Source organism: Exophiala aquamarina (genome assembly GCF_000709125.1).
Source record: "Exophiala aquamarina CBS 119918 chromosome Unknown aczIA-supercont1.23, whole genome shotgun sequence".
Lineage (NCBI taxonomy): Eukaryota > Fungi > Ascomycota > Eurotiomycetes > Chaetothyriales > Herpotrichiellaceae > Exophiala > Exophiala aquamarina.
Window position 1 is genome coordinate 10,908 of NW_013550565.1, and position 267,676 is coordinate 278,583.

The following is a 267,676-nucleotide window of genomic DNA, read 5'->3' on the forward strand; positions in this document are numbered from 1 at the left end:
CGTAGGCGTTTCGTATTAGCTCGAGAAGAATATCGATACTCTCGATACTCTCGTCTTCCTAAGCTCCTTCCTTAATTATCTTCTATATATAGTTCGTATAGTCGATTATTAAGTTTAATAGCCTTATCTACTATATCTCTATAGGTTTCCGGGCGCTCTATTATTTCCTTTTTAACTTCCTTCTTTAATCTATTATAGAATATATTCTTAAAGATATTATTATTCGTATATTTTAGTTCCTTCGCTAATTTCTTAAATTTCGAATAATAATTAGCTATAGATTCTATTTATTTAAGGGTATAGATAGTACGAGAGGCTACTATAGCTTTATTAATCGTACTATAGATTTATTTAATTATTATTTCGAACTATATAAAGTTCCTAAAGTATACCTTAATTTTATTATCGAGACTAGAGGATTCGAGGTAGTCGTTCTATATCGGTTTAAACTAATAGAACGCTACTCCCTTAAGGTATATCGCTACGAATATAACCTTATTCTCTATTCTAGTATACTTAGTTAAATTAAGCTTAAAGGTAGTCTTAAGTTATATAAGGAAGTATTCTAGCTTCTCCCTATTCCTATAGAATAGTTCTACCTTAATACTATTCCGAGATATATTAGTAAGTCCTAGTACGTTAACTATATTTACGTCTAAGTCTTCGTCGGAACTACTATCTTAAACGATATTAGTCTTTAAAGAATTATTTAAGGCTATAAGTAGATGTACGCTAGGTAGTAGAGATCTAATTCGAGATAATCCTACGTTAAATATCTAATACTAATTAAGTAGTAGTTAAAGTATTATAATCCGAGCTATAAGTAGTTCTAACTAAGGTAGGGTTCCTTAATAGAGTAGATACTAGAGTATTAACTAAGATAATAAAGGAAATATATAATCGTCGGACTATATCCTAAAACGTAGGTATAGAATTACTAACGAAGTTAACTATACTAGGCTATCTAGGTAAAGGAGCGTATATATATAATACTAATAGCTCTCCTAGATCTTATAGCTCCCTTCGGATTTCTTAAGATCCTAAGAGATCTAAGGGGTCTAAGAGATCTAGTCTTATCTAGTTACGTAACGTAGCCTCGTTCTCCATCGGCTAACTTCCCCCCCTAGGTAGGTGCCTTGATTCCCTTAGCAACCTTTTAAGTGACCTAGTTCGTAATAGTAAGCTATAGAGGCTTTATAGGTAACGACGCGGTTAATATCTCGCTTGCCTACTAGGAATACTACGTAGGATGGATAGTTAGACACTACACTCGCCCCTTACATACGTCAATATAGTATTAATGACGTTGTAGAGTAGATAATACGATTATATAGACTGGTGGCAAAGTACATTACGTGGGTCATTAATGGGGTGGGTCATTAATGGGGTGGGTCATTAATGGGGTGGGTCATTTAATGGGTGCCTGACTTATTCGAGTGTTTTCCAAAAGGGGCGTAGTCAACTACGCTAATAGGAACTCAAAAGGATTGAAATTTACTTGTAGCACGTGAGAGCCTAGCTGGTAAAGCGGCATCACGTATACGACCATTTTGGGAGAGCAACGAAAGCTTGGCATTCCCCGGTTCGAGCTCCGCAACTTCGACCGCAGTTAAACATGCGCAAGGATATCACCTTGAATGTACTTTCTGAATAGACTCACCGGTCCTGTGCCACCACCGCAGCCATGTCGAACAGAGAAGCAAGGTACATGACGCTCTAGCCGAAACGGCTGAAGCTCAAAATAGCTAATGACCACCCCAGATTCACTCAGGGCGTCCTAATCGACACGACGCCCATGCCCGAGCACATTCCTGCAGTAAAAGAAGTCGGAGCCAGCTCAGCCCCGCTGCTCAGTGCAGCTTATTTTATCGGCGGACGGTGCCGAGCCTATAACGATGACTACATGCAATGCAAGACCGAAGCGTACGGGCGTGGAGAGTTGGATTGTTTGAGGGAGGGCAGAAAGGTGACGAGATGTGCCTCGAGCGTGTGAGTCCGACGTACTCTGTCTTGGAGCTTGGGAGTTTGTGTAAAATGGGTGGATCAAAAGGACATCTGGATGGCCATGCTGAGATGGGATCTACTGACACAACTTACATCACAGGATCGACGATATCAACAAGAATTGCCTTGAAGAGTTCCGGGCTCACTGGCTATGCCTGGAAAATAATAACCACCAATTATGGCAGTGCCGGCGGCCAGAGAGACTACTAAACAAATGCGTTTTCAATAAAATTGTATGCAACCCTGGTCGAGACTTCACGAGACCGACCACTTTACCACTGGGTACTGACGCATGTTTTCTGCAGGGCCTCGAGAAGGTTATCCCAGAGACGCCCAAGGGCCAGACCCCCATACATTTACGCGACTGGCAGACTTTCGCAGACAACAGACTGATTCTTAAACCTAATGAAAAGGATGTTGGTGTTGGAAAGGATGGCCAGGATCTTCTGAAGAAGTCGGCATGAACCTCGATCCTGAGGTTGGAACACGACTGGTTTCTATATTCTTGCAAGACTCCCGCGTAGACACCCGATTAAGGTCGAAGCAAACAGCTCAATTGCAGCAGACAGGCGACGGGGAAAAAGAGCAAGAACCACTGTACATATTTTACCACCGGCATCAACAAAATGAGAGAATGGAGGGCGTTATGACTGATCGAATGCTGTCTCTAATTTTGACTCGAGGGGCTGTCGTCGTGTTCTCGTGATTCTAATGTCGTCAGAACAGTTTCTCGGTGGGATTGATGATGGAGAAGTTGGCAAGGTCAGCCTTCGTGAATGGATCTCGATTCCCCGCATGCAGAGGCTGGCTTGTGCTGCTCTTGGTATTGGACTGCTAATCTTATCTCAAATTCGGCGGCAAGTTCGATTGCTAGCCCTTAACACCTGAGGGAAGAAACTCTTGCGGCCAACGGCCAACGGCCAACTATTTGGCACTGTCGAAGCATGCAACACAGCACTCTCATCAGCAGGACGCCTTCCCGTTTTCCGGCGGGATAGGGCATCTTGAGGTACCGTCATTGCCACTCTCGTCATCATCGTACATAATTTCATCCGCCGTTATCTTACCGTCGCCCACAGATTTGAGCTGTTCTGTTAGCTGCTGTAAGTTCTCCAGTCCCATGCAACTGATCCGATCCATGCCCTCTGCTCTAGGAATGCCCTTGAGGCATTGGAACTCCTTACCCCTAGTTTGCTCAATGGTTTCGCAGCTCCTGTTTCACGAGTTAAGTCACAACTGCGTGCTCTTTTTGCGGGTTTTGCTGGTTGATAGCTTTGGCATCTGCCTTGTGTGGCATCAGCTGAAATATACCGACATTATTGTGATCCGTGATGTGAGCAGTGATACAATGGGCCACGTGACAGTTGGTCAATTTCTTGCCATGCTGACAATGATCTGGAATTTTGATGGCTCCTCCATATGCCTGGCAGGCCATGGCGTTCGCTGGTTTAGATGGTTTTGATGAGTGTGAGGTTTTCCTCTTTTTAAGAGACATGCTGTCTCGAAGTTGCCAAATTAGTGTCTTGGTGAGATAACAATATCAATTTGGTAGGTGAGACAGTTTTGAGCACGTTTTTTGAAAAGTGAGTCGAGTCTTTGTGAATTTGAACAGCATCTTGTCCTTGCTCCCCGTGATTTCAAAGGGCTGAGCTCGCTGGTGCTAGGGAACCTTTATTTTCCTTGAGAACGGTAAGGCTCTCCACAAAAGAAAGGGGCGACCTCAAATCAGCCACAGCAATCAGGCAAGGCAGGAGATCAAATCGCCTTTGAAGAGGGTAAATTGTTCTATGTGTCCATCATCATCTGGGCTGGCTTTACAAAGTCTGCGTAATACATGTCGCCACACAGAAGTTGCAAAAGCCAAGATGTATGCAAGGCTGAAGTTGTTTACACAAGTCCCGCTCCTTCCATTTACATCCTGCCGAGAATAGTATGGCGTCTTGGCCGGAGCGGCCCTTGCCTGAAAAGAAATACCAGCCGAGTCAGCCCAAAGGAATGCCAAGAACGTCACCTAAAGTCATCAGGTGCACTAAGAGTGCCCGCAGCGGCGACTCCCTTAGGCCTAGCAGTGCCTGGAACATTGGGTGAGGCCCCCCCAGCAACCCCTGGACTGGGAAGCAGAAGCCTGGGTAATCAGTTGAGGCCACTGGATGCTACCAAATCTAGACTCAAGACTCAAGCCCCTCGGCCAACTCTTTGGTGCACCGCCATCACTGGCCAGATTTCACCCTTTCCCGCAGCCATCTTGATTTTCGACCACCAGTAACCACTGACCACTGACCACACAACACCACCAACAGTTCGTTGCACTATCGCTTACAGTGTGTTCAGGTGACTCTATTCTTCTTGATGCCACATCTCTACCTCCAAGAATATTTTGCAGGGGTATAACATCCGGCTCGGCATCATGGCCAACTCGACTCTCTCCCCGCCACAGTCGCAAGACTCGTCGATTTCCTCATCCTACAGACCTGTACCTGCGAACCGCGCTTATACGGCGCCAGACAAGATGTCGGCCAATGGCCACTTTGCATCCGTTGGCCAAAATGGTGCCGAAAACTTTGACAACGGCGTCCAGGTTGTGGACGAGGATAAGGATTTCAAGTATGTTTCGTGCTCCTGAACAATGCCAGTACTGACGCTCGGCCTTCAGTCCCGACCTGGCAAAGTACCTGCAACACACCGGTGTGTCGCACGCAGGATTTAACTACCATCTGATCTCCGTCTTTGGCTCGCAATCGACCGGAAAGTCCACGCTACTTAATGCGCTCTTCAACACCGACTTCAGCGTTATGTCAGAGGCCGAACGACGGCAAACCACGAAAGGAATTTGGCTGTCAAAGAATAAATCATCTTCAGATTCCATGGCCGATAACATCCTGGTCATGGACGTGGAAGGAACAGACGGCCGCGAAAGGGGCGAAGATCAGGATTTCGAACGCAAGAGCTCTCTCTTCGCTTTGGCCACCAGCGAAGTGTTGATGATCAATATCTGGGAACATCAAGTCGGTCTTTACCAGGGCGCAAACATGGGTCTGCTCAAAACCGTCTTTGAAGTCAATTTGCAGCTATTCCTCAAGGATAGGAAATCCATGTCTCGGAGTTTGCTCTATTTCGTCATCCGCGATTTCCTAGGAACTACGCCACTCCAAAATTTGAGAAATACTTTAATGCAGGACCTCAGCAGGATCTGGACCAGCCTTTCCAAACCACCAGGACTTGAGAAGAGCAGCATCGACGACTACTTTGACTTTGCATTCACTGCTCTCCCCCATAAGCTCTACCAGCCTGATCAATTCAAGGCAGAAGTCGTCAAGATGGGCACAAGATTCAAGGATGGCCACCGGGATCGCCGACGAGATGCTTTATTGGGCGAATTTGAGGGAGGAATCTTCTTACCAGAATATCACAGGAGAATACCGGCCGATGGATTTTCGCATTACGCTGAAGGGATTTGGGATCAGATCGTGAATAACAAAGATCTTGACTTGCCGACCCAGCAAGAACTTCTTGCGCAATTTCGATGCGACGAGATTATGCGGGAGGTCGTGCTCACCTTTGACGCTACCATCTTGCCTTTCGAAACTCAGCAAGCAGATGCTACCCGACGTGGTCAACCGAAGGTAATTAACGCTCTGGGAGCCACGATGAAAGCTGCGAGATTAGACACTATCAAGAATTTCGAAACGGAGGCGAGCAGGTATCACAAGGGCGTCTATCAGAGAAAAAGAACCGAGCTCGAGGCCAAGATCGACTCAAGATTAAAGGCCCTTTACAGCGGCCAGCTATCTGCCGCACACAAAGACGGAGTTCAGCAGTTCTCTGATGCCGTTAGCGGCGCGGTCAAAGCTGGACAGAAGAAAGGTGCCTCGTATGATTTCGCCGAGATCGTGAAGGAACAAAAAAAGGTGGCTCTGCAAAAATTCGACACTGCCGCCAAAGAGGCCACTCTCGAAGGTTTGCCATGGTCAAATTATAAACAAGAGCTTATCCTCTACCAAAAAGACCTAGACAAGATCTCTGGCCAGCTTCGTCGTGATGAAATGCGCCGATTGGCAACCAGAGTGGAGAGATGGGTGAGGAGCAAATTAAACGACAGCATAGGCTTGGAGTTTAATGCACTTGGATCAGGGCGTGGTGGCTCTGGTGCTCCAGAAACTGGAGATAGGCCTGTGGAACGAGGCATCTGGGATCGAATCTGGGTCCTCTTCACCGAAACTGTACAGGAAGCTGAGCGGAGGTTCGCTGACCGAGCAGCATCCTTTGATGCAAGCCCGGAAGAAGTCGAAGTCGGTGTCTGGCGGCTGAGGAGAAAATCCTGGGGTGTTTTACGATCGAAAATTGACGAGGAAATGATGGAAGGGAACCTCCTTCTCAAGTTACGAGAAAATTTCGAAGACAAGTTCCGGTACGACGAGGCTGGCGTTCCTAGGATATGGCGACCCACGGACGATATTGAAGGAATCTACACCCGCGCTCGAGAGAGCACGTTGACTTTAATCCCTCTTCTTGCTCGTTTCAGGAACTCCCAGTCGGCCAATCCTCCACCACTTGACCGCTGGATCGGACCGGTCCCCGAAGCGGCTACTCCCGCTGACGAGGAAGATCTCATACCAATTGGTGGTGTGGACGAAGAAGAAGGCAAAAGCCTGGAAGAGGAAACCACAATGCTTAATGAAGCAAAGCGTCAAGATCTTACAGTTCGATTCAAGAAGGCCGCAGATGGGGTCTATGTCGAAGCCAAGCGAAGCGCGATTGGGGGGATCACACAGGTGCCTCTTTATTTCTATGGTCTGCTTTTGGCCTTGGGTTGGAATGAAATCGTGGCTGGTAAGTACTCCCTGCAACTACTACCCCGGCGTGTTCTTACTGACATGATTGACAGTCCTCCGAAATCCTGTTTACTTCATCTTTCTGATCATGCTCGCTGCGGGGGCATATGTCACTTACACCCTCAACTTGTGGGGACCTATGCTCAAAATGGCAAATGCAGCCTCCGTTCAGGCGCTCGACGAAGGGAAAAAGCGGCTCCGCGAGTTTCTTGACGAGTCTCCAGCTGCACGGCAGGCACTAGCCGCTGCAGGTGGAGAAGAGTATGAATTGACGAGACAGCAGCCATCTTCGAGGTCGCAAAAGCTTAAGACCGATGGTGCTGATGATGATGAGATCGAGGATATCTAGCGAGCAATTGAGCGAACCAAACGTGCTTCATGCATGTCAATGATTGTTTGATGATCGTATATCAATGGCGGACTGTTACAAATCTTCGACGCAACGGCGATAATGACTATTCTCTGATTTGGGAAATTGCATATACGAAAACACGGTGGATCAGGACCTCTGTCTCCCACTAGAAATCAGGTCCAGAGGAGACGTCTTATACATACGTTACCCTGCTTGTTCCATCTTTCACTAAGTATGTAGTGGTTTTCGAGTTCATCATATCCTTGAAATCCTACCTCAAGGCGGTACTCCTCCAGCATCAGACTCCTCGCGGTCATTCACCTGTTGGAAGCCCGACAAGGTACCCGACAGCCGACCAGGCAAGCTCCCTCCTTCAACCAGACAATATCCTTTGGATAAGGCATTGAAGCATCGTCAAGCAATCATAGTGCCTCTCCGCCAAAAGACACATTTGTGTACCAACCGCGCTAATCCCATGGGGTCGTCAAGGCATCCCGAAAGTCTAGACCTTCCGCAATAAACCTTCCATCAAGGTTCCGCCATGCTACAAGGCAAAATCATTACGCCCATCTCACGCTGCAGTCAAAATCCAGCCATTGTACAAATCAATCCCATACTCGCTTCTCCTATTCTACCATGTGACTCCCAAGGATGGCCATGGTCATCCCGATCGCATCTCAGATTCCCGAGCGGTATTGCGCACCCGCCCGCTGTTTCTGCCGTGTCCCCCGCCTGCGGCCGCGCAACTCGAATGGGCGAGCTATGTGAATCTACGTTGTATCGTAGCAAGGATGCTCGCTGATGCAAAAGCTTGTGTTTGCTTGTGGGAAGGTATGGACGGTGCGGATGCTCGACGTTGGAGACTGGGCAGTCGGAACCGTAGGTCCTTGGACGCAAAGATTGCAAGGGTGGTCTACTTCAGGCGACTTTTGGAGGATGGTGAGCAGGTCGTAAGGCGAGGAAATGGACTCGGTCTCAAACGGAAACAGAGCTCGGATACGGCTAGTATGGGTAGTGATGATGATGACGACGATATTGACAGGAGGTGTGGGAAGAAGCAAAGACGATGTGCTTAGGTTCAGAAGTCTGTCCATTGCTGTTACCAAAGGTGTTATTCTATGATGTGGCCGCTAACAGCCCTCACTGGACCGTGGAATTGATCAAAAGCGCATATCACCCAGGAAATAATGCCATAAAACATTTGATTCTTGTCTTTTCTGGCGAAAACGTTGGCCGATGCTAGGTTTAGAGCGTATATCGGAATTGTGGGTTCTAGGGAACGTCAATTTGATGATATGCGAAGGTGAAGCGAAATGAAGCGTCGTATGACGACTTACCTTTCTATCTGTCAAGTCATCTTCATAGGCATGCTCAAATCCTTCCGGTACGCCAGCTTTGTCACGTCTGTGATTCTCCCAGACACATATGAAGCGGTAGACGATTGATAGTCCGGCCGTGATGGCGGAAGTGATCACCACAGCTATAAAGCCTGGCGCATAGGCTGGGGCATCCTCAGGCTTGAAGAGAAGAGGACCGACAAAATTGCCTGTTCCCAAAATAAAGGGATAATCAGCCAATCGATTCTTGAAAAGACCAAAGAAAATATTAGATGCAAGTGACATACCCAAGCAGTACCCAATGAAAAGGACAGATGATGCGACTGATCTCTTGGTATAGCCCGCTGTATTCGCAATTTGCATGCCCATCAAGACTGCATAGGCACCGCCGAAGCTTGCCAGGATGTAAACACCGAACAGAAGACCTCCCTTGGAGCTGCGGGGTAAGAGCCACAACAGCAGCGCTGCGACGACTGTGCCCATTTCACAGATCGCAACGAGATATGCGCGCATCTTGGGATATTTGTATGCGATGTAAGGCGCCAGGAGCTCGATGGTTCCAATGAGGAGTCCTGCAGGCATGATCAGAAGGAGAGAGGTAAGTGTGTTGTATCCGAAGCCCGCGATGATGATTGGGGCGAAGGTCGAAACCGGCCCATTCGCGATCATCATCAAAAATGCCATTGCGAAGACAATCCAAAATTTGATGTCGATCATTAGCTCGAACACTTGCGCCTTCTTGAAATGGGTATTCCTGACGCCAGAGTTGTTCACTCGAAGCCTTGCGACCGCGATGTATCTTTCTCGTTCGTTGAAGCCTTTTGCCCGGATTGGGTCCGGAGGCATGAAGAAATAGATGACCACAGACCAGATGACCGTCAACGAGCCTGCAACGATATACATATAGCGCCACGGAGAGAGGGCGCCGGTGATATGGCCGAGACCGTAGTTAATCAGAGGAGACACAATAGACACGTAGCCGGTGCAGCAGTACCAGGCTCCCATGCGCAAGGCCTGTTCATTCTTTTTGTAGAATTGGCCGACGACGAGCATGAACATCGGGCTGATCCCCGATTCCAGGAAGCCGAGGAAGAACCGTTGGGCATATAGACCTTGCCAGTTGTGACATGCGCTTGTGCAGATAAGGCAGATGCCCCATATGCAGACGATGATTGATGCCACCCTTTCGATGGGGTATCGTTGTGCCATCCAAATGGCAGGGTATGCGCCCACTATGAAACCCAAATAGAAAATTGCCGACGACATAGAGTATCGGTTGCCTGTTAGCTCCAAGTCTGTTCGTAGTCCGAATAAAGCCTGTATTTTGTTAAGTGATTGTTCAGGGCTGTATATCGATATCAAGACGCTATACGTACCGCCTGAGAAATCATAGCTTTGTCATAGTATTGCTATTTCATATCAAGAAGTGTCAGCCACCGCGCCATTGGAGTTGAAAGAACAATAGAGTAGAACAGCCTCAAGCTTACCAGGCCATATGTAGCGCAGAGGATTGGCAGCAGTCTCTTATCTATCTTCCTCCTAACCAGCTTTTCCTCGTTTTCGTCCCAGGTCTCTTCCCCTGAGTATGTTGCCAGCACTTTCAAGGCCTCGTCTTGGTGAAGGGTGTCAATGGTGAGGGTCTTCTTCAAATCGGCCACATCGGAGCCAGTGGTAGCAGCCGTTACATTCTCCCTCAGCTCCTGGGGTTTCTCACTGTCTGCCATGGTACAAGGGAAGAAACGAAATTCAGGAGCCCAATTTGTGAGGCTTGACAAGCTTTCCTTGAGAGTACGCACCTAGCTACTGTAGAACAGTTTCTCCTTTCAAAAACCTCTCTGGAAGGGCATTGTCGGCCTTTTTGAACCCTCGTCTGTCGGTTACTGCTCGGCTCCCAGTAGGTTCTGCCAAGGGCGAGCTCAGAGCAAGACCGAGGGGAATACCCTTTTGAACCATGAAAGGCAATGGCATTTTGCGGGGAAGACATAGGCCAAGGCTGAAGGCGTCGTGAAAGTGGAGATGATACCTTCAGACCTCCAGGCGGCGACCTTGGCATGAGGAGCGAAGTGGGCAAGCAGCAGAGGAGTCTTGGAGGCTTCTCCGGTAGTGCAAAAAGGGTGCAGCCGTACACCAGAGAAGCTAGAGGTAATCTTCATCTGGTATGAATTTCGCGAGCTTGGGGCCGCACATCATACAGGCCGTCAAAAGTACGTTCAGTCAAGCTTCAAGCCCGGAATCCTGGTTCCCACAGAAGTGATCCTCATCGATGTCTATCTTTCCTCATTCGCATCAGAACAAGCGCGGAGAGAGATTGAGGAATGGCACCTGGAGAATGCGACCTTCTTTGAGACAGCACGTTTCTAACCAGGCGGTCGCTGTGGGTTCGGGATGTCCGTGTACTAGGACGCTAGCTCGGTAAAATGTGGGTATGTCACTGAAGAGCAATCCGTAGTGAGGGGAAAGATAAAGCTGGCGTAAATTATATAGATGCCAAGCTAGCTCTCTCCAGAGCCCAACAAGGGATCTGCACGATTGCGCATGGGGAACTTGCTAGATGTGGAGGTTTACGCTGGGGATTGACAAAGTCAAGATCTCGCAGGAATTTCCCAGGCCCTATTCAGCCTTTTTTCGGGCTTGATAAGCATAGCATTGCCTCAGTATGCTTCATGAACACACCGAGGATCGCAGGACTCCCAAGGGTTCGCGACCTTCTGCTTAACAGCATGGGGACCCTTCGAGTCTGGGGCTTCGATACTTAACGTGTCTTGGGTCCGTCGTGTAGTCCTTCTCTACAAAATCTGTCTGTCACTTGTTTTGGTTGGCCAGGTGAACACGCATACCACCAAGGTAGATGTCTTCTAATGCTGCGCCATATCAATTGCATACCACAGGCTCTTTCCTTTGAGTCTCAAGTGGAAGTCGGAAGGAGAGAACTTCCAGGATATTCTCGGGTCGGTCGATTCTCAATTCCTGGCTTGCCGCAGTGAATGCTTCGATCTTGTCCCGGTGTGTCATTCTCCTGCCCTGGCCGATCACTCAGCGTGCGGGAGGAGTTCCCGGAGCTGAGACAATGCTACATTCACTTCGGTCTTGGCATCGTGTTGAAAGTGCCTTTCGGTGTGTTGTCCGGAAAAGCATCGTCTGATTCGTCTAACCTGAGGTCTTTGACATAGATCACTAAGTCAGCGCCACGATTTCCGTTCGCCCAGAATGCAGGCCAGAGCTGACGGGGAACAGCCGTGACGAACAAGAGCAGGACAAAGAGTACAAGATCATCCGGCACGGGCATGAATAAAACATTACCCATCGCCACAGAACCTAATGCGAAGACAGTAATGCGACCGATTCCGACTATGCTGCTGCCAATAACGAAGATCCAGTGTCTGGATCGGGCGCGTACAATAATGCGATAATTTGAACGTTGCCATTGGTGTCGCAGAATCCGTAGCCAGATCGAAATCGAGGTAGCCTCAACCTTGGTATAGAGCGGGACCGGCTGGAATTCAGACTCACTCATCAACGGAGACCGATCTATGTTTATAGCTCCGCTCGTACGGGGCTCGTACAGGTCAATTCGATTTTGAGGCAGCTCGTTGAGAATCCCCAAAATCGCTGGAGCGGATGAGATATAGTACCATGCCGCTGGAGCAAGCCATTGTCCATTTGGAAACGAGATGGACACAGCATTGTTTAGTGCAATTCCAAAGACGATGATGAACGTGATCCAGAGGCCGCAACAAACAAACAGCGTGGCCCACTCCAGAAACACGTAACCCGTACCCCTGTTCTTACCACCCATAGTGTTTGTTTTCGAATATCTATGAGGCGCTGTACACATCGCGCGAGCCTCCTGATGGGAACTGGCTTCAAGATGATGCGATGGGAGAGAGGATGTATCTTGACCAGGAAGTCCACCACACGTAAACGCAAAGAGGCAGCTCCACCAGACGTTGTCATAGATGAGCAGCGACGCATCTGGAGCGGTGGCGACAATCGCACCAACAAACGCTGGCCAGAGCGTCAATATGTACTGCCTCGACGCAAATATAGTCTTTTCATATTCGGTAAATTTATCGAAGATGCATGCAGAGATATTTGACCTCAGCTGATGTATAGAGTATGGCTGGATCTCGTCGATGCAGTCGGCTCGTGTCTGTTGCAGATATTCCCCGACCTCAAGGTGACTGGTGTACCCAATATACTGCTTGCTCATTGTGAGTTGATTTTGAGAATGGGCCCTCAAAAACAAAAGAGATTCATGAACACATCTACCGCTTTGTGTGCTCTTTCCACCTTATCAATCCAAAGACGAAAGGTAAGGGAAAGAGCCGGAAAGGAGAAATCCGAAGAGCGAAAGTTGGGTATCTCAGTCATATAAGACAGTGCGAAATATCGAATGCTCTACCGGCCCCCACGCATTAGTCAAGCACGGTATTCCGCTGGTGTTCGCCAAGAATTGGAACGACTTCTATTTCAAGGTACCTGAGACAAAACAAGACTGGCAGTGGGTACCGAGTGACGAGCAGAGAAGAATGACAAGAGAGGAGTGCCAGGGCTCTCCGGCTTTCATCAGGTCCAGCAGTTTCGCGGGTTGCAATTGAGCGCGATATCTCCACTTCCAAGAAGTGCTCGTGAGTCATGTAGCCGAGTGAATATGCGACACTTGTACTTTTCCCTAGTAGAATCTGTGTATCTCTCTCATTATCAATGATCTTGCCTGGTGCAGAACTGCACTGTCATGGATGGCACCCCGATGGTGAGGACCTTACTGGTGCAATGCTTTTGCTCGGGCTTACCGGGCCGTCCCCTTCCCCCACAGCCGCTTCTCCTACCCCTAAGGTACAAGCAGGGCTCTGTTGGGCGGTTAGACCTGAGGGTCGGTGTCAAAACAGGCTTGCCTCCCCGTAAAGGAAAACGGCATTCTGCAAGGCCTTTATGAAATCGATCTCCAAGGTTGACAATGACAAATCCAGTGGAGGTGGAAGATATGTCTTGGTGAGCCAAAAGTAAGACAGTCAATCAGCCAATGCTCATAGTGTCGACTTTATGAGCTCTTGAGGGTGTTTGAGAGGAGTGCGAGATACGCGCAGCCGTGCGGGAGAAACCAGGCGCCCAGAGCGAGAGAATGTCAGGCCCGGCAGCCAAGTGTTAGGCATCCGACACCTCCGTGCCAGTTAGTTACCTCAGTTGTGCTCAGTACGGAGTACCTACTCCCCCAGTAGTTAGGGGTTAGCTACAGTATACAGGACCATAAGGCTCCTCTATGTACGAGTAGGTAACCTGTAGCCTTTCGAATTCTCCCGCAGAAAAGGCTTCTCTGAAGGCGGTGGGGTAGTAGAAATTGCAAACCAGGGCTGCTCGGGGCCTGATCACCCAATTTATCGGTGCGATGGCTGTGTGTGGTGAGCCTGGCCTAAAAGCTGCTCACATTCTGGAGAGTCCTACCCGAACCTGTTGTTAGAGGACGAGATACTCCGTACGACGGGCTGTAAGTAAAAACCATGTAAGAAACTACTTGGTAATTCCACAGTTCCTATGAGGGCAGCCACCCAACGGGGGTTCTCGCTCCACCTCTTGGGAGTTGAGACGTTCTTCAGCAGTACGAGCATCTGCAAATGTCCCTTGGCCTTCCTTTGCAGTCACCCGCTCATGCTGCGCAGTCTGCCGTTCAACCCAAAAGCTTTGTTGTACATGGTGAGTGATTCTCTCGAATCAGTCCATCTCCAATTATGAATCATAGTAATCACAGTTTCAGAGGAGTACGATAAGAGGGTAGCTTGGGCCGAGAAGGCCCATTTGCCGGTAAAAGCTATCAGGCATGCTGAGATTTGGGCGCAGGAAGCGGCTCCTTGGCGGCCCACAGTGGGTATCTAGATGGCTTAGCCAATGCAGTGTTCTTCATGTTGGATAAGCATCAGTCTCGACCTTCAAAGAATGCAGTGGTACTTCGTACACTGTGTAGCCTGAACAGAGCCGAAAACCAGTCTTTCCGGCTACTACGATACATCAGTTAACTCCATGGTTCGCCCCTTCGAAGATCATTGGGGCTGGATTGGTTATCTCGTCGCGCTACGTCAGCAGAGCCAGTGTCTCCTCGCATTTCGAGGAGATATAACAATGCCCAGTCTTACCAAGACCCAACCTAATGCCAGGCAAGCCCTGGGGCTGTCGAGCTAAGCACAGCTCAAGCAACACTGAGCACGGCTTGTCGGGCATTGGAGTGGACCGAACAACAAGCGGTCCTATTCTCTTACTTGGCGGCTGTGAATGGATCGATCTGCTTAAATTTCTCGTTGAGGTTTGTCTTCAACCACAGCTTGAATTCAGCTTGCGCGCAGACAAATAATCAGGCTCTCATGTGTATTTCTGGATGATGTACACTTGCTTGTCGAGGGAACGCGGAGTTTTCTGTTCACCTACAGAAGGGGCTTCTCGCTCGTTCTCTGGTTATCAACACGGAACTCGGACGGTATTTGACTGTTCGGCGTCGGCAAGCTGCTGAACGCCATCATGGAGAAAGCCCGCTGCAGGACCATTTGGAGCGGAAACGCCTGCCTCTGATCGAGTCCCCTGTCAACGACCAGCTATACGATGTTCTGGATTCAGATGGCACGCCGAACCTCGAAAAGATGAGATCGCGCGCCAGTGCCTTGCCGGCGATCTCATCTACCGACGGGCCGGTCCTTTACAAACCTCACCACGAAGCGAGCACAATTGAGCTGTTTTACGATCTGTTCTTCGTAGCAAACCTTGCAACATTCACTGCTGCACACAAGCATAGCGATGCAGAATGTAAGGCAGCGCTTGAAGTGATAGAATACTTTTTGGCTGATAGCACCATGCAGCTGTCGCAGCTTCTCTCGGCTACTTCACGCTCCTGTGGTTCACACGGCTCAATACGACACTGTACTATGTTCGCTTCGCCACCGATTCCATCACCGACCGTGCTTTCAAATTCGTACATTTCGGTGTTATGACGGCTTTCGTATTCTGTGGTCCGATTTTCGATGTCTATGACGAAAAAGCAGATGCACGCACTTACAAAAAGTTCGCTGTGACCATGGCGATCTCGCACGCCATTCCTACAATTCAGTACCTAATAGTACTCGTTCAGAGCCGTCGATATCGCAATGCTGTCCTCCCAGTTGCACCCACCGCCTCTGTGAACGCTCTCGCAGCAATCGGTTTCGGGGTGACAGCCACTGTTTTCTCAATTGGCAGCATCGCATGGCACAGTTTGGCCACATGGTAAGGCTTCCACATGTTGTCCTGTCCTTGTGGCTCTAAGACTTTGCTAGGTACTCCCTGAAGATATTTTCGGGAGTTCCCACAGTTCTGGTCTCCGTCTTCTACCGCGTCATATCTTTCAAACATGCCCATCTCACTGAACGTGTGTCACTGCTAACCCTGATCGTCACGGGCGAGCGCATTATTGGGCTCTCAAAATCAGTCTCCTGCATCATCAAAGCCAATAAGTCCACAAGCGCCAATGACATCGGCGCTGTGATTGCTGCCGTTCTCCTTCTATACCTCATTTGGATGCTGTACTTCGACCAGCTTGACGAGGAAGGCAAAATGGGCACTATTCGCCAACAAATATGGGCCCTCCTGCACTTCCCACTCCATTGCGCCATAGCCCTTACGGTAGAAGGAAGCACCAGTCTTATTCCCTGGAATTCAGCCATGCGAGGGCTTAAACTCGTCTGGTCACTTCGACCAGGTCCTGACGATGCTCCCAGCACTCCGTTCGCGAACAATGCTGCCTTTGTATCGTATCTCAATACTCCTTATGGGAGATCTCAGATCACTTCAAGGCATACAAACTCGCCGATGAATACGACTGGGTTGTCAACCTCACCTTGGTCAACGACATAGCACAGAATGTGACATTCAACAGTAATGAGTATTTCTCTTCAATGGCATCCATCATCGACGAAATGGTCGATTACGCAGCAAACTTCGTCTTCAAAACCCACGATGCTACCATGTACAAAATGCTCGAAGTCACTTCTAGCAAATCATCCCCGGACGGCCACGACGCCCTTGAATCAATCTATGAAATTTACGACGTCGTCACGCTATACTTCTACATCTCAGCAGGTGCGACATTGCTCCTCCTGAGCGCCATGTACTGGTTTGGCAAGCCTCACCACACACGCTCTGAAGCAGGCGGGCCGCTCGTCCGTCATCATCGGGTCTCTCCTGATCGGCTCAGGCTGTCTGGCCGTATTCGTCGATAAAAGTAGCTCCGGGTACAAATTCCAGCAAAGCACCATGTTGATCCCTGTAGTTGCAGTCGCGTACCTTGTTGTTATCACCTTCGACACGGTCTTCACTTTTTTCTCCGAACATCCGGAGACCGGAGCCATCATCTTCCATCGGGGTGCTCGACAAAGTGGAGGGACTCCTCACCGTCACAGGTCAACTACGTCTCGCGAGTCAGCAGTGGACAAGAGTGCCAATGTCACGAGCCTATATTCCAACCAAGCACGAATGATCCCACTCGAAAAAATGGACACCAGCGCCGCCGCGTCTGCTTCCGGACATACCCAATACGACACTGCAGTTGACTACAGTTACCACAGCAACAACACATCTAAAACTTCCGAGAAGAGCACATCATCAGGCGCGAAGATTCCAAGCGGCGCGCAACAATCGCGAACGTCACGGCTTAAATCCCTGCAAGAGGACGATGATGAAGACTATGGCTCTGAGAACGGTACGATGATGACCATACTGGGGCCCTGGATCGCTGGATCGCTTGAAATGAAGGGCCAGTGTAATTTATGGCGAAATGAGGGCTGCTCTAGCGTGGGGCATTTCTTGAGTCAACCAGAAAAGGGGATCAATCAATATTTTTACGAAGTAACGAATTTCTTTTGACGAAAGAAGATATTCGTCTTCAAAACATAGAAATCAGCAAATCGTGCTTCCAAATCGCATTTTATAAAACACGAACCTGACAGCTTTGTGCCAGCTAATTTTCAGGCTGAACCGCAGATTATTTCCAATGCCATGAAATAAGCTTTCGTTAGTATCAGCGAAGCCTATCGTCATCGCTGCAAAAGAAATTAGAACCTGAGGCACCCAAGCCTAAACGACAATGGCGACCGAGCTCCTTCTCCTCCTCTTCTGATCGCGAAGCAAAGGCGTAACCTCATCGAATATATCCTCGACCTCTTCGACGTCGGCAGGATCGTCGTCCTTGACGTCCTGGCCGAATGCGAGGGACATCTCCCTACCGAGCGCGACACCCCTGGTCTCGGGAACGAAGGCCCAGCAGAAAATCAGGCCGAGCATGGTGCACGCACCGTAGACGGTGAACGTCTGCGTACCGATCGAAGCCAGCAGGAGCGGCGTGATGGCCGCGATGACGATCTGGCACGCCCACTGCGTAGAAGTGGTGATGGCGCAGCATTTGGCGTTGAGGTGCGACGGGAAGATCTCGCTGCACACGTTCCAGGCTATGGGTCCGCTGGACAGGCCAAACGAGTATGCGAAAAGATACATGCTTGCGACGGCAAGGACATCTTTGATTGAGGCATGATCAGGACCTGTGGACGCCGGATCCTCGGGCCGCGCACAGTACGCGAGCACGAACATGCAGAGCGCACAGATGGCGGTCCCGCCCAACAGCCAGAACCGGTTTCCACGGACACGCACGCAGTAGAACATGTAGGAGAACGCCGAAAGCAGTTTCACGGCGCCGAAGATCCCAGTCAGGAAGAGCGCCCCGGAGACGGACTTCGTGATGCTCAGAAAGACTACAGGTGCGAAATAGTTCAGCGCGTTCATGCCCGTGGCGTTCTGTGTGATGAAGAGCCCGATCCCGACTAGGAGTCTTCTCCTGATCGGGTTGGTAAGTGCCGCGTGCGTGAAGCTCGCGGGCTGGAGGGCTTGTCTGCGTTTCGCGGACAAGCCAGCATCGTAGATATTTCTTGCTTCGCGGGCGATGAGCGGATCATCGAACGATCGGCCCCTGAACCAGGCTAGGCTCTGCTCGACTGCGAAGACCGTGTCTGTTCCGGCGACGTAATGCGGGCTTTCTGGGATAAAGAAGGCGCCAAAAAGGAGGACGCTCCCGGGAATCAACTGAATTGCGACCGGGATCTGCCACTGTAGGTCGAGTGAGCCTGCAATCGCCGCGTTCGCAGCATAAGCAGCCCAAAACCCAACAAGAGCAGTACCTTGGATAACAACCTGATATCCCGACATCAGGATCCCTCTGTCTGCAGGAGAGGATATCTCTGATATGCTATTGAGAAAGCGTTCAGAGCAAATTCACCAGGGACATCCCATGTTAGAGGAACTCACTAGATAGGGGACACCAGCGTTCCGGCCCCGACCCCGAATCCACTCATCAGCCGACCCAGCTCAAAGATGCCAATGGAAGACCAGCCGGCATTGATCACTTGCAAGATCGTCCCCAGTAGGTACAGCGCCGCACAAAACATCAGACACGGCTTGCGGCCATAGCGGGAGCAGATCGGGATACCTGCAGGGACACCGAAGAAGGCACCTACGATCCACGACGAGACAACGGCAGACTGTGCACGGGCCAGTTCATGCGCTGGGGCGGTGGCGAGATGGAAATGTCGCAGGAAGGACGGTAGCACGAGCACTCCGCCCACGAATCCGACTGAGTAGCCGAATGTTGCCCCCGTCTGGAGCGCGACGGCGGCTGCGAACCAGAGGTTTCGTTTTGACATATTGCGAGGTGGAAGATGGATGTTAGTTCGCTACCTTACTTGTGTAGCAATATCATAGCAAAGCGGACGGCAAAAAACAGAAAACACCTACACGGAGAGAAAAGGCCCTGGCAGGGGCAAAAGGAGTACTCATGGTATATAACCTGGGCGCCGCGTTCGTGCCATGGAAGCAACCATCAGATCACCCGATGCCCGCCCGGACAATGAGGCGGCAATGATAGACGAGCGCTGAGTGATCGCGACTTGCCCTGGGGTTGGGTGAAACCCTGGAGGAGCATAAAGTCTAATTACGTCAAGGTGGTTAGAGAACCCGACGAAGACCGGCCTGGAGGAGGTGAAGTCGCTGTCGGATAAAATCTTTTCCGCCGGCAGAGTCCGCTCTTCGATGCATCGAGCTCTGGGGGAGGCCTGTCGATCGTCCTAGGTCTTTCGCTAGCGAAAATTTCACCTGCGGGGTTTTGCTGTCGGTGATCGTCGCCGATTCAACTCTTCACCAAGGCTGTCGAGGAAATCTTGTGTTGCTGCACTCCGGAAGAACGCGCAGATCACAGCGATCTCGTTGCTTTTCATTTTTGCAGCCGCACCAGAATCCCGATGCCGTCAGACGAAGTCGGCAAAGGGATTAGCAAGACCAACCGAAAAAACAAGCGAGCATGCGCCGAACAACGAGACAGAACAATTGAGACATTATTGAAGCTCTCCACGCGGTAGCCAGTTAGAGAGTGCCTGACGTCTGGAATCTATCTCCCCAGTTGAGGGAGTACCTAAGATTCCCCAGTTCTCCGCATTGGTGGGGATCATAATTTATGTCGATGAGGCTTCAGACTTGGCAAGGCTCCCACCCCTTTGTCCCTCCAACGTCATCAACTCTCGTGGTGAAAAGCTGATACCCGGAGCCCCAGTGCTGATTTCAACTGTCTCCACATCAGAGCTGCGCTTAGCACCAGTGGAGATCAAATCAATGGTCGATCTAGACAAGCATCGAAGCTGTTCCAGTCATTCTCGGTGTTCAATTTACCAGCCAACCAACCGTCTACCCAAGCCTCCATCTTATTCAAAACATCTTCCGTAGAACGCGACTTGTTAATGATTTCCTGCTTTTGCCTCAATGATAGATCCTCTGCAGCTTTTCCAGTGTCGAACAATCGCTCACCCAGAGCGACACGGTCGATTGGCCTAAACGGAGACCTAGCTCTTCTGGGTTCGCTTGCAGCATCGTCGTTCCTCTCATGTCTGACATGCCGGGTGGGTCCCATCATAGATCTTTCCTCTCGGGAGACGGTATTGGGGTATTCAATGCGATCATCATCGAAAGCAAGCGCCATTTTCTCCCTCTCTTGCCTGGCAAGGTAGTCGATGTACCCCGACGCCGTCCTTATCAAGTCAATTCTATCCAGTAATTCTTTGTTACGCGAGTCCTGCTCTTTATCAACATTCTGATATACTCGTCCTGCGCGTCTTCTAATCTTCTCTGCAAGCTCACGGTATGAGAACCGTTCCGCGTTCCACGAGGTAACGTAGCCGCTTTGCAGCATCTCAATGTTCTTCAGGGCGTGGGACAAGATCATATTGCTGTAGTTCGCACCGTAGGGCCATATGAACTGGATACGGCGGTACTGGACCTTCGATTTGAGGGTCTTCTCGAAGTATCGCTTGCGCTCGTCGAGCCGATCTGTTGGAATAGACATATTGAGGATAGCTCGCTCGGCTTGGGTTGAGGGTTTGATCACGAAGAAATATTTTTGGAACAATTGCTTGCTAGGGAGATTTATGTGCGAGTCTTAAGTGTTCCCCGATTTGTCTCGTGAACTCTACAATGAAGAGGCAGTGATGACTTGTGGACATGACACTAACGCTTCAAGACAGTGACAGCTTTGTTTGAATCACGTGCCTATCTGGTGAGCATTGTATCTCTGTGTCTCGGGAACGCATAGCACTTCGACTTTGATAAAGACAATGGCGGGTAATTGAAATTCCACGGGCTGGGGCGCAGGCAGCACCGCCATATCTCCGATTGCATCTGCTTTTGTATGACCCTTTCACCGGGCTTGTGCTGGTAGATGGACGTACGGAGATGTAAGGCGGAGAAAGAAGCATAAACTTAACAATAACGAACGTAATATTTCTCCATTCCGGTAGTAAAGCTATGTGGTGGTGGTCGCATCGATCGTAAACGCAATATCAAGAATCCTCCCTCCCTTTTCCCTTTGCCGCTGGTAGCGAATGTCTAAAACTTATGCATCGGCTTGCTAGTTGGCAAATATGGCAATCAATCCTGGTTGAGGAAGCAGCTGTAGTCTGCGAAGTACCACCCAAGCAAGCGATTCCCAATATCGCTCGAATAACATTCAATTGCACCTTTCTGGGCAAGATCAGCACCGTCAGTAAAGCTGAAGAATCCCGAGTTGTACATTCTGGCAGCACGATAGAATGCCTGAGCCTCCTCCGCCTGCCCTAGACCTGGTATGGAGCCTGCTTCATTGAGAGCTTTGACCAGGTTATTGTCGCCCAGTCGCACGCCGTCCAGGATCATCTGGTGAATTTCAGAGCGAGGGCATGGAGAGATTGCCGCGCCATCATTACATGACCCTATACCGTTCGATGTCTGCATGACACCCGGGTTGTGGATTCCATCGGAAGAGGTTGTGGCCCTAACCCTGACACAGCCATTTGACTCTTGCAAGACGACGGCGAGGACGAATCGTGGGTCGATCAAGGCGTCAGCTGAAACGTTCAGTATGGAGTCCCGTATATCTTGCTTCTCCTGTGCGGTGGTACTTTGCACACCACCTACGCAGAACTCTCCTAGTCCAGACTGCACATGATCCCACATCCTGTTGAACGACAACCACTGTGACTTTGCCGGCCAGCCTGATTGTAGTGAGCCATCCCCTTGATAGGTTCTGTAAAAATCAACTAGCAGCTGAGAACCTTCATCTGGATTGAAGTTATGAACTGCCAAAGAATCGGTAACTTGTGAGAAACCAGAGGCTGGGTTCGTAGAAGGTGTGCTTGGATGACCGCCATCACCAGAATCAGGCGAAGGAAGGTTCAAGACTTGTCCAATCTCAATCTCATCCCAATTTGGCACATGTGGGTTTGCAGCCTGTAGTTCCTCAAGAGTGATACCATGAGAAACGGCAATACTCCACGCGGTATCTCCTGCGTTAACAGTGTACTTTTCCCACGTGGGCGCGGCCCTACGGAGTCGAGTTGGAGCTTTGACTTTTGGAGCCGTGCTTGGTTGACTGAGACGGGGATAGACGACGGAGACGGCGCGGCTTGATTCACTGAATCGAGGCTCATGGTCGAAGAGCGCACCATTAGACGGCAGGGGTTTTGCCCAAGTGTGTGATTGAAGAACAGTGGAGCTTAAAAATAGCAGAGCTATTGGTAGGTTCTATAGTATGTCAATTCATAGGCTTTTCTTCATCTTTTCCGGGCTATATTGCATACTCGGTACATATTTTCGTTGTCAATACGGCTCTCTTCGGGGTTGACAATTTTGTTTTTTGTATGTGTGTCCTGCACTTGTATAGGAATCAAGAGACTGCGAAAGGAGAGACTGGTAAATGAGTGACTGGTAAATGAGTGACTGGGTAACAAGAGAGTGCGAATATAGCGAAACTGGTATTAGCAGCAACGGTCGTGATACCCTCCCTGTGATGAGTTGAAGAATATAAATACTTCTACCACTGTGCGAAGCATCTTCTATCATGCGGTCGAACACGACTGCCAGGCTAGGGCGATGTGCTTACAACGAAAGGAAGTGTGCTATAGATCCTGAAACCCTCCAGGCTCCTGATTTAATGAATTGGGGGCTTTCAAGAGATTGTGTCAGCTTCCAAGATGTATGTATAACACCCACTGCTTCGGAGAGAATGGTGAGAACTGGGTAATTGTGTGTCGACTTCTGGCCCACAAGATACTCGGGTCTATGTCTGAACCATTTTACCTTGTTGCGATTGCAGAAGCGGTATGCCTTCAAGACAGAATGTGCATGAATGCATGAAGGATTCTCAATCACAGTGGACACTCAGTCATGAAGCTTCAATTCGCCCTCGGGTGTCACGTTGAGCAAGGACACAGGATTTGTGTTTTATTTGGAAGGGGCGGTCGAGAAATTGAGCCATGGATGATGATGATGGCCCTTCGTGCTATGTTTCTTTCGCTGTTTCTTTCACAACCTGAAGAGATGGGACACATTCCTTCGTGGACTTGGCATAATTGTAGCGGAAGCCAGACTTTTGATGCCGTGCTTATCAAGTCAATTTCCACAAGGGTTCTGGGATCTTTGTAGGAGAAATAAGCCTTGAAAGCGGAGTCAAGGTAGGATCGAACTCGAAACACGGGAAGCGGGTAATGGAGAGGAAAGGAGGGAGGATGCGTGACTAGACTTACATAATCGGCGTATTGCTACATCTACTCTAATCTAGCTTATGGGTCATCTATTCAAACTCCTTGTCCACCTCTTCGTAGTGGTCGAAGAACCCTTGATACAGTTTGACCCCGAGGCCTGGGTCGAGTGATCCAGTAGTGGCGCGAATCGAATGCATACTTAGTTGTGGAATGCCACAATCGATGGCGCGACAGCCCAACTGTGAGGAAGTCATGGGACCTATGGTACCTCCACTGCGGGAGTCGTTGCGTATTTGGAAAACTTGAAGTGTGCTACCACTCTTCTCTGCAATACGTGACAACAAAGCTGTCGAAGCCGAGTCGGTGGTCATATGTCCATTTGGGTCTGCTGACACTGCGATCCCGACGTTCAATCGCGGTGCATGGTTTTCGAGATAAGCGTTTAGAAAGTTGGGATTGACAGCATGGATCACATCTGACGAGACGAGGAAGGAATTGGCCATGGTTTGGCTGACTAGGTTGGGACCATTGCGATCAGACACAGACTCAACAATTCTTTCGATGACACTGGACATGAAATTGCTCCTAGCACCTTGCCGAAGGTAACTGCCAATTTCTTCGTTATCAAAGCACCCGACCATCTTCACAATGCCTGGAGAGGCATCATCAGAAGAAGCCAAGAGAGCTTCGATTGCCGCAAAACAGCATAATTTGTCGTCAATTCTGCCGGCGAAGATGAGCTCCCTGTCCAGTCCACCAAGCTGGGCTGGCTGAATATCGAACAGCTCGAGTTCCCAGTTGATGATTGAGGTGTATTCTTGGACGCCGAGCTCCCCAGCTATTGCCTTGACCAGCCTCTCGGGCTGTTTGGCGACAAAAGTTCCAGCAGGAAGATTCAAGGATGGCTCCTTTTTGCCTGTTAGGTCAGAGTTGTCCAAGCCAATGATTGGCACCATATTAGTTTCCAAATTAAAAGGGCCTTGGGCGGCAGCACCAAAATGAGGAGCGAGTGTCGGTATCCTCGCAATTGGCCAGTCAAGTTTGACCAGTTTCTCAACTATCTTCCCGTCCTTTCCCTTGACCAGAACCTTGCCACCAATACCCAAGTCTCGATCCCACCAGGTGAAATTCATCCCGCCGGCGTAAGGAGCCACTCCTAGCTGTACATAACCAGCCTTGGTGGAGAGGGTGGGGACAGGCTTGATTCTGGCAGTCAGGGCGTCGATATGGCCGGCGACGATGCCGAGGCCATTTCCAGGCTTGTAGTCCTTGCCCACAGCAAAGGCGATGAAAGCGCTGCTATTCCGCTTTGTATAGTATTTCCCACCAGGCTTTATCTTCCACAAGGTTCTCTCTGAGAGGTATTCATAGCCAGCTGCGGCGAGTTGTGAGGTGAAAGCGTCAACTGCGTGATACACAGTAGGGTTGTTTGTCATGAAGTCGAGATATGGTTTTATGTATGTCTCCGGAGAGAACGAAGCCCGGACGGCGGCTGGAGGAGAGGACTGCCGTGATTCGAGTGGATATACGGTATGCTGCACCATCCGGTCATACCCTCTAGATACATGGAGAGGAATGTCTTCGTGTATTGAAGTGAAGAAGCCAGAGGATGTCTTGCGGACCATGACGAGAGAATAAACAGGATGAGAATAAATTGGTTGGATCTTTGATTGAGATTGGCGATGAGATGGCGATAGAGGTGACTGAGGACAGGGCTTGGGATGATGAAGCATTGGAGGAGGTACGAGTACTTCTCACTCGTACAATTCGTGGCTGCATTTCCAGATCAGGTTAGCCAGGCACGTACTGGTGGGCTTGTGGCTGCACAGCAACCGGAACAGGCCCGGATAAACTCTGGTAAAAGCAGCGCAATTTTTGCCGCCTTCCGTTCCTTTTTCCTGGTAACCAGTAACCGCATCCACCGTTCCGAATATCCATCATCACCCACGTCTTACACCACGATCTCACTCCAACGACCCCCAAGCAGCCAGAATGAGTGGAAGCGTCGCATCTAAGCGTTTGTTCTCAGAATACAAGGCTTTACTCACAAATCCCCCCGATGGAATCACCGCAGGTCCGGTCAGCGAGGATGACCTGTTTGTCTGGGAGGCTCTGATCCAGGGCCCCGAAGAGACCCCATTTGAAGGTGGCATCTTCCCTGCCGAGCTCAAGTTTCCCAAAGATTATCCACTCAATCCCCCTAAGATGAAGTTTCTCGGAGAAATCTGGCATCCTAACGGTAAGGTTCTACCTAATCTAGCCTCTGAGCCTTACTAATACCGATAATGTGATAGTCTACGCCAATGGAGAAGTGTGCATCTCCATCCTCCACCCACCCGGCGATGATCCTAACCACTACGAGAGCGCCTCGGAGAGATGGTCTCCCATTCAAAGCGTGGAGAAGATATTGATATCCGTCATGTCCATGCTTGCCGAACCCAACGATGAAAGTCCTGCCAATGTTGAAGCAGCCAAGATGTGGCGGGATCGACGGCCTGACTTCGAGAAGAAGGTCAGAGACGGTGTAAGACGGTCATTGGGACTGTGATGCAAAAGATAACAGAAGACCATGTCATGTTTGGACCTCGGCTAAGGCGACAGACAGTGTCCTTGCCAACCAAGCATACAGTCCGCCTTCCAATTTGTCTAATATCTGTATCTCGGCCTTGCGATTTAGCCAGAGCATCCTCTGAAGTTCGGCATGACAGTCACGGAGACCTGGAAGAAGTTGGCCTTCTTCATCTTTCCATTCTCCGCTATTGAGCATCGAAGTCGCGGCATTTCTATCCCGCATAGACAGAGTCAACCAAGAATTCCCAGCACCGGTTATTGCCATTAGGTCTTCCGACTTAAGCCCAATCCATGTCATCTCAGGAGCGATGCAACTTTGTTCCCGAGCCGACCTTTTGGAGCCGTACAGATAACATTTTAGAATTCCGATGCCGTCTGGATCATTATCGAATAAACCGAAGACTGGCACATTGGACTGGCACTGATCGACTAGGGCTCTCAAGAAGCGGCGCGTTGCAAGGTCAGGATACCCTTTGGCCTTGATCTCATGTCAACTGTAACGCAGGCGGAACATACTATCTTGTGGACATGACCTACAGTTGCAAGCACTCCAGGACCAATGATTGGGTGTCGATGGAATCTCCTTTCCAACAGAGCACTGAAGATTGCCTTTGGAATGGATTAGCATGGGAGATGGAGTGCTCCAATTTTGCCCGTACCTCTTTTTCAACGACGAGGATCCAATTGATATTGGCCAAGTGATCGAAAGTGGTCAGGTCATAACAATCATGGATAATGACAATTTGATCTGTGAGGTTACCCGTTTTGAGTCCCGCCACGAGGCCTTTTGGGCTAGCAGCCTGACATGAGATTGAGCTGAGGGAAAGATAACTTTCCGCATGGCGGAATACCTACAATGTTCAAATCACGTCTTGTGACCCCACAGGTATGAGCAATGTCATCGACATGCCGATCGACAGTGGTCTGCTGCTTGAAGAGCCCTGGATCGTGGTAGAAGATGTCCCTAAGGGATTGAGCATGGAGAGAATAGCGCAACTGGGTTGGATGTAGCAGACCTCTTGGTGACGATGATGCCCTGTTTGACGGCGCTGTGAATCTCACTCAGAATCCGAGCCAGGCATGCTGCAGCAGGTCAGTGCATCGACAGACCCGAGTACTCAACCTACCGAATCTCCAAGCATCATCCCTGTTCTTGCCCGGAAATGCATATACAACTTCACTATCTTCGATATGCCATTTCAATCGCATGTAGTCTTCGTGATCATGGTATGGGCGGACACTCGTGATTCGTCTCAACACAATGACTGCCTTCTTACATGGGTCGCCTTGAATATCTTGTATTATCTTGTTGAATGTGGATTCGATGTAATCAAGTACTTTCTGGTTGGCAGTGGAGATTGTGGTGACGACTGGTACAGACATTCCGTCGCTGTCAGTGTGGAATCGTAGCAACACCAAACCACAACAGAGGAGAGTGTCTAGGCCTGTGACTTGGTGCCTCGGGCACCGATGGTGGGTGTCAGATGAGAGCCAGAGGGGCCGAGGGCCAATACCGATAGGCTTTGGAGGAGAAAACCAATGGAAATGGTGGTGTTCCTGAAGCTACTGTAAGCGTGGCTCAGGGATTTCTCGGATGTCCGACAGGCTATCCTTTCGCTTAGGATCAGGAGGGGGAAGGGAGCGTTGGACTTTCCCGGAACAACTTAGTTCATCGCACCTGCAGCACCTGGACCGCATCCCATCTCCGAGTGGCCTCATAATTTTTGGATGGGGCAAGGGTCGTGCCTTCCTAAGAAGGCGTCAAGGCCCCTTCCTTGACCGTCTTTCCGTTTTGGTCCCGAGTTCTTCACTCCACCCCATTAATTATCATTTGGTATACGGAGGACAGTATTAGTAGTTGTGCCATGTCAACTGCGCTGCTGATCTAATTTATTGTTCCTTGTCTCATAGCCATGACCCCGTCTAAGGCAAATGGCCGCTCAAATGGATATGCCAATGGTCACGCCAATGGTCACGCCAATGGTCACGCCAACAGCCAGGTTACGGGCGCCCCGGGCAGCACACATGTCCTCGATCCTCTCCACGACGACAAGACTGACCGATCAAGATGGAGGCTAGAGGTCGGGGAAGGAAATCGCCATGTATGGCACTATCTCAAAAGTGACGACGATATCCAGAAGTGGCCTCAATCCACCGCAGACAAATACTTCCTCGGCCTACCAACTGTATGTTACTTTTATCTGCGATCCCCACACTAGAACGCTTCTAAGTAATGTAGGAACAACCACATCTCCCTCCAGCCACTAGACCCTCAGAATCCATAGACAACGTCCTCACGTTCTACTCCAAGCTTCAACTTCCTCCTGGAAACTGGGCATGCGAGTACGGCGGCCCTCTCTTCCTCCTGCCTGGTATTGTCGTCTGCTGGTACGTCACCCAGACTCCAATTCCACCAGAATGGCAGATCGAGATTCGGAATTATCTGTTTGCAAGACAGAATAAAGACGGAGGCTGGGGCCTGCATGTTGAAGGTCATAGTTCCGTCTTTGGCACAGCAATGAATTATACTATTCAGAGAATTCTCGGCGCCAGCGAGGAAGACCCAAGGCTGATCAAGGCGAGAGGCAAACTGCATCAAATGGGTGGCGCTGTCAATGGTCCTCACTGGGCTAAGTTCTGGCTCAGTATGCTGGGTGTCACCGAATGGGAAATCGTCAACCCCGTTCCTCCCGAGCTATGGTTACTTCCAGATTGGGTTCCCATTGCTCCTTGGAGATGGTGGATTCACATGAGACAAGTTTTCCTGCCTATGTCCTATATCTGGTCCAAAAGATTTGTTATGCCGGAAACCCCTCTGATCCGAGAACTGCGACAAGAACTCTTCATTCGACCACACGACACCATTGACTTCCTGTCCCACCGAAACTCCATAGCCGCTGAGGACAACTATCGCCCCAAGTCCTGGCTTCTCAATTTGATCAACTGGATACTGGTCTGGATCTGGATTCCTTACCTTCGTTCAGAGTCAATTGTACGGAAGGCGGAAGCGTGGACATGGAGGCTCATCCAATACGAAGACCACAACACAGACTATGCCTGTCTTGCTCCGGTAAATGCCCCCATGAATACTATCGCCTGTTATATCAAGGAAGGCCGTGATAGCCATTCTTTTCAGCAACATCTGTATCGTCTGCACGAGTATCTCTGGGTAAACGCTGAGGGCATGCTCGCCAATGGAACCAATGGAGTCCAGGTGTGGGACACTTCTTTCACCCTGCAGGCATGTGTCGAAGCAGGTCTTGCAACGTCCCCAAAATGGAAGCCCATCTTGGCCCGAGCATTATCTTTTCTTGAACGCGAGCAGATTCGTGAAGAGGTCCCCGATCGCGACCTTTGCTACCGCCAATCGCGCAAAGGAGCCTGGCCCTTCAGCACCAAACTCCAAGGCTATGCGGTCAGCGATTGTACGAGCGAAGCTCTGCGTGTAACCCTCCAGCTCCAGAATGAGCATGGCTATGACTGCCTCATCGACGAGCGACGGATTAAAGACGCTGTAGATGTTCTGCTTACCATGCAAAATAAACATACAGGTGGCTTCTCCTCATACGAGACCCAGCGTGGTTCTGAGCATCTGGAGATGTTGAACGCTGCTGAGGTCTTTGATCGTATCATGGTCGAGTATGATTACCCAGAGTGCACCACTTCTGTTGTTACGGTGCTGTCTTTATTCCAGAAGCACTATCCCGACTATCGGGCAGCCGAGATCAAACATATCAAAAGCACCGCGTGCGCGTATATTCGCAACGCTCAGAGACCCGATGGGTCATGGTATGGTAGTTGGGGTGTCTGTTTCACTTATGCTGCAATGTTCGCGTTGGAATCCCTCAGCACCGTAGGCGAAACGTACAGCACGTCTGCTCACGTACGCAAAGCTTGCCAATTCCTTCTGGCGCATCAAATGGCCGATGGAGGCTGGGGAGAATCCTATCTGGCCAGCGAACTCAAAATCTGGATCGATTCCGAGACATCACAGGTTGTCGCTACCAGCTGGGCCGTCATAGCCTTGATGTACGCCGGATACGACGACAAAGAGCCTATCCGTCGAGCCCTGCAAATGGTGATGAGTCGGCAGAGGAGTAACGGGGAGTGGGCACAGGAGTTGATTGAAGGTGTTTTTAACTGCAGCTGCATGATCACGTACCCGAACTACAAGTTCTTTTTCCCAATAAAGGCGCTGGGTATGTATAAAGCACGATGGGGAGATGAGAAACTATTATGATTGCAAGTGGAGCATCACCAGCATGCGCCTCATAGGTTAGGCACCAACGGGCGTTCTCTCTACCCGTTTGTACGGTGATGGTCGTGGACCTGATTGATTAATTTAGCATTCACAAGCACGTCGCAGGGATGGAGACATAATACTAGATGAACAGGTTGGACGCAGCTAGCCGTCGAGTGGGTGGCTATTAATGATGCCGAAGCAGGCTGTATATATCACGCTCAACGATAATGGCATAGCACGATGGTAAATGTCTAACTGACCAATCTCGAGTCGGCGGGGTGGTGGATATTCCACGGCATTCGAGTAATACCTCTGCGGCAAAAGGCAGGGGGATTCGATTGTGATGAAGAGCAGTGTATCGAAGACCCTGATCGTGATGATTCACCTGAAATCGCGATGGTCTTTCACACACGAGTCGCACATATAATGTGGGAGTCCATAAGCTAGCTCGTCACAGCGAATCGAGCCAACCCGCACTCGCACCAGAGCCGTTGATGACGCAGAGAGATCACAGTACTCAATCCATTGTCATCATTAGAATTAGAATTAAACAATCTTTTGGCGGCAAAAGCTCGCATGAGCTTAGCTAACAGAAACCTAGACTAACCATGCTAGGGGAACTTGAATGATTCTGGCATCAGAACGAGGTTCTTGGTACCGAGGGTGGCGGTTGGTAAATAACTTGCTAAGAATTTCCCTTTGCAGCTATCGTTCTCGGTTGACAGCAACGCCGTTTTACATCAAAATGACACGGTTTGGACCGTCAACGCGAAATGGATCAGCGGCATTAGACTCTCCCTAAAATGGTATGGATTAACACAAATCTGGCCGCTTTGTGAGCCGATCACGTGGCAATGAAACACAATCACAATTACGTCGGCCTGCTTCAGCAGAGTGGACTTTGGTGTATCTTTGGTGTATCATTCACTTGACACGAATTCCAACACCGTCAAGAGTGCAGTCGAGCACTTCCCGTGACTGGTTGTCCATTCGTCTAACATGCAGGACACAAGATACACTCCAAATCCACTTCGTCCATACTACAAACCCGCTTCCATCGGATTTGCTGATGTCTCTTCGAATGCCACTGCAGCAACCTCAAAGTCGACCTCGGGATCACCCTTCTCCTTCCCAGACCTCGACTATTCCGACTATATCTCTGATGCCGCTCCGTCAATAACCGTTTCATTGAAGTCGATCATCGATCAGACAGTATGGAAATATACAAGTGTCGTCTTTGCACAGCCGTTCGAGGTTGCAAAGCTCATTTTACAGACACGCGTCGCCCAAGGAGATGATGGTGAACGACATAAAAGACAAAGTCTACACGTAGAGCAGCAAGAAGAGGAAGTCTCTACATATGATTACGACCACTCTTCTGATGATGAGCCGAATTATTTTAGTTCTGCGCCGTACGAGAAACCTTTTTCAAATCGCTCACCAGACCGCGGAAGAAGAGGAAGACCACCAAGGGATGATTCAACACCACGACGTCGAGATCACCAGCAATCCTCGGATGGCTACCTTGTTTTGAAAAATCCTCTCTCCCTCATGGACGCACTGTCATCGCTCTCTTCGAATAGTGGTGCGTTGGCCATGTGGCGAGCCACAAACTCGACTTTCGTGTATAATCTCTTGGTTCGAACTCTCGAAACATTCTTCAGAAGCTTTCTGGCAGCTGTATTTGGAATTGCAGAAAGTGAAGTGCTACTTCCATTGTCTTCCGGATCAATTCCGGATTCTTCTATACTCTCGTCACCCTCACCAGCCTCGACAGTCCTAATCGCAACAGCAGCTGCGGCCTTATCAGCGCTTGTGCTGGCACCTATTGATGCAGCCAGAACTCGGCTGATCCTCACATCGTCGAGTCAAGAACCGAGGACATTATTAGGGACATTGCGGACACTTCCTACGTCCTATTTGATCCCCACACATCTTATTCCTATAACGTTCCTCACCTCGACTTTGCCGGCACTGATTTCTACGAGCACTCCAGTCTTTCTGAAGTCATACTTGGGTCTTGATCCGGCGATGAACACAGCTAGTTGGAGTGTTGCTACATTTGCCAGTTCGGCGCTTGATTTATCCATCAAGTTTCCCTTAGAGACAGTCCTCCGGCGCGCACAAATAGCCACCTGGACCTCTCCAAACCAGTCACTTCCTGTCTCATCGTCCAAGAGGAAAGCAGTGACGACCATAGTGCCAGTCCCGCAGTCATACCGTGGGGTACTGCCTACTATCTGGAGCATTGTCAACGAGGAGGGATATTCGGAATCGGAAAAAGAAAAAGCAGCAGCATTGTTGGGCAAAGCCCCCAGGAGGAAGCGCAAGGGACAAGGAATTCAAGGATTATACAGAGGCTGGAGAGTAGGCTTCTGGGGTCTAGTTGGAGTTTGGGGCACCTCTTTCATTGGAGGTTTACAAAACGGCAGTGAAGCCGCCAGCAGCCCGGGAATTCATGGTGGCAAATTTTGATCCGGGTGAAAAGAGATGTACCTGTGAAGCAGGGAGCATGGCGTTTTAGGTGCCTTTATTTTCCGAGATACCCATACTCTTCTCCGTCATGAAAATGAGAATTTCAAGTCTTGTCGACTCTGTTACTGCCAGCACCTGGCTCTAGCTGTGTTATGTGGATGTTCAACAATATAGAACCTATCGGCCATGGCGAGTGAAACTCCCTGGTTCTTGTTTGATCATTCACATACCATACTGTAGTTGCTAGTGTACGTAGACGAGTAACTAGTGGTGTGATTTTCGGGTATAGTTTTTCCGACGACTCCGACCCCTCTTGCCAAGGCCGATCTCGCATCATCTAATCTGATATGATATGATCAAAATTTGATCTTGATCTCCCACTCGCACCTCCCACTCTTTGAGTCTTGACTTCGCTCTTTCCCGGGTGCCTCCAACTTCCACCACTCACCTGATTCTCACCAACTACGTCTTTGCTATCACTAAATTTCTGCTCTATAGAGCACTGAGCTCTTATAAAGTGGCCTTCAGGCCAATCTGGCGCTTGTGCATGCTCACAGCTGAGACCCGGCTCCAGCGGTCGTTTCCCTCAGGCTTAAGCCGCTGAGTCAAAACATTCTCCCTCGGCCAATCTCGGCCTGGTGCACGCGCCTTTCATCTTTGACCGATCATGGCCGCCTCACCACCAGCCACCACTCCCGCAGCCACTGCTGATATCAAACCTGTACTCTCACGGCAGCCTTCACTCTGTATGAAGCCAGCTCAATCTCCGTCAGCTGCATCACCCCCCTCGACTTCCCAGGCTCCTCTGTCATTGACGAGCAAAGAATGGGTTATTCCTCCCCGCCCCAAACCAGGTCGGAAGCCTGCCACCGATACTCCGCCAACCAAGCGCAAAGCTCAGAACCGAGCCGCCCAACGAGCCTTCAGGGAAAGACGAGCAGCTCGAGTCGGAGAACTCGAAATCCAGATGAAGCAGCTGGAGGATGAACATGAACAGGAAAATGAGATGTTGAGAGAAACTGTCGCCAATCTTGAGAAGGAAGTTGAGCAGTATCGTACTGACCTGGTCACTTGGGTTGATCGGTGTCGAAGACTCGAAAGCGAATTGAGCGCAATTAAGGCCGGCCAAAAAAGCAAACCTCCCTCTAACATCAACTCTCCTGATAAAGTACACGACACGGCCCAGAACGACCAGACTGTGGGATGTGGAAACTGTACCTTGGAAACTAGATGCCAATGCATCGACGATGCTTTTACCGCCATGGGAGGGGAAGTCGCTACGTCGTCGCATCAACATCAAAAACGACCCCACTCGCCAGTTCATATCTACAGTGAGAAGAGGATAAAGCCCGAGCCGAAAGAGAACCTTGAGATTGATTTTACCGAGGTGTACGCATCCAAAGGCCTCCCGAGCCTTACCAGACAGGATGAAAGATCCCCTACAACTGCTGTTGCTGATCCTTGTGGTTTCTGTTCTGACGGGACTCCATGCATCTGTGCGGAGATGGCTGCTGAACAGGAGCAAGCCGCGGCCGCGCCGCCGAGCCTCCAACGACCCGTCCCAATCATCAACCCTCCCAGACAGCTTGACCAATTCACTCCTCCACCCTCGGAAGGCGATGTATCAATTTCGATTCCTGCTACAGCCCCGCCATCTGTGTGTGCGTCAGGCCCAGGCACATGTTCTCAATGTCGTGCCGATCCCAACAGCACTCTTTTCTGCAAATCTCTGGCCGCTTCTCGAGCCCAATCAGCCGCAGGTACACCGTCAGGCTGTCGTGGTGGACAAACCCCTGGAGGCTCATGCTGCCAGAGCCAGACCCCATCTAGCACGGATTCGGTTCCCCTACCATCCAGAACAACAAGATCTCGCACGGCAGCACATACCCGTCTGCCGCCGAAAGCTGGCCTTACTCTCACTTGCGCTGATGCCTATACAACTCTCAGTCGACACCCCGCCTACGAGCGTGCATCTGGGGACATTGCCAAGTGGTTGCCAAAATTGCATGCTACCGAGGCAAGTCCCAGCATGAATGGCCGCCCCGCCCTTGAGATCGATGCCGCAAATGTTATGGCAGTTCTGAAGGACTTCGATCGCCGTTTTGGACAAAACCGTTGAACGTGCTAGTTACCAGTTGGCGCTCATACTTCTATTGATACTTTATTATCCGAAGCACCCTCTACGCAGCGTATGCATATCCTCAACGACTCCTTCTAACTTGAGCAGTCCACACCATCCCGGCTACGCAGATTTATTGGTACCTGGAGGCAAACTGCGCCACCACTACGGCCGATGCGCAGAGCGTTCTTACGCCACACCGCAATCCTGCCTCCTTGAGCGAGTCGGTTCGCCCGAGTTATCGCCAAGAAAGCTTTCAGGGCTTCAGGCTAGCTATGGATGCAAACTTTGAACATGCCGGACGTTCCAACAGAATAAAGGTTCCTGGGTACCATAATCCTTACATGAAAGGAGCTCACAAGTGCAATAACCGTGCCAAACATTTTAATTCACATTGGGCCTGAATATTAAGATGCGGGCAACTTTCGATGTGTGTTAGCTTACGCACCCTCAGCAAGAGAACAGTCTTATGATTGTAACGGTCAAATATATCAAACGTATGTTTGAAATACTGCAGGGCATCTCGTATATTCTCCCTGCATACACGCATTGAAGAAATGTGACAAAGGCTAGTTAAATGAAGGCTTAGCGTCTGCGGCGGTTCATTTCTTTTATCTGGTCTAAGGATGGTTGGGGAAGCGCATGATTCTCAACGAGGGGCACCCTTGAGGATGTAAGATGCACAACCAGGATACCGGCCCACACGCTTCCTCTGAAGCAAGCAGGCATTTTACAATAGTCAGAAGGAGATGAAAGTGCTCCCGACTCTGTCAGGGAAGAAAATATTTATGGATGGATGGGATGGGGAAAATGCGTTTCAGATGTATATATCAACCGCCACAAATAAATGATTATAGTGTGCCTATCTTCGTCACCAGTCAAGAGTGTATAGCCACGGTGAGGAGAGGTGCAAAACAGCTCAACAGAACATTATTTCGCGCAATAAGCTGTGGCTCAGATAAAGCAGGCAATTTCTGTATTCATTTCCCTATCCCATGATCTGAGAAAGAAAGCTACAATACGTAAGTCGTTATCCTATCCGATACCGTACCTCGCTTAGACGCCTACAAGAGTAGAAGAGAGCGCGTCAGATGTGGAATTTTTCACCTTCAGCCTGAGACTGCGCGAAGTTCTGGAATTAGTCCTTCATCTCATCTCATCGGTAGCTCACATTACTTTGTTCCGGAAGCCCACCCCACCAGAGAAGCACAACGACTCAAGACCACAACCACCACCTCGCGCCTCTCCTGCCCGCGATGTCGCCGTCGGCGGCCGGGCTGGTGAGGGTATACTCCCAACTCAGGGCGCCATCGACGTACAGGGAGTACCTGAGCATGCTCTTCTGCTTGTGGACCTCACCAGCCAGCGGGGAGATGTCGATGACGCCGACCTTGCTGTTCCCGTCAGGGAGGTACCGGATCGCGACGTCTTCCTCGTCGATCTGCTTGAACGTGCGGAATGGGAGGTAGAACATGCTCAGCGGCCCGACGGAGAACTCGTGCGGACCGGACGAGGCTGTGCGGTCGTAGACAGTTGTTTTGCTCTTTTCGGAGAGGGCGTGTTGGTCGACTATAATCTTGTTTTGGCCTTTGGATGCGCGTGAGGCAGAAGGCGCAAAGTCCGCAATGGGTGGTGGGAAGCGGATGGCGGCGAATTCGTGTCGATCTCCTGAGAGGATGATGACACGGACGCCGAGGTCGCGCTCAGCTTTGTGCATTGCCTCGAGGATCTTGGAGCGTTCATATAAGAAACCGCCCCACGTGTCAGAAGTGCCAAAGCGCCAGTTCTTTGTGAATGGAACAGATGAGGCAACGATCTTCCAGTGCACGCGTGGTGGCTCTGGAGTCGAGAGGTAGCGGAGAAGCGACTCTAGCTGTGCAGTACCGAGCATCGAGTGATTGGTGGCCGGCACTGGAGGATTTGGGGGTTCAACAGAGAAGCGGTAGAAAGGCTTCGACTTGGCGGGAGCAGGCTCAGGATCTGTCCGATATCGTCTTGTGTCGAGCATAAAGAACGAGGCAGGACCATTTGAGAATTGGAAGTATGTTGTGTTGGTCCCAGGGCCATCAGGAGAGCCTTTCGGCACCGGGGGGTTCACCGAAACGTGATAGTGGATGAAAGGGTCTGATGCCGCTGGGAAGGGATCTGTGTCATTTCCACCAGACCAGTCATTTGCGATTTCATGATCATCAAGGGTATGTAGCCAAGGCACTGTATCTAACCCAGGCAACGACCACGATGGTGATGCATAGACCCGCCGATACTCGGATCGATAGTGTCGCAGCGAGGAAGATAGACGTAGAGGGACATCCACGTAGATGAAGTCTCCTAGAAAGAGCATGAACGATGCCGGAGATGGCAGAGATTGAATGACCTTTGACAAATGTTGGAAGCCGTGAATGGCAAGGGCATGAGCCTTTGCTTTGTATGGGAAATTTGCTTTGATGCAAGACGAAGTAAGGAACGTCAGGCTTTTGGCCGCTTCGGAGTAAGGTGCCGGAGAGGTCGTAAAGGTCCCTTCTAGATTGTTAGACAAGGAGTAAATATACTTCTTCGATGGTTGAAGTCCATCGAAAGTGATGGGATATGTGTAGTCGGTTTCATCTCCGAGATAGTAGATCGTGTCCATTGTTGTCCAGGTAGCCTTGTCGGCAGGTGAGATATAGACATAGATAGGTAGCTGAGCTGGGTCAGGCTCCCTGATCAAGATGTTTGCGGACGAATGATCGACGTATCCGACTCGGCTAAAGGTCAAGTCTTTGGCAGGGTACAACAATGGACCTCGAAATACAAGGTCAAGGGTAAAGATTGCCAGTAACAGATTCACCGTGATTGTCATATAGCTCCACTGTGGTTCCCTCCACTTGGGAATTCCTAAGACGAAGATCTGGAAGAAAGACTTCTCGTCATCGTAGAACGCAGGCTCTACATGGTCCTCGGGGTTGTCGTCCTCTGCTGCTGCTGTTTCTTCGGGTTCGGGTTGTGGGAAGAGCTTTGGAAAGGCTTCGTGAAGAGTTGGCCTATGAGAACCAAAGGCTCTTGAGTTACCAAAAACGAAGATGAGGTATACCAAAACAGACGATATAATTATCGGAGGGAAGTGGTGACCGGGAATCTCGATTTCCAGTTAGCATAGCCCTGCAAAGCATACTCTATGATACTCACCCATCTCAAGAACGCATATGCGGACAACCTCGCAATGGAGGAGCTGATCCCCACGATATGGTGGGTCGACGGGAGCATGGTGGACTTGGATATAGAGAACACTCACTGCAACAGCAGTGAGTTATATATCCTGATCACATCCTACCTGAAGTTGGCAACAGAAAGCAGGCAATCAGCGAGCCCAAAATGGCTGGGGAAGTTGGACGGTGCTTGGGCAGTGAACAAATAGCGCAAACAGCACAAACAGCACAAACTCAAAAATGACGTAGTGTATATGTATATGGCTTAGTCCCGATCTGACTCACTGTCACGTGAGCTGCAGCCTTGCCCCCTTTCTTGGGCCACTGAGGCTGGAAAGGCGATTCTGCCACGGTGGAGTGTGCGACCAGGAAACGTCTGCCTTGGCATCGTCTAGACCTTTCCTTTCTTTGGCCTGTCCATTGCCATGCCACACCTCAATCGCTTGCTATCCAAGGACCAAAATATTGATATCGACAAGCTGACCCACCGCTGTCGCGTGCCGTGTAAGCCCTGTTGTGCATTCTGGCTCTGATGGTAGCATGCCACCAGTTCCTCCAACGCCAGTGCCATCATGGAATCCGCGCATCGTCTGCTATTTCCAGACATACCACCACAATGACGAATATGTGTCCCTCCTTCCTTTGATCACGCATGCTTCAGGAGCGACACACGTCATATTGGCCGCCATTCACGTGAACTGGGATCCAAACAATCTGACCTTGAACGATGATCCCCCAGAACACGAAAAGTACACGCAGCTATGGGACGAAGTCCTTGTGCTTCAGGACTCCGGGATCAAAGTCCTTGGTATGCTGGGCGGCGCGGCCAAAGGCTCATTCGCCAGACTAGACTACAGTGAATCGCGGACCGATGTGCCTCTTGCTCGCTTTGAAGCTTATTACAGTCCCTTGCGAGACATGATCCGGAGGTACAGCCTCGATGGCCTGGACCTGGACGTAGAGGAGGAGACGTCTCTTGTGGGCATCGTCCACCTCATTGATCGCCTCAAAGCAGACTTTGGGAATGATTTCATCATCACGCTCGCCCCTGTGGCCACTGCCTTGATGGCTGGCCGGCCGCATCTGTCGGGCTTCGACTACCGTCTTCTAGAAACCGCGAGGGGCAGTAGCATCGCCTGGTACAATGCACAATTCTACAATGGTTGGGGCGGACTACACAACACGGACGCCTACGACGAGATCATCCGCAATGGTTGGCCTGCTCATAAAGTCGTAGCAGGCATGCTTACACATCCAAAGCACGGTGGCAGTGGGTACATCCCACTGGAACTCACAGCGGCGGTTTTGAGTCTCCTGGTCGAAAAGTATCCACAGCTTGGCGGTGTGATGGGCTGGGAGTACTGGGATGCTTTGCCGCAGGAGGAGCACTGCTGGATGTGGCCCTTCTGCATGACTCTTTGCCTGGGCATGAAGAAGCTTAGAGATGCGGCACTGATTGTGCGGTTGGGAAGAAGCTTGGCAAATGTCAACGTACGGTAGGTAGGTGGCGGTGTAGCGCGTTATGCAATGAACTATTTAAGACATAGAACTACTCACGCAAGATTTTGCCTTGTGCTAATTATGATCTTGATCCCCCGAATGCGAGCACGGCCTCGATATTGGCCTGAGATATTTCTAGAGACAAGCAAACGCCAATGTGAGAGACACGTCGCCCTTGATCTGCCCCCTGAACTTCTGTCATATATACATTTGTCTACAAGTACAATTTAGGAAAGGGAAGTAAGAACGACTTTTTATGACCCATCCATCATCAATTGTATCATCGAACATCCAAAGGTAGAAGCGGGATCCGGAACCTATTCGTGCCCGCCGTGGCAGTAGGAGCAAATGAGTCCTGACCACCTGGATATGCAGTCTCCAGGTTCCTTCCGTTGAGAGCATGAGCAGGTGCCAATCTCAGAGCTCGAAGCCCACCGCCATCGGCACCCTCACCGGACTGTGGTGACGCAGGTGAGAGAGGTTTTGCCTGAGCCCTTAACAGCATGTCGTTCTGCTGATGCATTTTGGTCAGCAGCTGCTCGTTCAATAGCGAGGATTGTGCGTGTGGAGATCCGTCGCCCTCGCGCACAGGAGAGCCTTGCGACAGTGGACTGTAAGAAGTGGGTGGCTGGTTTGCCGTTCTGTTTTTGGGGGAGGACCCCGATGTCTTTCGTCGTGCCAACCCTGGCTTTATGGCTGGGCCAGGCGCACCAATCCCGGAATCAGAGCTGCTCGTCCCTCCAATTTGTCGATGAGGATTCCTAGCATCGAAGTCTGACCGTGTTCGAGACTGAGATCGGGATCGGCTGGCGAGCTCCAACGGCAAGAGCATCGCGGAGTTTGACGAGACCGAGGGAGAGCGTGATAATAGACCTGGTCGTCCAACGAATGACATGTGGCTCTGCGCGCTAGGAGCCGGGTTCATCGGTAGGCCACTAGCACTTGAGATTGAGCTGTTGGTACCACGTCGCACAAGTCTTTGGCCACTGGCTCCCGGTGATGGGCCTCTGTTCCTGGAAGGATCCCTAGTGGATGGAGAAGAGTTTGCAGGCAGGCGCCGTGAAACAAGAGAATCATCTCGACGATGTAGCGCAGTCTTGGAGATGCTCTCATCAATGTCTGGAATAGGTGGAATGGGGGGTTGATCACGAGCAGGGTTGGTTCCGTAAGCGGCCATTATATGAGAGAAGCTGAGATTCGACGGCAATTGACTGAGTCGTTTGATTGACTGTACATTCGAATCCATGAATTTGGACATGGATTGAAGCGCGCTGTGTGATTCATGCATCTCGTATGACGACGGGGCTTTTGAGCTCGGGACCGCTCTTGCTGTATGTGAGTGAGCTAGCGTACGTCTGCCTGAATTTGAGTCGGCTTCAGACCTTGCAGAAGCTGCTCGAGTTGTTTGAGCATGACCAACAAGCGCGTTCTTTGCTTGCGATACAACTTGGGCGAAGATGATATCCTGCTCAGCATGCTTGATGGCACGGAACGGTTTGGAGGCGGCTTTAGATCCAGTAAAAGCCGTTCCTTGAGTCAAGATAAAGAAGGATCCATCCTTGATCTTGCGACGCAAGACATTCCATCTCGTCCTGGCCGGATTCTTTTCAATCTCTGGTCGGTAGATAGACTCCCTCGCAAGTCTTGAGTAGAACGTCTCAAGACGTTGTGCGACACGTTCCAGCACGGAAAGTAGATAGCTACTGATACTGACCAGCCGTTGTTTATCGGCACCCGATCCAGAATCCATGGACTCGACCACGTTGAATGCGTCCATTCCAAGGCAAATATCCTCACGGATCTCTTCAAGAAATCGGACGTCCAGTTCAGTCACGGCTTGGGAATATCTCAGAATGCCGTTTTCCTGGAATTGAGCATTCTGGCTATTACAGACAAATTGGCCAATTTGTGCGATTTCATTTGCTGCTGTGGCAGAATCGGGCGAGGCTTGAGCCCGAGTAATGATGCCGATGACATCGGAAACTCGAGTCTCCGGAGTTCCAGAGCTCACAAGTGCGAAAGTTAGCTTGAGGTATAGCTCCTGGAGTTTAGCTCCGAACAGTGTAGAGAAGCCATTCTGCATCAGTCTTGATTGGAATTGGTAGAACTTGCGAACACCACCCATGTTAAAGAGGTCACCCTGGAACCACGTTCGAGCGTCTTGTTGAATGTAGTTGACCTCGAAATACAAGGTGGTAAGACTTTCGACACAATTGCGGAGGTATTGATACCATAGATCATAGAGACCGCTGATGTCACTGGACCGGAATTCAGGCTTGGCTGCCAAATGACCGATGAAGTACTTTGATAACAAGCTCGTGACCTCGGGATTTGACGTGTGGGCCACATCGTCAAAAGTTTTCGAGGCGTCGAGACCACCACTCGCCTGTGCGATCAGAGTACCACCCGGATGCATGGGCAAAAAGTCGGTGATATCGTACACACCGCCGTGTACTCCAATCCACATTCTGGACCCTTTGCGATGCCCGGTGTTCATTGACAGCTTCGAGATCGGTATCCGTGGCGTAGAATAGCTGACGGGCTTTGGTGTCATGAAAATATCAAGCATGAACCGTCTCTCTGCGAAAGCTTTTGCAACTAAGCTATCTGCGGTTTCCTTGGTCGAAGCCCAATTCTGATATATCGCTTGGCGAATGCCAGACATGATCGTCTCATACATCGCCAGGGATCCGCAGATGTAAAGATGGCCTCCAAGCCCTCCCTGGCTTTTCGAGACGACAATGTCACAGACGGTTCGTCCCTGTTCGATAATTGCCGCGTCTAGGTATCGTGGACCCATTTGCTTTTCGACCAAATCTCGGGACATCGGATCGTAGACTAGGCCATTGCTGTCTCTGGAGAAGGCTGTATGTAGTTCTATCTGGCCACTGTGGACAAAGTCGCGGAGTTCATGCTCGTATGAGAAGCGGTCGCGTGATTGCACGCCGAGGAATAAGATGTTCCTCCCAACACTTGTCTGAGCCCTGGATTGCCAAAATGAGCGGAATGGCGCAATTCCAGATCCGCCAGCAAACATTGCAATAGGTCCTGTCATTGTCGAAGGGAGCTCAAAATTGAGGGGACGACAAACACCAATGAGATATTCTTCGTCGTCAAACATCTCTTCTGAATATGCTGGGTCAGGGTTGAGACACCCGCTGCTAACACCGTACCTTTGATTCAGGGAGAGGCCCATGTCCAGGACCTTGGCTACTTTGTATTCGCTTCGGGCGACAGTGAGGTCGACCGTGCTTGGAAGCAACTCATTTGAATAGTTCGAAATACTGTATGTCCGTGGTGTCTCAACAGGAATCAACTTTGGGAGCCATGACAAGTCATTGAGGTCAAATGCCTTGTCCCATACAGCCGGAGAGACGTCAGATACTGCAAGTTGGAGCACGTCTCCGATAGTGCCTTGCACAGGCCACATGTCTGAGCCCAGCACTTTCACTAAAGTTGATGAAGAAGCACGTAGGGCGATATGGAAAGCCATGATGAGATCTTTGGTGAGAGGCGCAAGGTGTCCTCGTCTCAGGATATCTTGAACGGTAACTGAAGCTGGTCCGTCTGACTTGTTGACCGCTTTCAGATGTTTGGCGAAGCGATTCCAATCGGGTATATTTGCAACCGGCACGGGCTTGTTCAGGAACTCGTCCAGTCCAAGAGCTGCAGTAACTTTGTTCACCTCCGTCCAGCTGTTGACAGGCATAATGGCAAGACGATCTCCAGGTTGGAAGGTGATTCCGGTGTCCTCGAGGCCAAAGGTTACCATGCCCGTTGATCGAGATGGGTCATTGTCGATGGAAGAACGAGAGAGGATGCGCGCTTTGAATCTGCATTCCTCAAAAGACCCCCGAAGTTGTTGAGGCTGTAAATCTACCTTACCGCGGAACGGTTCAAGTCGTTCTCTCATTGAGTCGGAAAGACTTTTGTGGACCTCTTCCCAAGGGCGTCCAGCATTATCTCCAGCGCCAGCATTACCATTCGTCTCACTCCGGCCAGTCTTTGCCACAACTTCAAGGAAGCCATAGACCTTGTATCTGCAGAAGCAATTAGTATGAATAAAGCAAAGGGTCTGTGACTTTGATATTTACCGATGTGTGCCCATCCAACCTTTCTCTGAGATATAAGCTTCCAAGATACCTTCCATGACACCCATCAATCTGGGATCGCCAGACTCCTTGACAAATGCGGGGACCTGATAATGATACTCGATTGATGCAATGAAGGCACGGATGTTGAGAGGCAGCCAAGCACGAAGATGCAACGCTTCTTTACCTAAGAATGTATCATATTTCGTTCGACCGATGAAAGCATCCATAAGCAAGAACACAGGCAAGGCCAAACCAGAGAGAGCAGGAACTCTTTTCGATAGGGGCGCCGAAAATTTGGCATATCTTTGACCCCACTAGATGATTTCGTTAGCCCAAAAAAATTGGCGTGAAACGTCAAGCCTTAATTGAAATCTTACCTCGACTGGATTTGCAAAATTTTCTCCGGAGTGAGGGTTGACGCTGATTTTGTGGAAGACATGTGCAAATCTGTCAACAATTGTTTTGAGTTGGATAAGCTCTCGGAGCAACCCTTCCTTGTCCCTGAGCATCACTCTTTCCTGGCATCTCGTCATGGTCTCAACACCATTCACAAAACAGCCATGGGTTTCAGCCATGCACAATAGAAACATTGCTTCACCACGATCGTTAAAGACCTATTGTTTATGATTAGGCATCAACTAGGTGGATGAGGGCCGGAGGATATCTTACCGGCCATCTTAAATCCATATTTTCACAGCGTGCGACATAAGGATTGATACTCGTTGGGTCGCGAAGCTTAAAGTTGTAGACAGACACATCGTATTGCGTCAGGTGAGGCAAGATACGACCCATCCTCGTGCATATCTGCCGCAGGGGGATTGCAATATTTCTTGGGATTCCCTTTGTCTCCTCCTCTTCATCCGCTTCTCCCGCAATATTTCGAAAAGTCCCTGGTGGAGCAGACACACTGATGCCTTCATGGCCATCGTTTCGTTCCTCATATCTGTAGACGCTGGCAAGTATACCGAGGCAGACTGTTGCAGCCCACAAGGCAGCGTCCGGGATCACGTCCGCCGTCCCATAGACGAGTGGAATTTGGAGAATTGATTCACGCATCTTTCCCCTCGCTACCACTGCGGGCATACGTTCACAAAGATCAGACCATACCCTTCCTGGGGACATTGCGAGTGCAGCTGGTGCGGCCGATGGATCTGGAGGACAAAAGCCGTGAGTACTGGAAAGATATCCATCCCGCCAGCCAGTGCGTGGGCCAAGCTCCATAGCTCGGTTGAGGACTTGTCGAGCAGGTGCCCCCAGGGCAGAGGCAAGAACATCGAGGTCTGTAGGATTGAGATGGTCGGCGTTGGCAAGTCCATTAGTAACAGATCGTGGGGGTGGTTCGGGTATAAGCAGCTCTGTGATGGTCTTTCGTTCTTGTGCCACCAAGTCATCAACCGTCTTGCCATCCAGTGGTGTCTATACTGATTAGCGGTATACCAAAGAAGAAGATTGCCATGATGCAACATACTCCTTCTGGTGAATAATGTGATTGAGAGGTCATCTGGTAGGCGGCAAAGGCACAACCACGTGGTCCAGTTCTTTGGCCTCCAGCCGCACACACTGAATGAGGGCCGCCCTTATGCCCACTGACTGGGCAGGATCTTTCAGACATGTTGATAGTTACTTTTCCTTGTACAATGCAACGCTAATGACAGAAGAACAATACAGAAGGGGTATCGAGAAATGGGCAACTCAGGGAAACGCTATCAAGGAAGGCTTCAAGTGACCAGCACTCTAGCAAAAGAGTCCAGCTCGGATGGAGAAAGGATGATCTGTGAATGTGGTAGGCTTTGAAGAGGAGATCATTTCCATCGGTGCCAACCTACTAAAGTATATATTGGGTCCCCTTAAACCGCAGCAGTAGGGTACTCCGTACCCATCGAGAATACGATATTGGAGAAGTCGAGCGTTGAACATCTGGCAACCCTAGCCACTCGTTACGTGATAGTTTGCTCTAAGTGGGTGCTGGCCGCAATCATAACCTGATGATGAGGTTGTAGTGGACAGATTTGGACAGAAAAGCGTTGGCCAAGCATGTGCCCAGGCTCTTGACCGTACAATCTCTAACACAAGGCTGCGGCCAAGACCATGTGCGTTGCGTGGAAAAGGAATTTAATCGCCTGGAAGGGGCTACCGAATGGTCCACATGGACGTTCGGTTGCTTTGTCAGTGCAAGGGGAAGCAACCTCAGCTGAGAAGCGAACGAGGATGGGGAAGTCTAGCCGGACGTAATTCCCGCATAATCGCTAAACCGAAAAGTGACAACGGTACCACCGAACGGTCGAGATCGTCCCTAACACCGGTCGATCAAATGTACGGAGTATCGCTGGTTACCAGGAAGATATCAGTCGTGGGCAATAGGGGTTGAAAACGCCAAGGGAGGGGAAAGACCAGTCATATCAAAGGCCCTATCCATACACGGCTAAGGAGGCGTGTATCAGGCCAGCCAAGGCGTAAGAGAATGTTTGGAGGAGCCCATAAACCGACTGTCCCCTGTCCCCCGCGTTGAAGGCGCGTTTCATATCTGGGTACGCATACCGATGTGCTGAAAACAATGGAGAGTGTTTGCTATGATTGGAGTATTTCTAGGGTTGGCATCTGTAGAGCTATCCGCTCCTTATGCATGTTCTTTTTGTTGATGTTGGTGAAAACATCAATTGAGAGGTATAATTTGTTTTCGGTAAGCGCAATGGAGGCACCAACAGCCCAGTGCCAATACCCGAAGTCCAGGAGTGATAGCAAGGCGGATAGACGGTGGTTCCATCGTTCTAATAGTGAGCTCACTATCGTTACCACAGGGTGGATTTCCTCCTGGGCCAAAGCACAGACTCATTTTCAACTCTAGAGAGCGAGACCTGAGCAGCTCACACTGAGTATCCCGAACGAGTACACGCCTAAAAGTGGACTACAATGCTATGGCATCTCGCCTGCTTGTAATTGTCGCGGATGTTGCCACTTAATCTTGCCTTCTCTAACCACCTATTCAGCCCAGGTTTAGCGCCCTTGGTACTGCCCACCCGCTGAAGATTGGCGCCTGGGACCCTTAACAAAGGCAAAAAATTCAGGCCGGAAAAGGCTAATTACCACTATTGAGGCTGTGGGGCCTCTGGTGATTCTAGTCCAGCCCCCGAAGTACTCCGTACGGTGCAGCGCGTAAAGAATCCTGCCTGCCCTGCTTTGGCCCGACCCTCGAGAATGTGAAAATCAACTCACTCGAAGGGTATGGTCGCGAAAACCAAGCGAGCGCGATCAATATTGTGCATAGCTCTGCGGAATCTCGTCTTTTCACCTGGTAAGTGGGCGAAAATCCCTTCTAAGGATTTTGGCGGCCAAACAACTTCTTTATCTCTCTCTCTCTTGCTCGGGCCCGTCGCTCATTATCTCGCTCACAGTCATCTACTGGTCATGCATATGTTCCGGCGATTGTATAAGGCAATGTACATAATCTGTAAGACTATTCAGCCATGCACAGTACCGACATTCTGGTAGTGGCGAGTTGCGATCCATGAAAATATATCATGAAACGTCATAAGAAAGCAATGTGGCTGACCCCTCGTACCGGATACCCGTGTTTCGAAAACAAGGCGAAAGCGAGCAATGAATACGAAATCGGAGCAGTGTTCTGGTCGAATTCATACTCGTATTAACTCTTCCAGTGGAATTAGGCCGATGATTGGTCCGCTGTCTTCTAATAAGCCGATCTTCGATGGTCCGTCCATGGAACGTTGGGATCGTTGTTGCCAGGTCTCGAATCATATTTGAGGGATGCGAGAGGTGCTTAGCCAGGCTGCTGCAAGTATCAGTGCATTGTCCAGGGACAGACAACCACCATGGCCCTTGTCATGGTGCCAGAGGGCTGGACCTGCTGAGGCATTTGCGACGAATACAGTCATAGGGACCAGCTTCGTAAGTACGAGCACTTAGGTACTTCATTGTGGACTGCCGACATGATGTAGAAGTGCACCATGCCATCAGTATGTACCCTGATTCTCCGCGGCTCAAGATATCTGCCCCATTGCCGGGTTTTGTGCTTGCTGCATGCTTTCTGTTTGGCAAGGCCGCGTTGATACTAACGGCAATCGCTATTACTGCTTTTGGCGGAAGCGATTCAGTAGCCGATAGCGCCGACCTTCCCGGGACTGCCAAAAGCTGCCACAGCCTTGCAGCAGCGATTGGGTCGCTTTGGGAAAGAAAGTCTGGATCTCTGGGGGGCAATAGACCACTACAAGAACCGTAACAGCTTTTACTCTGGCGTTTATCGACTTCAAAAGTCCTTTCCCACCTGAAGGCGTAGGTTATTTTCATTATCTGCAATTCTAGAAACACTTCTGAACTCTAATAAAAACGATTCAACGATGGGGTCTCTTGCGCCCGACTCTCGGCCGTCTACTCGGGCATTCCCACCTGGAATTCACGTCCCATCTCTCACCTGGTTCAAAGGCGACGATTCACAGACGGTTGATTGGAGCCTGCAGGACAGCCACCTAAAATTCCTGATTGAGTCTGGTCTGCACGGAAGTAGGTGGTACAAAGAACACTCTTACCATTGTTTTCTAATAGTCTCTTCCAGTTGTAATTGCTGGCACGAACGGCGAGGGTGAGACAGCCTCAAATCAAGAAATCCCATGAACTTCAGGGCTGACGATATACAGCTGCAGCTCTTTCAGCAGATGAAAAATTCGAGCTTGTTCGTCGAACGCGTCAGACCGCCCGTTCTTCAGGGAAACCTGATCTGCCTGTAACGGTTGGTTGCAACGGTGGCTGCACTCGTGCCGTGATTGAGGATACCGTGGCAGCCGCAGCAGCAGGAGCAGATTATGCATTGGTCCTGGTCCCAAGCTACTTCCACTTTGCATTGGACGACTCGGCGATAAGCGAATTTTTCCTGGAGGTTGCCGACAAATCTCCCATTCCTATCGTTATCTACAACTTTCCTGGCGTTGTCAGCGGGTTGGATGTCAACAGCGAAATGCTGGATGTGCTTGGGCAGCATCCGAATATCGTGGCCGTGAAGTTGACTTGCGGAGGTATTGCCAAGGTCGCGAGAGTTGCTGCCAAATTTGGTGCATTCCAAGATGGACAGGAGAACGGAGAATTCCGCACATTAGCTGGACAGAGTGACTGGCTGGTACCAGCTCTTGGTGTCGGAGGCGCAGGTTGCATCACAGGATTGGCAAATCTGTATCCTAAGGTGAACCATTCTCCAACGACGTCGATAGTCTTGCTAACTTTCTCTTCAGGCATGTATAGAAATGTATGATCTATGGATGGCAGGGAAGGTGAAGGAGGCAAACACGCTTCAGATCGAGATTTCAAAATGCGAAATTGGATTTGGAACAGCAGGGATAAACGGCACCAAATGGGTTGTGGCCAGCATGAGAGGCTACTCAGAGGATTCCTCGCACTGCCGAAGGCCGTACCCGAAGTTCAAAGATGAGAAGAAGAAAGCATGGCTGGTGGAGAAGATGCACCTATGCGGCCATATTGAGAGTGATCTGATGAAGAAGACTTGCTCATGAGCCGGAGCAGCACTAGATTGTAGATTGGTTTTTACACAATGGCAAAGCACGAATCGAACGTAGCGTGCATTACTGTCCGGATATCGGCCCTCTGTCCGATTTCATCCTGCTTTTTCCAGACATTCTGAAGGACATCGGCGGTAAGACCTGCGTTGCTGATCGATTTGGAAATCCCACGTATGGCAGACAAGACCCACACCCGTTCCTCGGGGTTTTCCTCTTCGGACCCCCACATCAACAAAGGCCATAGCATATTGACTGGAAGCGAGTCATTAGGTCCTTGTGCGTCCAGCATGTCGCGAGTAAGTTTTCGTATCATGCTCATGGCGTTAGTCACCTCCACAGTCCGTGGCAAATGACGATATGCCACTCGGTGGAGGTGGATGAAGGTGGCATGATGGTTAGCCAAAGCCAATCGTGAAATCATCGTAATTCGCTCTGCCAAACTGCTTGCCAGTAAAGGTCCCTCAAGCTTTCCGTTGACTGCAAGATCCATGAAGGGGTGCCTGTGCCGGTATAACTTTTGGTTATCAATTTGTATTTTGGCCGCAATTGCCATTACTTCTGTCTCATCTGACACCGTACCGCGACTGCGATGCCACAGATCAATCTTGCTGATCCGGCCCATAAATGACTGGGTTTTCTGGAAAAACCTAAGTGGTGGCTGAGAAAGGATATCGAAGAGAACGTTCTCTGCGTCCCTCTCCACGGGCGACATGCTGCGGCTCGTTTCATGGTTTTCATCTTCTTCTCTGAGGAAAAGGCCCTCCCCACCAGCTGACACTGCACGCGCATCAACTAGTCGGATCCAGACCACTATTCTCTTTTCTAAGTATCAGTGAGCTTTTTGTTGTTTAAAAAAAGGGTGGTCGTGAGATTACCTGCAAAGTCCCAAGTCTCCTGTTCCGAATTGGAGACAATCATAAAGGCTTTCCGAAGATTGACATGTGCAAAGTTTGTTCTGTTCGCCACAAGCTAAAACACAATTAATAAACAGTATTGAAAACCATAGCAGCAAGTTGTACTCACGTCTATATAGCTGAGAAGGAATAGTGCCGCAAGAACGTGTTGCACCCTCGCACCAACAATCTCGACCTCGCCATCATGTTCAATCAGGCATTTGGTGATCTCCTCCTGGCATCGAGTGTAGTAAGAGCTGAAGTCAGACTCAAGCCGATCGGTTTGACGTTGTATTTGCAGAGATGAGAATGCTAGGATGGCTTGATGGACCATTTGAGATGTATTGGCCATAGATACAAGATGATTTCGCATGAAACTCCATCTAGCTGGAGTCTCAATGGGTGCAAGTATAGGCGGTGGATCAGATTGTTTGAAGTGATCAATTAATTGGCCGGCATCTGGTAATTGTAATGGTTTTCCAAAGGCACTGGAAACGAATGCTCTGGAGTCGATCTCGAGGCTATTTGACACTCCGGGTAAATTTCGAGGGCCAACCGAGAAGTCTGGCAAGGAAAGCGGATTTGGATCGTCCCATAAGAAGCTTGCATAATCAAAAAGGTCGGCAGGTCCCATGTTGCCGTTACTGCTAGCAAGTACTGGGGAAGCTGGAATACTAATTAAACTAGGCATATCTTCCAGTCGCTCCACACCTAAGGTCGTCGATGGTGTCGAACTGGACATCTGTTTGTTATGCACGGGGCTCGCTGGGTTGTCGCTGTTTGAGCGAGGGCTAGCACTGGAGGCGGTGCTCCAAGTGCAATCCAGCCGTAGACGGTGGCAGTGGGCACATTGTGGCCGTTGCTGATTACACCGTACACGCCGACGCCTATGGTAAACCCATCTCAGCTTGATTATGCGATCAGAGGCCTCGGTACTTACCTGCAAGTTAAACATCCATTCTTGCTTCTCTCAGTCCTACGCGACTTGCTGGGATCATTCTGATGCCAAGCAGAATACATTTTTTAATGCTTCTTCTTAGGCAATGTATCGCCACAGCATCTGACCAGTAAGACATGTGCATTCGTATGCCTACAAATTGGTAAGTTTCATAGCCAAGAGCGCAACATTTGTGCTCTGAGTTCCAGATAGTGGCACAGTTTAGTGAAGGCTCCACTGAGCATTGATGTACTTATCTCAAAAGAAGGAATGGCGACCCAATTATCTACCGATGGGTAGCGGTTATAGAGTATTCTTAAACCCCTCACGAGGAAAAAAATTGTCGAAAAGTACTCTCAAGCTAGGATTAATATCGGCCGACCGCTGGAATGCCCGGTCCACGTCCCATTCCCATCGGTAACCAGTCGCAGCGATCGGCCTTCCACCGGGTGCGAAGGCGTACCCCGCAACTAATTAATTTCGACGGGAGTTATGTGTGGTTACTTCGAGTTCTAGTCCCATCCTTTGGAACCATACAGAGCCTCCGCTTAAGTGCCAGCCTCGAATCGAGGAGAAGCTACGCAGATGACATCGCTATTGCCTAGTTAGGTGGAAGCGACAGGGAAATCCCCAGGCATTACATCCATTACAAACTTAATATCTATAAAGTCGTTCCTGTTCCCCAGAATGTGATGGAACCAGCAGTACCCCAGAAACCTCCATTTTTTTCTTCCAATTGACCAAGATATTACCCCTCGATATCTATGATGGGTGGGTTTCGCGCCGTTGAAGATCGCCCGACCCCGAAGGAGGTATACAACAGTCGCCTATACTTCGAAGCTAGTGTGATCGCATTCGGTGCACTGCTGTGAGTACAGTGTGCAAGATTAACTGCAGCAATGATTGACATGAAACTAGCTTCGGATATGACTCTGCCTTCATCGGAACAACGATCGCCCGTAAGAGCTTCGTGGCGGATTTCCACATTCAGAAGTCGGAGGCAAAGAGCATATCGAGCAATATCACGTCTGCTTTCCAAGCAGGGGCCTTTTTTGGCGCTCTTTTCTGTCTTCCAGTGACAGAAGCAGTGGGTCGGAAATGGGCTCTTCAACTGAATGTCTTGGTCTTCATCATCGGAGCTGTTATCATGACCGCTGCCAACGACCAACTGTCTTATATCTGTATGTTCTCCGCTATTATGACAATCAAATTTCTGACCAAATCTATAGATGCTGGACGTGTTCTTACGGGACTTGGTTGTGGAGCAATCACTGCGACTGTACCATCATACATCGCTGAGGTCTCCATCTCCTCAATTAGAGGCATTCTCACCGGATTGTTCGAGGTTACGTATCAGATGGGATCATTGGTCGGCTTCTGGATAAATTTCGGGGTGAACGCTCATATGTCGCTCACCAGCTCAGCAAGTTGGCGGGTTCCGATGGCGGTTCAGTTGATTCCTGCAATTCCACTATTTGTTTGCGGATTTCTCCTACATGAGAGCCCCCTTTGGTTGATGCGAAAGGGGAAGGTTGAGCAGGCCCATAAAGCTTTGGAGGAGCTGAGGAAGGTGCCATCTGACCACCCATGTGAGCTTCAGATCCAGCTTTGGGCAGCGATGCATACTAATTTCCCAATTACAGACATCAAAGAAGAGCTAGCTACGATGAAAGAGCGTCTCGATGGCGAGGCTGTCATTGCAGCAAAATTTGGAGGTGGCCTTTATGGGTATTTCCGTGGTGCGATGCACGAGTTTTCGAAGAAGGGCATGCGCAATCGAGTCGGCCTCGTCTTCTGTGCCTTTGCTCTCCAAAATCTATCAGGAGCTGCTGGTACGTGCACCTCTATTGTCGCCCACTAGTCACGAGACTGATGGATCATCTAGCAATTAACTACTATTCGCCAACTCTGTTTGGGTCATTGGGAGTGACAGATGTCGCGCTTTATACCGGAATATACGGGCTAGTGAAAGGTGAGCATTTCAGGGAAACTCTCCGGATTGAGCGGCTAAAAAGAAGTTCCAGCTGTTGCATCCATCATCTACTATGTCGCATTGATTGATATGGTCGGCCGTCGACGACCGGTCATTATTTCCTCAATAGCATGCTCCCTGTGTCTATGGTTTGTTGGAGCATATGTGAAGGTCGGGCACCCGGCTACCATCCTGGCTGCTGGAAGTGAACTTTCCGCATCTACTGCTGCAGGTGGAAAGGCTGCCATTTCAATGATCATGATCTATTCAGTCTTGTGAGTTGTCTGCATAGAATCGTCACAGGGAAGAAATACTGACTTGCCACGACAGCTGGTCTTTCGGCCTGAATGGCATCCCATGGATTGTGTCAGCAGAGATCTTCCCGGGTGCGCTCCGGAATATCACAGGCACATATGCTGCTCTTGTGCAATGGTCAGTACTTGACCAAAAACCATCTATGACGACGAAGGTTTAACTTTTGTTTCAGGGCGGTCCAGTTTATCATCACGAAAGCGTTACCATATATCTTTGCATCTTTTGGTTTCGGGACTTGGTTCTTCTTTGCGACATGGATGTTGATCGCCAGTACATGGGCCTTCTTCTTCCTCCCAGAAACAAAGGGAGTCACTATCGAACAGATGGATCTGATCTTGTATGTCCTTATGAACAACTCAGGAGCGCGAATCGTGAATGGCTAACACTTCGACAGTGGCTACAACCACGATGCCAAATACCGCATTCCACGCACACGAGTGACAAGAAAAATGCTACCTACCGTGCAGAAAGAAAGCATCGACAAAGTTTCCGATATTGAGCATAGTGAGGAGGTCACGAAGGATGTTGAAGCAAACCGGTAGATTCAGCAGACACCTTTCGACTTGCCGCTTTTGCAGCTAATATGGCCAATGTGGCTGTTTGAACGGCACCGACTCCAGATCCACGAAACTTCACAACATTGTGCCCAGATTCTGCGTGTCAGATCTCACATGTTGGTCGTTGGACACTAGCCCTATCTATTCGAAGGCAACAATCTGGACAGCCACCGCTTCGTGTCGGAAAAGCCGAACATTGAACGTCAACACTAGTTCAAACTGGTGGTCCGTCCAGGCAATTATCCTGTTCACAGATAATCAAGCATTTTTCCGTCCGTAAATTATCGAACTATCTTATATAGCATCTTCAGACTATCTAGTGTTCTATCAGTTGAGATATTGCCATAATTCTGCGTGCTCGTGTAGCTTCTTATGACTGCGACCAAAATGATGCAAAATGCTGGTTGTCACAAAACGAGAATACTCTGTCCTTAGCGCATGGCTCTAGTTGCAACTTTCTGCCTAGAATCGCTGAGTCGATTCTCATTCTAAAAGGAAGCAAAACAACCCCCATCACGATGGCATTGGCTAGCAACACGGGCAGAACATCCCCCCAGCAATGCGGGCCGCCCCGGTGTCCATCCCCATCAAATGACAAGTGCTCCAGCTGAGGCCTCAGCGAGCTCGCCATCACTCAGACTTTCTTCTTTTGAGAAACCTTGGCCATCTCTGCACGAATAGGGATGATACTTTGTACCATCATGTCCTGCGAGCTCAATTAGCCTGCCGTTTTAGAAAAGATATTGGAATAACCTTACACGAAGAGACTGCGGTAATATCCACCATGTGAACGAAACCAGGGAAGAATTACCACCAGCCCAGACTGTTCCAGACGCACCCTTGTCAACCTGATGTACCACCTGGGTCGCGAACCTTTTTGTCGTTACACCACTAGCTTGGAGCCGACCGTCCGAGAGGCCGTGGATGAAATCCCGGATGTCATAGTAATTTGAAGTCTCAGGGATTTCATGCTGCGGTGCGTTAGCGAAAGAATTGGTCTTGACACCGAGAGTCACGAGGGTCATCACTCGAACTCCAAGCGGTTGCAGCTCGAGACGCCAGGTCTCGCTGGCCATGGCGAGGGCACCCTTGGAGGCGTTGTACATACCTAATCCCAGTGTGAGTCAGTATGTCCAGAATGGGAACTGGGATCTCACTCATGAATGGCATGGGTACTTGAGAATTGGCGGACGTATTGTTCACGATGCAACCCTTAGCCTTGACCAGAAGAGGAGCAAAAGCTTGGACCATGGCTACCGGCGCCCAGAAGTTGAGGTCGAACAACGCCTTGCCCTCTTTGATCGAAGTGTCCAGCGCTGGTGCAAGGATGCCTGCACCACTGTTGTTGACAAGAATATCGAGTTTGCCCGCGGTTTCTTTGCTCACGGACTCAACCGCAGATGCAATGGACTCCGAGGACAAGACATCAAGCGTTAGGATTTTGACGTTTTTTGATTGCGATAAGATTTGAGACGCCTTTGATGGGGTTCGTAGGCCCGCAAAGACGAAATACCCTTTCTCGAGGAATGCTTCCGCCAGCCCTCCGCCAATGCCACCTGCTGAACAACCCGTTATCAAGACTGTTTTCCGTGGTGCAGCCATGTTTCTCGGAAGTGCTTTGCTCTAGATATGTGGATGAGATCTGAAGGAGACATCTTGCACACCACAAGCGACATCTTATAGAAATCAATACTCGCAGGACCTATTTCAAGGAGAGACACTGCGAACCTGTAAGAGGCTGAACCCTTGTCCCCACTATTCCCGAAGTGGTAAACAAAGGGTGTCTTGGCAGTCGGAATCAATTAGCCCGATCAATCTTTCGATGAAGGCTACGTACCTGCTCGTAGACACAAGACGTCAACTCGTCTGGTGGGCCTTATGGGCCACCAAACTGGACTTTTCGGCCTTAAGTTCTTTGACCCGATACCTCAACCGAGTCTAGAAAACAATCTTCAGTAGCCAAGCTTGAGGATGACAGTAGCGGATCAGTCTAGTGAGCCTTTTCGCTCGTCAACCAGGATGCTTTTTATCGTGTCCTCGAATGGCGAAAAGGTCGACCAAACAACAAGGAAGCTAATCAGAAGCCATGTGATGCAAGGGAAGAAACAGAAAAAGATTCGGGCCAAAATGGGCCAGCGGACAAGCGGCTCCGCCATCAGCAGGAAGCACCACCAGGAGACGCCCATCAAGCTGGTGGATGTTATCACAGCGGGTGTGCCACTACTACCCGGCCGAATTGGCTTGGACTTGCCCTATGCCGAGTTTCGAGACTCGGTAGAACCGAGAGTGCTTATGAATATGATGAAATGTGGGTAGTTCATGTATTCGATGTTGGATTTAGCTGACTTGATCGGGCCCTAGTCTCTGAAATCGCAATGAGTGTCATCTTTCCCTTATTGGTAGGGATTGGTTTCCACGCTGATACCTCAGAGTCACTCTACCCAATGGTTTTGGACTCCGCTGCACTCCATATAACAGCCTTTGCTGTGGAAGGATTCATCGACAAGATCCTGCGAGGAAAAGTAAATGAGCCCAACCCGCCAGCGATGCTTCATTTACAGAAGGGGCTGAAGCTCCTCCGTGAGAGACTCTTGAGCGAGGACGATACCACCAAGATCTCGGACTCTACTATCAGTATCGTCCTGAAATTGGCCAGTATCGCACTTTTCGATAGGGACCAGCAGGCATCCAAAACCCATATGGATGGCCTTCACAAAATAGTGAGTATAAGGGGAGGGATGGATGCCATTGAAGATCCCAGGCTTTTGAGAGAGATGGCAAGGTAAATAAAGACAGGGATCCATGAGCTGTCGCTATTTATTTACAGTTCACAGAATTGACCTGAGCATCGCACTGCTTAATGCGGCGGACCCATTGTTTTTCCGTCAGCCATCGGAACCCATGCCCAAATATCCAGAAAAGCTGCTCCCAGATTCCGGCGACAACCTGGGTTTCCAAGACAATATTAGGCTGATTGGGTCCATGGATAACGAGCTATCAACGGCTTGGAGAGTCATGAGGAGATTCTGCTTACTGGTAAACCTTGGGACGCAAACTCAGGGCCTAATTGACCCAGAAATCATCCGTGAAACGATGGCTGCGGTGATATATCGCCTCCTACAAATGGAATTCACTACCGGTTCACTCGACGAAGTTGTTAGGCTTGGTCTATTGACCTTTTCTCATCATGTGTTTCTGCAGTGGCACGACATCAAGACGCCATACTATGACCTTGCTGCCGCTTATCGGAACCACCTTCTGGATTCTAATGTAATTGATAGAGTGTCCCCGCAGTTGATGGTTTGGCTCTTGATGACTGCAGCAAATTCGCTGTTTGATATCTCAGATGAAATGTGGCTGGAAGAGTCCTTGCGAGAACAAGTCGGCGTGTGTGAAGTGAAGACGTGGAAAGGACTACAGGATGTATTGAAGTCCTTCATGTGGATGCCATTGCTCGATGAACACCGGGGCAAGCAGGCTTATGATTTTATTTTTTTGGATGAGAGGGAGTCTTGAGGATTTGCAGTGGGCTATTCATCAATGAGAAGCTTGAGGGTGTCGCTCTGTTTGAGACACTGACTTGGTAGGACGAGGCTTAGGAGCAGGATTCGAGTTTGTCCGTCACTTTAATAAAATGACAGTCAAATGACAGTCAAATGGCAATAACTGCAGGGCAGAGGATATCTGACAGACGTCATGCTACTAGCTGCTTTTACTAGAAGCTTACCATGGCGCTAGATACTAGAGGCATAGCGCTACATAGGTTATTTTATACTAGTATTTACCAGTAAAGTACTTTAATATGGATATCTTCGTGCATCACATGACTACACTTAAACAAGACTACAAGTGACAAATCGCTGCCATTTTAGAACAAATAACGGACTATTTGACGCTAAAATAAACATCAGACATGTCACGTCCTGTCTGTCACAAATCCTACTGACGAGGCCTAGAATCACGTGACTACGCGGTGCCAAGATCTGGCTGTGGTTCGTGTCAACAAAGCCCGTGAGCCCTGACGATTCATCCATCTTGACTTCAATCCGCCACCCCCCCTGCGATGGATTAAAGCAGCCGCCGCAAATCTCGACTTGCTCTTACGAAGCCTAGGCTGAGCTTCCAAAGGTACGTATTTTCCGTCACACTCCTCCAGGTAAGATCTTCCTTCTGACAGTGTCCTCACTGTGGCTAATGGAGAAGCCTAGTTCTTTTGCTTTGCGCAGCCTGGCGAGATGTCGTCCACTGTAACGTCGCTTTCCACCAACACTGATCGCCAGATCTTGCCGCAGACGCCCAGCGCGAGGGACTCCAAGAAAGCAACTGACCTTGTTGGTCCTACAGCGCCCAACCCTTCCCCAGGCAGGTTTAGGCATCCTAAGACATCGGAGATCATCGCAAGACAAGCCGCTACGAAGCTCACACCCAAGCGCAGTTGGAATGCACTGCTCAATCTAACGGCTCTACTTTTATCCTTCTGGCTCAGTTACATTGTCCGCGTAAGGTATTTATTGAATGATCCGCTCGAGGTATACCTTGACTCACAATCAATGCTAGCGATGTCGTGCTCCTCTACTTGTTCGACAGCTCGATTGCCTCCTGGTATCACCCTTATATGGGAATTGTACTCGTCCTGCTGCGTCTCAACTTTTGCGCCAGAATCATTCGTTCCCTCCGCCCAGCGATTCCGTATATCTCAAAACAAGACGACATCTCGGACATTCCATTGACACCTTCACAACGGGCGTTGCTGGGCCTCAATCCCTCTATTCAATCAACACCAGCATCAGTGGCTTCTGATGTCCATTATATCACCCCTCCCAAGTACCGACGTTCATCAGGCTCGTTTTCTGGTACATCTAATGGCGGTCTAACCACCGATCGCCGGAGTGTGTCCGCAACCTATTCAGACTCACCTTTCTCTGCATCTCGACACACGCTCGGTTTCTCGCAAACTCCACATTCAACTCGGCGCGCGTCTGGGTCGCCATTTTCACCATCTCCGACTGCAAGTCCATTGTTTCATAAAGCTGTCAATCAGTCATCTCAGAAAGCTCCAGATATTGACTTCAGCGCCAGCACACAGTCCTTTGGGCTCAGTACAGGAACCGGTCTCGGCAGATCCCAAAGCCTACGTGAGAGTTCGAGGAGAGATAGTCTAGACCCGGGCTCACCGACACCAGGAACTAGGAGTCCTCAGCTGGTACCTGGTGTAAATTATAAGTGGCTATATGAGAAAGGTAGAAAGCTACCGAAAAGCGAGTCTTTTGGATCATTCGGTTTATGAAGCCTTCTTAACGTTGCATCCCATGCCTTTGGAGCATGTTTGGCGTTCAAAGGTTGAATGATTGAGTTTTCGCAGAGCGAGGAGTTGGAGTGTGGGTTGTGGACTCGATTTTTGCATCAGGCCAGCGTTTCAACCACAACGTGTGGAGCATTGAGCCTGAGTGCTCCGCACAAGTCGTCTACTAGCTACAATGTATGATATCAGCATCAACATGGCATAAGCCTGTAAGAAAACACTCATTGACCAGAGCATTCGCCCGTTGTCAACCGCGGACCACTGGCATCACTAAATGTGTTGCTTATCTCACCCAGGGCTGTACCACAATGTGCAATGTGACATGTGAAATGCATTTGGAGCCAGTTGCTCAAAGGGATATGAGTACCTTTGCCAGCCAGCAGCCAGACTTGCTGCCAGCTGCTTTGGCCACCAGCCCATCTGCACCATGCATCAAACAGTATGCTAAGTACAGCGCCGTCTGGGCTATGGACCCTTTCTCCTCCCAGCTTGGAGAGTGTCCGATGATGCGAGAGTCAACACCCGAATAATGGGACCGCTGCCCTATGGAATATGCAGATGTATATTAATGGGTGTCATGGATGCTGTTGTTCGCCACGAATAATTCCCACATTTCCGGTGGCAGAGAACGGCAAGGCTGGCGAAGGGTGTGCCAAGCTTTTAGAGCCATGGCAGAGGTTCTAGACCTGTTGCTCAACCATTTCTTTACGACCGTTGGAGGGAATCCTCCTGCAATCGGTAGTTGGAATCAGCGCGTGGCCTGCAAGGCAACTGGGGTGGAGGTTCGTTTTCTAGCCTTATGATACGAGTACTGGTTGCTCGAAGGATCATTCGAAGCATTCTCCTTTTTGGAGCTAGCCAATAGTAATCGCAAAGACTGATGCAAAGCCGCTTCGCGCCGAAGGGCTTGCAGGTGGTGTGAGGGAAGCTTCTTCTTGTCGGGACGGGAACTTTCGTGCGTATCGATGCCCTCTTTGCTAGACGGCCTTCAGACAGGCTGGAGCCAATCTGTAACAGACAGGTACAAGTGTTATGGGAAATAGTGACCGGCATAATTCTCGACAACCATGGAATGGCGTCCTGGGCCTTGCACCTGCGTCGTTATGAAGGCATATAGATATAGGTGCTCGGCGAGAGAATTGCATAGGGCTAGTAGCTTTTTCCATAATGCCACCGCAGATGGCTCTGTGCTTCCTTCAGCAGTAGTTGATCCGTCTCAGACGCTTTCTGCTGTGTCCTCAAACGGTCGCCATTGCTTTCTCCTTCACCAATCGAAGTCCCAAGTGCGAGGATGAGCTTCGTACATGGTTATGTAAAGAGATGGTCTTGGTGGAACACAATCGATGGCGAGAAGACAGGTGACTTTGTTTAGCCGCCTTCGGACTGTAGCATCTGCATTTCACTGCGTCAAGCAGTAAGAAGACATCCATTTTCTTACGGTTACTAAAGGCAGAGGCAAGATTTTTTTGGCACTCAAGGCTTTGGAAGCGCGCTATAGACTCCTCTGCCCGCAGAGTCAGAGTCTCGCCACTTGCATGAGATAGTTACCATATCTATTATATGATTCCGACACCTGGTATTGAGGGGGCTTATCCCAGCTGGGATGAGCAGTTGTCCTCCGTCCGACGAAACCTGGTATACATTACGCGAAGCTTAGTCAGCCCATGTGATAGTAGTCAGGGATTTCCCATAAGAGATTTTGCGATGCAAAGATATAGATTGCGATAGCCGGCAAAAGTCTCCGTGCTGTCCATGGAATTGTTCTCGTGGAGCAGGAGACCTTTGATTCAAGCCCCGCCCCTGGCCTTACCCCAGCCTGCCCCGGAATGCTCAGCAGAAGTCCGGATGTCTCAGGGGATCAGATCTTATTCAAAGCCCGATTAACCTCCGCCAAAAGGCTACGTATTCCGTACAGTTCCTATTAGTTAAGTCGGCGCCCGGCCCTCTGGCCCCAGTCTAGAGTTTAACTTGGCAGTCAAGCCAACCCGCGGGGTAGTTAAAGAGGGACTTGATCGGGATGCCGCTCGGGAACCACATCAGATCACCTAGCTGCTTTGGATAATCTAGCTCTTTGCACTCCATTCTCACGAGGTTCTCATGACGGCATTCATGGTTTTCTTCAGAGGGCGAATTTGGAGCGAAGAGGCCGCGCTGACCAATGTCTCCGCAATCAGTCACGTATGTCTTTGGCACCAGGGGTCATCGAGCGTGCTTTAATTGCAGGTGCGTGAGGTCCAAAGGCTCTGATGAGCAATCGGTCTCATCTACGAATATTAACCGCTTCCAGGCGCAAGAAAGTCAGATGCTATGGAGAAAAGCCGGTTTGCCGGTTCTGCGCTCGTCTAGGCCAGCAGTGTCGATATCCAGATTCAGACTCTTCAGCTTCTGTGTCAGTGGCGCTCGATCGCGCCGAAGTAGGGAGAGAACAAGAATATGTACGCCATACGGCTCCTATAACTCTTTCTTTTGTACTGACAGTTTGTCGCATAGGAATTCTTACTTGCTAGGCTAGCGGTCCTTGAGGAGCGTCTTTCACTAGCGACAATGCAAACCGAATCGTGAGGGTTCTCCCATACTTACTCAAAATCAGGTCCCTACTCACCGAAGTCCAGTTCGCCGCCCGTTGGGGCGATCGAATCTGACTATCTCGGCCGGACGTCATCTGTAGAAAACAATCCGCAGGCCTATGATCCAGCAGAATCCCAGCTTGCTCCATCAGCGTTGTAGGTGCTCAGGATAATTGTTGTTTGGGGCGGTGCGCTTACCAATGTCAAGCATTCCTTCTCTATCAGCCCTTCCAGATCCAGAAACCATGATCAACAATTACTTTCAATTTTTCCATGATCAACCTTACTCATTCTTCAACGAAGACCACCTTCGGCAGCAGTTCCGTGCTGGGCTACTTCCCACCGCAGTTCAATATGCATTATTCGCCATCGCGTTTCGATTCTCGATACAATCCAACATTCATGCCAATCCTGGGCAAGCACAACACTATGCTGACATGGCATGGAGCGCTGCTATGGCACAATGCTTTGGCAACGAGGAAGGTCCAGACTATCGCATGGTCCAGGCTCTTACTCTCCTAGCCATATATGATTTCACAGGTAAACGGCTAACCTTAACCTCACTCCCAAGTTCTAACAAATTTCAGAGTGCAAACATCGGGGCGCTTGGATCAAAATTGGACTTTCTGCAACCATCGCCCAAGCGCTGCATATGATGGCTGATCCAGATCCTACGTTGCCACTGGTTGTCCAAGAAGAACGCCGAAGAACTTTCTGGTCGATTTACCTATTGGATAAAATGGGGACCTGTGGACGAGTGAGGCCTCCTATATTCCAGGATCACACATGCCTGCTTCGGTTGCCTGGTGAGGAATCTCCCTCCAGTCCCGGAAATCTTAGGCACGCTCCAACCCTGCAAGCTTTCTTCAGTACTCCGGATTGCGATCTGGGCGAACTTGAGCCATTCGCCAAAACAACGATTCTTGTTTCCACTGTCAGCCAAATAGCCACTTATGCCTTCCAGCTAGGGAGTGGTCTTGATGCAAAACCGCCTTGGGACCACGCCTCTGAGTATGCTATCCTCGCGTCCAAGTTACACGGCTTCGGTGCATACTTTGAAACCTGGAAACCTATTTCAAACACAATACTCACCACTCTTGGAAGAGATCTCGATCTTAACCGCTCTGCTTCAGAGCCTTTTTTGTTTTCATATGTAGTCTTTCATCTCTGCCAATGTCTTCTTCAGCATCCGTTTCTCCTAAGGCGTCACATACGAGGTTCGAGTCCGAGGTTTTCGAGCTTCTTCAACACCGCCACAAAATCGGGCTATGAACATGCTCAAGAATTGACCCATACCTTGGCCTTTGCTAGGCAGTCTGGGTACAAAGCTGCTGCATCCTTCTATGGCTACTCTTCTCTCGTTGCAGCATCAATCAATGCCCTCTACCAATATTCCGATGATGAAACAACTCGTCAGCAGGCTCGCTCGGCCTTGAGCGCGAACGTTGTGTTCCTGGAGCAGCATTCCCTGTACTGGCCAAATGCAGCAAAAATGGTGAGAACATATGATATATCCAGCTTCGGTTGGAAAAGCTGACTTCTTCACTAGGTTGTAACTTTGGATAAGTTTATGCTCAAGGTCACAGACTATAAGTCCCTGATCGATATAACTTGCGAAGTTGTGCATCTGAGCGAATCGGACATCGATTATTTGTACTCTGTCGTTGATTATGGCTCACTGTCGACTAACGCAGCTACCGATCGGCTCTACCAGAATAGGGACAACGCACCTGCAATCACGCCATTCAATCAAGTGGGATCTATCCACCACGGTACAAACATGGTCAGAGCCGACATTTTCAATAATTTCAATGGCGCGCCAACGCCCACCCCAGGCATGCCAGCCTATGTTCCAGACCTCGGTGGCAACTTAGAGTTCAATTTCTCAAGTAATCATCCCCAACAGGAGCCAGACTTTTACGCCCAGTTCTTTAACGACCTGACCCTGCCGACTCAAGGTGCGACCATCGATCCGTAACTACCCTTATATTCTAGCTGCGAAGCAAGGCAGGGGGTTTTCTCACAGCAATTCAACTTTTCGCTCGCCACTCAAGCGCAGGATCAGCACGCCCATCTTCGGTCTGAAACGTGGTACACGATGGCAAAGGATTGGCAGCCGAGGGCCGCGCGAATCTTGAGACACGTTTGCGTAACAATTTCGCCTCTTAAGCAGTTGTGCCTCCCCTTCCTATTGCGATGCAGTAGCAAACTGTGATGACCATAGATTGGTTGACAAAAGGCCGACATAGGAGAGTGCGGCTTGATAAGCCCAGAGCAAACGACGGCGCCAACAAACTCAGGCGCAGGTCAAGGAATTTTGATGTCGCGGCACACCGAATGAGACTCCTAAGCCGTGACCAGGGGTGCGGATTCCGTGAATTTAGCATTGATCTAGTATCCCTGGCGAGAGCACGCAGCACTGAGAACGACGAGGAAGAGCCCGATCGCATACATCGATTTTCATCTGCCTGGCGGATCTGGGCATTCGATACCTCGTATCCATTGGGGAGCCGGCCCCTTCAGGCAAGAATTTGTGCAGCTCATTGGCCTACGGATCGCGGAGTGTTGCTCCTAGCAATTGCAATGTCAGCTTTCCAGGTATAGGACAACTTACCTTCTGCTCCAGCGCAGCCCCAATGAAGACCCTGCACACAGCACCCATAATGGTGGGAATAAGCCAGCTTCGCGTCGATTGTATACGGTGCGCGAATACCATGATGAAAGCTAGGGCAGTCTGTCGTGGCCTTTGCTGGATCCATTCTCATGGTATTTGAGGATGGGTGGGAATTATAGAGCATTACGTCTGCTTTCTTATTTCTTCAAATGTGCTCCGTATTCTGGATCCGAGAGCTCGCCCGCTCGACAAAGCATTCAATCTCCACGGAAAGATCCATCTAATGAGCCGTGACTAGCGTCCGGTCCGCCTCGACGCACGATGACCCTTTGTATCTGTCCAATGGCGGTTTGATCCGCGGTGACCCTCGCGGTGGAGCTCCGTGTTTCCATTGTTGCAGCTACCAGGTGGCTGGGAGGAAACCAAAAAGGGGGTGGATTCGAGGAGGGTGGAGAGGACTGGATATTCATGCGACGAGAGGAGATCAAGCTAGTGCCTGCAATTCTATTCTCAGGGAGAACGCGCATGGTATAATGGCTAGAAGACGCATTGAACTTTCTTCCGCATGCTCACTAGATAGTGAACAGTCAGTCGTGCTTTGCGATCTCATGTCAACTTCCCCCTGCACCCACAAGGCTGCGTTCCCTGACAGGTTTGAAGCTGGGGAAGGCTCCGTGAACTTCGTCCTTCTCTGCTCGCCCTGCGCATACGATGACCGAATACCTGCGCATTGCTTACCAACCTCTAAATTCTGGCCTCAGGACTGCTGGTATCAACAAGTCAAAGTTCAGGTCGGTGCCCAAATTGGCGTACGGAGTAGTGCAAGAAAGAATCGTTGACACGGCTTCGTCCGCTGTCCTGGGGTCAGTGGGGGCGGGGTGGGGACGGCGAGGGACGTTGACGAATAGTCCGCGTTGAAGTTACCACAAGCGATTTTCCGACGATGCCAACTGCGAGGTACATCACTACGTATAGCCATTAGGATGTAATGATCGCTGATGAAATGTAAATGACTATTCAGCCCCACGGATCTCGCGCTAGACTCAAAGAGATGAGGGATTGATCTAAAGAGTTCAAACTTCTCGCGTACTCGCTCGAGACAGCGGCCCACCAGTAGCTGTATCAGGGTGTCCTTGGATCCGAGGGCTCCGAGGACCGCTTGCTCCTGCCACGCCTGCACCGACCCGACCAACTAGCCCGCCAAGGTTCAAACCCTGAACACCTTGAACGAGCCTGCTGCCAACTGCATCGACAGCGCCCCTGGGCTGAGATAGACTAGGTCCTTCGCGTTTGCCCTCTGTTGCAACCTGGAAAAGCTTAACGTTCGTCCCGTTCCAAACACCGACAGGTCCTGCTATGCCACCAGTTCCGGTCAGTGTAGCTGTAGTGCCAGCAGCAGGGGCTATGGTCATCTCCGCTGTAAAGATCAAAGACCACAAAACCGACATATACCAGCCGAGGGACAGGGACGACCATTCGAAGAAATGCACGCGGATGGGGCTGGGGGAGGCGAGAATAGGTGATATTGAGGGATGAGTGGAAGTCGTAGGGATATAAGCACGGAAGTCGGTGATGGATGCTTCATCATTTGCGATAGACGAGCGCCGAGAGGACGCCAATGATGGGGGATTATTGCCGTTGTTGCTATGGCCGTGCATATTTGACCTTTCCGGTGCACTAGGATGGGCAGACAGCACTTTGATGATGGTCAGAAGTGTGTGGAGAGACAAATCCGGTAGCCATGTCTCTAACCACTCGGCTGTGGGTGTGAAAGCACCTCGACCTACGAAAGCCGACACTTGAGACAAACTTGTCGTGCTATTTTGGCGCGCGAAACTAGGAGCACCAGCGGGCATTTTGCCTCGTGCCTTTTCAGACATGCCTGAAAGTTGGAAGGGTACGTGTTCATCGGCAACTGATGATGATGCCATGGAAGGAGTGCGTGAGGTTTGGAGGGAGCGCGTAGATTGCGATGGGGTCGGCAGATGCTCGTTATCAGATTCATCGGAATCACCTATTGCGAACGTTTCATCGACACCAGTGTCTGATCTTGGGGAAAATAGTCCTCCACGTATTGGTGATGCAAGGTTTTCAGATGTACTCGATCTTGAAAGACCGTTGGTCACGTCCGACAGTGCACCTTCCTTTCTCAGCTGCTCGGCTCTTTCAATTTCTTCTCGGCCGCCTTCTAACGTGAATCGCCTCAAAGCTTCGATTCTTCTTCGCGCTCTCCAAATAGCGAATATAAGATTAGTGTTTGATTTATATTGGTGCTCAAGAATAGTGCTGATAGACTCTAGGAGGGCTTGTAGCAGATTGTGATTGCTTTCATTGGCTAGCAAGAAGCTGGGCGTAGACATTGATGTAAGCAATTGAACAAGTCGAGTACTCGTTGATAGTGATAAGCCCTGCGCGTAAGCGGCCATGTTATTGATGATAGCAAGGAGGGCAGGGTAGATGGCATCAAGTTTCCCCTTGCTGCCAGTGATTAAGGTGTGTATTGACGAGACGAGAAAGTCGCCATAGGAGCCCCTGAAATTCGATAATCGGATTGACTGGGGTAAGGTTTCTTGAGCCTCGAACTTCTTGTTGAGATTCTGACCAAAGGTGGGCTCGACGCTCATTGTTTGTAGAACGAAAACGCACATTCGAACGATGCCTTGCCGCGAAGAGTCTGTCTTGTACTCAATTGCATAGAACAGCATCAGAATGATGAAATCATGAGCACGGTTGGATTCGATGATGAACGCTCGGAACCGCTTGTTGCACTGCAACACCTCCCAGAAGAGCATGATCATTTCGGGAGTCCACTTGACAGATTTCTGGCTTCCGGGAAGGTATGATGTAGTAGCTTGCATTGGTTGACTCAGTACCCTGGTCATTCCGTCGGCCAGAAACTGGAAGTCTTCTGGCCGGTGTAAGCGGCCGAGGAAATGTCGATAGAAATTCTTTGGAGCGGGGCCGCTGCCTTCTTCGGGGATGGTGTAGAGTAGCAGAACGAGTAATAGTTGTAGACTATACACAACAAGAGTCTGTTTCGAGTCCTTTCGCACCACATGATCATAAGGTAGACGCCATGAGGTCACATTGGACTTGATTGTGGTGTTGACGAGTGAACATAGTACAGAGAGGACAATCTGCTTGTCGGAACAGGTCGTGATGTAGGTGATGGCTCTTACACCTTGGACAGGGAGTGTATTGGACGGCATATACATTGCCTTTCCCGCCATAGTCAAGAGCAGCCTAAGGACCTCACATCGATTGCTTTCAAGTTCCTTGTTCGTAGGGATAGATGCTTTGCAGCCAACGCCGCTCTGCCAGATCGCATAATTGACTTTGCTTTTGGCGGATGGAAGAAGAGGTATGGTGAATTCGGCAAAGAATAAAAGATCGACAAGTGTGTCAATGAGCTCCTCAGCGAGAGGCTTGGCCTCTTCGTATTCCTGCTCCTTTCCCTCCGCATCTAGGTTTTGGTCGCTTGCATTGACGTTGTCGTCAAAGAGTACTTCTCCTGCAATCTGGGCTCTTCTTGTCTTTCGACGCCGCGAGCTCCAGAAGAACCCCTCCTCCCATTCCGATATGTGGTCTGCCTCGTAGACGTAAGGCAAGAGTCGAGTGAGAACTCGGATACAATTGAGAGCATCTCTCTCGGGGGCCAGTTCGGGGTCGGGAAAAGAGGGATGGTTCTTTAGGACAATTAGACGTGATGCTACGGCGAGGATCAGCGATTCGAGATTCTCGAGCGATGCATCTCTCGTTCTGCGGATGTCCGCAGAAGAGAACAAGCTGAAGACATCTTCGACGGACTCAGGTAGCTCCCAGAACTGGATTGATCAGCCATTGCGGCCACACAAATATGCACTGTGAACAGCATTGAACTTACACCCGTCCAGTAAGGATCATTAGCAGGAATGTTCCGTTCTTCTGAAAGCCTAAAGATGCCTTGTTTAAACACCAATTTCGACTCTGAGGCACCCATCTTGTAACAAGTGCATTGCAGGCAGCGTGCCGATGAGGATCGAGAATCCGTAGGAGTATATCAAATTCCGACCGGCAAATAGTGTTGGGCGTGATTGGAGGTTGTATCACATAATGAGGGATGGTGGTACCGGCACGGATGACTGGTAAAGGGAATGCCTGGCAGTTGGGGTTCCGCAGTTGGGGAGAGACCCTGATTCCGGCTGCCCTGAGCGGGAGGAGCACGTAATCAGATGCCAAGACATCAATTCAGCCTTGCGAGCGTGTGCACGTGGCAGGGGAAACGTGTGGGAGCCCTGTGGTCCGTTCAAGCCATGTAATGCAGAGGCAATAATGTTCAAATGTTCAAAGACTACCCAAGAGAAATAATGGGTGTACAAGCTATCTGTTAAAATCTCGCTCAATCCGCGCCCGTGCAGAATTAAAACCGAATCTATTTCTCAAATATCTGACCATCGAAGACGCGGGCGCTGGTCATATCACAGACTTTCCCACTGAGTCGCTGCTTGTATCATCACGGTTTTCAGTGTCACTAGTTTTGCTCTCCTTCTTCCCTTTTCGTCGGCAGAGGAATGGGAAAAATATTCCAGGATGGACAAACGTCTGTAGAACAGTGGCGATGGCGACCATCCTGACGCAGAAGTCAGAGAGTGTAGAAGCTAGAACTCGGTTCAGAAGACTTACCAGCTATCCACCCCAATAAACAGAGGCTGATCTTGCATGATCGGGTTGCGCCATCCACCAGCCATCTCCGCAATACGATAGACACAACGGATGAGTATTGTCACATAAACAATCATAACCGCGGCGGCGAAGATCTTAAACCTTGTGTCCTTCAACACTGCAGCTGCTTTTTCCGAGAGCGGTTGAGGAGATCTGAATCGACGCGCAAAGTAGTCTGCTGCTACAATGGCGAAGAGAAGGAGCGTCAAGACCTGCCATGATATGCCAGTAATCATAAGGCGGTCGCCAACGTCTCGGAAACTAGCGTTGTCTCCTGCCGAGCCAGCTATTCCTCCGCCTGCGGCTTGAAGACTCAATGCGAGGAAGTCGACGAAGATGAAGAGCCAAGTGTAGTACTTTGGGCGTATTCTGGAGCATTCGCGGCCAAAGAGGAGGACAAGATGCTTCAAGATGAGGTACAGGGCGGCTGCGTTGAATGCAGGGGACATGGTGAGCGCACAAATCTGTATCTGGAACCCCAGCTGGTCAAAAGGGTTGTCGTGCATGAGGACGCGACCAATGTAGCCGATGCACGAAGCCACACAAGCAAAACACATGGCTAGCGCATAAGTCCATGTCCGATATCGTAGACCCAGCCAGAAATTGAAAAAGAAGCATAGCCCGAAGACCACAGAGAAGAAAGCGTTCCAGCCCAGAATAGGATAATAGCCATAGATGGACGCTTTGACAGGACAATCGGCCGAGACTTCTTCACAATCAAGCGGATTGACATGCGAAGGATCTACTGCCATGTTGGTGGGAAGGCAGTGGTCGGATGAATAAAGATGTATCTCAAATCAATGGTCTCTTAAGAGCAATGGTTTATGGCATTTGAGATAATAGGAAATCTCATAACAATTAAATGGACGGCGAAGGCAGATAGTTATAGAACAAGACAATAACTTACTGAGATTAAGGCTATTGCATATGGTGCTAGTAAGGCGAAGCAGAGCTCAGGGGCGGAGGCATCATTGGGTTATCGCATTAGGGACATGGCGCAGGCATCGATCGGATGATATTCTATACGCACAATGCGCCATCTGATAGGCTCAATAACATCGAAATGCTGCTGCCTGAGGGAGCACATATTTGACCTGCAAGCACGCAGAAATATGGTGATGCTATGATTCTTTTTACAACCTTGAAAAGCCATACGAGGAGGCTGGCGCCAAGATGCTAGGCCATATCGAGAGCCTTCTACGAACCTTGCCGCTTGCCGTTTGTCTTACGGCCGAAGGCCTCGCGATATACCTCTGAAATCTGCTACCGTGCCAATGCTCCGTATACATCTTGTCTGGACCGGTCCACTTTAAGGAATTTCACCTTGCGCAGGCCGTTTGTTGATCCACAGAGACACAGAACGTCACGACTTCGCTCACGCAGAATCTATGGTCTTCGCGAGAAATCTTCAATGCAAGCACTGTGGTGCCGGCCTCAAGCTATTCTTTGTTGCACGCACTTTACGGAGTATATAGTTCAGGGGCACGATTGCTTTGCTTGATGAAATGCCAGTGCGGAACATACTAGCTTTGCAATCGGTCGATGAAGAAGCAGGCTCCTCCTACTGTATTTCTTCATGGCTCTACTCGTAAGTCCCTACGGAGTACTACAGCTCACGGAACATGCATATGGGTCATCGGAAAAATGATAATGCGCTCCGATTATCCTGTGCCTCCGGAATATCGATGATGCGTTTCCGAATCGGTGCCTCGGGACTTGGTGTTCAAGGTTCAACGAGGCGCTGGGCTCACTGCTTCAAGCGCCTGCAGGACACAGTCGTCCCCCAGATGAAGGGGGGAGGGCAACAAGGGAATGCAATACTAATAATCACAGATACATAGACATACTCCTGATTAATGAGACCTCGGTATCCTCAACAAACACCCGCTTACTTTTCGAAATCGCAGGCGCGGCTGGCAAGGACGCTCGGTGCCGTCCCTAGCTCTGTCAGCAAGGACTACTTGTGGCTTGATTTCCACCGTGAGCCTCGGCTGAATCGATCCAACTCCTCTCATGCCTCGCACGTAAGAGGGCGAACCCTCGGATGTCGCCAGATCGAACTGTCGAGTCGTAGTATTATTATTTGGGGATCTTGTCCTCCTAGATGTCAGAGACACTACCTCTTGCTCTCAAAAATAGTATCAAGAGCACTCTCTCACGGAGTCGCGACCGCTATACCTCAGTCCTCTTTCATCAACTCATCCCCTTTCCAATCATCCCAAATCTCCAGACAATCCGTCCATCATGGGTTTCAACACGGAACTCACGCGCCAACTGGGCATTGAAGGTATGATCCCAACTCAAAGCCCATCAATACCCATTCAAAATCTAATTGTTTGCAGTACCTGTTGTTCAAGGTGGCATGCAATGGGTTGGCTATGCCGAGCTAGCGTCCGCAGTATCAAATGCTGGCGGTTTGGGAATCGTATGCGACGCGAAACTTCCCTTATAGAATGACACTGACTGTGTTCAGCTTACTGCCCTCACTCAGCCCACCCCTGAAGACCTGCGCAAGGAAATCCGAAAGACAAGAACTCTTACTAAGAAGCCATTTGGTGTCAACATCACCCTCCTTCCTACCATGAATGCTCCTCCCTATAACGAATATGCTCAAGTTTGTATCGATGAGGGTATTAAGGTTGTTGAGACGGCCGGCAACTCTCCTGGGCCTGTCATCAAACTGTTAAAATCTGTCGGGATTATCATTCTCCACAAGTGCACCACAATCCGACATGCGGCATCCGCAGTGAAGTTGGGCGTTGACTTTCTTTCGATCGATGGCTTCGAATGTGCGGGCCACGTTGGAGAGTCAGATATTACCAATTTCATTCTATTGACCAGGGCAAGACAGTCGCTGGGGGTGCCTTTCATCGCCTCTGGTGGCTTTGCCGACGGCCAGGGACTTGCAGCGGCATTGGCTTTGGGGGCCGAGGGTATCAATATGGGCACGAGATTTATGTGCACTGTCGAGGCGCCAATCCACATCAACATCAAGCAGGCAATCGTGGATGCTTCGGAACATGATACTGAGCTTGTCATGAGGCGGTGGACAAATACTTCGAGACTTTTCAAAAACAAGGTCAGTGCTGAGGCTGCCAGGATCGAAAAGACCAGCACTACCGGTAAATTTGAGGAAATTGCCCCTTATGTCTCTGGCAAGCGCGGGCGAGAGGTCTTCATCAATGGAGACAAGGACTTTGGTGTCTGGACCGCTGGCCAAGTTATTGGTCTGATCCACGACATTCCTACATGTCAAGACCTGCTCGCGAGAATCGAAAAGGAGGCCGTTGAAGCAGTGGACAGATCCCGGAAGGCTTTCCAGCCTCAGAGCAAGCTATGATCTCGGTGCCCACTCGCGCCAAACGTTAGACAATGTGAGTTAGATCAGCATTGAAGAGGCAGTGTTTTTGCATGCGTCCGGAGTTTGAAGAAAGTTAAAACAGGGAGAAAGGGCTCTAGATAAGGCTTCTACAGATACCCTTAGTCGGAATGTATACTTAACCAGATCTATTCCGCAAATACACCCTGTATACCTCGGTGGTCACGTTGGATATCATGACCTAAACTCGCCTGGAAATGTGTATCACGTGCCAGTGCGACTCTTATAAGTTGGGCATCGGACCTCGAGTAAATCCGGACCCGATATTTCATCCGACTTCGATGTGTTTCCTCCATCGTCGTAGAAGATCTTCCTTATTGAATACTTGTCGTCTGCTCATCAGACGATCAAAAATAACCATGACGGAAACCGGTCTCGCGGAGAGAATAGACACTGCAATCGCAGACTTCTTTGCATCATGGAATCTTTTGACTACTCTTCTTGTTGTGCTGTTGGCTGTTCTCCTCGCCTATCCTCTGTTGACAAGTAAAGACCCCGACACACATCCTTTTCTTCTTGCAAGACAATCACAAATAGCACCTATCCGTCAGCCTGGTGAGTCGGCTGTCTACCGTGCAATTGATATCCCGCATGGCTACCCACTTCGTGCGGGACTCGGGGTCAAGGATGCCGGAACTCCGAGATGGAGTGCTGGCAGACCTGGAGACCTTCGTGACATCTGGAGACAGGCTGTCCGAGGTGTCGTGAAAGAGGATGGTACTCCCACGGGGGAGAGAGGCCAGATGCAGACTATCTTGGGAAGGGAGAAGATCGTCGACCACAGCCTCGATGATCTCACCCTCGAGATCAACGTTATCGGACAGTATGTCAAACGCAACAATGGACAGTCTGTTGCCGTCTCGCTGTCGAACTCTCCTGAACTATTGTCCTCTGTCTTCGGTAAGTGTCCTGTTGTTATGAACATTACTCTACCCAAAATCTTACTCCCTCTTTAGCCGGTTCGTTCTATGGATTTTCCACAATTCTTCTACCATATGGGCTCACACCAGACAAATATGGCCCCCTCTTGTCTCACACTTCTGTCGACCATTTGATTGCTGAAGCTGGTTCACTCGACCTTGACGCTGTCTTGGCTGCGAACAAGGGCATAAAGAACATCATTTGGGTAACCAAAGCTGGTAGTCAGCACCTCGATTGGTCCAGCGATGCCCCTCAAGAATTTACTGTCACGTCCTGGCAGGAGCTCATTGGCAGCAACCGAAGATCGACCAACTCTGAAGTTTTACCTCTTGACAAAGACTCACAAGTGCCTCCGGTCTCTATTTTCACCCCTACACCTGGTGGAAGTTACGATCTCATTAAATACACTTCCGAGAACTTGATATCCGCCACGGCGGCCATTCTAGCCACTCTGCCACGCTCCTACAAGCTCTCGACATCCGACACGGTTCTTCCAACAACCAGTCTGACTGACAGCTACACTTTGTCCTGGGCCTTCGCCGCATTGTATTCCCACTCGACACTTGCCCTCAACTCCGTTGCGGGCGACCAAATCAGACTTGATGTTGCCATTTCAAGAGCCAAACCAACCGTGCTTATTGCCTCGCCCAAGGCAGTAGCGTCCTATCTGTCCGACCCACGCACCATCAAACCTTCTGGACTCTCGAAATTTAACGACACACGCAATCTCCAAGCGGGCAACCTCCCAACCAAGAAAGGCAGCGTCCCAAGCTTGCCAGCTCTCTCCGCCTTGCGCATTCTCCTGGTTCCCCAAGCGTTCACTACCAGCACACGCCCAAGCCCGACACTCCACTCAGCAGATCTTCACGCGCTCCGTCTCCTCCTAGGTGCACGCATAGGCTACGCGTTCACGACCCCACTCGTCGCTGGTGCTGTCGCACAGACCAACATCCTCGACTACCGAGACAAGGGGCGCGACGTGATCTGCTACGGCGCACCACTAAGCTCCGTCGAGATCAATCTCGAGGGCGATGAGGATGTTGTCGGCAGCTCTACTCCAAAAGGCAAGCTCAGTGTCAAGGGTCCCGCCGTTGTCGGGGGTGGGAAGATCACTTTGGACATCACCGTCCAGATTGATAGGGACCATACGCTGATCTTGCCGTGAGAGACCTTTTGCGCGGTCTTTAGTAGCTGATTGATCGATTCTAACGTCTGCAGCTAGGTGCTGGGAAGATAGATGACTACATTTTGCATGGAAGAAGGCTATGACGGCATGCTTGCTGCCAGGACTCAAAACTTTTCCTCATTTACGACGTAAACGCTCGCAGCCGCCTAGGTAGAGAATACCACATTGATGAGTCTTAATTGATGTGTGTGTGTGTGTGTGTGTGTGTGTGTGTGTGTGATTGATGACAGCCATGCCTAATAAGTCGCGTTTTCACAATCAGAGCATCTAGTGAGTAAGGGAGGTACAATGTTGGCAGAAATGAAGAGACCTGCATGTTCCTACAATACGGTATACATCTGAAGTTCGGCATGGCTGCTCCCCCTCGAATCCAAACCCACTCGTAACAGAGGCTTCCAGCATCTTCGGGCGGCACGAGAGCGAACAAACGAGAAGGAGCTGCTCTCCTGGTTCTCAAACCAGTCTTACAGTATATTTTATTTCTTCCCCTTTTTCGCGGGTCTTAGGCCTGCCCGCTGCTGGCCCGATGCCCGCCCAGCTCCAGTCAACTGGGCACGCTGCCTCAGGTACTGATCAACAACCTTCTGCACACTTCCAAGATCATGCTCCGGTTTGCGCATGTAGTAGATTCTCGCCCTCCTCTTCCTCTTGGGCGCCCGCTGCGCAATCTCCATGCTCTGCACGAGCGGACTGTAGATCTTGATGCTCATCTCCACCGCGATCTTGGTCAGGTGGTTGCGCAGGAGCACTGACGCTCCAGGGCCGGAGCCCTTGATCGACAGGATCACGCCGGCGAACGGCTCGCCCGATTTAAAGGTTGTGTAGAGAATGTCGCCGACTTTCGCGCGGTCGAGGTTCGTCTTGTCGAACAGGCGTGCCCGTGCACCGGTTGGGTCGAGCAAGGCGAGTTGCTGTTGCTCGATCAGGGCAACAGGGTTTTTGCATGTCTTCGCTTCTGATACAGGTGGTTTGCGCACTAGGATTTCTCGTTTATCTGCGGCAGTATTGAGTATTAGAGAGCTGATCACTAGCTGGTCAGACACGAGGAGATTGAGGGTGTTCTACGTACGATGATCTGGTCGTAACCTTGCCGGTAATTGTGACCAGTAGGCTTTGGGGAGATCGGGAGGAAGATCAACTTTTGTGACGGGACCTGTTTGCAGTTGCAGGTGGTAGGGTCTGCGAATTTGCTTTTGTGGTCGGAGCTCGTGGAACAGCGTTCTCCAGCAGCATGGGGACACTCGGGTCGTCAGTGACTGTGACATCTTAGGGCCTAGGTCACCGGGGCTCTCAGGTACGGCGAAGGAGCGAGCAATGTTGTAGAAATCAGATGGAACGCATCGTCCTGGAATTAATCTGTGAAGTTCGAGTCGGGGATTGAAGGCCGCTTTTACACGAACTCTATCAGGGGACGGTTCCACGCCGCTTTATCTTTATTGACTGCAAATGCTTCTTATCCAAAGTACGTGACGTTCGATCTCTTAAATTTCAATAGTCAGTGGAATGCCAATATATTAAGCAGAGGAAACATTGCGATCAAACGCGCGATCCAGACGCCCGTCGTTTACACTCACCATTCGATTTGTGATCGCATTTCCCCTTCTGCTGTGAGCTTGACTCCTAACGTAATGAGACAATTATGATGACCGTCCGAAAGAACCATCAAAATACTTATACTTCTTGCGTTATCCAAGGCTCGTGTACTCCTCACCAGATATACTTTCTACAGGCGGGATGTAGCTGTGATATCGACGACAGAGATCTAGAACCTTCGTATTCACCATAATTCCCATGCCTATCTCCGTTCTGTCGGCAATATCTTGAAACGGAGAGGAGAGGAGCGCCTATCATAGCTTTATCCTTTCCTTCTGACAAGAAATTCCCGGACCTTCATGCTCTCTTTCAGAGAAAGAGACGGCTCCACATCATCAAACACTCCAGGGCAGACTCGGAGGGAAGGAGACTCATTTCAGTATTTGGCGTACAGAGAGTCACTGGCTCACAGGACCAGCTTCCGGATGGAACAGGCATGAGTATCCCAACTTCCCGAGTCGGCAAACCGCCCACCAGTCTATTGATGGCTCAAATCATTATTCCATCCTATGGTTACGGGAATTTAGCGCAATGGGACTTGCATATCGTAACGTTGATCAGGAATTAATTCCGGGCTCAACTCCACCCAGCGGCCTTGGGTATGAGATTCCTGCCAAGGCTAATCAACTAGCCGGCTATTTTGAAAAGAGAGCATATCCTCTTCACCAAGCACGCTATCGGATATGATTTACCATTTTATCTCCAGTACATACATCACCGAGCAACGTCGATCATGAGAGTACTGTGTCGGCCTAGGGACCTAGAAATATTTTCCATGGAAGTTCCTCAGGTAGGGATTCTGGTAAAGAGATTTAGCTTAGTGCGTGCCACTCCCGCACCGTTAATCATGCGGAGCCCGTATGTTCCGCACCACATGACAGTTCCAGTGAAGAGTCTACTACATTGAAAATCCGATAAAAGAACATCGCAGCAAAATAAGAGATCTGACGTATTACCGACAAGGATTGCCGGCATATTCTTTATTCATTTTCGAAGATAAGCGTTCAGGTTACCTTATCTTCACACTTCCTATTCGCGACGCAGACATAGATCAGAATTAGCGGTAAAGCTAGTTGATCTTCAGCCTTCGTTCTCGATGGTCAATGTCCTGATAATGGGTATATTTCCCCTCTGATTCCACGGGTCGGTGACAGCTTGTAAGTACTTCTTCCCTCTTGTTTCTTCGCCAGTAATAGACATGTTTCACCTAGTTTCTTGGGAAGCGTGTCTCGGCCTCAGCTTGTCTCTATGGCAAGCGGCCGAAGCGGTCAGCAGCTCGAACAATGCCATGATCATTACAGTTAATAATGCGCCTTTCTATGTCGGTTCAGAGACGCAAGGATCCATACCGTCTTGCCTCATTCCAGCATCTGTGAGCGCTGGCAGTCAGATCGTACCAATCACGATAGTTGACACACGCGAGTCCGTGTTCTCCGACGCAAGTCTGGCCGATCTCGCTTCATTCAATCTGGCAAGCGACGACGTCTTCAACGAAGGGTTTTTGCAGGGTATGTCATTGCTCGGTACAACCGTTGGTCTTGAGAGATGCTCACAGGGGTTGGCGGACAGTTGTTTACGTACGCGCATCCTCGGCCGCAGATTTGACCATCTCAACCAAGACAAACAGCACAACTTCCGTTGTGCAGCTGGCGAATCATACTTCCTCTGTTCTGGCAGGACCGTACTTTCTATCGACTTCCACAGGGGCATTGCATATTCCTTATCTACTTTACTCGGATGAACAGCAAGCATTCTCGCAAGGCGTTATCCCTACATCAGATGGCTCTTTCACGGCACTCCCAGTTGCACTGCCAGGCTCCTCCACAATCACAATTGCGGTTCCTTCCCGCCTTTACTACTCTCCATCTGCAAAGTCTCCTCTGGCTGGTGTCCGTATCGGTATCAAGGACCTCTATGATATCAAGGGTCTCAAGACCGGTGCCGGAAGCCGGGCTTACTATGACCTCTACCCAGAGGCAAATGTTACTGCTCCGGCGGTGCAACGACTCATTGATGCCGGCGCCGTAGTCGTTGGCAAGATGAAGACGACACAATTCGCGGCCCCGGAGAATGCGAGGGATGCTATCGACTACAAGACTCCATTTAACCCACGTGGTGACGGCTACCAGGAAGCTGGGTCTTCTTCCTCCGGTCCCGGTGCTGGAGTTGCTTCCTACAGGTGGCTAGACATAGCTCTTGGATCGGACACTGGTGGCTCCATACGTGTACCGGCAGAAGACAATGGGCTCTTCGGCAATCGTCCGTCACACGGGCACGTGGCGCTAACAAATGTTGTGCCATTGTCCCCAGCAATGGATACCGCCGGGTTCCTGGTTCGGGATCCGCAGCTGTGGTCCACCGCCGCGAAAGTACTGTACACCAACCTGACGACGAGCTACACCGGTTATCCAAAGAGCATTATCACCTACGGCTTGCCTTCAGCAAATGCGTCCGATTTGACTGCCGGCGATAAAGTGGTTGTCGAGTTCGTGCAGAAGTTGGCGAGCTTCCTCTCTGCTAATGTTTCAGCCAACAACTACACCACCCAGTGGGTAGAAACGCACCCAGAAAACACGCCTGCTGATGTGCAAGAATTTGTCGGCACAACCTGGGCAGTGCTTTGCGCCTTGGAACAGACCAAAATCATCCGAGACCCCTTTTTCCAGAAATATTCTGCCAAGTACGATGGGCGAATCCCCTTCGTTAACCCTTCAACCAACGGCACATGGGCATATGCAGACACGCTTTCACCAGGGATGCTCGATGTGGCTATCTCAAACCAAACCGTCTTTACAAACTGGTTCAACAGCGAGGTACTGCCAACGAATGCGGAGTCGTGTTCACAGAGCCTGTTCCTGTACGTGTTCACCCCAGCTGCGCCACTTTACCGCAACTTAGCGGGACCTCATTTCGACGGTGCGCTGATGGGACTAAACACCGGATTTATATCCCCGTTGGTCGGCAATCCAGACTTCGCGCTACCGTTGGGTCAAGTGTCGTACAACAGTACCATCACGCTGCACGAGGAATTCTTTCCAGTGTCAATCAGGATGATGGCAGCCCCGCGATGTGACTTGATGTTGATGGATTTGATTAATGACTTGACGGACACGGGAATTCTGCCTAATGTGATGGTCGGAAATAGTCTCGAAACGGGCGGTAAAATCTATCTCTAAATAACTCACTGTGCTCATTCCGTTGATCATCACCTCCGATTATCTTTGGTGTCAGTGGCTAAGACCAAAAGGTAACTGATATGTGACAAAGAAATGTCCCACTTATTAGTGTGTCGCATGCATTGATAGCTAATGCACTTCCAACAAATCCCTTAAGACGGTCGAGCATTGGTAATTTTGATAGTCGATGTACCAGAAGCCACGTATTATTGTTCGAACCGTGAATCTTGCCTGGCAATTCAGGTAGCTCCTCGAGAGAGGGGCCACAGGAGGGGAGACGTGATACATGAAGTACGCAGCGAAGATACCTGCAGTACGTGTGAGAAGGCGCGGACTCGAACTCGACTTGAAACTTCTGTCCAGGAAGATATACACATCGTGGGTTTTGTTGCTTCGGCTGTTTATAATCACTTTTGACAAGAGCTGTGGCCATGTCACCTGTTAAAATTCTGCTCTAAATGCAGGCTCGTGGTGACACTGATGCTTCTAAGTTCTAACCACTCAGGCAACTACTGATACACGCTTCAACATTCCTTGAACCGTAGCAACCCATTGATGGCTATGGCCAACGGCCAACCGGCGAATATCATAGATTAGCATGAGGTATCATCAATTACTTCTCAGGCAACAGGATGTCTCGTGTCAACCTACTTAATATCAGCCGGCAGACGCTGTCTCTCCCCACACATATGGGCGCGTTACTCCGCCAGATCTATGGTTTTCAAGGATCCGCTTGGTCTTAAAAGGTTTCTGTGGATGGTGTACCATAAACCGAATGAGAATACACAGAATATGCAAGTCTTTTCCAAATGTAGGTTTAGAGACACTCTAGGATGGTTAAGATTGTAGAGAATCTACCAAATTGTAACGATCAATTAGCGTCATTAACATGGTGCGACCAGCCAGAAGGCACATAGAAAGATGAATTGTCAGAGTCTATCTCGACAGTTGCTTTTCATAGGCTATTGTCTCACGAATAACTATCTTGTCTTCGAGCTTGCTGAAAAGCCTGTCTGGTGACCTGGCCAGAAAATCCCAACAGAGTTTCGCGCGGCCCTTCTGCAAGGCTGCATGCAATTCTCTTCTGCGAGTCCAGATATTCCAGAAAGTGGCATCCGTCAACCCAGAAAGTGAACATAGGCTCAAGTAGTGGTTGGATCCAATATTACGCCATTATGCGTTTGGGGCTTATCAGCTAGCTTTCTCGATGTTGCTGGCAACAGAACCCTATTCCCCTGGGGCGTGAACAGCTCGTACATGTCTCTTGACGCTTTCTCCTCCTAAGCAAAACACACCAGCTTTGCATCATATTCACGTGCCAATGATGCGAAGGATTTTGAGTGCGACGTCGCGCATCCGGCAAACCCCAATATTTATTCCTGTCCTGCTTAGTATATGGGGTACATGATTCGCTTCCCGCAAAAAGACTTAGTAAGTCCAGATGGCGAACAGAGAAGTAGGAGTAATTGGAGCCCGCCGATCTCCCTGTTGCCCGCACACACGTTCAGCCCTTGTCTGGACAGTGGCTACGACGTACATAGCTCACCCGGATGGAGCACTTCGGTTCGGAAACTGGTCACTTTCGGTTTGTTTTGTCCCTCATCACCCTTACGGGGAGACAAAGTCCCCAGGATCAACATGAAAGGTTTGTGGGGAATTGATGAGGCTTAGGTAAAGATGCTCCGTGCAGTTTCTCGGATGAGGGTCTTGCAGGCAGGACGGGATGGAGGTATTGCGTAATAGCATTCGTGTTGAGCTTATTGGAGTGTGGTTGATGGACATATATATACACATATATATCGTCCGTCGCCTATTCAGAGCTTCTAGCCTCCTAAGTGGCATTTCCCAAGACTGAGAATTAACAAAATTGGATACTCTTATATGGCTTAAAAGATCCCAAAGAATGAAGATGGCACCAGCACAAGACTCTGGGAGCTCTCTTGTCCTCTCACAGATTCAGCATGCTATCTCAGGATACCCGTTCCAGCTGATCTTTGTACTTATTCTTTTCCGACTTGTGTGGAATAAATTCCAACGACATCTGGTGGGCATCCCTGGACCTGCTGTGGCGGCTTACACCAAATTTTGGCGACTGTACGATGTATGGAAAGGAGAGGCCCACCTGACTGCCATCTCGATCCATCGAAAATATGGGCCTGTTGTTCGAATTGCTCCCAACCATGTCTCGATCGCTGATCCCAGCTTCATCCCAGTGATTTACAATATCAAGGAGAACTATACCAAGTCGGCTTTCTACCCCATTCAATGCATCTCGTGGAAGAAGCGTCCGGAAATGAACCTGTTCTCTACTAGAGATCCAAATTACCATAGGACGGAGAAGAGGAAGGTTGGCGCTGCATATAGTCTGCCCAATCTTCTGGAGTCTGAGGCAGCCATTGATTCGTGTATTGATCTCTTCATGAGTCAACTTGACGGATACGAGAGGGATCAAAAGCCGGTCGATCTGGGTGCTTGGCTCCAATACTTTGCTTTCGACGTAGTTGGAGAGGTCACGTTCTCTAGCAAACTTGGATTTCTGGAGCAGGGCAAAGACGTTGACGGGATGATGAAAGCCATAGAGGGAATGCTGACCTACGCAGCCTTGTGTGGCCAAGTTCCCGAATACCACAAATTTCTCCTTGGGAACCCCCTCTTCTCAATGCTGATGCCGGCGATGGAGACGTGGAATCAAGTCCTCATGTTCACGTTGAAAGCAATCAATGGTCGAGCCTCCATCAAGCGGGACGGAGAATTGATCAATGCAGATTCCGAAGGGCGTGATATGCTTTCACGATGGGCTTATGTCAAGTCTTCAGACCCGCTCAAGATGAGTACTCGAGACATTATTGTCCATCTCTCGACAAATGTCTTTGCTGGTGAGACGAACTTGAAGTAGAGATAGGAACTTAAGCTGACAGACCCGAAAGGAAGTGACACAACAGCCATAGCCCTCCGTGCCGTCATATACTACCTTTGCCGCAACACTCAGTGCATGAAAACTGTGGTGGATGAGATCGATCAGGCTGCCGAACAAGGAAAACTCAGCTCGCCTATCACCTACAAAGAGTCAACAACGTTCCTACCATACTTCAACGCTGTCTTGAAGGAAGCAATGCGAATTCATCCATCGGTAGGCCTGCTCATGGAGCGGCATGTGCCAGCTGAAGGTGTCGAAATCGCTGGTCATTTTATTCCGGGCGGCACCATTGTGGGCATCAATCCATGGGTGACGAATCGAGACGAAACCATTTTCCATGATCCAGACGAGTTCAAACCAGAGAGATGGCTGAACGCTTCGGAATCTCAATTGAAACAGATGGACAACATCTTGGAACTGAACTTTGGAGGTGGAAGCAGAAAGTGTATTGGTAGGAACATCAGCATGATTGAGATGCAGAAAGTCATTCCGCAGCTTCTACGATTGTACAGCGTGGAGTTGACGTATCCCGAGCGAGAATGGCAGATCTGTAATCACTGGTTTGTCCAGCAAGATGGATTGATTTGTACATTGAGGAAACGAAGTCACATGTGAGGCAATCGGGGATAAAATGATAGCCTTGGTTTGCCTGTTCAGACTCCAAACTTGACATCCGCGGCCTCGTAGAATTCTCTGCGTGGGAATTTACAACGATAAGCTATGTGAATGGAAACGAGCAAGCACTTTCCAAATCCCTCCGCTAAGGCCAGAAAGCGGCGAGATTTTGATCCCTCTTTAGTGACTATAGAGCCTGCTGAGCAGTTGTCGGATTTTTGATTCGCCGGTTTCCGGCGGCCTCCTCGCTGCCAATCGCAGGAGTTTTTGCTACCGAAGTCATTTCCTCGAAGTCATTTCCTCGATTACCAGCGTGTTAATACTTCGTTCACTGACTGTTGGCCACGGCCCACACCCTGCTTGAGAGAAGATCATGGCCCAGCTAGGGCAGTCACTTCGCTACGTGTGTAGAGGCTGCCGCACACAACGGCATGAATCTGCAAAGAGTGCCTCTTCACGCTTCTTCAGCAGCACTCCTCAACGATTAAAGAGTATGCACATCGCCATAGATCTCTTCTGGCCAGGACAAGACGCTGACGTGTCTATAGCGATTCCGAATTTCGTGCCCACAGCAAGCCCTGAGTTTGATGAATTACTGGCCGACCTCCGACAACGAGTCTTTCTTCCAGCCGCGCTCTCACCACAACATCAGAAACTCATCTTTCGACGCCGCCACGATGAACTGCTCAATAAGGATCCCGGCATCACCGTTGCCATGGATGATGGTGAGGAGATTAGGCTTCGACCTACAAAATCCTACGATAAGCCAGCTCTCAGGGATTATACGAAGCAACTTTTGTCACTCCTAGAAGCCTCGAGTTCGACATGGTCGAATCTGTCCCCGTTCCTCCAGGGGCTGGTCTTGACGAAACAAAATACTCCTGAGTATTTCTGGGAAAGATTGACACGAAAAGCTGGTGAGATGGGTAAAGAAGGCGTCTTGTTGGACTGCGCCAGATCAGCAGAGAAGACAAATTTCAGACTTTGCAGGCCACGAGTGGCACGGGAGTTTTTCATAGCCTTCCATAAACAGGCGGCGGCGGGCGAGTTCAAGGGTGCGAAACTGGAAACAGCATGGAAACGCGCACAGACTGCTGCTCTCATGCTCGAATCTGAGGAGCATTTACACCTCAAGTCTCTACACGATGTCGGGGCCCAACCAGGTGATAGGAAGCCTCGGCCGCAACCTCAGGTCGATGCCCGATCTGATCCACTTGTTCTTGCAACTCTACTTGAGCTGTGTGCACATACAGCGGTCAAGGACGGAACCGACGACCTCCGCAGACAAGTTACCAGCTTCGCCGGAAAGCTAGCCTATGTTATCCAGGACACGCCAGTGGAAGGGCCCAAGGAGCCCAAAGTGGAGAGTGAGTTACAAAGACTAGCATCGATGTCAAATGAGCTCGAGACGGAATTGATTATGCAGGGCGCGATTGAGACAGCCCTAACTGTCGGCTCGATTGCGGATACTGATGAAGACGTTCTGAAAGGCCATCTCGAAGTCCTTACCAAGAAGATTGAGGAGAAGGAGAAGACTTTGCGGGCAGCAGCGGTTGCTAGTGGACGCTCCAGGCGCTCATTAGAAATGTACGACCAGTTACATCCGTCGCAATAGATGGTGGGCTGAACTGAGGGAGGCGAAAGAGCCCTCACTGGGTCATGAACAGCCCAATCCCCGGGGATTCTCATCTGAATCTGTATCACTATCAAAATAAAACTGTTATGTATATACCACTACATGTGTATCTATTGCTAGATTGTGACTGGTTTTAGTAATTTCGGGACATATGATGGGATGCTGTGATGCAACCCGTTCTCGGCGGTGGGAGCCACTCTGGTCAATCAGCACGACTAGGTTACAATTTACCGCCATTGAACTCCAACCTCACTATCCTTTGTCCGTATACAAGTGAAACTCCCGGTCCTCTCCAGTTACTATGACCACCTCCTGATACCCTACCTCATGCGCCCTCGCGCTCCCTTGTCTTAGCCCTCAGCATAAGATGGCGAATCAACAACCCGGGGACCCCTTCCTTGAAGTGCAATCGTACGTTCCATCCCCTCTTCCCTTCCCTTCCCATCCCATCCATTCGTTTCTCAAGCGCCTCAAGCACTGTGACTGACACACAACCTTGTAATCCTACAGCGATGTCCTCTCGACTCTCACCTCTACCCGCCACCTCTTCTCCAGCTACCTACGGATCCGAACACTCTCGACATCGAGCACAAGTCCCGAACTCCAACAATCACGCGCGGATCTGAAATCCAACCTCGAAGCCGTAACGACCGACCTCGGCGACCTCCTAGACTCCGTCTCCGCCGTTGAATCCGACCCTTACCGATTTGGACTTGACGTGGCAGAAGTGCAACGGCGCAGGCAGTTCGTCAAGGATGTGGGCGACGAGGTCGAAGGCATGAGGCGAGAGCTAGAGGGCGTCACGCACGATGCAAACGTTGCGGCCTCTACAACTAACGCCTCCGCTGGTAGCGGCGGCAAACTACGACGTCCGTCTTCTTTCGAGGACGATCGCCGCTACGACGACGATCCGTACGGCGAGTTCGAGACCCAGCAGCAACAGACCATGATGGCGGAGCAGGATGAGCAGCTCGACGGCGTCTTCCAATCGGTCGGTGTGCTACGCGGGCAGGCCGTGGACATGGGCCGCGAGCTGGAAGAGCAAGGCCAGATGCTTGCCGAGGTGGACACGCTCGCCGACCGCGTTGGGGGAAAGTTGAACGTGGGTGTGAAGAAGGTTGGAGATGTCATAAGGAGGAACGAGGATAGTGTCAGCAGTTGCTGCATCGCTGTGCTGATTGTGGTATTGATCATTCTATTGATTTTGGTCATTGTTATATGAGGAACCCGAGGCTCCATCATCCCGACCGCCTGCCCTAAAGCGCTAATCCGTACCCCTACGCCCTTTATCGAGAGGAATATAACCCGGGTTTACAAGAGCGAGAGATAAAAAGGAAATCATCCAAACAATTGGCGCACCGAGTCATGTCTTACGCTGTTTTTTCCGCGGACGCTCTTCTTCCGCAGGAACCAGCTCTGGGGCTTCGTCGGCGTCATCCGACACCCCATCATCTTCGTCAATATCGAAAGCACTCGCCTCGAATGAAGCCTCATCTTGCGCGGACACTGTTCTCGGAGTCAGTCACAACGAAAATCTCAGCTCAAGGACACGATCCAGGGCTTACTGAAATAATCCATAGCATCCGTCCACAAGTCTTCAGCAAGGGTGATGGCAACCTCTTCGCCCGCTGGGAAGATCTCCACCTCCAGCATCTGATCGATCTCGTCTTCGTCGTCTTCGTCTTCTTCGTCGGGGCTGCTTGTCCCATTCGCAGTGGATAGCTTGGCTTCTCGCTCAGCATTGGTGTTGACTGCGCCTCGGAAACCAAACCAGTTGAAAAAGCTCGGTTCTTGTTCGGACTCCTCATCGAGTTTGATCATCTTCTCCCGCAGCTTCTCGTGTTGCCAAAGAGCCTCTCGGTCAACGATATCAATCTTCGAGTCACCGTTTTTCAACTTCAGAGCCTCCTCGGCCGAGTAGAGCTCGACCGCGGCGTCTAGCAGACCATGGGTAACGTCCTTCTTCTTGCTCTTGAACTTTATGGGCACGGGCTTGGATATCAGATTGCCGGGTCCGTCTGCACGAGGCTTATATTCAAACTCTTTGACCAACTTAGTATCCTCGATGATGTCGTTCGGTGCGAACTCGAAAGTGAAGCGCAGACTGCGGGGCTCGCCTTTCAACTCCTGTTCGATCTGGTATCGGTCGACGGAGAAGGAAGTGATGGACGAGATCAGGGCGAGGTCTGGAGGCGAGAAGAACTGCTGGACCTCTTCGGGGGCATTTCCGAAGACAGTAGACCAGAAATTGGGCACTCTGTCAAGCAGGGCTTTGCGCTTCGAGTACAAAGACTTCAATGCAAACTCCTTGCGTCGAACTATTCAATAAAATCCGGTCAGCGCAGTCTCGCAATGCAATACACCGACCATAACCGATATGCCGTGAAACTTACGAGCATCGAGCTCGACGTTTGCGAAGTCCCTCTCTAGGTCCCCAAGGTCCTCGAAAATTGTCGCAACATCTTCACCTGTATCCACCATTTTTATCTAGACTAATTCGCCTATGCGCAGTGATATGTGATGAGGAAAATTAGAGAAAGTTTTAAAAATGCGAATGCGCAGGGTCAAGTTCTTTTTCAATGTTGCAACGTCAAAAAATTGGAAAAAAGCTTGGAGCACCCTTCCTCTAACAAAAGTTTAAGATTTTAAGCATCAATTGCCGCCCTTGCGGCTGTGCGGGGAAGCCGCCTGGACGGGGACCCGGGAGCCTGTGGAGCCCATATTTTTCCGTTCCGAGAGGCTGTTCTAAGGGCAGGAGCGACCACTATTTTATAGTTACCTCGTGTCCCACATAGAGTATTCGACCAGATATTTGAGGGCTATGTTGATGGGGGTTTGAATTTCTGGTCGATTTAATAGCATTCTAGTACGAGTAAACACGGCTCTGACTGAGAGAAGGATAAAGTAGCTGACTGGTATTAATTGTGATCAGTAACCCTCTCAAGGCTCATGGCTGGGCTTTACACCACGGCGCACCACTGTCAACATTCTTCTACATGGCAGTCTTCCTCGCCTTCAGAGGCACTCTGTTATTAGATAAATTCAACTAAGAGGCGAGACTCTCTACTAGTGACGAAGAGTTGCCCATAATCCAGCAAGCACTCTACGAAGGAGATCGAAGCAAGTAGGAAGCAAGAGAACAAAACTCATCGAGGGTTTACAATTTGTCACCACTACTGTGTTGTTGTTTTGACAGCTGCAGGTGCTTCACCCCGGGGCGATCACGCCACAGGCGCTCGCTATCTCTTGTTGCCCGCTTGGAAAAATGCTCGAAGTAGGCCTGCTGCTGCTACTGAGCACTCCTGTTCGCTGCCCCTGACGAGTTCATGCGGGTAGTGACAGATCTTGCAAGAAGAAAAAGCAAAGAAGCATGCAAACTTGCATGTCGCATATGTGCGAGGTACTTGGGTACATATTACGGCCCTGGACGAAATTTACGGCCTAGACACGCTTTGAGTTCGGATGTATGCGTTCTGTTCTTCCACCCGCTTCGGTCGCCTTTTGATCCAGGACTGCCTTCCTTGTATGAATGGGGACAAATTCAGTGCGGAGTGGCATTCAACCAGCGAGGCCCTCGAATTGTATGCTGTGCAATACTCGGTACTCCGTCTGGCTTTTTCGTGTGATGAGAATCTCTTGGAGTGTCTGTTATGACGATAGTTTCGGCTCAGTTTGGGCTACCTCGTTTACTCGACAGATACCTGGGAGGAACGCCGAAACGAAAGATGAGTACGAGGAGTCTAGGAGGTAGTGACACCAAGGGCCCTTATTGGACTTCACTTTTCATGCGACAGTGTAGGTGCCAGACTAAGCAATTGATCCCTGGTTGAAAGCCGCCAGGCAGGCCATGAGCCATCCAACAGTCGAACCGATGTTGTCAGGGAATCCCTCTCCTATTTGTTTTCGAGACTGGGCTTCTTAACAAGCCGAGTTCTTGCGCAACCGATGGCACACCAGCTTTAGACTTGCCATCATCCTGTTTTCTATGTCGCCCAAGTAAGAAAGCGAGAAGCCCTTTGTCTACAGCCTCGCCAGGGCTTAGGAAAGCATCGACTAAGAAAAAAGGACGGAGGCAATCATGCAACAAGCTCAAGCTACCACCGCGGAGGGCCTTCCCGGCCAAGGCTTGAACCAACCTACAGGGAGCTTGACTATTTGAGAGGATGCTTGCCCCCGTTTAGCGTGCCGGCGCCGATGCAGGTGGCGTCGTTGCAGACGCAGGCTGCTGATCTTGTCAAGCCAATTGCTGGATGTCATTGGCAGTTGTGTATCATGACACTTGTATGGCCACCACCTTCGGCATTGATGGTACATAAACAGGCCCCCGCAGACAAGAAAGGGGCCTAAACTGGGATGGTTCAAGTCCTCTACCATCGATGCTGCTGCGCACACCATCACCTTGCTTGTCTGGACCTGAATTGAGACCTGGCAATATGCCAACGAATGCCTGTCACAATTGGTTAAGCGTAATCGTGACAGGGTGAATTGTCTTCTGGCCTGCCTTTCTGAGGTAAGTGAGTAATGCCCTTTGTCTCGCTTCAATCCATGTGTATCAACCACCCTTTGCATCATCCGCCCATAAGAACCTCGCAAGCCCACTGAGTCGCTTGTCAACTTCCTTCCGATGCAGGTCTTCTCCTCCTTGTCTAGTTTGTGTTATAGCTCTTCTTTGCAATTCTTCGCCGTCTTTCCAGTATGACTCTCTACAACTCAGATGCAGCTGCTTTGGAAGCTGCAGGGAAGAAGGAGGTATTGAAGGTAAGTCTGTTGAATGTCCTTTGCCCGGAAATCTGGCTGACCAATAATTCTTAGAGAGAATGGAACTTTTGGGCCCTGCTTGGGATGTCGGCATGCACGCTCTGCACCTGGGAAGCAACGAGTGCCTTGTTCGCAGGTGCTTTCCTCAATGGAGGTCCAGCTTCAGTGGTTTATGGTTTCATCGTCTCGGTGCTGGGGACTCTTTGCATCGCCGGCTCATTGGCGGAGATGGCTTCAATGTAAGACTGCAAGCAAAAGACTCTCTGATCCATTGGCTGACCAGATTTTTAGCTCGCCTATTGCCGGCGCACAATATCACTGGAGCGCTGAGCATTCTCCCATAAGATGGCGAGCGTTGATCTCCTATATACAGGGCTGGGTGACCGTTACCGGATGGGTCGCAGCTGTGGCATCGGTATGCTTCCTGATCGCCACCATGATCCAAGGTGTGGCAGTTCTCAACTATTCTTCCTACACACCAGAGAGGTGGCATGCCAGCCTTATGATGATCGCTGCGGCATTTCTTGGAGCTCTCGGAAACACTGTCGGCAAGAAGTTTCTTCCTCTGTGGGAGACCTTGGGCGGCAGTCTCCACGTTTTGTTCTTCTTCATTGTCACGATCGGGATCTTGGCTACTGGGGACAAGACAAACAATCACGACGTCTGGGGCACTTTCATCAATGCTGGTGGGTGGTCGAGCGACGGAGTCAGCTTCTGCCTCGGCTTTCTCACTCCTGCTTTCGCTTTGGCTGGAGTAGACGCCGTTGTGCACATGTCCGAAGAAGCACATAATGCTCCGCTCAACGTCCCTCGTGCAATGATCTGGTCGGTCATCATCAATGGCTTGGCCGGATTTGCCTATATTCTTACCATCCTTTACAGCGTAAGTGCAACTTCAAGTCTGAGAAGCCGTCGATATACCAGAGAAGAACCTACACTTGCCACCCGACTTTTCCCCCAATACATGTTTCGTTTTTGGGTTTGTTTGCTGACAATATGCATCAACAGATCACCGATGTCGACGCAGTATTCGAAACTCCAACGGGATTTCCAATTATTGCTGTTTTCCTTCAAGCCACAGGCAACCAGAGAGCGGCAACTGCAATGATGACTGCAGTTATCCTTGTTTTCTCGATGAATCTCTTCGGATGCATGGCCTCAGTCTCAAGGTTAATCTGGGCCTTCTCTCGCGATCACGGCTTGCCTTTCTCAGGGTTTTTCTCCAAGATATCTTCCCAGAGCAGATGCCCGACGAACGCCGTTGTGTCATTGACAGTCGCAGTTTCGCTCCTCTCACTTATCAATATCGGCTCAACTACAGCCTTTAATGCCCTCATCTCACTTACAACGCTGGGGTTCTATTTCTCCTACGCAATTCCCACCATCTTATTTGCCATGCGCCGCTTCGACCACCGAAATCCTATTCATTTTGGCCCTTGGACATTGGGCAAGATCGGCCTTCCAGTCAACATCGTGGCCGTGGCTTTCTGTATCTTCCTCATCATATTCTTGCCCTTCCCACCCATGCTTCCAGTCACCGGATTGAACATGAATTATGCCTCACCTGTTTTTGTTGCCGTCATGGCGTTTGCTGTCATCAATTACTACGTTCGTGCCCGTAAGCGATTTACAGGACCGATCAAGGAGGTGGCCAGCGAAACCAGCAGTGAGCAAGACTTGGAGCACGAATCCATCACCCCCGAGAAACACTTACCGTCATTATGAAGGAAACGAGTGGGAATGGTGGTGGTTTTGCAAGTCATAAACCTCATGTTCGGTCTTTTCGGGCTGCAAAGATATGTTCGGATTTTCCTCCTTCGTTTGTGCTTCAGAAGGACAAAAGTTGGCGACCGCAGATTACCGCTATATATATTTTCTCGCAACTAGACCAAAAATGCTGAGGAGAAGCATGGTCTCTATTATGATTGTTGCTTCACCTACCTACCGATGTACTCATCCTCATCTTGCTAGTGCTTTGAAATGACAAGTGAGTTCTAGTTCATGGTGTCGCCAAGATTTAAGTCTCCCCAGTGCTCCTGCCTCATGCAACAAAGTGGTCGCGAAGTTGAAGTGCTCAAATGGATTATGGCCGGACTGGAATAGTTTCGATGTCGACGTTTCGCAAACTACGGGTATGTTGGAAAACCACGTATACCTCATGCCATTCTCAATCTAGGGTAAAGTTTACGCCTGAGTTCCCTACGTTTCCCCGAACGCCGCGACGTTGCAATATGCTCGGTGGTGCACATGCATGCACTCGACTTATTCCTGGAAAATGGGTAAGTAGGCATGTAGGAATGGTTCGAGCAAGGATTTATAGAATTGTCGATCAATTGCTCATCAAAGCCCGTAATCAAAACACAACGGTCTGAAGGTTTTCCAAGATCGGATCTCTCGGCACACATGGCGAGCTAGCATGTTTCCTTTTGGGTTGACCGGGATATCAAGATGGGAGTTCCGATTGTTGATCTTTGGCGATCAATGGGGCCTTGAACACCGTGACCCATCAACGTCCCGTAAGGTTTTGCAGGTTCAAAGAGTGGTGTGGGGTTGTGTGTATCAACCCACTATTGAGAAAACTCTGTATAGATCATGTTTCGTAGGAGCGTAAAAGGTCATTGATGCTGAGATTGATGTTTCACGGGATTCCCACAAAAGAGCAATGATGGAATTTGTATCTGATCTGATGAATGCTTCTTTCCCTCGGTGGTAAGAGTTCAGAATACGTTGCGCGTGAACGATATTAATCATTTCTCAACATAGAAAGGTCAATTTAATCCATAAGCCTAGCACTTGGAATGTTGTAGATCCTTATCCCACTCATCGTAATGCGACGACGTCATCGCATCTTCCCAATGAAGTATATGTTGGGCTCGGCAAAACAATAAGCACGACAGAATCCAATCCAAATAATAAGTCAACTAGGGCATTCCAAGCTTCTGGGTATGACAGCTGGGCGTAGGATGCAGCCTTGAGCTTTAGACGTGCCAATATTGATCCTGTCAAACAACGGCCACGCGCCGCCGTTTGGCGTCGGTTTACCCGCTGATGTGGTCCACATGGGAAATGAACAACTTCTATGTACTCCGTATTTGTTCTTACTATGTCTTTTGAGCTTTTGAACTAGAGACAAAGCCGGAAGGTAAGTGTGATTCCACTCCCTAGCATCCGTGGTGGTGGAATGATCTTCCTCGTTCGAAGAGCGGCAGTCAAAATTTGTGCTTGGTACTTACTCCGTACTCGATGCTTGCCTGCATGCAGGTACCCGGAATACTCGATGTTATTATGTGATTGTGTGGGTTGGTAATAGCCGAAACAGAGGCGGAGGACATCTCCATGCGTGGCTGTTGCTGGCGTTCTCCGTTTCTCGAATGAGCACGGAGTAGATCCGCCCCTTCTGGTAATTTCCAGCCCCAGCGCCCCCAAGACTGATCCGTACAGGCAAGATTTCGTTTCAAGGTGTGCGCGAAAAATAAGCGATAAAAGGAAAATGCTTTTCCCTGTCGAAATTCCAACGAGGAATGATTTCCTAATCTTAAAGGATTTTCTTACAAGGGGGTGTACAATCGCCTTCTCTCTAAGGAATGCAATTGGTAGCCACACGTGGCCTAAGAGGAGCTGGAGAGCGATAGGTCATCCATTCACGACGATTAGCTGTTCTGATTTGAATCTTAAACGACAATGAATGTGCGGAGTATGGAGTATTTACTCGGTAATGGTGAGTTAGGCTTCACATAATGGCTTTGTGGTGTTCTATGGCTGGCATCCGTCCACCAGCCATTGATGATCAGGGGTCCTACCATTCTGGTCTTACTCGTAGGCCCGAGTCCCCAGCTTGAGTAAATGAGAGATCCACGGCGGCAGGGATAGAGTTCGCCAGGCCCTGTTGATGGTTGTTTACCCCTGACATCGTGACGCCTTCCCGAAGATGGCCTAGTAGAAAGCTTGTGTCAACCGCGACCCAGATTTCTCTCGTCTTCCATCCAGTCTTATCCTTCTCCTGAGCACGCCACCAACAAGCGCACAGCCTGGTCCGGAGATTTGACCTTGGGAGCCTTCCCTTTCCACGCCAAAACACCAACTTCACAAGGATGTGTCACCATTGACTGATCCACCTTGCCAACTAGGAGCTGGTTTACCGAAGAACAACCCCTCCAGATTCTGAAGCTACGGCCATTGCAGACAAGTTGCTCCCTTTCATTCGTACTGATTTCCACATGCGGTATAACTCGAGGGGGAGTGCTATTCTTGAGACTGCTTCAACCTAGAGCAGCTGCAACCCGGGAGTATCAGGTTGTCCCTCTGGTCCAATGAGATAACTCACCTACGCATTCCCGGCCGTTAGACTAATCCATCATCTCCCTCATGCGTCACCCTACCGACGACAAACCGGTGAGTACGAGGTAGTCCCCATATCCTCGGTGGAGGAGCACATTGTGACCCGGCGCATGGCGAATAGTGGAGCAAGATCTAGCTTCTCAGAGCAAATGTGGTGCTACTCCATATGGCCAGGTCTGCGTATGACCTCCTTGTATCTTGTGCTTCATGTACCCTCTCTTTTCCTCCTCCTTTCTGCCTCTACACTTTCATTAACCACGGTCCTTACTTTTGCGCCTGCGAGCTTTTGCTTGCGTCCAGTCATTTTTTACTCGGACTCTTTGAGTCCAGACACTCATTTCCTATTTGCTGTGATATACCAATCGCTTTTTTCCTTTCAACAACCATATCCATTCCTTTTGAAAACACGTGACATTTTGACAATATGCATACAACATTCACTGCCAGCGTGCTGGCTACCGCTGCTTTGATTTCTACAACTTTCGCATCGCCGATCCTAGAAACAAGGACACTCGCAAAACGAGGATTTACACAACCAAAACTCGTTACATACTGGGTGAGACGAAATAAGGATTCCACACATAGTGCGTTCAAGGCGCTAACAGCTTGTGTAGGGCAATGGATTTGATCAAATGAGACTGGGCGATTTCTGTGCGAACACAACCTTGGATGTGATCCCTATCGGCTTTGTCAACTCCTTCCCTGATGAGGCAGGCAACAACGGATACCCAGGTACCAACTACGCAAACGCCTGCGGCGGCGAATGGACTGCTCCCGATGGAACCCAGACAAAGATGTTTACTTCATGCTGGCAGATCGAAGAGGACATTCCCAAATGTCAAGCGCTGGGAAAGAAGATCTTGGCGTCGCTTGGTGGCCACTCACCCAACAATAAAATTACATCTAAGGATTCGGCCATTAACTTTGCTCAATTCCTCTGGGCCTCGTATGGTCCTCTAGTCGACCCAACTTTGGTCGAGTACCCCCGGCCATTTGGCAAGAGTGTTGTTGTTGATGGCTTCGATTTGGATATTGAGAATGGTGGCGGTTTTGGCTACGCCGACCTTGTCAACGAATTGAGAAGACTTGCTGGTCCTCAGCCACTCATTATTTCTGCAGCTCCCCAGTGTTTTATCAACGACCCTCAATTGAGCGACGCGATCCAAAACTCTGTGATTGACTATGTGTAAGTGACGATTGATCGCGCAGCGTTCGGAACAATTTAGCTAACATGGATTTCAGCTGGGTTCAGTACTACAACAGCGACCCGTGCTCTGCTGCGTCGCTTTTCAGCACAGGAACCTTGAACAAGAATACCGATGTCTCCTTCGGATGGGTTGATTGGCTTAAGACAAACTCCAAAAACAAGAATATCCAGCTTTTCTTGGGTCTGCCTGCCTCTCCTGCTGCCGCCAACCCGGGATTCTATATTGACCTAGAAAAGACAACAGCATTGCTTGAGGAGTTCTCTTGCAATCCTATGTACCAGGGAGTCTTCGGTGGTGTCATGCTTTGGGAGGCCACCGAATCTGCCAGAAATACTCAGGCCAATGGTCTTCCGTTCGCTGATAACGTCAAGGCAGCATTCAACAAACTGTCCTGTATCCCAGTTGTCACTACTACTACCACCACCACCACCACCACCACCACCACCACCACCACCACCACTTCCTCTACTACTACTACTACTACAACCACAACGACAACCACTGCTCCTGCTGCAACCACAACGACAACTACAACTTATGATCACCCTCACCCAACCACCACCACCACCACCACCACCACCAGCGAGGCTGCACCGACCACTACGACCTCTACCACAAGCGAGGCTGGCCCAACAACCACGACCACTACTTGGACCACTGAGGGTCCTCATGGTCCTCACCCAACCACAACCAGTGAGGCTGTACCGACAACAGGCACCACCACTACTTGGACCACCTCTGAGGGTCCTCATGGGCCCCGCCCAACCACGACTTCTGAGGCACCAGTGACTACCACCACAACCTCCGAGTTCTCCCATGGCCCTCATCCAACCACCACAAGCGAGACTGTCCCAACGACCACCACAACCTCTGAGTTTTCTCACGGACCTCACCCAACTACCAGCTCCTCTGCACCTACCACGACTACCACCACAACAACCAGCCGCCCCCACGGACCTGTTGGCGAAACCTCAAGCACCACGACCACTCATGGCATTGGACCAGCCACAACTTCTTCTGGTACTGGAAACCCCTGGGAAGACTGGACTTCCTCGTCCTCTGCTCCCGTTGCCCCTACTTCCACGACAGCAAGACACTGGACCGCCACAAGCAAGCCTGTTGATCCCGCTCAGACAAGCAGCACCAGCTCGATCGATGAGCCATGGTTAGACTGGACCAGCAGCACTACAGTGGCACCAGTCACGACCACCAACAAGCCTCATCGTCCCACGGTGACCACCACGATCTGGACCACCCACTACACCGACTGGGACCACACCACCTTCGTGACTCGCACATGGACCGCCACGACGACCCTCACGGTCTACCCCGGCACCACCGCTGCACCATGGGTCTGGCCCACTGACGCAAACGGATGCCCACACGGCTTCACCACCACAATTGTGACTGTCGAGAACCCACCCGTCACCTCCACTATCACTCTGACCATCCCCATCCCAACTCAACCCGCCGCTCCTTACACTGCCGGCCCCAGTACTGGTGTGGCCCCAACTGCACCGGGCGCTCCTCACGTTTTCGCACCTAGCTCAACAGCCGTGGCCCCTGTCGTGACGAACCCACCAAGCCCGGCCTCAACTTCCGCTACTGGAGTGAAACCCGCAAACGTCGCCACCTTCACCGGTGCTGCCGCCCAAGCCCAGCTTCCCGGCACCTTGATGAGCGTCGCTGCGTGTTTTGCTGTTGCTATTGCTGGACTGCTTTTCTAGACTCTTGAGCTAGATTAGTCCATCGCAGTGCAATGCGTATAAGGAAGGGGAAAGGTGAGGTGATAGATAACCCGGTAGTTGTGGATTGGTGACAGGAGAAGACGAGCATAGCAAGGAGATGGCAAGCGCGATAAAGAGGAGGAGGCTCCAAATGCACAAGAAGGAATAGAGAAGGAATCTTTCTGGGTTCAAGCACTCAGCGCATGGCCCTGTGGAACTAACCAGGGCCGCCAGAAAAAGCAAAATCCTAGAAATCTCACAGGGGGAAGATGGAGGTTGTGTGCCTGGCTTGTGTGTGGTGTTTTTATCTGTGTGCGTGTTGCATATGCATAGCGGTATACGGCCTGTCCACACGACTCGATTTCCATATGTGGCTGGAAAGTATATGTGTGTTCTCATGTTTTTCTTTGTTTTACATCTTTGTTACCATTATCATCAACCATCTGAACAAACATCACTACTTTCTGTCCCCGAACATGAACCTGCCCTACAGTCTACTTTTCTCTCAGGGATGTTGTGTGTTGGCGAGGTAGGTAGGATTCGTACTTGCGTTAGTCACATACAATACCTCTTTTTTCGTCATTGAGAACACACACACACACACGCACAAACATATACAAGCACACATATGACCATTTTCATGGGAGCACTGCAATGACTGCACGTCTACATTCATGCCTTGCTGTTCATCTTCAAACCACGCCTTAGATCGAGCAAGGATAGTTGGCTGCGAAACCTGCAACGCCCCGTCAGTAAAATATATCACTTCTGAAAGGAAGACTCTAACACCGGACCTTCCTCGCAAGGGCGAGAGAAGAAGAAAACTAATCGCCTACGCTAAACAATGCTTTGATCGAAGTTTTAAATCTCAAGTTCAGGATTGTGGTATGTATGATTGATTAGTTTTGTCTTGGAAGTCAAGTGGGAAGCTTCGAGACTAGGCCGAGGCTTGACGGGGGAAGACAAACATGAAAATTACTGCTTCTGCCTACTATACTATACCTAAGTAAAACGTAAGTAAAGGCAATCAGGTCGGATATGAAGGCAGGTTCTGTCACTGCTGATAACCATATGGGTTACTACGCGGTTGTTCACTGAGATTTTACGCTTCGTGCATGTAAAGTTTTGTGCAAACATGAAGACGCAGGTGTAGACGGCGGTGTTCCGTTTCTACTCGATCGAGGACATCTTCCAGGCTTCCCTGGTCGGCCCGAACCAGTATTCCAGCATAGATCAGATTCAATAGATGAGGTAGGAATGTAGTTTGATTCAGATTGGAGTTGTTTGCAAACTAGCCTTACAATCTCGGCTCAACGTGTCCTGAAGTTCCTAAATAGGAGGGATGGAGGGCCTTCACTGAACAAGTGAAGGCATCGATATGCCCAACTGCAACGGAGGATGGGTTCATCTCTCGACGATCGCAGACATTAGAGTGATGTGCACAATTGGCGTCGCCTGGATAGAAGCAGAATTATTGTAGAATAGGTGGACCTGGTCCACCATTGCCTAAGCTTAACTTATCATGGTTAAGACGTACTCGAAGCATGTGGACAAATCGGATAAAATTTGATACTTCCGCGTAAGATACGTAACTATCATTACGCCATTCATTCAGTCATTAAAAGAACCAGCCTGTCCACTCACGATCGGCAGCACCACCTCATCCGGTAAGCGTACTAATTAATTCTACCAACCGGTAGATACATTTTTAAAATCACGTGTAGTATTTTACCAGATCGTACCGAGGACAATAGTGTCCAAATCTATGGTTCCTTCCACGAGCTAAGAGCGGCAAGTATCTTAGCGGGGCTAAACCCCACCTTTCATCATGAAGTGAACCACAAAGAAGTAGTCACTTTGACTTCTCTTCCCTAATGACTCAACACATACAGCTTTAATCGATAGTTTGAATATACCTCGGCGTTTTTAAGTCGTAATAAAATGCCACTACCTAGGCAAAGACCGACCTATTTTCTTCCGCCAAATTTTCTCAACCCACCAGGGCCTGCTAGCCCAATCAGGCTGGGACAGTTGATATCTAACCCATCAGCTCCCACCACTCCCATCACTCGGTCAGGACCTCTAGATCCTAAGGATTTTGATCTTGAAGTCCATTCCATGCCGATGAAGACATTTCGGCATGAGAACCAGTCACAATCATTATCTGAAGGCGGCGTCTTCATTCGTGCCGTCCAAGGGATCGTCGCGAAGCTGAACCTGAATATAAGTCGTGAAGCATATCAGAACGCTCTGGAACAAATTGACCATCTGGTCGCTGAGTTCATTGAACTCAGTGAGGAGGATGAGTATGTGGAGAAGAGCTTAGCTCAGAAGCATATTCAGGATTTCATCACAAAGGGGCTCTTTAAGAAGCGTGTCTTTATGGTGACAGGTATTAAGATTGCTTATCCTGGAGAAGGAGACTCTATTTCCGCTGAGAAGGGCTCGAAGAAGACTGCAGAAGGGGGGGGGGACATGTCAGCTGTTGGTACCGGATCTCCGCTCGAGGGAGGTGGGAATTTCAAAACTTCCGCATCGACTAAGCGATCGCTGTCTTTCATACCCGATCATCCCTTTATATACGCTTATAGATTGCGAGAATGCTTTTACGGTGGCCGTAGCAAGGAAACTACGAAGGGAGCGTTACTAAGCCGGGACACTGTCTCAGGCCATGAGCCAGAGGCCTTAGAGTTCGATTTTCAAGGTGTCGGATCCGAAGATGTTACATTGGAAGATATGGGCCCAGATGGGACTGCGTATATACTGCTGCAAGCAGCTGATGATCTTGATGGCACTCAGTGTGACCTTGTCGTTCCAAAATGTACATAGTGGTCTTATAATATGCAAAATCCCATGAAGAATGTCTCAAAGGCTATCTAAAATGCCCGATATAGCAGAACAGATCCTGACGTGTCTTTGATCAGTATTCTCGTCAAATAACTTTGCAGGGGTTATGCAATGAAAACCTTCGTTCACGATCGTCATTGCTTGGAGAACCTTTCTCATCTGATCGGAATGATTGAGCCTCTTTTGATCAGCAACCGTTTCAGTTTTCTTCGCCGTCGGTTGCCTAACATACTCGAGAATGAGTGCGGCCACGCCAGCAGCTATTGGTGAGGCAATTGATGATCCACTTTGGACAGAAGTCGCACCCACACCGTCACTAGAGGGCCACGCAGCAGCCACAGCTTCGCCAAGTATGCTGAGAGTTCGATCAGCCATCGCCGGGGGATTGAACTTTGAGGGCTTATTAGATGCATCTGTAGAATTTATGCATATAACCTGTCGCAGAGATGCAGGGAAAAGGATCGGATTCCGCGGGTTTGCCCCCGAGTTTCCGCCCGCAGCAAATATAATGACACCTCGGTGGAATGCATTCCTTATGGCAGCCTTGATCTCTACCACTTCCTCGGAGTATCCCCATGAGATGGAAATGATGTCGACCTTCCAGCCTAAAGCTGCATAATCAATTGCCTTTCCAGGAAAACAAATCAGTCGCCACACAAGATTGACAATATGGAAACTTACCTTAGCAATCAATCCCTTGCTATCACTCAGCTCTTTTGGAACACCTGTGCGAAATACCTTTGCAACAAATATCTCAGCTTTGGGGGCCACTCTGAAGAATGAATGTGCAACGTGAGTGCCGTGTCCGTGCTCGTCTTTATCTGCTGGTTGGTCTAGTATCCAGCTCTTACATCGAATTTGACCGTTTTCTCGGAATTCCTTCAGAAGCGGGTGAGACCCGTCGATTCCAGTATCTATTATGGCAACTCTAACTCGATTACGCCCATCCTTGTAGCGCTCGTGAGCAACACGATGGACATCTGTCGTTAGACGCTCGAACCATTTTTCCGCCTCACGGCTACCTTTATCGTCAGTAGAGTTGACTAAATCGGGACAATGCAAAACTCGCCTATCAGTGGCCAGCTCAGCCGTGACTTTAGTAGTACTAAAGATCGATGAAATATTATCCGGTCCTGTCACGATATTCTCCTCTTTTGCAGCGGCATAGGAGACCATTCTCTCGATTTCTGAACTCACGAGGCGAAAATTCACATCATCTCCTCCAGAATATTTACACATCTCAATATGTGTCGCATGTAGATAGAGACGGCGTTCATTTGGGAGTCCCAAAAACGCCGATTCCTGTGTAACTATTAAGTCACTCATATGTTTAAGCCGAATTGATTCGCAAAAGCTTGTAATCTCAATTTTTTGGCAGTATGCCAGGAACGATTCCCGCAGCATCGAAGCTTCCTCGGAATCTTTCATCATAATCTTGAGCAAGCCATCTGCGCTACTGCTTCTGAATATCGAAAGAATAGACGTCATAACTTTTGCTGACTTAGCAGCGTCAGTCCCTCGGTGGGGAGTTGCAAGGAATACGATGCCACAGGTTCGTTGAACTACCTCTCCCTCATATGACTTCCTGAATGTCCAGGATTGGTTGAGTGCCTAGCAATATTAGATGTGTAATCACACCATAACAACCACCTTACGTACTGAAATTAAGATAAGACCACCAAGGCCATGACAAATAAAGATTAGAGGCCGTTTTTTTAGCTATCGTAGGTTAGCGAAGACCAAAGGTGACCACTTGTGCCAGTACTTCACTGTCTTCACTACGTTGCATTATATGCTGCAACAGATTTTTGGCAATATCTTGAGTCGAGCTGCGTGATATGGAGAAGAGTTCTGAGTTATAGCCAAACGATAAAATGCGCGCGGTGGGTACATAGGCAGGTAAGAGATCGCGTAACCATAAGACTCCGTTTCCGTGAGTCCATGACTGGAGTTGGTCACCTCGAAGGCCGTGAATGGCAACAATACTACACGGTGAAGACGTCAGGCAAGTTGGTTGAGTAGGATAGGAACTTGCTTACTCGATGTTGCAGATATCGTAGGGAGGGTCAGCTAGTACGGCGAGCCCGAATCTATCAATCTTAAGAACGGCGGTGTCTTCGGAAGACATCTTACAGATAGTCTATAAATTAGGAGACGAGGATGGATGGATGAACGACTAGGTTACATTCTTAGTACTTAGCTACTCATTTATCCGCTAGCATCATAAACACCGACATGCCGCTCTTAGCTCGTAGAAGGAACCATAGGTTTGAATAGTATTGTCCTCGGTACGATCTGGTAAAATACTACACGTGATTCTAAAAATGTATCTACCGATTGGTAGAATTAATTAGTACGCTTACCGGATGAGGTGGTGCTGCCGATCGTGAGTGGAGCAATGATGGGACTCACATGATTTATATATGTCTAAACTTAACGATACTGAAGCGGCAAGATTAATTCGGCCTTATAGCTGTGGTCTAATTATACCTTCTAGAGGATTGTTATTACAGCGTAATTTACTCTAAGTCCGTCCTCGGCTGTTAGTTATGTTCGTCAAAATACCTAATATAGAGGCTCTCGTAGTACTCAGGCCATATTTCACGACGAAGGGCATTTCAACACACCGAAACGTGGATTCCCAATAACTACTTTCGTAAGAAGATTTCAAAAGCTTATCCTATAGTGTCTAAAGCAGCGTTACACTCTTGAAAGAGGATTACGTGTCAGTAGCTAAAGGCGGCAGAACATTACGATGGCACGTGAAGGTTGCAGGTTAGCCTTACGTGGCCGGCAGACGTGATTGTGGCGCGTGCTGTTTACTGTATTGATACCTATTATAATACTCGGGTTCGACCTCGCTGTTCCACGATCTAGCTCGAAGCAACTAGCAAGGGTCTTGAGGACGAGAGTACGGCAACACCGACCGTAAACCATGATGATAGAAGAATCAATAATCGGTCATCAGATAAACAAACGGTTATTTTATATATATATGTATTATCTTTAGCTTACAAAGTAGCACTATTAGCGGCTGTACGAAGTCTGAGCCGGTTTAGCTGATTTCCGTACCCTTCCAGAGATAAGGGTCTAGACACATCAAATCTTGTATGAACAACATAGATAGGTGACCATAGCACAGAGCATCTCAAACATCCATAGATCTTATTATTACCAACAGCAGTACTGGGTGGTGCGCCAGCCGTGGTGGCAGTCGAAGTACCGTGGATATATTTCACTATGCGGGTTACTTCACCAGGCCGGGATGTCGATTAGCCTCAACGTGTGAGCTTCTAAAGCGTAGTACTTCCCTTATTGGATGCAGAGAATACATTTCAAATGACTCAATTATCTTTCCCTCATACCACGGCATTTCTAAGCCTTAGGTTGAAGTCTCAGATCATTGGCCCTTGCCGGGGTTTGAAGCTTAACTGTAAGTGGTAAGACTAGGCTGCAGCGGATGCAAGTGACATGGGTTTTCACAGATTCTCTGTTTACCCAGGGTGACGGCAATTCTACACATTACTGTATGTGCTAAGAGGTAGCGTCATGTATTAGAAAGCTATCCAACGCCGGCTCACATAATTGGGAAGGAATGGCAACGGGTCAGGTCCAAACCGTCCCTTCACTCTCTTGGGAGTTAACGAGACCATCCTTAAGGAATCGATCGATACATTGCCCTGCCTCGCGAGCGGCTCGGTGTATGGTGATCAACACTTGCCAAGCAAAAACAATGCATGTCCTGAGAGAGGTCTGGAGCGGCTCGAACTAGTCATAAGCCCTCGTCAAGCACACATGGGATGGCGTCTGCATTGCCTCCTTTCGTGCATGCCCCTTTTGACCTTCTCTAGGAACTGAAAGTCTCATGTGTGAGCATAAAGTACTCTAGTCAAGCTAGACTCCGTCTCTGGTAATGGCTCTGGTGTCTCCGTAAGAGAGGGAGGACAGATTCATTGCAATCTGGCCCAGGGGTCTGCTTGGGTTGACTGCAGCAATCTGACGTGGAGGCAGCTGGTAGTCACCACCACACCATGATATGATCAGTGACCTGCTAGGGTCAAGGCCCTGGTGAACACCGTTCATCAAATTGGCTCACTTGACCTTACCCATTATGGTATCCATTCCTCTTTCAGTGTATGTACTTGCGGCAGCCTGTTTTACAGCAGTGATCGTCGCACGATCCCAGTCATCACGGGTCTTCAATACTCCCTCAACCCACGAAAGTTGAAGATCCCAAAACTCGTTCTTGAAACGTTGAAAGACGCCAACCACTTCAACCTTGTCAACCTCAAGGAGCTGGACAGTGAAGTTGACAGCTTTCCACTTGGGTTTAATAGTCTCGTTAAACGCATCAGGATACTTTTCAAAGAATGCGAATGCTGCAAGAACGTCATCCCTAAACTTAGCAGGAAATGGTTCACCTCGCCTAAATTTGACACCTTTATTCGTCCGTATTGCTGTCAAATATTGGATCAAAAGACCGTCAGAGAGTTCTTCAATCATAATGTCCAAAAGGGAGGGGTGGAGAACAGCATTATAATCCGAGATGTAGTCGTCGAAAGTAGTGGTAACCCGTTGGATTGCAGATTGCTCATACCACTTTCCTGGCACAAAAAGTTCCGTCAAGATGGTTCGGAAGTCGACCCTAAAGACCAATAGGACGAAGCGATTAATGCAATGTGTGGCCAGATCGACATATCCATCCCGAAGAGCATCCAATTCTGTGGTTCCATTCGTAGACATATATTTGGCAGATGGGGGTGTTGATAGCTTGAGGAAGTCTTCTTTGAAGCGTGTCAGATACCCTTTCTGTGCAGTGGGATCGTCTATAATATCTCCAGCTGCATCATCGACACAGGCAATTTGATCATTTGCAATTGCCAGGAGCGAGTCTTGGAGTGGTTGTAATGTTTCCAGTTGTTCTGGCGAAGGATTCTTGTAACGATCGACTTCTTCATCGATGACTGTCTCCCACTGCTGCTGTCTTGATTTGAGGGCACTGAACATGGCACTCATAACGCCTTCAACGACATCTTCTCGTTCAGACTCCCCTGCTGCCATAGCCTGCTCGTGTAACATTCGCCACATATCACCCAGCGTTTTAGTTCTGAAGTGTCCGTCTGGATCTTGCTCGATCGCTTCCGTTGATCGGGAAGTAAAGTTCTTTCTATCTGTGACATACATTCGGTCAATCCAAGAATTGAGAGCCTTCGTGATGAGATTTCTGTAGTCTCGAATCAGATCTCCTTCCCGTGAATCCAAGACATGTGGTTTCAGCTGAGACTGCGAATAGTCGAGTTTCTTCATTTTCTTGTAGTATACTTCCACATAGTGAACAATAGCAAGCATCATCGGTGACCGAATATTTTCATCATCCACGAATGAAATGAGAAAATCATGCATGAGTTTGTGATAGATGTTCACGTAGGTGTTGTAGATCTTCCACTTTTTCGGAAAGAGGCTCTGCATGCCTTGCTTAGAGACAAACAGGTCATTGAAGTACCATTTGGTGTGCTTGTCCAGATGATCTGGATCGGCCTGAAATTGTTGTCTCGTCTCCTCAAACTTCGCTTGGGCAACAGCTTCAATAGCTTGGAGGAACTTTTCTTTGTAACCACGAATGGTTTTGGGTCCAATAGTGAACGAGGTAAACTTGCTTACTAGATCCTGATGATCCTTCTGTGCATCTTGTAGAGCACGAACTCGATCATCGTTCTTCTCCTCAGATGCGATGACAATGGCAAGACGAACGATCATACCGTTGTTGTCCCTCTGCACCAGCTCGATAAGATTCATGCAAACCTGGCCGATATGATCATCGAACATATCAATGATGCCATCTAGTTGCTGAAACCAATCAAGGAGGGTCTGCTCTAGACTGGCATCCTTGCCTCTCCTTATCTGGTCCAAGGCTTCATCGCGAAAGTCACGTAGGCGAGTCAATCGCATGTGTGCCTCGAGTAGATTAGGCTGATTTTCCAGATCAGCCTCATCATCTTCCAAGAGTCTCTGCACAAGGGAGCAGTCCTTCTCGAAGGTGTCCAGGCCGGCCTGCATTGCTCTTGTTGCCTCAAAGTTCCGGTGTACTCGTGCGAGGTAGTCAAGTTGAGGGAAGTTCTTTCTGATGGCCTGTGCCTGCTCGCAAAGATCATGAATGCTCTTCATCTCTTCCTTGATCTGTCCGACCAGCTTTTGTCCTTCGGATAGGGTCGACATGCCATTCTGAGTGTTGTCGAGATGCTCTTTCAATCCTTCTCGTAATCTTGCATCCACATCGCCTTTCTTGCGGTTGATCTCGGCTTTCAAGCTGATTACTTTTTCCAAGTCCTCTGGGGTGCGTAAGACGTCCTGAATTCGAGGCATGCCAACGCTGCCATTGGCGGTTGCGTTGGGCGCCATGCCGTTGAAACGGGTTCAGATGCTCCGACTCCGGTGAGGTAGGATAGGAGCGTCTAGAAGGATGGAATTGCCGGTTTTCTAATGGGCCAATGCATCGGAGCGACTGCAGGATAGAATAGGGTTTGAATAGTCAAGGAAGCAGGAGTGTTGGGAGGGATGTGAAAGCGTTGTTTGCAAGGTAACAACGCAAACAGTGTGCAAGTCGCGGGATTGGAGTTGTCACTATCCTACGCTGCCTGATGTAAATCTTGGGGCTTATGATGGGTTTCGTCCCTGAGCTTCAGGGGCCGATGGACTTCCCCAGGGCCGATGTCGAATCTCCAGGGGCTGTTCTTGGCTTCGCAGGCGCGGCGTACCGCCTATCGCTCTGTCCCGAAAGGCCCATGTGACATTGAGATTACGTGACAGGCCACAGCCTTGCCCAGCAACGTCTAGAGTTTGCGCCGTAGAGAGCTGATCGGGTGCAGCATATGCACCAAAGTGCAGTATCGTTTTTGTAACCATTGGCAACTGCATGAAATCCAAAGAGCTGTTCTAATTCAATTTCACAAGCCATCGTTCATCCAAAAGTAGCCTCTTCGCGTTTCAACCATCTTGCCCGCCAGCGTCTTCAGCCAGCTACCGCTACCATGTCGTACTTCCGAATCACCCTCATTAGATCCTCCATCGGACTCCCGAGTAAATCAGCCAATGTCCTGAAAGCGCTAGGCCTGCGCAAGCGCATGGCCACTGTCTTTCACCCTGTCACTCCCTCCGTTGCAGGTCAGATTATGAGAGTGAAAGAGCTGGTTGCAGTGAGAGAAGTCGACAAGGCCTTGACAAGGCAAGAAGTCCACCAGGAAAGAGTACCCGATGCTGGATTTTACGTCGAGTCCAGAGCCAGAGATCAGAAGGAGACTTTCTGAACCGAATTTGCAACCAAAGGAATCCACCAAGTTGGAAACCCCTGACTGCGCAGCTTGAAGCTGGCTGCAATTGTCGAGCAACGTCTGAATGCAGCTCACGCGCAAGCAGCTCGTCAATCGGGGCCTTAGGTTAACTGGACTGGAGCACAAGCACAAGCACAAATTATGGACCTCCATCGATCCGGACACAATCCATTCGGAGAGGAGGCTGACATGGCCGTCTCTTCCCGCGTTCAAACAGAGTTACGACAGACATTGGCCAGCACTAATTCTCGCTCGATTTGACCTTCTACCGAATTACCAGGTTTAGCCGATGCTACCTAGCGAATCACTCCTTTGGAAATTAATCGATGAAGCCCGTTCGTATTAATGGGACTTGCTATTGGCACATGGGGTGCGTTTGAGTGCCGGGCGCGTGACACGATTTGAAATGGGCACAACGTATCTCTTCGTCTGATGCCGCCACGACACATGGGGACACGGCCGGCGAGACGACCGGGACTGGCAAGGCGAAGGGAGAAGGTGTAACATGCATTGAGAGTGATGGACGAAGAACTCGTGTGAGACCAGGAATGATAGAACACACTTAAACACGCGGAATGTGAAAGGGGCTTGAAGGTTAGGGAAATACCCCGTGTATTATTATTTGAATACACTATATAACTTGCAATACAATTTTAACTCCGTTCCGTTTACGTTTGTATTGTGACGACTACAAGCAATGGGATAAACAAATTAATGGTAAAGGATGTATCAGTAGAGACGATATCAGCAAAATAGATGTACTCCAGTTGAGCCAATAAGTGACCTCCAAATATTGATTTCTGGGACGTTGCGTCTAAACTGTCGTCATATCTCTGTGAACTATACGAGCACATTTTCCCGTACTCCATTCTCGGTACCTATACTTCCTTTACCATTCCTAAGCTAAGAAGCAAATCCGGGTCTATTGAGTACTCAAGGTTATATGAATATCTAACATACGATGGAAGTAACCCGGCTCCTCTCCCGCACCACCACAGCCACCAGCCGGGCATCAAGCAGCGCGCGATGCCTGCGACAGCACCATCGCAACTACAGCCACCGCTCCCTCTCCCTCATCTCTTCTCCCACCTCTCAATTGCCGATACTCTACAATTCCCGCCCCACCCTGCACCGGCCACAGCAGCAACAGCAGCGAAGCTTCTCCCTCAGCCACCATCGCGCTAAAGGCCTACAACCCGACAGCGCAGACCCATCCCCACCGCAGACAGAGCCCAACGCAAGCGGCTCAAGCCACTCCCCAGCAGCGGCTCAACTCTCCGAGTCCGAGTACCACGAGATCGCGGACGAGTACCTGGACCGGCTGGTGTACGCAGCGGAGGAGCTGAGTGAGAGCTCGGAAAGCGGGATTGATGTCGAGTATTCGGTACGTTGCGTTACGTTGCGTATTGAATCATCCTATCCTACCTCTAGTATGTGTTTACTAACCAATACATTGACCAGGCCGGCGTCCTCACCATCATACACCCGATGCAAGGCAGCTACGTGGTGAACAAGCAGCCGCCGAACAAGCAGATCTGGCTGTCGTCGCCGGTGTCCGGGCCGAAGCGCTACGACTGGGTGGTTGCGGGGGATGCGGGCCAGCATGAGAAGGAGGGGTCTGTGATGGCCGACGATGCTGAAGCTGCGGGCGACGATGGTGCTGGGGGCAGGTGGGTCTATCTTCGTGACGGCTCGAGCTTGTCGGAGTTGTTGCGGAGAGAGATTGGTGTTGTTATTAGTACCGATAGGGGCGAAGGGGGAGATACGTAGGGAGGCAAGTTAGAGGTATTCGAAATGCAGTTCGGTGCACAAGGTCAAAGGGAAGGGGCGGTCGAGCCGCCTTCACGGGAAAGTAAGACATGGAGCAGGAAGACAGAAATCCATATTGACAAGCACCCTGCAAGCGTGTATGGGTACAATAGGTGGATTTGTTCATTATAAACCAGGGATATTACCATCTCAACTGCCACTGTCTAGCAACAAAGAGTATTCTGGGGAGAAAATACAAGCTCGAAAGTGTAACAAGACAAGACAATGCTTTTCCCTTGCCAACAACCATCCCTCGCTAATCGAATGAGTCGCCCTTCAAAGCTGATACAGTCTAAGACCAACGGAGCGCCTCATCCACAACGTCTCTTCTTCACCTTCTCTTCTTCGAGCCGCCAGACTTAGGTGTGCCAGCTGCAGGCCGGGAGGGTGTTTGGGCCTGTTGAGGTGGAGGGGGGGCGGTACCGCCTGTGGTTGGGATTCCTGATGCTCCGCCCATTCTCCTGCTCATGATCTGTCTAGATATAAAGGAGATACCGATCATCATCAACCAGCTGGGCGTGCTACCGAAACCCCACATGACGTACCCGAAAGGTATCAGGAGGTTGAATTGCGCCAGCCAGCCGTCAAACGGGTGCACTGCTCCCTCATATTCTGCGAAGTCTAGGTACCGTGACTTGCTGGCCGATGGGATGGAGATTATATCGGCTGTAGTGACAGATGACAGGTTGAGTGGAACAATATGGAGAGGAACCTTAGCTTGTGGCTCAGATTTTTTGGGGACGCTGAAGTGGTATATCGATGGGAGGGCGGTTCCCCATGCAGTGCACACGACCTCTTCCTTTTCACAATCGAGAATGCCCAGATGTAGAGGTTTTGATGAGGCTGCTTGCAAGGGGACGAGCAGAGGAACAGACAACTGAACGCACAATGTTGGTCAGACTTTGAAAAATTGATAGACGGGAGAGGGGCCGACTTACATTCCAAGTCGCATCAGCGTGTCCACATCGACCGTAGCAACTCTTATTTCCACCAGTCACGTAGATCATCCATTCCTCCTCAGTGTCAAGCTTTGGAGAGAGCTTGCGCTGCCAATTTCGGATATTGATACGCTCAACTCTTTGGTCGGCGACAACGGCGGCACCAGCTTCAACGGGCCCACTGTTGGGTATGTAGCTCTTAGCTTTATCAAGCCATCCTGCCGCCTTTTCCATCAAAGGCACTTGCTCTGCGCCTACCACTAGGCATGGTAGGAAAGGGATGAGATGGAGCAGTGATAAGACATGCATGATGAACGCTGGTATCCTCAAACAACGCACAAGCGATCAATACGTCGGTGACAGCCGAGATATGAAGAGGCCGCACAGCAAAGATGCACGGGGCGAAAGAGATGCAAATGTCGGGATGGAGAGATTGAGTCAATAATGGAGAAGAGAATAATGATGCTAAAGGATACGTCTACCCAAGAGACTTTAGCGAGAATGGGAATGGGAAGGAACGGGGGGTTGGTGTTCAACCCATGGACGGCGCCTTCTACTTTCACGCTTGACCTTGAACCTTCAAGTTTCCTACCTTCCCAAGATGCGTATGGCGTCATTCAGGCTCAACTTTAACCGAAGTTGGGCCTCTCAGGCCACGAGAATTGCCACCATTATTATTAGTGGTGGGGAAGGAGCAACGGGGGCACCCACGGGGACGGTGCAGGCGGGCTGCTGCCCCATGGTCTCTTCATTCTCGACACCCTGGCAACCACGTGGAGTGGAGTTGGCTAGACGAACTCATCTATGTACCCGTATGTACGAGTTCATTCCTAGATATGTGCGCCTGCCATCACCTATCGTAGATACCTCCCTATGTAGCTATGTATTGTGCACCATCTTTAGAATCGTCCTCACACTCCCACACGCCGAAGCAATCAATTGAATGAAATGTTCACCATATTGCCGCTATCTATCAAATCAGGGAAAATAGCCTCACTGTCCAGACATTCGCTTGATCAAATCCCTGATATCCCCAACCTTGACTTCAAATGACCAGTTATCCTTGTCTTGGGAATACAACTCCCACAGCTTGCTTGCAATAAGTTTAGCATTCATCTCCGGGTCACCGTCACTGATAATGCCTCCGATGTTGACACTGGCCACATGTATCCCTTTGGGGCCAGCAATCTGACTGAAACTGCCAGCGAAATTGGTCTGCGCCGCTTTCTGCATCGAAAGCGAGAAGAAGTCGCTAATGGGATATTCATAGATACCGCTGTTGCCGAATAAAAAAGATGGTCTGGTGCCTGGCTCTTGGGCAACGGAATTAAGGTGAGGTAGTGCCCATGTTGCGGCAACATACATCCCAATATTCATGCTCTACATTCTGGTCAGACGGTTGATTCACTAAGTTCACAACTTCATCATACCTTGAAGTCCTCCAGCATAAACTGCGGGCTTGCGTCTCCAATTCTGCTCGGTTGAACCCTGGCAGCGTTGTAGTATACCACTTCTGGGATGCCCATCTCAGTTTCAACTCTCTGGAGAGTGTTCTTCAACGCGACATGATCCCCGACATCGACTTTGAAGGCCTGGACCTTGACAAGCGGAGATGTAACTTGAACAGTCGCGACATCGCTCTCAAGGCGCTGGGAGTTTCGTGAAAGTAATGCAATGTCAAAGCCTTTTGACGCAAATTCCAACGCGGTAGCCAGTCCAAGTCCTGGACCGGCGCCTAGAATGACGAGCAGTTTATAGGCCATGTTTGTAGGCTGTTGAGATGCTCCGATCTCTCGGGTCAAGCGGTATGTTAGACACGGGGCTCTTGCTGAATATATATACCGGCCGCAATTTCCAGTTTCCATAGCCGACGGGCGGTGCTTGACAGTCTTTGCGTCATGCAGAGGCAAATCGGATACTTTGACTGAAATCCGTAAAGGCCACCTTGAACTTGGTCAGCATCCTTGTTTCATATGGCTTCTCCGCGGTCACATCCATAATAGCATAACTAACCAGGATAGTCAGCTTAGGCCACCTCGACTAGCTAGAGTCCGTACTCTCCCCTTATAATAGGGTGAGATAATTAGTCATTGACCTCGTCCATCCTCATCAAGGGAACGGTGCGTCTGTGAAGAGACCTGGTTCCCACCAAAGCATAAAGAAGTTGCCATCACCCGGTGAAGCAGCTCGATCTCTCTCGCACGCGCGCATATGGATCAAAGTACAAGGCACAAAGTTGGATAAGTAATACTTTAGGTAATGTGGCATAAGAGTGCGCAAGTGCTACTGCTACGGTAGTAAGCCGCATGAGGCTGCCCGGTAAGGCTCCCCAAGTCGAATACTCAATCGAACAATGCTTTGCTTGGCGCAAAGTCTGGATAGAGCTCTCCTTGGCGTCTCTTGGCAGACTCGGGCCTCATGATTCGTCTCTCCACAACCTCACAACCTCGGGCTAAGCTAAGGGAAAGGTGAGGACCCCTCAACACCATCAGCCAACCAAACTTCACTCAGTGGCCAACAGTCTTCCTTGCAGAGCCCAAGTCAAACTGTGCGAGTCAGTGCTAAGCGTGCGCTCGTTCCGTCCCAAGGCTGAACTGCATCAATCACCCCGCAAACATAAGGTGAGAGTCAAGATCTCCTGACTGCTCTGCCATTCCAGAGCACATTTTTCGTTACCTAGGCCCATGGGTATTCGGACATCTAAGCCTCAGTGCGTGGACGCTATCATCGAACTCAAATCATAGTTATAAAGGGAAGGGAACTTGGAGACTTTGAATAATCCCTAGGTATTTATTCCATTTACAAGTACTTTCGTTTGAGGTGAATCGAGCTCTTCAACATATCAGGTACGGCAAGTCTCTTCGTATTTCTTTCGTCTCGTTTCCGAGAGGATTGCCACATCTAGATTTCATCATCCACATTGTTGAACACCATACCAGGTAGTGGTCCCTTCAACTACGAAAGACCACGCAACCTTGCAACCATGGCCAGCCCAGAACTGAAATGGACGCACCCAGAGAAACGCGAGCTCCTCGGCGGCGACCTACTCGCACAGACACTGTCGCAGCTCGGGGTAGAGGTCTCTTTTGGTATCCACGGCGGACACCTCGACGCCTTCTTGATTGGCTGCAACCTCGCGGGCATCAAATTGATCGATACCAGACATGAGACAACCGCCGTTCAAGCGGCCGAAGGCTATGCCAAGGTCTCTGGGAAGGTCGGCTGTGCCTTTGTGACTGCTAATAGTGGGTATGTGGTATCTGTCTATTTATCTATCCAGTCACTTTATACTCACCTTTAGTATCCCCCCTTCCCATTCCTCGTCAATCAAGAGCCTTTATATCGGTCTCTGACATTCTTAATCTCGTCCTAGATTCTGCAATTCCATACCAGGCCTAGCAACCGCATTCGCAGACCGCTCGCCAGTGTTCGTAGTGACATCCTCGCCACCACTGCGCGACGCTGAGACGAACTGTCTACAAGGTTTTCACGACCAGGTGGTGCTAGCAAAGCCATTGACCAAGTTCGCACACCGGGTGACCAATGTGGAGGAGATCCCACGGATCACCGCGTACGCGTTCAAGACTGCCATGTCCGGCATTCCAGGGCCAGTCGTGGTCGACTTCCCTATCGATGTGCTATTCCATCCGCCTCGGATGAGCGCCATCGCGTATGGATCCGTCATGCGGGCTCCCGCCGCGGCGCCGGGCCCAGATCCTGCGAGTGTAGATGAACTGGTCCAGCTGTGGAAGGCTGCGGCCAGACCAGTCATTATATCTGGGACGGGGGCCGCGAGGACGACAACGAGAGGCGATGGCGCCACTACCAAAAGCCCTCTGCTCGACCTCGCCAATGCGACCAGCACTCCGGTCTTCTACTCGCAGAAATACGCACCGGCGCTCCCACACTCGCATCCCCTGCGTGGCGGCCCGGCCGGAAGCCTGGCAATGCTACCATACATAGGCAAACAGCAGCCCGACCTAGTCCTCCTCCTAGGCGCTCGGACGGGGTTCCTCCTCGGCGGCCGCTCCGGCGCTATCATTCCCGCGAGCAGCAGCGGGTGCAAGCTCGTCCAAGTGGACATTGACGGGGCCGAGATCGGGAAATCCCAACCCGTGGATCTCGGCATCGTGTCGGACGCAAACAACTTCATCAGCGCACTACTCACCAAGCTTCAAGCCTCCTCGGACGGAGAAGGCGCAGGAATCGGCAAACACGAGTCCTGGATCCAAGACATATCCGACCTGAAAAGCACGCCCTCGCCACACGCCTCGGACCCGGAGAAGAACGCCAGCGACGGGCGCCTGCACCCATACCATACGATCCGCGCAATCTACTCCTCCATCCCTGCAGGCTCGATCATCATCCTCGACGGCGGCGAAGCGTCCGTGTGGGCATCCGAGAGCATGGAGCTCGCGCGGCCGTCCGCAGGCATCGTGAGCACGGGGTACCTGGGCTTCCTGGGCAACGGATGGGGCTACAGCCTGGGGGCGGCGGTGGCGGCAGGGCCCGACACGCTGGTGCTCAACGTCCACGGCGACGGCTCCGCCGGCTTCCACATCCAGGAGCTCGACACGTACGCGCGGCACAACCTCAACATCGTGACAGTCATCATGAACAACTACGTGTGGGGCATGAGCATCGCCGGCCAGGACATCATCTACGGGAGCGAAGACCCCGCGCGCATGGTGTCGAGCCTCTCGGAGGCGACACACTACGAGGTCGTCGCACAGGGGTTCGGCTGTCAAGGCGCGATCGCGAGCGAGAGCATCGACGAGGTGAAGACCAAGGTCAAGGAGTTGGTGGCCGCCAAGGGCCCGGGCCTGCTGAATGCCGTTATCTCGAAGAGTCCGGTCACGATGGTCACGAAGGCGATGGTCGGCAAGACGGACGACAAGAACGTCATTGTCGTGCCGTATTATGATAACGTGCCTAGGCCGTATTATCGGACGGATGAGCTGAAGAATGGGCATTAGGTTAACGCGTTGCAGCGAAGGTCGAATCGGAGGAAATCGAGACTGAAGGTGGTCGAATCAAAGTCATCTTTGCTGTGCCTTCACGCGGCGAAACAGAACAGGGGGATGCGAGCCTTGCGCACGCCCCAGGTCTTGCGGAAGTGGTACGTTGGCCCAAAAAAGGAACGGAATGCATCTTGCACTTCGATAGCAGTAGCGTATATTATATGCATGCATGCCATGTGGCAAAAGGTACAAAATGGCGATTGGTGGATTCTATTGTTGACAATGTCTACCAACTCAGTAGTTACTTATTTATAGGCAGTCAGTTCATCTTTCTCCAACAGCAAGTCTAGATGTATTTACCATACCCAGGTGGGAGCGGGGAACAAGTGTTCATCAGTGGCATTTTTCTGTTGACATCCTCAACCCATTGCTCCCCGGCCTCCCTATCTTGTATCATTCGAACGGTGAAAGTAAGTAGTGTTACAGTAAGGTAGAATATTGTGACATAGACAAGTGCTCGATTGCAACGACACTTTGCCCGAGACCAGACAAGAACCCAACTTCTGAGGGGGGGGAGTATGTACTAGGTACCAGGCGAGAATAATGTCGCCGAGGCTGCAGATGAATTGTGCTTCGCGCTTCGCCCACCTGCTCTGTCTTTGCTGCAGAGGATATATCTGAGTCGCTGCTTTTGACTAGGTCGGCTGTTCGCTTCTCTAATGAATCTGGTTTTTGGGCGAAGTGTTTAGTGTAAGAGTATTTTGTAATATATGCAGGGGTTTGTCGAAACTTTAGGGCAACTCGGTAGCTGAACTAGTAGCCACTGTCAATTTTTGTCAACTATTCGGTCTTGGACTGGTCCAGTTAAGATGCTCAAGAGGTCATGAGCGAGTACTCAGAATTTCATTCGTCGTTGGGCTCCTTTGGCTTCAACATTGGTGAGGTAGACTGGTGTTTTCCCTACCGGAAAATTTTACTGTTTCTTTCACGACGGGCAGCTTCCAATTCATCCTGCCTCTGAATCTCCCACTTCTCCTGTTGTTCATTTTTGATGTTTGATTTTGAAGCGTTTGCCTTCTTGGTCTTCAAATAGGTCGATGTCAAAGGATTGTCACTCAAACTTTTCTTGACTCTGTCAACCCCTTTGTCAATAATACTCCGGTTCGATGTGACCGGGGCGGAAGACTCTTGACCAGGAATTACCACCTTCATAGACCCGTAAGTCGGGCGAGCCGGGCCTTTAGACGGTGCTGTAGCCTTTACAATAGGACGGAGCCCTGCCCACGATCGAAAGACGGCAGATTGAAACAGGGCCATCTGGCCATAATTAAATGCACCATTGACCAAAAAGAATAAATGCAAAGACGCGGGCTGCCAAATCATGATCAGAAATGAAAGTAGAGGTAAGCCGGTTTTCATGAATGTGGCAAGCTTATTGTCTGGCTGGCTTTTGACAGCTCTTGACATGTTGAAATAGGTGAGGGTGGAGATCATGAGGGGGAGGACATATGTCGGATCAGTTGTCGATATGTTGCTCAGCCAAAGCCAGTGCTCGGTTTCAAAGGCAGGTACAGGCAAATTCCCCGCTGCACTCAAAACTCGAAAGGCAGCAAACTGAAAAGGAAGTTGGATCATAATAGGAAGAAACATCTTCCCGAAGCTGAGCCCAAATTCTTTGCGCAGAGCGCCAATCTCGCGTTGGACTTCCATAGCGCCAATTCGATCGCCTGAGGCTAGCGCGGCCTTGCTCCTCTCCTGCAGCGGCGCAAGGACGGGTTGCATCTCCCTCATTTTTTGGGATTGTTCATTTGCTACAAAAGAGGGGCGTACAACTGCCAGACGGAAGAGAAGCCCCAGGACAATGATAGAATTTGCCCAGGAGAGGCCCGCGGTGAGGTGGAGGTGCTCCAATGCCCATTCCATCATCGAGGAAGGACCCCATCCAAAATCCAAGGCGCAGACTTCTTTCAGGTAGCCAATTCGTTCAGGGATTGACGCCAGATCAGGTATATCGGCCAGTTGCTCAGCAGGAGAAGGGGCATTATGGGGGTTTACGATGGCATTTTCGAGCTTTTGGAGGGCTTCAGGGGTGTGCTCATTGGCGAGATGTGGGTGTACACTCGAGGGATCAGGCGCGGTCGATGTGTCATGAGAGGCCTTGACGGTTCGTACAGTGTCTGTAGTTGTGGAAGAGGCAACCTGTGTTGTGTCTGCACCTGTGATGTTCGCATGAGGCTTTAAGAAATCATCGGAGGTGGATTTTGAGCCCCAGCCAAACAGAGATAGAGAGCGGGATTGCTGTGTGAGGTATGTATTTCCTGCTTTGATACTCCGCGTTGATCTAGAGAAAGACAGGGGTGTGGAGCGTGTATTGAGTGAGTACTAGACATGGTCAATCATCTTAATTGCAGGGCAAGCATATCCAGTCACTTACATGGCGCAGGCTAGGTTTGCCCAGGTACATTCGGTGCCTGCCGTTACCAACGTCCCGAAATGAACATCTAAGTCCTTGGGATAGCGACATAGTGGGCGTAGGTGGAAGACAACGGTTCTGCACAGATCGGCGGAAGCTTGCGAGGTGAGTGCCAGTAAGACTCGGATGAGGTACCAGATAGTCCGTGAAAATGGAAAAAGCAATTGCTAGCATTGATCTTTGGAGCTAGAGGCGCTAGTGCAGAAGCTAGTGAGGCTAATCAGTAAACTCCTGTATGAGGCACCTAAGCCGAGGACCACCGGTTTCTCAGCAGTCTTCGAGTGCTGTCTGCACGTATGATGTTTTACTCGTACGCTCACAAGCTATCTATGCTGAAGAATTGTATTGTTTCAATTCCAGCGCCATGTCCATGCAAGTCGAAATCTCGAGTCGTGTATTGCAGAAGCCTTTGGAATCACCTCACAGGTATTTCTGCACCACTGCACCTCCCCTTTTGAACTCGGCAATATCACCCAATGCTTGGGATTTGTCCTCGTATTCAGTTGTGGGAAAGGTTGTCTGCAACACAAAATCCCTTCCTCCAGGTTCTGCTCGTTGTACAAAGTCGTAGACATCACCGATGGTCTGGGTTGTGTTGAAGCGCGAGGTCAACCTAGTTCCAGATCCTAGGCTGATGCGGAGTGTCACTGTTGGTTTGGATTCATCCACCTCAGTGCTTGGAGGGGCACTCGAAGGCGTCGCACTTGGCGGGACCGATGGTTCTGAAGTGAATGCACCTGGCATGGAAGGCATTCCGGGTGTAGGGCTACCCAAGCGCTGACCTGAACCGTCGAATGGCCGGAACTTCTTCTTGGGTTTGACATACTTCTCTTCGTGTTGTTTAATCTCGACATCGACCTCTTGACCAGGTTGGACATTCATGATATTCAACGGGGCTCGACCTTGCCTTATGAGGTTGAGAATTTCGGAATTTCGAGGATCGTCAAAACGATATAAATCCCCATCATCGATGCTGAAGCCATCTTGCCAGAAGTGCAGGACTCTGTCCACACGGTCTGCTCTACCTCTGGGCTGTGGGGCGGCTGCAACCTCGCGCGATGGTTCATCATCACCCCCAAGGGTTCGTGCCGAGCCAGTGAAGTGGGATTGTCGGGCAGGTGCTTCTTTGGGAGGTGGACCACGCTTCTGAGCCTTTTCAAGGATTCTCTTTTTGAGATCATCTGGGTTCTGCACGGCCAGTCCTGACTTTTCACCGCCAGTGAACAAGTCATGTTTGTCGTCATCGTCCGAATCATCGGCATTTCCGGCGGCTGAGTTGAAGTCGCCTAATGTAGCGAATTTCTTCTGAGAAGAGCTCTGTTTCGGTTGGGAAGGGCCGGAAGAGGAAGCAACTGGGACGGAAGGGCTGTCTGAGGAAGACTCGCCCAGTCTCCGACCAGCGCCATAGGTGGAATGTGGTTGGGCAGGAGGAGCATTTTCGGAATCTTCTTCTTCATAATCTGAATCATCAGCCGCGTCTTCGGTGTGGTCTTCTTGGGCCTGGTAGTAGTTGGCAATAGCGAGGTCAAGATTCCAGCCGCTGGCAGCGAGGACTTGACGGGCCTATTGTTAACTTAGTCAGTTCTGAGTTGTTGCACACGTGAAGCAGCACGTGACTTACAAAGCGCTCGCTGGAACCTGCAACTGCAACGAATTGTGCGACCAGAGTATCGTGATCGTGATCTTGGGAGTCGGCCATGGTGGGCAGAAGGGAATGAGAGCAGAAAGTGGAAGGTAAGGCGGGTTGAGAGAGAGGCAGAACGAGGAAGGTTAGGCGGATCAGAAGAGATAGAGGTATCTCAGATCGTCGGTAACAGATATGTGAAGTGAGTGATGAGTAAAAGTGGTGGTGGTGACTGAACAAGACGTCGCAATCACAGTAAGTATCGTGAATCGTGATGGAGCGGGCACCAGCGAAGGGAGAATGAAGGAAGAGGCAAGGCAACTCTCGTACGTCACTTGCTGAACCATGATTTGCTGGGTGGGGAGCTGTGCCTGGGACTTTATTAGTGAGAGGCTGTTAGTAGCTACTAGTTCCTGTTATTTGAGTGGGGCTGCACCCAGATTGCTCTTTTGGACAGCCACTACCAGAGCCTAGTGCTAGGTCAACCACTATGGACTTTGTTCCGTCGTCCGCAGCCTGTTCCCTTGTCCCAGACAGCCAGCCAGTTGGCCACGGAAACTTTGCTGTAGGCAACTCACCTCCATCTACAACTCCATCTCCATCTCCATCGACTTCTTGAACTGCACTGCTATACAAAACTCAAGCTCCCTCCAAACATCCTCAAGCCCTTCTCTTATCCCCTCTATTCCTGAAAATGTGCCATCGCCAGAGATCTCCCTAGTTTTCACTTCTCTTCTCGCCGCAACTCTCGACAATCTTTCGAAATGGCTTCAGGAACTGAACAGTCTCCCTCACCACCCCACGACCTGTCTGGCTCCCAGCTGACCATTCCTTCCGACTCGGAAGCATATTCTTCTCTGTCCCCTCCCTCATCTTCTCCGCCGCAATCCTCAGACAACAATGGTGGACGACCCGTAATAATATATCAACCTCCCACTTTCTGGGGCATCTTGAGAGGTGCTGCCATCAATTTATTGCTCCCTTTCGTCAACGGCTTGATGTTGGGTTTTGGCGAGCTCTTAGCACATGAATTTGCTTTCCGCTTGGGTTGGAGTGCCACAAACGTAGCACATTCTGGTATTCTCCTTGTTCCAAAACTGACATTCTGCAGGTTTGGCCCCGGCATCGAACTTCTCATTCAATCGGTCCTGGTGTGGAAGTCAGACAAAGCCCCAGCGAGGGGAGGAGAAGGAACAGCTCGATAGACCAGGATCTGATAGACACTGCTGCTTTGGAGTAGCTCAGGCCCGCCCCTCGGACGACATTCATTCTTCAAAATTACAGTTGGAAGCTGCAAAAGAGATTGTACATATCATGACCAAAAGGAAAGAGCAATGTTATCGATTGCCAATGATACCATTAACATTTTGGCAAGCGCCATGTTCATTCACACCAGTTTAGATTCTCCTTCCCCCCCCGGTCCTCGCCTCATTTGGGAGTTGTCGTCCATGTTGCCACGTTCATCATTATATGTTTGCTTCGGGTCTGCTTTGCTTTTCACTATCTCTATCTTAACACAAGCACTCGTTCAGCTGTCGTCAGCAGAGGCAAGCAACTTGTGCAGCTTCTGTGTATCTGAACTAACGAATACAGTGTCTTTCACCCTCTTCAGCCAATTGCATCAACATGAGCTCCTTTGTCAGCGCCAGCAGTCCGAACTATAAACTCTTCCTGGTCATTTTCGGCGGCATCGGTGCCGTAGGCCTTGCCTCAACATTGGCCAGCTGCCTCACCTCCAGGTGCTTCGAAGCCTGCCAAATCAAACGCAAACGGGTCCATGGTGATGTCGAGCTCGCCCTTCCACCAGTCACCAGATCAACAGCCACTTCTTCAGATTCAACCATGAGCCAAAATGAGCTTGATGCTCAAAATGCTGTTCTTACTCAAAGGGTGGAGCATCTGCTTGAGAACGATATCTATTTCGGGACGGAAGCACAGGACTATGCAAAAAGGGTCACCAAATCCTTAGGGTGTACAATTGTACTACCCATTCTATCCACCAAATTGTCGAGAACGAAACGAAGATCGCTCTCGAGTGAGAAAGGCTCTGATTCACAAGTGGTGAATGCTGTTGAAGCAACAGACGGCCAGGGACAGGAGGATGTCTTGGAAGGCAATCGTGTGGAGTGAAAAGACTGTGTCGTTTGAGTGTGAAGGGCTCACTATATTCCATGGGTGAGCATTGCACCCGGGTGGTCCAGACATTGACGTTGGTGTCCTAGTTTGATGAAGGTCCATAATTGTCACAACTACCTACCTTGGTGATTGAATAACATGATTCTCACTGCCAACATCAAAACTTCCCTAATATGCAGACTAGTGGAAAACTTGACAGACGCAGACCAACCTGGACATCTAAGTTATTGTACACAGTAGCGTCGGATCCGATGGAGTCAGTCTCGTTCAGAGTTCCGGAAGCGAGCCGTCCACACCCTCTTTCGAGGACAATTTACCGAACACTCACACTGCAGACAAACTCGGAGAAATTGCATGCACTAGGTCGACGATTCTCTTGTCGGTAAGTACCAATTCCCTTTACAGCATGTACGAGAAACAAAAGTATTCAGAAGGAGAGATAGGGTGATGTTAAGTACTCGGGATACCACTTGAACATGTACCAGAATTAAATACCGACGGAGGGGTGATCCTCCCAGCTCTTCTGTACTCCGGGATACCCAGAAAGTTTCCCGTCGAGCCTCATTCCCTCAGGTACTCGCTTGCAGGCTCCGGTGGACGTCGGAACAGAGCCTTGCCCGGGTGACTGGGGTCCCCCCATCGGCCCCGTCTTCCACTTCTATTCCTCCCCCTCTCAGGGAGAAGAGCTGATAATATAGCATACTAGGTATGGTATATATTAATTATTAAAGATCTGAGGTGTCTCGCCAGCTCTCTTACCGCGTCTAACCGAGCATGCAAAAGAAAAGGCATAAGCATAAGTATTTGTGAGTTGTTGCACCCTCGGGTGAAGCACCTTAATTCTTTCCCCGGAGACGAGATATGGAAATCGGCGGGAAAAGGCCACGGCATGGACTGGATCCTTGCTCCTTGTCCCACGATGTACTCGTGCACACTGTACGCCACCCATGTATGTATGTAATGCTGGACTTCGATAAGAGAGAATCAGACGGAGGACGGATAGATTAATACACATGAGTAAGGATGGTGGGACGGACTGGCCCCCGCAACACTCACTTGAGTTACCGAGGCATCAGAATTTAATTTTACACGGACGAGTAGCCACGAAGTATCTGGGGATAACCGCAATCTTGAGTAACAGACGTACGCTGGGTCGGAGTGCACACCGTGTGAGTTATCCCGCCCTCTCTTGCGTACTCCGATCACGATTAAGATTCTACTGTGATACTAGTAGTGCCATTGCTGCACGATTGGAGCCCGTGGAGTGAGGGACTGACTACTCCGGACTCGTAAGATCAAAACGAGACGAATTTGCCGGCCCTTGGTACGATACCTACCAGCCTTCTTCCGTGCTCGAGAGTCCAGCTCCCTTGCACATATCGCCGATCCGGACAACATCGTCGTAATTTACCGGAGCTCCAGTTGCCCATTGAGAAGGTGGGCGAGAGCTGGTGTCAAGACGACAAATTGAGCTACTCACCCACATTTTCCGCCTTCTCTTCCATTATTCTTCCTCCGCATACGCCTCTCGATAATCGGTCCATCTTTGGGTACGTACAGACATACATCGTACATTACATTGGGTGTCCAGTGTATCAGCGGTGCTGCCCTTACCCGACCAGATTAGCGAACTTTTCCCGGAAACACGGCATTCGCGGCCTTTCCTCCCTCCGACGGTGCTTGTGGCTCGACGCGGAGGATTTCGCACGGAGCATCGATTTTACGCCATTGCGGGACTCGCACTACTAAGACCCGGGCTAAACCGTAGCATTGTGGGCCGTGGACTTACAGAGGAGATACAAGCTAACGAGTACTTGGGTTGGTCAATATCCTCCTTGTGAGGAACCAACGAACGAACGAACAAGTCGAGAGTGGGAGTGGTTGATAGCACGGGTTGTCGATCCTTCCCAACACGAGCTTATTGTGTTTGACCTGCTAGGAGATCACCGTTGGATAACCACTTAGATCGGCCTGGATTTACGTCTGGGCGAGTTTGAGCCTTTCTTCTTCTTTTGGGAGATATAGAATTCGGCTTTGAAGCCTTTTGCGACGAGCACGACTTAGAATGGCAGACCAACAGCATCCCATCCCACGGAAACTATGGGAACACCCAAAGCCCAAGAGCACCACCATGTGGAAGTTCTGGAAGAGCTTGGACAAGGCTTACGGAGTGACTTTGGAGGTGAGTTTGGGTCTCTGAACGGGGTTTCACCATCTTGATTATTAATTCATGTCATGGAAATCGGCGAACTTTTGTTGCTCACCCTGCTTCTTAGGACTGGGACGCACTCTACCAATTCTCTGTCACACGGCGGTCCGACTTCTGGAGATACGTGGTTGAGTATTTTCCGATTGTGTACAACGGCAAGATCCCCAACCCAGTTGTCGACGAATCTGCACGCATGGACTCCGTACCACGCTGGTTCGGCGGCCTCACGATGAATTTCGCCGAGAACATTTTGTTTTCTGGCGACCAGCACGGGAATCCGGTTATCAATGCGGCGAAAGCGGATGATAAGATCGCTGCCATTGAGGTCCGTGAGGGCTGTTTTCTCGAGCCCATCCACCGTGTGACGTGGAGAGAGTTGAGGCAACGCGTTGGAAGATTGTCGCAGGCTATGCGGGCTCATGGGGTCAAGAAGGGCGATCGCATCGCGCTCGTGGCGAGCACGAGTCTTGATACACTGGTTGTGTTTTTGGCGACCACGACTCTCGGCGCGCTGTTCAGCTCCAGCAGCACTGACATGGGCGTCAAAGGGATTCTCGATCGACTGACCCAGATTAAACCCAGGTTCCTGTTCATGGATGACTGGGCCTTGTATAATGGCAAAAAGGTCGACCTCCGGCCGAAGATGAAGCAAGTCATGCAGGGCATGAGCGCCGTCAAAGAATTCGAGGGCATTGTCAGTCAAGTCCGCTTTGCACATTCGCCCGCCGATGTCTCGTCTGTACCCAGGGCGAAAACCTGGGCGACGTTTATCTCTGCAGCTAAGTCCACCGTGCTGGAGTTCGAGCAGTGTGATTTCTCCGATCCTTTCCTCGTCGTCTATTCGTCCGGCACGACTGGTCAGCCCAAGTGCATCGTCCATGCTATCGGCGGCGTGGTCATTTCTGGCCACAAGGAATTCAGGCTTCACCGTGATGTTGGCCCGAACTCTTGCATGCTCCAGTACACGACTACCGGGTGGATCATGTATATGGCCAGTGTGCAGGCTTTGCTTGTGGGTTCTGCTATTGTCATCTATGACGGTAGTCCATTCACACCCAATCTCACGAATTTCATTGAACTTATCGGTCAGGAGAAGGTCACCCACCTAGGCATTAGCCCACGGTACCTACAGACTCTGGAAGGAAATGGTGTTATTCCAAAGAAGGTCACCGACCTAAGTAATTTGGAAGTCATCACGAGTACAGGCATGGTACTCTCCGATAAACTGTTCGAATGGGTCTATGACGAAGCATTTCCCTCGAGCATACAGCTGGACAATATCTCAGGAGGTACGGATTTGGCCGCGTGCTTTGGCACAGGAAACCCTATCCTGCCATTATATGTGGGCGGATGTCAGAGTTTCTCCCTCGGTGTGCCTGTCGCAGTCTACGACCAGACCATCGAAGGCGGAAAGGGCGTCAAGGGCCAAGAGCTACCAATTGGTGAGGCTGGTGAACTAGTCGCGTATCAGGCTTTCCCAACCATGCCTGTCACTTTCCTCGGGGATAATGGACCCCAGAGGTACTTCGACAGTTATTTCGCTCGCTTTGACAATGTCTGGACGCACGGCGACTTTATCTCGGTACACCCAGTCACCAAGCAGGTTATGTTCCTCGGTCGTGCTGACGGCGTCTTGAACCCCAGCGGCGTACGATTCGGCTCGGCGGAGATTTACAGCATCATCGAGGCGAAATTCGCTGATAAGATCAGTGACAGTATCTGTGTGGGGCAGAGGCGGCCCCAGGATCAGGATGAAAGGGTTGTTTTGTTCTTGTTGATGAAGCCTGGCCATAAATTCACTAGCCAGCTCATCAGAGAGGTCAAGGACGCCATCAGGAAAGAAACCAGCCCCAGACATGTGCCCAAGTTTGTATTTGAGACCAAGGAGATTCCAGTAAGTTGTTGTGACGCCTCCCTCTTTCCGCGCTTATGGCTTTCAATTACCATACTAACCACCCGTTTTGCGATTGCAATAGACTACCGTTAATTTGAAGAAAGTCGAATTGCCCGTGAAACAGATATTGTCAGGGAAGACCATCAAACCTTCGGGTACACTGTTGAATCCTCAAAGTCTGGATTACTATTATCAGTTTGCCAAGGATGAGAATCTGGTGGATTTGGCAGACCCTAAGGCGAAGTTGTAAATACAATACCCTAGATCGTTAGAAGTGGCAGAATTGGATACGTACATGGGATGGCGTTGCAGAGATTGACTTTCAGAGCTGCGAAAATGAAACGGAATTTCACCTATCTTACCCAATTTCTACTATTGGGGTAATTGCTGACCGGTGCTGGAAGTTTCACTCAAACGCTCTAGAAGAATGTACTCCTGGAAATTGCATCAGGTTGATCAGTTGTCTCAATGCTCCGGCATGGTGGTTCGCTCTTCCATTGAATTCTTCTGATGCTGTTGAGAAACGCCCAGTATGCCATTTGACTTGCTTATGCAGCCGAATATTTGGGGTGTATATTGGCGGGAATAGTGAACCAGTTATATTGAGAGCAGTTTCGACATCAAACACGTTTCTGCCGTCAACGTCAAAAGCCGCAACTGCTTACAACAATTGAGCGTCCACAACGACCATGACTTCCTGAAGAGCAATTGACGCAGATTCGGCGTTCTCTGATGCTTGTTCTGCGACTCTCGATATGCATGGTGATTGCCTCAGGCTTGCGACGTGTCGAAACACACCTGATAAGGGTTGCTAAGCCCCTCATTGCCAGTTGTCATCCTTGCCGACCATGGCCTTGGTCGAGAGTTGGTCAATCTCTGCAACATAAATATCTCATGACACAGTTGATCGGCTTCAAACACGGCATTGCTCAATAGGTCATTATGAAGTTGGCCTGAGGCGCCGGTTGATTTTGAACGAAATGGTTCATTTCAGTCTGGTGAGTTGCGCAACGAGTGAAACACTTGTGGCCGCCAAGCCGGTCGACGCGTGACGCGTTGTCCAAGTGAAGGAAGGAGCGCAGGGTTGCAAAGGCAACAACCACATTCAGCTTGTAGATATTCCATATCATGCAAGACAGTTACAGTCCAAGTGCCCGTCCTCCAAGCAGTATTGCTCGGTATTCTGGGAGGAATGATCATTGCTATCCTTTCAGTCCACAGATCACAGACCAGGATCGAATCTCATATGACAGGAAACTACCAAAGAAAGAAGCACTCAACGCGTGGACCCGTTTGACGTACGATTCCAATCTAAGACGCGCCTTTGACGCGTTGCCGCCCCTCGTCTCCTTGGGTTTAAGGAACAAGGCAGTGCTCCTCGACAATTTGCACGTCAGCTCTCCCTTCCGGCCTGTACTCAACCCAATCGCTGCATCTTTGCTCCTGATTTTCAATCATCCACATATTCAGACCTGCAGTAGTCCACTGCGCTAGATCATCCCTCGTCAACCTGCTTCCACTTTCAACCAACTTTTATCCTTTCCAACTGGCTGGCTCTGACCTTCACTGTCACCCTCAACCAGGGTCTCGCGTTCAGCGCCCACCCCACCAGAACACGACCCGCTGTGTCCCAGAGCTGCACCGACTTGGTCATAGCACCCGAAAATCTTCCCATATACCCTCTCCTCCCATCGTGGCAAACGTCCATTGCTCTTCTCTCTGAGCCTCCTGGTAGAGTACTCCGCTAAGCTTACTTGCTCACTCCATCTTGGACTGACAAACCTCGACACTGCAGACCTTGTCTTTGAAAACACATATTCCTAAATCCAATCGAGCACATATCTCCTACGCGAGGCTGTACCAACGAGATCAAGCCCAACCGTCTGCCCTTCGACACAATGGCAACCCTTGCACCAGTCAGCACGGCCATGAGGCAGCCTTTCGGTGTTCTGAATGAGTCTAAGATTCGTAGCATGCAAAGTCTGAAGAACAGACAGAATGGTAATGCTTCAGCTGAACTAATGCATGTAACAATTGAATCTGACTCTGAGTAGCACTGACTCCCAGCTCTACTTCTCTTAAACGACGTGCTCCATCTCCCGAAAGTTCAGATTCCGAAAACGTCGACCCAAATATGCTTGATTCCCTACACAAACGCAAACGATCAATGTTCGACGACGACGTTTCCGTTTCAAAACCCCGTTACAGCTTGAACACCATTTCGTCTGTTCCAAAGCCTTGTCTTGCTACCCGGAAATTATCTACTCCACGGTTAAATACATTCGTCAAGCCCTCGGTCACTCCAGCCTCTGCTCCAGCAGCAGCCGGTCGATCACCAACTCGCAAGCGTCAAGGTCTTCTTGAGTCACGGAAGCGCTTCGCTCCCCCATCTTTTGGCGTAAAGCCTCCTAGCCTGTCAATGTCTGCAGCTCTCTCTGGTACATTGGCAAACAGAAAGACCAAAAAATCCCGGCCAGTAGCTACTATTGAGGACTCGAAGCCCAATTCGTGGTTCTTTGATATCTACGAGGAAAGTGAGGAGACACAAGACTATAGGATGAATGAATGGACGATGACCCAATCGGCGTATGGTTTGGATATTTCCGACGACGAGAGCAAATCTGCGGAGCGTCTCGATCGAGGAAAGGAAAACGTTGACCCCAATGAGATTTCCGTCCCTGTCACACGATCTATGGCGGCGGCTGCTGCTGCTGCTGCTGCTACTGCCTTAAATACCAAACCCATCTCTAGGACCTCGAGGAAAGGTAAAGATGATATGTCTGACGATGAACCAAGAACTCCTCTTGGCGATTTGAATCCTTCCGAATTTTATGCTGAAGGGCTTGATGCTACCTCTGTTGTCCTGGTCCACGACGATGCTCCTGAGTCGGAGGCAGTTCATCAAGAAGATGTGACCCAAGAGTCTGAACCCAAGTCGACACAACAGTTCACCTTTTCGGCGACTTCTACTCTCACGGCCAAAGCTATTGAAGCTCTCGACGCTCCTTCTATTGATCAGATTCTCAGCGCTCCGACGCTTGAATGGGATGGTCTCGTCGATGACAGTGCATCTACCGTCGTGGATCTCGACATCAATACCGAGGCAACGTCTCAAGATGTCGAGATTTGGGAAAGTGAGAGTGCGAAGGACGAGAATGAGAAAGTCGAGTTTGGGATTCTTGCAGAGTCAGATCAACCACGGACTCCCATTGACGATGAGAACGTTTTTGCTCTCCAAGAGTTGTGATATGTCCCACCTACTCATCGATACCACGCTGATCCTGCTATGAGAAACCCCTACATTCTCATCCAGATCTCTCCAGTAGCAACATCTGAGAATTTCGACTTGCAGTTCATACACAGAGAAGGTTTACAATGCTGGGTGGCCCGAGGATGTCAACTTTCCATTGCGTGTTACAATTAATGTGTGGCTGTGGTGTCCCTCTGACGATTCTTACAATGTTGTGTAGGCTGACTGCCTTTTTGTGTTTCGTGGGCCCCTTTTCAAAGGCGTCTCGGGTTTGCGATATGTGCTTTTGGTGTGTATGACCGAGATCATTCTCACTATTGTTTGAGTCAGCAAACACAGACAGTACTCGGAAAAAACGAAAGCAATCCCAAGTTTTTAACCGTCGAGTCAGGAGTACCTTCCCTGCGCTGTCCTCGTTTCGTAGCGTGAACTCCATTCCGCCTTCAGAGGGGTGGTTAACCTGACTCCGTCCGGATCTAGGTGACAGGCACCCTCGCCATTGATCCAAGGCGTGTTGTGACAGAACAGGATACAAATCTTTTACAGACGACCCTATCCTCGCTAGCACTGACACCTCGCACCTTACACCTTTAGTTATGTACGACAGGCTACGCCGGAAGTGTGGAAAAGTGAGTGTAGACTATTTCCCTCACGTACCTAAACTGCCCATATGCCAGATGAATGTGATATTGCGCCGTGTTTTCGGTATACTGCGTCCCGCCTCGATGCGGCTGATATGGAGTACTACATATATATCTAGGCAAGCATTCCTCCGCTCATCCCTGACAATCGGTTGAGATATATACTGGGGCAAGGCAAGAATCTTGCAGGTCTTCAGCCTCATTCTGGGCCCTTGCTCCTTATATATATTCCCTCCACCCACCCTAGTTTCCTGTTATGTCTTCTCTTGGTTTAGTTTCGTTGTTTGGTTAGGCTTCCCTGTTAGCATCTACTTTGTTATCTCGTCCCTTACCCCTCGAACAAGGCCACTGTCGATCGACCCTCGGCTATGTAGGAAGGAAACGCCGTCCAGACCGATTTATTTGCCCTGGTCTTCGACCCGCGCTCTGAGTAGGAAATGTTCAATAGATGTGAACTTTGTCCTGAGCCTTTGGCGTCTTGATTTCTGAGGAACGGCCCAACAGCACTGGCTGAGACAGTCACCAACGAAGTCTTATGTGAGCCAGTGGACTGAATCGACTGGCATCGTCCGATTCAGAATCCATCAGCCTGTCAATCGGGGAGTCGTTCTCGTCACCATCACCATCGCTATCGCCGCTATCGCTGCTGCTGGAGCTGCTACTACGGTTCCCGCTGCCACTGCCATTGCCACTGGCACTGCCGCCGTCGCCCCTCATCTTCAGTGCGTTACCTGCCGATGCATTGGGGGATGGCTTGGCGGGTGTCTCTGCATCGTGGCTGTGTCCTTGGGAGCCAAGGTCATCCGCACTCCGCTGGTTTGATGCGTCGCTTTGCTTCCGCTTGCTGTGGCCTGCTGCTGCTGCTGCTGCGGCCGCATGCGGAGAAAACGACTCAATTTGCTGATGTGGAGCGCTCGACTTGTTGTTGGGCGTGTGATGGTCCTCTTCTGCGGGCAAGCGTATGCTTGGAGTCGCGCTACTTAATTTGAAGGCCCCCGTACTTTGATTCTGCTGTTGACTGTCGCTTGACGGGTTGATTTGCTCGTTTACATTCGGCTCTGTGGCTTCGGACGTTGCACGGCCTTTACTCAGACGGGTGCTCGAGATCATCGGGCTCTCTGCATTGGCACCGTCAACTTGCTCGGTGATAGGCTCTGAGGTACCAGCCGTCTCCTGCAGTGAAGTACTCACTCCTTGCCCTCTTCTCTTCTTCGCCAGTTCCGCATCGCGCCATGCAGTGACCTCAAGTACCGCTTGTTGGGGGCGATTCTTTCGCATGAGAAGGAAGCCCTGTATCTCAGCTGGTGAGAATGTCAACTCTGGTAGAGCTTCCGTGAACGCATCCGCGAGGAGTGCCATATTCTCGAGTTCTTTGCGCTGCGATGGCAGATCATCTGATGCCTGTGGTTCTCTTTCGGAGGCTTTGGCTTGAGGTTTGATCTCGGACCAGGATGTAGAAGAGGGTGCCAAAGAATCGGAACTTGTAGTGGTGAGAGAGGCAGTTGATATTGACACTGGTGCATCGCGAGTCTGCTTGATGCTTTCAGTTTGATCTGGGAGGATCTGACTGATTCTGGTCGGCTGCCGAGCGATATCGACTGGGTCTTTGTAGTACATGCGGAGGAATAAGTCCTTGATCTGCTGCATGTTGGCCAGATCGAACTTAATCTGCAAGTCCACACGACCAGGTCGGATCAACGCTTCATTGAGTCTGTCTGGGTGGTTGGTCGTCAGAATGAGAATCCTGCCTTCTTGGGAAGCCACGCCATCAATGGCATTGAGTAATCCAGAGAGTGTAATTGTATTTGTCTTTGGTGGGGCGTCTGGATTCATATCGTTTATCTTTGAGCGCTCAGCTCTCTTTAAATTTTTCTGCCTTTTTCCTGCTTGTGGATCAGATCCCTTGCCAAATTCCTCTGAGTGCGGATTTTTCTTGGTCTCTTGGTCTGATTCCAGTTGCGGTCTACCCGCAACCCCCGCGCTGTCTATGTCTTCAAGGAGAAGAATGCATCGTTTGGGCAGGCTATTGAATAGTAGAATGAGATCTTCTTCGGTGAGAGAAACCTCTGATAAAGCAAGACAATAGATGTCGAGGCCGAACACGCCTGCAATAGCAAATGAAAGCGAGGTCTTTCCAGTCCCCGGGGGGCCGTGAAACAAGTAACCTCGTCGGTACGGGATCCCCCTGTTGCTGTACCAACGAGCAGTCCGTGGATGAAGGAAGTCATTGATGTCCTTCAGGACTGTGGCTTTCTGGTCATTCCCGAGTACGACCGTCGCCATTGATCTGCTGGGCCTGGTAGCAACTATTGTCCACACGTTTCTGCGACCGCGCTGTGCTTTAGGAGTTGGCCGTTGGATTGAAGTGGTAGAAGTTCGTTGTCGTAGGTGGAATTCTCGAGCTTCCTCAATCAAATCTTTGACGGGTTGCGCGGTCAACGACAGGACCAATATATTCATCCATTCTCTCTCATAGAGGGCAGGACCCCAATCACTAGCTACTCGTTCTCTAGAGCGAGTAATGCGAAATACCCGCCGCTTGTGCCAGAAAAAGCCCGAAGATTGGTGTGGTTGAAACTTTGGTGGTGCACGAGCGGCCCAGTCGTTGAAATTGAAGATGATGTCTTCGGACATCTGCTCATGTATCCGTAGTTGAGATTCGTCGCCAAGGTTGACCTCGTCGAGGTCATCATGATATTGCCGAGGGCTGTGGGCTCGAAGTACGCGAATGTCCTGAAAATGTTTATATTCACTCACCCAATTGAGCATGTCGTTGAAGATGGGATCGAATTGGTCCACAGTCACCGAGGAGCTGATCGCATCTAGGAGGAACGAGAAGACTGGGCTAAAGGCATATCGAACTGCAGTCCATGCACATACTGTGAATACAGCGAACGAAACAATGATGGAGATATCGACACCAAGACTGAGCAAAACCTGGGCAAAGAACGAATATCCAGGGATAAACGTGTCGATCAGCGTTGCAGGTAGATGCAAGGATGCTGTAGGGTCCATCGTCCTGTTCATGCCAAGAAGTAGCTTTAGAATCGACCATTGCCTTCCTGAATGAACGCTTCGCAGATAACAAAGGCAGACTTTGCAGCGAAGACACAAAGATGATAACAACAACACCACCTGGTAGAAATGGCAGATTTCTCTAATTGCGAAAAATCCAAGAGCAAGACATAGTATGCAAGTGAGACTAAAGGAGAGTGGAACGTGACTTTGTTTGTGCTTCTGACATTGTTAGACTAAAGGCAATAATACAAAACATGCCATATCACAAGCAACACAGAATTGGTTGGATATCAAGCTTGCACAGCCCAACATGGAAAAGGAAAAAGCTGACAGGAAACTCTCCATGCAGTTCCTCACCATGGATTTTGGACTGGGTACCGTCTGGATTGTTGCACTCCACAACGAAACGGGTTGGTAATTCAGTAGTGAGCCTTGCTTTTGTCTCGGCAATAGGCCGTCACACGGCCACCCGCTTGAGTGTGTGACCACTGACCACCGTGATGATTTCCTTGAAGCAGCCAGGCGTTATTGGAGAGAAGGAGACTCACTGAGAGTCGACTCCAGATGAGTAGAGCAAGCAATGGAGCCCGTCAGGCTGACAAGCTCCACAAGCGGCATGAATCGCTCCTTCAACAGGAGCTCCTTGCCTCGCGTGCCCACCTACCTGTCATTTCCAGTAAAGGCTGGTGCTGGGTCGGGGCCAGCCCGCATTAGTCACTGTGTCTCGCTATGTCTGTTAGTCCAGCGCTGAATACAGAAAAACTGAGGCCACGTTCCGTCGCGAGGCCGTCCACAATACTAAGCACTGATCGGCCGTAAATTAGAGGATTTTGTTGGGCGGAGTTGGTTGCTGACTGACATGGTGTGTGTCTCAGGCAAGAAGAGACGGCGGCGTCGGAGCTTGGATGATGTCCTGTCAGCAACGGCACGTGCGGGTCCATAGCCATAACCAACCCAGCGGAAGGAAGGCACCACCCACGCGTCAGCCGTACAACGATGAACTATCATGCGACTGCCTTTTTCCGTTGGTTGTGCGTCGCAGGTGTGGCAGGTGTGGCAGGTGTGGCAGGTGTGGCATGGCTTGGCTACGGTGACGCACGCTGCCCACAGACTGCCCCACCCCACCTCTTGCCCCGCTCCGAGGCTGCCACCCCCACTTTTAGCCGAGCATCCTCCATCTTGGTTCACGTGATGCTCAACGGCTGCACAACTCGGAAAGGGGAAGGGGAATCTGCAAACCGGCCGCCACGCCACCTCGACATCATGTTGCAAGGGGGCCTTAAAACGGCTTTCTGGGGAAATTCAACCGTCAAGGTAAGGCTTCTGGGCATGGATTCAAACGCTGTTCGAGGCTGACTTTCCATGCCAAACCAGCCATTACTATTAAAGCTTGACTTTCCGCCACAAAGTGATAAAATTCTAGTGTGCTGGGACTTCAGGATGAACCGATCAAGGGGACAATGCTATTACTATGTGGCTGTGTAGAGATAAGAGTTTGAAAATCATAGAACCCTCCCAATGTACCGCTCCTGAAAACGTGCTGTCGCTGTGCTGTGAGCCTCTTTGGGAAAAAGGGGGTATATAAAGAATGCTTCCCGTGCTGTTGCCAACGGTCCAAATGCTGATCAAGATATCCCCTCCCTGGTTTGCGCTCTTCTCTCTTCTTGTTCTTTCTGCTTGCTCTCATAAGATCATACTTTCGTTAGCTCCTTTTTTTGTAGTTCTTCTTTCGGTGCTTGTTGGGGGTCGTGCAGGAAATCATTTCACCCTTTCATGTCGTCGCACTGATCGCTGCTGCCGCCGCCGCCGCCGCCTGCTGCCCATCGAGCTGATGGAAATCCCCATCGCTGTGAATTCTATCCACCCACCCTAATGCTTGGAAATAGCGCATGCGCGTACATCCATACACAACGTCCAACTCTGGCCCAAAGAGGCTATGCATGGGTTCGCCGAAATAATATGCCCCGTTGAAATCAGATGCTCGCTTCGTTGCGTTGAGCAACACTTTCAGCCTCTCCTTAGTTACCTCGCGTTGCAGGCGTGCACTATGCCAGTAGTCCGTCAGGCGCTCGAGAGCTTCAAGACCGATCGAGACGGAAGACATCACCCGGCCTCCACCGTCCATGAGATCGTACAAAGTGCCTGCTGCGGTAATGGTGTCCAATGCCGCTATGATGGCAAATCCTGTCACAGGGCTGGTAAGTGCAAGCTTCACCATCGGAGCATCTTTCCTTTCCTCGTTGCTCACAAGCTGCACGTTTTCTAGGATGCTTTGTGCATGCCTGTAAGCCTCCCTGATATGAACGACGACTGTTTGCTGGTCCATGTTTGCGTGGCGAACGTGCCGATAGAGAAGCATCGCAGTATAGTGATAGAGAATAAGAGGCCCACTAACCGGTTCTTGTGTGTTGATTTCTGTATCGCCTTCAGCTCCGGAAACGGACTTCGTAATGGATCTTTCCCATGTCTCCAGACGGGCCATGATGTTGTGGCAGAATGCCTTCAACAATCCGTTGTAGCCCTCCACTGACTGAGTCTTCGACCGACTGATTCTACTCACAACTTCATTGAAGATAGTTGCCATCTCCACCATGTATCCAAGAAGGCCGACGTTGCCTCCTGACCCTGATCTTGTCGCGGCCCGACTGCTATTAGCGTGAGAGTCTAGATCGTATGCAATCAGAGGGATGATTCCCTTCTCGAAAGGCACCTGCTCACATGGCAAGCGAAGATGACAATCAGAGCGATAGACAGCGCGTATGGCAGGTGAGCAGCATCCATTGAAACACTCCATAATGAATGCTGTCCAAAAGGTCCTTCTCCTGCATTCAATGGTCATTGCTCGATCGAATCCAAACACCAGTTCGTCAGGACTGGTAATTGCACAGACTCCCTCCTCCATATTGTAGTTCAATCCACATGAAGTGATCCTAGCTGACCCAGAGTATTCCAATGCTCGGTTGAACTGGCCTTGTGAGAACGCGATCAGTGCAAGAATGAGTCTGGTGTGGACCAATTGAAGGCTGAAGCAGTCACCGTTCTTCAACACTGCCTCTTGCACAACACCATTAAACGCCAAGTAATGAGGCTGTAGATCACGTCTTCGGCTGAAGAGTGCACCCATGGCCAACATCGCATAGATCAGCATTAGGTCGGCTGATGATTTGCTGGAAGAAGTGGTGACCCAGTGCGTGAAGGGTTTCCGCGGAATGGTGCAGTCGGTGGTGCATCCGATGTGAGCAAAGTATTTGCTGAGCAGATAAACGGTCAACTCACGATCCAGCTTGTATGGGTCGACCTTCCAAGAGAAGTTTGCCACGGACGCTGGCGATGTTATTGAGCCTGGCAATGATTCATTCACTACACAATCTGATGGGTGTCCGTCCGAGAGAGGTCGAGGCGATGCTGAAAACCTGGCCTTTTTAGTTGGTGGCAAAGCATCTGCCGCCTCGTCTTGGGCTGAATCATCCATTGATGCGGGTGATAAGAGGCTTTCTACAGGCATCGACGACTTTGCACTGTGCTTTGATATGCTTTGGTCATTGAGTGAAGGCTCGGTTGACGCAGTCGAGCCTCGTCGTGGAGAACGACCTTGCAGGAGGTGTTCTGAAGGATTGGTAGAGGGTGGTGACTGTCCATACATAGACTGCTTGACACCGGTGCGGTTGCTTTTCCCATGTGAGTGGTCCAGATCCAACGATGCAATAGGACAGACTTACGTTGACTCGAACTTGCATTCTCGACCAAACTTCTGACACTGTGCACATTTCGGTACGCTTGGATCACATTTGATCTGAACGTTGAGTCAGCAAATGAATCATGCAGAAACCGGGGCGCGGGATTGACAAACCTTCTTCTCTCTGCACGTATTGCACGCTTGGCCAAGCCTCTTTCTTGGTTTCCCAGCCTTGGTTGTGCCCCATTTTGGATTCACAGCATCGCCATTGATGATCTTCTGGCACATGGTACCATCATCGTAGATATAGCAGACGCCTTTGCCTGGGATGGTCCTCTCCCCGACTACGAGACGTCCGTAGCCGTGTTCAGGCGGCGAGATCTGAGACAGATGTGGAGGCAACGGTGGGTGTCTCTCCAGCGATCCAGGGCTAGAATGAGGCCAGAACGAAGGCTGTACAGGCGATTGCTGGATTGATAGCCGTCGAGAAACCTGCTCCATATGCTGCGCAATGTTCGGATCGGGAGCGCCATACGTGGATTGCGGGGGTATGTGATGGCCTAGAGAACGATTGTGATTTGGTTGGTTTAATGGCGGCTGTCTTGGATCGTTTCGATTCGAGCCAGAGCTTGGGGTTGCGAAATTCAAGTCTGGACGGCCAGCGCCCGAAAGGAAATTGCTGAAGGATGGTAATCGAGGCTTCTGTGTGACCTGGCTACCCATAGACTCACCGTCCATGGGCGACCGGGCCATAGAGCTCCGTAGAGATGTCGACGAATCTGGGTGGGTTGAACAGAATCCTGGGGAACTTTGGTTACTGTGCCACTGCTTCGAACGAGAGTTAAAAGGTAGTGCAACAGTAGTGGCCATATGGTCCGCCTATGCCCGTAACGTGTGAGTTGCTCGACTGTCGAAATCACCTCTGTACCAACAACCCCCAGCCGTCGGAAAAAGTTGGGCAAGAGCAGAATGTTTCAACTTGAGGATATCTAAGTTAATTGCAAGTTTTACCGCTCCCAGTGATGAGTTGGAAAAGATTGACTTGGCGTGAACCTCCGCCGTCTGGAGTTCCAGTCAACACCTTTGTCCTGAGAATGTCGACTCCACAATACCTTGGAGACGCGCTGCATTGCAGGGCCTCAAATCGACGAAGTCCAAAGCCGTCTCGCAATGTCACTGTCGGATGGCTAGCTTTTATGTTGCCAAGAGCTCTCGTAGAACAGCATCGGTGTATTCGTTGACAAGAGGGTCAGAAAATGTTCGCCGTAAAATCACTTCAACTCAACCAGATGATTCGGCCAGGCGTTGAAAATAGAGCAAGGCGGAAGGTTGATGACGGTTGAGCCTGGGACTTAGGGTTGGGTGACTTTTGTCCCCGGGGGGGGGGGGGGGGGGCAAACGAATCTGTCTTTGACGGAAGTTGAAGTCGGTCCAGGCGGCAGGGCGAGCAATGAGGTTGAGCAAAGCAGGTGGGTGCCGGCTCAGACAAATACGGGGGTGGGAATGGGAGTAGCGTGGCAGATGATAGAAACTGGGGTGTCATCAATGCATTCCTGTCCTAGAGAGTGGCGTAAAGCAGATCAAATGAGATTCGAGGAGCAACAAGGGACGGGTAGAAGAGGCCTGAGCCTCTCTGTTCGCCCGTGGAAGTGGAGAGCAACACTTGTGGTTCGCACAACATGGAAAGGTCTTAGGGCGGGCAGGGATGGGTGGCCAAGGACCGGTTGTCAACTGGGCTCGATATTGGAGGGGTACCTCAACTGGGCCCTCGTGGAACTCCCATATCCGGGAGACCACACTGCATATTGTACCATTCTGACCCTTGCCGGATCGCTTGCGGCAAGGATGGCGATTTCCACAGGCGGAAAGGAGCTAGTCTTGGGGTGGTGGGGTCCTCGGACCGGACAAGGCGTTCAAACAGGGGGTCCGCATGATGGGCATGATATTTGTGGGGAGAGAAGACACCACGGGTGGTTTTCAGACCATGCTGCTGCTAATGCATATCAAAAAACAACGACGTGCGTGACAGGTCAGGAGGCAAACAGCTAGCATCAAACCAAAACGATCGAGTTGCTGGCCGATGCGGATTGGAACTCGAGGCACTTAGAGCAGCCCACGCTCGTCCTAATGGAAGAGCGTGGAGGTGCAGTCCCAACGAAGACCCATATAGCGTGCTCGGCTAGTGACACGAGCCACCAGAGATGGTGGGAAAGAGAGCCTCGCTAGGGTTGAGCTAGTTCAGGATGGTTTGGAGGAGACAGGTGGGGATCTCTTTCGAAGTGCAGAGGGCTAGGGAATAGGTGGGAGGTCTTGATACACACAGTACGGGTATCCATGCTCCATACCGATCAGCCCGTTTCGACTCGGCATCTTGGTGTACTGCATCTGTTGTGGCGGCGACGACAAGCTGGACGCTAGTTTGCTGTGCCGACATTTCGTGCCAAGGGGGCCTTCCAAGTGCATGGCATATTGCACCTGGGAATCGGAGCGAAAACGACAACGGCCAGCTCCTGCGACCCAGGAGGGCCCCGGATCAAGTCCTACAGAGCAGTAGTGCGTGCCAGGTTGCAACGACTGCAGCAGTGCCTGCATCTTGCCGCGCAGTGGGGGCAGTCCAACGGGGAGTCAACCCATGTTTGAACCAATTGGTCTAATGATGATTCATCTGCATGGTCAAGAGCCTCAGACATGGGCGAAGGATTCCCGTGCAAGCGCAAGCGTAAAGGTGCAGGCCCGTTTCTAGCTGCCTTGAAGCAACCCGTGACGCGGTTTCAGCGAGGCTCATCGCTATTGAAAGGACCCAGTGCATGGTGTCACGAGTCGGAGACTTTCAGTGGGACTTGAAGAGGCCGAGGCCGCACCGGGGGTGTTGTTGATCTCAGGCACAGGGGTTGGAAGATGGACAAGCCCAAGCTACAGTATGTCTAACACCCTGTGCTACTCAGGACTATAGTTTGATCAGTTTGCGGGGTTGAAGATATCTCGAGCCGTCCACCAGCCAAGATGGCGTGGAGCTACGATCGGGGAGCATGGCAATGAGATACTAACGAAGGGATTGTCGCCTCCAGATGATGCCCGAGGCGCGCCTCATCACGACGAGTAGTATGAGAGTGCTCCTTGACTAGTGGGGACCGAATGATCATCGCTAAAACGTACGAGTACTGTCTACTCCGTACTCCGTACCCCGTCCAGTCTAGATGTCCTCTCCAGCAAAAGGGTCGAGGATCGCACACCTCTTATCATCCGCTTGTCCTGTTCACACTAATTCACAGTAGTCTTCAGCCATCCACAACGTGGTGTTCCGCGTACGAGGTAGTCCGGCGGGGAACAAGCAACACACCGTGCCCATCGGGCCCCAAGCTAGACTGTATCAAAGGGGCCGGAAGACCCTAGAGTATTCGGAGCGATGGGATGGATATCAACACTAGAAGCACATCCGGAATGGTCTCAAACTGATCAGGACTCTCCGTTGCAGATTTTAGACCTAATCTGGGATTTGTGGCGCTCAATTGGCGAATTTGGGTAAGAATATTTACGTGATGTCGGCTACAGCCTACAGGCATGTAGGCATGTTCCCACCACGCTGTGGTGTTCGAGCTTGAGCAGATCCAATTATTGAGTCAATCTTCCAGCGTTCGAATTGCTATCTGCGGTCTGGAGTAGTAATCTACGAGGCGAGGTACTCAGTAGTACTTGGCAGTTTCGTTGTATGAGTGATCCTGGGCTGTAGTACGGAACATGTACAACATCGCCATTGGTGGTGCTTGATCCTTCGTCCCAGGAATGGCTCTATCGCATCCGGCTTTATTTGATGTAATAAGATACTTCCTGGGGTTAGGCAGGGCTCCCCAGTTGGCGGAAACCTCAGTACTGCGACATACACGTTCAGCCTGGGGAATAATAGAAGATATAGCCATTTTGCACTTCATTCCGCCAGGCTTTGTGGTATGTACTGCTCACGTTGTTTCTTACTCACGCGTTTGCACACCTACTCAGTAGTACCTGCAGGATCGGGCTTTCAAGATTAGGGGCCATGCTAGAGCTGAATCTCAAAGTTTAGGTATGTAGCAAGATCGGATCTCCGGAGTCAAAACAAACTGACTTTTGATCTGTTGGCTTTTCGCCTTGCTTTATGTCTGCCTATGGTGTCAAGCCGTTATCTGTGCTGTTGTGTGAGTTCTGGAGGCCCAGCTCTAATCGGTCGACAGAGGCCCTTGTCCCAAAGTTTGAACCTCTGTTCAGCCATGTCATTCACAATGCTGCTCCCAAAAGGTGCATCCACGAGCCAACCCATTGCACCGGCCGTACCAGTAGGCGTCAGTCCCAGTGCACCCATTTCCATCCTTCCCGACATGGCATTGCTGAAGGTTCCCCCCATTGCGCTACTGAGAGTGTCCGCGCCAGGGAGGCGGTGTTGCTATACTTACTTGTACTCCGGCGAAGTTTAATTCGCCTCGCCTCAGCCCGCACTGTCTCTTCCAATTGGGTCAATGCTTGGTATGGGGTCGGTTGGTTGGGTGGTGGAACAGATTGGGTCGAAAAACGTGCTTGGATTCCCAAAAAAACCGGGAATTCCCTCGCATCGTCGATGTGCCCAGCTGCACAAGGATGTTAACCACGAGCAACTAGCCATTCCAACAGCAGGGTCAAGTCACATGCTGGCCATGTTACGAGTGTCCTGCATGCCTTGGTTAATTTACGTGCGGCGTTATCCCAGGAACCGAGGGAATCAATGAAAGCAGGTCTAGAACTTGGTTGACAGAGGTGTTCTAGGCTGCATCGGCCTGTCAATTTGGACTTATTTACTGCTGCATATCCCGGTCTCCGGGGAGAAAAGAGTTGAAGTCATGTCCATGTCACACGAACCCAGCCGCATGGAAGCCATCTCTTCGGCGGTGGCTTTTGTAAGCGGTTTCTCGAACAAGGGGCATGTCACACCTTCCCACCTCGTCGTCACCATGCTCAGAATCGGCGGTGCGCCTGACGATCAGAGCGAGAGCTCTGTCGGACAACAACTTGACCCCTGTGAGAAGCAATCCACGGCGTGGGTTCCTGAGGTTGACAGTCGAGCGCTGCCCACTTGAATTGTGATGGCACCCATGGACCGCATGCAAGAGAGGGGACGGCTGCTGAAGCACATCTTAGCGTGAGACAATCAATGGGAAGTCAGACCACTAGCTCTCTCGGGTGACCGTTCCGATTCCAGAGGCGGCCCGTCCGGTACGGAGCACAAAGGAGCCCCCCTGCAGTTCACCAGTGACCAACCCTGGGCTGTCCCCAGCCCCGGCGTAGAAATGACACTCCGTATACGGGGCACAGGTTTCTACGATAAATGAAAGCTGATGTGCTGGCAATGTTGGATCGAAATCTAAGCCTTGTGAACGTTGAATGCTATCACCCTTGCGAAGGGGTAGCTGAAGTTACCTTGTCCTAGAAAGTAGTATCAGCACACATGCTCACTTAGGCCCGAGTCCTGTCAACACACAGTGTCCCTGCGTACGGTAACATCCTCCCTCAATTATTAATGCCAAATAGATGGTATTCAAGCTAGTCAGCTAGCAGCGGTGGATCAATTTACTCCTGTCGCTCGCGGCCAAAATGATCCATCGCTGGTCTGACAGCAAAGAAGATCTGCCAACAACTACTCAGTCCAGACCGAGCTATATACTTAGGCTTGGGACTTGCCGACGATGCTCGCTAATCTACTGTGCCAGATACATACTGTAGCCATTGCAGTGATGATTAGAAAATCGCCTCCCAACTGAGAGATGACCGTTAACGTCTATCTAAAGTAAGGGGGAACCACTTCAATTCCATTTCCTGGCATGGATAATAGGTCACTAGCTTTTCCAGTCTGGAATGAAGAACCAAGGGCTGCTTCTTATGTCGGCTGTCGAATTGCTAGTCCTATAAATGAGTCAAATGGTCGAGCGTTCGCTTAGCGGGCGGCACGAACGGGGTCCTAGACACATCCTTACGAAGATCAGGCCTTTTCACGGCCAACGGTCCCGTCCGTACGGAGCATCACCAACCAACCCTATTCTCTCGATCTTCGGGCGAAATTCCAGGCGGATAAGGAGGGCATTCATTTCAGCAGAGCTACGACCAAGGCAAGGAAGGGCTCACAGGAGATTGCTCGTATCGACGGCAGACTACCGGGTACCCCGTCCAAGGACTCGCTACGAGTAACACATTTTGTTTACCGCTTCCCCCAGCTCAAATCTCTGACTACTTCCCACTTCCAGCAAAATGGGAAAACCTCCCACTCTACCTACGCTTATCCGTCTCCCAGCCATCTGAGCACATAACTTCTGATGTTGACCTGTGGTCTCGCACTGGTGTAAAGGGTAGAATCCTATTCCAGCGACGATCAGTGCGCCTCGCTACAATATAAATATACAATGCCCTGCTGTCCACGTTGTCTTGGGTCGACTTCTGGTAGCTGTCCAGGTACTCGTCTCCGGACCGTGCCTTGCTCTCTTATCTTGAGGGCGTCCCAGACTGCTACAGGCGATGGAGAGCCAGCGACGTGAACGACATGCATCGTCCCTCGTGTCACCTAAGAATGACACCGTATGACGCGAGTGTTCTCTACAGTACACAAATCTGCGGGCCATCTGACCAGGAGTTACTCGTATGTTGGCGGGAGGCAGTTTCAAGCCCGCTCTAGGCTATGTTTTCCCAACAGGGAAGAGCGCATTGCTGCAGAACGAGTCTGACTCTTTGTGTCTGATAATCCTGATGAGCACCCCCAAGACCTTTGATAGGCTGGTAGATCAGCCAATGTTTGACGTGCCTTGGCGACCCGTCAAGTCACGGTTGGAGGTGAGAACAGGTCCGTGCATTCGCCAGGCCTATCCAGGCCGAACCCAAGGATGGCTCCGTTTCCAACCCCGGATCGTTCAGACCGGCAGTCTTAGTTCGGAGAAGTCGTCTCAACTTCCTTGTCTAGCGTCATATGTACCATTCCTATTCTGTTTGCCCCTCCTGCGAGTTATCTCGGATGCTGCGACGGCGTGACCCCGCGTCCGCGTTTGGGTGGCATTTGAGTGGAGGCCCATGGTCATGGGCTGCGTGGCAACTGACTCCGCTCTGCTGGCGTCTCTGCTGGCGTCTCTGTGGGTGCGATGCTCTCCAGAGTGACCAACCCATCATCTGGTTTGCCAAGTAGCTTGCTTAGGGGCGATCTTCAATAAGAGAAAAGACACCATCATCCGTGAGGTCGCACCGATTCTGATGCCGGCTAATTGACTGGCGTTACAGGATCCGGATCCCCCTATGCCTACCAGTGATTGGGTGTTGTCCTCCTTACCCACCAGTGCCACCACGCATTTCGGAGGTACACTGTTTTGAGGCCTAGTATGGCGACACCGTACTCGTACGAGTTATGCCTGCCGTGCGCCGCCACTACGAAGTTGTCGGCGATAGATAGAAGGCCAAATCTCCCGTGGACCAATCAAATGCCATAGCAAGGATCTAGCGTAGCTGGATTTGACTTTCTTGGATGCCGCAATCTGCACGGGTACCACGGGGAGTTTGATAGGGTTTTGGCGAAACTCCTCGTCACGCTCCCTCCACGGGAATGCCAATTCGGATCTTTCGTAGAGTGGCTTTTCGTCCCTCTCAATCCAAAGGTTTGACGAGTAGAGTATTGGGATCTACCTGTCCGGCAATTGTGATAAGAATGGCAAAGGCGCTTCAAACCTCTTCAGACGTCGACAAGACCGATGTGCATTCAGGAGACCAGCAGATCATGGAGTCCCTCAACATTCCAAAATGGTTACGGATGCTCTGATCTGTCTACACTTGCTGCAAAGTGACTGGGGCTTACAAAGGGCACGGGGTATCAAGTGTGATTCTGAAAACGCGCACATGGGCGTATTGGCACTGCCAAAAGAAGCAATACGAGCGCAAGGCAGTTGTTCTAGAGCCCAGAGAATAAACACCATCCCCAACGCACCTACGAGTAGGCGACCTGCAGAAGCATGGCCTACCGAACAAGGGGACTGGTCCTATGTACTACCACCAAGACGTTCCTCCGTGGTTAATCCATGTGGTTAGTGTAAAGGCACTAACCTTTGGCAGGTAACGGTCGCGTATACTTGCATATTCCATGAGTTCGGAGTGGCCGACCTGACCTGAAAGAGATCGCTGCCGTTGCGACCACAGTCAGACCCCCGACTTGTCATGTTGTCCGACTAAGCAGGGCCGCCACTATCCACGGCAGTTCTGCATGCATCCGTTGCCAACAAGTCCTGAGCAGTCTAATCAGGATAACTACCCCGTATGGTTACACACAGAGCACTAAAGAACACACAATCTCCGATCAGGTGCCCAGGATAGCCAGTGTGCCTTGAACGAGGTACAGGCATACCGACTAGCCCATCATAGATAGCGAGATGCCTCTGCGGATACAGCAGCATGCCAGCGCTCGCCAACACGTTGAATGTGACATACAGTAGATGATACTGTCTGTCCCTTGCGCCTTATATAAACACACAAGCATACAAACCTCGTAATCCATCAGCATCCAGGGTATCCAAGAGCCCAGCCACGACATGATGCGACGCTGGAATCGTCGCTAAGGTGTCACTGTCGTCGATCGAGTATGGAAAAAGCGATCCTTGCAAGATGCCAAGGCAATGTCCTGTCCCTTATTTGAAGGAGTTGGAGGGGCCTTCAGTGTTCGAGGGCAAAGCCAGGTAATTCGGATGCGGCGTCAGTGAAATGGATTCTTTCGCCTTGTGTATTAAGTACACCGAATCACGAAAAGCAGTACTCGCCCTAGGGTGCTCGTTACTGGCCCGTCACCCTTTGATGAGATACCTACAGTACAGTAGACCACCAACTTTGGAGAGTCCAAGTCCAAGCTCGCCAGGAAGGGGTGTGAGTGGGCTTTAGATGCGGCTGGCGATTGAAGAAAATTGGATCGACATGAGCGATCTTTGTTCGCGATGGCGTCTTCTGATTGGCGTGAAATTCACAATATCTGTACTTGGTCCGAAGAACCTCGATGGGTCTTTTTGTTTGCTCGTCGGCAATGATGCTGCTGGTGCCAGAGAAGGATGGTCGTCCATTGGTATCGTAGTTACCCAACAACGGGATGGCTCAAGAAACAGACCCAGTTCAACCGCTAATTACGACCTCGGTACCGGCCTCGTTTAGGAATAGTCGCCTGATGGCAAACTTTCAAAGGACCACTTTCACATGGGCTTCAAACTGCCAGCACGAGTAGTGGCGGGCGTAACAGCTTGGCTGTGTCGAGCCCTCTCTTGCTCTGGGTTCTAACTTAGCCCTCCCTAGTTGAGACTTCACAGTCCAACCACTGCTGCTGCTTAACCGTATCGACAATGACCGGAAGCCGCCCTCAGCCGCCCTCAGCCGCCCCTTTCTCTTAATTCACGAAGGTCAAAGTGTCGTAATTCGAAAGGTCTCAAAACGCTCAATCCGGCATTGAAGAATATTTCACCTATCTTGGGTAGAGAAACTTGGAGGGTCGTTCTGAGGCTTACCCCTCGTATCGTGGGTCGATCCCTCGTCCCTCAACGAAATTAGCGATTGCCCTGAGAGAAACACACTTGCGTTACCCATACGTAACGCTTGACATGACGCCGGCTTCATGACCATTCTACAACCAAGGTGGCTAGCAGTTGCTTATGCTTGGCAATTAATGGTCTAGGACTTTAAGTGCCCAGCTATGTGGCTACTAAATTATGCGAGAGGACATCTCCGGCACCGAGAACATGTCCTGTGATCACATTGTCTCCCGCCCGCAACCTGTACTCGTATAGCGTGGTGAAAGCAGGCCATGATCCATGTCCTCGGGACGTACCAGGTTAGTGGAACTAACTCGTATCTTCGATCATGAAGCACAATACTGAATTTTTCGCATGGGGACCATAGTAAAGTTTTCTAAATGCCGACATGCCGTGTGTTAAAGGGATATGGAATCTGAGTCGACCGAGATATAGCGAAATACTTTCAGCCTCGAAACGAGGACAGCTGTTCCACTATCAACCGATACGGCTCACCCAATCTCAATTATCTCGTGGCCAATGAACTATCTTTCAGGAAGCCGGTGGAATTCTCGCAGTCGCGGATTGGATATTGTTCGAGTTGATATACTGTAATTCCAGCTTACCAGCTTCCGGGCTGGTTCTCGAGGAGCATGGGAAGTGTCGGGACAACTTCTCAGAGTCGGCACTCAAATACACTACGATGTGCTCCACAGCGTAGTTCAAATCCTAGGTCTACCCAAGCCCTACTGGTTGGAAGCCGGAAAATATTTCCCACCAAGGCTCAGCACAAACTCAAACCATTCAAAAAATCAAGTCCTCGTTGCAGGTCCATTCCTTACTAGCATGATCGAGGGCCTAGAAATACGCTTTCGCTAAACAGCATTGCCTACTAGCAGCCGCCCTGGTGCGATGGCGGTCATGTGTTTGTCCATACACGGCGACATTTGAACAAGACAAGCAGCACACTCGACAGGCGGGGTTCCAGCAGTTGGCAGTCAGCTTTGGCTTCTTAAGGTGTTTCTCCAGTCCGACCTTTCAGCTTCACTGATGACGAAGCTGTCCAAGATTACAACCTCGTACATGCGCGTATCAAGACTGATGTTTTCTTTTAACATCCCTAAAGTGCGAGGCTAAAATTCTGATAGACTTTCGCCAAGATTCAAGGTAATGCGGCGACTGTCTTAGCATCTTTTGGGATTGAAGTGACGCTGCCCTGTGATTATTCCTTGGGCTAGGGACGTGCGTCAGGAGACGACTTCACAGACTTCATTTGCTTCTCGGTGCGACCTGCTACAACTTACTCTTCCCAAGATTAACTCTCTTCTCTGTCAGAGATACCAAGGCATGAGCTGAAGAGCAGAAGTCACAGTGTGGAGGTTGCGTGCGGCACAGATGGGATTCTCAGTATCAGACTCCCATCAAATGGCACCAAGCAGATCCCGAGAATTTCTCAGCATCTATGATGGACATGGGCTACCTGCAGAGCGGAAACGCATCTGCTGCCACCGTTCAGGAAGAGTTCTTCGACGACTACAGCGGTATCCTGCCACCACTAAGCTAGTCCGGTATAGCCCTAATTGCCCGGGCATCGTTAGATCTAGATGAGATGTTTCTTGCCGACATACGTGGATACACACCTACACCCGCGCAAACGATGTCATCAGCGATCGAGCCGGACCTAGCCATCAGGCGAACTCCCCGCCTTTCAGTACTATCGTCGGTCGATACCGGCATCAATGAGGCATGATTGTACTATGCCTCTACCTTTGATTTCCACGGGTCACAACAGGTGAGATCTTGTGGTTCCAATTCCGACAGAATTCCTACCGTTGATAGACAACAGTGGCGAACAGCTTCCAACGTTTCCGCCCTCATTTTGTAACATCTTCCCTCGCAAGACTTGGGGACAGTTTTAGCTATAAAGACATCCGAGCCCAGCCCCAGCTGTCTCAGATAATTCGACAGCACTCGTGGATATCTATTTTGGTCGACTTGCGCCTCTGGTTTTTTCGGTTCCTGTTTTCCCCTGGCTGTGGGAGCCTCGCAATAGGTTGGCCGCTTGTGGGCTCCGATCAGCGCTAAACCGCTCGCTCTTACTGTCCAGATTCCAGAGCATGCCAATGGCCTGTCTTGCTGAATTAAGTCCTCGAATACACGTTCCTGCATGAAGCCACCGCCGACAAGCTTTGGCTGCCTTGAGGGATGAACTACAAACAGACATGTTCAATACCGCGCTAGTCTACGCATTGATACTCCTGGGTGTAAACTCGGGTTGGATCAAGCCAGAGGACTCCATAGAAGGAACATTTCAGCAGTACAAACTCAAAATGTACAATCATTGTGCCTATCCTCTAAATTATGCCGGCGAACCAATGTCAGAACGCAAGAGCATCGAATTGTGTCTTCACGGTTCTCTGGCTTCCATTCTGCCGAGTCCTGGACTGGAACAAGATGTACCATCAGCTTCTTTCATAGCCTCAATTACGACAGACATACTTTCCCTCTGTCATTTGGGCAAGCCCATCACCTGGTGTTTGAAGAGCTAGTCACTGGTTCGAAGATTTCAACATACTATTGAGGCTAAGCTGTAAATGAAACCACAGAAGAACTAAACTTAGGCATGGTAGCTCGATTAAGACATGGAGACATTTATGCTCCAGCCATTTGGGACACTGTTGAGTGGAAGTTTCTGCGGTAGAGTTTCATCCTGTGTCGACCATCCTTGAGTCAAATCAAGAGGCCTTAGGTGCTTTGACAGCCAGATTTGGATGACTTGTACCCGCCTCGACTTTCCACATCAACCATACAAACCGATTACCAAAGCCGCCGTCATCGGCTCTGACCTTAAAGGGCTTGCTTCAGCTGTGTCTCTCCCACGACGGGGGCCACCGAGTATATCCATCTACGAGCGCTTTGGCTTCGCTGGAGAAGTCGGAGCAAACATCTCGTGTGTTTCTAACGGCACCCGATTTCTGGAGAAGCGGGTTGTTGATATCCAGCGTGCAGAACCCTTCATTTTGAAGCACACTTGGTACTAGGGTTTTGAGATCTTGCAGTACGGGATAGGTTTTCGTTGTGGTCTCCGTTTCTGCACAATAATGCCGCCGAGGTAGGCAAAAACACCGTGCCTCAGCATTTCACTTTGGGAGATATCAATGGTATGTATATTCCCCAACCGCGGTCTCCAAGATTGAACTAAGAAAATCTCATTTCCTAACCTCATATTTTGCACGTCGTTTGGTTCTATTACGGCGGCCATTGCTCGTTGACTGATGAAGAAGAGGCCCCGGCTGCTTTTGGGCACATGGCTGACGGTAAACGAATGTAGACTAGACCCGTCAGACCATTCCTTGGCTAAAACTACAGCTGAAGTATATGGGGGGCTTCAAACTTCACCCCTACCCCGCCGTAGTACACGTTCCAAGGCTCGTATCGGTGCGTCGAAAGTCAAAGCTCAGCTATTGTAGGCCTTTCTGGCGGTGGATCCAAGCCCAATACCCCTGCGATCCCAAAATCCTTGGAAGTCAAATGACTCCTAAGCGTTGATCATGAGCTCTGCAAATACACTAAGGAATGGGTTAGCTATGCAGATGCAGATGCAGATGCAGAGGCAGATGCTATCCCAGATTTCACAGGGAAAGTTCCGAGGAGGCTGACCAGAGTCCAAGATCTACGAATGATGAATCATGATGTCGAGGCACAAGTCGATGACCACAAGAAATCAACGTGTGGAAGCACCGTGCCAACCACCTTCTCATAGTCAAACCCGCCTCTTGCCGACTGTCCTCCAATCTCCCGCACCCACATCTCAGCATTCTCGAGGCTAGCCATCTACAATAGCCGGAACCAACAGCAGGCTTTGTCTCTCATCTCAGATAACTCGCCCCTGCGTATGTAGCCGATCACCTGCACGGATATTTCGGCACGAGGCCAAAGTTTAAAATCGACAGAGTTTAGGCAGATCCATCTCCTCAGATTAGAGAGATTGGGTCTAAAACAATTGCGGACCAGTACATACCGTATGTACGTGCACCGAGGCCATTTTTCTACAAAAAGGAGGAGGAGGAGGAGGTGGTGGTGGTGGTGGTGGGATGATGGCGATGCCATCGCTGTTAGCAATTTTGCCGCCGACGATGTGAATCTCCCAGCATCACTTCCGAGAGGCAGTTCGCTTGCCATATGGTTCAAGAATCCATGCATACATGGATGTCCTGAGGGAAGGACCTTGGGCATTCCTCCGTCTATAATAGGGCTTCGCGAATCTTCCCTTCTTCCCGAACTACTCTTTTCTCTCTCGATAAATAGAGATTCCGAAAGGGTGGCGCATGTTATAGATCAAAGGAAGAAGCACCCACGTTGTCATACGTCGCTTCAGATGATACCCATGGCTCTGAATGAACCTCGGTAGTAAGGGAGGACTGCTCTAATAGAGCCTCTCTCCGTTTGAACACTTGACCCCATCGTTGAAACCACCTACCAGCTACAAGAAGCTTACTACTAGTCCCATTCCTCGCGTAAAGAGGGCGCATTGAGAGTGCATGCGTCTGGAAGCTAGCTGAGTTTGCCTGGGACAGTTTGCTGGGAGCGCTTCCTTGCTGTTACTTATACGACATTTCGGTAGGTACGAACCAAACCTATAGTTCGTATGAAGACCGACGGCTGGAAGCGGACATGGGACATGGGACATGGGACATGGACTATACGAGCTGTGGAAAGCAGATTTTGCATAGTAATGTTCTTCTCTGATTCTGGAAATCTGGCAAGTTGGCGAGTCTGCATTGGAGGACGGCCTTCCTTGTTGGTCACGAGAAGCTATGGTGATGGTGGGTGATGTTGATGTTATTCACATCACACGAAAACTCCTTCATTCCTGTCTTTTTTAGAAGAAGGTTTCGTCGCTACGTCAAATCGAATTCCCCTTAGCAGGACGCGAAAATAAAACTCTAGTTCTCATGCAAGACCTCCATGAACTTCGCACTTGCGCGCTTAGGCTTCTTGTCGTCTCCGGTTCCCTTCTGGCCCAACTTGTCCTTGGTGTATTGAGCAGCGTACGGGTTGAGACGAAGGAGAACCTGTCTGTTGCGTAGAGGGTTCTTCTTCTGGACGCCCGTCCGCTTGGTAGTAGCATACCCCTTAGGCTCGTTGAGCACGGATTGGACTTCGGAGCTGTTGATGAGGCGGGTGATGTCGGCATTGGAGACCACGTTAGAAGGGAGAAGGAAGTCTTTCTTCAAGGCGGATGCTTCAGTGGTGGAGCCATAGATGGTATCCAAGGCCTCAAAGGCACCAGATGTCCAGATGATGAAGCGGCCGAGATGGCCACCGGGGGCGAGTTGAAGGAGGTTCAACGCGAACACGGAGGACGTTTCGACACCGGGGATGTTGCGGAAAGCACGCTGGAGCTCCTTGCCATCGGTCTCTGGGTTGTAAACCACCAGAGGACCACGGCGTTGGCGGTAGCGTCGGTTTCTCAGTTTACCCTTTCCAGCACGAAGCTTTCGGGACTTCTGAACCTTGACGATATCTGGGCCGGCACCGACAGCCTTCAATAGAGCAGCTGCAGCAGATGTCTTGACGAGTGCAGCACCTTCGAATGCCTTGCTGGAAATGACGAGGGGGACTTCTGGGACGGTGGAGATGCGATGTCCACGAGCCAAGAGGAGAGCAGGGACGGCGCTGGCTGCGATAGCAGATGCGGTTGCAAATCGGCTGTAAGTTTGTTTAGTGGTTTTATCCATTTCGGTCGTGTTTGTGTGTGTGTGTGTCTCCTACCGCTGACCCACGTTGACCTTCTGATGCCACTTTCTCCAGACCTTGGTCGGTGCAAACATACGACCAGATCGACACTGGTTACCGAAGGCAGCTTGACCAGCTCGATGAGTACCGCCACCAGAGACACGAGGAATACGTGCGACGGCACGACCTGGCCCAGTTGTTAGATCCTTCTGATTTTGCGCAGCTTTTATGACCCAATGCTTGACGTACCAGTTCCCCATGATTCTGCTGATGTCTGCTCGCCTGCTTTCTCGCTCACGGCATATGGCTGTCTCTTATTCTTTGCAATTCCGGAGTGAACACTCCTAAATGTAAGGGTCAGCTAACAGGCCTTGTAATCCTAGAGTAATGGTTTTCGTACTGAACAATATCGGGACGGATTGGGGAGCTGAAGACAGCTGGCAGTGACAGAGTCTTGCCGCTGCTGGCGCCATCAGCGCCGACGATTCCAACGGTAGGACGGCTCGACATCTTGACTGTGTTGACGGATTGGAATTCGAGGATTGAAGTTTGGTCGTGGTGGGAACAAAATCAGATAGTCGATTCAAGCGCAGGCAAAATGGAAAGTGTGGCTTGGAATGGACTAGCGTTGCCAAGATTTAGCCAAGGAAATTCCTTCGGTGAAGCAAACGAACCCCTTATGACGCCTTCAAGCTTGAGACTGTTGCGCGTCGTATAATGAAAATCCTTTCTATCCTAGAGTCGTGTGGTTTGCAAACCTAAGTAGGCTGGAATGAATTTTAGCTGCATCCGATTAGTATACCTGTATTATTTGTCTCCTGGGAATGGATGGAAATGCTTCATACTATGTGATATGGGATCCTTCTTTACTTAGTTCTACAGGGGTTACATAATCCTTGATAGTCTTTTGTGATGAGTGCAAGACTGAATCATACGCCCGGCTCGACTCTCCTCGTACACAAACAGGCAAGAGACTGTGAAATGGGTCTGGATAGAGCTGTCATTCTGGGAACTGAGAGGGCACTCAAACAGGGCATTCTCTCTGTGCAGCTCGATTTTTGACTCTAGCTAGTCAACTCGTCCCAGAGCAATCGTTGATTCATTGAACTCGCGGGCCCTTCCTGTGGCCGATATTCCTTTCACTTGTACACCGATTCCGAGGCCGCCGCAGTCGGGAGAAAATAGATGATGACCGTTAATTTCATACATTCATGATGATCTACAGCCCGACGGTAAACATGGCCTTATTTGATCTGTTTAGACATCAATAGCATCAACAACAACACCCTTGACCCAATCATATTGCAAGAGCCTAGCCACCTCTTGGGCAGAGTCGTGGCTGACCAAAGCAGAAACAAGGTACAACGCCGCGTCCAGGCCACTAACAGCTCCGCCACTGGTGATGACTCTCATGCCACCGAGCTTCATGCTCTGGCGACGGACGATATTCTCACGCTTCGCATTGCTCTCTTTGCGCGCAAGACTACCCTTGCGAGCGGTCGACTTGGTACGAGTCTTGTTGAACACGTAGGGGTTCTCTTCCATATCTTCGCCTAGATCGAAGCGGGCGTTGTTGACCACATAGCGCTCTTCCATGACATCTGTGCGTTCTTGCGTGTCATTGGCCGCTGCCTCTTGACAAGCATGTTCGAGTTTAATGTAGAAGTCGGGGTGGGTGGTAGCCCCGAGACCTTGCAGAAGACCTGCCTTAGCAAGGAACAAGGCGGCGGTATCGACCGCCAGGAGGGTTCTCTCTCGGCTGGGATCCGCAGTCTGGAGGTCAGAAAAGGCGGAGATGAGTGGTATTGGTTGCCCCTCCTTCTTGACAATTTCGGTGGCATCACCGCCAGGGACAACGAGAACGTCGAACTCCTTAAGACGTTGTAGGGCTTCTTTGAGGGAGATCTGTGCCTCGAGTGCGACGCCTTGCTTGGTCATGACAGATTGATCGGGAGCAGCAAAGGTGAAATCAAAGGCTTTGGTGTCTATTGCGGTAAGAGCACGGGGTCAGCGCCGGAATAATGGCCGTGGGGCGAAGAAAAGCTCACCTGCATCATTGATGTCGTGCTGAGCATGATTGAGAACCTGCAATGGACCAGCCATATCCAGGAGACTCATGTTATCATGCAGTGTGATGAGCACCTGGATAGGCTCGAAGTTCTCGTTGTCACGAATTGCACTCATCTTGCCGACTATGGGAGAGAATAAGAATTGTTTGGATGGGCAAAATTTATTTGCTAGCTCGAGTCTTGGGTGAGGGTGTGGCTTTTCGTCGGAAATACTCTGGTTCAAGGCAGGATGATGTAAAAAGGACTCGGTGTTGGTGGTGCTGTTTCTGGTTGTGGTGTGAGAGAATCAGGTGAGAGGAATGAATGTCGAGTGTTCAGACGGGCTTCCTTTGGTTTCTGCGGAGACCCCACGATTGATTTCTGTTGGAAACGTGGGGTAGTCGAATGCCAAGAAATCACGAGACACTTGAGGGAGGGGTTCGACCACGTGCTGCACGCGCTGGAGAGTCACTGTCCTCGCGTTTCAAAAGGTCTAGAAATCCTGCAGACCTCGAGAACGCCCTTATTCGTTCGATTCCTCGGAGGATAGAAGGTTTACATGCTTAATGGTTGGGTCAAGGTACGTGTCCGAGAAGGAGTGTCAGTGTAAGCATAGAGGGGAGACAAGGACGAGGTCCCCTTTGCTGACAAGACATCCTCTCTCTAAATTTGCTTTGGTAGGCGCTAGATTTCCCAGAAATTGGAGTGTTCGGTCGTTTGATGACGGTCTTGACATACGCTGCAATGCGACAACGAAGGAACTAGCATTCGACGAAGTTTATTCGCCATGGGGCTTACCCGAGGTTAGATGTCGCTAGGGACAAATAAAAGCTCCCTCGTCGCAAGATTGACGATGTTCGGCAAGTCTGATTCTACTGACCTAGTGACTACCGAAACCGAACTGCACGCGCAGATATCCCTAACATGGCACACCCTCCAATAATACTATTCACATACGAGTCATCCGTCTTTGGGCGGAAGATGGATTGGTACTTCACGCTCAGCGGTCTGAAATACAACCACTGCATCACGCTCAACCGACTACCACGACCCGTCCTCGAGAAGCTCGGGGTTAAGTATCGACGGATACCCATCCTGGCGATCGGTCGGGACATCTACTGTGACACTCGGCTGATAATCAATAAGTTGGAGGAATTGTTCCCCGAGAACAGGATCAGCTCACGAAACCCATTTGAGAAGGGTCTGCAACACGTATTCGAGACCTGGTTGATCGACGGAGGACCTTTCTGGAGAACGGCGGGGCTTATCCCTCCGGACTCGGACATCATGAAGGACGAAGAGTGGTGTAAGGACAGACTGGAGATGACGGGGAACAACTTCAACGCCGAGACGATCAGGAAGGGTCGGCCGGAGAGTGTTGCTCATGTACGCACGTACTTCAACATAATGGAAAGGGAGCTACTCGCCGATGGGAGGCACTTCCTCCTGAATGGTCCGAACCCGACATTGTTGGACATACATGGGATATGGACATTTCACTGGGCGACTAGCAGAGGTTTGGCCTTGCGGGAAGCATTGGACAAGGAAGGTACTATTGATGAGAATCAGTTCCCAAGGACTTTTGCATATGTCGATCGGTTTGCAGACGCCTTGACCAAGAAACAACTAAAGAACGGCAAGCCCCAGAAACTTTCGGATAAGGAAACAATCAAGACAATTCTCGAAGCGGATTTCTTCGAGGCAGAGAGTGATGTCGACGAACGAGATCCATTGAACTTGAAGAAAGGCCAGCTGGTAGAGATATGGCCTGTGGAGTCTGGATTCAATCATCATGACAAAGGTGAATTGATCTCAATCAGTGTAAATGAAGTGGTGATTGCAAGCAAACCCGAAGTTGGCGATGGACTGTTGAGAATTCACTACCCTCGGACAAATATTCGCATCAGTCCTGTCAGCGGATTAAAGCTATAGCTGCTATCAAACACACCTCGCGGGCGGAAATTTGGTGGTACATAGAGGGGAAGTTGTCAATGACTATCAATCTAGCCCCGAATCTGGACATTGCCGAACGCTGCCACTGGCCATCCAGAGTCTCGCTTTGTCGATGCCAGCCTTTCACCATGCCGTATAGCCTCCATCAATAATGAGCTGATTTGACGATTAGTACAGTGTAAGTATCCACTTCTACTGGCATAGACAATTCGCCTACCTGTGATCCAGTCATGAAGGTGCTGGCATCACTCAAACAGAATAGTGCAGCTCCACGATACTCAGATGGCTCAGAGATGCGACCGAGCTAGAAGTATGTCAGCGACTATTGTCATCCAGTGACCAGTTTGGATTTTCTACGACTGACCATATTCTCCTTCTCCCAAAGTCCCTTCAGATGAGGATCATCTTCAAAGTTCTTTCTGACCATAGGGGTCATAATGTTGCCTAGGCATCGAGTGTAATTAGTATTGGAATTGTAACTCCGCTGACAAAAGGGAACGACTAGCTCCAACATACCAGGACAGAGTGCATTGACTCGGATTGGCTTTCCCTTTTTCATTTGGCCCCATTCCATCGCCAGACTGCGAGCGAGCTGACAGACGGCTGCTTTTGAAGAGTTATATACGGACGAAGTGAACCCTTTGTTGGCGATGAGGCCAGACATGCTGGCAATTAGTAACATGGATCCGGCGCAGTCATACTTGACCATCTGCCGGGCACAGCTGACTGCAGAACAGTAGACACCCTTGTAGTTGATGTCCATCATATCCATGATTTTCTCGGGCGTGTGATCGAGTGCAGGTTGGACATTTTGCACACCAGCAGCGGCTATCAGCCCATCAAGACGCTGGTGTTTGTCGGCAACCCCAGAAATAACACGGTCCAAGTTTCCGGCGTCGCGGACATCGACCTGGTCATAGTTCAGTGAGCATCCATACTGTGGTCCGAGTCTGTCCTTGGCGATCCCGAATTCCTTGTCTGGGTCGGCGAGTTGATCCAGGCAGTACACTAAGAACCATCAGCGATTAGAGAGACCATGATTTTGCAGGTAGTAGAGTGTTTACAGCAGCTGAGCTTCACCTTTTCCGCCAGCCTCGACCAATGCTTGGGCGAGTGTCAAACCGAGCCCACGAGCTCCGCCTGTGACGACAAAGACCTTGTTCTGCAAATCAAATTCCCCAAAGCACGCAGGGGCGCTCTTTGACTTTGGCAGTTTGTCTTTGACAGAAGGGGCCTGACTGCCAGCTGCAGCAGGCTGCAGATGTGCCGGGAATCGTCGCCTTTGCCACTGCTGGCAGACAGCCGTGTATGCAATCTTTCGACAGCCACATTTCGACTTCAAGATTGACGGGGGCGCGGACGGACCGCTCTGAACCAACCGAGAGGCCAATCTGGAAATAAGCAAAGACATCTTCGTGTAAAGGGCAGGAAATCAAGTTCAAGAAGTGGGTGGAAAGGGCTTAATTAAGGGGAAACCAAGCAGCAGCTGCCACTGCAAGACCCCAAAGGGCATTCATTGAAAGACTCAGGCACTCGCGAAGGGTCATCGATATATCCTCCCGCATCCTTCATGTGGTTGGTCGGAAGTATGATAAAACCCTGGGATAAGGGTTTGTGTCGCAAGTGTCCAGCAAGATCTGGAGAAGAAGTGACGTCGATTGTCGTGGCACGAAGGCGGGGTAGAAGAATTGCTTGTTCCAAGCCACCTTATCATCTAGACTTCAGGTGCTCATGAATGTCTTTTTATGTGACAAAAGTACATGGAATATGGCCAGCTATCGAGATACCTGTGAGTGGCTTTGAATCAACTAGCCTTAACCAAACCATAGGTGGCCCATTAAAGCAAATGGACATTTAGTAGGTATCCACCATGCAGCAAAGAAGCCAGGATGGACGAGGGAACGTTTGTCCCCAGTTTTTGGCTCGTCTATCAAAGTACATGCTTGGTCCAGACAAAATGGTGTGGAAATGACATGGGGTGGGAGAAGTGTGCCCAAGCCAAACGGTCCCTCACGGGACTGTGCCGATAAGGGTGCGGCAATGTCGCTGATCAAACACGCAAGCTGGGGAGGTCTTCACAAGGATTTCTGTTGCCGTGTAAGCCTCTTCGTCACCTTGATCGTATTACCAGCGCCGATCGAAGTCAGAATATGCCACCAGCCATGCAGTTCAAATACAAATTCCCAGGGAAGGCCGATGGTGGCCCTGGTTTCACGCAACCATTTGCAGGCAGCACCATCGATTAGCCATAAAACAAAACCCAGGAGGAAACTGATGCCACCGAACCGGAACGTTTGGTGCGCAATGTTTCGGTCTGGTCCCTTGAGCTTCCGGCTGATGAGATACAACACTCGGGGCCAGATAGCGGTGACAAGAACAATGAACGTCCAGTTGTGAAGCCACAGTTGATTCAGTTGGTAATGGACAGCACTGATGTAGCCTAGGACGCCGGTTAATAGAATTCCAAAGGTTGCTCTGACGCTGGCCGGACGGTCGAAGGTGTACAGCTCGTATATGATGGCAGCACAGACCCAGAACATGGAAAGATCGTCGCAAATCTGCGTCTCATACTTCAGGGTAAGGTGGAATGCGAATGAGGTGGCCCCGACGAAAAAGAGAGCCAGGTTAGGAAAAGCTGTGGTCGACAATAAAGTCTCTCCTGGTGCTAATGTCTTGAAGGCATAGTAGACTTCACAGTTTTCTGTCAGCTCTCCTGCGTCCTGAGATGCCCAAGGAAGGGTCCCACGGACCATATGCGAGATTTGTGACGCTGTTGACAAGTTCCGCAGCGTATTTGGACAGTCTGTAGTCTTCCTCACAGAAACTACCGAACCAGGAAAGTCAGTACAGGGTGCACTAGATGGGGGTTGGGGAATGTGTACTTTGCGACAGATGTTTGAGGTCCCCAGTAGCCGCTGTTGGCATATGGGTCTCCTGCAAAATTGCGCTCGACATAACCCATGATGAACGTTCGAACGATGATGCCACAACCAGGGAGCAAAATGCTCCGAAAATCTTGGTGCTTCTAGATGCGTCAGGGGGTCAATCCTAATGTGAACGCACGATCGATCGTCTTGAATAATGTTTGACTGCAAGATTTAGAATGAGCGACCAGAAATTTAAGAACAAGTATGTAAAATAAACCAGGCAGCCACGAAGGGTTGGAGTTCCGACGCCAGTCTCGTTGTACAAATCTTCCAGAGAAAAGATCCAAATCCACGAAGAGGGTACTACGAGACGTCCACATGGCTGGTGTCTGAGATGGCGACGAGCCGATGACTGAACATCCTTCGTTTCCGTGGTGACACTGCCAATTACTTAACTACATATGTAACTAGTTTGTTACGCTGGGACCGTATTCCGTATCTCGTACCTTTTGTTCGTATCGGCCAAGATTCGTGGACTGCTTATCTGAGAAAAAAGCAAGCCAGAACTCCAGGAAAGACGTTCGCAAGTAGATTGTTCCAGGTGCCTTATGGACAGCCGTAAATGCGATTGGGCCGTTGCTGTTGCACTTAGGAAAATTCAGGCAACGATTTTAGGAGAAAAGGCTTGCTAGGCTGACAAGAATTCACCCAGTTATGACCCGTACGTTGTTCATGTTCATGATCCACCAAATTCACCCCGGTTATTCGTACCCATCATAGGTCACGATACACCAGCATTGTCTGTATCATCACCACCATACCTGGCCGCCCAATGCCTCACTTCAAAGTTACACGCAGACCCCTCGAATCGGCGGCCGGAAAGGGCGCGAAGAAGTCGTGTTCCATCTCAACATCTTTCGGTGTGGTTTGGTACAGTTCGGCATCGAACTTATGAAAGAAGTTCGCAGTCATCAGGTAAAGATTCATCACCGCGAGCTCTTTACCTATGCAGCTCCTTGATCCCCGTCCAAATGGAGTAAAGTATTTCTCCATCCGCTTCAGTTCTTCGCCTTTGACTAACCATCGGTCCGGTTTGAATAGCTCGGGTTCGGGAAAAACCGATTCGTTGCTATGATTGCCTTTGATTGACATGCTAATCACGGTGCCTGGGGGGAGGGTGTAGGACTGATAGGTGTACGCAGTGCGAGGATTAGATCTTGCCAGTCGCCCTGAGACAGCATTGCCTATACGCAGCCCTTCGTTGATGACGGCCGTGAGAAAAGGCAGGTCTTCGACGATATCATAGTGCGTCAAGGGCTCTTCGACTGCGCCTGATTTTGATACGGCATCGGCGAGTTCTTGCTTCAGCCGACCAAGAACCGCAGGGTTGGCGAGAACGTGGTACGCAATCGCTTCCAGGGACGAACCCGTGGTTTCGCTACCTGCCCCGACCAAAGTTCTTGCCTCTTGTGTCAGCCTATCTACCGTCTTGTCGCTTTCTGGAATTGCGTCAGAGTGGACAATTCCGTCGAGTACGGATTTATCACTTCTTTTCTCGGCATGGACGGCCCCTTCAGCTTGACGCGCCAAGTCCTAGATTCGGTCAGCCAATTCATTGTTCGGGCTTCAAGGGATAGATCATTCCTCACGGTCTGGAAATCAAAAGACAGCAATCCTCCTTCCGTCGAGGTCGCCTTGATAAACCATCTTGGCATGCGCATGAAGATGGGAATGATGATTGGAATGTGGCGATGCCATACAGCGATGTATGAGATGGTTCGGGCTTGTCGATTGTAGTCGTCTGCAAAATCGATGGAGTCCAACAAGTTGAATCCCTTCGGCATACAATAATCCGTTACCGAGTCTGCGGCGAGACACCGGAAAGCATTGGACAAATTCACAAGCTTCCCATTCTTGCGAATGTCTTCAAGCCGCCTGCAGAGCTTGAGAACTTTCTCTCTCGAGGATGATTCGAGCCCCGCAATTGCAGAAGAAGAAAAGAAACGACTCATAGCTTTCCTTCTCGCCCGATGGAGATCAGCATTGCTGGTGCCAAAGCCCGCATCTTGAGAAGCGACAAATGCATAGTACCACCCATCCTTATCAAGCCGGCTTGAAATAGTGTAAAACTCATCAAAAAAGGTCGGGTCCAGAATATGGCATTCATTAGGTCCTATCCGGACGATTGGGCCTGCGAGAACGTAAGAAGCAGCAAAACCTGGATTGGGGCTGACCGGCCTTACCGTACTGCCTGTGCAACTCCTCGATCTTGAACACGAATTTCCCTCCTAGGATGCAATCATAGTAGAAGTCATAGAGTCGGGATATCGCAGCAAGCTTTGGCCCCGGAATTTTGGACAGAGGGTGGAAGAACAGGCGGTAAGTAACCACAGAGGCAATGCTTGCCGAAAACAGCGAAAACAGCAGTGCCAGCAGATTCGCAGAGGAGCCCAAAGCCATTGTGAAGTGAGGACTCGCGGCCTGTCAGACGACAATTAGATACCGAAAATTAACAAGTTGATTGAATCAAGCAATATGCAAACGTTCCCGCCTTGCTTGATGCCAGCTCTTTGGAGTCTGCACCAAGATCGAGAATAAGACAGAGAAAGGAATCCCCTCAGTCCTTGCTTTGATGAGACGAATGAGATGCAACGTAAAGCACAACGATCCGCCCATTTCTGACAGGCCGCAGTAGTTAGATCTGCACATGGCAACTGGTGCATTAGTTGGTTGTTTAGTTAGCCTGTTGGAGCGGCCGTTCAAGTGCCGGCGCACAGCAGCCTTTGAGAACCTCGGCGGTTCACTGCACGCCTCACCAATATGACGGGCTCATGGTAGTATTGAACTGAGTATCGAACTGAATACATGTCAGCTACTAGGTAAGCTACTTTATCCAAGGGTAACACGATGAAGGTAGTCAGGTAGCACACAACTAGACCAATACATGATACCCCAGTCCGGAAGCTCTCAATGCAGTTCCACAAACTAGTTTACGTGGCCCGGTACTAGGGAGTACTGGGTACTGTACTCCTCTATTGTGCATGGAACCGAGCATGGCCAGTGCTTTCGGACATGTACAGAGTACCTACTGTAAGTACTTCGTGGTGTGGCGTGAGCACTGGGTAGACGGTGGTTAGATCTCTGTACATCGGCCCACCCGCGGGGACTAGGCATCATCCTATCACCAAGTAATGATCTCTATCAGGGCTTCTTTACAGCATGCAACTTTCTTCCCTCTTTAGGATCGGCTACATGGCACGAATCTGCTCGCATTGCCTGCCACCCTCTTGGATTTGACCGACATGACAGCGCGCAGAAGCACATTGCGCACAAAGATCTTGACACCGCATCAGGTAGCGCCCCAATCCAAGCATGACGTGAGAGTCGTTGTCTATTACACCTATACTGGACCTTTTCTCGACCTTTCCCTTATGGAGGACGGGGCTACATGTGCAATTTGAAAACTTGCACCCTGCACAATTCTGCAAGACGACAGTAGGAGTGTTTGAGCGCTCTTGGCCCCGGTGATCAACTTGGCAATCGCTTGACAATGCCCTTGATTTTCTTCGATCTGACATGGTACATGGAACAGTGGCCACTGCCGGTGTTGAAGTCTACGGAGTTAATGACTGACACCGGAAGCGCTTGCTCAGCCCCCCCCCCGGAGTCTTAACTTCCAACCTACTTACTACGTCGTCTGTAATGCGAACGGAAACCCATTGAACACACGTGCTGTGGGTTGGGCATACCCGAAACTCTAGGCCACGTGTGCCGCCTGAGGGATTGTGGAATATGCCTGCGGACACGGAGTAAGACGGCTGAAGGAGCATTCCGTGGTAGTATCCACGGCCCAGACATTTCCGAGGTAAGGATGTGCAGGAGGGAAATCAAGATTCAAGTTGTGTCATTGGGTCTTGCTCATTCAAGGCTCGAAAACCAAGCCATCCCGATCTTTTCCTTTCGGTCTCGAGCTTGCACCTCTTAAATCACTCTTATTACTGCAGGTCTCCCCCCATACTTTGGTCATCATCATCATCATCATCATCATCATCATCATCATCATCAATGTTCTATGTGTTCTGCACCATACGTTCCAACAATGAACCCAGACTCAGACACTGACTCAGCCTATGGCGAGAGTGTGCATAGTGAGACAACATCCCTATCTTCCAGTGTCCTAGAGTATCAGTATGAGAATGGAAGACGCTACCATAAATACAAGGCGGGGAAATACTTCGCGCCTAATGACGAGGAAGAGCAACAGCGGCTTGACCTTGTGCATCACGTCCAGTCAATGTGCCTAGGAGGAGAACTGTTCAAGGCACCCATCAAAGAGCCGCACCGAATACTTGATATTGGTACTGGCACCGGAATATGGGCGATGGACATTGCCGACCGCTTCGAGATGGCTCAAGTCATCGCGACGGACCTTTCACCGATTCAGCCCAAATGGGTGCCGCCGAACTTACAATTCCTTGTAGATGATGCAGAAGCAGGGTGGACTTTCGAACAAAAATTCGACTTCATCCATATCCGAAATATGGGAGGTTCAATCGCAGATTGGCCGGCGCTTTTACAACGATGCTTCGACCACCTCAATCCCGGAGGGTGGTTGCAAGTAGGAGACTTCGAGGCCTGGGGATCTACGGATGATAATTCGTTGCCAGAGGACAGCTCTTATCACCAGTGGCAAACGCACTTGCAGGAAGCAGCAGAGAAAGCTGGACGTACCATGAACATCATCCCTCAAATGAAGAAGATGGTGCAGGACGTCGGCTTCGTAGATGTACAGGAAGATATTTACAAGGTGAGTAAGACACGCATTGTCCACGCATAGTTCTATACCACTACTACAAAGCTAACATTGTTACCTCTTCACTAACAAGGCTCCTCTTTCACCTTGGCCGAAGGACAGGAAGCTCAAGGAGTTGGCCATGTACATGCGCATTCTAATGCTCGAGGCCCTACAAGCCTACAGTCTGGCTCTTTTTACCCGTGTCCTCGGCTGGGACCAGGCCCAGGTCGAGGTGCTGCTTAGCGGAGTCCGGGCAGATCTAAGGAACCTGAAATATCATATGTTCACTCGATTGTAAGTCCAATCCATCAATCTCTGGGGGACCGGGAGAACGGGGCTGATGATGTCTTAGGCGTTACATTTACGGAATGAGACCACTTTGAATGGGAATGCCCAAGCGGCGCCACGTGGAGATGCACATCATGGAAAGATCTCCAGGTTTTCGCCAAATACGGGAAGAATTCCATCCCGCATTCCAAAGCAGGACTATTGAACACCGCGCTCGAAGCGAAGATTGGCTAGGTTCCAAGAACAGCGGCTCTTCAGAGGTTCAGCTGCGGTGTCCGAGCCACATGGCTTCGCAAATCATGGTATTTGGAAGGGCTTGGACCTTAGACCCGTGCCCTCACCAATGGTCGGTGTGGCCTGAGCTTCTGCATCCCTCGGCATATCCTGCGTTCAATCCTGCTTGGGCACATCGTCCGTCCACTGATTTATTCTCCGATCGACCTTCCATCTCCTCCCTGGTTATCGTTAGGCTTGCAAGTCTGGAACTTAGCCATTCTTGCAATGAGCATCTTCGCGGTCTGCCACTTTATATTCGCCACATTCAAGTATTGGATCAAGTGGGATCTGCATCCTCGACACAGAAAAACGTTGGCTCCGAGCTCACTCTAGGGATCGACCTTCGATGTTGCCATTAGAAGGTCCACCTGGAGAATCACCACGCTGGCATATGCTATATACCCAGAGGCGGTTCTTCACGGCTTCCGTGTGCGTGCAAGATGCCTCGATACTTTCTTCCGGCGCGCTGTTCTCTCCATTTCATCTGGTGAAACAGGAGAACATTTGCCACGTGGCTTTTGCGGCTGAACATGAGGATCTGTGTGCCCTGGCAAGGTGGGTTGTAAATCGAACACATACACACTTAAGGCTCTGTTGAGCAATCCATGCGAGACCTCGTCTCCATACACACGGCCCACTTCTTTCGCTTGACTTGTTGCCCCACAGCCAGACGACAATCGAAGCCTTTTGCAATGTGCGAAATATAATGACATTGCCCAGAGCTCACCTCGCACCAAAAACACCTGAATCTCACCATCCCCTTCAGATCTCCTGATCGAGAAGTCGATCCACAAGCTGCGCTAACACACATTGCAGGGGGGGGGGGGGGGGCAACGCACAATACAGATAGGAAGCAGGCGGCAAAACCATACGCCCGACAAGCAGCAATGCCTGTGTCTCCACAGGACATCCTTCCTTCTCGACCTGGCAAGCGGGCAACAGCGAATTAGTCATGCTAGCAGTGTTGTTGGATTGAAGGATTTTAGCACAGGACCCTCTTTCTCAACAAACGTGAGGCGCGCTGATCATCAAAAGCTTCCAAATCAGCCGTATAGCTAGTTAGATAGCCGATCTTTCTAGCCGGCCAGCCGGCCAGCCAGCACTACTGAATACAGTCAAACTATGTTCTACCCCGAGAGAGGAGGAAGAATGAAGAGCAGAATCCTTAGTACCGCTCCTGGACAGAACAGCGAAATTTCGATGGGTCGGGTGATTTTACATACTGTGGCTGAAGGACTAACTTTTGGTGCTAATACCTCTTTCCAATCAATGGCTTGCACCACTTTTTATTTTCGTCCCTCCGGCATTTTCGATACTCACTTTGCTCGTCCAATCGACTACTTAGCGTTTGAGAATATGGCCCTGCTGGTTCTTCCGTCCTTTGGCTAAAACCTGATACTCTTACACATTCATTCTTCATGCCCCGATCTTTCCACCGGAATTCACCATTTCACCAGTTCACTGTTGGACGAATCTCCTACGCATTCTTATCACCATTCGCCACGCTCAGACTTCCATTTTCGCCTTGCTTTTCAAAATCTTTTCGCCGTAACAGCCGTCCCGATAGAATGTGATCCATATGCGTTTCCAACCACTCGTTTCCCATTCGTCGCATGCCGATGAATGCCTTGAGAGTCTGCACTGGACTTTCTACAAATGGACATTCTGTCCATCCATTCGCCTTCCGGCAAGCAGGAGGTACCCAATTGTCCGTCAAAACGTTTCGTCTTACGAGCAGTTCGCGTTCTCCGTCCCATAGACCGATCAGGGTGCAGAGAAGTTGGTAGTCCTCAAAATTGCTGAAGTAAAGTTGGCCGGCAAACAGATTGAGAATGGCCACTTGATCCCGCGAGATCGTCCCACCATTATCTTCCTCAGGGATCTTGTACACATCCAACTTATCAAATGACGGCATGCCCTTCGACACTCTCGCCTGGTAAAGGAACAATGACGCTCGCTTTGACTTGCGAATTTCAGGTAGGAATAACTCGGCCTCGTGAGGAGAAATTATGATGGGCTGCCCGATGAGCTTTGTATACAACACCCATTGCACCGGCCTCAAGAAATTGTCTTGATCGCAGTTTGCTTTGCTTACTATTGTGCGAGTGAAATCTTTGGTAACTTGAATGTGCATCGGCCATGCAGCTTGAGAGTACGATGGCGCAAGGCTGGTCTTGGTCAAAACCTCAAACGCAGGAAGCAACTCATCAGAAGAACCGTTAGGCAAGACGCCGTCTCTGATAACCTTCCACAAAGCTTGACAAGGCTCTGGTTTCTGAGGCGTGACTGCAATTGGACGTTGGACCTCTCTGATCTGTTCCACTTCGTGCAAGATCTCACGTTCCTGCTCTTCGAAGATGCCGCTGTCTACAGAGAGAGCGATACCTGTTCGATCCCACTCTCCCAAAAGACCTGCCATGATTTCATCATCAAGCTCCACTTGGGAGGGCTTGAAAGGGAGCTCCTTCTGGCTGCTCACGTTGACACGATACATTTCAGATACAGGACGACTTTCTCGCTCTCGAATGATCTTCAGATAATTCTCGATGTCTTTTACATGCCCGGACGTCGAAACATGACGAGCAGCTGCTAATCTTCGTCGACTATGCAGCATCCCTTTTGTCATGCACTGTGCATGTTGATGTTGTAGATCAACGCAGGATTGATGGATTGCCCACCGGACGACATGAACACTGCTGATTGCTTCCGATGGGCTCTTCGTAACAGCCCGAATGCTTTTGTCAACTTCAGGAGGAGCGATGAAGACCACAGACTGGGATACAGCAAGCTTCCTCATGCGCATACACGCTTGCACAAGAGTGTCCTTTGGGATACGCGGGCCGAGTAAGACTGCTGCAGCAAATGCATCAGGCAACTGGAAGTCTGTTCCGCGAGTGTGGAATTCATCAAGATATAGCAGACAAGACCCAATGCTTTCCTTGAAGATGGAAGAGTTGAACTTTTCAGTGGTACCATCACGATTGACCACCATCTTCTCATCGACGTCGTTGAAAAATATCGCTGCCAGCTTGTGTTTGCATTTGCTTAACCACTGGGATGCAATCATTTCGTTGTCCTCTAAAAATTGTGCGCCGACATCGATTATGACAGAAAGCCCTTTATCATGACCAACTACAAGGTCAAGGAGCTCCTCGTTCGTAAGACGCTGTCCATGAGAGCTGGCACAAATGTATTCACGGTTATCGTGCCGCAAGATGGTTGCCAGCGTAGATGCTGTACTGTGCTTCAAGGCCTGGATATCTCCGAGCTCGACCGTCCAAGGAATTCGACTGTCGCAGGTGCCAGAGAATCCGGTAGTTACTTTGCCACTGCCATAGTCGGCACAAAGGTCCCATGCTGAAGTGGATAATTTCCAGGTAAATTCCCTCGCTACCTTGGGAAAAACCTCGCGCTTTAGGAAGAATTCAATGGCAGCTTTGTTGAGTCGAAGGTGCTCATAAAGGGTAGACATGCATGACGCATCGTCAAGGTTGATCGAACCCGCGCTTTGGTAGACTTCCGGTAGCTTGGATCTTTGCACCCATTTCGAGAATTCTTTAGATGGGTCTGTTAGTTTCAGCATTCTGCGGATGCATTGCTGAAGGTCGTGAAATTGTAGACCCGTGTAGTAGTAGGACAGTCCGGTCAGGATGATCATCATTTCGGGTTGCGCAAATTCAGATGACTGGGATGGAATAGCCTTTGCTCGATAAGGAACTGCCGCGAGACATCCTCCACGGCGATTCCTATCGAGACCGTAGTTTACCAACCATCTCTTGCGTAAGGCGTGAGCCAAGACCTGGTATGAGATCAAACCGCGGACCACATATAAGATGTCCAACTGGCCAGATTCTTTAAAGTGGGCCTTGATCTGTTCTAAAGTTTCAGGATGCACGTTAACATCTTGAATGAACAACCTGAGTGCTTGCAAAAGTTCCGTGTTACAATGACCTAACGGGACACTAGCCAACTTGCCCTGAACAACTGCGTCGACCAGAGATGACATCAAGGACTCGCATCCTGCGTCATTGAGAATTCGAATATGATCAAATGCGCCGATCGGTCGGTCCTCTAGTTCGAGGCCGAAGGGGGCCTTTTCTAGAGCTTGATGTGCATTATGTTGGACCAGATCGAGCAGCTCAAGCGCAACGATCCAGCGCTGTGGGGACCTAGAGAGAGGAAGCAACTCTCCAGTTGTGTATACTAATTCGTAGCCAGGCTCCAGCAGCTGATCAGATTCATCCAGCACGTCTCGAGCAGTCTGGTCAAGAAAGTTCTGAATACCAAAAAGCTTCGGAGCCAGCATTGAGTCAGTGTAAAGTTTGTCGTTGCATAGCAGACGGAACGAGTTCAAATGTTCTGGGAGACTGACAAGAACCCCGGAATTTTGCATGCACGACTCATAGAGTCCTTGGAGCACACATGTGTGAGGATAGTCAAGCGTTGTTTGTCGAGAGATAGGGAGGAAATACACCGTTCTGCCAACAAGGCCAGACAAAGAACGCGAAAGATTCCGTAGCATCTCAATCGCCAAAGGTTTCAGCACAATGACTCGGACAAGAGACGAGCCAGTTGCCAGAGCTGTCACAACCATGGGTAGGATTGTTGAGCTCTTTCCAATACCCATATCAGCAAGTACAACACTAGATTTTTCTTTGATGATTTCAAGTGCGACACGAACTTGTACTGGACGGATGAGGATCTGATTTTGGATCTCAAGTAAAAGCCAATCTGGTCGCTCCTCTGTTGACCACTCAGCATGAGCTGGATTCTCCAACTCTTTTGCCAGTGCCAACTTGTCATTCGCAGCGACATAATTCTGCATGCGTTCTACACGTTGGAGGGCTGTTATTTCTTCTGCATAGCGAACTATGACACGCTTCCAAGCGAGTGGAAGGTGTGACCGATACTTAGATGACAGAAGTTGGAGCAACGCCGGGTGGGAAACTGAAGGCCAAAGTCGAGCCATTTCGAGCCCATGATCCGAGGTCGGTTGGGGCTTGAGAAGTTCTCGAGTTCTCCGAAGAATGTAGTCGATGCGAGTCTGTACGAGAACAGCTTTTTGCTGTAGGAAGACATGACCTGGCGGCTTTATGGTTTTCTCGGAGCTCGTGATGGCCTTGCAGGCTTCGAGGCTTCTATGGACAAATTTTCCGTAGTTCTGGACAATTGGTGCTGCGTCCCGCTCGAGTTCTTTAACGATGTCTTCGAGCTCCTCCCAAGCAACTCGCATGTCGTTGGCATCCACAAGGTTTGGGTGCTCTTGTGCTTGTAGGAGATCTGCGAGGTTATGATCCAGCATGCTAGGGCAGCTTTCATTAAAATCCACGTCTGTCACCTCGGTTTGTTTTATGACGCTGAGCAATGATGGTGGCATCTGGTATATGATATGGGAAGCTTCTATCACATGAGGTTCCAGCTCAGTGACAGGGATTTCAGGGGCTACCCATGAGCCTTGGAACTCCTGCAATTGCTTCTCGTAATCGGCACAAAGCGACAAAAACGTATGGTTACGATACCATGCAGCGTACCGTCCTGTCAATAAAGTTTCCAATTTTCCATAATTAAAACGACTCAAGTTGGACTTCTCCGGTAGCACCACTTTTGGTCCTGGCCAGGACAATACTACAGACTTCAGAATTTGTCGGCGTTGATGCTCAGTCTCTGTATTGTCATCTTCAAAGGTTGTGGATAGTCTTTTGCACTGCGAAATTATTGAAGTGATCTCTTCTTCGGTCACTTCATGTCCTTTGCCAAGGTCATAAGAGTTGCGTGCAGGTGATGGAAGTTCCTGAAGGAATGGTGAGACGGCAAACGCTAGCAATGTTCGAAGCTGTGAGCTGATCTTTTGGTCCCCGTAAGTCAGAAGAGAAAATATGAAAGCGAGTCTGAACTTGGAAGGACCTGTTCGGCAAAAGCTCAGCAATGAGGCCCAGTACTCTTTTAACGGCATACTTAACAATGCAGCAAGTGATAGGCTTGTGAAGTCCTGATTGAAACCTGATACAATCTGCCAGCCCTGAATGAGCGATTTGATATCGCGATCCACAGAGAACTGAGTTGTTCCATCCGCTATAAGACTTGCCATGGAGAATGCTTCTCCCTGAGCCGAGCTTACCACGAGATCACGTGAACGGTATGGGAGGTCCTCAGGGGCCTGTTTGATCCCACCAATGGACTCGTTGCCAAAAAGCTTGGACGTGCGGCGGTGGGATCTTTCAAGCAAACCTACGTCTCCAGAGTAGTGAAGCAGGCAGACCGATTTTTCAAATAAGAAGTTTGCTTTGCGATTGTGTGAAATGATCTTTTCCACAATCCCAAAGAAACAGTCACGCTGTGAGAGCAGTGGGAGAATCTTGTGGAAGTCGGCGGTGTGCATTGTTCGGAAATTTTTAGGATAGAAGTTCCGCTTTGGCGACAGGTCTGCAAGCGAGGCGAGCAACTGTTGAGATCTAGTCGATAAAGGTATCGAAGTGAGTGTTACGTGATCCGAAAGACCGAGGATGACTTCCTCAGATCCAGTGCGTGAAGTGAAGCTGTCGCGCTCTGGAAAACTTGTAACAGCGTGTAGAAAGGTCTTGAAAAGATGGCCTTCCAGATCATCACTGATAAGCTGACCAAGCCGACCATCAAGTCGGTATTTCGAAAACAACAAAGTTTCGTTGGTTCCAAGTTCAATGCGAACTTCGACATGAGGCGAGGCGGGAAAATATTCCACGTTACCGTGCGGGATGAGTACAATTCGTTCGTTTCTTTCCAGCGGAGTTGTTACTGGCCGCAAAACAAGTAGACTTTTGAGCCCATGCAGGGTGCCAATAGACTGGGAACGGTCGACAACCGCGGCAAGCTCTTTGCATTTGAGATCGCCATTGCACAGTACTGAGAAATTGAGGTGATAACGAGGTAGTTTAATTTGGACACCCGTCATTTTATCGTTTGATATGTAAACCACGATATGCTCTGATTTTTCAAACGGTCGGAGTATGTTGCAAACTGCTTGGCCCATACTGCTGCAATTGTCAACTAGACAGCCAATACTGGACTTCATCGACATCGTGGTTTTCGAATCGAAGTCAAGAGTCAAAGTCCAATCATCTTCATGAGATGACCATAAACAGTCGAGGCGGCGGAAGACTACTTTCCATCATGAAGCGACATCCAAGGCAGACTAGTCCTGTAGACTGGCTCTGGGAGATCTCCAGCAAAAATCTCCCTGGGGATCGCCTCGAATCTGTCGGTGCCATAGCGCGAACGGATCAGTACTGCCCCTTCTCTCTTCCCGAAGTATACCTAATGGCCTTGGAAACGAACACACGACATGTATTCCATATCATCCTCATCCGAGGCAAATATGTCAAGGTCGAGGTCTGTAAAGATGGATCGATATAACGGATCGTTGGTATAACTTGGTGGAAGCCGGGAAAGTGATCGCCCAGAGACCAAGAGGCTGCCACTCACAAGATTGTAATGCACAATCTTATTTATCGTGGAATTTTTGATCCACGAAGTGTCATTGTCATCGACAGTTTGCCATGAATCTGTGAATGAAGCTGACGGCCAGAACCTCTTGATGGCGTCACTGATGGGAGTACAGTCATCCTGTAAAGCGAGTAGTAGATGGTGTTCCCACTGTCTAGCACAGTAAGCATCACTCAGCAACTCGTTCTGCCGCTTGGAGCCGTCTCCTGACGAAGCTAGATCCTTGTGGCCGTGTAGATAGAGAGATGCTTCCACGTAATCCGCGATCGAGCTAGAGTGCCTGAATTCCGACTGCTGATGTTCAGCTTCCAGATCGAACGTACGTCGTACAAGTAAACTAGAATTCACAAGCTGGCGAGAGACCTCGTTTATATTTCCATTTTCTGCAGATGTAGTTCGTTTGTTGCCATGTATCTCTGCCAGCCCGCGTATCCATTTTAAAGCCGCTTGACGAATCCGGCGAATGAAGCCAAGATAGCGTTGATGTAAAGAAGCATGAGGACAAAGTGATAGGACCTTAAGTGAGATCGTGAGAAGAACACCAGCGGCAGTTGTCTCCTTCCAGTTGGCTTCAATAGTGTAAAATCTTGCCTCAATCGCGAAGATGAGAGACTCGCAGAACGTCTTGTTGAGGAGGTCTAGCTGGCTGTCACGCAGACAAGAAGATAGATGTGGGGGCTCCCTCTTGCCAACCTGTGATACTGCCTGAGAAACAAGGATAGCAGTTGATGTCGAATTGATGTCGGCTTCCGATGACATCACCATGGCCAAGATGTTGATGAATTGGAGTTTTTCACCTGCCCGCAAAGAACCGAAAAGAACATGTTGATGTGGAGTCATCTCAGGAGGGAGATTCGAGTGCATGGCAAGCACAGAGTTGTGTGTGTGGCTGGTTGTATTCACTTGCCGAACCATGTGATCGGGTGTGCCTTCTGGCAACTGGGAATCGCAGTATTGGCGCAAGGAAAGACGAGGGTTTTGCTCTGCAGTCCATACCTTTCTTCGCTCAGTATCTTTCAGTCTTGGAGCCATACCATTTCGAAGAAATATGTCATCGATGTTGAGCCCACCATTGAAGTAATGAGTTTTGAGCATCGGTTTAATCGACGAGCCAAGGGTGATGCGGCGCAATTTCTTTCGAGCATATTTCGTCAGCGGCGAATACGACAGGACATCTTGTTCGCATTCTTGACCAATCTTGTCATTTCTCCCTAAGGTGTGCACGACAAACCAGGTCGCGTCTCGCCAAAAGACGAGTGTTCCTGGTGTCTGGAGCTCGAACACAACAGCTTTACACATCACCTCATCCTCAGGTAATGGCCACTCGTGTTTCTCGATTCTCATTGCTTTCGCATGCTGCTCCAATTCGCATCTTCTGCATTTCTTATCGTGTCGAGTTTCTCCTGTCCAGCATTCGCCGTCCGAATCAACCCAATTGGGGGTGTACTCGTCGCATTCCATGGAAGCGACATCTCTCATCAACTGCGTGAAGTCTTTCTTTTTCCTCAACCACTCATCTTGTTTGTCAAGTCTGGCTTGTCGAGCATCGTCCTCAATTGACTCCCTTAAGTTCTTCATTAGATCTGATTGATCGTAGAAGTTGACGGCGAAGCATTGTTGAGATGGGTCACTAAATAAGGAAGGAAACATAGGATTTCGCTTCTGACAGCGTAAACTTATGTGAAGCTCGACACGAGCGAGACGCTCTAGCGCCGCCTTCTTGTCAAGTACAAGGCTCTCAAGGATATTGGTTGGTACTTCGGGTGGATATTCCAGGAGTAATGAATGCAGAGTTGTGGTAACAATGTCCATTGCAACCCAAAGCTCGAAGATTGTCAGCCACATGTAAGACGTTCTTGCTGGGTGTCTATAGTATTTGGTGATAGCGAGACGGTAATACGCCGCCATAGTGCTGTACAAGTGGAAGCAAGCGGAAGAAGAGTGAGTGTTTGCTTTTAGCCAAGCTCCAAGATTCATCTCCACCCAATGCTCAAATACCCAGAGGGTCGTGAGGACGTCGCCCGCTTTGCAAAAGATACCAGGAGTAGGTAAGACCGAAGCTGACAATGGGATTCTGGTAGAGACGGGAGGGCTATCTTGTGAGATTGAGTACTTGAAATGTTTGCGAGATCTTTCCCAAATCATGTGAAGATGTTCCCGGCTCTTCCTGAGTGCCAATTGATCGTGGACTTGGCTCATCGAGACACTCGGAATGGTGACGTTGTCTCTCCGAACAACTTGGTCCCACAGCACTGCGATGGCCGCATCAATCCGAGCCAGAGTCCTTCGGACATGGTCCTGAACAAAGCTCAAGGTCTTGTCCCCCAGTTTGGCATGTCTTCGAGCTAACTTCACCCGAAGTATGTGTAGTGTGGCGGGCGAAGGGGTTGTTGACATGATTCCCGTGGAGAGAGTTGCTAGCAAGAACAACATGAAGTTCTTGTAGTTGTATGGGCTATCCTTCCCATCCCAATCGAAGTTGACAAGTGCAAGCTGAAGGCTGACTCGGATTGAGAGCCACAAACTAGACCGCCGCCAGGGCATACCGGTACCTTTCGAGAGTACATCATCATCGATGCGTTTGGAAATCGATTTCCTCAACCCAGCTTTTCCGTAGCTGCGCAAATAGGCGCCAAATAGCAATTCGCCCACAAACTTTGGGGAAGGTGATTGCCGCTCCTCGGCAAGCTCATTTTCTGCCTTTTTAATTTGCGCCATTGACATTTTGAGCTGTTCAATGGATAACTGGTGAATTGCAGTAGCAAGCTCTTTCACAAAATCTTTATTTTCAAAGATGTCTCGTGGCAACAAGACAGCGCTAGAAGGGAAGCTTCGAATCAACGAGTCCTTGCTCTTCATAATAGCATCGTTCGTGGCCGAAACCTCAAAGTATTCGAAGACTACTCCGGTGCGGCGGTGCGTGGCTGTGATTGTAGCGTTCTGACATTTAACATGAAACATGAGGACATCTAAAAATGATTAGCATCCAAGTCAACGAGTTCGTCCTGGTGCTCCATACCGTGAGTTTGCATACGCTCGAGGAATTGAGTGAGTGTGGAGCAACAAGGAGTTCCTTCATTGTAGATGTGGATCCATTGCTCAATAGAGCGGGCAAGATGCGTCCAGGCAAATCTTGCCTTTTTGGTGCGAACGTTCCTTGAGAAGGTACAGGCGGCAGCAGCAACTTCCTTCAGCAATTGGCCGGCGCCCAACTCTTCGTGGTCAATTTCTGGCAGTTGTGGAGGGAGGAAAAGGTGCTCGAAGATGAAATTAGCCACCCGAGGGCAGTCCATGGCCTCTTCGAGCCCCAGAGGTCAGGTATGGTTGCACTGTGGCCTTACAACACAATGCAAAGCCAAGCGATGCGAAGTGCCATGAATTTTGGCTGATAATGTGGTTGAAGAGCAATGAGAAAAGCGAAATGAGAGGAGGTGGGGAGTAGGAGGTTGTGGGAGGCGAATAGGCTGTAAGACAGACGAAATGAAGATCAAAGCAAGGATAGAGGACGAGTGTGAGTGAGGAAGCATTTCAATATGTCTTGGCGGTAAATAAAGGGCTACTGGGCAGTGAAGTGCTAGTGAAACAGCGCGAAGCCGGGATTGAGGTGGTGGTGAATGAAGAGTGAAGGACTGGAGTGCGATTTGGGCTTCACGTCTGAAGCTCTCTGCAAGACCGCCAAATCCTATTGATCGATTGAGCTCCATGTGCTGATTCAACGAGACAGCGACGAGAATACCTCCACCTGGAGTGAAGAACCACATCCCCAGGAGTTCAGCCCACGACCAGCCCCTGCTATTTCCGCCTCCCATTGGTGAGCAGGAAAGCAGGGGAAAGAGTGATGCACGATCTACCATTGAGTCTTGAAGCGCTATTTCGGATGTGACTCGTCGGAGGGCCACGTTGACATCCCATACCTGTGTTCCAAGGCAACATTGGTCTGGGCGTGTTTGTTGCTCACGTCAAGGGAGGAAGTTGTGATGAAGTCATCCAGCCGGGGCATCAGCAATCGAACTCAGCTAGAATCTTGAAGGATAATTTATGTGCCCTCGATGCAATATTTATATAGCCCTGGCCCCGTCGCGAACCGTTGTCCTTCCTGCTGGTGGTGCTGGTGTCTGTGGCAGTACACAGTATTCGGTAGTGAGGTGAGGATTTGGGAACTTAGGTGGGTTGAAGTCAGAGTAGGCTTCTGCCAAGAGGAAAACGCGATACGCGATGCGCGAGTCGCGACGTCAACGCGGATTGGGCAGGCGCGGGAATCGGGAAGGTGTGGCGAACTTCAGGTGGCGGTGCCTCGGAAGCCGGAAGAACTCGACCCCGTTTCTGATGGGTTTGACTTGCGAAGTGCACGTCATCGCTGCATCTGAGCCTCGTTGCTTATTGCTATTTGCATTTGATATTCCCTCCGAGTCTTCTGATTTCTCCAGGCAGCCCCTAAGAAAGAATAAGTATCTCCCTCCCTTGTTCTCACTGCAGCATCATCCTCACAACCCAGCACTGTTACCACAACTACTACTATCGCCATCACTACGATGTCTGCCCCAGCCGAGGCCCCGCCATCTTATGCTGTGGCAACCGGCTCCTCCACAGCATCATCCAAACCCCAATCATCATCACACCTCCAAGTTCCACAAGCCAAGAATGGTATCCCCGCGGATGCCCGTCGGTCGATGGAAGACCTGCAGAGACCGCTTCCCCAAGGCTGGCTGCGGCAATACGACGCCAAGGAGAACCATCAGTTCTTCGTCAACACCAAGGAAGACCCGCCCAAGTCATATTGGGAGCACCCTCTGGACATCCCCGAAATAGTCAGCAGTCTGTCCACAGAAGAACGAGAGAGGCTACAGGATGAAGAGAACCAACTCCGAAGCAAGCATCCCGTATCTGCCGACCATTCCGAGGATGAATCCCATCACATCGGGGGACCTTCCCTTCCACCTCGCCCGGCCGGATCCCACCCACCAGGTCCTAAGAAGTCGTTTGGGGAGAAATTCAAGGACAAAGTTACTGGCATGACGCATGAAGAACGAGTCAAAGAGCGACAGATCCGAGCACGTGAAGAGCAAGAATACTACGAAGCGCATGTCCGATTACGGCAAGCAATGCAACGTGCGCAGATGACTGGCCAGCCTCAGTTCTTTGCCAAAGACAGAGACGGAAGAGAAATCTACATTGAACCTCCGGGAGGTCCTGGTATGGGCTATGGCGGATACAACAGAGGCTACGGGGTCAACCCTTACTCTGGTGGGCCGTACGCCAATCCAAACGCCAGATTTATCAGACCTGGCTACCCCTACAATCGGCCTTACGGTTCTTATGGTGGTGGTGGCTATGGCTTACCCATTGCTGGTGGTCTGGTTGGTGGTCTCCTCCTGGGTGGTCTACTATTCTAAGCTGTCGCGCGAGACTCCGAACCTCGACGTGGGAAAGCCAGCCAGACTAACCATTAGCCTGGCGAGCGTGTATTCATCGAATGAGGAATTATGGGTTTACGAACGGTTATTGTCATAGCGAGGGCGGTGGCGTTTCATTTCATATCTTTCTCCTAGCAAGCACAGTACATAGCTTTTGATATCTGAGGCTTCGGCTTACGTCGGCAACGTCTGATGAAACGATTCATCTCGTACAATGACCTAGTTACTGCAGCCGCTGTTTCCCCTTCCAAGGCGTTAATATTCAAGTAGTATCAGTAAACCAACTCCAAGCTTTTCACCAGCCAAAACCCCTTAGCGCATGCATTCCCTGCCATCCACCACGAACCACCGAGCACAAGGCTTTAAATCACATGCCCGGTCATGCAAGGCTGGGCACTCCCTCAACCCAAGGCAGCGGAGTTCGGCGCACCTTCCCTCGGTAATAAATTTCCTACTGTAGATAAAGCAGGCACGACACGCCGCCGCCGCGGGGCACACGGGCGGGAATGCTGTCATTCTAGACAAGAGGTTTGTTGGATGTTTCGGGTTTTTCTTGTCTTCTCAAAGGACCGAATCTTGTTGAGAATCGAAAGCATGCGGACCGCGGCAATCTGAAAGAACAAGAAGGAAAATAGTGGAATACCATCCGAGTGAGGTGTTTCGAGGTGCATCGTATCGCATCGGTTTCTTCGAACACAAGTCAAGCGTAATCATTTCTTTTCGAAGAGCACGCGAAGAGCACGCGAAGGAAGTTGGAAATCTGAACAGACAGCTATGGGTGACTACACGGCGTTTTTCTACGGTTCGTCCATGCCGCCCCAATTCCAACTCCTCATCCTAGTACACCACAACCACCATCCCCTTATCCTGGTATGCATATCCACCCACTAACACAGTTCCTGCGCCCTCCCCAGGAACCCTCATGGCTCCAGGCGTGCTGCACCGCGTGATCCACGGAACGCCGGACCCCCAACCATGGCAAAGGGCGCTACTAACCTTCCGGCCGGCACTGCTTCAAGCGCACCGGCGCCACCGCGTGCGACACGCCGACTATCCAGCAATCCTCCCCCACCCGGGGTCGACCGTGCGCGGCACGCTCGTGACGGGGCTGACGGAGGGCGACATCTACCGGCTCGACATCTTCGAGGGGAGCCAATACAGCCGGCAGTCCGTGACGGTGCAGATCCTCGGGCACGATCTCGGGCTAGACGAGAGCGTCACGGACGAGCAGACGGCCGGGCTGGTGGCCGGGGAAGCCCAGGCGGATACGTATATCTGGCGGGGCGGGGAGGACACGCTGGAGGCGCATGAGTGGGATTTCGAGGTGTTCAAACGCGAGAAGATGCGGGCGTGGATGGGCGTTGCGGGGACAGGGGAGGAGAAGGGTGGGGTTGAGGTTGACGAGGGCTTTGCAGATGTCGATCGTGCCGTAAGAGAGGACGGGTGGATGCGGCAAGGAGACAGCAACAAGAATTTGGCGCATGATCCTATGGGAGGAAGGGGCGCGAATGGCCATATCACGCAGCAGCTGGAGAAGGCTGCTGTATAGAGTCAGACAGAGGGTGACGTGCTTGAATAGACAGTGGCCTGCATTAGACGGTGATAGACGGACACAACATAAGACATGGCGAACCAGTGGCACAGAAAAGAAGAGGTATGACATTATAGAAGTAGTTCATCGCCTTTAGTTGAAAAGTGTCAAGCAAAAAGCTGCTCCCATGGCCCCATGTACACCGTACGAAAGCCCATTCTTCATCTTCGCTTTTCGTCCCCGAGTGGAAAATTTGCCAGAATTCTTCCAAGCTCGAGCCACTGCTGCGGCATCTAACCCGCCGCTCCTGCGACAGAGGAGGTCTAGCGACGGCCATGGCTGCGGACGGCACTGCCTTGCATCTGTTCCAACTCTCCTTCCAATTGCTTGATCGCAGCGTGAGTGGATTCCAAGTCCTTGTTCAACCGATCACGCTCGCCAATCAACTTTTGTTCCCAAGCCCGGAATCGTTGTTCCTCAACCTTGACTTGCTCGGTGAATCGCTTTCGGAGGGCTTCTTCTTCCTCCTTGAACTTGGGGTTGTCGAGTTTTCTGGGTCGGGCCTCACCGAATTTCCTTGTTTCCATTTGTTGAGCACGATATGCTTCGTAGTGGTTCTCCTCCGTGGTATGGATGAGGTCGAGCATGTGGGTTCGGATCAGGATGGATCGGAGCTTCTTGAAATCACAGTGGTCCTCGTTTTCCACTTCAGCCACTCCCCAAGCATACTGTCTTCCTTTGACAATACGACCATCGCCAGTCTTGACATCCTTCTCACTGCCGATGACAGAGAATGGTATAGCTGCAATGAGAGCACGAGCATGTTGGGTGGCTGCTTCATCATCATCCTCTAGCGGAGGTTGATAGATCTTGATGCCTTGTGCCTCAATGACACTGCGAACACGGTGCTTGAAGCGCGCCAGATCTTCGGGGGAAAGAGTGTCGGCCTTTGCAACCACGGGGATCAGGTTGACACGCGAGCAGAGCCGTTTCATGACTTCGATGTCCAATGGCTTCAAAGTGTGACCAGTAGGGCGAATGAAGTAAAGGCAGGCGTGAACACGGAGATCGATCTTATCCTGTCTCTTGGGTTGCTGTTCTTGAAGCATGTACGACTCATGTTGATCGTCAAGGAACTCGATGATGGGTTGCCAGGAGTCGCGGTTGTTGACATAGTCTCCGAAGCCGGGTGTATCAATGACGGTGAGACGAACTGAGCATTCTAGTTAGGTGCAAGTTCCTTGTAAGAGGCTTGTAACCCCATACCTTTGAAAAACTTCTCTTCTAATTCGGCCTTTGTGATCTCGATCTCGACGGTCTTGTCGACCTGCTTGGCGTGCCGTCGCTTGTGATCTTGATAATTCTTGATGGTCGTTGAGAAGAGGGTGTTGATGAAAGTGGTTTTGCCTAGACCAGACTCGCCAGCGACCTAGACGCGAGTATTAGTGATTACACATGAGAGAAATGTAGAGGCCAACGCCATACCATTATAGTGAAGGCTGCCCCCCTCTTTGCGACAATTTTGTGTCTCTGGTTTGGGAGGTTGGCAATGCCAATCGGTGATGCGGCCTCTGGAGCTGGTTGAGGTGGCGCCATGGTAATCGCTGGAAGAACTCAAATCTGAAGAACGAAAGACTTGCAAGATTGCAGGTGAAGAAGACTGCTGATGATGCCGGAGAGAGGGAAATGGGCGCAGGCAAGAGGATTGAGTTGGTACTTTAGGGGCTCTGGTTTCCTCAACTTTTGGGTCGTGGCTTTGGCTCAAAATCCCGATCCCAATCCAGCAAAATCGGAATGCCCCTGAGCCAGATCACGTGATTATGGGTTGCACCTACCAAAATTCCCCGGAGAAAACTAGTCTGCATCGAGACTAGCTCCGGAGAAGACTGATATTTTCTCCGACAACATTTTTTTTGATGCCCGCATTGCCAGTGGGAGAGGGCGTCCATGAAGTCGTTGGTGTACTCCTCTCGCATTTGCGCCAACTTACACAACAACGCAATGGCACGATGAAGACAGAGTTCAAGGTATGGGAACCCTTGGTTACCCCTTCATATAGACTAACTCTCTGCAACAGTTTTCCAACTTGCTAGGCACCGTCTATGGTCGAGGCAATCTCGTGTACACACCTAATGGCGATTCCTTACTGTCACCAGTGGGCAACCGTGTATCTGTCTTTAACTTGACGAAGTGAGTTGGCTGCATTACTTCTATTTCCCTGAACTCAAACTAACCCCAGCAGAAACACAAGTTATACCCTTCCCTTTGCCCACCGCCGAAATATCACCCACCTCGACCTGACTCCAGACGGCAAGTTGCTCCTCACAATCGATGAAGATGGCCGTGCAATACTGTCTATCTTCACGAGAAGGGTCGCCATCTACCACTTCTCCTTCAAAAGCCCTGTTACGGCGCTAGCATTCTCACCCAGCGGAGAGCATTTCATTGTTGGACTGGGCCGGAAGATCCAAGCCTGGAAGACTCCTTCCACCCCTGGTGGGGATGCAAATGGAGAACTCGAATATGCGCCTTTTGTTCTCCATCGAGAATATGGTGGACATTTTGACGAAGTCAGAGACTTGAGCTGGTCAGGAGATTCACGCTTCTTTTTGAGCTCCTCGAAAGACCTTAACTCTCGAGTATGGAGTTTGGATCCTGAAGAAGGCTTTGAACCTACAGTCCTTTCTGGACACAGACAGCAAGTCAGAAATTCTTGGTTCTCGGTCAGTCAAGAGTCAATATACACTGTCAGCGAGGATGGTGCCTTGTTCAGGTGGGAATTTGTTCCAAAACAACACGATGACGAGGAGGAACCTGCAGATCCAATTGACGAGAGATGGCGAATCGTGCAACGAAACTATTTCATGCAGAATGCCAAGCTGAAATGTGCAGCTTTCCATCCTCCGACAGGGGTTCTAACAGTTTGTTTTGACAACGGGTTATTCTCTCTATACGAACTTCCTTCCTTCTCAAATATTCACAGCCTTTCCATGGCCTCTTCACCTATCTCTGCTGTCTCCATCAACAAGACTGGGGAGTGGCTGGCATTTGGCTCATCGAAGACTGGTCAACTGCTTGTCTGGGAACACGCCTCAGAATCCAATATCCTCAAACAATCATCACACCTGGACACGATGACGACACTATCATATTCTCCTGACTCTACGAGGATTATTACTGGAGCTGATGATGGTCTCATAAAGATATGGGATGTGTCATCTGGCTTCCATATCGCAACATTCACAGAGCATACGTCAGCAGTCACCGCCTCAGCATATTCGAAACGAGGGAATATCCTGTTCACTTCTTCTCTTGATGGTTCTGTTCGGGCTTGGGACATGCTACGTTATCGAAACTTCAGAACATTCACCGCCCCCATTCGGCTGTCCTTTTCCTGCTTAGCAATAGACCCTTCTGCAGAGGTCGTTTGCGCTGCATCACATGATTCCTTTGAAATACATCTCTGGTCTGTTCAAACAGGAGCATTACTTGATCGGCTCTCTGGCCATGAGGGTCCAGTATCAACCTTGGCTTTTACCCCAGACGGACGATATCTAGTCTCAGGATCATGGGACCGTACCATTCGCGTATGGTCGGTTTTCGATCGATCCCAAACTTCCGAGGCTCTACAGCTCACTTCAGACCTTCTTTGTGTTGCAATTCGACCTGATTCTGCTCAAATTGCTGCGTCAACACTTGATGGATCAATTTCTTTCTGGAATCTCAACACATCAATACAAGAGTCTGGGCTTGATGGTCGGCGGGATGTTAGTGGCGGCCGAACCCTCACCTCTCGTCGAACCGCTGCATCAACCCCAGGAACCAAATCTTTCAATACCATAACATACTCTGGTGATGGAAGTTGCCTCCTCGCTGCAGGAAACAGCAAGTATATCTGTTTATATGCTGCTAGTACCCTCACGCTTGTCAAAAAGTTTACCGTCTCGATAAATTTGAGTTTAGATGGTACTCAAGAATTCTTGAACTCATCTGCCATCATGTCCAATGGCCTTCCACGCGATATGATTGACACTGAAGGTGAGGCAAGTGATCTCGAAGATCGGATCGATAGAAGTCTGCCAGGTGTGAAACGTGGCCGAGATGCAACTGCTCGTACTCTACGGCACGAAGTCAGGGTTACTAGTATCGAATTTTCTCCAGCAGGAAGAAGTTTTTGTGCCTGTAGCACCGAGGGATTACTAATATACAGCTTAGACAGTGCTGGAAGCGAAGATTTCGACCCCTTTGATCTCGACATTGATGTCACGCCGCAGAATATCCGAGCCTTACTAAAACAGTCTGAGCCTGAATATCTCAAAGCCCTTGTCATGGCTTTCAGATTAAACGACCGCAATCTAATACGATACGTCTATCAGTCAGTCCCTTACGGTTCGATACCACTCCTTGTCCGAGAACTTCCCAAAGTCTACCTCAGTCGTTTGTTAATGCTCCTAGGCCAACAGATGGAAAATAGTCCACATCTTGAGTTTGCGTTGCTTTGGGTAAGCGAAGTGTTGAGTATACATGGTCGCTATATCAAAGAGAAGCAGGGCGATTTTGCTGCTGAGCTCCGAGCCGTTCTTCGAGGAGTGGATGGAGTGGGTAGAACTGTACGGAGCTTGAGTGAGAGAAATGCTTTCGAAATTGAATTTCTATGCCAGCAGAAGCCCACAGCGAATGGAACGTATAAGCTGATTGAGGATAACTCTCAAAAGGATGTGGTCAATGGAGACGCGATGGATGAAGACGAAGGCGATGGTGAATGGATTGGTCTCGAGTAAAGCTTGACAATCAGACCTCTTGCAGAACCTGGCCAGATATCGGGAACACAAATACGATACCCGACGAGAGAGACACCACTCGCCAGTCAAAGTCTCCCTGGTTCTTGTGACTATGGTGTTCAGAAGCACGGCATCTCCAGCCATCTGCGATGGTTGAAGCACCATGGTGGAAGGATCGCCATTCGCCGTCAATTCCTCAGGCCCGTGATATAGAATAGTCTGCTGGACCAGCTCACCTTTTCTGCTGGACTCAGACCCAGTGCGTGCAAGTACGAGGTCTTGTACAGTTCGGGCCGATGCGCCATATTCATCAGCGCCCGGCCAGAATTGTTGACTGTCACAACCCACAAGGGGACCAGACTATCTAGAAGCTGCGATGCGGTTTGACTATCTTCTCCAAGGATTAAGGATTTTTCATCACTGAACATTCATCGGTTCATGTTGACTGGCGTAGTAGTACTGGCCGACGTTCTCTCGTCCATCCCTCCTTCAACCGGTCCGCTTACTAGGCCAACCAGACAGACTGCACAACACGCACAGCGACTGAGTAGGAAATAGTACGGTATTTTTGAGACGTTTCAGACGCTGGCTATTACAGTGCTTAGTAACGATTTAGGCTCATGCCTGCACTTCCATGGCAGTGACATCTGATGGCCGAGCGGGCAATTCAGTTGGATAGTGAAATCATAATTCCGTCCTCCGCCATTGACAGCGGTTGATAGAAACCGCGTTTTTGTGCCCTCCCCTCATGTGCTCCCATGTGCTGCTGTGATGACGAGTACATTCCAGTATAATCTCTTGGAATGTCATACTCGAGCAATACCGTCGTCTGCCCTTGAGATGCTCGAGGCTATGACCTCAGGGGCTAGCATCTTGGCATTTTTTATTTTTCCCTAACGACGCTCAAATCTTCACGACAGGAAAGGTATCTCACTTTATTCCCTTGACCATCGCAAACGTTCGGTTCGCACTATCCCCAACGGTCGTATATTGAAATTGGAGTAATTGACACATAATCCTAGCAGGAATCGAAAAAACCAAAACCACAGTCTCTTTTCGCCGCCAAATGTACCATGCGTGACCGCAAGGCGGGCCTACCAATCAGTCCTGAATGGGAGTCGGAGGATCAATATATTCAATCACTCCTGGAATTTCCCACAACTTCCAGCTTATTCCACAATCTATGTGGCGGTGTTCATATTCTGGATTTTCTGACGCGAGAACCTGATCTCTACACGACAGTGTTACCTCAGGAATGGCGCGACTGGTTCGACCTGGTGTCAATTGACGACGTTCTTGACCTTCTCCTGCGACTCGATGTTGCACAGCTTCGGGCCCGATCCGAGCCAGCCACTGGATCATCGCAGAAGCTACCAAATCCACCACAGAGCTTACTGGACTATATTTCCAGCATCAGGAAACTCTGCTTGATCAGGAAGTTCTCGCCCATGTCTGACGAGATTACCGAATTGCCCAGACACGTAGCTGTCGGCATGAAACCGAAGAAGATCCATGAGGTCACCAATTTCGCTGCATATGTCGGCGAACTTTCAGCAGATCTCTTTAATCGTTTCCAGGAGCCCATCGCAGTCGTGGACTTTGGGTCAGGCCAGAACTACCTTGGTCGAACACTGGCCAGTCCACCATACCACAAGCACGTGATTGCAATCGAACGGAAACATCATAACATAGATGGAGCACGAAGCATGGATGTCCATGCAAGGCTGGCAAAGAAGGAAAAGATTATGCGCAATAAGAAGGAATGGAAGAGACAGCTTACCATGCCAAGCGAGGTGACCACTCCACAGTCAGAGCGACTCGAACAGAAGCCGCTGCCTGTCCCTGATGTTGTATTGGATTCTTCTGATGATTCACCGCGCAAGCTCATCGACCGAAACAATGGCTCTATGAGTTACGTGGAACACGATATCAAGGATGGACACCTGGAGAGTATCTTGTATCCCGCCGATTATTCTGAAGCAGACGACTGTGACAACACAATGTCCTCTCAAGGCCGGGCGGTCCCGCTTGCAGATGACTCGGACTCAGTAGGGCCTATTGGCAAGCGATCAAAAGCGATGGTGGTGTCACTGCACTCGTGTGGTAACTTACTGCACCATGGCCTAAGGTCCCTGATCCTCAACCCTTCCATCTGCGCCGTTGCTATGATCGGCTGCTGTTACAATCTCCTCACCGAACGTCTTGGTCCGGCCACGTATAAATTACCACAACTGCGGCCTAATCACCCCAGACTTGTAGCTACTGGCAACGCGTTCGACCCGCATGGATTCCCAATGTCTAAGACATTCGAGGACTTTGAGCGCCACGGCGAAAAGGGACTGAGGTTGAACATTACTGCACGCATGATGGCCGTTCAGGCACCCTACAACTGGGGTCCTGACGACAGCAAGGCATTCTTCCAGCGCCATTTCTACAGAGCTCTGCTCCAACGGATATTGCTCGACTTGGGTGTTGTCCATCAATGCTCTGATCCGGGAAGTCTCGCTGGCGGTAGCATCACCGGGAAAGACACAGACGGAACCCCTCTCATCGTCGGAAGCTTGAGAAAGGCATGCTTTGTCAACTTTCGAGCTTATGTCAATGGTGCTCTGGCGAAACTAAGGGACGATCCCGTCGATGGGCCTATGATAGCACAACTCACGCAGCCGCTCAATGACGATATGATAGCTGACTATGAAGCTCGTTGGGGCTACACACAGAAGAACCTTGCAGTGATCTGGAGTCTGATGGCTTTCAGTGCCGGCGTGGTCGAAAGCCTTATTGCAGTGGACCGATATCTCTTCTTGAAAGAACAAGACTCTGTCGAGGACTGCTGGGTTGAGACTGTCTTCGACTACAAGCACAGCCCTCGAAATCTAGTTGTGGTCGGGATCAAAAAGAGCGAAGGGTGCTCTTGACGGCATTCCGACCGCCAAGTCTGGGAAATCACCACTCTAAAGAGCACACGAGGTAAATAAACGGTAGACGACAAGCGAAATGAAAAGCGCTACAAAAGATCATGTGCGGGACCTTCTGCAGCAGACCAGCCTCTAGACCACAGAAAGCGGCCGCGATTCGACTTGTCTGCCTGCTGGTATACTACCCATGAGTTTACAGAATTCCCCCGTTTCTACGTCCAAGTCGGCTGGGCTAAAGCACAACAAGGTTTGATCCAGGGCATAGGACATCTCAACCGGTGCGAGCGACTGCTACAGTCCAGCGTCAAAGCTACTCGTAGCTACCCTTACGAACTCGCCTGCTGTAGCCTTTCAGCCTTGCCTCGGCACTCGCGTACACAGTCAGTCACGTATGCATCAAACAGGAGCAGCTGTCCGGTGAGGGATCTGTTCCAAAACATTCTGGCGCGATGGACTACACGCGGGCCGCTTAACATGTCTTTTCATCTTCAATCTATCCTATCGGCTGCGGTTTCTGCACAATCTACAAAGTATCTATGTTCTACGGCTTCGCACAGCAATCCTGATCTGACCGCAGACAATCTTGAAACCTGCGTCTTTCTCGATTCAGGGCCCGCCACAACCCTGTGCAGAATCTCGGTACCTCCACAGTTCAGGACTCCTGGCATTTCATTAAGATCCGCGACAGAACTCCGTCATAGTTTACCATTGCCTGTGATGGGTGTGACGCCCTCTAAAAAGCCGCCTTTCACAACGGCAGTGATCAGCTGATTGGCAATGGCAGTTGGCGGAGGCAGTCTTAGGTTGCCCTCCTTGTACCCAGCCGGAGCCGGATCTCCAAGCCCGCTGGTTCCATATTTCAAGGCCTCCTGGATCTCCTCCAAAGTGAACCATTTCGCAAGCTCGAGTTCCGGGTCATATTCGAGTTTAATGACTTCGTCCTCGGGACTAGCGGCTTGGGCGATCGCGCCGATCATCAGATTCGCTGGGTACGGCCACGGCTGCGTGGAATGGACGAGCACCCGGGACAGAACGACACCACTCTCCTCCCAGACTTCCCGCCGCACGGCATCTTCAACGCTCTCGGCTGGCTCGATGAATCCTGCCAGCGTCGAGAACCAATAAGGAGGCCACCGCTTCTGGCGCCCGAGGAGGAGTCTCTTGCTGTCGTGGCTGAGGACTGCGACGATGATGGTCGGGTCGGTTCGAGGGAATGTCAGGTTAGATAGAGTGGTGCGGGTGGAGCAGGCCTCTCGTTCAACTGGCGTTTCGGCTTGGTCTTTCGGCGGGCACACCCGTTTACTACCCGCATGCACAGAGAGGGTCTTGTGCCCGCATGTCCCGCAGAATGTGTTGCGGTAGTTCCAGTCCAGATAGTGTCTTCCTTGGGCGTACTCGGCCGCTGTTGTTGGAGGGAGAGAAATTGTCAGTCAGCGCTCCCTGCGGAGGGGCGAGAGGGCAGAGGGAAGAAAGTATTGCTGACTTACCAACATCAGCGGGAAAGCTCATGGCGCGCATCCCCTCACTGAATTTCAGTCCATCGCCCATAAACCTTTCCGTCAGCTCCAGCGCCTCCTTTTCAAACGTCTTTTTCGGCGTGATATCGATGGCGAAATGCGGCGCGCCCGTGAAATTCTTGTAATGGAACGCTTTGCCGTCGTCCCCTCCGCCAGTGACCTTCTCATCGATGCCTAGAAACACGACCTGCGGAGTCTCTATGCGCGAATCGAAGTCCTCGACCTGTTGCTTCTCCGTCTTTCCGAATGGGTTGAGCGGGACGAGTGATTGGATCTCGGCGTAGGTGGCGTAGTATAGCTCCGTGGGCGATTTGATCAGCGGGGACAGCGTCTTGAAGAGGATGAAGCGCGTGCTGGCGTGTGAGAAGGCGGACTCCAGGAAGGTGTAGTCTTCGCGCAGGAATGAAAGGCGGTTTAGTGGTGAGCCTGTGATGGGCGTGGTGTTAATTCACGGACAGTATAATTCTCCTGATGCTTGGATGTGCCGGGCGCTACGAGATAGGGACGGGAACACTCACCGCCGAAGTAATTCGTGACCTCGCGCCCGAATTTCCGGCCCAGGGCTGAGTCGCGGTCCAGATGCGCCGGCTGTGGCAGCTCGGGGTGCGGGATGTGTGCGTTGGCCATGTTTTCGGCGTTGGTGGTTATTGCTGTCGGTGATGGGGTTTCTGCGAAGATCGAGGGGTGGTAGACCGTTGAGGGCAGTTTCGAGTGGACTGATCTCTTGGCGGAGATGGGAAAAGGAGTGCCGATGATAGAGGTAGTGCAGGTGGTGGTGGTGGTGGATGTCGTTGCGGAGTGAAGGGGGCGGAGAACAGGGCGATTGGTAAGCTGGTTTATGTAGCTGAATCGCAGGTGCTGTCTATTTCTATGTGTATGTCTATGTGTATAACGACGCTGTGGATGGAGGAGGAGGAAGGGAGAGGAGCCTGCGCGCATATACTTGTGATATAGTATATGGCAAAGGGAAGGGCAAGGAGAGGGAGAGGGGGGAGTACCACAGGGAGTAGTGTGGGTGAGATGGCAGTGGGATTGTATCCAGCTATGTACAATTGCAATGAGGCGATAGGGAGAGAGACGGTGATTGTGATGTGAAGTCAAAGCCCGAGGCCGCCGTGCGATAATGGCAGTGGGAAAAGTAATCGGCCCCCTGTGCTGGTTCTAGTGGGAATGTGTGTATGCCATACGAAATACTAGATCTCGCAGAATCTCTGCCCAACGATGATTGTTTGATTTGTCTTGGGAGTCAATGGATGACAAGTAATCCGGTAGTGGAGGGGCATAAAATGATGCCATGCCTCGGGTATCGGCAGTTGGGCCGTTATGAGCGTCTGACAAAAGTCAGGCTGGTGGACTTGTGCAGGATCGAGTGGAAGGCACGTGAGTCATTATTTTGTCAGAAAGATTGGATTTCAGAGAACGCGCTAAGTTGTGAACTCCAATTGAATCGACGCTACCCCTCACACGTGACGCCGGCCCCGCCACCAAAAAAAAAAGCTTCCGTCCTTTCCACCCTTTTCGTCTCTCGGCGATGAGGACGAGGACGCTGTACACATCGGGTACAGAGTGCCTATATGCAAGTTGATCTGTTCCCATCCGAGGGGCAGATTGGGGCTCGAGATCGGCATCTGTGGATCCCGTCTACGATCCAAAATATGCACAGCCGGATGCCATATAGATGGCAGATTTCAGCCACACCGTTCTAAGGTTGCTTTTCGTTTTTTCGATTGTCTGACCGGATTGCCGCGCCCAAGTAAAATATCGAGCGAAGTCGGTTCATGACCCGCTTCAAGGTCTGGGATCCTTGTTATAACAGTACAGCCGCCGTTGAGGTGCCATAATCCATGTTGAAATAGCAAAACGCCCATCCCATGGTCTGTTGGAGACGGAAGGGCACAACCATTCAATCACTTGCGGTTCAAGAGACTGAGAAACTCTTCCCTTGTCTTCGCACTGCTCCTCATGGCCCCAAGCATACAACTTGTGGTGGTACTGCTTGCGGTTTTTTGTACCCCTCTCATGACCATGCACAGATGACTGGACTCCATCACCACAGCCACACCTTGAGGTTGGAGGACTTCAGCAATCGCAAGCGCCACTTGCTTGGTCAGTCTCTCTTGGACCTGGAGCCTTCGAGAAAACATCTCAGCCAGTCTTGCCAATTTACTGAGGCCGAGGACTCTCCGATTGGGGATGTATCCGATATGCATCTTCCCAATAAACGGCACCATGTGATGCTCGCATAAGCTGAACACCTCAATATCCTTGACAATCACCAACTCATCATGATCTTCGTGAAAAACTGCGCCATTAACCAAGTCTCTTACATTTTCTTCATATCCTTTGGTGAAGTACATCAGGGCTTTCGCATAGCGCTCAGGCGTTCCTCGTAGCCCTTCTCGGTCGGGATCTTCGCCAATGCACTCAAAGATTGTCTTGACAGCCCCAGCAAGCTTGTCCAGTCGGGCCTGCGCTTGCTCGGGAGTCTGCTCAAGTCGTTCCCTTGTGCCAATACAAGGCCAACTGAGCCCGTCGAAGTCGATGGGAGGGTTCATTGTGTAGGGGCTTGCCGGACGGGATACGGTGGCGGGAGGAGTGATGGGTGCCTCGTCTCTGACATCTCTGGCTGGCTCTCGTAAACTGAGGGGCCTCTTGTGATCGTCGGAGACATCGCTATCGGCGAGACCAGTCCAAGACACCCCTTGTATGATGGTGGGGGAATTTCGAACGTCTCCCATGTCGATTGTCATGCGGCGCGCATAGGTGCTCTTGATGGAGGAAGCTAGACTTTCCCTTTCTTGAGCTCTGGTTTTTGTTGGCTGACGTAGAGGAGAACCACTATTCAGCAAGTGGGATGGGATGGCTGATCGAGGCTTAGGATGTAGAGGGACTAAAGGTGAAGAGGAGGAAGCGCTGTCGGCGGGAGATACTTTTGCGGGCGGTTGACTCATTTGGGCTGCGAGATGTTGGGGGATGTTGTGTGGTCACAAAGTCATGGTGTGGGAGATTTCAGTGTTTTGTAGATGAGAATCCTGTGAGGGTTCCGGGGCTGCTGGTAGAGAGATTGCAGCAAACTGGAAGGTCTGATTCAGGTGTTTCTGGCGGTAAAAGGTTGGAGCGTGCTGAGTTTCCAGGTCACTTTTTGTTCTTATTTTCATTACGTAGGAAGCGGCGCCGGGGTTGTACGGGTTGTCAGTTGTAAGTGTCCAGCAAGTGGATTCGCTGGGTTTTGCGCGCAGTTTGCCTGACAAACCGCAGTTGCAGATCGGGTTCCGGGTTTCGGTGCCTCAACAAGGGAAAGAAGCCCCTCGTCTTTGGCTCCGTCCCTTGCAGGTGCGGGTACAGCTCACGGTTGCGGTCGCGGCTGCCCTGCGGGGAGATTTCCGCCTTACCTGCCCTTTTCAATTCATTCTCTGCCCACCTCAGCCCTATCCAAAAGATTTCCTACTGGACCAGATTCCTCCCAGTCATGGATTATGATTTAGATTTATCCTGTTTTGTCGGCAAACGACAGTTTGTGCTTTGTCTAAACATCCGATTGAAGTACATTCGAATGGTCGGCCCTCCACTCTGCAGAGAAGCTGCTTGTCTTATTGTTGATAGGGGATCGGCTACACCCATCAAAGTCCCAACACGAGCTGTGTACTATACTCCCTTCCCCAAACACATGGTGCATCCCGCCAGGTCCTCTGCCGGGCATTAAGACGAATGTGTACCTTCGTCCCCGGGTTGCCCAGCTCTCAGATTGTCTCTCCTGCCGCTCTCCTGATTGAGTTGGCCATCTCTTCTGGGACGCTCAGGAAAGGGCTGTGACTGGCATCAACCGTCTCGGTCCTCCACTCCACACCTGAGCTCTCCACCATGCCCTTCTGCGCGTGAATGGGAATCGCCATGTCCTTCTCGCAGTACAGGTAGGTTCTTGGGACATGCTTCCACCCTGGATAGGTAACCTTGCTGGCAAGCGTCTGGTAACTATGAGGCTTCAAGAGCTCCACGTATTTCTCCGGGTTCTCGACATCTTTGTAGAAGACGTCGATTGGCGTCTTGGGCCTGACAACCTTTCCGTCCTCTGAGACGTCAAACCAAGGCAATGGTTTGCCTTGTAATGCATCCATCAGCGATACCCCCTCCGGCAGGGCGAAGGCACAACAGAAGTATAGATGCGAAACCCCGCCTTTCTTCCCTGCTTTCTCTCTGCTCGCTTTGTCAAGGCCTTGGACCGCCTCACTGCCAACAACCCCTCCGTACGAGTGGACGACCAGCAGGACGTCTTTACCCTCGTCGGCCGATGATTGGATTACCGATTGAATGGCTTTGACGTCTGGTTCGATGTCTTCCAAGGGCACCTCAGCACCAACAGAGGCAAGGTGCACGCCCTTGGTTTCGTATCCTGCTGCTTCTAGCCTTTTGGTCACAGGCTCGAACACCGTCGGAGGATGCCATGCCCCGGGCACAAATACGATCACAGGTTTAGCAGCCATTTCTCGCTTGCAATGTCAGGGATGTAGATCTTTGCTGGGCGTAACCACTGCTCGAATTTCTGCTCTTGATGGTCCAATAATTTGGAAACGACGTGAACAGTACTTATGGCGTGCTCTTGTAACCAACACGCTCGGATAAAGCACCTCTCCCCCAGCTCTCTTCGGAGACCCGTCAACTCTATCTCTGGAACTTGCCCCGCACATTACTGGGTGCCTGCAGGCCTCACGAACTGATTGGTCACCCCAGATGACATACGATTTTAGGGTCATGGATAGCAGGGCTAATTACTGGCTTTTCAAACCCGACAGAGGTGAGAAAGCCTTCAACCAAACTGGGGTCCCCCCGCTGACTCGACTAATCCGATAAGCATACCAAAGCTTTCAACAGTCGGTTCGGGAATCAATTTCGGGATTCTTCTTTCATTCCAATATGCCAGTGTGAGCGGCTGCGATGGTAGGGCTTACCTGGGTCCGCATGCACGGACTCTACTTGCAAAAACCCTGGTGTCGAGCTGCTTACTGCAAGTCTACCTCCCTGGTACCAAAGATCATAACGCTAGACTCGGCTTTACGGTTATCAATGCTATCACCCGTTCCGCCTGTTACCTAGGTAGGTATTCCTACCGCCACGTGACGTCACGTGCTTGATCTTAAAAGAGGAAAACGTAAAAGTGCACATTGATCCTCTGGTGGTATCACCCAACGAGACTGTCATCTGGCCACCGTCGTGCACACTTGGCCTGGGTTGGGCGTACATGTACAGTTGGCATCTCGAAGAAAACGCGTGGCGATAATCCTGTGGAGCAACACACCTGCCAAACCAGATACCCAAAGGGACCTCGGTAGTTATCTGCGGCCACACAGGTTGACAAGAAGGAGAGCGCGTAAGGGTCCACTCAATAACAAGAATCAATCATATCAAATGGGTGTTCAAAGCTTGTTCTTGTATAGCACCTGCTTTCCTCTGTTCTTTTCAGTTATTGACACATTCTCGGTTCTGATCGATTGATCGACGGTCAAGTAAGCGGTATACCACCGCGCTGATCTGATTCTTCCGGTCCCCTCCCCTTCATCCACATCCACACCCATCACTTTTTCTTCTCTCTCTTTCTACTACAAGAAAGTCAATCCCAGAGCCGTTACAACGCTCAGCCCAACAACGGACCATCCTGTCTGAATAACCTGTTTGTTCGTCAAAGTCCGGCCGGTATCCCAAGCCAAATGCCTCAGGCCGTTAAAGCTGTGGAAGGTGAACGGAAACGCAAAAAAGGCCTTCAAGCCAACCTTCGCCAGGATCGGGAGCGTCGCGAAGCTGGCCGCAAGGCTCGCGGATTCCAAGTGCCAGCCGAACAGCGGTGCTGCGAGGTAAGCGGCGCCGAAGACGTAGATGGACCCAGACAGGATGCAGCCTGTGATGCGGTTCAGGGCGGACAGATACCATGTTACTTGTGGGCGATAGATGGTTAGATGTGGGCTGACGGGTCGTGATCGTCGCTGCGCTGCGAGGATCTCTTGGCCTTGTGTTTGCGACACAGTCGACGACGCTGCTTGTCTGTTGGAATTGAATGTCAGTTTCTCTTCACAGATCTCTGCTATTTGATGTCCTTTTGCAGCAGGTATACTGTTTGTGAGGTGTCGAAGCTGGGAAACAACTCGAGTTCCGGGTCCGGCCAGCACGGGTGCGTGCCTGATCCAAGATTGGATCCCCAACTGCGTCGACGGAAAGGACAGGAGAGAGGTCTCACCTGATCTGGATTTGTTGCCCTGTCGCTATCGCTAGAGGAGCTGGGAGTCTAGAGAGAGCTAGAGGTGTCTTTTTATATGCGGAGGGGTTGACCGCGGCCACTGCAATTAGAGATAACCAGTCAGTCTCGGGAACCAGCGTCGTAGGATCTTGTGCTTACATCGCCGGGTAGTAGCGTGAAGCGCCCTGCGCGAAAACACCGTCGCCGACATTTCTGTAATGTGGGAGTGGAGGGAGACTGCAGTTGAAGTGAGTGCCAGAGACGGATGAAGCTTCACGATGATGCCCAGGTCTCTCTTCCGAGTCTCGGCAGAAATCGCTTGGCCTTTGTGCACGTGACTAGATTGGTTTTGGCCTCTTCGTGATTGGACACCTGGTCTTCGGAGAATAGAAAAGTCCTCCTCCTCCTCCTCCTCCTCCTCCTCCTCCACCACCACAGCCTTACGCGCCCCTGTCAGACCTGGCCTTGTCGTGGGCTCGTGGCAGACTGGCCTCTCCCCTAAATAGTGTACTCGTAGTATCCATGTTACCAGCTACACGGTTTACAAGAGGAAGTGGACCATGGTAGGACATGTTGGAAATAAGTCGGAGTATTTCCTGATGACTAATTCCCGCACAGCGGCTCCTACCAGATTGGAAGTGACTTTTTCGGCAGATGTAGTAGGCTGATCCATTTACGCATAATGATTGGTTGTTGGTCGTCCGCAGAGTTAATAACTCCACCGGGTCCCCCAAAGGATACTGATCTTGCCACAGGACTAAGGTGATAACTGGGACTGAGATTTCAAAGCACGCTCTCTTACCTAGTCCCTCGGCCAAATTTGTCATTGTTACCTCTTCTTCACAGACTCACCTATTGATTACACGCACACCAACCAGCCAACCAACCAATCGGCGCTGCTCAACTGCCAGCAAATTTCTTTGACAACAGAAAACTATATATAGCCTCAAGACACTATTTGAAGGGGGCGTTCTACACATCCCTGAGTCTACCATAGCAACAACTAGTAATCGTCGGTACACCCCAGCAATGGCTCTCCTCTTCAAACCTCTACAGGCAGGTGACTTGGAGCTGCAGCATCGAGTTGTGCTGGCACCACTGACGCGGTTCCGCGCCGACAAGGACCATGTACCACTGCCAATGGTCAAAGAATACTACGCGCAACGAGCGTCTTCGCCGGGAACACTGCTCATCACCGAAGCGACATTCATCTCGCCCCGCGCCGGCGGCTACCCCAATGTGCCGGGCATCTACAATGCGGAGCAGATCAAGGCATGGAAGGAAGTGACGGATGCAGTGCACGCCAAAGGCAGCTTCATCTTTTGTCAGCTTTGGGCATTGGGAAGGACCGCCAACCCAGCTGTCCTGGCCGCGGATGGCTATAAATTGGTGTCGGCCTCGAATCTGCCCTTACCTGAAGGAGCGATCCCCGAGCCTCTGGACGAAGAGGGGATCCAGAATTATATTCAGGACTATACGAATGCGGCGAAGAACGCTATCGAGGCTGGATTCGACGGTGTGGAGATCCACGGTGCGAACGGCTACCTCCTCGACCAATTCTTGCAGGACAAGTCCAATGATCGAACCGATCGCTGGGGAGGAAGCATTGAGAATCGTTCTCGCTTTGGTCTGGAGGTCGCAAAGGCTGTTTCCTCCGTGATCGGCGCTGGAAAGACGGGTTACAGGGTCAGTCCGTGGAGCTCGTTCCAAGAAATGGGAATGGATGATCCGGTGCCCCAATTCACTTATCACATCAAGAAACTGGCGGAACTGAACTTGGCGTATATTCACATTGTGGAGTCGCGGGTTTCAGGAAACGTTGACATCGAAGTCGTGGGGAAACAAGTTGACCCATTCCTTAATGCTTGGAGCGGCGCCGGAGCCATCATCTTGGCGGGCGGGTTCACAGCTGAGTCTGCACAAGAGACTGTGGAGAAGTACAGCTCACGCAACGTTGCAATTGCTTTTGGGAGGCACTTCATCTCAAATCCAGATCTGCCTGCTCGCATCAGCAAGAATCTGCCCTTCACCAAGTACAATCGAGATACTTTCTACGTGCCCGAGTCTTCAGTGGGCTACACCGATTATCCGTTCATTTCAGAAGCATAGAAAACAAGCCGCCGCATGTTTGTTGCGATGTGACAAGTTTCGAGTGAAAAGCGCCGTGCAAAGAAGAGTGCCGGTAGCATCAACCACTCGCCGATTGCTTGCTCGGCTGCTGAGGTGGCGATGCAATTTTGTACACAGAAGATGAGCGACTCCGGATACTAGTAGAGCTAGATCATTGGAAGAAAATCAATCTCTCTGATAAAGAGTTTAATATCGAGACACATCTGGGGTTCGTTTTGCAGGTCTCATAAAGGATGAATCAGCTGCCAGAATGGCACTGCCGTATCGCCGTGACAGCCAGCAGTATCTTCCCTACAAACGTCGCTTGCCAGGCACTTTCATGAAGTCCAAACAATATTCGTGGCCTGTTTGTCCTTGTTGGCTACGAAATCGAAAAATATACTTTATAGTAAATGTCTGGACTCGTTGCTGACAGGCCAAAATGGACCCGACAGGGTGGTAAGTTCACAGCACTCTAGCGTCGGATGCTTATCGATGATTGTGGGCGTTCTTGGGTATTCCCTCAGTGTCTTTCTTGACATGGATCGACTGAGGACCTACACGCGATCTATGGCACGAGTAGGTCCTCAGTCGATGATTTCTTTTGTGCATATATATTTCTTCGTCTGGCGCAAGATGAACCCATTGCCGAATCGAGGCGTTGCAGTCAAACCCTCAGGTAACTGCATTAGTTTTCACACATAACATTGCCTTCTTCCAACTCGCTATAACTTATCTTCCCTGCCCGACCTCTAGGTCGTTCGCAATGTCGGCTTCCAGCAGCAAACTTGTCCATGAGGCAAACAATGCCTGCTCGATCTGCAGCACCAAGCCCCCACACAAACGCAGAAGGTTGAATGAAGTGGATGCGCTTCATGATGTGATTGCAGGGGGAAGGATTCTGGATCCTTCAGAGAGACGAAGAAGATTGCTCTCTCCAGGCTTCCCATATGGGCTTGTTGATTCCGATGCAGAGAGCTCCACTGATGAGGAGGCAACCACTGGTGCACAAAAGCCCACTTATGTGGAGACGGTCACTGGCGCAGATATGACCGCAGATGAGCAAGAGGGCTCTGCTCCCTCAACAAAAGTCGACAGAGGTGCAGCGTGCACCTGCTGTACTCTGGCATACCGGTCCCAGATCAAGGACTGTCCAGCAACGAGACATGTAGTCAGACAGATTACATCCAGAAGATTTGGTCTGGGGTCTAATCCCAGGATGTGCTCTGAGTCTGAGGATTCAATTTTTCGAGAGTTGGCACCGTTGCTCGGTGCCACCGCGTTCAGTCGAATGGGGACAGTCATCATCCGGAGGGATGTACTCCAGCCTCTCGACATGAGCCTCGGGCTCTTGCAGATCCGCGTAAACGATCACGCCAACTGGAGCTTCGACGTCAGGACAAGATACGACAAGACGAATTGCATTGTTCTGGCTGGCCTGAGAATACTCCGAGAGGCGCAGAATCTCAACTTGGGATACAAGTTCCTCTCGATCGATGAAGATTCAACCAGAGAAGCTCTTTACAGGGGCGTTCGTCGTATTTGCAGATCCATCACGGTTCGCGTATCGAACACTCGGGGGCCATCTGTGAAGACTGCCGAAGACCGTGAGAAAGTCTTCCAAGAGCTCCAGGGTACCGTTTTTGATTCGAGGGAGGACGATATGCCATGGGCAGAGGCCTTGTATACATGGTCGATGTCAAATGGAGCTGACATAATTGCATGAGTCTCTTTTCGGACTGGTGGGATTCGATGTGTAAATATTGTATTATCAAATTGGACTGTTGCGTGCTCCGGTGTAATACTAGGTAGTAAATATGAAGCTCATAGTCACCCAGCAGTGGACTATAAGATAGCAGTAGCACTAGCCTACTTACTATTTAAACAAAACTTACCTAACAGCTTCCAACCCCCGATGCACGGCTTGTTTCAGCACCCCATCTCGTTCTGAGGAGAGGCTGACTAAAGGCAGTACTAGGACCATCGAGCCTTTATGGATGGTGATCGTGGAGGAGATGGATGTAGTCAAACGGAGCAAGGCATGCTTCCGTTCTATCACTCACGCTCCGCGACGGTCCGTCCATGTCAAAAGTGCAAGGGTCACTTCCGAGCGTAGCATTACAAGGAAGGACAAGAATTTGTCCAACGCCTCTCTTTTACTTGTGGGCCGGCTGCTGACGGATATCTGCGGTGGGCTTTGCGCGGAGGTCGCCGCCAAGGTCAACAGCACCATAAAGAAAGGTAACCGTGACCGAGCTGGAACAAAAGAACCAGTAAGCCAGCGACCCGGCCTTCGCGGTCCGTGCAATGGTGTGATTTGCTGCCCAAGAGGATCTGTCTTATCTAGCAAAAGAGTTGGATTGATGTGGAGAAAGGATGGCCGATCGTGGTTTTCGTTTGTGGCAGGGCGTGGATTCCACACACCGCGGAATCAAATGTCAAATTAGGGCTGAAAAAAAGTCCGGGGTTGAACCTGACATCGGCACGGCGGCAAAAAGGCGCTGATCACGATCTTCTCTTCGTGAATTTCAATGGCAGGGCGTGCCAGGAACGAATTTGAGTTTTGAATGGATCGCTGCGTGCTAATGTCATTGATTTTATGTGCTATATCAATCCCCTGACCACAGTCCACTCGACAGCCGTTGATCGTTCACATAGCAACCATGCCACAGTAACACAAGATCTGTTGAGCTTATCTTAAGTCGAACTTCCGACACAATGATGCTTGCCCAGCCTATCATACACCCACCTCTCGCAGAGCTGTCTTATAACCCACAATTTTCTTCACCCTCAGCTGTTCAGGTACGGCCCAAGGTGCCGCGAAAAGCAGAAACACCACCTTTCAATCTAAGAGCAGCAACATTAGAAGACGCACAAGCCATCTCTGACCTTGGTGCATCTGTGTTTTCTGCTACTTTCGGCTTCTCAATTCCTGCCAAGGATCTGGCTGCGTATCTGGACGAAGCATATAGCATCACCGCACTCCAAGACGATATCCTCAGTCCCAAGAAACATGTCATTGTCGCATGCGAACCTTCAGATGGCCATGTTATTGGCTTTGCGCAACTGACCGAAGGCACTAGCGAGCCATGCATAGAGGATCTGGCCAATATTGTTGAATTGCAACGATTATACGTTCACGCAGATTATCATGGCCTGGGGCTCGGGAGGGCTCTGACCCAGTGGACCGAAAAGGTGGCTTTGGATAAAGGATATCAAACCATGTGGCTGGGCGTCTGGGAAGGCAATTTTCAAGCCCAACGGATATACGAAGCCATGGGGTTTTCGCGTGCTGGTGAGCATGAGTTCCAAATGGGAAGATGTATTCAGACGGATTGGATCATGTACAAAGCGTTATGATTGTGAAAAGGTATCATGGGAGTTTTCTGTGGGATGGTCGGCGTCCCGACACGCCCCTGCTAGGACTGTTGTTGGCAATGATAGTATATCTCCCTAGCAACACTCAAATTGTTGAGGTTCACGGTCGAAATATAGAGACTAGTACTGAACGAAGCCGTCTTATGACGCCTTGAATGACAGGGAGATATATACTTTGTGGAGGGATTCCTGTGCCGTCCACCATCCAGGATCGGGATCGAAAGGAACCGTCTCCATGTCTGCAATATTTTGAGAGGGAAACCTGATAGAAGGCAAAACCCAGGCTGCCGTACATGTATATGCGTAAAACAGCTGCATAACGGATGGATAAAAGTACGTAGTACCAGACATCAATATGTAACCTTGAATATGAAACCCACATCATTCATGAAGAGAAATGCATGGGCGATTAACGGCAGGTTTGTATGGTCCTTCTAGGACTCCGTTGAGGCAGCATAGCGGAGAATGACAGAATGTAACCTCCATTGCTGCCACCACTTCTAAGCAATAGAGAGTGCTGCGAATGTGAGCTGCCAGGCCGAAGTCCCTGGTTGAGAGAGAAGAGAAAGCGATTCGGAAACTGAAAATTTACTAGCAGCAAGTTACTCATGACTCGCTAGTTTATGGCTTGGCATAAACATGACTCGAAATAATAGATGTTGGACCAGCCATCGGGAACCAGTAGTACCCAGTACTAACCACCTGTCCTTCACGCAGTTTGCGAGCATCTGGTTCCTGGTTACAATTCATGACCAACAATCTCTTGTCCTTTCAAGACCCTTCGCAGTCTTGATGCATTGAAACAAAAATGTGCCAAGTCTAGAAGCACAAGAATTTCTTTCCTCCCGGGTTTGCAATTTCCAACACCACCGAGTCTCATCCAGTCCGCGTTGGCCCTTCCTCAATATGCACAACACGTTAAACCGGTTGCAAACGACCTTCGGGTTCTTCACAACGTGTGCCTTTACTCTCGCGGCCATCATTGCTGCCCTATCTCTAGTCCCGATTCCGGCCCAGACATCCTCTCCAAGCGCCTCGATTGCCGTCCGCAATGTTCAAGTTGTCAAAGGGAGACCACATTACTATTCCGAGAAGCGTGAGGAATATGCCCAAATTCGATTTGATCTTGATGCAGATCTTTCCAGTCTATTCAACTGGAACACCAAGCAATTGTTCGTTTACGTGACTGTGAACTACCCAAGTTCTAAAGATGGCAAGAGCGGGATGTCTGAGGCTGTCATTTGGGATGCAATCATACCTACCACTGCCACTCCCTACTCGTGGCAGAGTCTCAAGCAGAAATATTTCCCAGAAAAGATAAAGTCCAAGAGCAAGAGTAAAAGGGTCTCTGCCACCAAGTCAAAGTCTACCGATCTCTTGAAACCTGGCGTCATATCTCTGAAAAACCAGAAACCAAAGTATCAAGTCACAGACCCGAGTGGTTTACTCAGCGAAAGAGGAAATGCTACTCTGCAAGTGAGTTGGAATTTACAGCCTTGGGTGGGTGCTCTGGTCTGGGACAAAGGTGCATTGGGCAACCGATTGGGAAAATGGGGAGCTGGAAGGGTTGGTCGAAGCGAAGTGTTTGAATTCCCCGCCTTAAAATCAAAGGCAGAAACTGTCCGAGACAAGAATGGACCGAAGACTCCTCAACCTGGCTCTGCAGCTCCTGCTGTCGAAATTTAGCCTCGCATCATGCCTAGTCAATCAAGCAAACGCCTTCGACTCTTTGGCGTCACCTGATCCGATGATATTCTCAATTGCGCACTTAGCATTCGGCCCGAACATGAGTAAGGTTCTTCGCCCGCTCCATTTCCAATCGGTGGACTGATGTATCTTCCTGACACTCGAGCGATCCTGCTCGGGTGTGCAACCCTGGAGATGAATGCACGTGGCTCAAGTGGCCCTGGCCTGCAGGCTTTATTCGACACTACACGATTTTGTATTGTGCTTCTTCCCGGCTCAAAGGGGCTAGTCTTGCATTCTCCTATCTAGGGTGCAACGTGGAAGTCAGCCTGATCTGGAGGATTTTGCTGCACCAGGTCGCGCAATATTCAGACCAGTCGCATCACGCAATATCCAAATGCGCGCGGTAGTGAGTATTCCAATAAGACGAGAGATCCATTCACTAGCCCTGTCTTCTCGGCTGAATGGTTGCGCCGATAGCCGAAATCATTGAACCACTGGAAAGCTGCGACTACTTGCCAATATCTAGGGCAAGGGAGACTGGCCACTCTGCTATGGAATAAAGGTCTTCAAATCTAAGAGTTGTCCCTTACGGTCTTTCATGCATGTCAACTGCTTTGGAGTCGGCTGCGAAGAACAGCGTAGGTAGATTGGGCATTCAGCCTGCATGCATGTTAGTCTCACCTTAGTTGTCATATCATCGCAACGATCCTCCAGAAGCGACGCTTGATCAACCTTCTACGAAATAGGCCATAGCAGTTTTTCAAATCCCAGTAGTGAGCAACTCGTGGCCCTTTCACGGGAACACAGTCTTAAGTCCGGACTGTCTTCCAATCATGTGCTTCCCTTCCTCTGGCGATCCCATCCGACACCCTTATGTCCGTTAATATTGGATGTAGGCCACAGACATCGCTCCACAAACAGAACGATAAACACATATCACACTTCCTCCCTGCAGAGGCAGTGGCTATGGGAAATTTCGAAACACACCCAACCATCGCCTTGTCATCTGCATTCTCAGCATCATGCCTCTGAAGTATCTCAACAAACTTCGAGACAAGCGCGTTCTCGTTGTGGGAGGAACATCCGGGATGGGATTTGCAGCGGCCGAGGCAGCGGTCGAGTATGGAGCTAATGTTGTCGTTGCAAGTTCAAAGCTAGAGAAAGTACAAGACGCCATCGGAAGACTGCGAAAGTCGTACCCAGAGGCAGCAGACCGCATTCGAGGAAAACCCGTGGATCTCAGTGCAGCCGACGTCGAGGAACAGATCGTTGCTCTTTTCGAATTCGCTAGCGAGGGAGGTAAACACACGCTTGATCATGTCATTATCACGTCAGGTGATAGTTTCAAGCTGACACCCCTGTCAGAGCTCGATTCTGAGAAGATCCAGGCTGTTACGAAAGTCAGACTAGTTGGCACTTTACTGCTGGCTAAGGTCTCCTCGCGATACCTTAAAAGCAGTCCGACCTCATCACTTACACTCACTGGTGGGGTGACGGATGCTAGACCTGTACCTGGATGGGTGGCCATGGGTGCTGTCGGCGCAGGACAACGAGGCATCACCCGTGCTCTGGCACACGACATGAAGCCGATACGCGTCAACTTGGTGTGCCCAGGTTTTGTGAAGACGGAGATGATTGACATGTTTCCTGCGGAGCAACTTCAGAGAATCCTTACCATATACAAGGAGAAGGCATTGACCGGCACTATTGGGACACCAGAGGACCTTGCTGAGGTTTACCTTTCGTTGATGAAGAATGAATTCATCAATGGTGCAGAGGTCTCTTCTGATGGTGGTTACCTTATCTCATAGGAGTAGTCAAAATGAGGCCCCTTGCACCGTGCTCCTGCCTGTGAGCAAGTCGCCTCAAGAGAATACTACACCTAATGCCAACGCTTCAAAATCAAAAGTAAACATTCTACAAACCTATATATCTCCAAGAACAGTACCTCTGTGTCCTAAGCCCCCCGCCCCAAGCTCAACCCTTCCAATCCAGCCCTGGCGCCAAAAATGAATCATTCTGGCTCAATACACCGATAAGCGTGACCGCAGCAATCAGCGGATCAACCTCCCTCTCCTCCAGCACCAGTAATCCACCCAGTGCGAATTTCCCGTTCGAACTCTCATAACGCGCGGCCTCGAACTTCTTCCCTGCTACGGCTTTGAACAGCCTGAGTCTCCCGGATAAAGCCATAGGTTTACCCCAGAATGTCGTGTCGGAAGATGCAGGAGAGGCGGTCGTCGTCGACAACGTGTCCCAGAGATACGGCACGCTGTCCTTGACAAAAGACTGAGCCCGTGATCTGTGCGATACCGGCTCGACGCTAATCCCATGCGAGCTGTGAGCAGAGTCCGCAGGGAAGCGGATGTGCACGGTGCCGAAGTTGAGGAGGTGCTTGCGGATCTCGGCGAGGGCCATTGCCCTGCTGGTGCTTTGGCTTCCTTCAGTCGTGGGCTCCTCGACACTTAATCGAGAAGTGACGAACCGCGACGACCCACGGACGACCCACGTGGGATGAAAGATCGGGTTCGCGCGCAGCGTCAGTTGCGCCAGTTGGTGGATTTCAGGAGTTATGTCCTCACGGAACGTGGTTTTCAGATGCGTGGTCAGGTCGAGGATTTCAGAGTGTTGGCCCTTCGATGTTAGAGGGCGCATGTACAGGATCCGAGAGGGTCGGAACGTCACGGCTTGGTCGACGGGGAGATCTCGAAGGTCCTTGTCGGCCATCGGACGTTCTTGAGTTCGACGCTCTCAGTGGAAGTTTCTTGCTAGACTGTTTGTTTCGGGATTCCTTGCTGAACAAAATAGCAATGATGTAGGCCAGTGGGTTTATGCATTCTACGTAAATAACTAGAGTATTTGTGCTTCCTTTTTTTGTTGCGACTGTGCTTTTGCTGGGAACACATGAGCCATTTGTTCATCCATACCTAGAGAAGATCCGAATCGAAGCGAGATACGCGGCATCACACGGCCTTGCTGGATCTCCAGGTCTACAAGAACAGGAACAAAAAGCCAGCCCCTCATGTTAGTCGTGCATTTGATGAGTATGGAGAAAGACGGTTTCCAGAAATCCCGCGGTACTATTTTTAACCATTGGTTGATAACGCCCATTGTCGTTCGTTGGGTGGGGAGATCCTTCGAATGCCATCACCCCCAGGAAATTCCGGGGTAACTTCGCCAGTGGCCAGGAGATGGCATCGTATTCGGGAACTTTCCATCATGGGCCAAATCAGGCTGCAATTTGACTGGCTTCGGTTCAAGCCCCGTCATGGAATTATGGCTACTCCTTTTGGCTAATATGTAGTTGGCTAGCCACTGGCTCACATTTGTAGGAGATGCAGTACGATAGGCTGCAAGAAGGAGGGATAATGGTGCTAAATGCAAACCTTCTAGGCATCGATAGGAAGGTGGTCCAGCTCAACATCCCGTGCCGTGCATTCTCCTATCTTTACGCTAGGAACATGTGCCATTCTTTCCTGGAAAGCGGTAAACTGGTTCCATTTACCGAGTTCAATCTGAAGAAAAATGAAATCTGGAAGGCCCTGCTCATCTCAAACTTCCCTTTATCGTTTCACGGAAGTGAGCTTGACATTCAATGGCTGCAACTGCCAGAGGATCTATTTGGAGATGCGTTAGAGTCTCCCTGAGGAGAGCCTCGTTTGGACGGAGAACTCACGTAGAACCGCGCGTCCTCCACCCAGGTCTTGTGATCTCCGTCAAGCTCAATATCGAAGTTCCACAGAAGCTTTGCAACCACTAGTCGAGCTTCGGCGAGGGCCAGCCTAGGGACACTGTTAGCCATGTTGTAGGGGCCGTGACAAGGAAAAGAGGAAGTGGAGGTACAATTTGCCGATGCAGTTTCTCGGTCCCAAGCTGAAAGGGCGGAGGACCTCGTCGACAGCCAACCCGGCCGGGCCCTTGCTATCTAAGTCGAACCATCTCTCGGGTCTGAATTGCTCGGGATCCTCGAATAGCTTCTCGGAGCGGCCCATATACCATTGGCCCATCGAGATGTATGTCTGCGGTTGCGGGATTAGCATCATTTATCTCTCTCCACAACGACAACGAAAAAAGTGATTAGATATGTCTTAACCTACATTACCACCGATAAAGTCCCCATTGATAGTATACCCCTCCTTTGGCGTCAGGCGCGGCGTGATGTAACTAGCCACAGGGAAAATTCTCAGCGACTCATCAACAGTCGCTTTGAGATACGGTAAGTTCGCCGTCGCTTTGACAGTGATTTCATCGCTGGAGGAGAAATTCCGTCGAATCTCGTTTTTCAGCTTGTTCATCACATGTGGCGTCTTGCATAGATGATAGAATGTGGCACTTAGGCATGTGCTGGTCGTCTCTGCTCCGCCTCCGACGATAAGGATGGAGTTTGAGATGATCTCACCTTCACTCAGTTTCTCGCCGCCTTTCATTTCGCGTAGCATCAGGCCGACAATGTCAGGTCGTTTCTTCTTCTGACCCCCTCCGTTGTCCACCGTGAGCCCGGAAGCCTCTGCGTTGTCGCGGGCAAGTCGCTGGTTGATCGCCGTCTTGGCCAAATTCAGGAAGTTGTCACGCTCGTCAATCATCTTCTTGCTCAGCAGTGGCTTTAGAAGGTTCATCGAAAGACCGAAGCGTCTGAACTGATTGAGAGCAGCAGTTTGCTTCAACACGGAGAGTAGGAAGCGTGGCCAAGGATGCATGCGTCGCTTCTCAAGGCACTGGAATTCTTGGTCGAGCGCCAATTGGCCGATGACATCGTTCAAGGCCCAAAGAAACCATTCCACGATGTTCTGCGAGCCTTCCGCACTGGCCACGGCCAGCTGTGAACAGAGCAGGTCGGTGTAGTGCTGGAGCACGGGCTCGACTTCTGCGATGCCGGCGTTCAAGAAAGCGGGGCCAGCGAGACGCCTGATCCGGGCGTGCTCTGCGTCAGGAGCAGTGATCATACTGTGAGGTAGCCGCTCGGTATCAGGTGGTGCAAAATGATACTGAGTCTTACCCAGCTGCGGTCGAGAGTTGTAGATTTGCGGCCATGCCTCGGGAGCGCTGAATGAGAGCTCGTCAGGGGCGATGCGGACTGTGTTCCCATACTGAGCATGTATGGCAGCAATGCACTGGTAGAGGTCACCAGTCGCATGATGATAAGATGCAGGAATGCGTGATGCTCTCCAGAGAAAAGGCCCTGGGTATTTGTGCAGTGGGTGGAAAGGAGAGATGTTGTAGAGGAACTTCAACACTAAAAGTCCGGCGATCTTGTATTGAATCAGCAAGGCAAGCTTTCGCAAGTGGTACACTTCTCATCTGGACTGGACATACCGTAGATGCGACAGAGAGCCAGATCCAAAATGCTTTGATGCCACACTGGAAAAGAGCCTCGGCTGGGGACGCCATCGGACTGTCAACGTCTCTATCGCATGATCCTCAAGTTGATGGAATATCAACGATTCTTAAGTAATCGCTGTTTCATGTACGGGAGGACTTCTCTGCCTGATTTTTTTGTGGTTTGTCTAGGCTGTCGACTCTCAGCCCCAATCCGAGAGGAGGCCTGACCAATCGTTGGGCTGTCATCTCACTATCATAGCAGTAAGCCGCGGTTGCTAACCGGCTGACATCTGTTCACTCCGCACCTTTCCTAGAAACTGCTGAACAGGGTGATTTTTGTTTGACTAAAGGAGGGCTCACTGTCATAAGCAAGCCGAACAGCATGTTTAGGACGTTTACTTCGAATTTGAAAGGCAAGAGGTGGTAACACACCCTGCCTTCCCCTTTGAAAAATAATTGTGTCTTCAGAGGTTGATCTATGTACCTCGTATACAGGCGTCATATCTGACACACGAGAGTCCTCTCCTCTTTCCGTTCTGCCTGAGTACTAGCTCCTGGATCTCTGTCACTTAATTGCCCTCAGCTACGTATTCAATCGGCCTGGTTTGAGTGTATCTGACGGAAGGAAGGCCATCCAGGTACTCGTCTTGCAGGATGGAGTCTGGTTAGCAACCAGTCTTGCTGTCCGCAGGTAGTGGCAGCAGACAGTGCCACAACCTTGTTGCTCCTGATCAGATATGAACCTCTCGAGGATTGATAGAGCAATGATGGTTCATGTGTGAGACTTGCAAGGAAAAATAAGACATCTCAAAGCAGCGTGGCCAAGCAGAGCAGTAGGGACGATAGAAGGCGCCGCTTTTGGGTGCCAAGGTTTTACTGTGGGGTCCAAACCACGTGATGACGCGGAGTGGAAAACTGGCCTTGCCCCCCTTGCGGCCCCTTTCCTCAAAAAGTTCCCGCAGTCAAGCCGCATTGACACACGGCGTTTGTTCCTGAGAACCTGTGTTCCTTGCGATTTCCCAACCGACGCACAAGTCAGGATGCGTTTCTCTTCGATGATCTTCGGCCTGTTGGCCTTGGCCGTTTCTACAGTCTACGGCACTGCATTGACATACAAACTCGGTGCCAGTGAAAGAGCCTGCTTCTTCACCAACATTGAAATTGCACAGGCCAAAATTGCATTCTACTTCGCCGTGGGTCTCCTCTCCAAATGTACTTGGGTGCCCACTAACGCATACCCCATCAGGTTCAATCAGGCGGCTCGTTCGATGTCGACTACTCTGTCGTAGGACCCAATGACAAAAGAATAATGGAAGGACAGAAGGAGAGACAGGGCGATTTTGTCTTCACAGCTCAGACGGTTGGAGAGTACCGCTTCTGTTTCAGTAATGAAATGTCAACCTATGCCGACAAGATGGTGGATTTTGAGATTGCGGTAAGTCATCATCCACAGGGAAGGGGCTCAACGACTTCTGACGCTTCTCGCATCAGGTTGAGCACGAGTCAAAATCGGCACTCTTGCCACAAAAGGCAGGGTCTAGCCCTGAACAACATTCATCTCTCGAGGACTCGATCTTCAAAGTGAGCGGACAGTTGAGCACTATCAGCAGAATGCAGAAGTATTTCCGGACAAGAGAGAACCGTAACTTCAGCACGGTTAGGAGTACCGAACAGAGGATCTTCAATTTCAGTTTAATTGAAGTCATTATGATGGTGGGAATGGCCGTCTTGCAGGTCTTGGTGGTCAGATTCTTTTTCCAGGGAGCCAGGAAAGGTAAGAGTCACATCCGGAACCCATTTGGATTTACTCTGACAGGAGCTCCTGCTAGGCTATGTATGAAATGTATGGGTGAAGACCATTCTCTTGGGTAATTGGCTGTTGTCCACTTCTCATTGAGCAAATTGTGCCGGCACCCCTGGAACGAATTCTTGATCGTCCTATTGGTCGAGCAGGCCCTTCGGCGCACAGAAAATGTAATGTATTTGGACGAAATGCCAGGATTCGGACAGATCCCACAACTTAGTTGGTCATCGTCATCGTGTCAAGCAATGAACTTCTATTCCTGTTTGGGTGCAGAGCTAATTCGCTAGCGGAATCGATACGTGAATCAACAGTGTTCCAGGGTTGCTTTCGAATTCAGACATATATTTACCTCTCCATATAAACAGGAGGCGCGGTGGTTTGCCGTCTCAAAGAAAATCGATCCCGACAGGAAACCAATGGCTATGCACGGTGACTTCCACTAGGCCTAAATGGATCAAAATGAGTAGTCGGACCTATCAGAATCTCCTTTGGGCTCGGAGCTAACCCTCCGAACAACAGCATGCAGACTGATTATTATGTCTGAGGGGTTGAGTTCGGTTCCGCCTAGTCGCCTTCTGCTCTCTTACATACAAGCTTTGACATTTTGGGACTAGTGCATATCATGCCGCATAGTCTCGACTGCCTCATACCAATACCATGATTGCCCTTGTCTATATAACCCTGCGCTCCTTCCTCCTTGCCTGAGATAAATCTGTTGTCCTGAAAATCTCCTCTTTTGGTGTGGGTATTGGCATTTGCACCATGGCTTCCTCAAAGGCCAACCTCTCTTCATTACCCGCTGAGTTACTGCTCTCGATTCTATACCAATCCCGGGAACTCTCCCTGATCAATGTTTGTCGAGAGTTTCGTGCCTGTCTTCCTCCATTCTCGCCAATTGCTCGATCACTTGCTGTGCTTGCATTCAGCAAGGTCAATCACGCCTCTACGTCACCAGATGGGCAATATTATCAAGGGCCTGTAATGGAGCCCTTTCTTCAGGAATTTCGCTCCGCTCTGGACGAGGCAACAGGGCTAGCGTTTCCTCTGTCACCGGAGCAGCGTGCGCATCTACAGCAAGACGTGCTGTGCAGTGGATGGTGGAACATCAATAGGTTCCACGCCGTGCACTTGTTCCTCTTCCGATACCATCTGTTGAGCCTCGAGGCGCGGCTGAGTGAAGACCCATTCCGGATACCCGATGCGCAGATCGATTCGTTCAAACAATATATTCGCAATTTCGAAACCCACTGGTCACTCTGGACGACTCCTCGGAAGACAATGCAGGAACCGGATTTTCCATTCATCATGCCGTGGAAGTCTATGCCGAATTATTACTTGCACACTGATGTACTCTTGACCCGAGCAGTGACTTATATGACTCCAATGCTGCCCGCTGTTACTGTGGAAAGTACTGATATATCTATGAACCAACACGCATTTGTATTCCAAAGGGGATGGCATATGCCAGAGTACTGGAATATCATGCGAGTCAACAACAGTGACATGAGCGACAATGTAGGTCCTCGAGACCCTACAGCGCAAATGTTGGAGAACAGGAGATTGGATGGCAAGGGCAGGAAATATTTCCTGCCACCACGACCCTTGCTTGTTCCTCCCTTTACAGCACGAAAACGCGGCATCCTAGTATATTTGATCCAAGAGGCCGCTGGTCGTTACTTTATCACCGACATACCGGATCTCAACCACAACAGCACACGAGAAGACGACGAAAGGATCCTCAGCAACGCTATCCTCGAGGCAATTCCAATTGGGGACATCCCGTTCCTGAAGATTCTGCTGACACTGCTTCAGGGTCAGAACCCACCTCATCTCAGCCCCGATCAGAGCTACACTGGTGCGCTCATTGCTCCCGTGGCTGGAACCCAGGACCGAGCAATGGTCCAACTGTACATCGAGGAGGCTTCCTGGTCTCGAGAAGAGATGGACAGGTATGTTCTCACGGCCATGAGATCAGGCAATCCAGATGTTCTTTCTGTACTTCTTGACATCTACGCTGTTTATGATCGCCGCATTGAAGAAATTGAACGCTTCGCACAGCGCATGTCTGGGCTTCTAGACAAAACCGAATTCTTGGATGATGCGTCCCACGACCAGATACGGGATGTTGTCACGAGGAAGATCAAATCGATGAAAGCTGCTGCCATTAGATCTTCGGATTATGCGCGGGATAAGTGGCTGGTTGAGTCGGGAGCTGACTAGTTGGCTGTACCTGTGGTTAGGAATGTGTGGTAGTCGTTGCAAGATGATTTACCATGAAATGGCTTTTCCTTGTTTCTAATGACATTGGATCAAATAGCTGTCCAGCGACAATGAGAAAACATCGGTGTTCAACACCTCAACATAATACCCTGGTCTCCAACAAAGGTCACTACTATTTCAGAGGTGGTTCTAGTTTATTGACTATTTCATACCTATCTCCTCAATCATGCCCAACCCTTCCACTATCCAGGTAAATCAGGGCTATTGTTGCAAGAGGCGTCCCTTCTTTTCCCTTCTGTCCCCTACAAAAGTCGCCCCCCATGATAATTCCACGCCACCACGAACGAGGCTCTCACCAGGCAATCCTAAACCTTGGTCCACATGGTAAATACCGAATCAAGTCGCCACACCACATGGGATACAGTAAGGGGTATAGAACAAGAAACAAAGGAAGGCGAGCCAAGTTTACTTGAGTGACCGTCCGTCATTCGTCTTTGACCCATACCTCGTACCACTACTGCGTAATTCCCCCCTGCCAAGAACGTAACTCATGTCAGCCCCCATCTTGGCTCAGACGGTGGGCGGTGAGTTGTGCGCCGCCTGAAAAGACACCGAGACTCTCATTGTCAGCAGCATATCTACTTTGCGGTGCCCGGTCTTACCGACCCGACTGATTCAGCCCTAAAGCTAAGCTAAACTAACCAAATATTACCTGAGGTGTGAACATGCAAGACATTTAAGGGCCGCGGGTCGCCCTACGAATTTCTCGGACCCCATGCAGACGTAGGGCTAGATTTACGATTATTGACTAACTGCTGCCCTCGAAAATCCCAGCGAAACACCGTGGACTGGCCGACGTAATTCGATGAGGCTGTGAAATCGAGATCGAGACCAATCAGGCTGTTGAGTGATCGGTCTTGTCTCAGTTGAGTTGTGGGAGAAGGGGACAGTTTCTTCTTGTTCAGCATTGCCCAACACCGACTTGAAAGGAGGGAATCTGGAAAAGAAACCTCCTTGTCTTTGCCATCCATGAGAAATATGCCGTCGACACCTCCTTCAAGCATCGAAGAAGTCCGCGCGACCGGCATCATCGCGCCTGAGTTTGCGAAAATCTGGGAAGAGTCACCCTTGCCACCAGGCTCATTCTACACACTCGAGGACCTCAAGGAAGTGAGCAGAGTCAGCTTGCCTCGTACGAAAGAAGTGCTGGCCCAATCGCGGCCGGAGGACATCACTGAGAAGGAGCACTTCATCAAACTTTTCGATGAGTACGCCTCGCGCATTCTCGTCGTTCATCGGACCGCCGATCTCTCTCCAACGACGCCGCCCCGGCCGCTGATTCTCATCTTCCATGGCGGTGGACACACAGTCGGCAGTCCAGAAGGAGTGTTGCCTTTGGCGAGGGCGATTCTCAAGTCTCATCCGGCCATCATCATTTGCGCATCATATCGCCTCGCCCCAGAGTTTCCATTCCCGTTTTCCATCCTTGATTCCTGGACGACCTTGGACTGGGCGGCATCAGAGTCGCGTAAATTCAAATCCACAGTCTTGCCCATATGCACCGACCCACGCGTGGGATTTCTCGTGGGCGGCGAGTCTGCTGGCGCTAATTTGGCGGCTGAGCTCTCACATTTGGCCCGGGACCACAGCCTGCTACCAAGGTTGACCGGTCAATTTCTGTGTTGTGGCACATTCATCTCTCCGCAGCATGTTCCTGCAGCCTACAGGGGCAGATATATCTCATGGACGGAAAACAAACATGCTCCATTGCTCGACGAGGATCTTTACGCCATCTTCCGTGACGCTTTCCAGGCGGAGCACGATAGCAAATTGTGGGCAAGCTTTAATCAGCACCACCCGGCTGATAGTGGCTCCGGTAGTGTCAAGTATGGCCATATGGGAATTCCTCGCACCTATTTCCAGGCCTGTGGGCTTGATATGGCGAGGGATGATACCTTGATATACGAGAAGGTCCTGAGGGAGGAGTGTAATATCGAGACCAGATTGGATTTTTATCCAGGCTGGCCCCATTGTTGGTGGGGAATATACCCTAAGCTGGACATGAGCAACAAAAGGATGCAAGATGTTGTGGACGGTGTCGGCTGGCTGTTAGAGAATCACAAGGGAAGATAAGGGTGATCTTGGCACATTTGCGCGCAAAGGCCCCAATCTCTTCCTCCGTTTAACTTTCATCCTGACTGGCTACGAGATCGAGGATCAGACTTTTTGGGCCTGGATATGATCCCCAGGGAGACTGCAAGCAAGGTGTCAGGTAGAAGGGTAAGAACTGTTGCATTTACAATTGGGTCATCGAATTCATTGAGGGCTGAGTACTGGCGAGCGGGCTTTGTTTTCCTCATAGATGGGTGCATTTTGATACATCAACATTCGAACATTTTAGTCGTACTGACGTTGATGCGACTCCATTTCTTGCCCGCACGGATGCATGAGAGAAATTGCATCGGCCAGTAGACGTGATAAAGCCACCACCAAGGCAAGGGGTCCCACATCTCGTACGTTGCATCCTTCCACAGGAAGAGGTGCTCCAAGAAGGATTTGTAACTCGAAATTAGATCTGGGAATGATATATGTAGCGTGAAGAAGGCCAGTGATGGGAGGACCACCATTGTCACGAGATCGTGGCCGACCCAGCAGTATTTGTCGGCTTGTCGCGGGGTTGCCAATTGGCCATGATCCAGACTCGGGGCATCATCGAGTATTGACAGATAGCCACATATCATCCCTGGCGTGCCTCCGAAGAGTGCGACTGCGGTATGGGCCCTCGGGTTACATTCAATAGGATACAGGACGATCTCTCCGCTGGACTCGCTGGGAGCACTGGCCTCGACCATAAAATCGAAAGAAAGGTGGCCAGTAAACCCAGGTCCGCCATTTGATGCGTATTTCTTGGTGAAAGCTAGCATTGCTTGACTGAGTGTAGAATTATGCGGAAGGGCTTCATAATGCATGAGCAACTCTGCGGAAGGACAAGCAACGAAAGCTCTGACTTTTCCGTTGACCACTAGTGAGTGAGTGCAGTATTCTCTGCCTTCGATAAATTGCTGCAAAATCCAAGGTGTTTTCTCGGAGATCTTCAACTTTGCAATATGCTTCGAGGTCTCCTGTGGTGTCGCTTTAGGCAGAAGGGTCATGTCCGCCCGGGCAGAATCATCCATTCTAATGGTTTTCATGATGAACTTTCTGTCCTCAGGCGAGTTTCGGAGGAGGTTCTCCACAGCGCTTCGGCTAGTGATCTCATGAGTCTCTGGTACGTTTAGACCAAGGGATCTGGTGTGCTCAATAAAGCTATGCTTCTCATGAAGCATTTCAGTCGTCTTGAGATCAAATTGGATTGCTTTACAGTTGGTTCTGACTTCGATAATTTCTTTGGCTATCCCATCTTCAGTAGCCGATGCAACACCAGAACAGCTGACCCAGATCTCTATCTTCTCCTTCAGGATGATATCGAGAAGACTTTGAATGTACGGCGACGCCCCATTCTTCACATCCGACCTCCTCAACGGACGAAAAGCTCTCAAGGACTTGGACACTCTGCCGCAGACAAGAGAACCGTTCGCCTCGAAATCAGCGCCAACGACGTTGTGCCCAGCTTCGTAGAATGCTCTCGCTAGGACCAAGCCTTTTGTCATTCCCACTCCCGTCACCAACACGTTCCTGGGTTTGAAGTTCGGGTCTGATCGCGCAATTTTGCGATTTTCCTCGCAAATGTTATGAAAGACATAGCTCAGGAGATAACTAATGACGAATATTGAAGTATCGAGTGGTAGAAACACAATTGAAAAGGCTATGAGAGCGGTGCCTTGAAGGCGATGGAGGAGAACGGAGGAGCTGGCGTCGAGCATGGTCAGGGGTTAACGTCCAATTCCAAAGTCTGCATTTTTGGGTAACAAGGATGAGATCGCCAGGGACAAGGATATTGGTTTTCTTTTCTTCGGAGCCTGTTGGCATTTGAATAATAGAATGCTAAAATGTCGACGTCACAGAAGTTAGATTCTGACGCTCTCGGCCAAGACAGCCCCAGATCGCTTAATGCCATGATGCCGTTTTCTGATTGCGTAGAGAATCCAACCTGTGAGTGTTCATTAATGGTTCCATCTATTGAATATTTCGGTACCTCACATGATCTGCTAGAAGGCCGGCGTTGGGTTTGTTTTCTATATCGGGTTTTACGACGTGTATAAGGAGGTCGCCCGAGTATGAGCGCTCGGAGTGAGAAGCCTAGGGTTGCTTCCGATTTCCAGGAATACATATATGCTAAAATTAGACGACAGTTCACATTTTAGAGGATGTCTCTTCCATGAAATGCCTGTCTGTCTCATCTGAAGAGTTTACTTTCTTTGGAGTAGAGACTCAGGATGTACTTAGGTCTGTGGGGGCAGCTGGGCAGTTTGAAGGGTCGTGGATCAAAGTCTTGACGGAGGAATTACATAATAAGTCTCAGGTCATGGTCATACACTGTTCCTAGTTGTGCTACAACACATTTCACGCGCATTGGATATAAACTGTAACAGTTTTACAAGACTTCCACTCTACCCACACAACGGGTGATCTCAATACCATCCTGTGAAACTGTTAGCCGTGGCCCTGCAAGAATACGAGGATCGGCTCTTACTGGAACACCTGAGGGTTCGAAACTGTTGATTAGCTGACTCTCGTAGACTAGGTATGGATCGCCTTTTCGAGCCTCATCTAGTTTTGCTTCTCCCTCACGCTGAAGATATTGCTTCGCTGTCCTGTCGGCAAACCGGGTGTCAACGCCATTGACTGACTCGGCTGTTTTGACTGCAGTCTTCTTCTGGGTGACATTGCTGCGGACATACTCAAGATATGGCGGATTTCCAGGTTTGATGACATTATCGGCCGCCAAGACAGTTCCAGGCGTAATCAGTTTCAATTCTTCACACAGCTTCAAGTCTGTCGTGTAGGCAGGCTTGTAGTGATCCAGGAACATAAGATCAATCCGGGATAAGGAGCCATTCTCATATAGGCGCTTGATTGAGGTATCGCTTGACCCGACAATAACCTTGACAGTGTCGCTCAAGCCCGCGAGGTCGACGAGAGACGCAATAACAGCTGCAAATTCGGGATTTCTCTCGAGACTGAGATACCTCTCACCACCAGCTTTGCGTACAGCTTCCCCGAAGAGAATGCACGAATAGCCAACATAGCCACCAAGTTCAACCATGACTTTTGGTTTGACTTTGGCAATTAGATCTGCCACAATGCGGCCCTTGTCTTCACCGACATTCATGAGATATCTCTGGTTTCTAGCATACTCGTCGATAGCGGCAAGAACTTTTGCTGGGGAGCCCCTGATTTCGCCAACGTCTGGCTTGTTGTAGACGAAGTGCAGCAAGTCGATCTCGCGACCGTCGTCAAACTTTGGGGTGATTAGTTAGGATAAACCAGCGGAATTTGAAGAACCCGTACAAATGTCTCTTCTTGCTCCTGATACTTCTTGCTGGGGTCAAAATCTGCCATTCTGGACTGTGGGATAATCAAGAGGTTCACAGGTCCAACGAGAACGTCTTTGTGCCATTTCCTTTGCGGTGGCCTGCAGAGCACGCTGCTAAAGGATCAAGTGGGTCTAAAGTTGAAATCGCACCCACTTCGATTAAATCTACGGATAATTGATCCCCACGAAGTCAGGGTAAGGCTAGGTGGGCCGGGCTCTTCGATCATGATGAAAGGGGATCGACTCTCACGGATAGGCATCCAACCAGTGGGAAGACGAGATCTCCTGGATTCAGGGACCGATGCTGGATCTCCTGGGGTGCCCGTGGGGCGCCGAACTGCAGCGTGTTATAACTAGCCCATCTACGTGCGCCTGGAAATGCATGGGTGAATTCTGAGTCTATGAAATCTGGCCTATACTTCGGCATGTGAAATCGGACTATTGGTATTTCTGGAAGGGGAGTTTGGTTGATGATTCGATGATTTGGAACCACCAATCAAGGAGTGTGTGCTAGTTCTTTTTCAGACTAGCGTGTATCTTTGTCCAACCTCTTCGTGGACCATGTCTCTGAATTGTTTTCTGTCTCCCATTAACATCACCAGGACCACAAAGCTGAGCGATAAGCTACTCTTTCGTCATCACTGGACAGAGACAGATTATTTCACAGCTTGTGTCTAACCGCCTGAGGGCATTGATCGGCTCTTGTCTAGCCTCCAGCTAGGGTCAGCCCTAAGCATAATGTTTGGGTCAGTGTTCCTCATTCAGCTAAACCCAATCTACCCGAACATCACGCTAGAATCTCGCATTTTATATCAATCTGACGCAATTTTTCTATCACCGCAAGCATCAAACACGTTTCCGACACGGCTCCATGTTGATGGGAATCCCGGCTCATTCACCTTTGTTCCTTCCATCGCCGGGTTGTCGGACTGTCTGTGGCGTGCCTGAACACAAGAATTCCACTTTGTGGGTACCGCAACATATACTGGTAATTCTAGAGTCGAGGATACACCGCCAGTGTACTACATCATGACTGCATTTGGCCTGAATTCTAAAATGATGCTATTTTTGCTTTCGGCTATCGCTAAGGTAGGATTGATGAGAATCCCATCATGAGCCATGGGCCATTGATTGGAGGCTAGATCTCGCTTTCTCAGCCCCACTGGAAAAAAATCTTGATAGGTACTACTGATGCCATGTACCCATTCATGAAATGACGGGTTCAAATGGGCAACACACAACATGCACGGTCGATGGTGGATGTTTCACGAGTCTACTTGTGTTTTCGTGGTGACGAGTCCATGAATTCCACTCTATATCAAGCGAATTTCCCTCCAAGAGCCGCTGCTGTCCCCTCTGTTTCCGTCCGCCATTCTAACCTATAGTCCTTGACGCCTTCCTTCTTGTCATATTCCACATCCACATTCACATTTCACTATGTCAGATCTCAAGGCAACAGTTGCCGAAACAGCGGCTGGCTTTGATGTCAGAGGCTGTGAGGAGATCAACTACGGCTTCACCTTCATCGATGGTGTCTTCGACACCAAGCACAACCAGCTTGCTGAATGCTATCAAAAATGGGGCCGATGCCTTGCCGTCATGGACTACAACATCTTCTCTGTGTATGGAGAACAAGTGCAACGATATTTCGATTATTATAATATTGACCTTGATGTGCATAAAACTATGATTGGAGAGAAAGCCAAGTCGATCCACACTTTCCTAAGCATCGTTGATTCAATGAACAAGTTCGGAATTTATAGAAAGGTAAGTTCGACAGGTACCATCTGAAAAGATTGTCGCTGGCTGACACATTCTCAGGAACCTGTTCTCGTCATTGGCGGTGGACTTGTTACTGACGTTGCTGGGTAAAAGCTACCACTTGCCAAAGATGACCTCAAGGCACTCTGGCCCATACACTGTTCTTGTTGTAGCCCTACTGCCTGGAATTGTAACTAACTTGTTAATCCGCAGCTTTGCATGCGCCGCGTATCGCAGGAACACCAATTATATTCGAGTACCAACCACAGTCATCGGTCTGATCGACGCATCTGTCTCGATCAAAGTTGCTGTAAACTATGGCAACTACAAAAACCGTCTCGGTGCTTATCACGCACCTATGCAGACATTCTTAGACTTCACTTTCCTTCGAACTCTCCCCGAAGCACAGATCCGCAACGGCTTTGCTGAGCTCATCAAAATTTCGACCTGTGCCCATCTTCCCACATTCGAACTCCTTGACAAATATTGTGAGGCGCTCATAGGGACTGGATTCGGTCGATGTGATGGTGCCGCAGAAGAAGTTCGAGATGCTGCAGACGTCATCAATCGGAACGGAATTCATGAAATGCTCAAATTGGAGACCCCAAATCTTCATGAACTTGGTCTGGACCGAGTAATTGCTTATGGCCATACGTAGGTTTCGACTACTCCCACTTCATGCATTTTATTGATTTCCTAGGTGGTCGCCACTCCATGAACTTGTCCCAGAAGTCCCGCTTCGACATGGTCATGCTATCTCTATAGACATGGCCTATTCTGCAACACTGGCCAACATGCGTGGTCTGCTCAGTGACGAGGAACACAAGAGATTATTGAACCTCTTTTCCAGAGCTGGACTCTCAATGGATCATCATCAATTCGATGAAGACATTCTTGAGAAGGCAACACACGCAATTCTGAGAACCCGTGATGGCAAGCTTCGCGCTGCCGTCCCTAGTCCCATCGGGCAATGTGTGTTCTTGAACGACGTTTCTACGGATGAAATGTTCGCTGCTCTCAAGGTTCACAAGGCCTTCATGAAAGGTTATCCGCGGAACGGAGAGGGTCTCGAAGCATTCGTTGATGCCAGCGACACTGGCTATACTGTGAACGGCCAGCCTGCCGAGCAGAATGGCATTTCTGATGGTCTCAAAAAAATCAATGTGCTTAATGACGATACCAAGACCAATGGTGTAGGAAGCAATGGGTACAACGGAATAAAAGGCAAGAAGACTAATGGCGTCTCGCAGGCAATCAAGCATGCGTCTGGCCCAGAAGGAGTGGATGGTCTTCAAAATGGTGCGACAGACGTGATATCAGAGAAGGTTAACGGCTTGGTTAATGGTAAACCCAATGGTGTCACGAATGGAGTCAATGGTCATACCAATGGCAATGGCATGACAAATGGCTACAGCAACGGTCTTCATTAGAAGGAGGTGAAAGGCTACGGAGACAGGATTTTGAAAAGCGCATTATAATAGAATGGCTATATAAGACGCGGCGTAGATTGTGATGTAGTAGTTTGAAGTACAATAAAACCATGGCTGGCGGAAAGGAGACGCTTGTTACGAGGAATATTATTGTCAAACATGTCTTGGGCCTGCTGTTGGCATAAACACTCCATCAATGAACCAGCCACAACAAGAATTTCGTAGCCTGCACAATTCCGTGTGAATCATATTCAAAGATGATGATGTCAGACATCAATTTCTTGCTCAGTCAACTACCTCGAAAAGTGACCCGGGCCAGGTTAGAATGATTAAATCTTTCAAACCTGAAGGTGGCTTTCCCACTCAACGCTCAACATCCGCTTTCCTGGAAATAAGAGCCTACCTCATTATTATCACGGAGTACTGCTTTGAATTTTGTGTCGATAGGAAAGAAAAGGAAAACGGAGCCTTGGTTGGTCGCATCATTCGCACCAACGCAGGGAGATCAAAGTGCCTGGAGAATCGAGAGATTTGAGGTGTGAGTAGTGACGGCAATGGAACCAAACTACTTCACTTGTACACTTGGACAAGCTAAGATGCTTGGACAGCGCAAACCATTCCGGACCGTCACCGAACTGGTCGACATCAAGGCTGAAGAAGAGAGTGATACTCCAGCGGTCGGATTGTATGCGCCCAGATCGACGGCTGAACAGAATTGGAAAATCCAAGTCCTAACCTTCCGGGATATCCAACGTGGCTCTGCCATCGTGGCAGCTGCGATTGCAAAGAATCTGTATTCGTCTGTCGGCGAAACAGTAGCCTTGCTCTGTCCTAGCTCACCTGGATTTCTGTTCACCTGGCTAGCTTTGATGAGACTTGGATATTCAGTTCTGCTGATCGCACCGCAATGCTCTCCCTCTGCTGTTTCATATCTATGCAAGACATGTGGGGTTCGAGACCTTATATACGATGACATATATGGAGACCTAGCACGGGGCACATTGTCCGAGTGCCCTGGTGGCACTGCTGCGTTCCATCTGGTTTCCCTTCCAATTGCTGCACAGGATATGATAGATGTCATTAATGGTTCAGCAGCAAGTCCTTCCTTTCCTTCTGCTACAGTCCACGAAAACGACACTGCATATTTGCATCACACATCTGGGACATCCAGCGGAGTACCAAAGCCAATTTCGCAAAGCCATCGGGCAGCAGTTGGACTCTTGCCTGTGCTCGATGGAAGCCAAGCAGCCACGTTGACGACAACACCCCTCTACCACGGTGGAATTGCAGACCTGTTCCGGGCATGGTCTAGCAACGCATTGATATGGCTCTTTCCGGGGAAGGAGCTTCCAATTACGGCTAACAATGTGTGCAAATGTTTGGACATTGCAATGAAGTACGCCAAGCAGGGCTCATGTCCGACTGTAAGATATTTCTCGTCTGTTCCATATGTACTCCAAATGATGGCGAGTGATCACGAGGGACTGAAGTATCTTCGGTGTATGGACATTGTCGGGGTCGGAGGCGCGGCCTTACCATCCAAGGTAGGCATTATGCTGGTTGAGCAAGGAGTTAACCTAATATCAAGATTCGGAAGTGCGGAATGTGGTTTTCTGATGTCTTCGCATCGTGAATATTGCAAGGATAGGGAGTGGGAATACCTCAGATCCGCACCAGGGGGAGAGTTTCTTCATTTCGAGGCCAGAGAAGATGGTCTTTCGGAACTTGTGATTCAGCAAGGGTGGCCTCATATGGCGAAAAACAACCGAGAAGATGGCTCATATGCGACGTCAGACTTGTTCATGCCACATTCATCTATTCCAGATGCATGGCGATACCATTCAAGGTCGGACTCGCAGTTGACATTGATAACTGGCAAAAAGTTCGATCCTGCACCACTCGAAGGTGCAATCAAAGCGTCCTCAACTCTCCTTGCAGAGGTACTCATCTTTGGCAACAGCAAGCCTTATGCAGGTGCTCTACTGTTTCGATCGCACAAAGCATCATCAAAACCAGATAATGAAATCGTGGACAAGATTGCCCCTTGTGTTGAGAAGCTGAACAATGAAAGCCAGAGCCATGCCAAAATATCGCGAAACATGCTTATTCCCCTGGCTTACGAAGAGACGGCGCTACAGAAAAGCAGCAAAGGCACGATTCTTCGTTCTCAAGCCGAGAAGCAGTATGCCAAAGAAATTGAAGAGGCATACAATGCTAAGCTACCATTTGATGACCTGAAGACTGCAGATGCTGAGGTAACACAAGCAATTCGCGAAATCGTTATATCAGCTGTCGGTAAGGACAATGGAGATTGTCTGACAGACGACACCGATCTCTTTTCCTACGGAGCAGATTCTGTGGCTTGCATTCAAATACGGCACGGATTAATGCGCTTTGTTCCAGGGGTCAAAGCCTTGCCGGCTAGCGTGGTTGAGGAATCTGGAACAATCGCGCGCCTCTCCGATTTCATCATCCGCTTGCGCTTGGGACAAGATGTACAAGAGGAAGCCGACCAAGTGCAACTGATGTCCGATCTGGTGAATCGATGCAGCGCTGGATTTTCGGAGCGAGGTGTGACTTCTGCTACGAGCCCACCAAATGAAAATCAACCGCTCAGTGGACTGACAATCCTCCTGACCGGCCCAACAGGGTCCCTGGGGTCTCATGTTCTCCATAAGATACTGCAAGACACAAGAGTTGGGCAGATATACCTCCTCGTTCGAGGCGCAAGCACACATGCGGTCCGCGAGCGAGTCACTAAGGCACTCTCAAGCCGCAGCCTCAGCATCCCTTCCAACTTCGATTCCAAAACGACAATTCTCCCCTGCAAGCTCTCTTCGCCAAATCTTGGCCTGGACGCGCCCAAATACGCGCAACTTGCCAATAGCATCGACCTTATCCTCCACCTAGCATGGAGCGTGAACTTCCTGGTCTCTCTCCGCAGCATAGCAAGCACCCACCTGTCAGGCCTTCAGAATCTGTTGAATCTTGCTCTTGCGTCCACCAACAAACCACCACCGCGATTCATGTTCTGCTCTAGTGTAGCAGCAGTCTCGAACTTCCACCATACCGCCCCTCTAGACGCCAGCATTCCAGAACACTTCATCGTCGACCCTCGTGTCTCCGGGCGAACAGGCTACGCGCGCTCGAAATGGGTTGGCGAGGCCATCTGTGCTGAAGCCCACAAGTCGACGCGTCTTAGAGGCCGCATATCAGTCGCACGCGTGGGTCAACTATCTGGCACGACGGACACAGGCGTCTGGAGTAAATCCGAGGCGTACCCGCTGCTCCTATCCAGCGCGAAGGTCACTGGTGTGCTGCCTGACCTCAAACATGAGATCTTGAACTGGCTACCAGTCGATACCGCTGCGAAGGCGTTCATAGAAGCATCGCTATCACCTCACGGCGACGGCACGTCGGTGGGAAGCACGGCCTCCCGAACTAAATCACGCAGCGACGCAGAAGTACAAGAAATGCCAGTCCACCACGTCCTCAACCCCGACATGACAGTGCGTTGGTCCGACCTCGTCAGGTGGCTTGCCCCGCACGCCGAATTCAAAGTCGTGCCGATGGACGAATGGTTGGCGAAACTCACGGCGCTGCAGGACGACGACAGGACGAAGAATCACCCGGCCCTCCGCCTGCTGGAATTCTGGAGAAAGGCATATGGATCCGTGCCCGGTGACGTCGGCGCATGTACGAGGGATGATGAAGAGGAGCAGGGACAAGGTAAGCAGGCAGCTGAAGTACTAAAGGGAGAGGCCAGGTATCAGATGGAAGAGACTTTTCAGGTGATGCCAGTTTTGGAGTCTGCTTCTGGACTTATGGATGAAACATATGTGTTGAGGTTGTGGGACTGGGTTCAAGCGGAGTTGTGATTTGTTCGATAGCGACTCTGTGTAGTGGTGCTGGATCCTATGTTTTAAATGGCTGTGTATTGAGAAAACCAATTCGTGAACTATGGTGTGGTATTTGGACGACTTTTGCGTCCAGTTTTTTGTTACATATGCAGATGCATGCTCCCTATACAAATTTGCCACCGGCTCCTCACTCTAAAAAGGAGTTTTATAGCCATCACTAATGATCCCTGGGCCTGAAACCCAAAGAACCTCAACGTGAAGCCCCTTGTATCCCATTTCCCTAGAACCTCCTGCCCACTCCAGTGGTGCACGTGCATACGGCCTGAAGATATTCCAGAACAGATGATTCGGTCCTGGCACAGAACGGAGATGAAAGTAGCTCTTACGATAGCGTATGCGTATCTGGGTCCTTTGCATCTCTCGTTGTTGGCGAAATCTATGCCTTCGAAGCGATCGCCTTTGTACGAGCCTTGATTGTCATCTCATAGAAAACATCTTTGAAAGCAAAGAGGAATGCAGCAGTCAAAACGCTTTGGCTGATCTTGGGGGCAATGCCTGCAAATCTCGTTAGTGCGATGGAAACCGAAGTTTTGAAGATGAAGCGCGACTAACCTCTGTACAGCCCTGCGTATCCCTCGTCGTTTACAATTTTGCTCAGACTTGCCAACATGCCCTCCGACTTGGCACCTTTTCCAGCCACGTGGGCACGAGACTTTACCGTAAGATAAGGATATGTAATTGAAGTGGCTAGAAGCTTAGTGAGGGCTCCAAGATAAAAGGCGTCTCGAGGGCCCACTTTTCTGCGAGTCTCGATGAAGTTGCGGGCCTGTTCATAAAGGCCATATTGAATGATTGGGTTGCTGACCAGCACCAAAGCCGGTAGAACTCCAGAGAATAATGCTGAAGGGCCTTCCTCCTTGAGAAGCTTCAGCAGCGTCCCAATGGTAGTGGGCTTCCGAACAAGTCCCTTCTCACCACCAGGAAGGGTTTCTTCGCTCTCGTTCTTCCGGGCGGTCATTCTCGTGTTGACGACCCAGATAGGGTTGGTAAGCAAGACAGTAGCGGAACCTGCAATGGCGCCTGCCGCAATACCCTCGAGTGTGGTAAGTTTCTTGCTTGCACGGCCTGCCTTCAAGGCTGCATTCTCAAAGAAAGACTTTGTCCACTCGTACCAGTAATAATAGACGAAGTTTGTGACCGAGATGCCGAACAACGCGCTATCAAGGCCTGCATAGAGCCCACTGATGCCTTCTCGATTTATGATATGCCTGATGGCTTCAAGAGTTGAGGTATCGGCTCTTTTAGACTCGACCTGCGCACGCGTGGATAGGGTGATCAAAGGATAGGTCAGAGTCATCGCAACAAGACCACCACCGGCGCCAGCCAATGCATGGGCAATATTGTCGCTTTGCTGAGCTGCGGTGGATGCGGCAGTTCCAGCGCCGGCGGTCATGGAGGTTCGGCTGTCAAGGTCGCCCTCTGTGGGCGAGGGCGCGATGTCCTTTGTCTGCGACATGGTGAGTAGGTGTCTGACTGGGCAGTTGAGTTCAGATTGGAGAGTAATATGGTCAAGGAGGGGTGGCCGAGTGTTGGAAAGGTGCAATGGATCGAGGAGCAGGAGGGAAAGTCACGGAAAGGAGAAGGAAAAAAGACAAGAGGTGTCGATAGGTGCCCGCTCTTGTTATTGCGTAGGAGAGCAAGACATGTGCAGGGAATAAGGAATAAGGAATGAATGGAGAAGCGTGTTGAAGGAGAATCTCGGGAATCTTCGCAGTTTGGAGATGGAGTCGGGTAGTGGCATAAACGGCAGGAACCAGCAGCACCACCACCAAGTGACAGCCGCCATACGGCAAGAACGACTGTCATGTTCAGGACAACCTCGGCATCCATGTCTTGGCGCCGAGGCTCCCTTCCACTTTGGAGAGGCACGTTTCAAGCCCAATCCGAAGCTGATTTCTCTGAAACATGTCAACTCAGCATTGCTAATTTGCTACCTTTCAATTATTCCATTATTTACTGCGTGCACCGAAGTTTCCATTTCTAGCTATAGCCGCTTTATTGCCATTTCCCAGTATGACACGCTCCTTCTCCTGAGTGACCGTTCCTGGGACGCTCCTGCCTGCGATCCTGCCTGCGGTCCCTTTGATTCACGTGACAAGAGTGCATCCACGTGACCATCCCTAATGTCAAGCATTCCGAATGAAGGCTATCTGCACGACGTCCAGTTCCGAATAAGGATGTCTTTTCCTTACCAGACAAAACCTTTTCCTTTATCGAGTCTTCTTCGTCGCGGCTGCTGATAGTGGAGCTGGATTTCTACCCTGTCGTTGCTGGTAAAGGATATATCCAAAGTAGACAGCAGCCACTGTTCCAAGGAGGAAGAAGTTGCCTGTACGAGCTGTCAGTCGCAGGCTCCGGGCCTTTCTATCGCGAAGCGAGCACTTACCGATGATAAACCCAAGAACACCTTCTGTCATATTGAACACGCCCTTGAAAATGCCAACGACCGCGTTGAACGCTCCCTCAAAGACGTGGATGATGGTTATGAATATTTCCTTGACGATCTCCACAATCGAGGCGAACAGATCACCAACGCCTTTCGCAATGTCCGACATGATGTTTTTGTGGTAACGTTAATGGTCGTATGAGTTTCTGGTCGTTCTGATTGACGACTTGTTCTTGTAGTGGGGGTTGAAAACAATACCGGTAGGCCCTGCGGTTGCGAGGCACAGTCACACGAGCCTGATGGCAATATTTATGCGCCCCCCTCTCTACCACAGCCATCGTCATTTCGCAAACAGCGTCACACATCGCGACTCCCTCGAATGGCCTTTGTGAACGCCCATCTCAGGCCCTGTGCTTTGTTTGGTGTGACGTCACGCCACTGATAGTTCCTGTTTTTGTGGCTTGACAGCCCCTTCTACTGGTAGTTGGTCACTAGGGTGCTCGATCTTGTGGCGCGTGTCGTAGACACATGAATTATTGATGGCAATGTATGGACGGCACTTCGTCAAGACGTAATGGGGCTCTGCGCTGAGAAGCTCACGCAGAACCCGGATTGAGGCCAGGAATCACGTGCGTGACAGAAAGTGCATGAGCGTGGTGCACCGTAGCGATGATACTGTCGCGTATAGACACCATATCAACATGGACTTGGAAAATAAAAAAGTCAATAGTGTCTTATGTCGACATCACAACATACCTTATCAAGATCGAATATAATGCCTCGGAGAAGGTGAGTCTACAGCTTGAAGCTACGAGCGACGGTGCAATAATGGCATTCTCGTGCATCCAACCCTTCCAGTATGTCGCTCTGCGACTCCCAAACAACTCTGTAAAAGTCGAACAAATAATGCCCAACACGTAGGTTCCAGCTCAAGATCTGTGGCACAACAGATATCAGCCAACGGCTTTGGGAGCTGTCGCTGACTCTGTTACAAGGATCATAAATCTCGGGAAATACGGCTCGTTTCATACCAATCAAATTCTTGGTCGTCCGTACAATCTGACTTTCGAGATCCTCGATCGATCTGAAAGTCGCGAGGGTAGAGAGCTGAGGGTAGTTCCCGCAGCCGAGTTACATGCTGTTGCTTTGGTAGAAGAAGCTGAGACTGACGGGGCGTCCACCCCAATCACGGGAGCCGACGACACTGGTACATCAACTCCTTTCAAATCGAATGTCAACATACATGACAATCCTCTAAATCAGAAGCTCACAATGTCTGAAATTGAAGCATTGAAGCAAGAAAGTATAGGGAGTGGCAAGGATTTGATCGACAAGATCATGCAATCCCACTCCACAATAGACCAAAAGACCGCATTTTCTCTCGCCAAATACTCCCTGAGGAAGCACCAAAAATACATGAAATGGTTCACACCGTTACCGCTGGATGTTACGAACTTATTAGACTGGCTCCTGGGCGACAAAGATCCCAGCAAGATCATGGAGATAAGGAACGAGACTTTAGGCTTGATTGGCTGTTGGGCTAATGTTCATTTCGCTGGACATGATACCAGTATGCTACCACGAATGGATCTATCAGGTCGGTATCTAGTTGTCGATGATACAGGTGGTCTAGTGCTTTCAGCAGTGGCGGAAAGAATGGGGATATTGCACCAAACACTGCTCGCGGGGGACCTACAAGAGTCTGCTGAGGACAACCTGGATGATGAGGCTGAGCAGGATGAGGCTGAGCAGGATGAGCTATCCTTGCCACACAAGCCACGGAAGCATCATGTTGAACTTACAGCCATGAGCGCGACCTCAAATTCCATCACCCTAATTCATGCGAACCAACAGCCCAACCTTAATTTGTTACGATACTTCAACTTCGATACAAACTCACCGACACCGTCACACCCTCTCTACACCAGCCTCAGAACGCTCTCATGGCTGCAACTAGTGGATCCGGAATCTGACCAAGCCTATCAAGAACCCGAGTTCATGTCTCCGGAAGAACTCGCTAATGCAAAACCCAACCGAAGAAGCACATACTACCGCAAACGGCGTCGGTGGGAGCGAACCAAGAAAGTGGTCGATGAGACTCGAGCAGGTGGCTTCAGTGGACTTGTCGTCGCTACATTCACCGACCCGGTCTCAGTCTTGGGCCACCTTGTTCCCCTCTTAGGCGGCGGTAGCCAGATAGTGGTGTATTCTCCACAGGTTGAGCCCTTGGCAGAGCTGGCAGACTACTATTCTACGGCAAGGAGAACGGCGTTTCTGAATACGCCGAAGGAAGACAGGGTCGTTCCATCCAAGAACTTTCCGCTCGATCCGACGTTGCTTCTGCCTCCGATGGTGCAGACGTCACGAGTAAGGAAATGGCAGGTGCTGCCTGGACGGACACATCCACTAATGAGCGGAAGAGGTGGTGCCGAGGGTTATGTTTTTGTGGCAACAAGAGTATTGCCTGCGGATGGCAAGGTTCAGGCCAGAGGAAGACCGCCACGCAATAAGAAACCCAAAATGCAGGACACCGATAGTCTCCAGGCGGAGAGTGATACTCCATCGATATCGAAGGAGTCTAGGATCCAGAGTCACGTGAATCAGCTGGACGAGGATATCACGATGGCTGAAGTATTGGGGGCTCAAGGGGAGAAGGAGATTGAGACAGAAGCCTAGGACCAAGTACCACGAAAAAACGCACCATGATCAGACATTCCATGTTCGTTGCAGCTCGCAATTCTCGCTTTTTGTATTTGTGAATCGTCTAATAGTCAAAGGAGCATCACCACCAAATTGTCTCTCCGTCGTCTATAACCCCTTCCCCATGAATTTCCTCTTCGTAAAGCTCAACCACCACTTACTCGGGCCAACACCGCCCTCGTACAATCTCGCATGCAACCTGACAGCCAACTCCTGTCGCACCTGGCTGAGATAGCTCCGCAGCGCCTCCGCCTCATTCCGATCCCTAGGCGCCTCAAAAGCCTGGTTCAGAGGGAAGCCCGGCTCGCCGGGAAGACTGAATTGTTCCAGAGCACCGTTGATCAAAGCCTTTTCAGCCGACTTCGAGTCCATGTGCGGCTTCACTTTCGTCAGACAGTCTGAGATGAATAGGATGCCATAGATCAGCATGCGGTCTGCGGGGCCTTTGATTTCGAAATTGCGGAAGAAAGTGTTCGCGCGGAATAGAGAGAGGATTTCGTCCAGACAGTCGTAGGACTCGGAGTCCGGGTCGACGTCCAGTGGGTTGGTGCCGGCCGGGAGTTGCGGGAGAGTGAACGCTGGTCCCCGTGTCTTTGTGCGCAGCGGGAGGAGTGGGAAGTTTCCTGATCAGATGTCTTAGTGTCTAGACATATGTTGGACTTTCTGTGAGCGACCCCTTACCTATCGTCTGTACGCCCTGGTCTCCCAGGAAGATTGAATGGTATGCCTAGGTGGGGGTGTCAGCGACATGATCTTCGAGGCCGGCTGCAGAGAAATCTGCCTACCGGCATGTTGGGCTTTGTCTAGTGCCTGCAGTTTGCGAGGGCACTTGTACCGTAGAGTGAAGTCGTGACCTATCTGCCCATACTGCAGGAAGGCGATTAAGCAATACACAACGTCCTAGTGTGCAGCCCTTCTGACGCATATCAAAGCCTCAAGTCCGGCATTGCGTCGACGGCTTGGCATGTTTGACAATTACGTAAGATACGGCGGATCACAGGGACGCCTCTCACAGCACCTGCGTCCAGCTTCGTTTCATCTTGTGACGTACTTTCATAAACGTTTGGTTTGGGATACACGACCATCAGAAACATCACATCAAGTAGCAGGCCATGGTGAGGTGCCCCATTTGCTGAAACATTTGATGTTTCGAAGCTCCTTAAGAGGGCACTGATTGCGCACGGTGCCAACCTCACCATTCACGGCATTGGCTTGGTCCGAACGTTCTTGAGAAACTTCTGGTTCAAAAATGCTTCACCTCAGGCCATGACTTCATCCACAAGGCTTACATTCTAAGATGGAAGAATGCACGGATATGAAACTTGCAGCGAGATCACAATCATAGACTCACAGAAATCACATTTTCCCAGAGCGCCCTACCATGGCATACAATCGTGATATCGTGCTTACAAGACCCCAGAACTCCTGCAGTGCTTCTTTCCAAGAAACATCTCGCTGCCAACCAAGTGAGAGTCGACCAACTTACCCATGCCGTGTTTCCGGACCTCTCAAGAAGCCTCGTCCGTTCAGGCGACGCCGACCTTTCCAACAACAAAGTCAACAGCTTCGTCTGCCCGAACTCCGTAAGTGAGATGAGCTGGCAAGATGAGAAGAGAGCCGCTGCAAACAGCATCGCCGGCGTTACAGATGATCAATGTCTTCGCCGGATCAAAATTAGGGATCTGTTCGTTGTCTTGCTCGTTTTGTGTGTCGCCAAAGGTAACCGCTGCAACCATTTGATCTTTCACGTTTTGTGGAAGATCTTCAACTGCACGGTGAACGAGTGCTGCTCCTTGACTATTGATTGCCTTATATTAGTGCTCTATTCCTCAAACCTGGGCGGGAGACTGACCTATAGCCACTAGCCACCAAAGCGGAATCCGGGCATTGCGCGGCAGCTTGAGTCAAAAAGTCGGCCATTGTTCGGATGCCGCCTGGGTCAGCACCGCCTGGTACGAGGTTACCAGCGATAGCTGCCGGATAATCAATACCCTGTATCGCAACGTTCGCATCGCCGAGTGAGTCCTTCAAGCCATTTGCAAAAGGTGGCCCAACAATACTCCCCTTTATCATACGGTCAGATATACATCTCGAGACGGTGCTCTGAACCAGTCAACTAACCATATTACCACCCTCAGTGGTTCCTCTGGCGAAGAATACAATCGTATCACGACAACCGCCCTCCACAAACTCGTCTGCATTGAGCCGAATAGTTTGACGTTTTTCAATAGGCCCTGCAGCGACCAGCGCTGTGAGAAATGGAAGAATCAGAGCGAAGTGCATGGCTGAAAGTTGAAGGAATGGAAAGACCGTTTAACCGTCGAACGTTGGCCGCTGAGTTGGAAAAGAAAGACCTGAAACGATTGATTGCAGAGTTGCCTGACAGATCATAACCATACGCGTTCTTTGCATTGATTATATAGCTGTCAACGCCCCCTTTGATATCTCGATCCTCTGAACGATTTGAGTTTTGGCTCACAGCCAGTCTCGAAATCCGACCACTCAAAGCTATTCTCAATACTTGAAGGCCGAGGCTCTCCTTCTAGGTGTTGGTCTTAGCAAACCTACAACAGTCTCACGACCGTAGCCAAGCATGGCACCTGCGGCAAACTCAGCAAGGATCAAGGCTGTAAAGCTGCGGGATCGTTAGGTCAGTTTGCTCGTCAACCATTTTTAGTAGGCGAACACCATAGGAATGCGGATGTGGAACCATTGGTCTCGTGAAAGGCTCCCAATTAGGTATGCCGCCATACCAGGTGGTTGGATAAGAGACGTCTTGGTACCATATGAGGCAATATACGAGGAGCGCCCCAGAATTTTCATTTGAAAGACTTGGAGGCAGGGGTAGCCCAGCCCTGTGTGATACCCTGGTCGTATCAGAAGCGAAACGATCCGCGAGTCCACTAAGACTCGCTATTCCATACCTCGGTAAGCTACAAGACTGGATATTTAGTCTCTCTTTCTTAACACTTAAGCAAGGCATGGGCTGATCAGGGGACTAAGCAAGTCATCTTTAACTCCGATGCGCCACTCCCGCCTATAGTTGCTGAGGAGTTTTGCCCATCCTAAAGCAGTAGCCCCCGTCAGGGAACATGAAATTCAAGATGTTATGTGTATCTACTTGCATTTGAAGGCAGGGCTGGCTTACCATGAAACAGTCAATCTCTGCCAAAGTTGTATTGGCTTCCGTCGGGACTTCGATCATGGAGAAGGAGGGGCAGAGCTGGAGTTTCCGAAATGAGAGATTTCGTCGCACCAAACCGTGGATTCAGGTGGGTTAAGTCACGGGAGCAGGCACACCTTCAAAGAAAAGCACAAGCATTTTACAACAAATACTTGTCACCGCGGTATACTCGCATTAGACTCCCTAAGATATCTGCGCTAACATGCATCGCTTACTCAAGTTGCTCTTCCTCTACCCAGTCTCCAATATAAATCTTAATAGCGCCAGACCTTCGATCAGCCGACGAAGTGAGTGCATCAACCGCAATTTCCCGGGAGAAACGACGGGTCCCAAGCTTCTTGAGGTCCTTGTAGCCACGGGATAAGAGCTTTGTGGCTTTGGGTCCTGTGTGATGATAACGGTTGATGCACGTGAGGTCAATCTGGTGCTCAAGGTTAGCTAGATGTGCCGCTCAAAGCCAGGGGCGAAGAAGCAAGAATGATCACGTCTTCATACGCAAACATACCTCAGCAAGTGACATATGCATAAACGGAAGGAGGTCCATGGTCGGCCTCCCAACACCTACAGCCATCACCTCCCCTCTCGCGCGTGGCAGATATGCCGCAGTAATGACGCTGCTCTGAACGCCTGTACACTCGAACACGACCCGTAGCTGCTCTCCACTGTGTGATTTGATGGTTTCAATGACCTGACTTGTAATACCTTGAGATTCTGCCCTAGGCGAAGTCAGGAATGTCTCACAATGTGGAGCAAACACTTTCGCGAATTCGAGCCGATTGCTGTCGACGTCTGCGACGATTATTGGATATGCACCTGAGGCTCTTGCAACGGCCGCGGCGATCAATCCGATGGGTCCTGCGCCGCAAATGACCGTCGTCTGGTCCGATGCACGGGGCTTCGCTCGAATGCATGAAGCACCACACCCAGAGGCTCCAGTAAGGCCCCGTGCGTATAGGACAGATATTCTGGAACCTTATGAAGAAGCCGTGAGTCGTGGACAAAGACAGATCGGAAAAAGCCATTGTAAGGCGGCGCTCCGGTAAATCTGACTTCAGCGCACAGATTGTAGATGCCGGTCGAACATTCGTGGCTTTTTCCGCAGGGCAAGCCGGGTTCGATAGCAACGCGGTTCCCTTTCCGAGTCTGACTCACGTTCTCGCCGGTCCAAACCACGACGCCTGCCCCTTCATAACCAAGCGCATAGCCTTCGCGGACTTCAAGTGTGCCTGTCGCTACTAACTTTCAACAGTGGACATCAGATCTAGCAAAGACCGGGTTAGCGAGAACCGTAGACCAACACCCATTGGAGTCGAGAGAAGGATGCAGACAGCTTACCTGCAGATGTCATTAGAACGAACACGGACAACACAGTCATCAGGGCCAGGCTGGAACTCAGGAGACTGTTCGAGGTAGATCTCATGGTTCTCATTGGTGTATAAGCGAGGATTTGAGCAGAACTGTTTCATCTTTGAAACGCAGTCAGAGACTTGATTGATGCAAAAGCAAAAGATAATCCTCAACCAGGCTTATTTATGATGAGTGAAGTCATGATCTTTATCATGTTAGGCTGTACCTTAGCCTGGGTGGCATCAATTAACGCGATTGGTACGGTACCTTCTATAGCAAGAATACAATTGCAACCGTATCGAAGGTGGCAGTTCCAGGCGCTGCGCTTCCACATTCCTCTCCTGACATCCAAGTCGGCCTTATAACACCAAGTGGGGTTGCTGTATGGCCGGCTGTGAAGGCAAATTTCTACATTTCGTTGCTAGGGCGGGGTAGCGGCTAGAAACACATTCAGCCTTATCATATACAAGTCGGTTCAGAGCCTACAAGTAAGTAGGGACCTAAGAAGATATTTAGGCTTATCTCAGAACTATACTGGTGTCCCTAATGTTAGTCAAGCTCGTAGACTATCTTTTTGGCCGAAATTTTGCCATTGTGGTGCATCTGAAAGCCCTTTGGAATTGATTCAAAACCATTCAAGATTGGGCTTGACCTTGTCTTCCCCAATCCATTGAGGCAGATTTTCGAACGATTCACTCGCCAATTCATGGTCTGCTTTGGAGGGCTGTCGAATACGTTAGTATGTGCGTACCATGTCTCGAAAGAGGATAAGTATGCGCACCGGCCAGTGGAACTTTCCATAGTAAACAATCCTTCAAGAACGCTGTCCACACACTGCAATTTTTAGGGATTTAGGGACTGACTTTGTGTTGGATTTACCTGGACGCACTGTACACAGTGTAGCGTCATGCTGTGCCTATTGAGCAGCTGTCGTTGAGGACTTCTTATTTCCGATAGTTTTAAAGACGTATTCCAAGTTAGGCACTGTTTGGCGGATAAGATCTGCAACATCAGGAGAGCTATAATCCAAGACATGAGGGGCAGCAGGTCTCTCGACAAGTCCAAAGTTTCTAGGACTGCAGGTTGTGATGTTATCAAAGGAGTATATCGTGGACTAACTGGATCGCATCTTGGCCAACACTGGCTGCAATCTATCAGACGCTTGACTTATTAAGCAACAAGAGAGTAACTTACAGCTACCTCCCCATATCAAGACAGTTTGTTTGTCACCACGTGCGATCTTCAAACAGCTCTCAGAGAATAAAGCCAACCAGGCCGTTGCTGCTGCGAGAGGAATGGTGGATGCGGCAGGAGCAGTAATTGCCGCTGGCAGCTTGAACGCAATCTTCTCGTCCGCTAGCGTGTAACGGGAATATGCACCGAGACCTTTCTTTGGACCTGCTCAGTCGCAAGTACGTGAGGCTCTCGTGAACCTTCCAAGAGATCTCATGCCCCCCAAACAAGGCCGACTGTCATGTCTCCCACCGCGAACCGAGTGGCATCGTGGCCAGCTTCGACAATAATCCCCGCGAAGCCGCAACCATGAACGGCGCCATCTCCAAAAGCAACTGTTTCGGAGCTCTGGACTGGATCTGGTCAGCCTTGTTCTCAAATTCCAAGAACTGCTTACCATTTGTAGGGCTTTGAGCAACATATGCTACTTACCCGAGGACCTGGCTGGTTGCCGGTTGCCGCACATCCAAATCTTGCTGCTTAAGTGAAGGGTTTTGACTTGGCCACAAGGGCTCAATTATTAGAGGACAGCTTACCATGGTGCGAGGGGTCGGTGGGAGTATCGAACAATCAATGGATCAACTCTGAGTCTTCTTGCTTGGAATTTTATGTTATCTCTTTGATGTTCGAGGCGTGGAGGCAAAAGGGATGATGACAATTATTCCGACGACTGCCCATCTTGTTGGGTGAAATGACTCCAGAGCGATTCATACTATGACCTCAAAAAAGGACTGGTAAAAGTAAAGGACTACAAGGCTGACGCCCTGATAAGCAAGTATAAGCGCTGACAAGGTTTCCCTCTACTTCCGATGTAAAGGTTAGCGAAGCTGGGATTTGGGCAGCGCTGACCTCGAATAACACCATCGATCCCTCATACTCTCGCTCAAGCCACAAGCTTTGTGCTATCCATCAGTCCATGAGATAAATTTGTGGAGTTTTACTGGTCTGCACAAAATCGAGGATGAAGTTTAGGTCGATATCATTTGTCAACTTCGGCTTTTTCCGATACGTGTAGACAATACTTAATTTCTGAATAGATCCAGCAAACTGCATCAAGTATGGATGGCATTTCTCCTGTACTTATTTTTTCCTCTCCATGCATTTGAATGTTCAGAAACTTTCTACTGGTGCCTGCAGAAAAAAATCTGATTGGTCCATGTTCTGTGTCCTTTAATCTATGTGCAGTGGGCCACTGGTAAGGGTCTGCCAACGTCAGCCGAGGCTCAATGATGTTAACATAACCTGAAATAATCTTATATAAATAAGAAATTGATAAGCCCACAAGTTCTGAGAAGGAGCTCCAGTCCCTCGATCTATCGGTCAGAAGAATGTCTCCAAGTCGAGGTCCCTCAGCCGGCAACCACCCAAAACCGGCGTTGGCCCCACCAACCGTTACACTTGAAAGCCACAAATCATTAATTCTGGAGAAAAGTGAAAGGATGACTCGCACAAAGTGGTTAGGATCACGGTTGCTGATTCGAACGCTCACTGGCTTGGGGGACGTGCAGTTCAAGAGTCCGCAGCCTTGCGCACGAAGTGCCAAACTTGACATTTGCTTCCGTGATTGAGAGCATGGAATGGACTTAAGGGCATTACGAATCGCAGTGCGCATTTGAGAACGTGTGAAGCAGTCCAATCTACTGTAAGGACCTAGGAATTATTCAAAGTGGTTCGGCTTAGGCTTGAGTGCGGCGCATCTAGGGAACAACTGTAGGGACAGAAAGCCCCAAGAGGAGCTGATACACCCACACCTCTTGTCACACCGTTCACTAAACTGCCAGGAGCCTTATGATGGATATAAGTACTGATAATTATTGCCACGTGAGTTGACTACTTCTCTGCAACTCTGTGCAGTTCTCTCCAATACGTGAGCATGTAGTAGATTTCAACAGTAAGATATTGTCCAGTTTACCGCACTCGGGCCTAAATGCGCGGTTTCCTATTTAGATGTTACTCTAGGATGATTGTGTGACGAGTAGAGTGAGATTACTGGAGCCAACACACCCTTAGGACTCCCACTTTCTTCTACATTGATACCAGGATGGGGCGGCCATATCCTCTGGTAAGTCCCGACTCAATTATAAAGACTGGCGAGGGCCGTTATGCAAATAAAAATAAAAGTACATAGTATTAGCTCTGGAATAACAGTTCTGTCCGCAAGGTAAGGAATCAGAACACGTGAACTAAGGATTGTGGTTTTTGGATTCTGCACCAAATACACCTACCACGGAGGACACCGGCAAAATAGGTACTGTACATTTGGTCGGGCGCTCAGAATTAACCCTTCCTCTTTTGGACAGGGACTCCTACGCTTTCCCAAAAAACCAACATCAGAATCGAAGTGGGGAAACGGTCCGGTTTCAGCAACTGCACTTCCATTGAGCTGGAAAGAGCCTCACAACCTCCCGTTCCACTTTGCTGCTTTACCGGATGGATGACTGAATGAAAGCCGGCCGCTAAAATTCGAGTGTAAAGCGGATGCTCGCTCGACCACCGTGTTTGACAATATCTTAGGCAAGCCCACAAGCTGTACGAGGGGCCTGCCCGCCCGTGATCCCTACCCTACCCTTGGCTCGTGTATGCTAATGCAGAGGAGACTGGGATCAGGGTATTAGAGGCCACCACAGGTATAATGGGCACCCCCTGTCCCCTTCTCTCTTCAACAAGGCGGAGGACAATTCAGCGGAGGTTTCGGAGAGAGACACACGGTCTTCGACAAAAATACTGCAATACTTTGTCAAAATGATGGATGCGGCCAGCTGTCAGGTGGGATTATTCCCACCTCCCAATGTGGTCGGGTACCCGGCAACGCAGCAACGGAGATTGGTCTCGTGTCCATCCACGGCACGGAAACCTCAGTTAGTCGGCTCTTTTCAAGTTTCTTCCCTCACCATCGCCCCGTTCCATTCCCAGCGCTGAAACGGATTCCTGCTTAAGCGTACGGCTACCTCATCCACATTATTGGTGGCGGAAAGGCAAGCGGCCTCAATATGGATCCTCGAGTCGTCCAGTCTCTCCACCCCCCAACTTGAAAAACTCATGCGCCACCTCAATCCGCATTGTACAGTGCCTACTCGACTAGCGGTGCCCATTTCAATGAAAGGTCGAAATCCATTGAGTCCTTGGCACCTGTTCTCGGGCCCCCTTGTCTGGTCGGTATCGCGTTAGCCGACACGTGGGAGAGGCCGTGTCACCACTGTGCGGTCTACTGAGAGCAACAGCACTGTCTTCGACCTGGGTGCGGCTCCTTTTACCCAATCTCGACGCGTTGAAGGACACCCACCCCAAAACGTCCGCCTTGAGGTAAAATTTGTGTTCTCTGAGTGCTCTCCCGTACCCACTCGAAAGCGCCCGGAAATTCTTACAACTAGTTTTCGTCGAGAATGGTGAGCCACAGGATGTTTAGTGACCAGACAAGTCTCCGGTTGGGCAGCATCTTCACGCTACGTATTCGATTGATTCAGCGCCCATCGGATCTCCAGCAAGGGAGTTTTAGAGCTTCACCGCTTGTTTCCTGTATGGCTTTGACGAACATAAGATGAGGCATTCCGGCCACGGCAGTACAGACAGGTGGGTTTTCTTGTCCATCATACCTCATCACCATCGTCAGCCGCATCTATTGTCCATCTCTTTTTCTGAGCCTAAGATCTCTCAATTTCATTACATGCCAATACGTGTGAGATGGTGTATAAGCTGAACCCTCTGTGAAGATCAGTCGACTCATCCACATACACGAGCATTCTCAGCGGTTGACGCTGTACCTTCAACATGCCTCGACGTCAGAAACCAAGCCATATGCTCAGTCGATTCATTGTAACACCTGAAACGTTTGACCATTTGCATCTTGGCATCCCTGCCAGACAATACCATCGGCTCAGGCAGGCGCTATTGATCTCAAGGCTCGATGCTCTCATGACGAAGCTTGAACTGAACCTGCTCGGGCAACCGGTCGCTGATGCCAACCACAGTAGGTTCACAGAGCCTCCAAGTTTTCATTGACCTCTACTAAGCGTCTCTACTCTTTCAGGCTAGTCACTGCCGAATTCTCGGTGCCTGCGCCACAGTACGCCCAAAGTCACAGCCTGTCATCATGCCTGTTGTGCATTTGGTATGACTGGGATAGGTTGCCCTGTTATTGCAGCGGCTCGTGCCGTGGACTTTGTATTAATTGGCTGTTATTCTACCACAAATACCTATTCTTTCGGTGCTTGAGCTGGCGTCAGAATATGTCTCAACTTTTTGGTTTTCCAGCGCTTCTGGATGTTTGTGACAAGGCAATATACTTTCTGTTGATCTTTGCACTAGGATTCGATTTGAGGAGAGAATCGTTGTTTCTGATTCTCGATGAGATTTAGAGGCGGTCTGCTTAGGGTTTGCGGGAGGTAGGGCTTAGGTTGCTTTTGGTGGGTAAACGGTTCAACGGTAGTCAACGGCAGCAGTTCCACGCGAAGAAAAAGGCTCGTTCAATCATACCCGCAATCCCGCAATCCCGCAATCCCACAATTTGTGGGACATAAGTTCTTATAGAGTATGGTCCTCCAATCCAGTCGTTTTGAACCCATTGTAGATTGATCAATCGGCTAGATGGAATCGTGAGATGGATGGCCAGTGACGGAACGGGTCGAAGAAGTTCATCCAGGTTGTGAGTCGCAGGCGGGGGTTTATCTACCTAGGGTTCCCATGTTCATTATCGTTGGCGGCTAGATGGCTGGGTTAGACTGCGGGGTGGTCTAGCAATACTTACCCCTCCACTCGCAGCAAGAGATCCTGGTGTTAAGATAGTGACTTCATAGCAAACCGCCTTCTGAGCACTTCACGGCCACAAGGCCATAATGTGACAGTCAATTAAATAAAAACAAACAAGCCGCTGCATCAGGACAACTGATGATTGATTGATCTGGCAATTGACTCGAATACCGACAATGTCACACCCACAATGAAGATGGGCATCTTGTGCCCTTGCCCCTTCGTATCGCTGATTAAAATAGTCTCTGATGTTCTTGCTTACACATTCTACAGTATACAGCCTTTGTTGTATATATTGAAACTTCCCTCTGGCAATCCGTGCATGCCTTCTTGACCAGGCGATGGATGGGGGCCCATGGTCGAAGGCATGCTCTCTGGGCAGTGCATAAGAACGGAAGTGGGGCTACACTTCATACCGTCCTCGAAGCGCCCGGATTGCTGGCGCAGAATTCAGGACTTCACTCCATGGGTTGTCCCACTCCGGGATTACGTTTGATGGGGCGGATGCTTGATGGAGCCTTTCATACTCCTCAATGTAACGCTGCGACGCCATGGCGGTAATTAGCGCACGCAAACTCGACTGCTGGGCTATCTGTGGAGTTCGAGAATGGGGTTTGACATAATTGAGAAACGAGGCGTATTTGACGTCATCTGTCAACGGTACGGTGTGGCAGAGCAGAGAAGGAAAGGCGGAGGGGGACTAGCATTGACAGGGAGTCCCGGAGCTGCTGATTTCCTCGTATGAATTCAAATAATCATGTGGACAGCGGTTGGCGCCAGAGGATAACTAAACAAGGAGTAAACAGGTTGGTCTCGGTTATCCAGAAGTGTTCTCACCTTGCCCCTGTCGGACACTGCGCTTAGCCTGGACCAGCTGCCGGGCAACGATTTCAATGACAGTATTCGTCTTCCGTTTGCTGCGGCCCTGATCAATTATAGTCTAGCCATTCTTTTGTTTCAGTGGTGTTTTGGAGACGGAGCGGTGAATTGCTATCCGCCTTTAGACAGGACGAATGGGTCGTCCATCGCCTGAAGAACAATCCCAAGACGCTGGCATCCTTCTCGGAGTGGACGGAAGCTGCACCACTCTGGCGGCGGGATTGGCAGTCGAGCATGTCAGTATCGGTTTTGCACTAGCAATTTCCGTATGCGGCTCCTTTCGAACAGGCTTTCGTCGTGTAAATTGAACCAAGCCGATGTGTTGGCAGGACTGTGTCGCTAATCCAGCCTTTTTGAAAGACATGCATGTGCTAGCCAGTTCGCTGGCATCCCCGATGGGAGCTAAGTGAGTGGTAAGAGGCGGTCTACCCTGGTATTTCATGTGGCTGTCAAGCGATCGGAAGACAAGGTTGATATCGTACACCGGTCGAACCTCTCTGTCGGGACCATGGATGTGGAAGCTTGCATGCCGCTCCGTCGCTTAGAGCAAGGAAGAATGGCAAGGGACATCGTCTGAGATACATCAGTGGTAGCAATCTGGGTGGATCGCTCCATGCTAGGAGCAAATCACCCCTTTCACCCTGCAGATTACCCCGTAGAGATCAAGCTAATTTGTTGTCCTGTCAGAGTTTCGGAATCGGCAGAAGTACTTAGTACACGAGGGCAAGCTCCTGGCAAGGGAAGTTCCGACAGAAGTTCTCTTCCTCCAAACCAGACTGTCGGCGCCTAATTTCGGTGCTCTTCAACGCCCCCGGGCGAGGACAGGTACTTCCCCGAAACACTAACGACAGCACCATCGCCTAAGGAGGTATAGGCCCTAATTTGCTGGCCCGGATTCCTGGATGGACTAACATGGGTTCAGAAATCCTGCTTGAAGGGGAAGCTTCTTCTCGAACAATGGCTTGCGTCATCTCAAGTCCCTCCACTTCCCGTGCTCTTGTTTATTTGCGACCAATCTCGTATTGCAACACTGGACGCAACCATTCACGTGAAATCCCAGCTCAAAATATCACACAAGCAGAAGGCACACGAGCTTCAGAGCTTTTGGTCAAAGTGCTGAAATTAACCCGTTTGGAAATAGTCGGTGAACAACGATTTGCGGGCCAATCCCTTGAAGCCGGGGAACCTGTTCAACTTTACTCATGTGTGGATTGTCTTGGTTCTGTGGCCGTGAAGCTCTCAGCGCTAGCCGGGGCGTTTGGCAAGAAAAAGCAAGTTCCAAAGTTCCCAACTTTGGCTCTTAGCAAAGGGCAATCGCACCCATGACCCCTATACCATGGCCCTTCCACCTCCTTGGGTCATATGGAATCGGATTTTTGTGGGGAAGAGAGGGCAACCCCATGTTCCTTGCCAGGGCGTATTCCCCTGCACGCGCTGTTTCAAATCACAACCAGCCGATGCATGGCCTTTTTTTCTCTTCGTGCCTCTTACGACGCATGCATGCCGGCCTATCAAAGCGACGCATATGCCTTGGCCTCTCCACTGCCCAGATACTATCTCTTTCATCCTCGCTCCCAAAAGTCCCTTCAGAAAAGTATATTTCATTCCTCCTAGATGATACACCAGGACGGAATGGAGTCTCCCGTCACCCAGAGCGGGCTCCCTACTGGTGCAGGGATTGTAATTCGGATCTAATTAGCTGAAAGCACCGTCAGACTCGATGGGATCTTTTCGAAAGTTGAGTCTTTGACACCAGCCTACTCGTGTTGGAAAGCCCGCTAGTTATGTTGCGAGATAGCTCCATGGTATTGCTTCGAGAAGATCGGGTTTTGCTGGGTTGCCCTGGATATCTTGATAGCCTAGGTTCCACTAGCACTTCTGTGCCCGTTCGCTGGTCTGCTATGCATACATATAGCTCTACCTTGCATCTCCCTCCACGGACCTCTCAAACTCGATATTCTCTCGAAATTCGTCCTTGTATGGGCTTTTGAAACTATCAGCCAAATTACTGTACAAATTTCCAAGACCCTTCTTATCTCCACGATTGAAACCAACAACCTATAGCTCTCGAATTCGCAGTATCATGGCAGGTTTGATTACTGTCAACAAAACAGTGTTGCATACTATCGCTGATGCAGACTTGCTCCTTGATATTGAATCTCTTGAGCATGATTCTGTTGCTGCCGCGGCGGACCTGCAGGTAATTCACTTAGCGAGTAGTATCGAGCCCTCCGTGGGAAGTCATATTGATTTGGGTCAGTTTCTTCGCCTCCATGAGAAGGGTCTGATTATGCTAATTATTGATACCTCTACAGCTAGTGTTGGAGCACAGTTCCAACTAATCGAATCCGACTCCACCTGTCTTGCCAGCAGAAAAGAAACAATCGTCAGCCAACTTTTGGCATCCAAGCTGTAACTGCGCACGGTCTAGCAAACAAAAATGCTGCGTATCAGTCACATATACTCAAGCATATATATACACACAAAGCACTGGAGATCGACGTTGTATGTATGCCAGTTGTGGTCTGGACTCACATGCCCTAGACATTCGGGAACGGAGGGCACCTTTCATGATTCGGCGATGGAAAGGTTGTGGGTACAGAGGAGAATCCCCTTCATTAGACCCTGGTGCTCTTGTAACATTACTATTCCCAGTTTTGCAATAATGCATATCAAATGAGAAGAAAACCTCGACACTCACATAAAGCTATGTTTCCTAGCTAGAATATCACAATCAAAAGTGACAAATACGAGGTTGTAGTCCTCAGAAGCGGCGGTGTAGCTTCGATTGACATCTGAACGTGTCGTAGTGTTACAGCCTCCATGATCTCCATGTCGATGCATGCATATTATCATAGTCAGAATGGTTCAGGGACATGTCCAATTCTAGTAGTTTAATATTCATTGGGTGTCTGCAGCAGTTTGTCCTACCGCACGCCCACCTTTGTTGGACAGTCAACCTCGGGGTGCATTTATGCAACTAGTCAACGCACTGGACAGAACTCCCGTTCAACGTCAATTTTGGTGACAGCTCGACTTGTAGCAAACACGCACCCAAATGTTCGAGTCGTTCAGTCACGCCTGCATACCTAGGACCATGCAGGTTCCATCCTTGATCCTTCTTGCGTTCTTTTTTGGTTTTTAAAAAACAATTCTTGTAAATCTCGGACAAAAGTACATTGGCCTTGCGCTGGCAGACCTCGACGAATAAGAATATCTCTCCGCTCAGGTACAGCCACGGTCTCATTACAGCGTGCCTCGTATGATTGACTCCTGTGACATGCAAAGCACAAACTTGCAGAAGCCTGGAAAAGTTTGGGTTGGCTTCAATTATTAATTACTAAATAGTCTGTTTAGCTAGTACAACACAGCATGAGCGATATAGCAGGAATACGCCTTAAGATGAAGAGGCCTGTTCGTAGCTCGTCTCGGCCGTTATCGATAGGTTCTGTCTTCGTTTCTCACAGAGATTGAACGGCCTGGACAAAGGCTCCATAGCAGAGGAGGATGAAATCTCGCGGCGACGAATACAATGACAGCCATATAGAAAATAGAATGGAGATATTGATGTTGGATATTTTGCCTGGCTCTCGAGGCGAATGACAGGGAAGTCACCTACATAGTATTTAGGCGTTTATATGTCGATCGCCCCGTGCCATGGCCCCAGATAGTAAACCTATATAATACTAGGGCATTTAGACTTATGAAGAGCTTGGGCCAGGTCTTTTATACGGATGCCTTGCGGGCGTGTCTACAGAGCAATTATCAACTAGTCTTCGTAGAGTGCGCAGGCTCTTAGCGTAGACAAAAGATGCATGCCATTAACTACTGCACTAGCTTAGATCATGGTCCGTCCAGCCGCTCTCTTCCCCCTTTTATCTACGTAGAAGACGGTGAGTAAACTTAAGAGATTTTCGTATCAGTGGCATGCCATAGCCTATTTAATGTTTCGGGGGTTGAAGGGATGGCGAAAGTACTTAGTTCAGTATGTGAGCAAACGCATTCCGCTTGATCCATTTAATCCAAAGCATTACCTCCTCTTGAGCCGCTGTGTTGGATATGAATTTCGATTGCCAAGAATCATTGAGACAACCAGATAGCTATCTGCGTTACTCAGAGCCTTTCCAATTCAAATTAGATCTCCGGTCTGCTAATTCAAGTCTCCTTGTCTCCCCGCCAGCTTTACGACTCGTCCATGGGGATATGCAGAATGAATTTCCGAACCATAGTCGCCATAATGGTTCACAGGATCAATTCGGCGACGTGCTTCCCTAGACATCGTCGCGGGCCGAAGCCGAAGCGCCAATATCGATAGCGCACACCGGAACGAGTCAGGTCGATAGTCATCGCGGTCGGCGCCCCAGTATTCGCTTTTGACGTTGAGTCCATAGGTATCGACCACGAGGTCTGTCCTTGCCGACATATTGTACTCATCGGTCAGACGGTCGGTGGGTGCGGCTTGGGGCACGGTAAAGGCGGCCAACAACCGGAGGCGTGACCATTCCAAGATACACGTGGCCAGCAAGGCGGTAGAGCTCCGTATGTATTTTTGGACTCGGCTCCGGTGTGAATCTCTACTAGTTCCTTCCTCAGATGCTCTCGACATCCTGGTTGTCGGCCAAGTAAACGAGATTCCAAGAAAAGGCCCCCATGGTCACATCCAGATTGGCGAAGAGCATCCCGTTCGGCGTCTGATGGCAATGGCCCCAACTGATTGTCCGTCTCTGGGCCTCCTGGAAGAGCGGCACCACTACCACCTCTAAGGACTATGTGACATGTAGGGCGGAGTGTAGAGACCTGTGCGCCCAGTATGAAGCAACTCGCGCTCCGGCTCGCTGCCAAGACTAGATAGGCTCGGAATAGGCTTCTCCCGCCCCGTGAAATAGGCATTCCACCCTATTTCTAGCCCCGGAAGCTTGAGCATTGCTGGGGACTTGGGCTGGGCTTCCCTCGTATGGTACGGAGTACATAGCCAGCCATAGCCCATCAACCCATCGAGATTCGAACGCGAAAGCACGTGAGCGGATGTGTGCCCTTTGATCATCGGTAAACACTGAATCGCCTACTGACTCACCTCCAGTGCTCGCCTCGTCCGCACTGCGTGTCGCTCTTCGAAGCCACTACAGTTGTGGAAATGTGGGCATTATTTGCCAGAGCCGTCGCGAGTACGGGATAGTGGATTCTGAAGAGAAGCGGCATAAGGTTACAAAAATGCCCCCTCCCTCGTCCGCATGAATTTGCGAGTTCAGACACGGGCATTGATATCATTGACGCGGTCCTCGAACCTCAACAGATCGATACACAGCAAGCCCTTCGGATACTCAACATTGTTCATATATGCCGCCAGTTTGTGACACTGGGGATATATATATACATTTGCAAGGACCACAGAGACGATGTATCCCGGTGCATTTCACTTTTAAGACAACTCTAAAGCGCACCTCAAACAGCACTACTACGCTCGAGGTCGTGGAATTACCGAATCAGGAGACAACAGCCGCAAGGGTATCAAGGTCCATACGAGCGTCTCAGGACTGTCATCTTAGGCTTCCACCATACGTCATCCAATTGGGTCTGCCCTCCGTTGCCGAGATGCAATTCACGAAATCAGACTCTTTTTTGGCCCTGGAGATTCAATCGGCTTATCCCCCGTTACACAAGAAAACCCGATCACTCTTTTCTGACAGCACAAATTCTAATGCTTGTTGAGGACCTGAGTCTCGACCGAGTCGTGGACTGGCAAATCAGAATCAACGACTCCAAGGTCCTCACATCCTCCAACGATAATGTACGGACTGCTATTGGCTGAATCCAGCCGCCAGATCCAGGATGGTTGTCACACTAGGGTCTATACTATGTATTCAATCCGTAGAAAAGAATGCGAACAACCTTTCCCCCCCCCATCCTCCCTGGACCATCTCTTTCCCTGTAAGCTGGATTGTATGGACGTGCAAATGGCGGCGCAAACATCAACCGCAGCAAAAACGAAGGTGCCAATTCCGGTAACACTATTGTCAGGATTCTTGGTATGTCTAACAGCACTTTGAGGGACTCATTCTAAGCGTGGTCTGTTCTTCTAGGGCAGTGGGAAGACGACCCTCCTCAAGCACATTCTCACCTCACGCGACCATGATCTCCGCATTGCAGTCATTGTGAATGATATGGCTGCTCTGAATATTGACGCATCCCTAATTAGACGTCATGTTGTCTCAAAGACGAGTGAGAAGCTGATCCAGCTCGAGAATGGATGCATTTGCTGTTCTCTCCGAGGCGATCTGCTGGACGAACTGGCAAGATTGGCAAGAAGTGGTGAATGTGACTACGTTATTATTGAAAGCACGGGGATCAGCGAACCCATGCAAGTCGCCGAGACATTTACGGAAGAGTTCACACAGGCCATGATCCAGGTGGCAGAAGAGGGAAATATGGATAATGCGGATGACCAGAAAACTCTCCAAGAGATGTGAGTACATCCTAGGGCTCACTAAAATGGTACAAGTTAATCGCATATCATAGAGCCGAACTAGGGGGGTTGCAGAAAATCGCAAAGCTGGACACATTGGTCACCGTCATTGATGCGTTCAACTTCTTCCTCAACTTCTCAACCACCGATTTCATTTCCGAACGATGGGGGAAGGACCAGATGGATCCTGAAGATGAGAGGACCGTTACCGATCTCATGGTCGATCAGATGTATTATCCAAGCTAGCTACCTGTACCGTGAAATCGCTAATTTGTGTGAAGAGAGTTCTCGACAACTATCATCATCAATAAGGCTGATGCTGTCTCGCCAGAGGCAAAGGAAAGGATCCTGGCTATTACGAAGCAGCTCAACCCAACTGCCAGAGTCATTGAGAGTAACTTCTGCAAGGTAGACATCCGTGAGGTAGTTGCCACACAGTCCTATGACTTTGAGAAAGCTGCCACTGGGATGGGATGGCTTCAAAGTCTGCACGATCTGGCTATAAGGGATGTCAACGGGCAGAAAAAAATTGGTCCCACGCCAGAGACCGAGGAGTATGTGACCCCGATGCAGAGTGAGCATATGGCTAACACTGCAGATACGACATCTCAAGCTTTGTTTACCAAGCCCGCCGCCCATTTCATCCGAAGCGGTTGTATCAACTAATTCATGACAAGTTTGTCCTGATGGAGGGCGTGGTCGAAGATGAAAACGAAGATGACGAGACAGTGGAAGACGGAGAAGACAGCGACGAAGATGACAATGTTTTGGACAGCAGTTCTAGCAGCAGCTCAGACCAAGGCAAACAGATGGGAGATGTCGATTCCTGGTCAGACATTTCAATGGCTGATGCTGAAGAGGAAGACGACTTCTCGAAGTCCATCGACCCAAAGGTACATAGTTTCTCCAGTTCATATTCTTGGGAGATCTTTTGGTACTAAAATTCTTGCAGACTGCTTCAACAAACAAAGCCAATGATCCTGTATTCAAGGGGCTACTGCGCTCGAAAGGATTTGTATGGCTTGCCACTAGGCCTGGTCTTCACGGAGAATGGTCACAGGCCGGTACAATGTTGACACTTCAGGGAGGAGGTCCTTGGTTCTGTGTTCTTGAAGACTGTGAGTATGCACTATCCTGATGCGCATAATACTAATGAATGCTTTCAAGCTCAATGGCCAGAGGATGAGCCAACTCGACAAAACATCATGGCTGATTTTCAAGAGCCATGGGGTGACAGACGTCAAGAAATTGTGTTCATAGGAGAGAAGCTTAACCATGACGGCTTGCAGACCGATTTTGATCAGTGTCTGTTAACAGACCTCGAGATGAAAAAGTGGGAAAGAGTAATGCGGCTAAAGGACAAAGATGCCATCCATGACAAGCTTGCGAATCTATTCGAGGGTAAGTTTGCGATCGGTCGTACCACGAGAGCTTATTGACCAGAAACAGACGGGTTTGAGGATTGGCTAGAGCTAATAAACGACAACGAGGACGAGTATAATGGCCATGCAAATAACCATAAGGGTCACCATGCTCATCGCAAAGGCTAGCTTCAGTAGTGGAGCTGTTTAGAGTTTGATGTCGTATCCATGCGGCTAAGATAGAAAGGCGAGACAGCCCCTACTACCACTTCGACAGTAAAACCAGTCCCTAGAGTAGGATACTATCTACATAGGAGCTACCACCTGCAAGAATGCCCGATTGAAACCCTTTGGGCCGTTTCCCAGCTGAGGCGGTAGATTGGTGTTGATGGTAGGGTCTTGTCCAGTTTTGGGGAAGTTGCCACCCCACCGGATTTTTGCGGCTTGAGATCAATTGTCAGCCGAGGCATCCTATAATATTGGCAAGCGACGACGGTAAGGGTGCCATCTCGTTTGATCTGGAATGTCAGGGGACCCGTGATTTCCAACCCCAAGTCAAAGCTGTGCTCGCCTTCTTACAGCGAGTCTCGTATAGTGCTCGAATCGATGGAAGGCAGCTACATATTATCGCGGTACTGTAATCTGCAGAGGTCCAGATAGTCACGTCGCTATTATCCCCTACGCCGTGAAGACCAACAATTGCAGAACTTCAGATGATGGTGCCAGCTGAGAAAACTTTCACAAAGGGTCCATTGAGCTGGTCCCACCGAATTGGAATAGGAAGCGTAAGCGAACAATCGAGGTGATCCATCCAGTGCGAATCTTGTGTCAATGGAAAATTTTTGTGGAGAATTGTGGCCTACAGGATACTAAGCTGAAACATGATGAAGACACCGTTCTTCTGGTACAAACGCAGCTTAAGGTCTAGCAATTAAGGAAGTGGCAGGTTAAGGATCAATAAGTGTTGGGTAATGTCGATGCTACCATGAGCGCAGGTGATGGCGTTCATGTTGAGACATTTCCCATTGTCAATGATTTTGTCCAAGTTGTATGCGACCAGCTAACACTGAGGGAAAAGTAGAACCATGAGTCTGATTGAAGGCAGAATCACGAAGCCGAGGGAGGCTTTTTCCCGGATATGAAACTTGCGTGACGGAAAGATGCGCAGGGGGAATATGAGGATCGAGGTTTTGGTGGCCAGGATGATAAGCACAAGGAGAATTCCGCCAGCCCAGACTGTCCTGTCAGCGGCCAAAAAGTGAGGAGATGACAGAATTCGCCCACATAGCTGATCATTCAGTGCGTGACTGATTCGGTCTCTTATTTATTTTCGCATTGAAAGCCTGTATTGTACGAGCAAAAGACTTATGCGCATCACCGTGTAAACCCCTGTTGCTATGGTCGGAGCGATATAAGTCCAAGGCGAATCGGTAGACCGAACTCTTGTGGAGTCTAAAGAATATCGGATCTGTCGTATTACCAATGATGTCTTTTCTGGGAGATCCCTAAATCTGATGGACGTGGGTAGATCTCGATGGCATGAAAGCTGCAGGGAGCCAACGACCTGCCCTGGCCAGCGAGAAGTTGAAACTCGGGAGCGGTATGGACTGTTTTCCAAAGCTTTCCTCGGAATATATTGTCAAGCCTGCCAGTATCTAGTTAAGAACAACCGAAGTCCAATCGTTCATTCGTGTATTTGGTATTGTGTTGTCCCCTCAGTAGCCCAAGAAGCGAATTTGTCGTGGACTTGGTAGGGATCCAATGTGCAAGAGTGTCAGCGCAGCGTGTGCGCCTGTAGCGGAGGCTCACACGTGGAGTCCTCCACCTCGCTGTCAAGGCGCGCGTAATTTGGCCTAAATCCAGCACCCAGAGATACAGGCAGAAGGTTGTACGGCGATCGCCCTAGCAGAAAGAGGAGTGGCGCACTCGAAGTGAAGGGCATCAGTCTGTTCGAGGGCTTGTCTCCCAAAGCTGAAGCAGGGAAAGCGGGACCTGGACTTCCAGGGCTTGTCACAAGGACCTGTTGGGAACGCGAGTTAGTGGGGACGGAAGAGCATGGATACGCCTCATCGGACGCCTCGTTGAGTCGGTGGACGACAAACCACGAGGGAGGAGCACGAACTGACGCAGACCCACAGTTGCGGCCAAAATGACCAATCATGTCTGGGAACAAACGACGCTTGGGGGATCTCGGCCCTGTTCCAGCTTCCGTCAACGACCATGCGATGCTATCGAGGTACATTCCACCGTGTGTTCAGAATAAACGGGAACATGATTGAACTCTTTGACTCCAGCTTTGGACTCGAATATTGATCAATCCAACAATTTGTGCCCCACTGCTTGACCCATCTTCGTTCTCTCCTTAGTCGGTGTGGAGAAGACTCCTACCCTGAAGTTAGTCCTCTACCTCTTGCTCTCTCTAGCGACTAGTGGGAGTCACATTTGAACCGACTCGGTGTCGGTTCCCATGCGTAAATGGACCGACGTGTTTTTGGCAAGCTTGTCTGCTAAGTAATGGCTTCATCGGCGCGTTTGCGTACCAAGACCGGATGCATGACGTGTAAGTTCCTGATCTTACTTACAACGCTTTACTCAGCACTGCTTATGTCTTTGAAGGTAGAATGCGTCGTATCAAATGCGATGAACAAAAGTCACTGTGCCAGAACTGCACACGCTCGAATTTCGCTTGTTTATGGCCGGTCAACGATGAGTTCTACGACAGACGCTTTCGGCAATTTCACAGAGGAAACTCTGTGAGTCGAGGTCCTGAGTTAGCCACCTCAGCCTCAAACTCCACGATAAACAAATCTCTAGCAGAAGCCAGGAGCATTTAATTCAATACGCCATACCTACACGCCCTTATGACCACCACAATCTAGAAGATGCGATAGTTGTACATTTTTTTCGTGGATCAGCAATCGTCGCTGATCCTTCGGAGCGCACATCCAGGTTTCATTGAAGCTTTCCTGCCAAAGCTGATTGTTCTCAGCAGCAGTTTCGACGGGCTGAGAAGTGCTGTCCTTGCTAACGGCGCATCTCATCCGTCTGCCAGTACTGGCAACCAGGATTTTTTTCACTTGTCCCTCAAATACTATTCCACCGCGGTCCACGAAGTTGCACGCGCCGTTAAAGATACCTTGACACAGAAGCCTGGTCCAGATGATGGACTTATTCTTGCAGTCATATATTTGTAGATTCATGGGGTAGGTTGAGTGCTTTGTTGACCTTGTTCGCAGTAAACACGAACAGATCTTGCTCCTAGAATCCTACTGACCCGTCGCCATCTTAGTTTTGGGGATTTGGGACACAAAGTGATGTTCCACAACACGTCGCAGGAGCTATTCAGCTGCTCAGACAACGACTGGCGACACGGAAGGCGTATCAACCTTTCAACCGCATCGCATTGGAGAGCACTCTCTACCAGAGCTTCCGTATATCAACACTCTCGCCCTACTCGTACGATACGAAACCTGATCTGGAGTTCTGGTCAGAATCGGAATGTATTATCCGGGACCAGGCTTTCCAGGACTCAACGGTAGAAGCCAACAGACCTGTATGGGGATGCCGCTGCAACTCCAAATGTTCATCAACAGAATGGTGAATTTCACCCGGCAGCACCGAATGCCGCAAGACCTGGAAGTGTCCCGTTTCAGGAATGAAATGGTCGAATGGCAGGAGCATGCTGGCGCCAGGGATCCGAGGACGTTGGGCGGGACTCCAGAGGCAATGGTAACTGGTAAAACCTTACACCAGCTCACAGTGACGCTCTACATCCTCGCCGCCTCGGTAATTCTGGACCAATTTTTGGACAAAGGCCACTTCCAATCTCGAGCTACGTCCAGGTAGCATCCAGGAGGTCAAGTATCGGCGGCAGGTGCGAGTCGGAGTCGCAATCCTTAACCTACCCGAATTCAGCAAACAGTGGACACGATGCTTTATGGGTTCTTGGCCAGCATACATATTGGGACTGGCTGCTGCCAGTCCAGAAGAAATAGCCGTCATTAGGAACGATCCTCGTCAGGGATGGTCGCATCTACGATGCTCAGAAGGGTTTTCGTGCTTCAAAGATTGGAATCGGTGTGGAAGGTACACAATGTTTCTAACTGATCGGTGAACCTGCAAATGTACTACGCCGTAGTCAGTGAAATAACAGTTGCCTCTACTTTTCGAGGTGCCTTGTCAGCATAGCCAGACACTGCACAACTCCGTCGATCAATGAGATATATGGTTCTGGTTGGTATTGAAAAGCTACCATGCCTTGTGAGCTAAACCTATGGACAAATAAGACGAATTCGAAACTCATGGATTGACAAATTTCGTACCACATCCCCTTGGCCTTCTCCCAGAAACGAATCCGCATCATTGTCAAATCTCTTTAGCTAAAGATTGAGAGATGACGTCCACGGCTGCCACCAAATTCTCATCCTCACCTGTCATGGCGACTACCTGGATCGAACATGGCTCTTGATCAGCAATTTAGGGATCATCTGGTGGGATGGATCAGTTTACAAATCTGGTTGTGGTAGATGTGGGAAAGGGTGACTCACAAAAGGGCAGCCGGGAATCAGCGTGGTCAATTGGCTTGTCAGCAGTACTTAACGGTATCACGCAAGCAGGATACTGTGACGACATCAGCAGTGTTACCATTGAAGCAAGTTATGCGTATCTGTTTGACACCGTCGCCGGATTGCGGACCGCTTGACATTCATCTGAAAGAGCTCAAGCGTTCGGTTTTTGCGGGGATTCACATGTGATCTATGCATCTTCTCAACGGCACTGACCAATGGCTCGCCAGACGCTCCAGGCCAGCCCTTGTAAGGAACTAGAGTATTATCGAGGTCAAAATAACTCCAAGTGAGGTCTCCTGCTTCTTCAAATGACGGGACGTCACCCAGTATGCCAATGTCCAACCCGGCGTGGCGCAATTTCTCAATGGCGGCCTGTCTCGTTCGAAGCACTGGTGACGCAACTGGATACAGTGGATCTTCGATGATGCAACCTACTGTTAAATGGTTCTGGAGACTGCTTGGTGTCCATGGCATTGAAAGTGCTGTATGATCGTATTTCCACGGCTTGGACTCGACGATGGTCCTCAAGATAAAGTGTATGTCCCGGGCAAAATGCGCTAACGGCCCCATAGCGTAGCTCACGTTGGGCTGGTACCCATATTTCACAAAGGGCGTCTGACCAAAGTATGGTATTCGATCCACAGTTGGTTTCAAACCGTATAGCCCGCAGCATAAGGCAGGGATACGCACCGAACCTCCGATATCAGTGCCAAATCCCAGGACTGAACCTCGCATTGGGAGCAATGCACCTTCGCCCCCACTGCTACCTCCGGGGCCCAAGCAAGGTTTGTGAGGATTCTGTTTTATCATCAGTTGTTGATCTGCACGTTTGAGGATTTGTGTCAAGATGTCGAGCAATCTTGCAGCAGCTTACCAGTGTTCGGCCGAAAACATTACTGACTGTTTCGGCGACGTGGTGATATGCCTCCGTAACTGTCTATTCCATCATGTTGCCCCCAAATATTCTTACCATCCTCGTTCGAGGTACGTTTGTTTTGAGGTATAGCACAGCTCCACTGTCTTGAAGAAGTTTTACCAGTGTCGACTTGGTCTTGGACGGTCCGTCAGCAGCGAAGGCTGCGTAACCAGAAATAGAATCGATCCCTTCAATACGAAAACAGCGCTAGAGAGATTGCAAATTTGTTAGTATAGCCTAGTCTTAGATGATCAAAGCCTGGCACAATTTTGTACCTTTATGCTGACTGGAAGACCGTGAAGTGGTCCCATGCGACCAGTTTTGTCGAGCTGGGTATCGAGCCAAATTCTTTCGTGCCTCTTGTATCTGGATTTATCGCAGATGATCAAGGATGGAGGTGAGTGTTCTGGTGGCCAACCATCATCAGCGCGAGGTTCATCTTCAAATTTATCTTCCTAGAAGACACGAGCGATATCTGCAGCCCACCGCCAGAGGTTTTGGAGTATTTGTCAAACACAGCACAAGAATCGAGCTCAGACGTGGTACCAATCGATGGCACCAAAAGTATCCGTGATGGTTTCATCACGATTCGAGCGTCTGATATCGACCATGACGCGATTGGTTTCCCCCAGAAGGCTTCTACTCGGAAATTGAGGCTCTGGTTCAACTTTCCTGCAAGGCTCTTCTGGATGTGCTAATACCGGATCCTGTACTTCCTCAGCTGGCCTTCATTATTCTATGCAGGGTAAATTCCGGAAAACTTAATGATTTCTCTGGCTGAAGATGTGCAGCTTTCTCTACGACTCTTATCTGATCTAATTCTATGACCTCTGTGAAATGGCTCTAATCATTGTTTTAGGGAACTCGTATAACCTCAGGTACGTTTCAAGTTGGTCGAAAACTCTGGGGCGAGGTGACCAGAGGAAATTGCAGTGCTTCAATAGTCGGAGTCTCTTATCTTGCGCCAACTGTTGGAATATTATTGGGTACGTGAGAAAAGTCCATAGTTGATTGACTTGTGCTCTGACACATTCAAAGGTCCCTTTTTACAGGACCGATGAGAGATCGGCTGGTTACCAAACTGGCTCGTGGCAATAAGGGTATCACGGAGGCAGAATATAAACTTTGACCTTTTGTCCTGTGATTAATCCTCGTACCAGTTTCACTATTATTATGGGATGTGGGAGGTACGCGTCACATCCATTGGTTCGGTCTTGTGTTCGCCATGGGCGTTCTCAGCGTCACTCCAACTATGAGTCACACTGAGCGTCAACTGCCTAGTCGACAACTTTCACGACATCCGTGGTGAGGCTATGTCGAACTTCCTTGTTGTTCACAATGCCTTGTCCTTCACAATAAGTTATGGGTGAGATGATAAAATACTGTACTAGTTCAGCTTTTGCTGATCATCTTTTAGGATTACTGCTTAGTTTCACCGATCGAGTACTAAAAACTGATTCATCTCTACCGCTTTCGTGGGCATGACCATTTCCTCGATCTTTGTCTTCATCAGAGGACAAGAAAAACAACCAACAGTTGTGATTGCAAGACAGGCAGAACTTGTTGCAATTTCAGATATCCGGTGGTACCTTGGTACATCTAGTTGAGGCTTGGAAATTGTCCCGCCCAGTCATCGGCTGGGTGAGCCCAGTGCTGGGAACCTTACAAATGTGTTCCTGAGTAGAATGATCATGCGAGATTGGATTTGCCACGGAAAGACTTGCCTGCATAGGCTCTACACAGAAATGTATCGAAATGACTCAATCTGCGAACATGCTTACAAGTATTGAACGGGAATAAAAACGCGTCGTTTGATACGTAGTCCCCTACCATCGAGATAGTACCGTGGGCATAATCCGAATAAAAGCTATCTGAGCTCGGTCACTTCGGGAATAGCTTTGAATAGACGGTGAGGCCGCGGAGAAAGTAGATTCAGTCTGGTCGGTCGGACCGTGAGCAAGATTTGGAACAGTAGCTCGCAGGGAGAATGCAATCCTGATTTTTGGGTGTTCCAATTATAGATCCAAGTTTTGGTCCTTATCATCCAAAAGAAAGGCAAATGTTGTCTGAGACTGTGAATTCTGAGAAGCCAAATGTCTAAACCGCTCAGGATCTCGATCTCACCGTGATTTTTTTACTTAGCCGGACCCCATCGAACCAATTTAGACCCATGTCCCACCATGTAAAAAAGGGAGCATAACTCCCACGGCCCGTCCGATGATGTCTCGAATGCTCCTTCGCACCTGATCCCCATCCCTTAGGCAAGATTTTTTCGTAGCCTAGTGGTAAATCCATACCACAATGCGCCTCAACCAGGAGCCACACAAACACCGGCACGAAAATGGTGCGGCTAAGGACGTGGGAGCCGATGACGTTGAGGCTAAAATTAGCCAGGAGGACAAGGGAGAGGCGTTCGGTGATGGAGAGTTTGTTGGTCACTTGTGGGTGAATTTCTTGATGCGTATGGTGGGGAAGATGGTAAGGCTGTAGGGCCGAGATGCGGTGAAATCCTACGTGGGCTAGGAAGAAAAGAGTGTCGTAAATGAAGAAGGAGGATATGACCTCAATGACCAATCGACGGCTGGTCGGTGGCTCGTGTGGCAAGGCGCGAACTAACTGGACAGGGGACGCCCAGCTGAAGTTGTGGACGGTGACGAAGAGAAAGGAAGCATCGATATTTCTGTCGTTGCTTGCGATCAACAGTCGTATCATTTCTTCAAGGGAAGTCGCTCCGCTAAACGCGGACAAGCAGGACGAGGTCGATGGGAGATCATCATGTACGGACTTCGAAGGAACCGCAGAATACCCGCCAGCTGTCCTGATGTCCTCCACTGGAACACCAGAGAACTTCTTAATCAGGGTTAAATCGAGAAGTAGAAGTGGAGCGATGTAGGTAAAAATCTCCCCCAGGCGCTTGGATGGTCGTTTCATCTTAGGCAACTGGGGGGAATTCCCCTTGGTCGTAGCATTGTTGGCTCCTTCGCTGCTTGCCGATCTGCTGGTGCCTCGTTCACGGAGGTCAATACGGAGTGAAGGACTGTGTGCGAATTTTCGAGTATACCTAGGCTCTATTAAGCCATAAGATAGGACCGTGAGGAATGTCTCAAAAGTCGAGGCACGATAAAATGCCGACTGGTAGAGGGATGACCAGAGTGCGGACAAGGCGGGCTGAAACAAATCTGGATGGGAGACAGCCGAGAGAATCAGAGTTGCCAGGCCTAATTGCAAATACCAGATTCTGGAATCTACCAGAGCCGAAATTCGGGTTGTTGCCATTAGTGCGTGTGAGTGATAGTAGAAATTCGAAGGTGGTTTTTCGTCAGTTTGGTCTTAGTAGTTGCTAGCAGGACCAAAACTTGGGAGACTGTCAAAGACAATATGGGGTGAGAGAAGTTCATTGACTTGAACGAAACAATCCCACGTGCCGATTATCGGTACTGCTGTGATCGTACCGCGTAAGGACGTGAGAAAGTAAGTTCTCATTCTACGTGATACGAAAGCTATCGTAATCTATATATACGACTCGGGACCGGCCATGGCACTGTAAATAACGCCAAGGTATTTCGAAGGTATTCTTAGTACGCCGAGGCTAGGCGTCATTAGAAAAGAAATGACATGAAAAATCACATTGCGTACTCGTACACCTGAGGACTCCTTTCCGTTATGAGACAAAAAACGTAATATCCGCGCTAGTACTATGCAGAGGGTGTGGCCATTTTGTGTGATTTGCGCTACTATAGAACTGACTATCTCCTTGGTTGTCCACTAGATCTTGATCCAGCGAAGGCCGTCGGGAAGCTGCCTCTAAGTGACCGTAAGACTCGTAATGAATAATGCAATCGTTAAAGACGCCAAGAGAGTTACAAACGCCAAATAAGCATTTTTCCTTCGCAAGCTGACGGCCTCGTCCTGCTGAAATTCCTGCGCAGCTCGACCCATAGCGAGGTCCTCTTTCACCTTAGGGATGGCCGACAAAAAACAGATTCCCGCGACCCAATACCCGACAGGAATAAGAATGGCAAGTATGTCTCGCGTCTTCTCCAAATAGGCCGTACTTCCTGGTTTGTAATTCCTCAATCCTAGACCGATCATCTGTGGAGCACTCGAATAGATCAAGATGATGACACTGGTATAGATCGCTAGGCAGAAGGTTTTGGTTCTTGTTGGCAATAGTAAAGCCAAGAGCGAAGCAAACCCGCCCAGCCAAAGTTCAGCGGTGAGATAAGCTGCGCTCATCACCCCATACAAGATGCGAACTCCCGCTTCCTCGTGGCCATTCGCCAGTTTCAGGCTGAAAACCATGCAAATGACAAACGCGCTTGAGATGATGCCGCCGATGGCGGTCAGATAGAGTATAACAGTCGGCTGCCGCTTCAAATAACCGCAGATTACACCTCCAAGAACGACAGTGACTGAGCCGACGACACCGACAATAATTCCATATCGCGAGAGAAGCTGATCTTGTGATGCGTATATGGAAGACAAATAGGACGGCATGTACCAACCAAATACATTCCCCGAGAATTGTCGAGCTCCGGCAGCCAGAGTCAGAATCCAAAATGATTTCATCATTACAACATGCTTGACAGATGCCGACAATTGAGTCCTAGCTTGGCGGAGTTTGCTTCCGAGTGTAGCATCGCTGTCAACATTTGTCCCCGATGAACTCTCGGTATACAATGGCCTCGCCAAGAGCCGCCTTCGTCGTGGCTCACGCAAGAGAAGGCGGGTAACAACCGCGACTACCATGCCGACGATACCAATTGCCTTCAGTGCGTTGTTCCAAGGCGTATGAGTCCTATCAAACGCTGTAGCAATTTGTCCGCTAACGGCTTCGCCAACGTAGACACCGACATAGAAGATGCTGTGAGAGTTCGATCAGTACATAGCCAACGGCGGTGGCTCATTCTGCAAGACTTGAACCCACCTTTCACAGAGGAATAGCCACTCCATCGACACCAGATCACTAATTAGACTGATGCTGAGTGCTTCCACGGGTGCCTGACCAATGCCCATGCCGATTCTCGCAAGTAATATCTGCCAGAAATTGTGACTTAACCCTTGGAAGAGCACGCAGAGACTCCACCAAAATGCTGCAAGAGTAAGAACCCATACTCGACGGTTTGTGTAGTCTGCGATGAAGGCTACAGGAAGTGCGAGAAGTGCATAAAGGATGCCAGTAGCATAGCCCGACAACACGCTGTATTGTGTCGAGGTTAGGGAAAGAGACTCTATGACTTCAGCCTGGAAATAAGATAGAACGAATTTATCGTATTGTGCCAGAAAGTAGTTGAGGAAAAGCAATGCCATCGCAACAAAGACGCGAAAAAATGATAGAGCATTCTGTCTATCCAGGTGATGCTCAGGTCCGCTTGCTTCGTTCAGCGAAGCTCTTTGAGTGGCATCGGTCTCCTCTACTGTCACTCCTTTCATGATTGATTCGTCGGGAGAATAGTCCTAGCCAGTGTGCGCTTGTAGAACGTTGGGTTTGTAGAATTTTATTGCAATGCGGGCCCTTTTAAGAAATCCAGTACGTTAGTTTTGCGGATAACAAGGGTGGCAATGCGGCGTGTGAACGCCGTGCCGACCCTTGCTAGTGAAGTTACGTCCCGAGATGCCTGGACGAATACGCATTCTTACCCCTCTAAAGTGGGCATGTACTCCCTGGCGAATTAGGAATTGTTTGAATTCAAAAGCTAGGACTTGGATACGCAAATGAGAACGAGTACGCCAGATGGGTTCTATTTTAAGCCAGTGGTATAAGCGAATACGCCCACGCCAACATTCTAGGCAATATTCGCCGAGCTTCCCGGCTGAAGTCTGTCCGTATTCGACAAATATCCATCAGTGCATTGTGATTTTGGACAACCGTGACTCCTTCTCCCAACATCCTGTCTGCCGTCTTCCGCTCTATCTTCAAGCGTCATGTCTCAACAAACGAGTAATATTTACATCCTCTACAACGCCGACGCTTCGATCCTGGGCAAGCTCTCATATGCCTGCCGCAAGTTGACAGTAGGGCCGAAAGAGAGTCCATGTGCCGCCTGTGATCTAACACACGGAGGGCTCAAGTTAGACGAGTCGCCCAAGTGGAAGCAAACTAAACAGCAGATTGGTGGTGCCACAGTCAAGCAATTGCATAGAGACGAGCTGACCTCCGAAGTAAGTGTTGAGCAACCCTTCAGTGGCATCCTTTATTGGCAAATGAAGATAAAATGAAAAAGAGATAGTGCTGACCCTGCTACCCATCTTTCGTAGCTTCGCGATTTCGTCTCCTCTAACCGCCTCCGTTATCCTCTGGTTGTTGGCCAAGCGCCTAACGGGAGCGCCTTGAAGGTCCTTATCGATTCCGAGAGTCTACCTTCCGTCTCAGCCGACCATTCCGCTTTCCTGTCGTTGCTAAAGAAGGAAGCAGCGGATAAAGACGTGCCCATCTCCATCTTGAACACCAGCCTCTGACGAAAGGTCACATTATGTTCGACGTCCCACTCCGCAGGGTAAAGGACACCTATCTTCTCTCCTTGGTGCCCTTGGTCCCCAAGTTCGTCTCCCCGAACCATATCACATTCCTCGCATTCCTCGTTGGCGTTCTCGCGTGTGTGAGTGCCATGATCCCGGGGTTAGCATTCGCATCCGTCTATTTCTGGCTCTTTAATCGCTTCCTCGACAACCTCGACGGTGTTCTCGCGCGGGCAAGGCGTCAGGCCACTGACTTAGGTGGTTTTTTCGACCTCCTTAGCGACTTCGTCATCTACTCATGTATTCCCATATCCATCGCATATGGCCAGTACGCAGACCACGGTGTAAAATGGTTTAATCTCTCAAGCTTCCTCGCCATCACTATCCTTGAAGCCACTTTCCATGTCAACAATTTCGTCCTCTTCTACTGGGCAGCGATTTCGGCAAAGAAGGCCGAAGGAGAGTTGACTAGTCTAACTATGAAACCTGCGCTGATCGAGGGGTTTGAGTCTGGTGTGATCTTCACACTGATGTTCGTCTGGCCCCAGCAGATTGTAGTGATGAGCTGGATGATGAGTGTTGGGGTCGGGATTGGAACTCTTCAAAGGATCATCGCACTCGCTTCCTCGTTGGACAACCTAGAGTTCAGGAAGAACAACAAAGATTAGTAATCTTGATTATCCATACCTCAATAGAACAGAATCGTGATAATGTCTTTCATGGCTTAAGCGCACCCGGCAGCCTTCTGGTGGTCAGACTTTGAGGCCCAGCCAAATATCTTGCATGACGACGTGCAACCCAAGCCCGCAGTCTGCCCAGCCGGCTTCCAGAAGGGCCCACACAACTGCCACGGCTGTTCAGTTTGCGAGAGGTACAATAACTCGAGCTGCACACCGCGTGCCGCGGGTCAGGAACATTTAGACCTTTCGAGTCAGCTGTTTCTACTTAGCGCATCATCTGTTGCAATACTTGAGATTTCCCTACACCACCGCAAGTGTCCTCAAAAGATTGCCACTTTTGACAATCCCATTCCAATTGATATCCTACCATGGTGTCACGGTTGAACCAAAGTCTCTCCTTCCACTCATCACCCGAGTCGTTCATCTCCTCGCGACTGGAGCACCTTTCCTATTTAAATTCTGAAGTACTGCCCGCTTCCCCAGGAGTGGGGGTACGCAAACTGCGCCCGATAATCAGAGCCTCGATCTTGAACAGGAATGTTCATATTGTCTCTTCGTACAGGCTATGCGAGGCAATTCTGAAATTTGGATCCGCCTCGGGTGGTTCTGACTTTAGCCAAATTGATCAAGAGCCGAGTCACCAAGAAGAAGTTGCTGCCATTTTGGTTGCAGCAGTCAGTGGTCCCAGTAACGGAGACGAGCCCGTCTTTACTGCTCGTCTAGCATATGCCCAATTCATGTCCGCCTTTTTTCCAGGTCCAAACGTACTACTCGAGGATGGACCACAGCACGCTGCACATAGAGAGAGGTGGAAGCAACAATTAAAGCATATCCCTGAAATTTCTCAATCCATGATCCGGTCCCTGACTGTAAAACGACTCATCGAGCCACTGCAAGGTGCTAAATCTACGAACGAGGGAAAGAGCATCGACTTGTACAGCGCTATGAAGTCGCTAGCATGGGACTTGTTGTTTGGGATCTTTCTTGGGCTGGATAGAAACGAAAACGGGGCAGTGTTTTCAGAATTGGAGAGGTCACAGGTCGATCTTCTTCAGGGACAGTTTTCCTTGTTTCCTGTATCCATCAAGACGCCGTTCTGGTCGTCACCCAGGAGCAAGGGATTGGATGCAGTGAAGAATGTTAACGGCATTCTGAGAAAGCGCTTACGCCAAGTGGGTCATGCTGGAGACACAGGGGCGAGAAGGTCAACATGCCCGTTCATGCAGCGGTTCCGAGAACGAGAACAAGAGGAAACCCCTTTGACCGATGAGGACGTAGTGTCTCACACACTATTGTTCACCAGTAGCCTCGTGAACAAGGCATTGGCATCACTATTGACGGCCTATCTCCTAAACCTGTTTATGTGGAGGGATGGTGTTGACAGAACAAGTGGTGGCGGCCTTGCTGATCTGATACGCAGTCAGGAAGACAGGCCTATGGCTCAGCGCATGCTGGAAAGCATCTTAAGCGAGACAGAACGTTTAAGCCCCCCTATCGTCGGGGTTATGCGTCGAGTGACGCAGGATATTGTTCTGCGCGGAGCCACAGATCAGAAGGCTCAAGACGAGACCTCAGACTGCCTTGTCCGCCAAGGCGAAGATGTTTGGTTATACCTTGCCGGTGCAGGGCGGGATAACGACGTTTTCGAGGGTGCAGATCAGTTTGTTTGGGATCGGTTTATGTCGTGCGAGGATTCACACGAAGCTGGTCATACTTTCGGCAGAGGTACCAAAACTTGTATGGGGTATGCGTTGGTCAGGCAAATCTGCTTGACTGTCGCAAGTTCCATCCTTGATTCCACCATTTCGTTCCGAGGGGTTGTTTCTGAGCAAGGTGTTAGGCACTGGCTGGGCTGGGAGAAGGATGTGCCACATGAGGTAGTTGCGAGGGACGTGAAGCAACTGCCGTCTCAAAGACCCAGAAGGCCTGTCAATGTGGAGGTCATCCTCGGAAAATCGCCATCAGAGACACAGAGTCCCTAAGTCGCCTTTTGATGGCCTGAGAACTCGCGTAGCATGAATGAACAAGCCACCTTTAGGAGCCATCCTGTGTTCACGAGAGCGAGGCATGACATGCCGAGTTTGCAAGGAAGCCGCAGTTTCCGGAAAACCTCCCATGTAGATACATTCGTTTGTTTTCCAAATGTGCTGATTATAGAGTATAGTAGGTAAACCCTGAATATGGCGAACGTCACCATGTAGGCTACACTGAGTACTCGGATAATCCGCGTCTTCTGTGGTCGAAAATTGATCAAAAACCACCGTAGCGTACCAAATGGCGATGATGCATTCATGAGAAGCATAGCCACAATTATGAGAATCCCTTTCTCCTTCCGTTGGGCAATATAGACCTGAAGCAGGACAAATGCAGACCCTAGGAGAGCATGATGCCAGCCGAGATGTCGGAAATTAAGACCCCTGATAGCTCTGTTATCAGAAGCCTTACCGTTGGACCCTGTGAGAAATGCTCGTTCTCTCCTAGCAGCGTACAGCAAAACGATCGAGTCCTGTAGTAAATATGCCGTCTCAATCGCAGTCAGAATATTGGCCAGTTCTGACTTGGTCGTAATGATTGGCTGGTCATGATCTGGCAGGCTATGGTATATAGGCAAAGAGAGCGGTAGGTTTCGTTTCAGGCATATAATAGCCAGCGTCGTCATCATGGTGCAGTGGAGTAACGATATGGCCTCTCGGGACGCCGCAAGGCGGAGAGGAGAAGATTGTCTAGGGATCGAAAGATAGAATGCGGCCAGGTATGTTATGAAAGAGCTGAGGAGCGCGTACTGAGAAGGAGAAAGGACGGCCATTGTCGACTTCCTCGAAACAACCAAAAATAAAAGAGCGACCGCGAAGATGACTTGGTGTTCTAAGCCCGTAAATTGTAATGAGCAGGAATGAGAAGTCGTAGTGCAACACACCTAGTAATAAGTATTTTATCCACTTGTGTCTAGGCACAGTGCTCGCTTACCGGGAACAGCCTCTTTGTATTGAAAACTTGCCGATGTCACTGCCAGCACTTAGCGTTAAGATATACTTTCTATGTGTACTCAGGTAATTGGTTTGTGTGCCTAGAGTGTACTCGAGTTACTCTATGGTATTTGTAGTCTAAGTAGTACCGCAAACGATGGTCAAGAGACATAATCGTAAGTGTGTCTATTTTGTCTACACTAAGATAGATCGCTACTATATACACTTATACTATATAAATTTTAGAGGAAGTAGGTAATTATGTTAAGTACTATAAAGGTTATTATAATCAATATATATTAGTTAAGATTCGGCTTTTCTGTCTATATTTTCATGGTAGACAATTAGGAATTAGGATAATAATATAGATATAGCACTAGCTAGACTTAGTAGGGCTATCTACTATAGTATAGTAGTAGCTTATAGTAACATGCATCGAGTGTAGTGTTTAGGTTAAGGAAGAATAGTAGAAGTAGTAGTAAGGATACTATATCATCGTCAATAAACTATATAAAGTATAAAGGTATACAGGATCAGTGTAGGTAAATACTGTCAGGAATGCCGAGGGCGGCCTTCTAACAAGCATATAGCTAATAGGTCAGAGATATCCTCGCACTTGATGCGAGATTCTAGTCTTTTGAGCGATTCTCAAGGGCTTACGGAATTATTGCCTGACAAGTACTAACTACCCGGACTTAATACGGGGCTCAATACTGTACTAAGGTACCTTAATACTAAAATACGCACTACGAAGCGTATTACTAATAAAATCTACTTTGCGTGTAGGAAGGTACTAACTAACTCAGAAGCCTTGGCGCACTAGTAATTACGGGAATTAGACGGACCCGGCTGAAAACAACTTCAGCCGGTATTTTCAGCCGGTAACTTAGCAGTGGCGGTGCAAGAGAGGATGACCTCGACGACCTCCTTGCCATTCGCACCTGATCTAGGAGACTTTGGGCATTTGATGGAAGCGAGTCGCCACGCCATGCCACCATACCTCCGGCCGTACAAGAACCAGCTTACGTTCATACAGTTGCGCAGCCTCAGAATCCAACACCCGCACAAAGTCCACCGGCATGCCCAGTGAACGAGCTGCACTGAGCAACCTTTCCTCTCCAAAGCTATCATCGCCGAACCCAAGCAAGACGAATCCTGTGCCAAAAAGGTCTATTATGAACCGCTCATTGTCCAACCAGTAGTGGGGAGCGCGATGACCAGGTCGTGCGATCTGTATGTAAGTACTAGGGTCATCTGCTGGCGCCGGCGAACCATCAGGCACGATTACCGGCGAGGTCGAGTATTGATACCCCATAGCAATGCCCAGCGAGCGGAATTCCTGCTCCAGACTGACAGCCGCCTGCTCTCCAAGCGCTCTGCGTTGTGCATCAGCATCGGGCCCTTTTTCTAGCACCTTCTCATGGCCTTTCCGCTCAACCCAGATCGCGTAATTCTGGGTCGAACTGATCCGTTCCGCAGGGCAACCTGCCGACGTTCGGCAGTATAGGCTTCAATAAGACCTGGACCGCTCCAACCGTCAAGTAAAGCCGGCAAAATCCAGCCTAGGTCCATAACATCACCCAGTCCGGTGTTGAGCCCGTGGTCTCCTGTCGGCGACATGCTGTGGGCAGAAACACCGCAAAGAAAGACACAGCAAATGTTTTAGCAGTGAATTAGCTACGTCGCCACGGCAGGACGCACATTAGCTCGAACGGAACAACGTCGCGGCCGAAAGCTCTCCGTACCAGAGAATCCATGTCGACTTGTGCAGAATCTAGTCTGTCTTCGTAACCAACGACAGTAAACCGAAACAATTGACGCCCATCGACAGCGGTGAGGTTGGACCAGACGCCTTCAGGACTGATAAACATGTACCGCTCGCCCATACGCATTGGATACTGGGTGAGATTGTCGGACCTTAACAATAACGCTGATGGAGTACCCCCGCTCGCGGCCATCTCTGTCGATCCCGCCTGCCTTCCGCACTCGACTCATCTAGACCATCGCAACCCACGAGATATTCTGCACGAATCTCTTCTTCTGCCCCATCTTCCAGGTTTCTCGCTCGACAATTGACCACTCCTTTATCTTGTTGAAGATCAACGAACTCAATCCCATAACGGATCGTGGTCATTCCTTGTCGCACGACCGCGCGAGCGAGCATAGGATCAAACCAGAACCGTGGACATCTTCTGTGCATCTCTCGACACGACGGGGGAAGGACACGGTCTTGCGTCGAAGGAAGCTCCAAACGACCGATAAGATGCCCATTCAGTGAAGTGCAGAAGATCGTGTTCCTCGACACGTTAGGATGGAAACTCACGCACAAACCCTTCAAAATAGGCAGCGTGATACCTAATCCTGTCAGGGTCATCCCAAAACATCACCAGCATGTTATCAAAAGGCTTCCTGCGCACCGACTCGCCGCTCTCTCCGTCTGGATAGAGCTTGCCATCAGGTCCAAAGACTGTAATGTCCATTCCATGGACGATCACTGACGATTCACCCGGGTAGGAAGGCAAAGTCCGTGTGCCATGCACGAATGGCCCGCATAATTCGGGGCCGCCCGACATGTTCAGTTGGCAGTCTAAGCCGAAAGACTCAGCAAGCCAGCTGGTCAAGGAAGGTGTGAGGACAGCGCCCGTGGAGACGATGGTGCGGAGATGAGGTGCGAGCGCCTCTGTCAATCGTAAGGTATCAGTGTCTCCAATTTTGTCTAGCAAGGGGTCGACATCAATGATCAGACTCACTAACTTTGATCTCCCACTTTTATACCTCGGAGTAGTATCGCGGCCTAGCGCCGAAGGAGGCGATCCTCCTCTGTCAATCTCTATCCGTTCGCCGTGCGCGTATGCGACGGCGTTGACCAAGCCCAGTCAACCACCAAACTCAGCCATGACGCCTAGACCTAAAGCCCGAGATAAGTACAACAAGTGACTGTATTGTATAGCTAAGTACTAATGCCTCGATGCGGGGAAAAGGCAAAGAGTGGATCTTAAGTGTGTAGTACCTTGTATCGGCTTACAGGCTGTAGATCTAGTGTGATTTTGGGACAGTTCTCGACTTTACACTACACCTGATGTTTCTCAGACTCGACAAAATCAGGCCTCGAGCTGGCCTTCTAGGGCCATTCACATCATCTCAATGTTAGATGACTCATTGCGTGAAGAGTGTGCGGGCACCCAGTAGACGTCAGAATTCGTTGACACTTAATTGCGATTTCCGGTAAGTACTCTACGGGTGGCGGGCATGGCAGCCCCCACTACGGAGGCAAATCCCCTGGGCCAAAGCGCCCCAATCTCCCTCCAATTATCGGAGAAAGTTGAATGAATTGGTTTCCTCAGGGGCCGGTAAGATAGGAATCTATATACTTTGAAAAATGAGAGGCTCGGAATGCCCAAGGATACCTCTACCAAGCACCAACTCATTTGTTTTACTTCCTCTTCATCTGTAGACAGTTGGCCAAGGAGCAACATTTCAGTAGTAGCTAGAATGCCCATACCCAAGTCAGACCCCAACAATTACAAGAGCCCTCGTCTAACAGGCTTCTAAACCAAAAGGTGCGCTATAGCACCAAATAATGCGTAACCTCTCTGCTATTCTTGGCGCAGCGGGCTCAAGACTGGACAGCATTGTCGAAGTCAGCACGGACGTAAGTACTACCGAGTCAAGTGGAAATATTTCAATGACTAAATTGTGTTGCAAGGTGCATCGGCTTCAAGCAGCTACCATACGGCTCAGATATAGAGCTGAAGTGCGTTGCCGTGCAGGAAGAATTACGGTCTCAGTAGCAGAGGGAGTATATAGGGTGGTGTGTACGTAGAGCAGGGGCTTGAAACGAGACGTGCAGAAAGGCATGCGATGATAGAATCCATCAAGATGAAAACAGGTACCTAGACATAGCTATTGCATGGACACCAGGAATCCGCAAAGGCCCGAATTATCTTGCAACCTGCAGATTTGCGCGGCCATTGTTCACACGCCTACAAGGGTGTGCCCGGCCGTCTGTGTTGGTATCTCTACCAAAACACAACTACCATCCGCGGGCTCTTTCCCAGACGTCCACGACCTTCCTGCCCTGAGACTCATCAGACGAGTCTACCACAAGATAGTGTGGGTATAGCGCTCCAGTGACGCACGCATGGTTTGGATAGATGCGCACCGTCTGTCCGATCGCGAGCGGAATCGGCCTCTGAAAGTCTTCGCCAGCAGCGTCGTTGCATTCTCCTGCCGAAGAACGCTCCCAGCTGATAATGCTGTGTTCTTGGCTGATGCGACTTACGATGAGACGACGCCGCGTATGTGACTCCCTGTTGTCCGGTGTCAGGGATGCTTCACAGTCCACCACTCCCCACCCTGAATATGCCACACACGGCTCTCTCCCCAGACCTAACGTACCAACCGCTACGAGAGCCTCGGACTGCTGGCGCTCCCCATCGTTGTAGATACTACAAACCTCGGCGGCAACGGACACAGCGATCTCGTCTTCGTAGGTCCCTAGGTGATCACCCCGGGAACGTGTGGACATTTGTTGAATGTCCAGCACAGAATACACGCCGGCATGGAGTTCAAGTGATGTTTGAAACCCGCTTGGATTCCCTGTTTGTAATTCCTCGATTCTCTTGCGCAGGCTCACTGCCGCAGCCGATGACGGTGCCGTCTCCATCGCGAGGTTCTCGATGGAAGTCACCTGAGGGGACGCGCCGACGCTGATAGTCATCTCCCTGCAGACTGAGAAAAGGGGCCCGTTCAGGTGAAGCACGTCCAGGCACCCCGATATCTCGGCCTCTAGGTTTTCCATGGCTTGGTCTGGAGTTGTGTCGTTGTAACTGAGACTGCTATGCGAGTAGAGCCCGGTGAAGATAACCTCGCCTTGCTCGTGCAGTTGCATTAAGCTTTTCACCAGATCGTTCTGGTTCACACTATCGGGGGGGAGGCCAGCTCGGTGGTACCCTGTGTCTATTTTCAAGAATAGTCCGGCAGGAAACAGGGCCAGCTTGTTAAAGCGCTTGACATGGTCCAGCTGGTGAACATTATCGACCAGCACAGAGATGGTACTTGGCCCTAGCTGGCGTCCTAATGTTGCGAGTCGCCCAACCTGCGACAAAGGGAGTGGCATGCCATATAGAACATTGACATGCCGCCCGTGGTCCTGGAATTCCAGCAAGACTGGCAGTAGATACTCGAGCTCTGCGACCGTCGATACGACAAGCCTAACTTTCGAGTTGGACTCTCCGGCTTGCAGGCGAAGACCTTGTCTAGTCTGTGACAACCTAGAATCAGTCTCATTTACGTTCTCATGTCGAACTAAGCTTAAGCTTCTAATTTACCTTGTGAGTCTTGACATGGAAACGAAAATCTATTCCGAGACGCTCCGTGGACGAGCGTAGGGACTCGCAATGCCGCTGCATCGTGGCCCTGTTAAGTAGCACAGCAGGCTTGGCCACATGATTGATATATAGGCCGATGGGATCTCGGGGTAGAGAGTCACCTGTGCTACTATCAACCAGGGTTTTGGTCACTTTAGGGGCTGTGCTTGCTGGAGCGCTCATTTTCAAAGGTATAACTCGAGCGGACGTGGTCTTGAGAAATGGAAAAAGGATGCCATTGCCAGGCTGGGAGAGTTTTTCACATTGAAGCCTCGAGTTGAGATGTTCTCGTGCTTATTTCTGACTAGGGCACTCGACCTGTACATACCAGCACGCTGATCGAAGCTGTGGCCAGCGGAACAGCAGCACCGATTCTCAAAACAGTGCGCAGGAGCGACAATACAGTCGTCGACTTATCTTAGAGATAAAACCACAACGAAAAACCCCGAGCAGCCTTGTAATGCTCAGTCCCATACGCTTGTAATAGCACTATACCAGGAAGAGTGCGCGGGTGAGATGGAAGCCCCACCCAATCTTCTTCCCTGTAC

At 50.1% G+C, this 267,676-nt stretch overlaps 101 protein-coding genes across 101 annotated transcripts; 48 read left to right on the plus strand and 53 right to left on the minus strand.

Annotated features, from left to right (window-relative positions):
• Positions 1-1,795: 1,795 nt before the first annotated feature.
• On the plus strand, positions 1,796-2,468 carry A1O9_12361 (NADH dehydrogenase (ubiquinone) 1 alpha subcomplex 8; the record flags this gene model as incomplete). Its single annotated transcript, XM_013398580.1, has 2 exons — positions 1,796-1,989; positions 2,105-2,468. 2 exons carry the CDS (start codon positions 1,796-1,798, stop codon positions 2,466-2,468), a joined length of 558 nt encoding a protein of 185 aa, XP_013254034.1.
• A 761-nt stretch (positions 2,469-3,229) lies between these two features.
• Positions 3,230-3,439, minus strand: A1O9_12362 (uncharacterized protein; the record flags this gene model as incomplete). Its single annotated transcript, XM_013398581.1, has 1 exon — positions 3,230-3,439. The coding sequence occupies one exon, from the start codon at positions 3,437-3,439 to the stop codon at positions 3,230-3,232; it is 210 nt and encodes a 69-aa protein (XP_013254035.1).
• Positions 3,440-4,411: 972 nt separating this feature from the next.
• On the plus strand, positions 4,412-7,185 carry A1O9_12363 (protein SEY1; the record flags this gene model as incomplete). The annotated part of the gene is made up of 3 exons (XM_013398582.1): positions 4,412-4,608; positions 4,658-6,834; positions 6,890-7,185. The coding sequence occupies 3 exons, from the start codon at positions 4,412-4,414 to the stop codon at positions 7,183-7,185; spliced, it is 2,670 nt and encodes an 889-aa protein (XP_013254036.1).
• Positions 7,186-8,433: 1,248 nt separating this feature from the next.
• On the minus strand, positions 8,434-10,249 carry A1O9_12364 (uncharacterized protein; the record flags this gene model as incomplete). Its single annotated transcript, XM_013398583.1, has 4 exons — positions 8,434-8,460; positions 8,526-9,842; positions 9,902-9,934; positions 10,013-10,249. The coding sequence occupies 4 exons, from the start codon at positions 10,247-10,249 to the stop codon at positions 8,434-8,436; spliced, it is 1,614 nt and encodes a 537-aa protein (XP_013254037.1).
• A 4,902-nt stretch (positions 10,250-15,151) lies between these two features.
• Positions 15,152-16,762, plus strand: A1O9_12365 (uncharacterized protein; the record flags this gene model as incomplete). Its single annotated transcript, XM_013398584.1, has 4 exons — positions 15,152-15,314; positions 15,368-15,770; positions 15,821-16,289; positions 16,337-16,762. The coding sequence occupies 4 exons, from the start codon at positions 15,152-15,154 to the stop codon at positions 16,760-16,762; spliced, it is 1,461 nt and encodes a 486-aa protein (XP_013254038.1).
• An 853-nt stretch (positions 16,763-17,615) lies between these two features.
• Positions 17,616-19,231, minus strand: A1O9_12366 (uncharacterized protein; the record flags this gene model as incomplete). Its single annotated transcript, XM_013398585.1, has 2 exons — positions 17,616-18,777; positions 18,837-19,231. The coding sequence occupies 2 exons, from the start codon at positions 19,229-19,231 to the stop codon at positions 17,616-17,618; spliced, it is 1,557 nt and encodes a 518-aa protein (XP_013254039.1).
• A 2,269-nt stretch (positions 19,232-21,500) lies between these two features.
• Positions 21,501-22,696, minus strand: A1O9_12367 (uncharacterized protein; the record flags this gene model as incomplete). The annotated part of the gene is made up of 2 exons (XM_013398586.1): positions 21,501-22,631; positions 22,688-22,696. The coding sequence occupies 2 exons, from the start codon at positions 22,694-22,696 to the stop codon at positions 21,501-21,503; spliced, it is 1,140 nt and encodes a 379-aa protein (XP_013254040.1).
• Positions 22,697-23,679: 983 nt separating this feature from the next.
• On the minus strand, positions 23,680-25,215 carry A1O9_12368 (uncharacterized protein; the record flags this gene model as incomplete). The annotated part of the gene is made up of 1 exon (XM_013398587.1): positions 23,680-25,215. The coding sequence occupies one exon, from the start codon at positions 25,213-25,215 to the stop codon at positions 23,680-23,682; it is 1,536 nt and encodes a 511-aa protein (XP_013254041.1).
• A 367-nt stretch (positions 25,216-25,582) lies between these two features.
• On the plus strand, positions 25,583-26,138 carry A1O9_12369 (ubiquitin-conjugating enzyme E2-18 kDa; the record flags this gene model as incomplete). Its single annotated transcript, XM_013398588.1, has 2 exons — positions 25,583-25,829; positions 25,885-26,138. The coding sequence occupies 2 exons, from the start codon at positions 25,583-25,585 to the stop codon at positions 26,136-26,138; spliced, it is 501 nt and encodes a 166-aa protein (XP_013254042.1).
• Positions 26,139-26,162: 24 nt separating this feature from the next.
• Positions 26,163-27,544, minus strand: A1O9_12370 (uncharacterized protein; the record flags this gene model as incomplete). The annotated part of the gene is made up of 6 exons (XM_013398589.1): positions 26,163-26,639; positions 26,699-26,770; positions 26,821-26,961; positions 27,017-27,125; positions 27,178-27,244; positions 27,289-27,544. The coding sequence occupies 6 exons, from the start codon at positions 27,542-27,544 to the stop codon at positions 26,163-26,165; spliced, it is 1,122 nt and encodes a 373-aa protein (XP_013254043.1).
• Positions 27,545-28,074: 530 nt separating this feature from the next.
• Positions 28,075-30,401, plus strand: A1O9_12371 (lanosterol synthase; the record flags this gene model as incomplete). The annotated part of the gene is made up of 2 exons (XM_013398590.1): positions 28,075-28,347; positions 28,401-30,401. The coding sequence occupies 2 exons, from the start codon at positions 28,075-28,077 to the stop codon at positions 30,399-30,401; spliced, it is 2,274 nt and encodes a 757-aa protein (XP_013254044.1).
• A 1,002-nt stretch (positions 30,402-31,403) lies between these two features.
• On the plus strand, positions 31,404-32,879 carry A1O9_12372 (uncharacterized protein; the record flags this gene model as incomplete). Its single annotated transcript, XM_013398591.1, has 1 exon — positions 31,404-32,879. The coding sequence occupies one exon, from the start codon at positions 31,404-31,406 to the stop codon at positions 32,877-32,879; it is 1,476 nt and encodes a 491-aa protein (XP_013254045.1).
• A 667-nt stretch (positions 32,880-33,546) lies between these two features.
• Positions 33,547-34,998, plus strand: A1O9_12373 (uncharacterized protein; the record flags this gene model as incomplete). The annotated part of the gene is made up of 1 exon (XM_013398592.1): positions 33,547-34,998. One exon carries the CDS (start codon positions 33,547-33,549, stop codon positions 34,996-34,998), a length of 1,452 nt encoding a protein of 483 aa, XP_013254046.1.
• Positions 34,999-36,214: 1,216 nt separating this feature from the next.
• Positions 36,215-38,241, minus strand: A1O9_12374 (uncharacterized protein; the record flags this gene model as incomplete). Its single annotated transcript, XM_013398593.1, has 2 exons — positions 36,215-38,113; positions 38,164-38,241. 2 exons carry the CDS (start codon positions 38,239-38,241, stop codon positions 36,215-36,217), a joined length of 1,977 nt encoding a protein of 658 aa, XP_013254047.1.
• Positions 38,242-38,723: 482 nt separating this feature from the next.
• Positions 38,724-39,683, plus strand: A1O9_12375 (chitinase; the record flags this gene model as incomplete). Its single annotated transcript, XM_013398594.1, has 1 exon — positions 38,724-39,683. The coding sequence occupies one exon, from the start codon at positions 38,724-38,726 to the stop codon at positions 39,681-39,683; it is 960 nt and encodes a 319-aa protein (XP_013254048.1).
• Positions 39,684-39,963: 280 nt separating this feature from the next.
• A1O9_12376 (uncharacterized protein) lies at positions 39,964-45,389 on the minus strand (the record flags this gene model as incomplete). Its single annotated transcript, XM_013398595.1, has 5 exons — positions 39,964-43,723; positions 43,778-44,091; positions 44,155-44,391; positions 44,447-45,193; positions 45,246-45,389. The coding sequence occupies 5 exons, from the start codon at positions 45,387-45,389 to the stop codon at positions 39,964-39,966; spliced, it is 5,202 nt and encodes a 1,733-aa protein (XP_013254049.1).
• A 2,743-nt stretch (positions 45,390-48,132) lies between these two features.
• On the plus strand, positions 48,133-49,296 carry A1O9_12377 (uncharacterized protein; the record flags this gene model as incomplete). Its single annotated transcript, XM_013398596.1, has 4 exons — positions 48,133-48,295; positions 48,348-48,374; positions 48,430-48,968; positions 49,018-49,296. The coding sequence occupies 4 exons, from the start codon at positions 48,133-48,135 to the stop codon at positions 49,294-49,296; spliced, it is 1,008 nt and encodes a 335-aa protein (XP_013254050.1).
• Positions 49,297-49,327: 31 nt separating this feature from the next.
• A1O9_12378 (uncharacterized protein) lies at positions 49,328-50,829 on the minus strand (the record flags this gene model as incomplete). The annotated part of the gene is made up of 3 exons (XM_013398597.1): positions 49,328-50,124; positions 50,178-50,271; positions 50,326-50,829. 3 exons carry the CDS (start codon positions 50,827-50,829, stop codon positions 49,328-49,330), a joined length of 1,395 nt encoding a protein of 464 aa, XP_013254051.1.
• Positions 50,830-51,899: 1,070 nt separating this feature from the next.
• On the plus strand, positions 51,900-53,961 carry A1O9_12379 (uncharacterized protein; the record flags this gene model as incomplete). Its single annotated transcript, XM_013398598.1, has 9 exons — positions 51,900-52,000; positions 52,051-52,313; positions 52,362-52,721; positions 52,776-52,964; positions 53,018-53,104; positions 53,157-53,379; positions 53,435-53,536; positions 53,592-53,756; positions 53,814-53,961. The coding sequence occupies 9 exons, from the start codon at positions 51,900-51,902 to the stop codon at positions 53,959-53,961; spliced, it is 1,638 nt and encodes a 545-aa protein (XP_013254052.1).
• A 746-nt stretch (positions 53,962-54,707) lies between these two features.
• Positions 54,708-55,578, minus strand: A1O9_12380 (uncharacterized protein; the record flags this gene model as incomplete). Its single annotated transcript, XM_013398599.1, has 2 exons — positions 54,708-55,084; positions 55,134-55,578. The coding sequence occupies 2 exons, from the start codon at positions 55,576-55,578 to the stop codon at positions 54,708-54,710; spliced, it is 822 nt and encodes a 273-aa protein (XP_013254053.1).
• Positions 55,579-55,995: 417 nt separating this feature from the next.
• Positions 55,996-57,492, plus strand: A1O9_12381 (uncharacterized protein; the record flags this gene model as incomplete). The annotated part of the gene is made up of 3 exons (XM_013398600.1): positions 55,996-56,284; positions 56,338-56,758; positions 56,811-57,492. 3 exons carry the CDS (start codon positions 55,996-55,998, stop codon positions 57,490-57,492), a joined length of 1,392 nt encoding a protein of 463 aa, XP_013254054.1.
• Positions 57,493-58,211: 719 nt separating this feature from the next.
• A1O9_12382 (uncharacterized protein) lies at positions 58,212-59,263 on the plus strand (the record flags this gene model as incomplete). Its single annotated transcript, XM_013398601.1, has 2 exons — positions 58,212-58,480; positions 58,534-59,263. 2 exons carry the CDS (start codon positions 58,212-58,214, stop codon positions 59,261-59,263), a joined length of 999 nt encoding a protein of 332 aa, XP_013254055.1.
• A 2,827-nt stretch (positions 59,264-62,090) lies between these two features.
• On the plus strand, positions 62,091-63,823 carry A1O9_12383 (uncharacterized protein; the record flags this gene model as incomplete). The annotated part of the gene is made up of 3 exons (XM_013398602.1): positions 62,091-62,385; positions 62,433-63,340; positions 63,395-63,823. 3 exons carry the CDS (start codon positions 62,091-62,093, stop codon positions 63,821-63,823), a joined length of 1,632 nt encoding a protein of 543 aa, XP_013254056.1.
• A 1,709-nt stretch (positions 63,824-65,532) lies between these two features.
• On the minus strand, positions 65,533-68,438 carry A1O9_12384 (uncharacterized protein; the record flags this gene model as incomplete). The annotated part of the gene is made up of 2 exons (XM_013398603.1): positions 65,533-68,283; positions 68,343-68,438. 2 exons carry the CDS (start codon positions 68,436-68,438, stop codon positions 65,533-65,535), a joined length of 2,847 nt encoding a protein of 948 aa, XP_013254057.1.
• A 473-nt stretch (positions 68,439-68,911) lies between these two features.
• Positions 68,912-69,912, minus strand: A1O9_12385 (uncharacterized protein; the record flags this gene model as incomplete). Its single annotated transcript, XM_013398604.1, has 2 exons — positions 68,912-69,068; positions 69,122-69,912. 2 exons carry the CDS (start codon positions 69,910-69,912, stop codon positions 68,912-68,914), a joined length of 948 nt encoding a protein of 315 aa, XP_013254058.1.
• A 1,492-nt stretch (positions 69,913-71,404) lies between these two features.
• On the plus strand, positions 71,405-72,500 carry A1O9_12386 (enoyl-[acyl-carrier protein] reductase I; the record flags this gene model as incomplete). The annotated part of the gene is made up of 3 exons (XM_013398605.1): positions 71,405-71,447; positions 71,503-71,585; positions 71,634-72,500. 3 exons carry the CDS (start codon positions 71,405-71,407, stop codon positions 72,498-72,500), a joined length of 993 nt encoding a protein of 330 aa, XP_013254059.1.
• A 398-nt stretch (positions 72,501-72,898) lies between these two features.
• On the plus strand, positions 72,899-74,625 carry A1O9_12387 (uncharacterized protein; the record flags this gene model as incomplete). Its single annotated transcript, XM_013398606.1, has 2 exons — positions 72,899-73,439; positions 73,496-74,625. 2 exons carry the CDS (start codon positions 72,899-72,901, stop codon positions 74,623-74,625), a joined length of 1,671 nt encoding a protein of 556 aa, XP_013254060.1.
• A 497-nt stretch (positions 74,626-75,122) lies between these two features.
• A1O9_12388 (uncharacterized protein) lies at positions 75,123-75,911 on the minus strand (the record flags this gene model as incomplete). Its single annotated transcript, XM_013398607.1, has 2 exons — positions 75,123-75,640; positions 75,716-75,911. 2 exons carry the CDS (start codon positions 75,909-75,911, stop codon positions 75,123-75,125), a joined length of 714 nt encoding a protein of 237 aa, XP_013254061.1.
• A 1,526-nt stretch (positions 75,912-77,437) lies between these two features.
• On the plus strand, positions 77,438-79,415 carry A1O9_12389 (uncharacterized protein; the record flags this gene model as incomplete). The annotated part of the gene is made up of 2 exons (XM_013398608.1): positions 77,438-77,747; positions 77,839-79,415. The coding sequence occupies 2 exons, from the start codon at positions 77,438-77,440 to the stop codon at positions 79,413-79,415; spliced, it is 1,887 nt and encodes a 628-aa protein (XP_013254062.1).
• A 1,909-nt stretch (positions 79,416-81,324) lies between these two features.
• Positions 81,325-82,947, plus strand: A1O9_12390 (cytochrome P450 oxidoreductase; the record flags this gene model as incomplete). The annotated part of the gene is made up of 2 exons (XM_013398609.1): positions 81,325-82,291; positions 82,343-82,947. The coding sequence occupies 2 exons, from the start codon at positions 81,325-81,327 to the stop codon at positions 82,945-82,947; spliced, it is 1,572 nt and encodes a 523-aa protein (XP_013254063.1).
• A 373-nt stretch (positions 82,948-83,320) lies between these two features.
• A1O9_12391 (uncharacterized protein) lies at positions 83,321-84,562 on the plus strand (the record flags this gene model as incomplete). The annotated part of the gene is made up of 1 exon (XM_013398610.1): positions 83,321-84,562. The coding sequence occupies one exon, from the start codon at positions 83,321-83,323 to the stop codon at positions 84,560-84,562; it is 1,242 nt and encodes a 413-aa protein (XP_013254064.1).
• Positions 84,563-84,950: 388 nt separating this feature from the next.
• On the plus strand, positions 84,951-85,805 carry A1O9_12392 (uncharacterized protein; the record flags this gene model as incomplete). The annotated part of the gene is made up of 2 exons (XM_013398611.1): positions 84,951-84,994; positions 85,094-85,805. 2 exons carry the CDS (start codon positions 84,951-84,953, stop codon positions 85,803-85,805), a joined length of 756 nt encoding a protein of 251 aa, XP_013254065.1.
• A 141-nt stretch (positions 85,806-85,946) lies between these two features.
• On the minus strand, positions 85,947-87,064 carry A1O9_12393 (uncharacterized protein; the record flags this gene model as incomplete). The annotated part of the gene is made up of 3 exons (XM_013398612.1): positions 85,947-86,089; positions 86,149-86,901; positions 86,977-87,064. The coding sequence occupies 3 exons, from the start codon at positions 87,062-87,064 to the stop codon at positions 85,947-85,949; spliced, it is 984 nt and encodes a 327-aa protein (XP_013254066.1).
• A 2,214-nt stretch (positions 87,065-89,278) lies between these two features.
• Positions 89,279-91,066, plus strand: A1O9_12394 (uncharacterized protein; the record flags this gene model as incomplete). Its single annotated transcript, XM_013398613.1, has 4 exons — positions 89,279-89,341; positions 89,396-89,580; positions 89,633-90,224; positions 90,350-91,066. 4 exons carry the CDS (start codon positions 89,279-89,281, stop codon positions 91,064-91,066), a joined length of 1,557 nt encoding a protein of 518 aa, XP_013254067.1.
• Positions 91,067-94,311: 3,245 nt separating this feature from the next.
• Positions 94,312-96,614, plus strand: A1O9_12395 (uncharacterized protein; the record flags this gene model as incomplete). The annotated part of the gene is made up of 2 exons (XM_013398614.1): positions 94,312-94,865; positions 94,922-96,614. 2 exons carry the CDS (start codon positions 94,312-94,314, stop codon positions 96,612-96,614), a joined length of 2,247 nt encoding a protein of 748 aa, XP_013254068.1.
• Positions 96,615-98,555: 1,941 nt separating this feature from the next.
• On the plus strand, positions 98,556-99,443 carry A1O9_12396 (uncharacterized protein; the record flags this gene model as incomplete). Its single annotated transcript, XM_013398615.1, has 1 exon — positions 98,556-99,443. One exon carries the CDS (start codon positions 98,556-98,558, stop codon positions 99,441-99,443), a length of 888 nt encoding a protein of 295 aa, XP_013254069.1.
• Positions 99,444-99,479: 36 nt separating this feature from the next.
• A1O9_12397 (uncharacterized protein) lies at positions 99,480-100,949 on the minus strand (the record flags this gene model as incomplete). Its single annotated transcript, XM_013398616.1, has 1 exon — positions 99,480-100,949. One exon carries the CDS (start codon positions 100,947-100,949, stop codon positions 99,480-99,482), a length of 1,470 nt encoding a protein of 489 aa, XP_013254070.1.
• Positions 100,950-103,553: 2,604 nt separating this feature from the next.
• Positions 103,554-105,860, minus strand: A1O9_12398 (uncharacterized protein; the record flags this gene model as incomplete). The annotated part of the gene is made up of 1 exon (XM_013398617.1): positions 103,554-105,860. The coding sequence occupies one exon, from the start codon at positions 105,858-105,860 to the stop codon at positions 103,554-103,556; it is 2,307 nt and encodes a 768-aa protein (XP_013254071.1).
• Positions 105,861-106,489: 629 nt separating this feature from the next.
• Positions 106,490-106,765, plus strand: A1O9_12399 (uncharacterized protein; the record flags this gene model as incomplete). Its single annotated transcript, XM_013398618.1, has 1 exon — positions 106,490-106,765. One exon carries the CDS (start codon positions 106,490-106,492, stop codon positions 106,763-106,765), a length of 276 nt encoding a protein of 91 aa, XP_013254072.1.
• A 985-nt stretch (positions 106,766-107,750) lies between these two features.
• On the plus strand, positions 107,751-108,559 carry A1O9_12400 (uncharacterized protein; the record flags this gene model as incomplete). The annotated part of the gene is made up of 2 exons (XM_013398619.1): positions 107,751-108,173; positions 108,251-108,559. 2 exons carry the CDS (start codon positions 107,751-107,753, stop codon positions 108,557-108,559), a joined length of 732 nt encoding a protein of 243 aa, XP_013254073.1.
• Positions 108,560-108,929: 370 nt separating this feature from the next.
• Positions 108,930-109,845, minus strand: A1O9_12401 (uncharacterized protein; the record flags this gene model as incomplete). Its single annotated transcript, XM_013398620.1, has 2 exons — positions 108,930-109,475; positions 109,537-109,845. 2 exons carry the CDS (start codon positions 109,843-109,845, stop codon positions 108,930-108,932), a joined length of 855 nt encoding a protein of 284 aa, XP_013254074.1.
• Positions 109,846-110,529: 684 nt separating this feature from the next.
• Positions 110,530-111,299, minus strand: A1O9_12402 (uncharacterized protein; the record flags this gene model as incomplete). The annotated part of the gene is made up of 2 exons (XM_013398621.1): positions 110,530-110,916; positions 110,967-111,299. 2 exons carry the CDS (start codon positions 111,297-111,299, stop codon positions 110,530-110,532), a joined length of 720 nt encoding a protein of 239 aa, XP_013254075.1.
• A 1,220-nt stretch (positions 111,300-112,519) lies between these two features.
• A1O9_12403 (uncharacterized protein) lies at positions 112,520-114,512 on the plus strand (the record flags this gene model as incomplete). The annotated part of the gene is made up of 2 exons (XM_013398622.1): positions 112,520-112,785; positions 112,910-114,512. The coding sequence occupies 2 exons, from the start codon at positions 112,520-112,522 to the stop codon at positions 114,510-114,512; spliced, it is 1,869 nt and encodes a 622-aa protein (XP_013254076.1).
• A 945-nt stretch (positions 114,513-115,457) lies between these two features.
• A1O9_12404 (uncharacterized protein) lies at positions 115,458-117,021 on the minus strand (the record flags this gene model as incomplete). The annotated part of the gene is made up of 2 exons (XM_013398623.1): positions 115,458-116,795; positions 116,932-117,021. The coding sequence occupies 2 exons, from the start codon at positions 117,019-117,021 to the stop codon at positions 115,458-115,460; spliced, it is 1,428 nt and encodes a 475-aa protein (XP_013254077.1).
• Positions 117,022-117,390: 369 nt separating this feature from the next.
• Positions 117,391-118,669, minus strand: A1O9_12405 (uncharacterized protein; the record flags this gene model as incomplete). Its single annotated transcript, XM_013398624.1, has 2 exons — positions 117,391-118,533; positions 118,592-118,669. The coding sequence occupies 2 exons, from the start codon at positions 118,667-118,669 to the stop codon at positions 117,391-117,393; spliced, it is 1,221 nt and encodes a 406-aa protein (XP_013254078.1).
• A 689-nt stretch (positions 118,670-119,358) lies between these two features.
• A1O9_12406 (uncharacterized protein) lies at positions 119,359-119,799 on the plus strand (the record flags this gene model as incomplete). The annotated part of the gene is made up of 1 exon (XM_013398625.1): positions 119,359-119,799. The coding sequence occupies one exon, from the start codon at positions 119,359-119,361 to the stop codon at positions 119,797-119,799; it is 441 nt and encodes a 146-aa protein (XP_013254079.1).
• Positions 119,800-122,795: 2,996 nt separating this feature from the next.
• On the plus strand, positions 122,796-125,083 carry A1O9_12407 (acetoacetate-CoA ligase; the record flags this gene model as incomplete). The annotated part of the gene is made up of 3 exons (XM_013398626.1): positions 122,796-122,912; positions 123,007-124,833; positions 124,916-125,083. 3 exons carry the CDS (start codon positions 122,796-122,798, stop codon positions 125,081-125,083), a joined length of 2,112 nt encoding a protein of 703 aa, XP_013254080.1.
• A 1,648-nt stretch (positions 125,084-126,731) lies between these two features.
• Positions 126,732-128,080, plus strand: A1O9_12408 (uncharacterized protein; the record flags this gene model as incomplete). Its single annotated transcript, XM_013398627.1, has 2 exons — positions 126,732-126,834; positions 126,888-128,080. 2 exons carry the CDS (start codon positions 126,732-126,734, stop codon positions 128,078-128,080), a joined length of 1,296 nt encoding a protein of 431 aa, XP_013254081.1.
• Positions 128,081-129,243: 1,163 nt separating this feature from the next.
• A1O9_12409 (uncharacterized protein) lies at positions 129,244-131,739 on the minus strand (the record flags this gene model as incomplete). Its single annotated transcript, XM_013398628.1, has 1 exon — positions 129,244-131,739. One exon carries the CDS (start codon positions 131,737-131,739, stop codon positions 129,244-129,246), a length of 2,496 nt encoding a protein of 831 aa, XP_013254082.1.
• A 1,774-nt stretch (positions 131,740-133,513) lies between these two features.
• On the minus strand, positions 133,514-136,156 carry A1O9_12410 (uncharacterized protein; the record flags this gene model as incomplete). Its single annotated transcript, XM_013398629.1, has 3 exons — positions 133,514-135,410; positions 135,462-135,535; positions 135,593-136,156. The coding sequence occupies 3 exons, from the start codon at positions 136,154-136,156 to the stop codon at positions 133,514-133,516; spliced, it is 2,535 nt and encodes an 844-aa protein (XP_013254083.1).
• Positions 136,157-149,879: 13,723 nt separating this feature from the next.
• A1O9_12411 (large subunit ribosomal protein L4e) lies at positions 149,880-151,182 on the minus strand (the record flags this gene model as incomplete). The annotated part of the gene is made up of 4 exons (XM_013398630.1): positions 149,880-150,645; positions 150,709-150,859; positions 150,922-151,016; positions 151,073-151,182. 4 exons carry the CDS (start codon positions 151,180-151,182, stop codon positions 149,880-149,882), a joined length of 1,122 nt encoding a protein of 373 aa, XP_013254084.1.
• Positions 151,183-151,929: 747 nt separating this feature from the next.
• Positions 151,930-152,856, minus strand: A1O9_12412 (uncharacterized protein; the record flags this gene model as incomplete). Its single annotated transcript, XM_013398631.1, has 2 exons — positions 151,930-152,657; positions 152,721-152,856. 2 exons carry the CDS (start codon positions 152,854-152,856, stop codon positions 151,930-151,932), a joined length of 864 nt encoding a protein of 287 aa, XP_013254085.1.
• Positions 152,857-153,644: 788 nt separating this feature from the next.
• Positions 153,645-154,652, plus strand: A1O9_12413 (uncharacterized protein; the record flags this gene model as incomplete). The annotated part of the gene is made up of 1 exon (XM_013398632.1): positions 153,645-154,652. The coding sequence occupies one exon, from the start codon at positions 153,645-153,647 to the stop codon at positions 154,650-154,652; it is 1,008 nt and encodes a 335-aa protein (XP_013254086.1).
• Positions 154,653-154,818: 166 nt separating this feature from the next.
• A1O9_12414 (alcohol dehydrogenase) lies at positions 154,819-156,084 on the minus strand (the record flags this gene model as incomplete). Its single annotated transcript, XM_013398633.1, has 4 exons — positions 154,819-154,977; positions 155,038-155,117; positions 155,190-155,681; positions 155,754-156,084. The coding sequence occupies 4 exons, from the start codon at positions 156,082-156,084 to the stop codon at positions 154,819-154,821; spliced, it is 1,062 nt and encodes a 353-aa protein (XP_013254087.1).
• A 664-nt stretch (positions 156,085-156,748) lies between these two features.
• Positions 156,749-157,635, minus strand: A1O9_12415 (uncharacterized protein; the record flags this gene model as incomplete). Its single annotated transcript, XM_013398634.1, has 2 exons — positions 156,749-157,529; positions 157,556-157,635. The coding sequence occupies 2 exons, from the start codon at positions 157,633-157,635 to the stop codon at positions 156,749-156,751; spliced, it is 861 nt and encodes a 286-aa protein (XP_013254088.1).
• Positions 157,636-158,377: 742 nt separating this feature from the next.
• Positions 158,378-160,000, minus strand: A1O9_12416 (uncharacterized protein; the record flags this gene model as incomplete). The annotated part of the gene is made up of 3 exons (XM_013398635.1): positions 158,378-159,133; positions 159,190-159,731; positions 159,784-160,000. 3 exons carry the CDS (start codon positions 159,998-160,000, stop codon positions 158,378-158,380), a joined length of 1,515 nt encoding a protein of 504 aa, XP_013254089.1.
• Positions 160,001-161,639: 1,639 nt separating this feature from the next.
• A1O9_12417 (uncharacterized protein) lies at positions 161,640-162,633 on the plus strand (the record flags this gene model as incomplete). The annotated part of the gene is made up of 2 exons (XM_013398636.1): positions 161,640-162,347; positions 162,427-162,633. 2 exons carry the CDS (start codon positions 161,640-161,642, stop codon positions 162,631-162,633), a joined length of 915 nt encoding a protein of 304 aa, XP_013254090.1.
• A 1,743-nt stretch (positions 162,634-164,376) lies between these two features.
• Positions 164,377-169,953, minus strand: A1O9_12418 (uncharacterized protein; the record flags this gene model as incomplete). The annotated part of the gene is made up of 1 exon (XM_013398637.1): positions 164,377-169,953. The coding sequence occupies one exon, from the start codon at positions 169,951-169,953 to the stop codon at positions 164,377-164,379; it is 5,577 nt and encodes a 1,858-aa protein (XP_013254091.1).
• Positions 169,954-170,189: 236 nt separating this feature from the next.
• On the minus strand, positions 170,190-173,671 carry A1O9_12419 (uncharacterized protein; the record flags this gene model as incomplete). Its single annotated transcript, XM_013398638.1, has 2 exons — positions 170,190-173,347; positions 173,398-173,671. 2 exons carry the CDS (start codon positions 173,669-173,671, stop codon positions 170,190-170,192), a joined length of 3,432 nt encoding a protein of 1,143 aa, XP_013254092.1.
• Positions 173,672-174,910: 1,239 nt separating this feature from the next.
• A1O9_12420 (uncharacterized protein) lies at positions 174,911-175,771 on the plus strand (the record flags this gene model as incomplete). Its single annotated transcript, XM_013398639.1, has 1 exon — positions 174,911-175,771. One exon carries the CDS (start codon positions 174,911-174,913, stop codon positions 175,769-175,771), a length of 861 nt encoding a protein of 286 aa, XP_013254093.1.
• Positions 175,772-176,714: 943 nt separating this feature from the next.
• A1O9_12421 (uncharacterized protein) lies at positions 176,715-177,341 on the plus strand (the record flags this gene model as incomplete). Its single annotated transcript, XM_013398640.1, has 1 exon — positions 176,715-177,341. The coding sequence occupies one exon, from the start codon at positions 176,715-176,717 to the stop codon at positions 177,339-177,341; it is 627 nt and encodes a 208-aa protein (XP_013254094.1).
• Positions 177,342-177,646: 305 nt separating this feature from the next.
• On the minus strand, positions 177,647-178,919 carry A1O9_12422 (uncharacterized protein; the record flags this gene model as incomplete). The annotated part of the gene is made up of 3 exons (XM_013398641.1): positions 177,647-178,536; positions 178,590-178,752; positions 178,809-178,919. The coding sequence occupies 3 exons, from the start codon at positions 178,917-178,919 to the stop codon at positions 177,647-177,649; spliced, it is 1,164 nt and encodes a 387-aa protein (XP_013254095.1).
• A 413-nt stretch (positions 178,920-179,332) lies between these two features.
• Positions 179,333-182,104, plus strand: A1O9_12423 (uncharacterized protein; the record flags this gene model as incomplete). The annotated part of the gene is made up of 3 exons (XM_013398642.1): positions 179,333-179,350; positions 179,401-179,513; positions 179,566-182,104. 3 exons carry the CDS (start codon positions 179,333-179,335, stop codon positions 182,102-182,104), a joined length of 2,670 nt encoding a protein of 889 aa, XP_013254096.1.
• A 1,073-nt stretch (positions 182,105-183,177) lies between these two features.
• Positions 183,178-185,022, plus strand: A1O9_12424 (uncharacterized protein; the record flags this gene model as incomplete). Its single annotated transcript, XM_013398643.1, has 1 exon — positions 183,178-185,022. One exon carries the CDS (start codon positions 183,178-183,180, stop codon positions 185,020-185,022), a length of 1,845 nt encoding a protein of 614 aa, XP_013254097.1.
• Positions 185,023-185,717: 695 nt separating this feature from the next.
• Positions 185,718-187,166, minus strand: A1O9_12425 (uncharacterized protein; the record flags this gene model as incomplete). Its single annotated transcript, XM_013398644.1, has 3 exons — positions 185,718-186,424; positions 186,510-186,965; positions 187,058-187,166. The coding sequence occupies 3 exons, from the start codon at positions 187,164-187,166 to the stop codon at positions 185,718-185,720; spliced, it is 1,272 nt and encodes a 423-aa protein (XP_013254098.1).
• A 1,280-nt stretch (positions 187,167-188,446) lies between these two features.
• Positions 188,447-189,490, minus strand: A1O9_12426 (GTP cyclohydrolase I; the record flags this gene model as incomplete). The annotated part of the gene is made up of 1 exon (XM_013398645.1): positions 188,447-189,490. The coding sequence occupies one exon, from the start codon at positions 189,488-189,490 to the stop codon at positions 188,447-188,449; it is 1,044 nt and encodes a 347-aa protein (XP_013254099.1).
• A 789-nt stretch (positions 189,491-190,279) lies between these two features.
• Positions 190,280-191,020, minus strand: A1O9_12427 (uncharacterized protein; the record flags this gene model as incomplete). Its single annotated transcript, XM_013398646.1, has 1 exon — positions 190,280-191,020. The coding sequence occupies one exon, from the start codon at positions 191,018-191,020 to the stop codon at positions 190,280-190,282; it is 741 nt and encodes a 246-aa protein (XP_013254100.1).
• A 1,113-nt stretch (positions 191,021-192,133) lies between these two features.
• A1O9_12428 (succinate dehydrogenase (ubiquinone) cytochrome b560 subunit) lies at positions 192,134-192,976 on the minus strand (the record flags this gene model as incomplete). The annotated part of the gene is made up of 3 exons (XM_013398647.1): positions 192,134-192,707; positions 192,766-192,865; positions 192,925-192,976. The coding sequence occupies 3 exons, from the start codon at positions 192,974-192,976 to the stop codon at positions 192,134-192,136; spliced, it is 726 nt and encodes a 241-aa protein (XP_013254101.1).
• An 818-nt stretch (positions 192,977-193,794) lies between these two features.
• On the plus strand, positions 193,795-194,874 carry A1O9_12429 (NADPH2 dehydrogenase; the record flags this gene model as incomplete). The annotated part of the gene is made up of 1 exon (XM_013398648.1): positions 193,795-194,874. The coding sequence occupies one exon, from the start codon at positions 193,795-193,797 to the stop codon at positions 194,872-194,874; it is 1,080 nt and encodes a 359-aa protein (XP_013254102.1).
• Positions 194,875-197,595: 2,721 nt separating this feature from the next.
• On the plus strand, positions 197,596-198,234 carry A1O9_12430 (uncharacterized protein; the record flags this gene model as incomplete). The annotated part of the gene is made up of 1 exon (XM_013398649.1): positions 197,596-198,234. One exon carries the CDS (start codon positions 197,596-197,598, stop codon positions 198,232-198,234), a length of 639 nt encoding a protein of 212 aa, XP_013254103.1.
• Positions 198,235-199,158: 924 nt separating this feature from the next.
• On the plus strand, positions 199,159-199,938 carry A1O9_12431 (uncharacterized protein; the record flags this gene model as incomplete). Its single annotated transcript, XM_013398650.1, has 1 exon — positions 199,159-199,938. The coding sequence occupies one exon, from the start codon at positions 199,159-199,161 to the stop codon at positions 199,936-199,938; it is 780 nt and encodes a 259-aa protein (XP_013254104.1).
• A 1,025-nt stretch (positions 199,939-200,963) lies between these two features.
• A1O9_12432 (uncharacterized protein) lies at positions 200,964-201,752 on the plus strand (the record flags this gene model as incomplete). The annotated part of the gene is made up of 1 exon (XM_013398651.1): positions 200,964-201,752. The coding sequence occupies one exon, from the start codon at positions 200,964-200,966 to the stop codon at positions 201,750-201,752; it is 789 nt and encodes a 262-aa protein (XP_013254105.1).
• A 214-nt stretch (positions 201,753-201,966) lies between these two features.
• A1O9_12433 (uncharacterized protein) lies at positions 201,967-202,644 on the minus strand (the record flags this gene model as incomplete). Its single annotated transcript, XM_013398652.1, has 1 exon — positions 201,967-202,644. A coding segment is annotated over one exon (678 nt), but the record flags the coding sequence as incomplete, so codon positions are not given.
• Positions 202,645-203,504: 860 nt separating this feature from the next.
• A1O9_12434 (uncharacterized protein) lies at positions 203,505-203,743 on the minus strand (the record flags this gene model as incomplete). Its single annotated transcript, XM_013398653.1, has 2 exons — positions 203,505-203,558; positions 203,618-203,743. 2 exons carry the CDS (start codon positions 203,741-203,743, stop codon positions 203,505-203,507), a joined length of 180 nt encoding a protein of 59 aa, XP_013254107.1.
• A 286-nt stretch (positions 203,744-204,029) lies between these two features.
• On the minus strand, positions 204,030-205,329 carry A1O9_12435 (uncharacterized protein; the record flags this gene model as incomplete). Its single annotated transcript, XM_013398654.1, has 2 exons — positions 204,030-205,214; positions 205,255-205,329. 2 exons carry the CDS (start codon positions 205,327-205,329, stop codon positions 204,030-204,032), a joined length of 1,260 nt encoding a protein of 419 aa, XP_013254108.1.
• A 971-nt stretch (positions 205,330-206,300) lies between these two features.
• Positions 206,301-207,132, plus strand: A1O9_12436 (uncharacterized protein; the record flags this gene model as incomplete). Its single annotated transcript, XM_013398655.1, has 3 exons — positions 206,301-206,453; positions 206,507-206,695; positions 206,752-207,132. 3 exons carry the CDS (start codon positions 206,301-206,303, stop codon positions 207,130-207,132), a joined length of 723 nt encoding a protein of 240 aa, XP_013254109.1.
• A 694-nt stretch (positions 207,133-207,826) lies between these two features.
• On the plus strand, positions 207,827-209,284 carry A1O9_12437 (uncharacterized protein; the record flags this gene model as incomplete). The annotated part of the gene is made up of 1 exon (XM_013398656.1): positions 207,827-209,284. The coding sequence occupies one exon, from the start codon at positions 207,827-207,829 to the stop codon at positions 209,282-209,284; it is 1,458 nt and encodes a 485-aa protein (XP_013254110.1).
• Positions 209,285-210,322: 1,038 nt separating this feature from the next.
• A1O9_12438 (uncharacterized protein) lies at positions 210,323-211,417 on the plus strand (the record flags this gene model as incomplete). The annotated part of the gene is made up of 1 exon (XM_013398657.1): positions 210,323-211,417. One exon carries the CDS (start codon positions 210,323-210,325, stop codon positions 211,415-211,417), a length of 1,095 nt encoding a protein of 364 aa, XP_013254111.1.
• Positions 211,418-211,665: 248 nt separating this feature from the next.
• Positions 211,666-213,147, minus strand: A1O9_12439 (uncharacterized protein; the record flags this gene model as incomplete). Its single annotated transcript, XM_013398658.1, has 1 exon — positions 211,666-213,147. One exon carries the CDS (start codon positions 213,145-213,147, stop codon positions 211,666-211,668), a length of 1,482 nt encoding a protein of 493 aa, XP_013254112.1.
• A 671-nt stretch (positions 213,148-213,818) lies between these two features.
• On the minus strand, positions 213,819-214,786 carry A1O9_12440 (catechol O-methyltransferase; the record flags this gene model as incomplete). Its single annotated transcript, XM_013398659.1, has 2 exons — positions 213,819-214,685; positions 214,736-214,786. The coding sequence occupies 2 exons, from the start codon at positions 214,784-214,786 to the stop codon at positions 213,819-213,821; spliced, it is 918 nt and encodes a 305-aa protein (XP_013254113.1).
• Positions 214,787-216,197: 1,411 nt separating this feature from the next.
• A1O9_12441 (3-dehydroquinate synthase) lies at positions 216,198-217,951 on the plus strand (the record flags this gene model as incomplete). Its single annotated transcript, XM_013398660.1, has 4 exons — positions 216,198-216,527; positions 216,582-216,628; positions 216,735-217,175; positions 217,222-217,951. The coding sequence occupies 4 exons, from the start codon at positions 216,198-216,200 to the stop codon at positions 217,949-217,951; spliced, it is 1,548 nt and encodes a 515-aa protein (XP_013254114.1).
• Positions 217,952-218,505: 554 nt separating this feature from the next.
• A1O9_12442 (uncharacterized protein) lies at positions 218,506-221,829 on the plus strand (the record flags this gene model as incomplete). Its single annotated transcript, XM_013398661.1, has 2 exons — positions 218,506-221,625; positions 221,668-221,829. 2 exons carry the CDS (start codon positions 218,506-218,508, stop codon positions 221,827-221,829), a joined length of 3,282 nt encoding a protein of 1,093 aa, XP_013254115.1.
• Positions 221,830-222,247: 418 nt separating this feature from the next.
• Positions 222,248-223,327, minus strand: A1O9_12443 (uncharacterized protein; the record flags this gene model as incomplete). The annotated part of the gene is made up of 2 exons (XM_013398662.1): positions 222,248-222,366; positions 222,424-223,327. 2 exons carry the CDS (start codon positions 223,325-223,327, stop codon positions 222,248-222,250), a joined length of 1,023 nt encoding a protein of 340 aa, XP_013254116.1.
• Positions 223,328-224,081: 754 nt separating this feature from the next.
• On the minus strand, positions 224,082-224,426 carry A1O9_12444 (uncharacterized protein; the record flags this gene model as incomplete). The annotated part of the gene is made up of 2 exons (XM_013398663.1): positions 224,082-224,200; positions 224,258-224,426. The coding sequence occupies 2 exons, from the start codon at positions 224,424-224,426 to the stop codon at positions 224,082-224,084; spliced, it is 288 nt and encodes a 95-aa protein (XP_013254117.1).
• Positions 224,427-225,085: 659 nt separating this feature from the next.
• On the plus strand, positions 225,086-226,933 carry A1O9_12445 (uncharacterized protein; the record flags this gene model as incomplete). Its single annotated transcript, XM_013398664.1, has 2 exons — positions 225,086-225,174; positions 225,208-226,933. 2 exons carry the CDS (start codon positions 225,086-225,088, stop codon positions 226,931-226,933), a joined length of 1,815 nt encoding a protein of 604 aa, XP_013254118.1.
• Positions 226,934-227,065: 132 nt separating this feature from the next.
• A1O9_12446 (actin like protein 2/3 complex, subunit 3) lies at positions 227,066-227,748 on the minus strand (the record flags this gene model as incomplete). Its single annotated transcript, XM_013398665.1, has 3 exons — positions 227,066-227,580; positions 227,639-227,684; positions 227,743-227,748. 3 exons carry the CDS (start codon positions 227,746-227,748, stop codon positions 227,066-227,068), a joined length of 567 nt encoding a protein of 188 aa, XP_013254119.1.
• Positions 227,749-228,483: 735 nt separating this feature from the next.
• A1O9_12447 (uncharacterized protein) lies at positions 228,484-229,240 on the minus strand (the record flags this gene model as incomplete). The annotated part of the gene is made up of 3 exons (XM_013398666.1): positions 228,484-228,754; positions 228,810-229,021; positions 229,079-229,240. The coding sequence occupies 3 exons, from the start codon at positions 229,238-229,240 to the stop codon at positions 228,484-228,486; spliced, it is 645 nt and encodes a 214-aa protein (XP_013254120.1).
• A 1,112-nt stretch (positions 229,241-230,352) lies between these two features.
• Positions 230,353-231,607, minus strand: A1O9_12448 (uncharacterized protein; the record flags this gene model as incomplete). Its single annotated transcript, XM_013398667.1, has 3 exons — positions 230,353-230,562; positions 230,647-231,106; positions 231,477-231,607. The coding sequence occupies 3 exons, from the start codon at positions 231,605-231,607 to the stop codon at positions 230,353-230,355; spliced, it is 801 nt and encodes a 266-aa protein (XP_013254121.1).
• Positions 231,608-232,043: 436 nt separating this feature from the next.
• Positions 232,044-232,890, minus strand: A1O9_12449 (uncharacterized protein; the record flags this gene model as incomplete). The annotated part of the gene is made up of 3 exons (XM_013398668.1): positions 232,044-232,212; positions 232,270-232,632; positions 232,683-232,890. Coding segments are annotated over 2 exons (258 nt in total), but the record flags the coding sequence as incomplete, so codon positions are not given.
• A 70-nt stretch (positions 232,891-232,960) lies between these two features.
• On the minus strand, positions 232,961-233,260 carry A1O9_12450 (uncharacterized protein; the record flags this gene model as incomplete). The annotated part of the gene is made up of 2 exons (XM_013398669.1): positions 232,961-233,069; positions 233,154-233,260. The coding sequence occupies 2 exons, from the start codon at positions 233,258-233,260 to the stop codon at positions 232,961-232,963; spliced, it is 216 nt and encodes a 71-aa protein (XP_013254123.1).
• A 9,236-nt stretch (positions 233,261-242,496) lies between these two features.
• A1O9_12451 (uncharacterized protein) lies at positions 242,497-242,952 on the minus strand (the record flags this gene model as incomplete). The annotated part of the gene is made up of 1 exon (XM_013398670.1): positions 242,497-242,952. The coding sequence occupies one exon, from the start codon at positions 242,950-242,952 to the stop codon at positions 242,497-242,499; it is 456 nt and encodes a 151-aa protein (XP_013254124.1).
• Positions 242,953-244,300: 1,348 nt separating this feature from the next.
• On the plus strand, positions 244,301-246,248 carry A1O9_12452 (uncharacterized protein; the record flags this gene model as incomplete). Its single annotated transcript, XM_013398671.1, has 7 exons — positions 244,301-244,372; positions 244,427-244,809; positions 244,863-245,039; positions 245,091-245,363; positions 245,408-245,702; positions 245,762-245,927; positions 245,977-246,248. 7 exons carry the CDS (start codon positions 244,301-244,303, stop codon positions 246,246-246,248), a joined length of 1,638 nt encoding a protein of 545 aa, XP_013254125.1.
• A 4,562-nt stretch (positions 246,249-250,810) lies between these two features.
• On the minus strand, positions 250,811-251,473 carry A1O9_12453 (uncharacterized protein; the record flags this gene model as incomplete). Its single annotated transcript, XM_013398672.1, has 1 exon — positions 250,811-251,473. One exon carries the CDS (start codon positions 251,471-251,473, stop codon positions 250,811-250,813), a length of 663 nt encoding a protein of 220 aa, XP_013254126.1.
• A 2,344-nt stretch (positions 251,474-253,817) lies between these two features.
• On the minus strand, positions 253,818-254,882 carry A1O9_12454 (uncharacterized protein; the record flags this gene model as incomplete). The annotated part of the gene is made up of 2 exons (XM_013398673.1): positions 253,818-254,334; positions 254,440-254,882. Coding segments are annotated over 2 exons (960 nt in total), but the record flags the coding sequence as incomplete, so codon positions are not given.
• Positions 254,883-255,458: 576 nt separating this feature from the next.
• Positions 255,459-257,087, minus strand: A1O9_12455 (uncharacterized protein; the record flags this gene model as incomplete). Its single annotated transcript, XM_013398674.1, has 2 exons — positions 255,459-256,518; positions 256,582-257,087. 2 exons carry the CDS (start codon positions 257,085-257,087, stop codon positions 255,459-255,461), a joined length of 1,566 nt encoding a protein of 521 aa, XP_013254128.1.
• A 492-nt stretch (positions 257,088-257,579) lies between these two features.
• A1O9_12456 (uncharacterized protein) lies at positions 257,580-258,113 on the plus strand (the record flags this gene model as incomplete). The annotated part of the gene is made up of 2 exons (XM_013398675.1): positions 257,580-257,816; positions 257,913-258,113. 2 exons carry the CDS (start codon positions 257,580-257,582, stop codon positions 258,111-258,113), a joined length of 438 nt encoding a protein of 145 aa, XP_013254129.1.
• A 14-nt stretch (positions 258,114-258,127) lies between these two features.
• On the plus strand, positions 258,128-258,781 carry A1O9_12457 (uncharacterized protein; the record flags this gene model as incomplete). Its single annotated transcript, XM_013398676.1, has 1 exon — positions 258,128-258,781. The coding sequence occupies one exon, from the start codon at positions 258,128-258,130 to the stop codon at positions 258,779-258,781; it is 654 nt and encodes a 217-aa protein (XP_013254130.1).
• A 380-nt stretch (positions 258,782-259,161) lies between these two features.
• A1O9_12458 (uncharacterized protein) lies at positions 259,162-260,775 on the plus strand (the record flags this gene model as incomplete). Its single annotated transcript, XM_013398677.1, has 1 exon — positions 259,162-260,775. The coding sequence occupies one exon, from the start codon at positions 259,162-259,164 to the stop codon at positions 260,773-260,775; it is 1,614 nt and encodes a 537-aa protein (XP_013254131.1).
• A 26-nt stretch (positions 260,776-260,801) lies between these two features.
• On the minus strand, positions 260,802-261,389 carry A1O9_12459 (uncharacterized protein; the record flags this gene model as incomplete). Its single annotated transcript, XM_013398678.1, has 1 exon — positions 260,802-261,389. A coding segment is annotated over one exon (588 nt), but the record flags the coding sequence as incomplete, so codon positions are not given.
• A 1,316-nt stretch (positions 261,390-262,705) lies between these two features.
• Positions 262,706-263,717, minus strand: A1O9_12460 (uncharacterized protein; the record flags this gene model as incomplete). The annotated part of the gene is made up of 2 exons (XM_013398679.1): positions 262,706-263,244; positions 263,441-263,717. The coding sequence occupies 2 exons, from the start codon at positions 263,715-263,717 to the stop codon at positions 262,706-262,708; spliced, it is 816 nt and encodes a 271-aa protein (XP_013254133.1).
• Positions 263,718-265,792: 2,075 nt separating this feature from the next.
• A1O9_12461 (uncharacterized protein) lies at positions 265,793-267,311 on the minus strand (the record flags this gene model as incomplete). The annotated part of the gene is made up of 2 exons (XM_013398680.1): positions 265,793-267,022; positions 267,090-267,311. The coding sequence occupies 2 exons, from the start codon at positions 267,309-267,311 to the stop codon at positions 265,793-265,795; spliced, it is 1,452 nt and encodes a 483-aa protein (XP_013254134.1).
• Positions 267,312-267,676: the final 365 nt, after the last annotated feature.